The 270,564-nt window shown below is 35.2% G+C and overlaps 3 protein-coding genes and 1 non-coding gene across 4 annotated transcripts; 2 read left to right on the forward strand and 2 right to left on the reverse strand.

Moving 5' to 3' along the window:
• Nucleotides 1–13,600: 13,600 nt before the first annotated feature.
• Nucleotides 13,601–133,974, reverse strand: uex (metal transporter uex). The gene is made up of 13 exons (XM_089644250.1): nt 133,532–133,974; nt 74,816–76,361; nt 74,007–74,693; nt 48,839–49,010; nt 28,995–29,186; nt 27,841–27,987; nt 24,869–25,009; nt 23,730–23,875; nt 21,262–21,388; nt 20,185–20,320; nt 16,445–16,553; nt 15,488–15,562; nt 13,601–15,165 (listed from the first exon to the last, which is right to left on the reverse strand). Exons 1-13 carry the CDS (start codon nt 133,972–133,974, stop codon nt 15,001–15,003), a joined length of 4,086 nt encoding a protein of 1,361 aa, XP_089500376.1. The 3' UTR covers nt 13,601–15,000.
• On the reverse strand, nt 110,319–110,440 carry LOC149414239 (U5 spliceosomal RNA). The gene has a single exon (XR_016304170.1). It is a non-coding gene; the product is annotated as a U5 spliceosomal RNA (small nuclear RNA).
• Nucleotides 133,975–142,241: 8,267 nt separating the features above from the next.
• On the forward strand, nt 142,242–183,828 carry LOC149414240 (dipeptidyl peptidase 9). Its single transcript, XM_089644271.1, has 17 exons — nt 142,242–142,671; nt 147,342–147,543; nt 153,169–153,338; nt 153,734–153,831; nt 154,298–154,400; nt 155,434–155,570; nt 157,899–158,040; nt 159,906–160,065; nt 160,960–161,122; nt 162,100–162,191; nt 164,199–164,351; nt 166,073–166,211; nt 169,240–169,424; nt 170,372–170,515; nt 177,339–177,417; nt 179,845–180,037; nt 180,600–183,828. Exons 1-17 carry the CDS (start codon nt 142,418–142,420, stop codon nt 180,802–180,804), a joined length of 2,619 nt encoding a protein of 872 aa, XP_089500397.1. The 5' UTR covers nt 142,242–142,417; the 3' UTR covers nt 180,805–183,828.
• Nucleotides 183,829–253,764: 69,936 nt separating this feature from the next.
• LOC149414241 (uncharacterized) lies at nt 253,765–261,185 on the forward strand. The gene has a single exon (XM_089644122.1). The coding sequence runs from the start codon at nt 254,391–254,393 to the stop codon at nt 261,183–261,185; it is 6,795 nt and encodes a 2,264-aa protein (XP_089500248.1). The 5' UTR covers nt 253,765–254,390.
• Nucleotides 261,186–270,564: the final 9,379 nt, after the last annotated feature.

A 270,564-nucleotide genomic window follows, 5' to 3' on the forward strand; every position in this document is an offset into this window, starting at 1 on the left:
AACCGCCAATTTACTCGCATTATTCGTAGCACATGCTCGCCGATTGTGTGCATTAGCTCTTGTAAAAAAGGTGACTTGTGATTAATCGAATGTTCTTCCCAAGTGCAGGCCACGCTGGACATCAAACTAAAGAATCATCGACCTAGTAAGTGCAGAAATCTGGTGATTACTTTGTGTGTTGGTTGGGGTAGCGCAATCTCCTTTTTAAATTACAAGTCTCCTGGAACAGAGAAAGGATAACGCCCTTTTCTGCCCCAAATTAAGGTGACGCAATTCCAGCGTCATCGAACAAGCTTTCAATACGTACGACTTTTTAGATAATGTCGTTCGTTATCAAAATAACTGGCTTTTTAATGAATGGAGAGTGCTTTCATTTGGGCTGCAGGAAATAAGTAGCGCAAGGTATATTACTGCCAATACACCATCTCTCTCTCCTCATATGGTATTGTCCCTGTCACGCAGGCGACGAGATGCACAGAACGCTTTCTACGCATCCCCCCCACGCGGCCGACCATCCCTTACGCTGCTGACACAGGATGAAGCCCTTAAAAGCAACAACTCACCCTTATACGACATAGTTCTTCTGTTTGCTCGCCTTGGCTAGTACCCTCTCTTAGCTGGCTACTCGGCCCCCTGAGGACAAGCTATCTACTACCAGCTAAGCAACCGACTTGACTACTAGACTCGCTAAAGGTGCGCTCCTCTTCTTGGCTACCTGTACAGCCCTTGAGAGACAGTAATCGGCCCCAAGCAAACCTAGGCTAGTCCTGAACAGTTGATTCTATTTTGTTGTTTCTGTGGCAGCGTGTGTTGTGTATGAGAGCTATACTTATTTGTAATTTACGGCGGCTGCCCGAACCGTAAATTGTGTTCAGGAGATGGGAGATTGAAACGAGTGACTGCACAGTTAATTTTGTTTATTTGTGAGGACGAATATTACAATTTTACAGAACGCGGTGACGGTGGCAGAAAGAGTTGGATCGAACGTTGAAACAGGAATGGAGATTTCTCTTCTCATGTTCGCTTGCGTATAGCGGCGGATTAATTCGCGTTAGTATTGCCACATGTGGGGGGAAATAAAGTAGTCCCGTAGTAATTATTATCCCGCAAGGATCCTATATAAATCCTTGCCTAGTCGATAAATGTTAATTCATCGTGTAAATTGTATACTGTGAATATTTTGCTATTTGTGATCTGTGTAACCTAAACAATAAACTGTGTTTTAAGCCATCAAAAGTCTTATAGTAGACCTTTTGTATAATCACAGCCAGTGTATTCAGACTTCTTCTCCAGGAGTACTTTACCAGAATGATCTTATATAAAGCCATAGACGATGGTCGCCGCTCGTCATGTCATGGAGGTAAGTACCACTACCACAGGAGGTGAACTAATTAAGCTGTTAGAATTGAAAGAAATCGTATACACAATCTCCTAATTACAAATAATATATATACTAGATATTAGGAAACTATTCATTAAAAATATCATTCAAATAAACTGCATAAAATCCTCACCATGCCACGTAACTCACCCACATAACACAAGGGCAAAATCACAGAATCAACTTCAAGTGCCAAAAATTAATTCAACCTTTGCCAAAAAGCACGAATCCTCCCTAGCACCTTACATCTTCAACACCTTCCTAAAAGAAACCACTTTCTGCAACACTCATAAACACCCAAAGAGTTTACTTAAAACATTTCAACACATGGTTACTACACAAAAAAAGGGCATGCATCAGAAAGTTTCTAGCAAATCCCTTCTTAGTCTAATTCTCATTCCTTATTTACATACTTGTGTTATTTAAATTTATAGTGATTTACTCTTTCTTATTAAAACTGCTTATGTTTTACGCATGCCTAGTTTATCAATACCTGTTGTTTAAACTATTTTTTTTTCGGAATAACTTTATTGAATAAAACCTCAAATTGTAATACCTATTTTAATATTGAAGACAATATTAGTGATTTCTAAACGAAAATCTGAAATAGAAAAATCAGAAAAGGATACGGTCACATCTGGGACTCGAACCCAGGACCCTTGTCTTTCCGGGACAGTGCTCTACCAACTGAGCTAATGGGACCCTATTCCCCTCGGTCACTTTTAACTGTATCATACTTCGAATAAGAACTACTAACATTGTCTTCATTTTTCCTGGGTTCGAGTCCCAGATGTGACCGTTTCCTTTTCTGATTTTTCTGTTTCAGATTTTCGTTTAGAAATCACTAATATATTTTTTGATATGTTATTATTACAAGATTTAGACGCTACCATTTTGTAAATTTAAATTTCCTACGAAATTCCTGTTTTTATGTAACTATATTATGTATGTAACTATATATGGAATGCTCCATGTATATATTATATATTTGTATAAATGTATGTGTATGTGTAAGCAAATATATGTACCCGCCTCAGAATAGAAATCTTCTAGTGAGGCGGTTTACTTTCATATTTGTAATATTGATCATGTTATTACAATAAACGCCCGGGTTGCCAGCAATTAAAAAAAAAAAATCAATAGACTTAATTAATTAATCTAAGACGCGATCAATTGATTCCGTTCTTGGAGAAACAAAAGTTTTTAGTTGTAACTAAAGAACTCACCTCACAAATTAATTCTCCTTTTAGTGTGCTAGGTCTGGGGAGACCTCATTTAATAAAGTTAACAAGATTCATCATTCAAAACTATATTGTATTTTGTTTCCGTACTCTCTCTTTCAAACACCATGACTAAAAATAATAACAATTGAAGGACAGGACAAAGTACAAAATAAAACAATCAAAAGTATATTTAAATAAATGTTTATTGTAACATTGGGACGTTTGGGAACATTACATTATTTCTCCTATATATTTGAATGAGAAACATTAAACAAAACGTTTATTAGTAACATTACTTGCAATGCCCTTTGTAAGGCCTGTATAACAAGTCTGTATAATCAATTATCTAAACATCTCAACTTCAAAATGTATATATACAGAAACCGAAATAAAATATACATACGTATAAGACAATTCTGTAATGGATCAGTACGAAACGTCGCTTGAAATGGCTTTAGTTGTGTTTGGTGACCAGATCTGAACAGCCGGGTACTTCCTGCTCTTCCTCCTTTCATCCTCACAACATATAGCAAATTGGACATGCCATAATCCAACTTAATTGATAATTTAAAATTAAAATAATTTAAAACTTTGTATTAACCTTTCCTTATCTGTGGTGTATATTTAATACACATTGCTTCTAATAACTTTAATAACTCTATAAATATAATAAATTCTGGGTTCAGATTTTAGGTATTCTTCCGTTATACATTTATGCACTGAATTAAAAAATAATATTTTACATAGTTTTCAAATTCAATTAAAAATCAGAGATTTTTGTTAAAAATCGGAAACAAATACACCAATACAATCAACTGTGTGACACTGCTACGCGAAGAGTGTGTGAGGAAATGACACGCTATTGATGTCCCGCTTTAGTTCGCTATGCGGGAACATGAGAAATCCACACGTCCGCAGTTGTATTTTTATTTAGACCATCGATACCTACGACCGCATAGCTGTGTGTGTGCCAGCCGCCAGCCAGTCGGTCGTGGACCGTCGTTAGATGTGGACCCCTTGCACGTTTTTTTAACATCTGCCGATGGTTTTTTCATGTTTTCATCAACTAAATTACAATTATTAACACTTTTGATATAAAATATAATAAACATAAGCGATTAGCTATGAATATTCATATTTTTCCGATATTAAATCGCTTATTTTGAGATGTGTATTGACTAAACAGCACCGGAACGCGTGGATTTTTTTTATCACAGTAAGGGAAAGGTTAAATGGATTAAATCGTGTTTGGTGATCAGATCTGGATACCTGGGTGCTTCCTGATCTTTCTCTTCTCCTCGCCACTCCCTTCAACCACGACATTCCCAGAAAGGGGATGAAATAGCCCCACCGTCTCCAGGCATTAGGGATATATTAAAAGACTAAACTTCTTGCTAAAATCAATGTCGCCACGGACTTAGTTTCTTTTGGTTCTAGCCTATTTAGCACGCACTCTGTCTCTCTTAAACTTGCCTGACATGGTATATATCGCCATCCCAATTGATTTGAATTATTGAAAATATATCGATTATGAAACACAGTTCTGTATTTGAGTTTTCAGCGAATAACGGACAGACTTTTGGATTACCAAAGATGCATTCATAACATTCTTTATTCTATGGTTCTAGGTTATTTGAACTCCTGTGACGTTTGATGTCACCGTTGTCATTCGAAGACTTTAGCGTCTTTTTGAATTATTAACAAATAGTGGATCCCCGCAATGCTTCTTTCTCGGGCGCCTCCGACTTATTCCACCATTCACTACTGTATACTACAATGTTACTGTTAAAAAACCTGACACTGATAACGATAAACTTTGAAATTTTCAGCGATATCGCTCAACTTCCTTTATAGCTTTGCGGGCACAAACAAACGCAGACTGAATTTTTATAGACGGGTTTTCCAATAAGAGGTGTTATTTTGAATAGCCCGCTATTTCGGTAGATGTTACTTTTGAAGCTGTCACTTTTTGACATTTGACAAGTAGAAACTACGCCATTAATAAAAATGGAACGATACACGCTTCAACAACGCATTGAAATTATTAAAATTCACTTGAGTGAATCAAATGCAAATCATCTTGAGTGATGAGGCCCATTTCCACCTCGGTGGCTTCGTCAACAAGCAAAATTGTCGCATCTGGGGCTCAAAAAACACAAGAGTTATTGTTGAAAAGCCTCTCTATCCTCAACGTGTGACTGTTTGGTGCGGTTTATGGTCCGGCGGAGTCATTGGACCTTACTTTTTCGAAAATGAGGCTGGAGCAACAGTTACGGTGAATGGATTGCGCTATCGAGAGATGATTAATGATTTTTTATGGCCGGAATTGGATGGTATTGATCTGGACAACGTTTACTTTCAACAAGACGGCGCTACGTGCCACACAAGCAACGAAACCATTGATCTTTTACGGGAAAAGTTTCTTTGAATATCAAAATAACACCTCTTTTTGGAAAACCCTGTATTACTAGCTGATGTGTACCCGACGTTTCTCGACTTTACTCTACTTCCTATAATTTTAATATGCATGTGTTGTATAAATAAACCTTCCGGAAGAAATTGTCTAAATGATAGTGAAAATCCATTGCGTAGTTTAGAAGAACTAAGCGCACAAACAGACAGACGCGGATAGCGACTTTATTTTATACTATTTAGAGATTTTCAATCCCTCAGCATTTGGTTAAATGTCAAAAAGTTACCATTTTGCTTACAATAAGTCAGCTTAAGCAAGAGAATAGTTTCCCAGTAAATTTTTACAAGGACATCACTATGGGTAACGCTCCCATAAGCACCAATACACACAATCGTAAAATCGTATTTAAAAAAAATTGTAATTTTTATTTTTGTAAAAGCATAATCTCGCTGGCTAAAACCAATGTTTTTATTGCAATCCCATTGTTGTTGGAGAATTTTGAAGCCATCTGACAAACCTGGTTACCAGATCTAGTCATATTAGAGCAACATTTCATATCTGAATTATCGTAACAGCGATTTATTGTGGAATATTCATTACAAAATTGTCCCTTACAGAATCCGGCTTTTGCTGTTAAAATCTCTGATGATAAAGATGTCATGTTTTGTCACGTTGATATATAATATAATGATTATTATCCACTCGATTAATAGCGCAGACCTGTGAAAAATCATGGGATTGTCTCAATTCTTGACAAATCAGTTCCGATTCTGAAAATCATAATTAAAATAATTTTATATTATACGTCGGTAGGTACCTACTTTATCACTTGTCGGAATTCTTCACACAATGAGTTGCGATTTTGAAATTGACACTTAAATTCAAAGCAAATTTGAGTTCATTGAAACAGATTTTACGCAGGACAACCGAAATTAGTATCTTTGATAACCAGTATAATAATTCAAAAATATGATAAGAATTCTCGACAAATCAGTTCCAATTTTGAAAATGCAATTGAAATAATTTTCTATTATAGGTAGGTACATACTTTATCGCTTGTCTGAATTTTTTGCACAATCAATCGCAATTTTTAAATTGACACTCAAATTCAAAACAAATTTGAGTTCATTCACAGACAACTGAAATTATTATTTTTGATATCAATTTTATTATCTAAATATTAATAAAAAAGTAAATGTTTGTTTGTTCAAAATCTTAAATCTCAGAAAAAAAAGGTAAAACATGCTTTTTTTGAAAAACAGTGTCATCTGTTGGACGTAAAAGCAACACGCTCTATTGTTTCTCTATCTGCACAGATAGACTGTGCCACAGCAACTCGTGGCGGGGTACAGCAGTAATTAATAAATAGCATAAACTGCGAATGCAATACTTACATTATCACGGTCCAGTAAAGTGACTATTGTTATTGTTAAACGAACTCTAGGCAGAATTCTTGCCTGAACAGACTATGCAATAATTACAATAGCGTATTATCCAAGGTTGATATTTTCAATTGCGAACTTACCAAATACAAGAGTTCCATAAAAGAATATTTCTCCGATGGGTTTGTGAATAATGTTTATGTCTCTATTGTTTATATCTATATTTTGATTTGATTTATATCTACAATCGCTCTCCATGGCTATAAATGTATTGTTTTGTAAATTTTTCGTTTTATATAATTTTTGTTTTGCATAATTTATTTAAATAACTTATTCCATATTATGCTGTCTCAGTAGAGATAAAGTCACAAGGAGGAAATCCATAATTGGTTTTATTTTACTATATAATACTTATGTACAAACTGAATGTAAACTGTTGATTCCCAAAAATGAATAAATAAATAGCGTATCCTTGTAGCGTATCCATATGGATACGCTCTCGGCGTTTAAGAGGTTATATAGTCTATCAAGTCTGCTTACAGTGTCTCCTGTGAGACACGTTGCTCGTCAAACTGAGTCACTGGAGGACTCGAGTGTGTTAGTACGCTACAAGGAAGTACGCGGAGCGATTACACGATAAAAACCATCAAAAACAACTTTAAAAACTTGTTTGCATTAAAAATTTTAATATTAAAAACTGCATACGTCAATTTGTAATACTAAAATCTGAAAGAATCCAATATTTAATTTCGATTTAAATCTCAAAATACCTTAGGCGTTAATATTCTCAACATTTGTGAAGACAGATATATACAAAATGGTTATTTTTAGAGGTTATTGCTCTCGTCATGTTGCTGTCTTAGAACATCTGTTCCGCTGTGTGGCATCTTGAAAAAGTCGTGATGATTATATCAGAGGTTTTAACAGCATTACAATAAATAAATAAAAAAACGTCAATACTTATACAACAAAAATATACTTACATAAAAAAGGGTAATATAAAAAAAATACTGATAAAAAATTGAGAAATAATAATAATTTCTCTCAACACAAATTGACTGCAGAATAATATATTATATTTCATATTTTATTATACAGAAATGATCATAAATCAAAAGTCTATAGACTACCGTGTCAATAATCTCTAGTAATCGATAACCACTGGATAGATAATGCCTAGAATTGTAAGCCTTTAAGACTCCTAGACCCTAGACAGTTTAATAAAATTGATTTTGTTTGAGAATTTTTTCGATACTTTTCATCAATATTGGCCGAAGTAAGGAAAAATTGAACTTATTTTGGAATAACGCGCACACCCGCAGTACAATTCTATCGGCTTATCGTCTTCAGTGTTTGAGACCATTTAATAATAATATTTAGGAGGGTTTTGGTAAGTGTTTAAGGCGATGCAAGTCTTTTTTTAAGCCCAGAATAAAATTAAGTATTTTGCCTATAAAAATGCTTTAAAGATCAAAATCTCCTACTTTTGAACCCCTTTTCGATTGCGGTATTATTTTATAATGTGGCAAATTAAGTTCTTTAAAAAATGATCGTAAAAAATTTTGATATTTGTGCCTAAACTTTGTAAAATAAAATTAAACAAACTATTTGGCAATGTTTTTTCTTGCATAAATCAAAACCGGCAGGTGGTGTCAAGTGGGAATTTAAACCTTATCGCCATCTACATAAGGAGTGTTATTGTTAGCGACCTGATTTCAAATGTTACACAATGTGGTGCATCGCCTTAAGTACAATATATACCAAAATAGTGACTGTCTTTTTGTAATACAGGCTTGGTTTCGTAGCCAGAGTTGACACGAATATGGTACTCTCACAGATGCGTTGCAGGCGTACAGCATCTTAAAAACTTGTTATTGGACTTCAGAGAAGAGAAAATTCAAATGAAAATAAGTAAGTATAAGCAAAAAAAAGGATGTTTCTCAGTGATGCTTCCCAAGAACATATCTGCGGCTAGTGTATACATATATGACCCATATACACAATTTGAAGTGTGTTCTTTTTATTATTTTTGAAATTTGTCAAAAAAATTATGTTTTTGAATCATGCTGTATGCACACAATGCATCTGTGTCAGTACTGTGTTCGACTCTGGTTGTGACACTTGTAATTTAAGTACCTACATTTTTTTAAGAAAATTTCTATATTTTAAAAGCATTTATTTTTTTAAGTACTCGTTTAAAAAATATTAGTATGTCCTTCTAAATTTTCTATCTACAATGCAATGTTAAATAAATTAATTTTTATAGCTCGACACAGTTAACTTATTAGGTGGCAATAAGTCAAAATAAAGTCGCATTGTTTTTTATTATTCGTCAATTAAAAAAATGTTTTTTTTTGGTTTAAAATGTGTGATTTATACATCAAAATTAACTTTATTTACAAAGTTAATACAACAAATTAACTTTGTTTACATCGTTAGTTACCTTTGTTCACAGTGTTAATACACAAAATTAACTTTGTTTACATCATTAATACATCAAAATTAACTTTGTTTACATCATTAATACATCAAAATTAACTTTGTTCACAATGTTAAATTCAACACAAAATTAACTTTGCTTACATCGTTAATACATCAAAATTAATTTTGGTCACAACGTTAAAACACACAATTAACTTTGTTTACATCGTTAATACATCAAAATTAACTTTGTTTACAGTATTAATACATCAAAATTAACTTTGTTAACAAAGTTAATGTATTTAAGAAATTAACTTCGTTTACAGTGTTAATACGGTGACCGGATAAATCATCAAAATGATAATTCATAACATCTTTAAAAAGTTATATAAAGTCATGGAAAGTGATGAAACAAAAACTATATTAACTGGGTTAAGTAGGTTAGGTTAGGTTTAAATTTTATTTTTTTTCGTTGTTTCTGATGACTTTATATCACTTTTTAAAGGTGTGTTGAATTGTCACTGTGTTGAGTTATCATGGAACCACCAATACATCAAAATTAACATGTTTACAAAGTTAATACATCAAAATTAACTTTGTTTACAGTGTTAATACATCAAAATTAACTTTGTTTACAGTGTAAATACATCAAAATCAACTTTGTTTACAGTATTAATACATCAAAATTAACTTTGTTAACAAAGTTAATGTATTTAAGAAATTAACTTTGTTAACAAAGTTAATGTATTTAAGAAATTAACTTTGTTTACAGTGTTAATACGGTGACTGGATAAATCATCAAAATGATAATTCATCACATCTTTAAAAAGTTATATAAAGTCATGGAAAGTGATGAAACAAAAAAATTATTAACTGGGTTAAGTAGGTTAGGTTAGGTTTAAATTTTATTTTTTTTGATCGTTTCTAATGAGTTTATATCACTTTTTAAAGGTGTGTTGAATTGTCACTGTGTTGAGTTATCATGGAACCGTTATAACATCAAAATTAACATGTTTACAAAGTTAATACATCAAAATTAACTTTGTTTACAGTGTTAAAACATCAAAATTAACTTTGTTTACAGTGTAAATACATCAAAATCAACTTTGTTTACAATGTTAATACATCAAAATCAACTTTGTTTACAATGTTAATACATCAAAATTAATTTTGTATACATAGTTTGTAACATCAATTTGGAGTTTTTATATTGTATAATTATAGGAGAAGCTGAATGCGAAATATTGGAGGATATCGTTTTTATTAATAAAAAATATGTCTGATTCATATGTATTGCTGTGGAAAAGAGTCACGCACAAGAGTCCCAACTTCTCGATGTTGAAGAAAGAGGAGATGGAAAGAAGAGTACTTAGCTATTCAGATCTCGTCACTAAACACGAGTAAAGACATACGTTTAGATTCTGAATGTTTTCACAGCAGGGGGATACTGAGAGTATAAAAATACTATAATATTAGCCATTTCGAGCAATGTTTTAATTCCGAATTGCGATTTTTCTTCTGACGGAGATTTGAAAGATAACGGTCGGGAAGTACCTGGCTGTTTGATTCTAGTCACTAAACACGGCTACAATAAATCGCATTGAATACCACTCACCTATAATATATATTGTTTAATAAATTGTTCATAATACAAAGTTTATAACTTTTGTAATAATAATTTTGGTAACTATGTGTAAGGCGTTTTTAGCCTCAATAATTTGGGTACATATATCATACTAAGTACATACCGTAAATAATAATTAATTTTTATAAAAAATTATATATTTATATTGCGTGTTAATTTAAGCTTTAGAAGGTTAAATTATTATATTTTAATTTAAAAGATAAGTCATTTAATTGCGCTTCCACACCAGTTAAACAAATTCTTGCAAAAATATTACAAATTCTACAATTTTTAATAGACAAGTCCCCTCATACCCAATTTCTACCGATTTTTAACAAGTTTCTCGTCAACTCTTTAAGTTTAAAAAACAAAAAAAAGTAATATCTATACGTTTGTTATGTCGAAACGTTGATTATATGAAATTCGTATTAAACTCGATAGAAAAAAATCGCAAAGTAAGCTACGTAAATTATTAAAACCACGTTTTGTTCTGTTATTTAATATGTTATAGGCATGAAAAAATTCACAGTGTATCTTTAAATGCAACTTAAGCATTTGGCGAAAGATTTTTTCTCTATTTCAAACGAGTTGTGTTTTATTAGATATTTTCACCATTTTAATATTAGCGCGCTCCCTCTAATATTCGATGGTTTGAAAGGGAGATATGTCTTACTGCCGTGGTGAGAAATATGAACTAAACGGTGTTAGAAAGAGAAAACACCACGCTTTATATTCAAATCTAGAAGAATTAAAATGTATACCTTCAAGAAACAAAAGTTTCCGACCGTAATTTGAGAAAAAATTGTGAAATTTTGTGTTTTTTTTAATTAATTATTTTCATACTAAACGACAAAAAAACGTGTGAGTTTTTACTATGTTTGATTTCCTATACCCCGCCACGTATTGCTGTGGCTCAGTTTGTCTCTGCAGGTAGAGAAACGACAGGGCGTGTTGATTTTACTTCCAACACATGGCGATGTTTAAAATAAAAAAAAACTTTTGGAGATTTAAGATTTTGAACAAACGAACATCTACATATTTATTCATTTAGATAGATATTAAAATTTGAAAGGGTATTCCATCACATTTTAAAAACAGTTTTTAGTTTTCGGATACGTTCAGAAATATTCCGTTTTGTTTGGATCTTGTTGCGAAGCGGAAATGTGCAAAAAATTTCTGACAGCGTCTTTAAAAATATAACGGTCAATATGCCAGAGAAATTTTTGACATTAGTCGTTAGTTATGTCATTGCTGCGTCAAACACGGCGGTGCGCACTTGCAATTTTTTTATTGTGCGAAAACATTGACGTTAGAAGGGCGAGTCGTGCCACGATGGTAATGGGTCGAAAGATAGGATTTCCGTGTTACATTGTTATGTTAATTAATGCCGTGTTTCCCGAAATGAGTTTTTTTAAAACTCACTGAGAATAATATATTTTCACTAAATAAATAAAATGAGAACTTGCTAACCTAACCTAAGCTAACATAAATACATTTTTCTAGATTCCCGTGCAATCATCTATAATTTTTATTGGCTTGTGACCTCATAATGAACATTGGAAAATATTAAATTCAGAATTTGCAGAATTCCAACTGCTTTCGATCTTCTGGAGCCAGCTAGACTATGACATCCTCAAGCGGAGTATGTTGTTAAGCTGAAGAGAGCGGAGAGGAAGGAGATGGAGAAAAGGAAGTTAGAGATGTACATGGCTATTCAGAAATGATACAAGACGTACTTGGCTATAATAAATTAGAAATACAATAGAAATCGATAGAAAAACGTACCTATTTACATAATATGTCAGAGTAAGCAGAACTCTATTTTATTTACATATTTGCGATAAATAACAAGTTAGAATTTGCAAAAATCTATACAAGAAATTGGTCACTAGTGCAAAAGCTCTCTTAACAATCTCGTTTGTGATAAAATTAGCCTCTTTTTTGGTATAATTAAAATTTTTCAATAGTTTTTGGATATAATATATTATAAATTTGTGTATTTAATACAATCATTAGTGCAAAAAATACATAAGGATAAATCGTGACGATTTAATTTAAACAGCGCGTATGTACCTAATTACCTAATGCAATAATTAATAATAAAAAAAATTACTCTAAAACTACTTTTTCTAAAAATAAGAAATATTAAGTTACGTAAGACGAATATTGCAGTTATTATTTTTTTTTTTTTTTGTAAAAAATTGACATTTGTAATAAGTCATAATATTACTTTTAAAACTAAAAAATTTGTATAATTTTTTGGAAAAATAATCAAAAGGAACTTAGAATATGGATCTATCTTTTGTTTTATTCGAATTTCGTTTTGCAATTATTGTTCATTACAAAATATGATTCGCGTCATACTTATCATACTTTGATAGCTTGAAAAATGTGAAAGTTTTGATGATAATTAAATCACTTTGATTAAATAAGCAAGTAAGAATTATTGATCTGATTCATTGAATCACTTTGAAATAATAATCCAATAATCAAATCCTGTGAATTTATGATCTAATCAAAAAAATCATTAAAATTAATGATCTGATTGACAAAATATTGAATTTATGATCTGATTAATAAAATCATTAAGAATTTATGATCTAATCAAAAAAATCATTAAGAATTTATGATCTGATTAATAAAATCATTAAGAATTTATGATCTGATTAATAAAATCATTAAGAATTTATGATCTGATTAATAAAATCATTAAGAATTTATGATCTGATTAATAAAATCGTTAAGAATTTATGATCTGATTAATAAAATCATTAAAAAAATATGATCTGATCAATAAAATCAATTAATGTTTTTTTGCTACGAAAAATAGGCCAAAGTTAAAATTAAGATTAAATTTAAAAAAAGCTTTAAATAAAACAAAAATAGTATAAAAATCCTTAAATATTATTTTAATAAATAAACCATCTGATATTACTACTTCAAGCATTCTATATACATATATGTATTCTATATATATATAAAAAAAAAACATCATTCAAATTTAACGAACCATGGTCAAAAATCGACCAACGTAATTTTTTTAATTCGACGTACACAAAGCATTCCTTGTAACAAAAACAATTTATTACAATATTCAGCTATAAAAATTTTAATTTTCGATGCACAAAATTTTTCGACACTTGAAAATTTTTTTACAGTGTATGCCATATTAAATAATATAGGAGAAAATGAATTCGTAACTTGCATTTATATATTCAAATTATTTTTCACAAATATGAACTGGAAGTATACCATTTTAAAGTACGCCATTTTAATAAATTTTTAATAGTATAAAAAAAAAAGTTGTACAAGAAGATGTGATATTATTATAATAAGTGGCAAAAATTAATTTACATTATGTACTCGCTAATCAAATTGGAATCGGAGGTATCCCATTTTAAACGGTTTCTCTCATTTGTTCTGGACTGCAGTACGCAGGGTGAAGATTGTTCTGATGATAACCAAACTCCGATAGAAGAATGGCAAAAATTAATTTACGCTAGGTACTCGTTAAAATGTGAGTAATTTTAAAATCTCCAAATAAAAGGCTACCTACAATAACCAAAGCAAAGGTGATTGAATCAACAAACAGCGCTATGTAAACATATTCAACGCACTTTTCTCTCAAACTCCAAGTGAAATATCAGAGGCAAAAACAAAAAATCAAGAAAATGGCATACCAAAATTATAATAATTATTAATTCGCAATAAAAAAAAATGACATACGTAACACAAATTACCTTAAAAATAATCTATTCTCGTACTATCGGCATGCATCTGTAATAATCATTCTTTTTCAATAGTATAATATATAATATGAACACCGTACCATTTTACCCCAGTCCTAATGTTGTTTGGTCATAATTGGCGTTAATTAAGCAACAATCACTGATTCCACTATAATACATTATAAGGGTTGAACTGTCAACTGGGGATGTTATAACTTACAAATGACGGAGAATGACTGATTGATTGAACTTTTGATTAACAAGGTATTGAATTATTAAACTGTCGGTCAACTGTGTGCGATTGAAACATAAAATTTAATCAACTGGGCATTAATCGATTGAATCGTCCTTATCAGGGTATGACTGATTGATTCAACACAGTTTTGAGTGATTGATCCATTATCTGTCAACAGTTTATTGACAGATTGAACTGTCCTTAACGGGGTATGACTGATTGATTGAACTTTTGAACAGGGTATGATTGAACCATTCTTGATACATTATGAATTTATTAAACTGTCGGTGAATAGGGCATGGCAGGGTATGACGGATTGATTGTTTAAATTCTCTTAACAGACCATGGGACTTGATTGATTTAACTGTCCTAAACAGGGTATGATTGATTGATTGATTCAAATATCTTTGACACAGTTTTGATTGATTGATTAAACAGAATATGACTGGATTGAATTGTTAGTCAACAGGGTATGATCGATTTAACTGTCCTTAACGGGGTATGACTGATTGATTCGATCAATCAATAGGGTATGAGCGATTGATTGAACCGACGGGGTGTGACACGGCCGCCCGCCCCAGACGGAGCTATCTTTAGCTCTTGGAGTGTGGCAGTAGGGTGTTGGTTTCCGTCTCTTGCACCTCCAGCGGCAGGACGGGGTCCATGGGTTCCGGCTCCGCCAGGGTGGCGAGCTGCTTCACCGGCGAGGCCTGGCGAGACGTCGTCTTTATGGAGCCGTTGGGCGGCGTCGGCGACACCTGGTGACAGTAAAATGAGGTTATGAAAAGGATTTAATAACTAACATATCGATTTACATGAAAACAAAAGCTCAAATACCACAAAACTGACTCCGAATATGATTTTAATTCACCAGTTTTACGCTTGTACTACGAGTTTCCGGACACCGTGTATACTAGGTATATTGCCAGGCACTTCCCAACTTTCCTCATCTCAAACTTCTTCCCCTCTCAACTACCTCCAGCCTCACAACATGGGATGCCGTAGTCCCACTGGCTCCAAGCGGCTGGGAGCAGTAGGGACTCTTGCGCGGTATTCGCATTAAAAAAAAAGTTAACTTACGTGATGAGAGTTAAGATGGTGTGAGGGAGATCTCTGTGGCGTGGGGCTTCCCTCTTCCTCCAGGGAGTGCAGGAGCTAAATGACAAACAGACACAAATAATTATATCATATCAACAACTTTAAGTCATGTCACTAAATTCACATTTAAACAAACTTGGGTACAGGGTTATTAAACTCTGTCGTAATTCAAATCGTTCGATATTGACTCACGTTTTCTCAATGCACTAGGGTCTATTACGGTATGAACCGCATTTTGTGTAGCCCTATTTTGAGTCCATTTGGGTTGGGTTAGGATGATTTAGGTTGTGTTTGGTTGTTGACAGGTCGGGTCGAGTCGGGTCAAGTCAGGACGGGACGAGTTGGGTCAGGACGGGTTTGGGATGGATCGGGTCGGGACATAATAAAATTTTATCATCCCCATTGCTCGAAATGTGGGTTTTATTATCGAGAATGAAAATTGCTGTGTCAAGGGTTGATTTTTTACCATATCGACTGTTGATACGACCGCTGCCAAAAGTTTAGCTGTTTCATCTTCTGGAGTGAGAGGTATTTTGAGGAGCCTCTCTCCTTCCATCCAGAATGGTTTTCGGGACTTCAAGCGGCATACAGAGTGAGAGATAACTTCATTGTGCAAAGATATTGCGCTATTTTACAGCGCCTTCTTGTATTCCCTCAGTGTTGCAATCTCTCGCCTATATTTGATGATTTTGTCCCGCTGATGGTTCACATTGTGGCATTAAGTAAAACATTGACCACGGGAGTATGGACGCTTCTAGCACATACTGGAGCACAATATTCAGCTGCTGAGAAAACCAGGGCAATGGATGCCGTTCTTAGGGTAGCAAAATTACTAATTACAGTTTAGATTTGATATCTTCACTGTCCATCAAGAACAAACAAATCGCAAGGGTCAGAAAAATAGGAGGGAATGTGATGAGTGTGGATAAAATGCGTTACCTTCTCTACTTCATCGTCAAACTGCTCGCCGGCGTCCTCGAGCCCCTTGAAACGATTGCTGGCGCATTTCTCCATCAGGGTGGCCCTCTTAGCGGCCAGGTACAGTGATCTGAAACCAACATCAACACCGAGCATAAGTCACTGGTACAATACTAGAAATGCAACGACATTACAGTACCAGCACAAGAAGGGTCCTGTTCACGCAGTTTATCTTGGAGTAGGCAGGTGTGTATTCGCAAAAACTTATTAAAGGACAGCATTAAATCTTGCAATAGTCCTAGAAGAGCGCCCTATGCGACCATCCAAATATCATCGATTACAGGACAGGACGGATTGATGTGTGATATAAATGAGACCGCGGAATATAATTCAATATTCTTTACATTCATCTTATCAGAGAAACAGCTCGAACGTGGCATACTTTGTGGCCCCAACAGCAATGGGTGAGTCCTTTTTCTCCTATATTCCAATCTGGGCAATTCAATATATTAAGGAATGCAATTCATCGAGTTTACCTGATACATAGTAATTAATTGTTTGAAACAGTTTTGGGACTGGTCCTTCGAGTGTGTCGCAGAGTGCTTATCGTTGCAGCATCTTGAAAGACCTACTTATACAGCGGAGTCACAATTTCGCGACACCAGGTCCTATTACAATAATCTATGGATGCGGGAAAACAATTAATTAATTAACTCCTATAGTGCCGATGACTTCATTTGCAGTCCACTGAAATTATGACTACACTGATATGGACTGCAGTGCGCAGTGCGTAAAGCTAAGTCTATTTCTTTACTGTCAATGAAAATTCCAAACTAAAAAAATGGATATTGTGGAAGTGTGTCTATTATTTCGATTATAATTTTCAATATTATATTTGGTTTAATTTTTAGGGGATTACGCCATGTTGCTGTATCTAACTTTAGCCTTTCATCAGGGCGGATGTGATTATATATCGATTTGAAAAATTACTAAATTTCACCTGTCTCAAATCTAAAGCGCTTCGCTACATCAATGAGAGATTTTTTTCCACTATGACAAGTTTTTAATCTCTCTTCAAGAGTGGGTAGATGCAATTTTTTCACTAAACAGTTCATTTTTAAGGTTGAAACGCTCAAAAACTGGTAACTGGTAAAGATAACCTCCAAAGCAACTGCTGTGTTTGAATGTCTAACGTCAACTAGTGACCACTAGGTAAAATAGTACAAAAACTGCGTGTTTTAACGCCTAGGGGACGAACCGCTACATTTGCAGTGCCTAACTTATTCATTCATTTTGCTTTCGGATATCAAGTAGGATGTTTAGTATTGAAACAGTTTGGGATAATACCTACCATTTTTCCCATCATATACTATCCATTTCCTTCCATAACCTCTCAGACAAAGACTTTTATTTACTATGTGTTCCTTTGAGAACTGTCAAAACGTGATAATTTTTGTGTTATTTACGAGTTTTGCTAAAAGCTTCATAACTCACGTTTTGGGAAACGTAGCCTCATTCTAAAAAATGTTTTGGAAAGATTATGAAATCCACTATCGCATTGTGTTGTTATACGTAAATATTTGCGTTTCTAAATATACATTTTGTGAAAACGTCAAAAATATGTAAAAATCGCTTACCATTATTTCAAAGCCTTGAAAAATGTACTTTTTTCTGAGTATCATAAAGAAATAACACTTTATATATTGAAGAAATATAATTAAAAACTATTAGTCACCTCAAAATATTAACCGTCCAAACTAAAATATTTTTAATAAATTATTTAGAAACGCAATAAATTATGAACGAACAAGATGACAGATTCAATCGGCTTAGATAATGCACTTCTACGTTCCATAGATATTCTTGAATACAGACGCGTAGCGTTATTCATTATCGATACTCTGTTTTTTAAATCATGGCAATCCGTATACTAGTGATGGAAATAAATCGATTTTTGTAAAATCTCGCGTGTTTACGTGAAAAGACGTTCTAATGTCTTGACCGCTATTATCATATTTACGTCTTTTGACGTTCTAATGTTCTGAGTGGTTAAAAAACAGCCTTACCCGCATTGGAAAGAAGATGATTTTTGTTGCATTGTAAATTGTCGCAAGTCAGTACATATTCGCGTTCGTGTCGTCGTGGCAAGCAGTTGCAATTGTTGTGTCGTCGTGAATTGGAGTCGTATATTCACATGCTTTGTGCTCTGTTTGCAAAATATCATCTCGTTTTGGAGGAAATTTTCACCCTAGTGTACAGTGCCAGTTCGTCGAGAGCCATACTACAGGGATTCATGGGAATTGAAGGTAGGCTGTTTCCATCATTCCACAATTCCCGTGATTTTCAAACGCAATTGAATGTGCTTTATATTTTCGCATCCTTGTTGATTTGGTTTACTGTCCATTCCGTGTAATAGAACACGGTACATAGGATATTGTCTACATATTGGCTTTAAGGCGATGCACTACGTTGTGTAATATTTTAAATTGAGCCGCTATCAATAACAACCCTTACGTAGATGGCGATGAGGTTTAAATTTCCGCTTAACACCATCCGCCTGTTTTGATTTATGCAAGAAAAAAACATGTCCAAAAAGTGACTTTTATTTTATTTTGTGGATGTTCAGGCACAAATATTAAATTTTTTTCTGATCATTTTATAAATAACTTAATTTGCCACATTATACAATAAAATCATAACCGAAAATGGGTTCGTAAGTAGGAGATTTTGAACTTTAAAGCAGTTTTTATAGGCCTTTACATTATTTTTTTCTGGGCTTATAAAAAGACTTATGTAAAAAATACTCGATTATTTCAAAGGCCAAGATGTATTCTACTCGCAGTATTTAATTAACCTCTCAGAAAGGGACTTTTATTTACTTTGTGTTCCTTTGCGAACTGTCAAAACGCGAAAATTTTTGTGTTATTCACGAGTTTTGTTAAAAGCTTCATAACTTACGTTTTGGGAAACGTAGCCTCATTCTAAAAAATGTTTTGGAAAGATTATGAAATTCACTATCGTATTGTTTTGTTATACGTAAATATTTGCGTTTCTAAATATACATTTTCTGAAAACGTCAAAAATATGTAAAAATCGCTGACCATTATTTCAAAGCTGTGAAAAATGTACTTTTTTCTGAGTATCATAAAGAAATAAAACTTTATATATTGAAGAAATATAATTAAAAACTATTAGTCACCTCAAAATATTAACCGTCCAAACTAAAATATTTTTAATAAATTATTTAGAAACGCAATAAATTATGAACGAACAAGATGACAGATCCAATCGACTTAGATAATGCACCTCTATATTCCATAGATATTCTTGAATGCAGACGCGTAGCGTTATTCATTATCGATACTCTGTTTTTTAAATCATGGCAATCCGTATACTAGTGATGGAAATAAATCGATTTTTGTAAAATCTCGCGCGTTTACGTGAAAAGACGTACTAATGTCTTGACCGCTATTATCATATTTACGTCTTTTGACGTTCTAATGTTCCGAGTGGTTAAAGCATCTGAAACATTTCTAGGTGACCAAATTTTCAAACCAAAAACACATGATTTTGCATTACTACGTATGGCATCGCCTTAACGAAAATATCTTTTTATTTATTGAAGTTTTTCTAGGCTTCTATTGATTGATGTCGTAAAACGATGCGTACAGAAACGATCAAGAATTCAATGTATTTATTAGCGTGTATTACTGGTGTCTTTAACGTTGACGCTACCGATTGCTTGGTGCGCCAATGTTTACCTTTTGATGCTGACATAGAACACCTCCGTGATGGCCCTTACGGAGTAGTCGGGGACGAAAGTGTAACGGAGCAGAGCGTCCATGTTGATGGACTGCAAGGATCCCAGGGCTGTGGGGGGGATCACCGGGGACTCGGCTGAAAGAAGAAGTTCATAGGAATTAAAAATAAATAAGGTGAGGATATTTATATTTGGGGCGATCACGGCAGCAATAGGACTGGTATTCAGTATAATAATTAGCAAAATTAATGTGGTTTTCAGCGTTTAGTTTTGACGTAACCATCAATCACCGGATACCAAAAACTATTAAGCTTAGGTGAGGCCAAAATCTGCCCTGATGATGGACACTGCAACGCTGTCCAAAATGTTGTCTAAACAAGGAAGTAGCGCTACATGGCATAATACCCCAAAAATGAATCAGGGGCTGTTCAAGTATTATGTAAGCACTATAGGGGGGCAGGGGGGTCTTAGCTTTGCTTATTTTTGATGACATGGGGGGGTGGGGGGGTCGAGATAGTGATTACGTCAGCACTGCTCAGCAGTAGTTATTTTTTTTTTACACATTGGCAACCCACACATTGTCTATGTTTGAAAACCGAATACATATTCGGGGATTCCCACAAATAATTAATACGTTTAGGTACTCGCTTAGAAGCGAATGGGGGAATTACCGCGTGCTACTCACTTGTCAAAATTTCTTCCATCAATCTATTGTTTCGTTTCAGTACGATTGACGATTTGACGTGTTGTAAGCAAATCAAAGCAAGTTAATATTTGTGTTACCGTTGATCCTCTTTCGCTTATGAATCAATAAAAAAACAGAATACATTAACAGAAAAATGCATATAGGTACCAATTTTTACGTAAGCATGGGAGGGGGGGGGGGGGGGGGTAAGAGCTTTGCTTACTTTTGCTGACAAGGGGGAAGAGGGGGTAAATAATTGCAATAAATCTGCTTATGTAATACTTGAACGGCCCCTCACGATAATACTTGAAAATATCAAATCATATCAAGGTAATTATTTTTTAATTTTTAATATTCTGTTTTGTTATGGTTCTACAATCATCATGAACTGACCGACGCAGATGTTCTGCATGAGAGCTTGGCAGCCAAAGTAGGTGAAGGGGCCTGACTCAAAGACCAGGCATTCCCGTCCCACAGTCACTTCCACTCGGCCCTCCAGTATCAGCACAAAGTAGTCCACCTGGGAAATTGACAAAAACATTGATTAACGGCCACCTCTAGGCTGTAGATCCAAAATAAAATCTAAAGTTAACAGCGGGAGTAATCAAGGACAGAGAGGTAAATACGAAACGTTGCTTGAAGTGGGTTTAGCTACTTAGATACTTCCCAACCGTTTGCTTCCCCATCTCTTTCCCATCCCCACTACCTTCAGTCTCACAGCATACCCCGATTGGGGATGCCATAGTTTCACCGGCTCCGGAGACTCTTGTGCAGTATTCGTATAAAAAAAGGAAAGAAAATTAAAAGATATCAAACAGTCTCCTTGGCAATTGGTGGTTAAGGTGCTCCCATAGCCGATGTGCCCACATGTTGCACAGATGGGGCCTTAAAGAGTTGGTTATGTGTGAATGTGGTGCGGTACAGACCACCGAACATGTGGTCAACGAATGCCCGCTACATTCATTCCCCGGCGGGATTGATGAGGTTCACATGACGACGCCTGACGTCCTAGAATGGCTCGCAGACCTAGATGTCCCCCTCTGACCCCCCCACCATACGAAAGAAGAAGAAAAAGTTTTCTTGGTGAATACCTCACAAGAGTGCCAAATGCCTGGACCCTGTGGGTCTATGTCATCTCCAATCTAGGTATTTTGTAAGGCTAAAGGAGATGGGGTAGATTTGAAAATACCTGGCTATTAAGATCCGGTCACATAAAACTCTATTAACCTTTTGAACGCGTTAATTTGCTCCGTTTTATCTATACCCGTACGCGGTACATATTTTCAAATACCTATGCACGCAATTAAATGTCAAATTATAGCATTCTGGCATGATTTATTGGACTATATAGACAGAACAGATTATTCTCCACAATATGTTAACAAATCCTCGTATGTCAACACTCTTAGATGTTTATAAAAACAAAAACATAAAATTTCATACAAAGATGTACCGTATCTTTTGAATGTTGTCCCGCCATTCATTCGGCGTGTGTGTACTTAGGTGATAGACACAAGTGGGACACCATGATCACTTATCATTTTTAGTTATCAAAAGTTGTGAATGACATACTAGTACTAACGCCATCCGTTGACAAAAATGTAAACTAAAGGACTAAAAGGCGCACTTGATTATCGATCTTTTTTTATGAAATACAATTTTATTTTTGAGAAATTCTTGTAGATGTCAGCATCGTGATAGTTCTACGAATGTCCAAGTGAGAAAGAAATACATTTATGACGAAAGAGCGCTGGAATATCGGCCGTCAAAGTTTCCGTATCAACTGTTGATACAGCCGCGTGTGAGTATAGACTTTTTGCCGTAACAACAGTTGATACGGCCGCGTGCAAAGAGTTAAAACCATTTCAAGCAATGTTTCATTCACCAGGGCGATACTGAGAATCTACTATTTTAGAAAGTGGTGCAAATATATGTACAATTTAATTTTATATTAATCATGTGTGATTTGGTTGAGTGGTCCAACGCCATAAGTTCCCACTGTGGTGTCACGGCTAAGTTCTCCATCATTACACAAGCAAAAATTTCCTCGATAACGGTAACCCGGGATTGTTTTTCTTTCTTTTTAAGGTTAAACGCGACGCTCGTTATATTCTATGTGTTCGTAGATGACGTTAATTGGTTTATTTTATTAAAATACACGCTTTTTGCAAGGTTTTACAATATTATGACAAATTATTTGTTTGCGCACGTACATACGCAATATGAATATAAACAGTTTTATGCGTAAAAAAACTCCAATTTTTTCAAGGCATACAAATTCAATATTGGATTGAATCATCGGTCATAATTAAATTAACGCCATCTATGAACACGTAGATTATAACATACGTTACGTTTACCCTTGAACATACTAATTTTGGTTGTCTGTGATATGAAATATTCCCGTGTAATGTACTCAAAATATGCTATGAAATTTACAAATTTTCAAAATTGGAACTGATGATCGTGCGAATTCAGACAAGCGATAAAGTAGGTACCTACCTATAATAAGAAAATTATTTTTATTTAATTAATAATTGTATTTCTTTTGTTAAAATTTTTGACAGATGACATTTCGAGTTTACTAAAAATGTTTATTCAAAAGGCAAATTTCTTAAGTCTCTCTTATTTATCAAGAACAAAAAAATCATATTAAGAAAATTGAATTGGAATAATCCTGAAGCAAATATTTTTTTTATAAATAATACTTTCAACTTCACAAATCCTACAATTATAATATCCCGTGATTTTCACTGCGCTAATTTCTCATAAATACGCAATATTTTAAATTAGAACATAAATTAAAAAAGGGATAAAAAGTATTGTTTGCATAAATATACACATAATAATGAAGGTGTTACCGGTTTTCCTTGTTCGTAAATGAGGGTGGTCGGGTCTGATTTCTGCCTTTCCTTGTTCCTGAACTTGATGTGGTGGATGATGTCCTGCTTCAGCATGCGACGGAGGATGGTCTCCGACACGGTGTCCGGCTTGAAGGCGTCCAGGGCTGGAAACCGACAAAAAAATATAATATTTGTCAAGGCACAAGTTGGGCGCCAATTTACGAAACTAACTAGGTACCAGAATTCAATAGAGTTGTCATATTGAGAAGTCTCTAGAAATAAATCTTAGTTAGTCATTAGTTATAAAACCATTCGTACGTAGAGATATAAGCCACTCAATTTTTGCATACGTAGCACACACGCCGCTTGTGCGTATCCGCCACACTATTTTGCTAGTGTTCGTACACAATGCGACGCGTCGATTAAAGATTTGACGTCGGTTGCACGCTACTGACAATGCTCATTTGACATAAATGACGTCCGAACATGATATGAATGTTAAGTTTGTTCTGTATATATCCATGTTTATATAACTATGATTTACCGGAACACGTTAGAAAGGATTTAGCGGAGAAGGCGTGGATTGATGTTGGAATTAACAGGTAATTCGTTGAAAACCTTCTTTCAGATCCTTTTTTATGGTAGTAATTATAAAGAAGAACGATATTGTTGTCTTTGTCGCTAGAGTCACTTGACATCGTATTGATTCAACGGCTGCGAAAATGATCAAGTCGAGTATAATTGCAGTAGCGCCGTGTACGGAAACCAGCGTCAAAGAATAGCATATCCGTAGGCTACTTGTGGTTGCGTCATAGTCTAGTAGCTTTTAAATAACTCTGCGTGCGAAAGGAAAGTGAAAAGTTGTAAGTTAAATAAATTAAGTTGTAAAGCACCCCTGAGGAAATTTTCTCACCAAACGGCGCTGACTAAAGGACTAAGTAATGATATTAATATGTGAGTTGCTTGTATATTTGTCAGATTCATTAACAAATCGGCGCAGTTTGAATGTGTATACTTGATTAAAAGATTGCACATACTATATTTAATTATAGTGGGTCAGTTTTATATACAATACATTATTCTTTTTGAAAATGGTTTACAAAACAGAAGGCGCCAAACATTTTAGTAACTTTCTATGGTACAGTAGAATGGCTTACAAGTGCTGAGGTACTGGAAGGTGGCAAGCGTCAGTTGCGGGGAAATGCGAATTCGTTGATTTTCTCTGCGTTCGGCGAACACTCCAAAGTCTTGCAGCTTGTTCGGCAGGTGATTTCTGCGCCGTTTTGATTTATTATCAGCTGAAACACAAAAAATTTATTATAATAAAGGAAATGATCGCAAATAGATGTCACGCAGTCCGTACCAGTCATTACTCTGATCACGAGACCGGCGTTGCAACCAATAATTGTACAATTCTCGAAAAACTAAAATGTTTTCATAATCTAGGTCACAACCAAAGCTGCAGCTGTAATTTTTATATCCTGTCATTCTTTGTTGACTGTTGTTCCATAGCATCTAATTAAATCACACACATTGTTACAAAATGTCTGACACATGTGACACCACGTTTAAAGTCTTGATGACGAGAGTGGGAACAAGTGTACCTCTAGGAACACACTGCAATGTGTTTCACGTCGAGTTGAAAGTCATCTTAGCTTGTACACAATAGCATGTTCGTACCTGTACAGAAATAAGAACATAAGCATATGTTCTGATAGCCAGGCAGCCCTAATGGCAGTGGAAAGTAAAAAATGTCACTCCAGACTGGTGAAGGAATGCACTTGCTACCATCAACAAAATAATCCTGATATGGATACCAGGACATAAAGGTATTGAGGGCAACGAGCGGGAAGACGGACTAGCAAGCACCACTTGCGGATTGATTCGAGCCGCAGTAGGAGTGGAAGCTTGCCACACCAAATTACATATTGAAAGATGGTCAAATCCCAGCACTGGAAGCTGTGATGGAAATGGTAGGACTACTAACGGGACACTGTCACCTCAGGAGTGGAAAACACCAATAGATGCAGGAAATATGAAGAGACTTCAATTCACCCTTGGTGCCAATGTCCCGCCGATGATGGTAACAAGGCAAGACACTATGGACAGCCAAATATCCAATGACAACTCTGGTGTACTTTATCAAAGGGACCAGGTTATTGCTAATGGAATGAGGTGATATGGGAGATGGCACAATGGGCCTATGGCCCGAGGCCTGAGTGCTCACAGGACCTTTGCAAAGTGGCAGGAGTCACAAAATGAATCGAATCACTACTACTATTTACAGAATAGTCGCAATTGAGGTGACCTGGTAATGTTTTAAGGATGCCAGAAGACCTCTCGTCCTATATTTTTAGGTTATTCATTAAAAACGTACCAAATCAATCGATCTCTTCGTTTTGACTGGGCAAAATATCCTTTGCAATTTCATCGGTAAGTTCTTCCTTGTTTTCTTTATGGTTCTCACTGTCGACCGTGGTGTTCTTTTTGGCCTGAAGGGCGTCGGCTCGGAAAAACAAAAGGGACATTTTATGAGATCGCCGGCCCGCTGTGGTGGAGTCGGAACATTCTCCGTACTTGCTGGCTTCTTCCTGGGCGCGCTTCAGGTCTGGAAGGAATGGATAGGGAAAGGGTTAGGTTAGGTTGGGTGAGGTTGGGTAACTTATAGCATGTACAGTACAGTTTGTCAAGAAAATTAACAAAAAATGGAGATGAAAAAGGTGTTACCAATTCCCAATTGGGGTACATTGTGAGGTTGAAGGAGATGGGTAAGTCACCAAAAGAGGCTAAAGCCACTTCATTCCAACATTTCAATTCCAAAAGGTAATCTCTCACCAAGGCGAAACTGAAAATATCTTCCATTCAATGCTCCAAAAATATAATAATGTAACTTTAAAAAAATACTGTTCCAGTTTCAGAAATTACAGTTTCTACATTAGTGTTACTTTCTACTTTAAAGGACATCTCCTCTCTAGATATGATTTGTGATTTACAAGGCCAGAGATTATACGCCTTCCCTGATGATGGAAACTGTAACGCTGTCCGATATGTAGCTCAACATGGCATAATACCCCAAAACTAAATAACATTAAGAGGAAATAAATATTGAACTCTTTATTTTCAAATAATTATTGTATATTTGGGATGTTTATATCAAAGAAGATTTGTTAGATGTTTCAAAATAAATAAAAATAATGTGGAAAAAACATGATATTTTACAAAACAAAAATTTAGAAAAAGTATTTAAGGCGATGCCATACGTAGTAATGCAAAATCATGTGTTTTTGGTTTGAAAATTTGGTCGCCTAGAAATGTTTCAGATGCTTTAATTAAATACTGCGAGTAGAATACATCTTGGCCTTTGAAATAATCGAGTATTTTTTACATAAGTCTTTTTATAAGCCCAGAAAAAAATAATGTATAAGGCATATGAAAACTGCTTTAAAGTTCAAAATTTTAATTTTCGGTTCTGATTTTATTGTATTGTAGTGTGGAAAATTAAGTTATCTATAAAATGATCGAAAAAAATTAAATATTTATGCCTGAACATCCACAAAATAAAATAAAAGGCGCTTTTTGGCCATGTTTTTTTCCTGCATAAATCAAAACAGGCGGATGGTGTTAAGTGGGAATTTATACCTTATCGCCATCTACGTAAGGGTTGTTATTGATAGCGTCTCAATTTAAAATATTACTCGACGCAGTGCATCGCCTTAAATAAAAACAGATTTTCCTATAAATGTCAAACTGTCACATTCGGGTGTCGAGAATTACCTCACATTTGAATGAGGTCAAATTAGTGTTAGTCGAAAAAACTTAGTTTAAACATTTTGACATATATATGGTATACTTGCGGCATATTCCAGACTGGAAGACACGCTCAGTATCCCCCTGGTGCAGGACCACCATTCAGAATTGAAACTTTGCTTGAAATGGTCGTGTTTGCTGACCAGATCTGAATAGCAAGGTTATCCTCACCTTCCTCTTCCCCATCTCCTTCTCCTCCCCACTTCCCTCAGCCGCACTACATACCCTAATTGGGGATGCTATAATCTCACTGATTCCAGACCGTTCGTAAATTTCTTGAAAGACTGTACATCATAAAAGAGTGAAAGTAGGAAGCACTCACTGAACACGTCCGTCTCGTCCATAATCTCGGCCTGGATGAGCTCCTCGATGACGTCCTCCAGGGTGACCAGGCCGATGGTCTCGTAGAACGGGTCGCCCTCACCCTCGCTGTTCACGCGCTGGACGAAGGCCAGATGTCCCTTGTGCCCTGGAAATAACAAATTATTTATTTATTGTAAAAGTATTATCGTGATTGATTTTTGGGTTATTACGCCATGTTGCGCTTCCTCCTTCTTTAGCCAATGTTTCGGACAGCCTTACAATGTCCATCATCAGGGTAAATCTTGACCCAGTCTTTTTGCACAGCAGTGAAAACTGGTGAATCTACAGCACATAGCGAACCCAAAAGAACCTTTTTTTTTCAATCTGAACATTAAGATATATATTTTTAACTAACTCTAACCATCACCCCGTTTCCCGCAGCGGTAGGCAGAGAAGACGGATTGCCAAACAGCTCGGTCTTAGCACACACTCCTTGCCTCATTCACATTCATACATACTCTTCTATTATTCTGACTCTTGACATGGCCTGACTCAAGTATCTGATTCAATTGATTGTGCCATGTCTTCCTCGGACGTCCCCGACTTCTGCTACCATTCGCATTCGTATCATATATTCTCCTTACACTCCTTTCTTCGCTCATTCGCTCTACATGCCCAAACCATCTAAGCGTCCCTTTAATAATCCTACTCATTACGCTTACATCAGCCTTGCACTATTTGCGGATCTCCACATTTCTCACACGATCATACATGGTTTACCACACATACGCCTCAGGGATCTCATTTCTACATCATTCAGTCTACTTTGATCTTTCCTCTGCCAGTTCCACGCCTCACTTCCATACATCAGAGTAGTTAAGTCTTCCATTAAAACAATTAAATAGCTGATATTAACCCCCTAGCCACTGTGTTTTTGAAAATTCAAAAAAATTCCAACTTCAGACTCGATTTACTCGAAAATGAAAACTTAAATCAAAAACAGCAAAATCGACTTCAAATGTAATGCAGATTCATTAGTTCCCGTACACCGTGTATAATATATAATCATATCAATAGGGTTAAGTTAAACAAGTTTCTTACGCCGAAAGAGATTAGAGTTATAGGAATATAGTATAAGGATAGGAGATGCTCCCTTCTTGTTTCAACACTCACCTTCCTTGAACTGCCTGAAGATGACGTCCAGGGTGACATCCTCAAACACGAAGTTGCACGGGTTCTGGTAGAACTGGCACAGCGTCTTGAGCGGCGTGTTGTCATCGGGGTCCACGAAGGCCAGATCCTTCACGTACAGCATGGCCACGATGGCCGTGCGCTTGCTCTCGAACACCGGGATGCGGGAGAAACCTGGACAGAGGGAAATACACACGGTTAAAACATGTTAATCGGATTAGACTAATTTAAAGGGAACCCGGGATACATCTGTAACGATACATAAAATTCAATGAAATGAATCTGGAGAAGCGGTAGACTTAAAATTAGTTAAGAAACTTAAAACTAAAAATAGTGGACAGGATAGACATCTCTGGTCATTTATTGTATTGATTTAGCTCTGCTCAATGTCAATGAAATTCAGTTAACTGTGCATTCAAGCAGCAGGTTTTATTTGAATTATATTGTTTGACAAGAGAGGGCTCCGCTAGTCCTCTTTGGTCAATTTACGACTGAAAGATTTTGTCACAAGAAAGTATGTGTTAATTCGGTTTTATTCAAAATTCTACCCTCTTGAGAGCTGGTCGTGACAGATTGTTATTTCATGGTGCAAATGAAAGTTTTTAGGGTGCTCATTGTCGACCGCTGCCGAATTGGAGATTAACCTTGAGGATAAGGAATCGCTGCCAATCTCAATGTGAGTGATATATTCGGAGAGTCCTCTGTTTTTATGTATTTGGGTGACCGGATGATAATTTTGTTACGTCGCCTGCAGAGTGAATTTTTGCAATCAACCCTTTTTTTCATAGGGAATTAATTATTCCCTGATGGTCTTGTGTGGTTTACAACACCAGATCATCACCAGAATCTCTCAAATATCGGAATGTGAGAGAAACATTAAAGGAGTAAAATGGACATGGTTTTAAAACATGTTCTAATTATATTAACATATCCTAACGGGAACATGGGCGACATCTGTTGTAACGATACACAAGATTGAATGAATTAACCTCGTAAACATCGGAATGTACGAGAAACTTGAACTGACGAAAATGGACATGGATAAAACATGTTCTCATCATATTAACTTAACCCAACGGGAACATGGGCGACATCTGTTGTAACGATACACAAAATTGAATGAAATGAATCTCTCAAGCATCAAACCGACCACGTGATACTCGCTCTGCCTCGTCTATACGGTTCTACTGGAAAGAGACGGAGTGCTTATCACGTGATACGCTAGCGAGGCAGTGGCGAGATGGCACGCAAAAATTATTTTTTATCAGACAGCAAAATGACGTCTACATTTTTTACTCCAAATATGTGGAATCGCCGGTTAAAGTTTTCACACACGGTATAAATATTACAAAAAATATATACTACATTTGCGGCACGTTCCAGAGTGGTACTCACTCTCAGTATCACCCTGGTGAAGGTCTGTGAAATTTAGGGTGATTTATTCACAATAGTCTAGAAAAAAATCCTAATAAAGTTTTTAAAACAGACAAAAATTTATTATTCTACTTTGCGCAAAAAATGTTGCTTTGTGTTCATAGATTTACGATACTTGCAGACATACCCGCTAATTGGCGTACTTAGGTATGTGCAATGTGCATAGCCAATCAGTTGTTAAGTTAGGTTAGATTAGGATACCCGCACACGTATCCGATAATTGGCGTACGTAGGTATGTGCAATGTGCATAGCCAATCAGTTGTTAGGTTAGGTTAGGATACCCGCACACGTACCCGATAATTGGCGTACGTAGGTATGTGCAATGTGCATAGCCAATCAGTTGTTAGGTTAGGTTAATAAAATCCAAATAAATGGAATATTTCTGAATGTATCTGAACACTAATAACTGTTTTTGAAAGCTGATGAAATACGCTTTCAAATACTATTATTAGAAATTAACATATCATTTTTTAAAATATTCTAAATTTGAGATCTAACATAATTTTTTATTTAAATGGCTAACTTCACGTTTATTGGTCTAAACAATGAACTAAAAATACTGATAACAAAAAAAACATACATTTTATGAGAAAAATATATTATAAACATTACTGCGACGTCACTTTTTTGTCGTTTCATATAAAAATAATTTATAAAAAATTCACAAAGTTTTTGAAAAGGCAATTTTTTCAGCTTCACAAATGCTACAATTATAATATCCCGTGATTTTTGACGGATCTGCGCTCTTATTGTAATATATTGTTATTTGGCCATGGTCCGTGGTCGAAGGGTAAGGCTCTCGACTAGCAATCTAGGGGTCGCGGATTCAAACATTGTCGTGCGAATTATTTTACAATTTACTAATTAAAAATAATATACAGTATATTTGTGGCACGTTCCAGAGTGGAAGGTACTGAAATGGCTTTGTTTGGTGACTAGATCTTAATAGCCAGGTACTTCCCCACCTTCCTCTTCTCCTTCCCCTCACATTACCTTCAGCCTCACAACATAACGGACCCAATTGAGTATGCCATAATCTCACTGCTCAGACGATTGGGCTATTGTGCGGTTACCCGGCTTTGCACGATTTTTCTCTACTTTCTACAAATATAATATGCATGTATTATATATTTAAAAATTCCGGAAGAAATTCTTTAAATGATAGTGAAAACCGTATCTAAATCAGTCGCATAGTTTAGAAGAACTAAGCGCACAAACAGAAAGATGCGGATAGCGACTTTATTTTATACAAGCTAACGTGTACCCGTCGTTGTTAGGAGTTATTCTTAGGAGATGGACATATACCATCGTAGACTTTTTTGTAGGCCTTTTTAAGATATACAATTCCGTAGTACATTATTTTGATGTATCTCATAAGATTTAGCCAGCGTTAGCAATGTAAGCGCTAGTAATTTGTTTTCGACTTGATTAAAAACCTCGACTTTTCTCTACTTTCCCGAAACATAATATGCATGTATTATATGTATATATAAACCTTCCGGAAGAAATTCTCTAAATGATAGTGAAAACCGTATCAAAATCCGTCGCGTAGTTTAGAAGAACTAAGCGCACAAACAGACGTACGTTATTTTATACTATTTACAGAAATACTTTGTTACAAAACAAACAAAGTTTCCTCAAAGGCGGTCACACCAGAGAGCAAATGATGATATTAAAATATTTATATATATATTTACTGTAGTCTGGCGTCTCTGCCAATATTTTTTTCATACAGGGTGTCCAATTTTTCATGCGTACAAAAATAACACATTAAAAAAATATCAAAACTGACCTAACCTAACTAACCTTACATAACTTTAACCTTGTACAACTTTACTTCCGAAGGCTTTCGATTGGGAAGAGCACAGTGGGGAAGAATCTGGCCATTCAGATATGATCACCAAACACGTCCAAAGCCATTTCAAAGCAACGTTTCGATTCTGAATTAAAACAAATAAATAAAGAATTAAACAAATAATTTGTGAAATAACACAAATCAATCAAATAAAATTTACTTGCGCACGCCGGGATTTGACCGGAAGTCACAAAAAATAATTTAATTAAATATTTCAAAATTAATTAATTAAAAATAATCATTCCAGTGTGGAAGATGCGCTCATTTCGTTTTTGGGAAAACATCAACATTTAGAAATGAAATGATTTTAGCCATGTTTGGTGACCAGGTCTGAATAGCCGGGTACTCCTCCACCATCATATTCTCTTACCCACTATTTTCTGCATCACAACATAGATCAATCAGGGATGCAATAGTCCCACTGGCTTCAGACGGTTGGGAGCAATTAGAAATCGCGTGCGGAAATACATTAAAAAAAAAGTTTTTTTTTTTTTATCAAACGGGACACCCTAATTAACAAAAATAATCTTAACATACAAACAGGTAGGGTGGGTCTTATTTTAGCGTCGACAGATGCGTCTATCGTCTGGCGGGCCTATTCTCATTCATGACAACTTGTAAGTATAGGAGACGTCGGCAGAGCGTCGCGACGTCCCGTGACGCAATAGACCGACGCCGACGCTATTCGACGTATTTTTATATCGAACACTATCGAATACTTCTAGATATTTTTTTGGTGATCCTTAAAACTTGTTTGTACGCGTTATTAAGGCGAAGCTTAATGCCAAATCACTATTTTGATTAATCTTCATAACGAATTGGTGTACATTATGAATACCAAAAAATATGCTTTAGATAAATTGAAGGTTTTACTGTCGTTACGCTTGAGTAGAATACAAATAAAAATATAAATTACTCAATAAAAAATATAAATGTAAACTAATAAAATTTTTTTTTAATAGAAATGTATGAACGCGTAAAGGAAACAACTTAAAAAAATACAGTATTATAGCTAAGATTATCTGTGACAGTTTCACATGATTAAATTTTTTGCTTTCTTATAAAATTATTTACAAAATATATAAAAACCAGTTTTGTGCTTGAAATCGAACGTTTCTAGACTCAGTTCGTCAAGCGATTTTAATGCCTATTACATACGATATAAGGTGTACCAAGAATGTACACATTTTTGGCTTGTAGCTTCCTCGTTTTTCGTAACTCAAATTTATAATATTTGAATATTTTATTGTAATTTATTAAGAATCTCTTAAAATTATTCTAAATCCTGTTAAAAACGGGATTGCAGGCCATAACGAATGAATTGATAGGTTTCCTGATAAATTTTTAGTAAATTACGAATAATTATCACGATGTCGGAATACGTGTTCACGAAAATCCTAATATTTTCGCATTTTGTCATTATATATTATCAAGGCAAAAGCACGTGCATGAACATGTGTTCCGATATATGATCCGATATATGATGGTACGTATACTTTTGCGAACCGAGACGCGAGCGTAGCCACGAATCCACTTGCGGTTTGCTTCGCTCCTTTCCCATATTATGTATTTACTGATAGTTTATCAGGAAACGGCCTGCAATCCGGTTTTTAACCGGATTCACTCTTGCGTTATTCTGACTATCAATGTGAGTGACACGACCCGACATAAAGTGCATTTCGTTAGGAAAGGACAACAGTATAAGATGACATACCGCTCGACGGATATTTGACGAATTATTTATGCCAACTCAAACCCGATTCTCCGTTTGTAGTTTACGAAATAGTGTCAAAATACGCTAGATTAAAAATACTCAACGCACGCCGCTCCCTGGAGGCGTGCCAACATCAGCACAGCACTTTAGCACGAGACAGCACGATTGCACGTGTGCTCTCTATGAAACATTGCCCTGTGAATTCAGAAATACAAGATTTGGGACTCGGGTACAGGAACTGCCGGCCCGGGAAACATTTTGATTTTTATTATTTATTTACTAGTGGACCCACAGACATATGAATATATAGACTAGAAATTAAAGATGAGGGGTAAAATCAACTGTTGAAGAACGAAGGGGGTAAAGCTGACTGTGATTCGTCAATAAATCAATCTGACAGTATATACTGTAGACATGGGCAGATTCATTCACAATAATGAATCAATTCAGTCTTATTCACCTGGTCAAGTGAACTAATTCATTAAATTCATTCCTTTAATTCCTTCAATCGACACTTCATTTTGGTTTTGTACCTAGATTGCTCACATTTAGGAAACTTAAAGAAAGCAATAATGAACCATTTTTTCGCATTCACATAAATTGTTCGTTTTGAAAAAAACATTTTAAATAAACACACAAAAAATATCAAATATAGGGATTTATTTTGTACATTGCAGAAGTACATTTATAACTTTACTTAGAAAACCTGTATTTTTAAGCTTTACACTTTATAGCACAGAGTTCTTAAAGCGAGGAGAGCTTTGGAGTAACTTTAGTAAAAAAAGATATGTCGTTCCACAAAATAAACATGCTACAAACTTTTTAATAAATATGTTATTTTACAAACAAAAATAAAAAGTAATTTTACAAGTCACTAATAAAATCGTTGAGATGGGTGCCGCAAAGGACACGGAAGGCGCAGGGCGCTGGACCTGGAGAGGAATAGTCGGATGTTTATTTTTTAACTCCCATTTCTAAATTGTGGAGCAATGCATCCCTCCATCTACTTCAGAAAAGTAACACCAAAGTTCGATCCTTTTTCTGGAAGACATCTTGGCTATTCAATATGTTGCCTTTTCCTATAAAAAACGAAGGTAAAACATCATTAAACGATACCAAAAATAAAAAGTCCCACTCGATTTTTCTTTTTTTGCATAGAAAATTTTTGCTGGCAAACTGAATCCCAGAATAAAAATTATTATTATCTTTCTTCGTAAAACTATCTATATATTTACTACAAAAAGTAGGTACGTAGTATAACCTTTACATAAAAAATATATTATTTTAGGGGCAATGAGAAACGTTCTTAAAGCAATTATAAGAACTATATTATTACTATCCCACTTTTGTTTAACCGATCGGTTCACCTGGAATAAGCTTCAACCACATATATATTATATTTATTTATTTTAATGTTTGCAGGTACTTACCTCAATGGTAATTTTAAATCCATGCGCCAAATAAAAACTGATTGAACGTCTGAAATTGAGTGGCATACAATTCAGTACAAAAATACAGAAATCAAAACAAATTACTTGTTATGATCACCCACAATTCGACAGTCAACCGATCTCGTTTTACGTCTACAAGTAGGCAGGTACATAAAAAACATACTTATAAGAACAATAACGTAAATATCGTTTTGTTTCTAAGCGTATTGCATTATTTTCGCATGTGGAAAGGAGAAGAATACAGGAGATACTTTCGCTTTTTTACTAGAATTCAGATTCCGAAGTAGAAAGTTTTCACCTGACTAGGTACTAAATCGAAGGTTTAGCCACGCGGGAACTAACGACGAACCGATTGACAGCTGACATAGCGCAATGAATTAGGAACTTCTGACTAGTAAGTGTGTTGTGTCTATCTGCGACATTAATGAATTGCGTTCTTGCAGACGGTGCGGACGGACCTGTAACTAGTAAGGAAAGGGACTCGATTACGAATAGGGAATTGGGAACTCTGTCTCGAGTGTCACTGTCTCTGTCCTGTTTCACTTATTCCCTGAGATTGAGATTGAGCGAGCGCTTGTCCGGACAGACTCGGTACATGGGACATAGGATTTGTGTCACGACGCGTGACGTCACAACTGAAAACGGAATAAATTCGTTAATTCCTTGACTGGGGACTCGATGAAAAGAGTCTTTTGGATTACGGCGCGGGACGCGGAATACTAGATACGCGATTTAGTGCGACAGGGCACAGTGCATATAAACTTCGCGGCGCGCCGCCATAGTACCGTAATAATATTTAATTAGATTTCTATGAAACACTATAATATTTAAATCATTTAAAGTGCACATCATTATTAATTATTACCTTATTGTCATGAAATAATTTAATTGTAAAATGTTTAGAAAAAAATGCCAACGATAAGGAATTAAGATTCAATTCCTTTTGAAAATGAGAATAAGATCGATTGTGTTACAAGATTGAATTAATTCATGGAATTAATTCAATCAATTTTGCCCACCTCTAGTATATAGGCATCTCGCATTATAATATCACCATTTAGTTCTTAAAAGTAAAATCTGATTTTGAATGAATAGACATTTTTACATGGGAGCGCAAATTACTCGCCACGTTATGAACAAATTTGCGAAGTCCAAATTCGGCAAAATAAATTTCTTCTATTTTCAGAGTCGAATATTTCGTTTACGTATTTAGTTAAGACACTTTTATAAATGTTCATAATTTACTTCCCAGCAACCAACCAGCTTTGTGTTTCGCGTCCAGACGTATCTCGATGTGATAGTATATGTTTCTACAACTGATCCATATTATACGATGTGAATATGCTTAAAATAAAGTAAAATAATGCTTATATATGGAATGTAATACGACAATTGGGTTTATTCTCTTTTTCACATCTATTTTTACAAGTTTTCATAGTACAAGTCAACATTTTGCCGTGTTATTTCGTAAAATGAACCGATGATGCCTCGACCATAGTTCGCACAAGAATGATGACGTCACGTTTTCAAATTTCACTTGAGGCCATACGCGAGCACAGCCGGCTCCAATGGAACCGGTATGGGGAGTGGGGATAATACGCTTTTAATCACTTAGGGCAGATCTACTAATATTCATATGTCTATGAGTGGACCGCACAATGCTTCGCTATTGCTGATGTATTTATCGGGGGTCTCCGACTTTTTCCACCATTTACTACTGTATACCACATTGTTACTGTTTAAAAAATACATTACATCGACTTTAATTCCACTCCGTATCTCATTCAGCTGCAGAGATATTGCGTTAAGTATTTATCGGGCGTCCCCGACTTCTTTTACCATTAAAACCACTCTCTAAACACTCCTGGCACTAATAAGAACAAACTTTGAAATTTTCAGCGATATCGGTCGGCTACTTTTCGAGTTTTGCGAGCACATATGCATGCTGAATTTTTATTATTAAGATTAGATAAAATAACTTTACAAATTTAAAAATATAATTTGATAATGTGGGCTTCACTGGGTGCTTTACCCTTGCTGATTACTGTAGGCCTCACTGGGTGCTTTACCCGTCCTGATTACTGTGGGCCTCATTGGGTTTATTACCTGTGCTGTGTACTGTGGGCCTTACTGGACTGGGTGCTTTACTCGTGCTGTTTACTGTGGGCCTCATTGGGTTCTTTACCCGTGCTGAGTACTGTGGGCCTCACTGGGTGCTTTACCCGTGCTGATTACTGTGGGCCTCATTACGTGCTTTACCCGTGCTGAGTACTGTGGGCCTCACTGGGTGCTTTACCCGTGCTCTGGCCCACATTTTACAATTTAATAATACTCAACAAAAAGAACATAAAAAAGAATAAAATAAAACTGATATAAAATAAAATAAATTTCAATAATAAAGGCGGCAAATAAAAAAATAACCGGTATTTATTATAAGGTATGATTGTATTCAAACGTACGATTGTATTCAAAATGTTATTTTTATTTTTTACTTTTACCATCATGTAGAATCATCACCCCCCCCCCCCCCCCCAAAGTTAGCGCACTTTACCCCCGGATAACCTGTATAATGTGTGTTTTGTAATGGTATTTCAAGTTATAAAATTTTTGTAACAATGCCTTTCTAGTAATTTAATCTATATTCTAATTTTGTATCTGAAATGTTTTTTGTTTCTATCTTTTTTTGTATCGACTGAAAGATTGGTGAATGCTTTTATTGCATGGTATTCGTGGTGTCTTTGTCCAGAGCTTGTGTTTACTGTCGGAGCTTTTATGTTTTGTACGCTTGTCTAACTGGTCTATAAATGATAGTTTCCAATGATGGTGGGGTTTAACCTTAAAAAGTTACAGACTAACTATCTAGGTTAAAAAACAATTTAATTTCTCTCTAGGTTAAATATCAACTCTTACGTAGTCTCACGTCTCGATTACTGCAACGGCATTTATGCCAGCCTTCCAAAATATCAAATTGACAAACTTCAATCAGTGTTTAATGCAGCAGCACGGCTCATAAGCGCGGTTTCAAAATATTCGCACATTTCAGCACACCTTCTTAACCTTCACTGGCTCAAGTGCCCTGAAAGAATCCAGTACAAACTGTGCTGGATGGTGTTTAAATCCATCAATGAAATGGCCCCACCCTACATCTCTGAACTATGCGTCCCGGAAAACACTGGTCTGAGGCAGTCAACTCTTAGATCAGCAACATCATCAGCTGTAGGCAGACTGATGGAACCTAAGCGCAAGCCAAATACTAAGTTTGGTGATCGCGCTTTCGGAGTATCTGGGCTGAAGGCTTGGAATAAACTCCCTCCGGAACTAAGATCCATAACAAGTCCAACAGAATTCAGGTCTAAACTAAAAACTTATCTTTTTAAGCTGTCATACCCTTAAATTAAATATACCATTCCTGAGAGAAAGTCCAGTTAAATCCAATTATGTCCTAAATCCTGTATCTAAATTTCGCTAATAAACAATTAGTTGATGTGAATTAAGTGTTAATCTCAAGTGACCTACCAGCTAAGTATTGTACTGTATATTATCTCCATATACAGTTAGTTATAACATAGAAATGTATTATGTACTTGTACAGCGCCCTTGAGGTGATTTTGCACAAAAATGACGCTAAAAAAATCATCCAAATATTATTATTATTATTGTCCTGGTAAGACAGTGTTTATTTTCTGTGTCTTGTTCTGTTTCATGTTTCGTTAAGATTTGTTAGTATATTGCTTATCACATAATTAAACTACACCCCACAAGCGAGTTACAAATACTTGACTGATGTGTTTTTACCGTCTAGCTTGTATGAAACGAAGCACTGTGCGCCCACCAAAACTTTAAATATTTTTTATCAAGCCGTGAACGAACTTTAAAATGGTTTTTCAGTAAATTAACGTAAAAATCAACTTTACGACACGCAATAAACTCAGCCTGCCTTGCGGGGAGTTAACTTAGGGGTCAGAAGGTAGTACACACACCGATGTATTGATTTGGCACATATACTAACTCATTATAATATATAATGTAAGCAAGTACAGTCAGCTGCATTTCAATATGAACAGATTAAAAATATTCGTGAAAATCAACACGATAGAAAATCTTCATATTAAAGTATTACCATAATAATAATAAAAACGAATTTTATAAAATATATTATGATAAAACTATACTAACAGAGCGAACGATTAGTCATAATAGACCCGATATAGTTTTACATGACAAAATTAAAAAAAAAAAACTTATATCATTGATGTCGCTATTCCAAATTCCTGTAATATTCAAAAATCTTTTAATGAAAAAATAAGAATAATAAGATTTAGGAAATGAGATAAAAAGAATTTGGCATTCTCAGACTATAAAAATATTACCATTTGTTATTTCGGCTACTGGCATTATACCTAGCTCTCTCATTCAAAATTTAGGCGTATTAGATCTATCAAAAAAATTATATATAAAGATGCAAAAGTCGGTCATTTTGAATACATGTAGGAAAACGAAAGATTTTTTAAATATTTATGTTGAGGGATCAGTAGGATTTATAGGCCCTGTTAGAAGTTCTACCGAGCCGAACCCTCTGATATGAAAATATCTGGTCGGTGAATTGTTTTCCCATTTGATCTCTGCTGATTTGACGTGTTGTTCTTGTATTGTTTTGTATTTATTTTGCTTTTATAATGCACTTGCATAATGTTGATTGACTAGATGATCATTTGTGGAAAAGTGTGTGGAAGGGTTTAGTTTTTCATATGGGGAAGATTTAACCCGGACATAAAATCGGAAAATAATATTTAATTACTAATTTATATAGCGCCGTTTTCGTGAATAATAACCTCAAGGGTGCTGTACAAATATACTAACTAAATAATTAATACTAGAACTACTGACTTAAAACTACTGACTTGCATCTAAGACTTATATCTAGTGACTTACAATGTACTACGTAATTGTATATCTTAAAAAGCCCTCACAACCTCGAAACTTAAATTTCGACAAACCATTTATAAGTCCCCGAGCAACACCGGGTACACGTCAACTAGTTCAATATAAAAGGAAAATTAGTGTCTACATCTGATTTAAAAAAAAACTCCTTATAAAGCTAGGGATTTCAGATACTATTACTGTAGTAATAGTATCTGAAGTGCCTGAAGACCTACGTTCTTCACCAGTGCCTGACCTCCATCGAGTCCCGGTCACCTAGCGCCCGGAGTCGACTCACTGACCCGCGCTTGACCTGCCATCATCAGCCGGCATCCGGTGTATTCTTCTGTCCTACCTCATCTCCTCGTCACGGCAACTGACTCAATAAACACATGTGACCTCTACCCCTTCTTTCATTCCGTGCCTTCACCATTGATCCCCAAAGTGGTGACCCCGACGTGATTTGAACACGCAACCTTCTGAATAATTCTGCAGCCCGACGTGATTTGAACAGCCCGACGTGATCTGCAGCCTGACGTAATTCTGCAGCCTGACGTGATAGTGTTACCCCGACTCACCGGTAACCCCGTCTTAAAATGGGTGATCAGTTAAGGCACCACGGAGCATCACGCTCCAGACCATCTCCGCACAAGCGCGGATAATAGTGCCACCATGGTTATCTGAGTGTATCTTCAGCCTGTGTTGTGAACATGTGTTTTGCAAAAAATTTTTTATGAAGTGTCACAATTTAAAAGACGTTCGTCTCCGAGCTATTTCTTCTATCGCAGCCCTCAGCAAAGCTGCTGGGAAGGGGGTGTCTGTGGCGTCGAGAATAATCCAGATTAAATAATTAATAATAAACCGCTCGACCTACTTAGGTACGTACTCGCTGCCGAAATCAAAACAAAGCAACCTACCTGTTTCAAGTATCTACTCGCGACAATACTATCGCGCTATCAGTCTTACACATTACGAGAACTCGCCAGAAGGAACGAGTCTGCCGCCTATGCATAATTGCCACGCTATCGAAGGTTCCTGAAACATCCAGTCTGTGCGAGTGCCTAGGATTTAGTTGCCATCCACCTACCTACTGCCGCCGTCGGCCGAGTAGTATAAATAAGCCCGACGCAGCGAGTCATTCAGTCAGTTAGTTACCAACCAGCCGTCAGTCTACGAGGCTCAACGAGTGATCGCCCGCGCTCTTCTTACTAGCGCGAAAGACAACGTACCCGGTTTCGCCCGTACCATCACGGACTCCACCGGGACATCATCTTAGCGCCTTGTCCAGATCGCCGTTCCTGGCAAGCGCTGCTCGGATTACAAGCGCCCTGGTTCCAGTGTCTCTGACCAGCGCTTCTTCCACGCTACCATGACCACCACGAGGACACGCTGCATCCTCACTGGTCACGCCGTTCCCGTTCGACCGCCTACAAGGTCTGCCGCACCTTCGGCCGTCTCGTCAGCACTGGAGTGCCTGAAGACCTACGTTCTTCACCAGTGCCTGACCTCCATCGAGTCCCGGTCACCAGCGCCCGGCGTCGACTCACTGACCCGCGCTTGACCTGCCATCATCAGCCAGCATCCGGTGTATTCTTCTGTCCAGCGTCAACTCTCGTCACGGCTACCTGATTCATCAATAAAACACATGTGACCTTCACAACTTTCTTTCATTTCGTGCCTCTCTCCTGATCACTAAAAATTGTTCAAATTTTCCGAAAAAACCGGTCCTAAGTGCTTTACCCGTGCTGATTACTGTGGGCCTCATTACGTGCTTTACCCGTGCTGATCACTGTGGGCCTCATTGGGTGCTTTACCTGTGCTCTGGCCCACATTTTACAATTTAATAATACTCAACAAAAAGAATATAAAAAAGAATAAAATAAAACTGATATAAAATAAAATAAATTTCAATAATAAAGGCGGTAAATAAAAAAATAAACGGTATTTATTATAAGGTATGATTGTATTCAAACGTACGATTGTATTCAAAACGTTATTTTTCTTTTTTACTTTTACCATCATGTAGAATCACCCCCCCCCCCCAAAGTTAGCGCACTTTACCCCCGGATAACCTGTATAATGTGTGTTTTCAAAGGTATTTCAAGTTATAAAATTTTTGTAACAATGCCTTTCTAGTAATTTAATCTATATTCTAATTTTGTATCTGAAATGTTTTTTGTTTCTATCTTTTTTTATATCGACTGAAAGATTGGTGAATGCTTTTATTGCCTGGTATTCGTGGTGTCTTTGTCCAGAGCTTGTGTTTATTGTCGGAGTTTTTATATTTTGTACGCTTGTCTAACTGGTCTATTAATGATAGTTTCCAATGATGGTGGTGTTTAACCTTAAAAAGTTACAGACTAACTATCTAGGTTAAAAAACAATTCTTTAATTTCTCTCTAGGTTAAATATCAACTCTTACGTAGTCTCACGTCTCGATTACAGCAACGGCATTTATGCCAGCCTTCCAAAATATCAAATTGACAAACTTCAATCTGTGTTTAATGCAGCAGCACGGCTCATAACCGGGGTCTCACATTTCAGAACACCTTCGTAACCTTCACTGTCTCAAGTGCCCTGAAAGAATCCAGTACAAACTGTGCTGGATGGTGTTTAAATCCATCAATGAAATGGCCCCACCCTACATCTCTGAACCTCTGGTCTGAGGCAGTCAAATCTTAGATCAGCAACATCATCAGCTGTAGGCAGACTGATAGAACCTAAGCGCAAGCCAAATTCTATGTTTGGTGATCGCGCTTTCGGAGTATCTGGGCCGAAGGCTTGGAATAAACTCCCTCCGGAACTAAGATCCATAACAAGTCCAACAGAATTCAGGTCTAAACTAAAAACTTACCTTTTTAAGCTGTCGTACCCTTAAATTAAATATACCATTCCTGAGAGAAAGTCCAGTTAAATCCAATTATGTCCTAAATCCTGTATCTAAATTTCGCTAATAAACAATTAGTTGATGTGAATTAAGTGTTAATCTCAAGTGACCTACCAGCTAAGTATTGTACTGTATATTATCTCCATATACAGTTAGTTATAACATAGAAATGTATTATGTACTTGTACAGCGCCCTTGAGGTGATTTTGCACAAAAATGACGCTAAAAAAATCATCCAAATATTATTATTATTATTGTCCTGGAAAGACAGTGTTTATTTTCTGTGTCTTGTTCTGTTTCATGTTTCGTTAAGATTTGTTAGTATATTGCTTATCACATAATTAAACTACACCCCACAAGCGAGTTACAAATACTTGACTGATGTGTTTTTACCGTCTAGCTTGTATGAAACGAAGCACTGTGCGCCCACCAAAACTTTAAATATTTTTTATCAAGCCGTGAACGAACTTTAAAATGGTTTTTCAGTAAATTAACGTAAAAATCAACTTTACGACACGCAATAAACTCAGCCTGCCTTGCGGGGAGTTAACTTAGGGGTCAGAAGGCAGTACACACACCGATGTATTGATTTGGCACGTATACTAACTCATTATAATAAATAATGTAAGCAAGTACAGTCAGCTGCTTTTTAATATGAACAGATTAAAAATATTTCTGAAAAGCAACACGATAGAAAAACTTCATATTAAAGTATTACCATAATAATAATAAAAACGAATTTTATAAAATATATTATGATAAAACTATACTAACAGACCGAACGATTAGTCATAATAGACCCGATATAGTTTTACATGACAAAATTAAAAAAATAACTTCTATCATTGATGTCGCTATTCCAAATTCCTGTAATATTCAAAAATCTTTTAATGAAAAAATAAGAATAAGATTTAGGAAATGAGATAAAAAGAATTTGGCATTCTCAAACAATAAAAATATTACCATTTGTTATTTCGGCTATAGGCATTATACCTAGCTCTCTCATTCAAAATTTAGGCGTATTAGATCTATCAAAAAAATTATATATAAAGATGCAAAAGTCGGTCATTTTGAATACATGTAGGATAATGAAAGATTTTTTAAATATTTATGTTGAGGAATCAGTATGATTTATAGGTCCAGTTAGGAGTTCTACCGAGCCGAACCCTCTGATATGAAAATATCTGGAGTCGGTGAATTATTTTTCCATTTGATCTCTGGAGAGTTGACATGTTGTTCTTGTATTGTTTTGTATTTATTATGCTTATATAATGCACTTGCAGAATGTGGATTAACTAGATGATCATTTGTGGAAAAGTGTGTGGAAGGGTTTAGTTTTTCCTATGGGGAAGATTTAACCCGGACATAAAATCGGAAAAGAAATAAACAAGCATTTGGCTAATTTATATAGAGCCGTTTTCGTGAATAATCACCTCAAGGCGCTGTACAAATATATTAATTAAATAATTAATACTAGAACTACTGACTTAAAACTAGTGACTTACATCTAAGACTTATATCTAGTGACTTACAATGTACTACGTAATTGTATATCGTAAAAAGCCCACACAACCTCGAAATTTAAATTTCTACAAACCATTTATAAGTCCCCGAGCAACACCGGGTACACGTCAACTAGTTCAAAATAATAGGAACATTAGTATCTACATCTGATTTTAAAAAAACCTCTGTATAAAGCTAGGGATTTCAGATACTATTACTATAAATGTTGAACAAGAGTGGACCCAAGTGGGAACCTTGTGGAATATAACTATTACAACATATTAACAAATTCCCGAGAAAGACAAGACACAATAATTCCAAGAGTCAGAATAACAGATTTCGCCAATTCACATAAGACCTTTTGATTACTAGATTCCCGACACGCCAATGATATTGATATCGGTTCAAGTAAAGATATCGATATTTTAAAAAATCAACCCATAATTTTTGTTTTACTACAATATACCTATCTAAAAATGTCTTCTAAAACTTTTTTTTGTTTGATTTAGCATTGAATCTCCCTGCCCAGGAACTGAAGTCGACCAACCTCGCCAAATGCCGATCGGATAGGACCGACATTTATTTCGTACATTGACTGTTATAGTGTCCGATTTGAGCGAAATGCGCGTATGTGTGCGTGATTGCTACCAAAATATGAAAGAACGCACTGTCATCGTAACATCAAGCCGTGTTTTTTTTACTATAAAATATTTAATTTTGTTTTGGTTTGAACGAGGATTGAACCTTCCTCCCCAGGGACTGGAGTCAGCCGCGCTAATAACTAGGCCAGATCCCGATACGGTAGGACCGACATTTATTACGTATATTCACTGCTGTAATGTCATCCGATTTCAGAGATATGTGTGTGTACGTGATCGACACCAATTGCAATAGTTGATAGAATGCATTGTCATCGACAACGAGTCTAACTACCGATCGATCGGATGGCGGGAAGTGGGTTGATTTCCGCTTCCAAAATTTGCATTCAAAACCGAAAAAAAATGAAATTCAAATACATGTATTTAAAAAGGTTTGATTAATTTCAGTCTACTTCTAAGTAAGGAAAAATTGAGCTTACTTCACGACACATTTCTATCAGTTGATCTCTTCAGTGATTGATGCCCGGTTTACAGAGGATAACGTTTAGGACAGTAGTAAGTGATAACTGTCTTTAAAAAATGACCACTTACCACTAAACGCACTGTTTACACGCGACAAGTGACTTAAAATTGAGTTAACAGCTTAGTTACCACTTACCACTGTCCCATAGCCTGTCCTCACGCGGACAGTGACATAAAATTAACTAATTAAGTTGCCACTTATCACTGTCCTCGCTACTGGCTACATGTTACTTACCCATAATATGGTATATTTATACCGTTGATATTAAATAAATAAATAAATTAAATAAATAATAGTAAAAAAATTTGTGCAAAGCACTCTTTTTATGATGAATTGCCTTATACAAAAAACAAAAAAAGTTTACTGGGTTTATTTAGGTAACAGTATTATTCTGACACATTGATCGAAATCGTTATTGGCGTTCAGCCATTTCTGCAGGTGACTGCACTCCTAGAAAATTAGGCTACGCATTTTGGTTTTATGGGCCGTGTTAAGGTGGGGTCGGGTGGCTTACATAAGCAACGTAACTAAATACAGACTGGTCAAAAAAATAAGGCTCTATTCACCCCACTGGACAGATAATTCCTGCAAGTTTGAGCTATACAAACTGACAAATTATGGCTGTTTCTCACTGACGTTTCGCCTCAATAATTATATCCATCAATTAACCTAAGAACGTGTGTTATTTAGGTCAACTATGATTGCACGACCCGTTAATTAAAAAAAATCCCTAAAATATGACCTGCACCGATTGACAAATTGCTATTTCTCAGTGACGTTTGGCATCAATATGTCTAAATTTCCGAAGCCTGTGGGACTATAGCACCCCCAATTGGAATATGTTGTGAGGTTGAAGAGGAAGCTACAAGCCAAACATGTGTATATTCTTGGTATACCTTATATTGTAGGTAATAGGCATTAAAATCGCTTGACAAACAGAGTCTAGAAACGTTCGATTTCAAGAAAAAAACTGGTCTTTATTTATTTTGTAAATAATTTAACTAGAAAGCAAAAAAGTTGATCAAGTGAAACTGTCACAGATAATGTTAACTATAATACTGTATTTTTTTAAAGTTGTTTCCTTTACGCGTTCATAAATTTCTATTGAAAAAAATTTTTTTTAGTAGTTTGCATTTAAATTTTTTATTGAGTAATTTATTTGCGATAAGGAATGACACACTGAGTCGAATTAAAATCGATATAGTATAGATTTTCTAAAGTAACAATGTAAGTAACAGTAGTGAATGGTATAAAAAGTCGGGAACGCCCGAGGCATAATAAAGAATAAGTAAATTAAATTTGTAAGAAAGGAATATGAATTCAAAAATTTATACAAAACGAAAGATTGTATAAAACGAAAAATTTTCAAAATAAAACATTTATAGCCATGGAGAGAGGTTGTAGATATAAATCAAATCATAATAATAAATATAAACAATAGAGACATAACATTATTCACAAACCATCAGAGAAGTATTATTTTATGGACCCCTTGTATTTGGAAAGTTCGCAACTGAAAATATCCACCTTGGATAATGCGCTATTGTAATTATTGCATAGTCTGTTCAAGCAAGAATGCCTTTTGCATTGTTCCACCCTGAACAGGACACAAGAGCGTGTTGAACGCGCAGGTACATTGAATTGAATATTATTTAGCAACTCTGGGCATTGAATATTATTGTTAACTACTTTATATGATATAATGATTTAACATAAAGTGAATGGCAAAAGAATCAAATATTTATTTATGGTAGCATGAAGCGTTCGTGATGAGGACGATGTATGACTTGAAAATAAATGGTATTTTTGTCAAAAACCATAATTAACACGAAGACTTCACCCAGTAGACGTTATTATAACGATTATTTATGATGATGACTGAAATATAATTGAATTATTTGCCTTGCTTGACGTGTTACCTACGCGCTGCTATATGACCATATTATGTAGGTACCTACGGTATCGGGAAATAAATGAGGGCGGGTGACCCAGTTTTGGTACCTACCTGTAATGAAGATAACTCAACCCCCCCTCCCCCAAAACATTCACCCAACCCACCCATTTACACCGTTGTTTCAATTTTTAGGCGCGGTTGCACGAAATTTGTATTTAAGGCGATGCCATACGTAGTAATGCAAAATCATGTGTTTTTGGTTTGAAAATTTAGTCGCCTATAAATGTTTCAGATGCTTTAATTAAATACTGCGAGTAGAATACATCTTGGCCTTTGAAATGATCGAGTATTTTTTAGATAAGTCTTTTTATAAGCCCAGAAAAAAATAATGTATAAGGCCTATGAAAACTGCTTTAAAGTTCAAAATCTCCTACTTACGAACCCATTTTCGGTTATGGTTTTATGGTATAATGTGGCAAAAAAAGTTATTTATAAGATGATCGGAAAACATTTAAATATTTATGCCTGAACATCCACAAAATAAAATAAAAGGCACTTTTTGGCCATGTTTTTTTCTTGCCTAAATCAAAACAGCTGGATGGTGTTAAGCGGGAATTTAAACCTTATCGCCATCTACGTAAGGAGTGTTATTGATGGCGGCTCGATTCAAAATAATACACGACGTAGTGCATCGCCTTAAATGTTATTCAACGCTTTAAAAACAATGTGTATAATTTTCGAAATCTCACTAGGTATATTCTGTCCTTATAATCCACATAAAATACCAGCTGGGCGTTACACCAAATAAAATAATATATATTTTTTTAAATACGAACGTCAAAAGAAAGAAGAGAAAGGAGTTGGGATCTTTAAAATTTTATCTGGACAGTCGCCCTGGGGGTCTATCTAGCTCAGGATTGATAGGCGCAATTACCGACAATTTCATACCGATTTTCCGAGCACGGTAGCGCTGTTGCCAGAACGATATTGATAATATAATAAATAATGAATCCTACAGCATTATCAACTATAAGGATGAACTCACCAGATTTCATGATCTCGGAGACGGTCTCGAAGTCGAGAACGGCCTCGTAGTCCAGCATGAAGACATCCTCGATCTTGGTCATGATCTCCAGAACCGTCTTCTTCCGCATCTCCAGCGCGCCAGAGATGATGTTCACCTCGTCTTTGTCTAGGTCGTTTATGTCGTTGGTCACCTGATAAAAAATAAATCAACAATGTAAATAGTTGGACGTTTAAAAACAAACAAACAGGGAAGCATCGTAGACATGTCATTGTCTCACAAAATGTATAGCGTATGGAGTGTGGCGAATCCATCGTTCAGGGAGTACTTCCAGAGAAACACGACCTGCAATAGTTATCAGATTGGTTGACACTGGGGAACGATGTCGGGAACTGTAGTATTTGCTGATTTAAAAGGTTCGGGTAGGTTCGGGTTCTACCGAACATAACCGAACGCTACCAACCGCCTCCGGTTACATTGTCGGGTCGCGAAGAGAGCACTCTTTCGCTAGACGGCCTTTGGCCAACTTGTTACTTGTATTGTCAGTTTATTATATTCCGAATTAAACAGCGTCCGTGTATAAGAATCTACGACTATTCAATATACTACCAGATCCTTTCCTCGTTAGAATACTGGAGATTAGGGGCCCAGTATTCTATCCTATATCCTATACAACTACGATACGTTACAGGAACAGAGTCACGAACGTTAACTCCGATACAGGGTTACATATCCCGGTTTTTAGACCTTATCCCAGTAATCGGGGTTCTACTAGGATGGACCTTTTAGTTATTTACACTAAGGCGATGCACTACGTAGTAATGCAAAATCATGTGTTTTTGATTTGAAAATTTGGTCGCCTAGAAATGTTTCAGATGCTTTAATTAAATACTGCGAGTAGAATACATCTTGGCCTTTGAAATAATCGAGTATTTTTTAGATAAGTCATTTTATAAGCCCAGAAAAAAATAATGTATAAGGCCTATGAAAACTGCTTTAAAGATCAAAATCTCCTACTTACGAACCCATTTTCGGTTATAATTTTATTGTATAGTGTGGAAAATTAATTTATCTATAAAATTATCGAAAAAAATTTAAATATTTATGCCTGAACATCCTCAAAATAAAATAAAAGGCACTTTTTGGCCATGTTTTTTTCTTGCATAAATCAAAACAGGCGGATGGTGTTAAGCGGGAATTTAAACCTTATCGCCATCTACGTAAGGGCTGTTATTGATAGCGGCTCGATTTAAAATATTACACGACGTAGTGCATCGCATTAATCCTAGAGTACACAGGAGGCCCTGAGGAAAAAAATGTTCCGAAGGACCTATGACATCCTTGGAGACGATGTGTGAAGAATTTTTTCAAGGAAAGGAAGCAGAAAAAGTTTTGAAAATGAAAAAGGTATGAGGGGTGGTTAGGAATCTAGGGATTAGGGTGTCCAGGATTGACGGATCAATAATCCGTTCCACCCTATTTTCTTCATTTTCGCTTAAGAGGAAACTACAAGCCAAAAATGTGTATATTCTTGGTATACCTTATATTGTAGGTAATAGGCATTAAAATCGCTTGAAAAACGGAATCTAGAAACGTTCGATTTCAAGCAAAAAACCGTTTTTTATTTATTTTGTAAATAATTTTATAAAAAAACAAAAAAGTTAATCAAGTGAAACTGTCACAGATAATCTTAGCTATAATACTGTATTTTTTTTAAGTTGTTTCCTTTACGCGTTCATAAATTTCTATTGAAAAAATATTTTATTTAGTAGTTTACATTTATATTTTTTATTGAGTAATTAATTTTTTTATTTGTATTCTACTCAAGCGAAACGATAGGAAAACCTTCAATTTATCTAAAGCATATTTCTTGGTATTCATAATGTATACCAATTCTTTATAAAGGTTAATCAAAATAGTGATTTAGCATTAAGCTTCGCCTTAATCATTATCGATTTTTAATATTAGCGCGCTCCCTCTAACATTCGTATTTACATATAAAAATGTTTAATTAAAATTAATGATATTGAAAAAAAACACACATTTAACCAGACAAATGTATAATAAGCCATTTTTCTTGTTTCATAATATAATATAGTATATTTAAAGTTTCATAATTCTCAAATTGCGGTCGGAACCTACATTTTAATGATTCTGTGGTTAAGTTTTAGATTTGAATATAAAGCGTGGTGTTTTCTTTAGATCCTATTTCTTACTACAACCGGTTACAAGACAGTACCTACCATATTATTGTAGCAATTCTATATCAACGTCCCAATATCACACTCCTATGCGACGGATTCAACAGCTAGGAAACAAATACTACGATGTTGTTGATATATTTAGTACATCAATTTCAATATATAAGCATACCTTATTGAAGTTTTTCATCAAGTAGGGGAAAATTTTAATAAAGGTATTTAATTTGATTTGATTAACATATAATAATTTTGTCAACTGAAACAGAAAAAAATATTTTGGAATTTTGATGTTTTGTGTGTGCATGCTGTGTAGATCAAGTTGAGTGATATTTTGACTTTATATTTATTTATCTGCAATTGTTTTAAATAGTCGTTTTATGCACTATTTTCATGGATAATTTCGTCAATATTTTTTATATATATGTATGTAAAAGCCTTAATAGGCGTGACATAAATAAATAAAAAATTAACCCCAGGGATTAATGTTTTTTAGGTTTTTATTTACGGACGTTGGTAAGTAAATAGCATAGATCACACTTCTGTGAATTATCCCTTCATGGGCAAAAATAGACGAGTAGATAATAATGACGTCATTTTGACATGGCCGCCGCACCCATGCGCCAAACCGATACTAATCAAAATGGGTTATACGCTCTGAACAGATATACAACTAGAAATGTAATCTACACCGATTTGATAAAACAAATGGATGTCGCAAAACTGATAATCATGTACGAATATATACCAGCAATTTTATTGAACTATAATACTCTTTTAATCTAAATCAGTGATTCCCAAAGTGGTCTATATCGACCCCAAGGGGTCTATGACAACCTGCAAGGGGTCTACGTCAGAGAAAAAAAAATGGGGGTCCATGAAATGAAAAAGGGGGTCCACGATAGTGGATCTCAACATACACTGATAGTACCTATTTACTTATTATAGATAGATAGTACCTGATTACTTCATTGAAAAAGCAATCCCTTTATCAAATATAATGTCAGTAGCTACAGATGGAGCACCTGCCATGGTTGGACGTTATCGTGGATTTATAAGCTATTTAAAACAAAATGTGCCAGGGGTGTTAGCAATACATTGTGTCATCCATCGACAACATTTAGTTGCTAAAAATTTGAGTGTTAGATTACATGAATCTCTTCAATTAGTCATTGATGCAGTAAACCGAATCCGAAGCAACGCGTTGAATACGCGGTTATTTGCGCAGTTGTGTGAAGAAAATGACGAACACTTTCATCAATTACTCCTTCACACTGAAGTACGCTGGCTGTCGAAAGGCTTATGTTTGACAAGATTTTTTGCACTTTTTGAGACTATTTTAGAGTTTCTGGATACTAAAGATAAAATTTTAAAGGACAATTTAATGAAGTGGAAAACAGACATCGCCTATTTAACAGATTTGTTTACAAAATTTAATATGGTTAATTTGCAGTTACAAGGCGACAGTCTAAATTTGATTAAAACAAAGTCCATCTTATCAGCGTTTCTTGCCAGAGTTAAACTAATGAAGCAAAATATTGGACGGGGCTAATTTTCCCAGTTCCCCAATTTGTCACAGACAAACTGGCAGGAAGACGACGTTTCAACCTACGTTCAACATTTAAATGCCCTCTATTCAGATTTTGAAACTAGGTTTGAGGATGTTTTGACTATGGTAATACCACCGTGGATAATTAACCCATATGGTGACATGAAGAAGAAGAAACGAATGTCATAAAACAAGAGGAACTGACTGAAATAAGTACAAACGAAGAACTTTAAGCACGGATATCAGCACTTCTGGCTGCAAAAAAACATACCCGTTACTTATCCCGTATTATGGAATATTTAATTTCCTTTCCATCGTCATACCTAGTGGAAAGGGGGTTCAGCGCTGTTACCAATCTCCTAACGAAAAGAAGAAACAGACTGGACATCATTAGCCGAGGAGACTTAAGATTAAACATTACAAAATTGACACCAAATGTTGATAATTTATTATTAAAGCATCAGGTTCATCCTTCCCACTAAAAACATTTACTTATTGCTTAGTTTATTTTATGTTACGTTTATTTTATATAACAGATACAAAATTTTATTTTGAGTAGTTTTAATTTAAATTCAATTAATAAATGTATAAAACTGAACATGTGTTTTTACTTTAAGTTTTTAACACTAAACTTCACTACAGTTAGAAATTTACAAAAAATCAATATCAGGTAAGTAGGGGGTCTACCAAAAACAGAAAAACATGGCAAGGGGTCTACGACACAAAAAAGTTTGGGAACCTCTGATCTAAATGAATAGGATTAAATTGTCTGAAAGAAGAATTTTCACTGGCTTAGGACGGGTTGTTTAAAAATACAATTAGTAAGTGCTCAATGTTGAAAAACTGAAAATTATTTATTTTTCTTTGGTGCAATCTTCACTCATATACGGAATAATAGGATGGGGCGGTGCGCTTCATGTACATATAAAACCTTTACAAATAACTCAAAATTATATCATCAAAGTTATGTATAGTCGGAAAAGAACATTTTCAACAGATGAGTTATACAAAGAATCTAAACTATTCTGTCTCCGTAAACTATTTATTTTGCAAACTATGAAATACATCTTTAAAAACAAAAATAAATTCAATATAAATGAAAACAGAATTAACATAAGAAATAATAATGTATTTTATACTCCCCAAACGAACACGAAACAAATGCAAACACACTGCAGTTTCATTGGACCTCGTAATTTCAATCTTTTACCGAAAAATATTCAAGTGATAACTAAACTTCCTCAATATTTAAAAGATTTAAAATTATGGCTTTTCGATACAGCAGTTGAAACTTTTTTTATTTAATTTGTATTAATTTATGTATCTCATAAAATATTCACCATATATTATACTAAACACTTATAACTTCACTATACACTATTGTAAACACTTTTTATGCAAACCGCTTAGACAAAATGTAATCTTGTTTTTGTTTTATATGCCCACAGTTTATTTGTTTATTTCTAGGTACAATAATATAATAACTTAAATATATTACCCACGCACAGGCTGCGCCTTAGTGGGTTCCCATTATTCGTATTGATTTATATAATATTGTATGTAATTAATGTAAAAATTGGGAAAAATAAAGGAATTTAAAAAAAATACATTCCTTGTTCAAAAGAAGAGGAACATTAGTGTCTACAACTGATTTCTCTAAAAACTGTGCGTAAATCCCGGGTAACGCCGGGGATTTCAGCTAGTTACAAAATAAAAGTGGGCCAATACAAGTTTTTTTTTATTTTTAAACAAAGACAAATATTCCCGAGTTACGAATAACCTGACAATATTTTAAAATCTCCTACTACCACCACAGTAAGCTGAAAATGTTGCTTGTGTTGTGATGGAGGACTTAGCAAGCCGAGGAATTGAACACACTACGCCCGAGTGGGACCCAAACTCAACTCGGCCATCGACCGGTCGTCTACTAATACATACACAATTACAATAGAATTATTACAACGTGTTTTTTAAATTGATAAAAATACGTAATACACAAAAAAAGCTTCTCCTTTTTACACTACTTTTAAAGGTTCAAATAAGCCTACAATCAAAATTATAACCGTTTGCAATAGAGTTCGTCTAGGACCAACTAAACTCACAAAATACCCCAAAGAGGGATGTGATAGTCCCACCGGATTTAGGTAGTGAGAAGCGGATGGAATTCTCGTGCGGAATTCACATAAAAAATAAGCAATGCAACCAGGCCATAAAATACATGAAAAAATACCACACAATTTTCAATGACAAATTTATGACAAATTTCCAGGAAATTGAAATGACCGCATCGACTCGTCTAAATTCTCTTGCGAAATTAATTGACGATATACACTGTAGAGGTAAAACCGTAGAAATGTGACATGGGCTTTTCCGTGTTTCCCAAGTAAGTACTAAATTTACTTACTTCTGAATAAAACGATCAAGGAGTCCCAAACGTCACTAAACCACTGGGCATTATGACATCCATTGGGGTATGTTGTGTGGCTGAAGGAATGGGGAAAGGAATGAGATGGGGATGGGAAAGATTTATGGAAGGTTGGAAGATGGGGAATTAAGAATAAGAATGGGGAAGGGGAGGAGATGGGGAAGTAAGGATATGGGGAAGGAAAGAAGAAGGGGATGGAAAGAAGAAGGGGAAGGAAGTAGATGGGGAAAGAAAGAAGAAGGGGAAGGAAGGAGACGGGGAAGTAAGGATATGGGGAAGGAAAGAAGAAGGGGATGGAAAGAAGAAGGGGATGGAAGGAGATGGGGAATTAAGGATATGGGGAAGGAAAGAAGAAGGGGAAGGAAAGAAGAAGGGGATGGAAAGAAGAAGGGGAAGGAAGGAGATGGGGAAGTAAGGATATGGGGAAGGAAAGAAGATGGGGATGGAAAGACGAAGGGGAAGGAAGGAGATGGGGAAGTAAGGATATGGGGAGGGGAAGTAAGGATATGGGGAAGGAAAGAAGAAGGGGATGGAAAGAAGAAGGGGAAGGAAGGAGATGGGGAATTAAGAATATGGGGAAGGAAAGAAGAATGGGAAGGAAGGAGATGGGGAAGTAAGGATATGGGGAAAGAAAGAAGAAGGGGAAGGAAATAAGGGGATGGAAAGAAGAAAGGGAAGGAATGAGATGGGGAAGTAATGATATGGGGAAGGAAAGAAGAAGGGGATGGAAAGAAGAAGGGGAAGTAAGGATATGGGAAAGCAAGGAGATGGGGAAGTAAGGAGAAGGGGATGGAAGGAGATGGGGAAGGGAAGAAAATGGGGATAGAAAGGAAATGGGGAAGGGAAGGAGAATGGACAAACGAAGGTTGGGAAGTACCTTGTTATTCAGATCCGGTCACCAAACATGCTGGCTGATGCCATTTTAAGTAACGTTTCGATTGTGAATGGGGGTCTTTTACCAGGGCGATACTTATCTACCACTACATCTACCAGAGTACGTATCTACCACTCCGGAACGTGCCGCAAACGCGTATTATTAATTCAATTAAATAGATTTGTGCAGAATTGAGGATCCCAGGATGATCGTCTTGGATAGATCATCAATTTCATTAACCTCCTAATACCTAGAAGTCGCCTATGAGCTAGCAAACTGAAATTGCTCTAAGCACCAGATTTTAATTTTCTAGACGTTGAATTAGTAACTTCCCGAGGGATTCCTCTAGAAATATCTGAGATTTTAGTAATACTTTTATCAGAATTAATCTATTCGACCGTGGGTCCGTCCAATACGGCGGGCCGCGTGCCGTATATTTTTGTAGATGCCTTGTTCACTTACATGGGGATAAAATTAGTATTCTCGGGACTGTCCCGGGAAAACATTAGATTTTCTCGGGACTGTCCCGGGTTAGAACCGGTATACTTGGGGATGCAACGGTATAGATCGCATGTTGTCGAGTCTGTCTCGGGATAAATCCGGTATTTTCGGGTGTGTCCAGGGATAGAACTGTTATAGTCAGGAGTGTCCCGGGATAGAGCCGAAATACCTACTCGGGAATGTCCGGAATTAAATTGATACTTTCGGGAATGTCCGGGATAGAACTGTTATACTCAGGAGTGTCCCAGGATACAAACGGTATTCTCGGGTCTGCCCGGGATAAAACTAGTTTTCCTCGGGACTGTCCCGGATTAGAACCGGTATACTCAGGGATGCCACGGTATAGAACGGGTATGCCTCGGGATAAATCTGGTATTCTCGGGTACGTCCCGGGATAGAACTGTTATACTCAGTGTTCCGGGATAGAGCCGGAATACTCTTTCCGGGATTAAATCGGTACTTTCGGGAATGTCTTGGGATATAACTGTTATATTCAGAAGTCTCACGGGATAGAACCGGAATTCTCGGGTCTGCGCCGGGATAAAAAAAACGGTATTCTAGGGACTATTCCGATAAAGAATCAGTATTTTAAAGGTTGTCGCAGTATGCTCCGAATCATATGAAACGTCGCAAAGATTACAACTTTACTTTAGGGTACTATGTCGTCGCAAGAAACGCACTTCTATGTATTAACTTTTCAGCGCCGATGATTTTTTTTTTTTGCTAATCGTAATGACCTTTATAATATTTTTAAACATACATTTTAAATAACAGGAAATTCCAGCCGCAGTGCATCAGATAAGGAAATGATTCATTGGTGTAGCTGCAATAATGTAATAATATGAGATGGGTTTAGCTGGAAGAGGTGCTTTTAGTCAGTTAGTTAGTCGTGTAACGATGTGATAATGCAGATGGCCATAAGATTTTGACACCAGTCGTGTAATGATGTGATAATGTAGATGGCCATAAGGTTTTAACACCAGCCGCCTGTTTTAAAAGACATCAAGGAGATGCACCAAGTCGTGTAACGATGTGATAATGCAGATGGCCATAAGGTTTTAACACCAGCCGCCTGTTTTAAAAGACATCAAGGAGATGCACCACGTCGTGTAACGATGTGATAATGCAGATGGCCATAAGGTTTTAACACCAGCCGCCTGTTTTAAAAGACATCAAGGAGATGCACCAAGTCGTGTAACGATGTGATAATGCAGATGGCCATAAGGTTTTAACACCAGCCGCCTGTTTTAAAAGACATCAAGGAGATGCACCAAGTCGTGTAACGATGTGATAATGCAGATGGCCATAAGGTTTTAACACCAGCCGCCTGTTTTAAAAGACATCAAGGATATGCACCACGTCGTGTAACGATGTGATAATGCAGATGGCCATAAGGTTTTAACACCAGCCGCCTGTTTTAAAAGACATCAAGGAGATGCACCAAGTCGTGTAACGATGTGATAATGCAGATGGCCATAAGGTTTTAACACCAGCCGCCTGTTTTAAAAGACATCAAGGAGATGCACCACGTCGTGTAACGATGTGATAATGCAGATGGCCATAAGGTTTTAACACCAGCCGCCTGTTTTAAAAGACATCAAGGCGATGCACCACTTCGTGTAACGATGTGATAATGCAGATGGCCATAAGGTTTTAACACCCGCCGCGTGTTTTACAAGACATCAAGGAGATGCACCAAGTCGTGTAACGATGTGATAATGTAGATGGCCATAAGGTTTTAACACCAGCCGCCTGCTTTAAAAGACATCAAGGCGATGCACCACGTCATGTAACGATGTGATAATGCAGATGGCCATAAGGTTTGATTGGCGCAAAGTCGCCCCACTTCAAAAGGTGACTTTGATCACCATGTTTTTTTGTTGTTTTTATATTCCCCAAACACATAACATTTAAAATATATATTTCGACATTTTAAGCATACGCAATAAATATAATGTAAAACGTTCCAACACAAAAGTTTTAATAAAAAAAGTTTAAAAGTTGAAAAATGACGAAGTCACACCATTTTACGTTACATTAGACACGCGCCCAAAGCACACTGCAATCTGTTAATTTCTTGGTTCACATTGCCAAGTGTAAAAATTCACATAATCGAAATTTAAAAAAAATATTCAAATACATTACAATAATTAATATATCAAAGATTTGTGAAAGTACTTTGTGCTACAAGTAATCCGTCAATCGCCTTTAGTTTCGTCCAAATCCAATTAGGCTAAGTTTTCGCGGTTTTAGGCTGGGTTTCAAGGAACTAGGTCATTGTCACCGCGTAGTCGGTTAGGATTCAGTTTATCCCGGGATCGAAATCGACATTCTAGGAACTGATCCGGAATAGAATTGGTATTCTCGGATCTTTCCCAGGACAGAATTAGCGTTATCGGGACTGTCCCGGGATAAGATTAATTTTCCTCGGGATTATCACGGGATAAAATCAGTTTTCCTCGGAATTATCCCAGGATAGAAAAGGCATATACGGAAATATCGCAAGATAGAACCGGTATTTTTGGGTCTGTCCCGAGATAACCGGTATTCTCGGAAATGTCCCAGGATAAAACCGGTACTCTCAGGAATGTCCCGGGATAAAATCGGTATTCTCGGGAAGGCATCAGAATTGAACCGATATTCTCGGGTATGTCCCGGGATAAAACTAGTATTGCCGGGTCTGTCCCGGGATAAAAACAGTAGTCGCGGGGCTATCCAGGGATAAAATCGGTGATCTTGGAAATCCCCAGGATAGAACCGGAATTCTCTATATATATATCGGTATATTACAGGTTGGTACTTTATAGCTCGTCTGAATTCTTGAAACAATCAGTTCCAATTTCGAAAATTGCACTTTAATTCTCATAAAAAACGGGTTCATTGAACCAGAGTTACAATCACTTACAGACAGACCCCAACAAAAATGATTTCGTTTGATTGAGTGATTAATAATTAATTTTATTGGAATAACTTTTGTATTATACCCATCAATGTGTATCAATCATTGAAGAAGATAATACCAAAAATGAAACAGATAAAGAAAAAAAAATTAACGGTCTCAACTGGGAATCGCACCCAGGATCTCTTTCTTACCGGGACAATGCCTCTAACCACTCGTCCATTGAGAATTAATTATTTTACGTAATTATTTTCGATCTCATATTTCAAATTCTTATAATCTTCAAAAGTTATTAAAGAAAGTTATTCCGATAAAATTGAATATTCATTTAGAATTTGTGAAAATCGGATACGTTTATCCGAGACGTTTAATCGGATACGTTTATCCATTATTACTCCACATTTTAATTACTGCTCAACTATCCTTTTTCTGTGTAACGATCGAGAGCAAAATAAATTTCAAATTCTCCAAAATAGGGCAATGAGAATAATACTCAGACGAAATAGATATTCAAAAGTAAATAAAATGTTAAACGAACTAAATTGGCTAACGGTGAAACAGATGTTGACCTTGAACACGATGATATTTGTACACAAAATAGTAAACAACCTGCTACCGAAATATTTTTCAAATAAAATTGTATACAACAAAGACATACACAAACATAAAACTAGGACGTGCAATGAAATCAGGCTACCAAAAAAGGACAAGGCGAATACACAGAACAGTATATTCTATAAAGGGATGAAATACTATAACGCGCTGCCGGAAAACCTAAAGACTGCCCCAATTGAAAAATTCAAGATGTTGTGTAAAAGCCACGTAAAACAAGAAAAAACAAAGAATATTAAAATGTAAAAATTAATTAGCCATTTGTAAACTTTAATGTACAAATTACTAAAATAAAAATTAATAAAAAAATAAAAAAAATAAAAAAAAAAGACACTATCTATGTTCCAAATAATCTTTCAAAAATATTTTTAAAAAATATAGCAAACAAACAAATAGCAAAAAAAAATAGTTGAAGAAAATGTCGTTAATTCTGAATTTTAAATATGAGATGGACAATAATTAGGTCCCGATGGCCGAGTGGTTAGAAGCATTGTCCCGATAAGACAGATATCGTGGTTTTGATTCCCAGTTGAAACCGTCATTTTTTATTATTTTTCTGTGTCTTGTTCTATTTCATGTTTCGTAAACATTTTTTACATATATAATAATCATCTTCTGCAATGATGGATTAATAATTAACGTATTAATTTTTTCACTAGCGAAAGGTTCCTAATTCAAAACTAACGCATTGCGACTGTCATTCGTTCCACCGAAAGTTTGGCAAAAATCCAACGGCTCTGCTATAAAACCACTGAACCGATTAAGCCGATAGAAATGTTTTGTGGGCGTTTCCTTGCGCCCGACATAAGCTCATATCTTGAAATACTTACCTATATTCTCCCTTGAATAAATAGATTTCAACGGACCTAGAGGTCTTAAGCACCGCATTCCAAATTTCTACCGATGTATAACATAGTCTCCTAGAAAAGTATATAGTTCCTAAAAAAATGTTGTTTTGAAGATAATATTAAACGCTACTTATATGAAATTCCCTCAATAGAAAAAAATGGCTAAGAATGCTACGAAAATGATCAAAAACATGGGCAAAGCTTAATGCTAAATCACTATTTTGATTAATCTTTATAACGAATTGGTGTACATTATGAATACCAAAAAATATATGCTTTGGATAAATTGAAGGTTTTCCTATCGTTTCACTTGAGTAGAATATAAATGAAAAAATAAATGACTCAATACAAAATTTAAATGCAAACTACTAAAAAGAATATTTTTTCAATAGAAATGTATGAACGCGTAAAGGAAACAACTCAAAAATACAGTATTATAGCAAAGATTATTTGTGACAGTTTCACTTGATTAACTATTTTGCTTTCTTATAAAATTATTTACAAAATAAATAAAAACCAGTTTTGTGCTTGAAATCGAACGTTTCTAGACTCCGTTTGTCAAGCGATTTTAATACCTATTACCTACGATATAAGGTATACCAAGAATATACACATTTTTGGCTTGTAGCTTCCTCTTAAGGCGATGCCATACGTAGTAATGCAAAATCACGTGTTTTTGGTTTGAAAATTTGGTCTTCTAGAAATGTTTCAGATGCTTTAATTAAATACTACGAGTATAATTCATCTTGACCTTTGAAATTATCGAGTATTTTTTTATTTAAGTCTTTTTATAAGCCCAGAAAAAATAATGTATAGGCCTATGAAAACTGCTTTAGATTTCAAAATCTCCTACTTACGAACCCATTTTCGGATATGATTTTATTGTATAATGTGGCAAATTAAGTTATTTATAAAATGATAGGAAAAAAATTTAATATTTATGCCTGAACATCCACAAAATAAAATATAAGGCACTTTTTGGCCATGTTTTTTTCTTGCATAAATCAAAACAGGCGGATGGTGTTAAGCGGGAATTTAAACCTTATCGCCATCTACGTAAGGGTTGTTATTGATAGCGGCTCAATTTAAAATATTACACGACGTAGTTCATCGCCTTAACATATTAACCGCTTGAGCGATTTTTGGGATATTATGCCAAATTTGCAAAAACATTTTGAACGATCGCTTGTCATTTGTGCCATTTTTATAGAACCTAAAAATATGAATTGAACGGCAATATATAGGTGAATTAATTGTTTTTAAACCGCAGTAAGCAGTCTCATATGTTTCCATATTAATATTTTGAGTAATGGTATTAATTAAATAATATGATAAATGTACCAATTACTCTATGAAAAAAATCACAGTGCATCTTTAAATTCAGCTTACGCATTTGTAGAGATATTTTTGCTACATTTTAAACGTTTTAATAAATATTCACTCAATTACTTTCGTTATTTTTAATATTCGTATTTAAATATCTCCCTATCAAACCATCTTTGAACGCTTACTACGGGGCCTTAAGGATTTGTGATAAACTTGCGATATCTATGTTACCTGTTTGTACCTATACCTATAGAGTTGGTGTTTTTTTAGTCTTATCACTAAAAAAAAAAACCAAAAAAATGAATTTTTAAATGTAAGTCTCTAACTTTAAACCACAGTAGTAAATATGTATGTCATTAAGTCACTAGTTTGAAGCCAGTAGTTATAAGTCTTAGTCGTAAGTCACTAGACATAAAATCCTTAGATGTAAGTTACTAATTTGAAGTCAATGTCATATAGTCCAGTCAGTGGGGGATAAAAAAGGGCTCCACCTTGCAAAAGGTTAGGTAGTAGCGATTTTCACATATGTTGTTAAGATTGGGACTCTAAAGAAAAAAAAAAGTTTTCGACCTTGGGAGGGTCGAGCTCGATCCGCCATCTTGGATTGAAGGTGCCAAAATTTGTTTTTTTCAAAATAATTGTGAAGTGGTCGTTTTTACAACCAAATTGTTGAACGCAAACTTAAAGACAACTAAATTACCTACATTTTTTGTAGAAAGTTTTTTTTTGTAAGTCTAATAGGTAACGAGTTACAGCGGTTGAAAGAAGAAAATTTTGACAATAAATTGTAAAACTCCAGTTTTCTTGATAAATTTTGTACGAACATATTACACAATATCATTTTAACGTATTTCTACGTTACAATATACTTATATAGCATCATCCGTGTGCTCGATGACGTTGATTTGTTATAGTGGGATCCTAGTCTACAGCTGACTTGGCAACACTGATTGAGTCGGGGTGGTTACAGGACGTTGCCTGGATGCTCGGTCACTCAGTGTGCTCGTGCGCAAAGGTACGAAATCATCATTTTATGGTGTTTTCGAACAACTTCCAGAAGGCGTGCAACTTGAAGGTAGCAAAATTAATGTTGTAGATGGAGGATATCTTTTACATAAAGTTGTATGGAATCGGAATGATTATTTTGGGTCAATTTGCGAGAAGTACGTTCACTATGTAAGAAATCACTATGGATCATATGCAGTCATTGTTTTCGATGGATATCCGCTTGATGATGGTGAAAAAAATACGAAAACCGCAGAAAGACTTCGCCGATCGAAGAAGCACATGTCTGCAGATGTTCTTTTCGATGAAACAATGCCAGTTCAAGTTTCACAAGAACGATTTTTAGCCAATGAAAATAACAAAGTCCGTCTGATTTCGATGCTTACAAAGCAATTTATACAGGATGATTTTACAGTTAAGCAGGCTGAAGAAGATGCTGATGAGTTGATTGTCAATACTGCGATTTCCTTGTGTTCATCATATGACGCTGTTTTCATTATTGGCGAAGACGTTGATCTCCTAGTTCTGCTGACAGCATGACAGCATTAGCACCACAAAAAATAGTATATATCTTCGCAAACCCGGTAGAGGCAAAACTTTTGAAAGATTGTATTCCGCGAATAGTGTGAAATACAAAGAGGCGGCTGAGAATATTCTGTTTCTTCATGCCTTTAGCGGCTGCGATACAACATCGTCCTTCTTCAACCAAGGAAAAAATAAATTTTGTTCGCTTGTGCAAAACGACACAAGACTCAATGCCATGATAAGAATCTTCAAACAACATGATGCAACACCAGAAGACATAGCAGTTGCAGGAACACGCTTTCTTGTTGCTTTATACGGGGGTGACATGGATAAGGAAACCTTGGAAGAAGTCCTCTACAAACGTTTCGCAAAGTCGACAACAAAAAGCAAATTCAATCTTGCCTCTTTGCCACTAACGAACGACGCTACACGGTACCATGCATTTAGAACGTACCATCAAGTCCAAAAATGGTATGGAATCCAAAAAAATCCAGAAAACTGGGCCTGGAAACGTGACATCAACGGGCTTGTTCCAGTAAGAATGACAAAGAAACCAGCACCCGAGACTTTATTAAAATTTATTTCATGCAATTGTAAAAAAGGATGCGGCGTTGCATGTGGCTGCAGGAAAGCTGGATTGAAGTGTTCTATTGTATGTGGGTGCTGTAATGGTCAAACATGCCGAAATTCACCAGAGGTTCACATCGATGTCGAGGACGAAGAAGAAGAGCTTTTGTCAATGGAAGCCCAAATATCACAGGCAATGAGTTAGATGATGACATTGATGACGAAGACTGTTATTAAGTAACATAATTTATAGTAACATAATTCACAGTAATGTAACATAATTCACAGTAATGTAACATAATTTACTGTAGCATAACGCAGGTATATCTGTGGAGTTGACCTACTGGGGATACCACAATAAAAAAAATGCGCAATGTTCTCTACCTCATGGTGGTGTGGAAATGAGTTAACAAAATTATTATAATTATGTAATGAATAACCCGCAAAAATTACAAAGTTGGGAATTTCATCACTTTTTTGAAAAATATTCACATTTCCGCCACTGTAACTCGTTACCTATTAGACTTACAAAAAAAAACTTTCTACAAAAAATGTAGGTAATTTAGTTGTCTTTAAGTTTGCGTTTAACAATTTGGTTGTAAAAACGACCACTTCACAATTATTTTGAAAAAAACAAATTTTGGCACCTTCAATCCAAGATGGCGGATCGAGCTCGACCCTCCCAAGGTCGAAAACTTTTTTTTTTCTTTAGAGTCCCAATCTTAACAACATATATCAAAATCGCTACTACCTAACCTTTTGCAAGGTAAAACTCCCCACTGACTGGACTAATAAGCCTCTATCCTAGATACAAGTCTTAGATGTACCTAAGTCACTAGTTTGAAGTCAGTAGTTATAAGCCTCTCTCTCAAGTCACTAGATACAAGTCTTGGCTGTAAGTCACTAGTTTGAAGTCAGTAGTTATAAGCCTCTGTATTAAGTCACTGGTTATCATTATTAATCTTAGTTGTAAGTCATTAATATTTATTACGCAATATACTGGGTGTAAAGTGCACAAACTTCGAGGGGTTAAAATATAACAAATTTTAACGAAATTCCAACATTTTAAGGTAAAAAAGTTGAATTGTATGGTTTAATTCTCGGAACACATAACTCCAAAAGGCAAATTTCTACTGGCCCAGACAAAAAAATTTGCTAGAGATCATCACTTCAAATACAGATGGGTAAAATCTGGCCGTATCTTACTTAGGCAGACCGACGCACAGTGGCCAATTTTTATGATTTGGCGCGACATCGCTCTCGGCGTTCGACCATTTGGCATCATTTATGTTTTTTTTAAAGAATTAATAAGAAATATCACTTAGTTTTTGTTAATTCTTATTAGTTGAAATGTTGATAATGATTTTAATGCTTTTATAAAAAGTAGCGTGTAACTTGGGCGCTAAGTTTGTAGTTTATAGATTATAATTCTTTAAGAAAACAGATAATAAAAATACAGTGAACAATTTTGTACATTATAATTCTTAAAAAAAACAGATAATAACATTTTTAAATAGATTATAATTCTTTATAAAAGAGAAAATAAAAATACAGTGAAAACTAAATAATTTTATGAATTATAATTCTTTAAAAAAAACAGATAAATTATATATTGAAAACTAAATATTTATTACATAAGCAATAATATCCTATTAAAATTAGCGTGATTATCCATTAAAGGCAACAAATTGAAAAAAAGGTAAACTTTGAACCAAGGCAACAGTTATAATTAAAAAAAAATTTCAGTTATTTAAATAATATCTTAAGTAATTTTTAAAAATACTTTTTTTGTACAAAAAGTTCACAAACAACCTGATTTCGCATGCTTTCAAACTCGCCTAGATACAGCAGCATAGTTGCGCGCCCGAATATCAGTGTACCCCTGTTCTGCGACTAATTACATAATAATTGAGTTTCAGATGTTAATTTAAATTGACAGTGAATAATTGTGAATAACTTAAATTTTATTCTAACGGTACGCAAAACTACATATTACATACAGTTGATCTTTCTTTGACATATCGGAGTCAAATATTGGATTCTGAAAAAAAAATTGACGAAAATTAAGTACAATCATTTCTTAAAAATGCAATTACTGGAGTGGCTGGCTAAAGTTGGTGGTGATTTTCTTTTTCCGTGTACAAAAAGACACAGCAATAATATCCTATTAAAATTTGCGTGAAGACTCGTGAAGATTTTTATTCCTACTCCATTAAAGGAAAAAAATTGGAAAAAAGGTAAACTTTGAACCAACGCAACAGTTATAATTTATGAAAAAAAAAATTCAGTTATTTTAATAAACTACGTATCTTAAAGAATATTTCAAGTGATATTTAAAAATATTTTTTTTGTAAAATAAGTACACAAACAACCTGATTTCGCACGCCTTCAAACTCGCCTAGATACAGCAGTATAGTTGCGCGCCCGAACATCTCAGTTCTGTGCGTAATTACCGAGTAAGTAAGCTTCGGCTGTTATTTTCAATGATTTTTTTAATGTCAGTGATTAATTTAGAACACACTGGTAAAAAAAAATCATTTCGGGAACATGCCGATCTGGGGTCAATGTCGCGCCAGCGCTCAAATTTAAGCCACTGTGCGACGACTCTAACATAATATCAATACACATTGATGGAGATATTGAACGAGTGAAACGCCAACTTATATGGCTAACGATACACGGTATGCCTATATTTAATGTCATCATGCACACATTTCCCAGTACCGCCACTCTATTCCTTTTTAACCACTAAAAACATATTTTAATTAACAATAGCATTATTATCAGTACACGTAACTGTGACTTAGTAAATCCAAATTATCCAGGCTTATTTTTTCCTAGTCTTGCCAACATCGTAATCCTCTTCAATCACACCACTCTCATTATCTGTAAATATACAAAAACAGCATACTATAGCCACAATTCTTACTCTCTCTCTAAATATTACTCGATGATTATATCTTTCTATTACAACAGTCTTTATGTAAACATTGCTTATTACTTTGCAATACCAAAATTATATTTATATACAATTGAATTTGACCCTAAGTACCAGAATGTCACCACCTACACCAATACAAATGTCATTGAACTCTGTTATGACAGAACTATGTATGGATACTGTAAAAATTCCTACCATTATCATCTTTAAACACCTATGGCACCACTTACTCAAATAATTCATATCATTTTACCAGGTTCATTCATAAATACAAAAACATTATAGCTATAACCTCAAGTGAAACTAACCCCTCACACATCAGTGCTCATAACCACAACAAGTCATAATATGACTTGTACATATTATGCATATTATTCTACATATTATGTACACCACTTACCTCAACACCAACGCTTACGTTCCTTACTTGCGTAACTCTGATTATACATGTAATCCATTTCACCATTATAATTATCTACATAGTTATAATCAAACAAATAAATCTCATACTTTCATTGCATTTAATAACTATTACGATTGTAGATCTCCTTTGTATACTTACTTGTTTAATTAATGTTATTCTCTCAAGAACTGTAAAATTCACCCTCCATAACACAGGGTCATCCCTAGCATGGAGGGTGAAATATCACAAAAACCATATGTACCCTCTAAGTCTTGTATTAATAAAATAAAATAAATAAATAAAATAAAAAATGAATATTTTTCTGTGAAAAAAAAACAATGGAATTTCGAAAAAAAGTTATCCAATTTTTTTTACTTCTACCATCATGTCGTAACACCTCCCGAAGTTTGTGCACTTTACGATGTGATTTTTCAGGAAAACGGCGCTATTATTATCAGTTCTTTGAATCTGCGTAGAGCCCAATTCTAGGGTTTATAATGTTCAGTGTTCTCGACTTACCCAGTGACGTGGAAATACCCATTCGTCCATTTCGGGAACAAAAGGTTTACGAATGAAATTTTCAAAAGCTTTATTTTATCAAAGAAAACATTATTTGAATGTGGTCCAACTGTCCCCAGAGCTAATGGGGCTATGGCAACCTCTTTTGAGGACATATTGTGACGTTGAAAGGTGCGGGGAGGGGAAGGAGATAGGAAAAAGGAAGGTTATGGTTAATTCCTACCGAAATATAACATACTTTCCTCGAACAAGTTTTTAAGCTTTTTAAAAGCATGTTATTCTTGAAGATAATCTCTATTCAGATGTCGGGTTGAAGAAGTAATTATACAGGGTGTATCGGCACGTACCCGACAAACTTTAACCAGCTATCCCTTGGCACATTTGGAGTAAAAAATGTTATGGACACTGTGCTGTCCGGTAAATTTTTCAATAAAAAATTTCTTATTCATATTTTGGAGGAATGTGATTATCGCCAATTTAAACAGGTTGTTGGCTGAATGATTCTGTGGTTCTCCAATTCGCAGAATCCAAGGTTGCGTGATTACTGTGATTACTCTCGGTGTGTAATAATGAGAATTCCGATATTTTCAATTTAGTTTTTATTTTAACAAAACTCACGTTACAATAATTTGATGAACAAAACAGATCGCGATTAGAGGAGATTTAGGGCTAAACCGGCGGAAAGACCACTGGAGAGAGAATGAAATATTTGCCGCGCGAGGTATCGCGCGCAGTATTACAGTGATACCAGTCTCAAATAAATGTGGGTAAAAGTAATGTTGTTATTATTTTCGGGAGATGTAAACTCCCTATAATTTACCCTACATTATTTTCACCACATATCACCACTGTTTTATCCTTTTGTCAAAGTTTGAAAACCCACCTGGCAATATTTTATTCGAGTTTCGTTGAATAATTTACTTACGTACATTGGGGCGCTTTTACAATCAAAACGAAATGGCGTGGCACCATTCGTCTCAATTTTAACCATTATTATTTAGTGTGTATGAAAGAGAGGGAACGCTTTTTGACAAACTCGCTAATAACAGCTGTTGAACACGAGAAACAATGCCAATGACAGCAAAGTGCTCTTAACATTTTTTAATCCAAATGTGCTAAGGAATAGCTGATTAAAGTTGTCGGTTTCGTGCCGATACACCCTGTATGTGAATTCATCGAAAATCGCAAAGTATGCCTTGAAAATAATAAAAAAAAACGCGTCTGTTTCTGTTTGTATGAAAAAATATCAGTGTTTCTTTAAATGCTACTTAACCCCTCAGGCCTCTGGCATATTGACCGTTAAATTTCTCAAAGAAGCTGCCAGAAGTTTGGAGAATAAGTGTGCGTTTCCACTTTCGAGAAAAATCAAAAATTTTATATTTTGTATCATTTCTTTTTTGATATTTCAAAATAAGGATTGTTTTGCATTGAACTACCCCTGCATACATTTCGGAATAAACTCTCATTATTATTTATTTGCTAGTTGGACGTAGCACACGTGCGTTGTGCAGCCCATCTTTACGAAATGGTACGAAGCTATTGGTGTTCGGATTAAGAAATATCCATACAAAATGACCATAAAATTTATATCGTTTTTTACACAATTCATTAGCATAAGTAAGTTTTTAACCTCTAGTATGCCAAAAAATCCACCGTGAATTAGCGAGTAGCTCTGCGGTCTTCCCACGATTTTATTTTGAATCTTAAAAAAACTCCTAGCATACTAAAATATGTTTTATTCGCTTGGCAAAGAAATAAAATTCAAGTTTGTCATTACGCCACTTGAAAACTTTGTTTTTTTTTTAAATGGATAAAACCGACGAATTGGTGTCCGGGTATGTCATCAAAATGACAGTTCAACACACCTTCAAAAAGTGATTTAAAGTCATGAAAAGTGATTAAACAAAAATTAGGTTCAATAGGTTACATATTATGTAACTATTAAAAATCACTTTTAATGACTCAATATCAGAGCATATCAGAGAATAATCGAGCCGCCATCAATAACAACCCTTACGTAGATGGCGATAAGGTTTAAATTCCCGCTTAACACCATCCGCCTGTTTTGATTTATGCAAGAAAAAAACATGGCCAAAAAGTGACTTTTATTTTATTTTGAGGATGTTCAGGCATAAATATTTGAATGTTTTTCTATCATTTTATAAATAACTTAATTTGCCACATTATACAATAAAACCATAACCAAAAATGGGTTCGTAAGTAGGAAATTTTGAACTTTAAAGCAGTTTTCATAGGCCTTATAAATTATTTTTTTCTGGGCTTATAAAAATACTCGATTATTTCAAAGGCCAAGATGTATGTATTCTACTCGCAGTATTTAATTAAAGCATCTGAAACATTTCTAGGCGAACAAATTTTCAAACAAAAACACATGATTTTGCATTACTAAGTAGTGCATCGCCTTAAAGGTGTGTTGAATTTTCATTTTGAGCAAATATCATGGAACCATTTGAATTTGACTCTCGGAAGCAGAAATTAACCCACTTCCTGAAACACAATCCAGCAGACACTCGTTGTCGATGACAATGAATTCTATCAATTTTGTGGCACGTACACGGACGTGCATGTCTCTGAAATCGGATGACCAGCAGTTAAAAGCGTAATAAACGTTGGTCCTACACGATCGGGATTAGGCCCAGTTGTTAGCGTGGTTTATTCCAGTCCCTGGAGAGGAAGGTGCAATCCTCAGGCAAATAAAATTGACAGAATATTTTTAAATGAATTATTAAAAACAATTACCTGTGAAAAAGTGTTTCGACAACTCCGTGTCAAATGTAATAATTCCGATTTAAGGCGAAGCTTAATGCCAAATCACTATTTTGATTAATCTTTATAACTAGACATCGGATTATATGCATTTGCATATGCAAATGCATATAAGTCTCTAATTACGACGTTAATGCATATTTCAGCCTTTTTTCCCAAATCGTGCATATTTCGTTTAATAGCGGGAGGTATCATCTACGTATAGGGAGCTAGGTGACGATGACGCGTAGGGCACGAGCGCGGAGGCCATACATGGTGATAGCTGGCCAAGCCTTGCAAACTTTTTACCCAAATTAACTACACATTACCTGCTTAGCTCACGGGTTTCATCGCCTTGCAGAAGAGATACGGCAAGGGTATGGGAATGTTAATAAATTGATTTCCTCTACAAAAAAAGTGTTTTTAAAAGCACCGTCGCGTGTGCAGTCTTATAAAGAGCAATTGCCAAATCTAGCATTGCCGCCAGAACCCATAATTACACGATGGGGTACTTGGCTAAAGGCAGTATTATTCTATGCTGAAAATTTTGAGGCCGTAAAACAAGTAGGTAGTTGGGCAATTTGACAGTTCTGAGGCCATTGCAATTCATTCAAGCAAGCTAGCATTTGAAGACGCATCCATTAAACAGAATATCGCCCTCATCTCAACACATTTCCACAAGTTACCAGATACCATAAAGAAAATTGGAAACAAAAAACCTTCCTCTAATTAAAGCAATAGAAATACTGGAAACAATGATCGAACTCGCCAACGCCCTTCCTAATTCAATATCAGAAAAGATTCATAAAAAGTTAGACTCTATTTTGCTTAAAAACCCGAGTCTTGAAGATATGAAGAACATTAATGCCTACATCAACGGCACAGGTCATACCCTGCCTAAACAGATATCTCCAGAAATGGCGCCAAATTTTAAATTTTGTCCAATGACGTCAGTTGACGTAGAGAGGTCGTTTTCGGCGTACAAATTAATACTGGGTGACAAACGTCACAAATTTGAGCTCGAAAATTTGGAAAACATACTTAGTTGTATATTGTCACAAAAACTATGCATAATTTTAAGAATATTTCGCTGTTTTTGTACGGTCTTTAATTAAAATATAAATGGTTTTTTGATTTTGCATTGTGCATATTTTGGGCAAATCAAGAGTTTTTAGTGCATATTTCGGCCTTTTTTAGTGCATATTTGCATGCATATTTTGGCACTTTGTTAGTGCATTTAATCCGATGTCTATTTATAACGAATTGGTGTACATTATGAATACCAAAAAATATGCTTTAGATAAATTGAATGTTTTTCTATCGTTTCGCTTGAGTAGAATACAAATACAAAATTAAATTATTCAATAAAAAATATAAATGTTTTATTATAAATGTTATATTTTTTCAATAGAAACGTATGAACGCATAAAGGAAACAACTTTTAAAAAATACAGGATTATAGCTAAGATTATCTGTGACAGTTTCAATTGATTAACTTTTTTGCTTTCTTATAAAATTATTTACAAAATAAATAAAAACCGGTTTGCGCTTGAAATGGAACGTTTCTAGACTCCGTTTATCAAGTGATTTTAATGCCTATTACCTACAATATAAGGTATACTAAGAATATACACATTTTTGGCTTGTAGCTTCCTCTTAAGAAGACATAGCACTGTATTTATTTACAGGAAAACCTCCGTTGACTTTTTTTATTGCGAATATCACTTATTTGGCTAGAAAATATGATCAAACTAAACAACATTTTCTAATATACTAAATTTAATTAGTAACTATTCTGGCGAAACTACATAGGATAGTTATATATAAATAATATAAATTTAAAAAAACATAATTTTGTATGGAAAAAGTAAGTTATTACGAAAATAGTGTCAGCCAGCGTAATGCGGGCGATTCCTACATTACCCCTGGCAATTCAAGCTTTAACCCGCCATAACTAGCGCGGGGTGCTGTCAGCACCCCACGCATTTTTTAATGTAAAAATAAATAATGATTTGTCTAGTTACGAGTCCGCGCGTCTCAGTACCTTCAAGTGACCTTTAAACCCGTCGACATGGGAAGGGAGGGGCAGTGTAGCGCGAGCGCTCGCAACGGGAGGACGTGTCAAAGTTTGCATGGGGTGGCCACGACACCCCGCGAGTGCTCGTGTTATACTTTTACGGAGGTTACTTTATTAGGTTTGTTACGATAAATAAGAAAATTAACCCTTATATTTATGATTTTCAATGAGAAAATTTATGTTATAAATTAATTACATATTGAATTATTTAGCGGCTTGGAAATAAGTCGACATGGGGAGGACGTGTCAAAGTTTGCATGGGGTGGCCACGACACCCCGCGAGTGCTCGTGTTATACTTTTACGGAGGTTACTTTATTAGGTTTGTTACGATAAATAAGAAAATTAACCCTTATATTTATGATTTTCAATGAGAAAATTTATGTTATAAATTAAGAAGTTGTTTTTTTTTGGTTCTTTGCGGAAAGATTTCAATATTATGGCTAAAAAGGCTGATTATTATAATGGTAGAACAGTAATAAAGTTGATTTATAAAATTTACGTTTTTTATTTACATCCGTCATACAACACTAAATGATAAAATGCGGTTAAAATTCCATTAACTGATACTATGTATAAAAATGAACTTTGAGTATGTGGGGTGGCCACAACACCCCGCGAGTGCTCACGAGGCTAAAAACCGCGCGAGTGATCGAGGGTTAATGTAGCGAGTACTTAATAATTATTTAATTTACTAGCCACATTATCGTCTCTATCAGAGATTCCCAAACTTTTTTGCCCCGTAGACCACTTGCCAATTTTTGTTTTCCGTAGACCCCCTGCCTGCCGAATATTGAATTTTAATAAAACTATTAACGTCCCATGTGATAATCATTTATTTTTTTTGTAAAAAGATTCCCTTCCCTTGCCTGTCCAACAACCGAGTGGCGGTATAGTTCCCGTGTTTACATTGTGCAGACAGGGGCACCCTTGTGAAGTATTACACCAAATGAAAATGAAGCTGCATAAGCAACGGGAATTTATTTCTGTAGCTGGCCCTACAGAACTGCTCCTTAAGTTCTTTCACAGTCAGTTTCAAGTTTTCAATTCACAGAAAATTCTAGTTGTAGAGTTAATTGAAACGGAGTTACAGACAGAGATACAACAGAAATTAGTATTTTTTTGATAAAACATAGCCAAATAAAAATTTACTAACCTTGACCAATTCCTTCAATCTCTCTCGGTTGTAAACATTTCCGATTTCTTCTCCGAGCAAGAAGTCGAGCAGCTTGCTGACAGGGTAGCTCAGAGGGAATGTGACTCCCATCACACCCTTGGTGATGGCTATCGTCTTGGCTCCAACGGCCAAACCGTGTCTAGAGCAAATGGCCTGAGGTGTGATCTCCCCAAGAAGCACGATGGTCACAGTAGAAAATATCACAGCGAACAAACCAGAAGTCAGGTCATCCAGCAGAATGGTAAACGTCGAATTTACAGCCACGTTACCAAGCAAAATACTGCAGAGGAGGTAGTTCCCATGATCGCGCACAGGTTGTATGATCCTTGCGTATTCTTTCTCCTTTTCTGTGCCTGTGTTGCAAAGAATCTTCAATTCTGTCCTGTCCAACGACAATAGTCCGAGATTCAAGCCAGAAAATAACGCAGAAAACATCAAACAAGTTGATATGATCAATATTGACGCCCATAGCGGTAAGAATTTTGAGTATGAATGTAGTTGAAGCCAGATCTCGCTGCCCTGGTGAACAAATGGTAAGGCACCATCGTCGATACCTTCAGAGTTGGACTCTGGACGTTTTGCGCACATGAAAAATGTTTCTCCTGTGCTTTTTGGCAAGACAACCTTTACCTTTGCGCTTTTTGGGGACACGGAACCTGACTCGACCTGTCGAAGAAAACAATTCATTAGCATCACGAAATTTTGATGTTACAAAAGCAGTATAAAAACCAACACATTGCAAAAGAAATGTTGGCGTAATAAAGAATTTTATAAAAACGGGTACCAACCTTAAAGCTTTGAGTGACTGGAAACTGGCATGGTCCTCCGTGGGCACTAGACTGATGAGTGAAGGTGATCAGCGTGTCTTCTGTTAATCCAGTACCAAAGATCCTCAAGACGGCCTCAGTATCGGCCAACAGTTCCGGGATACCATCGTCGCTGAATGAAGGATCTCTATCCGCGTGTTCCACCCTCAAAGCCTCGATCTCAAGGCGTTCATTCCTCGCGTCTCTGACCACGGTGCTGCCAGCCATATTCGCCAAGTTCTTCGCGATGATGTTTGGATCGGTTCTGACAGGCAGCGCGTCTGGGGAGGTAGTTTCAGATACTTTTGGATTGTTGCTGGTGGATTTTAGGAGAGGCGCATCAGTGTTTGGTGACGTTTCTGAAATTTCTCTCTTTTCTCTGCGTTGGTAGCTGTCATCTTCTTGAAGCTTTTGCAGATCCAATTCAGATTGCAGTTCGTTTCTTTTTTCTAAAGTTTCTAGTCTTTCGTCCGATTCGCTTCCTTGGCTTTCCTTCCTGTATCCTGAAAACTCTTCGGCATACCCTTCGAATTCTCCTTGATTCGTCGCGGGTTCTACCTCGATATCTTCAAAGTCTTTGCTTTGGTCGAAAATGTTTTTGTCAACATTGACACCTTCAACATCCAGAACTACGCCGCTGTCAAGTTTGGGGTAGTTGACATCGATGTCGTGTGAGAGATCAATCCAATGTTTTGGTATAGTCCTATCAGAAGAGACATCTTTGAAATAATTCCAAGTGTTTTCATCTTGGTTCTGACTTTGCATCTTTTCACTCTTCTTGTCACTCTTAATACTGACAATATCCACGTCATTCTTTGGTTCGCTTTGACTATCCTCCGTTAAATACTTAAATCTATCATCAGGAACAACAGTTTCAACATCTTCATTTCCGTTGGGTCTAAACACCCCATTTTCATCGTAATTAACGTCTATGTCGTGTGTGAGATCGATCCATTTTTTTGGATCAAGTCTTCCATCATCAATATCATCCAAATTACCATTGAATTCATCAAAATCTTCGCTTAAGTACTCTCGACTATACTTATCTATATCTAAATCATTATTGACGTTAATAACGACGGGTTCCCTGGCCAAGTTTTCAGGTTTAAGTACACCTTGGGCAATACTATCACTACTATTTACAGGTACAGTTTCATCACGGTTAAGTACAACTTGCTCTATATTGTGTTTGTTTGATTCTAGTTGAGGTATCTCATCTTGTACATTCGGTGACTGCTCTAGGGCATTGTTTAAAATTTGTTCCTTATCTTTAACATCTTTAAAACTATTTAATACTTCTGGGAATGTCTCCCCTTCTTGGTTAAGTACACCATTTCCTTCTTCTTCCGTATCACCTAATGCCATTTGTTCTTCTTCTCCAATTGTCTTTTGGTCTGCTCCATATGTTGAAGCCTCTTCTTTAATTTCTGTCAGGAGCTTTTGACTGTCTTCAACTACAGCTTCTGGCATTTGGTCGTCCCCCTCCTGCGCAATGGCCTCCAAGGTCTGCGAGAGCTGGCCGGCATATCTTTAATCAGAACAGTATATTAGAAAATGTTAACCATGTTGAGAAAAGCGCTAAAACTATCAAAGGGAAACAATTTTTGTTTTAAACTCGAAAAGTAATCGTCTGATATCACTGAAAATCTCAGAGGTTATTCTTATTAGTGCCAGGAGTGTCCAGACAGTGGTTTGAATGGTAGAATAAGTCGGGGACGCCCGAGAAATACATAACGTAATATCTCTGCCCCTGAATGAGATATGGAGTTGAATTGAAGTCGATGTAATGTAGTTTTTTAACAGTAATATTGTGGTATACAGTAGTGAATGGTGGAAGAAGTCAGAGACGAATGAGAGAGACATTAGCAATAGCGAAGTATTGCGGGGTTCACTAGCACAAGAAAAAGGCAGACATAATTTTTTTCTGTAAGATGACAAACGTTTTCTGTAAGATGACAAATGTTTTCTGTAAGATGACAAATGTTTTTTGTAAGATGACAAACGTTTTCTGTAAGATGACAAACGTTTTCTGTAAGATGACAAATGTTTTCAGTAAGATGACAAAATTTTCTGTAAGATGACAAATGTTTTTTGTAAGATGACAAACGTTTTCTGTAAGATGGCAAACGTTTTCTGTAAGATGACAAACGTTTTCTGTAAGATGACAAATGTTTTCTGTAAGATGACAAACGTTTTCTGTAAGATGACAAACGTTTTCTGTAAGATGACAAATGTTTTCAGTAAGATGACAAAATTTTCTGTAAGATGACAAATGTTTTTTTGTAAGATGACAAACGTTTTCTGTAAGATGGCAAACGTTTTCTGTAAGATGACAAACGTTTTCTGTAAGATGACAAATGTTTTCTGTAAGATGACAAACGTTTTCTGTAAGATGACAAATGTTTTCTGTAAGATGACAAAAGTTTTCTGTAAGATGACAAACGTTTTCTGTAAGATGACAAAAGTTTTCTGTAAAATGACAAACGTTTTCCGTAAGATGACAAAAGTTTTCTGTATAATGACAAACGTTTTATGTAAGATGACAAACGTTTTCTGTAAGATGACAAACGTTTTCAGTAAGATGAAATAAATTTTCTGCAAAAAAATATCTTTCAGCAACCGGATATAACAGAACATGATAAAATAATAGTTTAGGTTTGTTCTTCTTTACGTTCTTTAATGTTCTGTTTAATCTTGGAGCCATTTCTTTCGCAAATAGACAATGACTAGAATTTAGCCTGAACAGTCGCTGTTACGAAACATTGTACTGTAAAGCAATCCAGCTCAATATGGAAACTATATCGGGAACCATATGGAAAACCTTAAGGCGAAGCTTAATGCCAAATCGCTATTTTGATTAATCTTTATAACGAATTGGTGTACATTATGAATACCAAAAAATATGCTTTAGATAAATTGAAGGTTTTTCTATCGCTTCGCTTGAGTAGAATAGAAATGAAAAAAACAATTACTAAATAAAAAAATATAAATGTAAACTACTAAAAAAAAATATTTTTTTCAATAGAAATGTATCAACGCGTAAAGGAAACAACTTTAAAAAATGCAGTATTATAGCTAAGATTATCTGTGACAGTTTCACTTGATTAACTTTTTTGCTTTCTTATAAAATTATTTACAAAATAAATAAAAACCAGTTTTTTGCTTGAAATCGAACGTTTCTAGACTCCGTTTGCCAAGCGATTTTAATGCCTATTACCTACAATATAAGGTATACTAAGAATTTACACATTTTTGGCTTGTAGCTTCCTCTTAACTACAACTACAGATTTACAGATATAGTTGCCATCATGTAAAGAAATAATGTTTTAGGACTGTACTTAGGCTGGCCGCATACATACGTTTTCCGTATTCGATTTCCGAATTCGTTTTCCGTATTCGGAATTCCGTGAGACTAGCGCAAACGTTCGTTTTTCTTCATTCGGAATGTATAAACGTCAGAACCAGTGTTGCCAACAAGGGCGATATATCGCCATTTAGGCTCCTCAGAGCGAGAATCGGCGCCGAAAAAATCTAAAAGGCGACTGGTCGCCAATTAAGCTACTTCAAAAACATCAATTTTAAACATGTCCCGAAATTCTCTAGCCACCCCCCCCCCCCCATGAAATTTATTTTTCTGGGGACAAATTTTATATTTTCTTGAAATTCTCTAGCCACCCCCCATGATTTTTTTTTTATTTTCTGGGGACAAATTTTATTTTTTTGAAATTCTCTAGCCACCCCCCCACGAAATTTTTATTTTCACGTAAAAAAATCAATTTTAAACATGTCCCACCTAACAGCAAATTCGGCTACTTTACGCTACCTTATGTGTGAGAAACGGCGATATTAGGTCAAGACCCGTTGGCAACACTGAATTACTGACAGGAAATTTCCGAACGTTTGCGTCGACACAAACAAAATGTATGCAAGAGCTGCGTTCCACATGACGTCATTAGGTTTTTTCCATTCGGTTTCTCCGAACGCGCCGGTTTGCATTCGGAACGTGCGTAAGGAATTTGTTCCGTTCGAAACTAAAACGAACGTGTGCGGCAGTTAATGTATTTTCTACTGATTCCGTGCATTCGGATGTCCGAATACGGAAAACGTATGTATGCGGCCAGCCTCAATCGTTAAAAAATGGCAACATCTTTTACACCTATAGATCATAAATACACGGAAAAAAATAGTGTGGCTGATTTATTAAAATCCTACTAAAAAAGTTACAGCAATCCATTTGTAATAATAATATCAGAAAACGTGTTCACGCAGCTGCGCTTTTCCTGATGAATATAATAACGAAATTTGATAATATTAGAATTTTTATCAACACGTGTTCCGCCATCCTCATTCGTGTTTTACTGATGGTTTGTTGGGAAATCTGTTAATTCATTCGTTTAATTAACAGTAAAACGAATAATTTAAAATTATTTTTAATAAATTAGCAATATTTTTTATCAGTAAGTTTTCTACGTGCGAAAGTACCGTCACAAAATTAAAAAAAAATACACGTGAAATTTACAATACAGAAAAATAGTTACCAATTTTATATATTTGGGGGAATGATAAGGTAAATTTGTAAAATTGAATAGTAATTCTAAGGTTCTTTGACCGTATTTATTTAAATATCTTGGATTACCAAGTCCATCGTTTGCAGACACCCTTGTAATATGAGTTTGCACCACTATCTGATAGTATTTTTATCTTAATGACTGTACAGTTAAGAACTTTTGCAAACGGAAGTGGCGCCATCTGATATTTTAAAAAAAATAACCGTTGATGTTTTCAAACCGGGGCAGCAGGTTTTTATCTGCTAGTTTTGTCATATCATTCATATTGAGATGTGTGCTGACTCACAAAAATAATTTGAAGCCACGAACAGATAATAAATTTACATAATTGTAGAACAATGCTTTAGACCAGAGGTTCCCAAAGTGGTCTATATGGACCCCCAGGGGTCGATATCCGCTTGCTGGGGGTCTATGTAGGGTAGAGAAAAGATATTTGGCTGTCCACGAGATTTAAATGGGGGTACATACGAGCGGACCCCCATTTACCTCAAGTCAACATTTAGGAGTTCCTTAAATGACACAATAGACCTAACACAAATATAATAGACTGAGAAATTACTTATTTGATATTTGTATTTTTATATTTCGTAAAGTTGTTAATTGAGGTATATAAATAGAGTCTGCGTTCCTTTTCTCGTCAGAATTAATATATTGAACCAAAACATTGCACATTGGAAGCCGCGAATTTTCCTAGTTCCCCAACTTGTTTTTGAAAAACGTCCAGGGTAATAATGACGTTCAAAATTTGAATGTACTTTACACAGACTTCAAAACTAAGTTTGAGGACATTTTGACTATCGAAATGGAACGTTGAAGAATCGGAAAACATGTGACAAGAAGAACTGACCGGAATAAGCACTGACAAAGAACAGTTCTGTAGGGCCAGATACAGAAAGAAATTCCCGTTGCTTATCCTGCTTCATTTTCATTTGGTGTAATACCTCACAAGGGTGTGACAAGAAGAACTGACCGGAATAAGCACTGACAAAGAACAGTTCTGTAGGGCCAGCTACAGAAAGAAATTCCCGTTGCTTATCCTGCTTCATTTTCATTTGGTGTAATACCTCACAAGGGTACCCCTGTCTGCACAATGTAAAGCCAGAGCAACTATACCGCCACCCGGTTGTTGGACAGGCAAGGGAAGGGAAACTTTTTACGAAAAAAATAAATGATTATCACATGGGACGTTAATAGGTTTAGGAAAATTGAATATGCGGCAGGCAGGGGGTCCACGGAAAAAAAATTGGCAAGTGGTCTACGGGGCAAAAAAGTTTGGGAACCTCTGGTTTAGGCACATCGTGTCTTTGTTTATATTCGGCATGAGTTAACTGTGGACGTTCGTAGCAAGACCTATTAAGATGGTCTCACGCTATTTAAAATTGTTCTAACACAAAACAATTATGAATGATTTAACAGCTGTTGTAATAATTGATGAACTGTGCTGCAAACCAGTTGCGACCTGTTCGTATCGTCATCAGCAGGCTAGTATTCACGGGCGAGCCGATCGACGAGCATTTCTGTATGTACATACATTACATCATTTATGTAGTTTTTCGGTACTCATTCCTGTTCTCCCCGCGGAGGGCTTCGGGGTGCCAAAATGTCTCGTTTTCAGAAATGAGATATTCATTAAGGTTAATTGTATCGCTTTTTGGAAACTTATCTCTGCAGCAGTTATGTTGGGCAAATTTTACGAAATCCACGTGGGAAGAAGAAGTAAAAAATGGATGTAAAATATTTTAAAAGGATTTATTAAGGCGATGCCATACGTAGTAATGCAAAATCATATGTTTTTGGTTTGAAAATTTGGTCGCCTAGAAATGTTTCAGATGCTTTAATTAAATACTGCGAGTAGAATACATCTTGGCCTTTGAAATAATCGAGTATTTTTTACATAAGTCTTTTTATAAGCCCAGAAAAAAATAATATATAAGGCCTATGAAAACTGCTTTAAAGTTCAAAATCTCCTACTTACGAACCCATGTTCGGTTATGATTTTATTGTATAATGTGGCAAATTAAGTTATTTATAAAATGATAGAAAAAAAATTAAATATTTATGCCTGAACATCCACAAAATAAAATAAAAGGCACTTTTTGGACATGTTTTTTTCTTGCATAAATCTAAACAGGCGGATGGTGTTAAGCGGGAATTTAAACCTTATCGCCATCTACATAAGGGTTATTATTGATAGCAGCTCAATTTAAAATATTACACGATGTAGCGCATCGCCTTAATCCAAGTCATTATTAAATCCGGGGGATCAACTGTTTAAGAATCAACTATCGGGTGATAAACTGTCGGGGGATGAACTATCGGGGAAGCAACTGACTGAGAATCAACTGTCGGGGGATCAAATGAAGGAGATCAACTGTCAAGGCATCAACTATCCGGGATATCAACTGTCTGGGGATCAACTATCGGGGATCGACTGTCGAGGCATCGATTTTAGAGGAATCACCTGTGGGGGATCAACTGTCCCGGGAGTCAACTTTCCGGGGGTTTAACTGTCCGGGGGATCAACTATCGGTGGATCAACTGTCTATCGGGGGAAAACTAATCGGGGGTCAACTGTCGGGGGATCAACTGTCGAGGGATCAAGCAAAATTACTATGTCCATAATGGTTATTAACCAACTGGTAATCAAAATGTTCCCATTTCGTACAGTTTATTTTTATCACAACTTTGATAATAACAATACGTAATAATAATGTTGTATGACTAACCAAGATTAATAACAATGAGTAATTCAAGTCACTGAATAGATAAATAGAAGTCTACCGTGGGCGTGTCCGTTTTCCGAAGTACGCTAAATTCTACCTTACTTTGGCTGACATAGATCAAACATTTACGAAAATATCGACATTAATCTTGAAGAGAATCAATAGCATTGACCTGTCTGAGGCCTAGGAGCCGATAGGTTTGTAAATACAGATCGCACTTCTATAGATTGTCTGTTCGGTGGCATCAGTACCTAATTAGGATGTATAAGAAAAACAAACACAGTTAACGAAACAATAACAAAAAAATTCAAATTATTTTCCTGTCGCTTTCAGGATATATTTTATGTTATCCTGAGGCGCATGTGGTGTAAATTAATTGTTGAAGTTCACTCTGTTTTGGCACACACTCCTTGCTTAATTCACATTCATACATAGTGATTCACTCACTACTTTGGCGTTTACGATTTCTTCTATCATTACGCTTCAAATGTTCTCCTTTTATTCTTTTTATAGTCCCAAACCATCTAAGCGTCCCTTTCCTAATCCTATTCATTAAGGCGAAGCTTAATGCCAATTCACTATTTTGATTAATCTTTATAACAAATTGGTGTACATTATGAATAACAAAAAATATGCTTTAGATAAATTGAAGGTTTTCCTATCGCTTCGCTTGAGTAGAATACAAATAAATAAATAAATTACTCATTAAAAAATATAAATGCAAACTACTACAAAAAATATTTTTTGAATAGAAATGTATGAACGCTTAAGGAAACAACTTTTTAAAAATACAATTGACGGCCGGCATAGTCCAGTGGTAACGCATTGGACTGCCATTCCGAAGGTCGCGGGTTCGAACCCGGCGTGCGCAAATAAATTTTATTTTGATTAATTTGTGTTATTTCACAATTAATTAATTAAAATAATATATAGTATATTTGCGGCACGTTCCAGAGTGGAAGATACTACCAGTATCGCCCTGGTGTAAGACCACCATTCAGAATTGAAACGTTGCTCCAAATGGCTTTTAGCCGTGTTTAGTGACTAGATCTGAATAGCCAGGTACTTCCTCACCTTCCTCTTTCCTTTCCCCACTTACCTTCAGCCTCACAACATCCCCCAATTGGGGATGCCATAGTCTCACTGGCTCCAGACGGGAGCAGTTGGGACTCTAGTGAGGTATTCACTATAAAAAAAAAAAAAAAGTTTTATAGCTAAGATTATCTGTGACATTTTCACTTGATTAACTTTTTTGTTTTTTTATAAAATTATTTACAAAATAAGTAAAAACCAGTTTTTTGCTTGAAATCGAACGTTTCTAGACTCCGTTTGTCAAGCTATTTTAATGCCAATTACCTACAATATAAGGTATACCAAGAATATACACATTTTTGGCTTGTAGCTTCCTCTTTACCTTGAATTCTTCCTGGATTTCCACATTATTTAAAATACGGTCACATGGCTTACAGTATAGTACACATTCATGCTATATCTGCCAGTTCCATACATCAGAGTTGGTACCAGCATTCCAGTGTGGATCGCTATTTTCTCTTCTTGGTTTTTACAATTCACAAGGATATTGTTTAGTTGGCAATAACCGCATTCAGTCCTAAGTTTACACGTTTTTCAATATCTCTATCAGCCTTACCATCTCTCGTAAACATATTCCCCAAATAAACAAACTCATCCACCTGCTCCAAGCATTCCTCATTCATAAATATACTGCACAATGTGTTCGTACTCTCTCTTTCAAACACCACGGACAGAGCATGCGAGTACCTACACGGAACACTCGACTGATTAATGTTCCAAAATCTGCTAAAAATTATTTAGTAAACTCGCCTATTCAAAGATTACACAGACTTGGTAATAAGTATAATTCTATCGATGTTTACCGCTGCCAATCAGTGTCAAAATTTAAACTCAGTTTAATGGAATGTTTACATTATATATAAATGTTTTTCTATCAAACCTTTTGTCGATTCTTATCATAATCTTGCGTAATAGAGATTGTTAATTAAAGTTACATAGTTTATAGGCTAATGTGAACAACAATTTCATACTTTTTCATTCAATTGATTTGGAGGATATTGGCAATTGCCTTGCAGCCATCTTGATTAACCCTTTCGTCCCGGAAAGAAAAAAATCACATTGGATCCGAAGCGGGGTCACTCAGTCCCCCAATTTGTTTTGCTTATTAAAAGGTGTTAATGACATAATTCGATGAAATTTGTTTTGGTTATAATTAGAGGGAAGTATATATTACATATTGCAGTAGTCATTATCAAAATCGTTTCATAAATAAAGTCATAATTAATGTTCTAATGAATTTAGACCATAACGCATATGTTTTCAAAGAAAACGGAGAAGGCGGGTACGTAGCAAGCATCGCGCCTCGTTTCCGAATCTCGACTGCCGATTGGCGATTAAGCGTCGACGTGGGTGGCTAGTTTCTTGCATAGGGTGGTCTGTAAATGATGGATATGTATTTTTTACTTTTATAGTTTATGAAAACTACTACGTACTACTAAACTAGGTACGGATGTTAAATATTTTGAAACAAATGTTGTATGTTGATATTTAATGTAGGTATTAAATTATTTTATTTCTACAATTATTCTTATTATTATTATGTATCTTTTCTCGGGAGATTTTTCAATGTGGATGAGTGTTTCAAGCTAATAATTATTGCTTATAAATAAATGTTACCCTTTGTGCTATGAAAAAAAATTCTTGTCTTAAACATTAGTTTACAAAAAAAAAAATAATTAATATCTTATTTCTGATTGTTTTTATTATAATTTCATTTAGAGTATCATCTAGCATCGTGCCGCAGTTAACCTGTAATCATAAATGATGCGTTTGCTTGAATAGGTATATATTGAGTTTATAGTTTTTCACTGATCCATTTATGTAGGTATGTTTTACATTTTTAACGGTGAATGGTTTTGTTTTGTAATGTTTTATCAAATAAAATTGTAAAAAATAAGGTATTTTTAATAACTTCAAATTGTTAAAAATAAGGTATTTTTAAAGTATTGAAATCCAATCTTGAAATAAATATTTTTTTATTGTAGCCTGAGAATTCCCCGTTTTTGATAAACAATATTTATGAGAGATCTGGAAACGGTATTTATAAACTCGTAATAGGATACATATGAGAAACCGGAGAATTTCTCTCTTTTTCTTAGTAATGACGGCCCCCATGGTCAAATGGTTGAGATTCTGGGTCGCGGGTTCAAAATCCCAGCAAGCGCAAATTAATTCAATAATTATGTGATATTTCATAAATAATTCATAAAATATAATGCATTTAATATAATATATTTTCCGCACGGCCAAGGATGGGAAATGCGTTCAGTATTGCCCTGAACAAAAACCACCATTTAGAATAGAAACGTCATCATACTAGGAGGCTATCTCTTTTATGGTGACCATTTATAGGGATTGATTAAATAAACTGAAAATTGCAAAATTATAATAGAAAATAGAAAAAGACATTCGTAATATAAAACATAATTTTAATATAATTTTAAAATATCTTACACACATAATATCGTAGTAAAATGAAGAAATTTACAAAAAGACAAAAAACACACCTCAAAATATTATATTTTTACAAAAATACACCTCAACATTTTGGAAACACATAAGGTAGGTACCTACTTTATAATAAATGAGTTTTATGAAACAAACATTAGATATTAGCAAAAATTATTACACATATAGTATAATGAACATACCTATTACTGGTAAACAAGACATGTCGATCATCCAGTTGATTAGTCAGACATCTCTAAATACAAAGTTTTGAGATAATGAGGAAAGCAATGTTCGAATGCTCGCCATAAACCAAATATTATTTACATGTGTCTGTATTTTATAAATTAAATATGCTATAAAAAAATAACACCGGGAAGTATAACGGTTCGGTACATTAGTACGACATTTTTAAATTTTCTACAAATAACCCAGAAAACATATATTTTGTTTGTTTTTTCATTTTACATATAACTGTATACTCAACTCAAATTCCGATTCTTCGGAGATGTCTGACTAATCAACTGGACGATCGTTATATTTACATATTATACACAAATCGCGTGATGAAAATCACAACTTGAAATGTAAGATATTTACTCTTTATCGTATTATTACAAAGAATTTTTTTTCTTGAGCAAGTGGAATGTAACATATACACACGGCACGAGTTCCCAAAATTGAAGATGAAATAAACGAAAATTATAACCTAGCTAGAAGACAATAACTTTTTAAATAAAAATTCACAATTTAGAAAAACACACACAACACGATGAAAGTTAAACCCAAACAACATGGAATAAAATCAGCATTATTAAATAGCGAATAATTCTGTCAGCTATTAATTTTGGTACATACATATCCCAAACTTTAATTTATTGGTAAATCGAATAAATATACTCCAGAATAAATTGTATGAAAAAATGAAATGCAAAGTGATTACCAAGAAATAATCTAATCTAAAATTGGGATCATATTTATAAAAGAAGACAAAACAAAAACAAGCTGACGTTAACAACACAATTTTTGCGTAATTTGATGGAAAAACATAAAATATAATGTTATAAGAAGGTACAGTAACTATTGGATATTATGTCCGGTTTTTGACAACATTTCACTTGTAAGATATTATAGCGTAATGACTCCTGGATATATACTTATTGCACAAGACTGCAAAAGTGAACTAGATGTTCTGGAAAACATTGTAAAATTGATATCAAGTTATCAATAAACAATCGCATAAATTAACAATTTCCAAATGACCACTATGCTTTGAGCAATTGAAACCTTTATACATAAATTTAAATGGAAAATGAGAAAAGTGCACCACGTCTAAAACAGTAGAGGGACTTCTTATAAAAAAGTGATAAACAGAGAAATGATTAAAAGCACAAAAGATATGGTCGAAAAATGTTTGTTTTCTTATAGAAAAATATGTTGTTCATTTACCAAATGTTAGTAAGTGACTACATGCACTATCATGAATGCTTTAATTATTTAAAATACACGTAATTTATTATTAAAAACTATAATATTAATATGAAATAAACAAAACGGATTTTTATGCAAAATATTTTCCAACGTGATCATTTTAAAAATGAAACAATTCGACTGAGAATACACCAAGATAACACAAACAACCAGTACACTAATTGAGTTTGTGTAATCAAATGAACGTGAACAAATTCTAAAATACTAGACAAACCTAAAATTGCAGATCATGGCACCATTAGTATAGTGATGACTTGAAAAGAAACAGCAAAAATACTAGAAAAAGTGAATAATAGAAGAAATTTCTAAAGGTCGGATATGCTTATTACAAAAATGACAGATTGTTTGTTAATTTTAAAGTTCTATGAAATTTCTATTCAAGTTCTGTTATGATATCAGTATAGGCCAGGTACTTCACAGAACTGAAATAATATCGGAACTTGAATAGAACTTTCGCAGAACCTGAAAATTAACATCAAAATTTGATGAATTGTTTAAAATCTGTCAAAAGATCCGTCCTAAGCAACTTTTATTATTTTAACAACATTCATTATTGGCATTGTCCTTGATAGTTTTACAGTTAGTACAAAAATTTTCTTGGACCCTGTGCAGAACACAAATAGATTTCCTGCAAGTATAACAACACAGCTTAGTTTTTCTATCAATGTTGCGCGGGCAAAGATAACACCGTCTTCGTATTGCCTTGGTAGGTAAAACTTGTACTTCATTTAATACAATATCGTCGCTTGTGCTCGGCATAACTTTTTCAAATAATTCGAAGCCGTATTGCTGCGCTTTGTGAAATTTTACACCGCTTTCTTTTCTACTTTTAATGTTGTTTTTCACTAAGTCCATGGCCAACTCCCTGATAAAGATTTTTCGTCTGCTTCGGTCATTTGAATGCCATTCTGGATATTTAGTGATCCAAATAACATAAGCATTCAAGGCAGCCATATCTAAAATCTCCATGAAAATACGAAATGGCCACCTTCTTGTCGACCTAACGCAGGAATATTCCCTTGTCATTTTGTCCCCGGTGTCTACAGCCCCCTTTGTTGAGTTGTAATGTAATATTATATCTGGCTTTTTTGACTCTGACGCTGATGAAATTTTGTCGTCGTGGAATTCGGTTGAAAGAAGAGCCACTGCACTCTTCTTTTTCGGCACATAAGAAACAATTGTAAGTGCATCGGTAAAACCAAAAAGGCTTGTATGTAATTCCCTTTGCGGAGAAGGTAAAAATTCTTTTGGAATTTCTCTTTTATTCGACCTCAATGTACCAGTCAGCGTCAAATTATTATCCAATAATTTATTGGCAAGAGGTATTGACGTGAAAAAGTTGTCTGTCGTAACACCTCTTCCAGAACCGTAATATGGTGCTACTAAGTCAGTTACGACTCGTAACCCCTGATTTACTTCTCGGGCATTGCCAATTTTGCCCGTGTATACTTGAGTATTTAAAATATAGGCTGTTTTGGCATCAGCTGCCACCCATATTTTAATTCCGTATCGTCCAGGTTTGCTTTTCATGTATACACGGAAAGGACATGATCCCCGGTACGTCGCCAAACGTTCGTCTACGGTGATGTGGGAATCCGGGGAGTAATTTCTAGTGCAAGCTGCGTTAAAATTTTCATAAATTGATTTTATCGCCTCCAGTTTTGTCCCACTTTGTGCGATTCTTTCGTGCCTAGTCACTCTATCATCAAATCGTAGAGTACTAAATAAGAATGCAAATCTATCTCTAGACATAGCTGCTGTATAAAAAAATTGCCTAAATAGATCATTCGTTGTCCACAACTCTTTCAACTGCATCTTTCTGCAACGGTTTCTCCCAGCAGCAAGCAATATGCCGATAAAGGATTTAATTTCATCCGTAGAAATTGATGCATCATCGGCTGTGCCCTTGTTTTCCCTCACACAAAAACGTTGGGTTTCAGTAACTATTTCTTTGAGAATATCGTCAGTAATAAACAATGAAAATGCGTCTCCAATAGATGAAATATTTTTGCTTTCATTTGTCAGGCCAGGACGAGAGTAAACAATATTGTGTTGCCTACTACGGGATTGTGTCGGAGGAACGGAACTCCACTTAAATCCAGATTTGGAAGTAAAAGATTTTTCTTCCGTTTCATCAGTAATCTTTTCGGCATCTTCGTCAGAGGTGTCGGATTCACTTTCAGAAGAACTTTCAAAAGAAACATGATCTTCAATGTCCGATGTGTTTTGAATGTTTTCAAATTCAAAATCACTGTTTGACTCATCACTACCAGAGTCTTTCTCTAATAACGCTCGCACCTGCTCAGCGTTTAAAAATTTTTTGGGCATTTTTTTAGAATTGTGTAAATTTAAAAAGTAAGTAGGTAAACTTGATATCGTAACTGAATCTGCAATCAGAGCCTGCAATCTGTAATCAGAAAAAAGTAATTATGTAGCATCAACCCACTTACTTTTCAATAATAACTAACTAAATATCTAATCATCACGTCGTTTCCCGCAGGGGTACCTAGGCAGAGAGGACAGACCGCCAAAAACTCGGTCTTGGTACACACTCTTTGCCTCATTCACATTCATATATCGTCTCATATATATATATATATATGAGACGATATATGAATATATATATACAGTCAAACTTGGTTATAGCGAGCACAAAAAACTAAATTTTCTCCTTAGAGCGATTACTCGTTTTATCCAAAATAGGTTTTCTAAAAGTCGTAAGTACCTACCTACCTGCCCCTACTATTAATATATGTGTAGTGTATTAGAAAACAACACTTTTATTCATAAAATTTATAATCAATGATTGTTTTTAATTTTTCGTTTTCCCGCTCCACAATTCCTTTCTCAAAACAATCAACACATTATAACTACCTTCACCTGGTTCGAGGCTTCCAAGAAAAATAACATTAAATTGCCAGTCGTAATATAATCAATAGCATGGGCATATTGTAATTTTACTCATTGCACTTACATCAGCCTTGCATTCTTTGCAGATTTCCACATTTCTCATACGATCAAATATGGTTTTACCACACATACTCCTCAGGGATCTCATATCAACAGCATTCAGTCTACTTTCATCATCATCATCTGCCAGTTCCATGCCTCACTGCCATACATCAGGGTAGGTACAAGCATTCCACTGTGGACTACTAGCTTCGCTTCTTTAGACAGCTTTTTGTTGGCGCCAACGGAATTCAGTCCTCCATTAATGGAGTTACCTGCATTTACCCATCTTTCAATATCTCTATCAGCCTTCCCATCTGAGATTGATATTCTCAAAATATCTCAAATCGAAAATTTATGCATCCAAAAAATAACCATGGGTGCCTTCCGTTGATTATGTGTTTACATTTTTATGTTTTTAATGATCTATCAAATAACGAAGATAAAATAAAATAAATAACAAAAACATCTTGAAATTATTATTTCACATAAAGAAAAGAATTAAATGATACCTTTTTGTTAATTATAATTAATGTAAGACTAAATTTAACGCTTCTTGAGGTGAATTTTCACAAAAACGGCGCTATTTAAATCATATGGTCATATTCTAATGCGTGAAAAACTAGTAGGTACTATTAGTACTACTAGTAGTACGATTATTCTATAAATTGTATGGTTTGAGCAATGGAATACATAATGTTTACATGAAAATAAATTTAGAATTAATATAATAATTTTTATCATAAAATAAAAGAATATGGGAACCAAATGAACATTTTGAGTAAAAGCGCAAAAACAAGCTGCAATAATATGCAGTTATAATAATAATACACCGAGAAATTTTGACACTGATACCATCAATAAAAGCAAACTATTAAAATGCAATATTTTAATATTGTGGAGAATAAATAATGTTTATGAATGTAAGTAAGTCCAAAGTCATGGTATTTGAAAGAGAGAGTATGAAAACAGTGTGCAATATAGTTGTGAATGATGAATACTTGGAGCAAGTGGATGAGTTTGTGTATTTGGGAAGTATGTTTACGAGAGATGGGAAGGCTGATAGGGATATTGAAAGAAGGGTGAATGCAGGTAACTCCATAAATGGTGGGTTAAATGCCGTAGGCGCCAACAAAAAGCTGTCCAAAGAAGCAAAGCTGGCAGTCCACAATGGAGTGCTGGTACCTACCCTGATGTATGGCAGTGAAGCATGGAACTGGCAGAGGAAGGATGAAAGTAGGCTGAATGCTGTAGAGATGAGATCCCTGAGGCGTACGTGTGGTAAAACCATGTATGATCGTGTGAGTAATGTGGATATCCGCAAAGAATGCAAGGCTGATGTGAGCGTAATGAGTAAAATTAAGAAAGGGACCCTCAGATGGTTTGGGCATGTAGAGCGAATGAATGAAGAAAGGAGCGTAAGGAGAATATATGACGCAAGTGTGAATGGTGTAAGAAGTAGGGGACGCCCGAGGAAGACATGGCACGATCAAGTGAATCAGATACTTGAGTCGGGTCATGTCAAGAGTCAGAAAAATAGAAGAGTATGTATGAGACGATGTATGAATGTGAATGAGGCAAAGAGTGTGTGCCAAGACCGAGTTGTTTGGCGGTCCGTCCTCTCTGCCTACCCCTGCGGGGAAACGGCGTGATGGTTAGTTAGTTAGTTAACACCCCTGAAACATATACTTTTATACGCCATTGCATAAGATAAATGTACTTACCAATCTGAAGACGCCCGTAGCACTGTGAAACTGGTCCGTTCCCAAAGAGAATTATTTAACACCAAAACACAAGTTAGCAATAACCGAAAACACTATTTATTCGCTGCAGTCTTCAATCATACTGTACTTTAAACTTTTGAGCAAGTTCTATCTTCCAAATTCCAACAAATTTAAAAAAATAATTGTCTCTTTCTGGTCTATTTGTATTTCATACGACAAACAGAGACGGATGCAATTTTAATTGTGTTCCTAAAATGTGTTGCTCATAGAATGTATAAGGACACCTGCGCCGGATGTTACCCAGACGAAATGGTCTGGGACCGCCAAGTGAATATCTTAGTATTTCAAAAGGACATATGAGAAGCGCTGTGTCACCGATTCGGATTAAGTCCTTTTCATTAATAACTAAGAAATTACTTACTATCCCTTAAAAATTGTCCAGTTACCGCCTCTCCCATTTCAATTCCGGTCAATCATTAGGTAAAGCAAAATGGTAAAGTGATAATAAGAATACTAGCGTGACTCAATTATAACGGTGTAGCCCTTTTTATTACAATGCAAAATTTATCTTTCGGCTACCGGCTTCGGCAGGATCTTCGTCCAGTTCGTGGAAACGTTTATAAAGTCCCGCCCCGTAAAAAATATTCTATCAGATTTAGATGTAATTTATTTAATATCTTAAAAAGTAGTAATGCGATATAAATTTTTTAAATGCAGATCGATAGCTGAATAGTTTTTCTAAGATTACCTAAATTATTTGTTATATGGTGTAAAAAACCATCTAGATACAGCTTAAAACTCTAGTTAGTGTAGAATTATAACCCCGGTCCGGGGTGGAAGTGTTAAGAGGAAGCTACAAGCCAAAAATGTGTAAATTCTTAGTATACCTTATATTGTAGGTAATAGGCATTAAAATCGCTTGACAAACTAAATTGGTTTTATTTATTTTTTGGGATTTTTTTACTTCCAGAGCTTCTAGATCAAGGCTGCCCAACCTTTTTAACAGTTGGGCCAAATTGACGATTTAAAAATCACTGGCGGGCCACTGAATACTTACAGTTCCTATTTCCATGGGGGGGGGGTTGTTAGAGAAATTTTATAAAACATAATTCTCCACGAAAATAATTCAAAATGAGTGCTCCCCACAAAATATTTGAAATCCATGGGAGGGGGGGTTGTTACGGAACTTCGCTGAGAAAAATTCCGCACACCCAAAAACATCATATGTGATTCCCCACAACAATTTTTCGAATTCCATGGGGGGGGGGGTGGCTACAAGATTCCATTTCGGACGCAAAAAATATTATATCAAAAACCGGTGTATTTTTGTTTAAAAAGTAAAGAGGTTAGATTTTTTCGTCGCTGATTCTCGTTCTGAGTAGCCTAAATAGCGATAAATCACCTTCGTTGGCAACACTGGTGACCGCGCGCAAGCTGCATTGTTTGTTTTACCGCGGGCCCGCGACACTTTTTCAAATTGGCGGGTTTTTTGAAAATGGTTCACGCGGGCCACTTATAATTCGTTCGCGGGCCACAATGTGGCCCGCGGGCCTGGGGTTGGGCAGCCTTGTTCTAGATTGTTCAAACGCAAACCTATCCCATTTCTATGCAGCAAATTTATACCCGAGGATTTATTAAAAGACCGATCTTTATCTATTAAAAAAAATATTAATATATCTTTTGTTGTTTTTTTAACGCAGATGTGTGGTTTCGGTTCTAGTCTGTATTATTTGGTGACAGTATATTTTCTATTTCTGATCTCCCTATGCTTTTAACCAGCTTTTTATTTATATTTAACACATTCTTTGCGGGAAACGAGAAAACTCGCCATACGCCTTTTTACAGTAAGACGCGGGAGACGAGTTTACTCGTTTTGTTGCGCAAAGCGGTAAGGAGCGGGAAACTTGTAAACAAGGGGTCCTAAATGGGTGCGGGGTCATGTGTTTTCTATTGTCGGCGGTACCCGATCTATCTACCTGTAAAAATAATAAAATCGTTGTCGCGTATGTTCCGCTCATAAACTACGCAGTGAAACGCGGTACATGTGCAAGTTTTGCAATGTGCCCCTGCATAAAGGAAAATGTTTCGAACGCTATCACACATTGAATCACACACTATTAGGTTATAGTTTTTTTTATATGTATTGAAAATTTCTAAATAATCTTGTAATTTTGTATGAATAAATTTCGATATGTTATTTCGATTGTGAAATACTGTTTTTTCTATGATTCCCAAGAAAGTAGAAAGTTTTCGTTAAAAAAAAAAGGAATTGCACATACATTGCTAAGTAAATAAATAGAGACATATTTTTAAAGTAAAACACTGAAAGTTTCATCAAAAAATATCAAATAGATCATAAGATATGAATATTTTGCGGAAAGTCTAATTTTGGCGCTAAAATTAAAAAAAAACACCCGCGCTTCGCTCCCATTTTGGCGGTAAAATGCCCGACCATATAGTGTTAAATATAATAATATTGTTGTGAGTTTTGAATGATAGTGGGATTTTATTGAAGAGTTTAGTACCATAGTAAAATAACTTTTTTGTCCTAATGTTATGTTTGTAGTTGCTCGTTGGATGTGGTTTTGACTTTGAGTTCTATTGTTTCTAATATACGTGGTAGTTGTTATTTCTTGTGTTTTGTATATATGAATGTAAATGAGTATTGTTTTAGAATAGAGCTGTTCAATTGACTTGATGTTAACACTATGTGGTCGGGCATTTTACCGCCAAATTGGGGGCGAAGCGCGGGTTTTTTTTTAAATTAGACTTTCCGCAAAATATTCATATCTTATGATCTATTTGATATTTTTCGATGAAACTTTCAGTGTTTTACTTTAAAAAGATGTCTCTATTCATTTAATTAGCAATGTATGTGTAATTCCATTTATGAACAAAAACTTTCTACTTCCTTGGGAATCATAGAAAAAACAGTATTTTACAATCGAAATTTATTCATAAAAAGATTATTTAGAAATTTTCAATACATATAAAAAAAACTATAACCTAATAGTGCTTCAATGTGTGATAGCATTCGAAACACTTTCCTTTATGCAGGGGCACATTGCAAAACTTGCACATGTACCGCGTTTCACTGCGTAGTTTGTGAGCGGAACATACGCGACAACGATTTTATTATTTTTACAGGTAGATAGATCGGGTACCGCCGACAATAGAAAACACATGACCCTGCACCCATTTAGAACCTTTTCCGCTTTGCGCAACAAAACGAGTAAACTCGTCTCCCGCGTCTTACTGTAAAAAGGTGTATGACGAGTTTTCTCGTTTCCCGCAAAGAATGTGTTAAGATTGTTAAAGACTTCATCAATACTAGTTAAGTTTTAATTAGTTAATTTAGAATATTGTCATTTATAGGTACTGCCCCGTCCGATATTATCAAATTCTAACAGTGATTGGCAAAGAGCCACGTAGATCACGATAAAATCTTTTTTATTTTTATTAGGGACATTCCTGATGGTTTTGAAAAAGTATTTTTATTTAATTTATTTTTTAATAAATTAGTATTACAAAGGTAAAGTACATTGTCCTCTACGCTAGGAGTTCACCTGTGTTGTGGAAGAATTTTTCAATTGTAAAGTTTTATAATAGTAAAACAATACAGTGGAGATTAGTTACATAGAAACAATAAAAATATAATATCGATTTTTACATAGTTTTAACAAAAACAAATGCGAAATATAACAAAATTAAATATTAAAAATGATTGTAGCCAGTTCCATGTGTGTTTTATTGTATTCTGTAAGATTAGATGTTTTATATAGTGTTTGAAGTGAATTGTATAGTTTTATAGCCTGGAATCTGTAGTGTTTTTGTCCAAAGGATGTGTTGGTTTTTGGTATTAGTAGTTGGTGTGCATGTCTTGTTCTAGTATTGTGAGAAATTTGTGAAGTTTTAAAAGTGTATATGTTCTTCTAAAGGAAAGTAAGGACGGGTTGTTTCGGAGAATTTGAACAATTCATCAAATTTCAACGTTCATTTTCCAGTTCTGTGAAAGATTTTTTCAAGTTCTGTTTTAATTTCAGTTTTGTCAAGCCTAGCCTATAATGATATAATAACAGAACTTGCACAGGACTTTCACAGAACCCGGAAATGAACGTTGAAATTTGATGAATTGTTCAAATTCTCCGAAACAACCCGTCCTTAGTATTTGTTTTGAATATAATTTTTGAATCTTCAAACGGGAATTTTTGGAATATGGTTGAAGTGGGTGTTAGTATTGGTACTTTAAGTATTACTTTTATTAAGGTTTTCTGAGCTTTATATAGTGTGTATATGTATTTTTTACTGGCATAGCCCCAGGCAATAATGCCGTATTCCATTATGGATATAGTTTAGTTTTAGTTCTGTAATTTTATTATTTAAGTAACTAATGTGTTCAGCACAATTTTTACATTTAGATACGTTATATGGTCAAGGTGTGTGGCCCTGCACTAGCAATCCAAAGGTCGCGGGTTCAAATATCGGCGTAAGCAAGATTTTTTTTTATTGATTTGTGTTATTTCAAAATGTAATGGTTTAAAATATAAGGTATATTTACGGCATGTTCCAGAGAGGAAGATACTCTCAGTATCGCCCTGGTGTAAGATCACGTGTCATAATTAAAACATAGCTTGAAATGGCTTCAGGCGAAGCTTAAAGCCAAATCACTATTTTGATTAATCATTATAACGAATTGGTGTACATTATGAATACCAAAAATATGCTTTAGATAAATTGAAGGTTTTTATATCGTTTCGCTTGAGTAGAATACAAGTAAAAAAATAGATTACCGAATAAAAAATATCAATATAAACTACTAAAAAAATATTTTTTCAATAGAAATGTATGAACGCGTAAAAGAAATAACTTTTAAAAAATACAGTATTATAACTAAGATTATCAGCGACAGTTTCACTTGATTAACTTTTTTGCTTTCTTATATAATTATTTAAAAAATAAATAAAAAACAGTTTTGTGCTTCAAATCGAACGTTTCTAGACTCCGTTTGTCAAGCGATTTTAATGCCTATTACCTACAATATAAAGTATGTCAAGAATATACACATTTTGTCTTGTAGCTTCCTCTTAAATGGCTCTCCCATCTACCCTTTCCCCATCTCCTTCCCCTCCCCACGACCTTCAGCCTTACAACATACCCCTATTGGAGATGCCAAATTAAAAATAAATGACAGAATTAAAATCATCTATAAAAACTTTTCCAAAACATCACCTCTCCACATAACTCACTTTCGAGTACCCAAATCAAATCAACTTTCGCATATAAACATCAATCTTACCTGGCCTCACACTTATTCAATATATCTCTAACACAAACACACAACTTACATCACCCCAAATAATCTGAATTGACTGTTAAAAAGATTTGTAATGCGGTTGACTGAAAAAAAACGAACGAACATTCGAAGCATCCTAAATAACTAACACTACATGTCATGGACACACTTCACTTAAATTTCCAATAAATTTAACATAATAAAATATACAGTGTACCGCTTGTTATCTACTTGAATTTCTCAGTCTGCCTGTGTCTGAGAAGCAATAGCGCATGTTCCCTGTAAGTCCAATAGATTGCTGTTTTGTTTGTTTGTTTTAAAGCATGTTTTTACCTGTTACAGGTGACATCTATACAGGGTGTATCGGCACTAACCCGACAAACTTTAACCAGCTATTCCTTAGCACATTTGGAGTAAAAAATGTTATGTGCACTTTGCTGTCCGGTAACGTTTTTTTTTAATAAAAAATTAATTAAACATATTTTCACCACATGTCACCACTGTTTTATCCTTTGTCAAAATTTGAAAGCAACATCGCAACTCTCGCGTGTTGCTGCGAACGAAGCCCGTATTACATAATCCAGTACCAGAAAAGAAATATTTTATTTAACAATAATGATTATTCACATTTTTCGTATGCGAATCACTGATTGTCTTCTTGTATTGTACACATCAGTTTTATTTTTGTATCTAAATTGTTTCACCTCTGGAATGCTTTGGTTTCACCTCTTACGCGTTTCACGTATTAAATAGTCTAATTTTGAAACTAAGAAACTAATTAGTAGATTTCCTGAATTTATAATCGAAGTCCAATAATTCTGAGCACTTTTAAAAACAATTTTCCTCACTTAGGTACTTATCAATAATAATAATTGGATTATTTGAACAGCGCCGTTGTTTTTTAAATCACCGTAAGTGCTCTGTCAAAATGTTACTTGCTAGGCTATCCTACAACGTATATTTTTTAATAAATTTAGTTATTTACAACTTCGCGGAATGTGATTTATGAATATTATTGCTTATGTTAAAAGCCTTCCAGAATTACCGGAATATAACGAGCAGCTTGACACACTTAAGTTTATTTCCACTAATTTGAAGGTACAAAGAATGTATAGTTTTAAAAACAATCCCGATGAATCAAAAAACGGTTCATATAAAACTGCTGCGCAACACACTGAGACAAAGGAAAGCACTCACACAAACGTCATGACTGCATTGGATTGACCACCTGCAAATGAATGCTGCCAGATTGCTAATTTATTTAAACAATAATTATTAAATTTTATTTAAAATATCGCAATTTTTTTAAAAAATCGACAATAAATTACAACTATAATTTAAAAAAAATATTCTTAACCCCACGCTTTTTCGTAATTGATTAATTAATTCAGAATTTAAACGTTGCTTGAAATGACTAGCCGTATTTGGTGACCAGATCTGAATATCCAGGTTCAGAATTTAAACGTTGCTTGAAATGACTAGCCGTATTTGGTGACCAGATCTGAATATCCAGGTTTAGAATTTAAACGTTGCTTGAAATGACTAGCCGTATTTGGTGACCAGATCTGAATATCCAGGTTCAGAATTTAAACGTTGCTTGAAATGACTAGCCGTATTTGGTGACCAGATCTGAATATCCAGGTTTAGAATTTAAACGTTGCTTGAAATGACTAGCCGTATTTGGTGACCAGATCTGAATATCCAGGTTCAGAATTTAAACGTTGCTTGAAATGACTAGCCGTATTTGGTGACCAGATCTGAATATCCAGGTTTAGAATTTAAACGTTACTTGAAATGACTAGCCGTATTTGGTGACCAGATCTGAATATCCAGGTTCAGAATTTAAACGTTGCTTGAAATGACTAGCCGTATTTGGTGACCAGATCTGAATATCCAGGTTTAGAATTTAAACGTTGCTTGAAATGACTAGCCGTATTTGGTGACCAGATCTGAATATCCAGGTACTTCCTCACCTTCCACTCCTTCCCTTAGCCATAAAACTTACCCCAATTCAACATAAAAATTGTTTAAATTATCGGATGTAATGAAATGCATAATAATTAGACCCCAAAATACTTAATTATTCAGGGAAATAAACCCCTGAGTCATCAGTTGGAAATACCAACGACATTAAGTGAAATTAACAATGCAATAATCCTATTATTGCATTGTTTAAAATTTCACTTAATTATTAGCATTAGCAAATAATATTGGGATTAGCAAATAATAATTTACGACAATTTACTCGGAAATCAATAAAGCCAGAATAATAAAAAAAGAAAGTTATCACTTACGTCGTCTGTAAGTGGCTTTACCAAAGTTTGATAATGCCGTCAGAAGGTGAAACAGCTGTCACGCGTAATAATAATTACAACTAGCAGAACTTGTTTATAAACACACTGTTTTTATAAATTTTTTAATAAGACTGTTAAAATAAAAAAATCTCTAAATTGAAATGGAGTTCTACAAACTAAACTTAAAATCAAATAAATTTATTGCGAAGGTTCAAAGTACTGTACTGTAATATTATATTAAATAATTTTTACGTGTTTAATTATTGTTTAAAGTCAGATTAAAGCGATTAAAAAACCCACCTGGCAATTCTTATTCGAGTTTCGTTGTTTTTACGTATTGGCGCGCTTACAAGCATCAGTCGTCTCATTTTTAACCATTAATATTTAGTGTGTAGGAAAGAGAGAAGACGCTTTTCGACACACTTGTCGAAAAACTTGTTGAATGCCGACGGGCATACTCTTCTACAGATTTTATTAAATATTGATATGTAGGTAATATTGATGTGTAAATGAATGACATTGTGAGAATTTTACCAATAAATAATAAATGAAAATGCGGACATGTAGTTTATGTTAATTTTTTTATTGGAGCATTTGTTCGAAGTGACTACCATTATTTTCGATGCAAGCGTGTAGTCTTGTTATATTTTGATTATTTAAGTTTGCAGGATTTGCTTTAATTTCTGCAGCGGCTTCCATCACTCGTTCGAGCAGTTGCTCTCTTGAGGCTATTGGCTTAGCATACACTTTTTCCTTGAGAGCCCCCCACAGGTAGTAATCCAGGGGGGTCAGGTCGGGTGATCTTGGTGGCCAAGCAATGGCCGGACTTCCACGGCCTATCCAACGACCAGGAAACTCGACATCCAAGTAGTTCCGCACGGCAATCGAATAGTGTGGTGGGGCTCCATCGTGCTGGAACCACATTCTCCGTAGTAATTCGAGGTTCACATCTTCCAGAATCTCGCCCAGTTGCACTTGTAAGAACTCCAAATACATCGGTCCATTTAGTCTGGGAGGCAACTCGATTGGACCGAGTATTTGATTTCCCAGGATTCCTGCCCACATGTTGATGGAAAATCTGTCCTGGCTCGACGACTCCCGAACAAGCTTGGGGTTTTGTTCAGCCCAATGGTGCAAGTTGTGCACATTTAGCACTCCTGTTTTAGTGAACTGTGCTTCGTCGGTAAACAATATGTTTTTCATGAAGTCTGCATCTCTTATGACATTATGCAGCATTCTTCTGCAGTACACGACTCTGGAAAAGTGGTCATTCTCCATGAGGCCTTGGCAGCGCCTATAGTGAAAAGGTTTGAGCCCGTGCTTCTTCAGAACTCTCCATACCGCCATGTGTTCCCTGTGTCCTATCATCAGAGCGACCCGACGCACGGACAGCGTGGGGTCTTCGGTAATTAAGTTCAGGATTCTCTCCTCAACTGCCACAGGAACGATGTTGTGTCCTCCGCCGGCGCCTTCAATCCGTCCGATGCCACAGTCACGCAATTGTTGATACATCTGAAACAAAACAACAAATAACAACTGCTTTTATTATTCAGCTCAGTAATAATGTCAAATAAACAATCGCGGGCTTTTTCACTCATTTTATTTTTAAAGAACACTTATTTTAGGCACATATCAGAAAACTTACGTTTTCTCTTCATTTATTTCATTTTTTTATAGTAAAATGTATAACAAAGTGTTTTAAATTATAATTTTCTTAACTAGGTACGGTTGATATCTTGGATTCACAGGGGTGAAATTGAATTCAAGTAATTTAAATAATCCCATGGTGAGAAAGGGAGTGAATTCAATTGCAGTGAATGATGCATTTATTAGAGATTAAAATTAATTAACTTTTTAAAACGCCGTTTAGTGACCACTGAACACAAATCACCTAAAGTACAATTTACATTTTTAAAGTTGGTGGCCCCTTGTTATGTTTTTAATGTTCCCAGTTTAAATTTCAAAAGCGCTTTTTGGCATTATCAATGAATGTAAATAGTTTCAATAAACAATTGATAGGGTACAAACCTGGACAAAGGTAGCATGGTGTGGGACGCGTCTTCCAGGAAACCTCATGCGATACTCCCTTACGGCTGCTCGTGAATTTCCATTGCAAAATCCATAAACAAAAACAATATCTGCTTGCTCGGCAGGTGGATAATTGAGGGGCATATTTCAACAGTAAAAACTTAGATAACAAAACAAAAACGAAACTAGAAACTTGATGACATGCGAACTCCCAAAACAGCACTGACCACTGATACGAGACGGGGTGGCGGGAACCACACGGGACTTGAGACAGAATATGTGTGAAAGAGATGACAGTAGCGCGGCGTTGCCAATTATTTTACCCCTATACTGTGGGCAGTAGCGGAGTGTGGAAATTTTATTTATTTTTTGTTTTTAAAAGAAAAAAAATGTTACCGGACAGCAAAGTGTACATAACATTTTTTACTCCAAATGTGCTAAGGAATAGCTGGTTAAAGTTTGTCGGGTTAGTGCCGATACACCCTGTATATAATATAGGTATATAAAAACGCACGCGTGTTGGAGTCGAACAGAAAAATACGTTTATATAAATATAAGGGTACGTATTTAGCACTAACTAGATATGCAATTCGGATTTTCAAATGAATTTAAAATTTAGGCAAGCTATAATAATTCACATTTAAACATTTGATTAACACGGATGCATTTTTTTATTCGTTTTTGAGAAATCGGTTCCAAAATCAACTGGATAAAGAACAGGTTCCACATCGGTCTCCCGCAAATGGAACCGCGGTAACAAGCCACTTCAAGTATTCACTACTAGAGACAGACGATATTCCTGTCCCGGCTACTTGGAACCGGTTCCCTTGCTATCACTGGAACTGATTGTTTTTTTTCTGAGGAACCGGTTTCTTTTAGATTTCAAAAATAATAAAATATTGAAAATTATCAAAATATATTTTTGTGAAAACTAGAGGAGAGGCGATTCGATCGTACCCAGTAAAAATACCGGATATTTTCATGCGGTACTTTGTACTTGTGACCAATTTCCAAAATACCTGGTTTCTAAATACTCACAAGTATTTTATACTGGGACTAAATATTTATTACTTTCAGGTATTTTTAATAGGTGCCTACTTTTGATAGGTATTTAGATTAAGTATTTTTAATAGGTAATTTTAATTGGAAAAATGTGGAGAATTCTTCGCAGCTACACCCCCCATCATGGATTTGAAAAATTGCGTAAAAAAATAGGCGTTATTATGTACCGGGTATTTTCGTGCGATACTTTGTACTTGTGACAAATCTCCGAAATACTTGGTTACAAAATACTAACAAGTATTTTATACCGGGACTAAATATCCGGGGGGTAGCTACGGAATTCCATTTCGAAGAATTCCTCACCCATGGAATATACCCGTCAAAAATCCCTACTAAACATACCAATCAAAAATACCCGTCGTAAATACCGATCAAAAATACCTACTAAAAATACCTATCAAAAATACCCATCAAAAATACCTACTAAAAATACTCATCAAAAATACCTACTAAAAATGCCCACCAAAAATACCTATCAAAAATACCTGGTAAAAGTACCTATTAAAAATATTTAGTCCCGGTATAAAATATTCATGAGTATTTTGGAACCAGGTATTTTGAAGATCTGTCACAAGTACAAAGTATCGCATGGAAATACCCGGTACTTTTACTGGGTACGATAAATATAACAACCTCTAATATGTAACAGTTACATTTATCATTTTGATCGGAAAATGTGTGGAATTTTTCAACAGGGAATTTCGTAGCCACCCCCTCCCCATGGATTTTAAAAATCACTGTTTGGAATCAAATATGATTTTTTTTTGTGGGGAATTTTTTTTTTTTTTTTTTATAGTGAATACCTCACAAGAGTCCCAACTGCTCCCGTCTGGAGCCAGTGAGACTAAGGCATCCCCAATTGGGGGATGTTGTGAGGCTGAAGGTAAGTGGGGAAGTACCTGGCTATTCAGATCTAGTCACTAAACACGGCTAAAGCCATTTGGAGCAACGTTTCAATTCTGAATGGTGGTCTTACACCAGGGCGATACTGGTAGTATCTTCCACTCTGGAACGTGCCGCAAATATACTATATATTATTTTAATTAATTAATTGTGAAATAACACAAATTAATCAAATAAAATTTATTTGCGCACGCCGGGTTCGAACCCGCGACCTTCGGAATGGCAGTCCAATGCGTTACCACTGGACTATGCCGGCCGTCAGAGGAATAATTTTACACAGAAGTTCCTCAACAACAACCTCCCCCTCACGGATTTCGAATAATTATTCAAGTTTACGTAGAAAATTTGTGGGGAATATGTGGGTATAATTTATGTGAGTATAGTTTAGATTAGAGGTGAAGCGTATTTACTAGAACAGATGTTTGGAACAGATATTTCAAAGAGACTTTCGTACTTAGTATTTGTTCTTAAGTATTGCGCGTCTTGCGAGTCTTGCGCGTCTTGCGAGTATTGCACGTCTTGCGAGTCTTGCGAGTATTGTACGTCTTGGGAGTATTGCACGTCTTGCGAGTATTGGACGTCTTGCGAGTCTTGCGAGTATTGCACGTCTTGCGAGTATTGGACGTCTGACGCGTCTTGCTAGTCTTGCGCGTCTCGCGTATTCATACCGAGGGCGGGGCATATGTATAGGCATCTCGTTACTCGCTTACATAAGAAGAGTGTTTCCCTAATCTTTGAATATTAGGGAAACACTCTTCTTATGTAGGTGAGTAAGCGAGAAAGGATATGATACTGAATTTAGTAGATCGCGATCAGCGCGATCTCGACTGGTACTGTCAATAAATTCCGACAGTATGCGTCCACCAGTTAAAAAAGGTTTTAGCAAGAGTACAAAAGCATCGCCGGAGACGAGGTCCGGCCGGGCGCTTCCTACCTAGTGCACATAATTAGTGCACGGCTAATGTATTATTTCTCGCTTTCGAAATTTGGAAGCTATCTTGTGCGAACTGTGAACGAAAGTGGCGCCATCTAGAAATAAAATATTAGGGCTTTATAAAAAAATGTGGCTTGGCTTGTGTATGTGGGGGTGTAATATTATGTTCGTTATTTTTACTATGAGTATTCTGTTTATATTTTCAGTGTATTTTTAAGGTGGTATTTAAAATGTTTATCGTTATTTCTAATACTTTCTGATAATGTATTAAAAAAAAATCACTCCAAGATATTTATAGTTGAATTGCACTGTTTTTTTAATTACTTTTTCGAGTTGTGAGAGTTGATGTTTATCTGGGTTTTCTATTATTTTAAAAGGTGCAGTTTTATTTAGACTATTTTCTTTGTAAATTTGTAAAATTACGCGATATAAAAATAATGCATTTAGTTTTCTGACTTTAAATTCTTTAAACAGAAGTTCTGATGAATATGTACCTATATGATTTAAGTGGAATTATTTTTTAATTATTATTTTTTTGAATCTATGATGTATCTTAGTTTCTTCACTCTGTCTTTGAGTACGTTAATGTGTGTGGACGATTTTATCCATTAATTTGTCTACTGTAATGTATAGGTATTTTATTTCTGTTTGGCTTTCTATCACTAAACACAAGATATTGCAGATATTATTATGTTGTTGTGTATTTGCTTAGAGTAGATTATAATTTATTTTTATTTAGTGTTCCTTGTTTTTTATGCAGAATTGTATATAATAATAATTTTTTAAACATAGTGTTAAGTAGTAAATTTATGACAAACCACTTCTTTTAGTTCATTGATGTATCTGTGTTGGCCATGTTGTTTATTTCCGTCCATGTTTATTAGTAGCACTGTGTCGTCCTTTTGTTTCACCTTCATTACTATAAAAGGCAATCTGCATCTGGGAAATTTAAATTTTAACATTCTAATTTTCATTATAAAATGAAAATTCGCTTTCGTTGTATGGGATGACAGTCATTTAATAATTTAACTTCTTGGGGCCTCTTATTTAGGTAGCAAGTTTTCCGGGCTAAGACTCATTTATCAAATTAATTAGGTTAGGTAAGATGAGAATCTCCGAAACCGGTTCGTTCGGAGAGAAATAAATAAAGTTTTAAAAATTTATTTTATTTTGCTCCATTGAAATTGAAATCCTCTAACCCCCCCCCCCCCCCACCATAATGGATTTGAAAAGTCGTTGTGGGAATCACATTTTTTTGTGGGAATTACTTTTTTAGAAATTCTCTAACAATCCCCGCCCCCCATGTAATGAGCATGTGAAATACTAGGGAACAGGTATTTGGACTAGGTATTTATTCATACTTGTACCAATTGTTCAGAGTACCAAGAAGAGCTAGTACGACTCACCTCTAGTTCCGAGTAGTGGTGAGTCCAAAAACGACAAACACGTTTGCACAACATGTTTGGAGTTAAAAAATGCCCAAACTGTTATTTATAATCCGCACAAACAGTTTGTCCGTTTTGTCGACTCTTCTAACTTATATCAAGAAAGCACGAGTGTGAATGAAAAAGAACTATTCCAAATGAAAAACATTATCTTACTCTCTCGCACTAACGTCGTAATAATATGTAAGAGTGAGATAGGTCTGTTGCAGGCGAAAAACATTACCTGTTATTCCGGGAAAAAACACTATCTTAACGTTTCACACTTAAGGCCCATTACGGGTAAAGAGCGAGAAGGCAATCCATAACAGGTATAGTGGTGGGCGTTTTTGTTCTTTTTAAAAAACGAAAACGAACTGTTATTTGTAAAACGTCAACTGTTTGCCCAAACTGTTGAAAAAAAACGAGCCGTTTTTGAGGTAATTTGTATGAATTAGTAATGGGTTAGTAGCGTAACCGTAAGTTACAGTCCATAACAATAAAAGTAATAAAACCCTGCTATCTATAGGGGCGATATAGCTAGGTATCATTAAAATTAAGTTATATTCACAAAACCAAGAATTCGTGGTTCAGAAAATAAACAACTTTACACTATCAGTATACGAGCCGTTTGGTGAGGTCTGTTCGTTTTTCTCGTTACTCTCGTTCTCGTTTTGTAATAATAAACAACTGAATGGAAAACAGCCCCTTATTTATGTGATTTCAATTTCAGCCCGTTTTAAAAATAACAGGATTGCCTTCTCACTCTTTGCCCGTAATGGGTGTTAAGTGTGAAACGTTAAGATAGTGTTTTTTCCTGGAAAAAACAGCTAAACAGGGTGCCTTACAGAAAACAGCCCTTACCTGTTAAGGATTGCCTTCTCGCTCTTTACCCGTAATGGGCCTTAAGTGTGAGACGTTAAGATAGTGTTTTTTCCCGGAAAAAACAGCTAAACAGGGTGCCTTACAGAAAACAACCATTACCTGTTATGGATTGCCTTCTCGCTCTTTACCCGTAATGGGCCTTAAGTGTGAAACGTTAAGATAGTGTTTTTTCCCGGAATAACAGGTACTGTTTTTCGCCTGCAACAGACCTATCTCACTCCTACATATTATTATGAGGTTAGTGCGAGAGAGTAAGAAAATGTTATTCGTTTGGAATAGTTCTTTTTCATTCATACTCGTGCTTTCTTGATATAAGTTAGAAGAGTCGACAAAACGGACAAACTGTTTGTGCGAATTATAAATAACAGTTTGGGCATTTTTTTAACTCCAAACATGTTGTGCAAACGTGTTTGTCGTTTTTGGACTCACCACTAAACAGGTAAGGGCTGTTTCTGTAAGGCACCCTGTTTAGCTGTTTTTTCCTGGAAAAAACACTATCTTAACGTTTCACACTTAACACCCATTACGGCAAAGAGTGAGAAGGCAATCCTATTATTTTTTAAACGGGTTGAAATTGAAATCACATAAATAAGGGGCTGTTTGCCGTTTTCCATTCATTACAAAACGAGAACGAGAGTAACGAGAAAAACGAACAGACCTTACCAAACGGCTCGTATACTGAGTGTTGACTGTTGATAGTATAAATTTTTTTATTTTCTGAACGACAAATTCTTGGTTTTGTGTTGTGCTGTGCGTTGACTACGTTATAATAAATAAAGTTGAAGTGTTTTTTAAAGTAAAATTAAATATGGCGAATAGACAAAAAAGTGGAGTATGGAACTATTTTAATAAGTCTGATAACAATATGGCCATTTGCATAATTTGTAATCAGGCCGTGTCATATAAATCGACAATATCAAATTTAAAGGGGCATTTACAAAGAAAACACATATCTATTCATCTGGAGATGACGTCAAATAATATTCGAGAACCAATACAGGAAGAAACACGACGTCAGCCTGTTCTTCAGCAACCAAGTTGCTCTTCCCAAGAACCAGGCTGTTCCAGAAGACAAGAAACAGGCAGTGCAGCTGTTTCTCTGGAAACGGTTCATCTCAATGACTTGTTGGATCTCTTTATTGAGGACTTTCAGCCATTCAGTATCGTCGAGGACAGAGGATTTCGAAAATATTCCAAATGGATTCCAGGATATGATCTTCCCAGTAGGAAAACAATATCTTCAGTCATGATACCTGCGTTATATCATAAATCCATATCGACCGTTAAAGACATTGTTGCTGCTAATGCTGTTAGCATTTGCGTCACGACAGACATGTGGACTTCCAGGACTACGGAGAGCTACCTTGCTATAACAGGACATTATATTGACAACGACTTTAATTTCAGGAGTGTTTTATTACAGTGTACAAGTTTTCCTGGAAGCCACACCGCAGTTCGATTGGCCGAAGAACTCAGAAAAGGTTTAACGGAGTGGAAATTGATCGGCTTAGTAAATTTCTCCGTATCAGATAATGCAAGTAACATCACCAACGCACTCGAAGAAATTTTACAGTGGAAGCATTTCGGCTGTTTTGCGCATAAATTAAATTTAATAGTGCAGAATGCTTTAAAAAGTTTTGAAAATACCATCGAAAAAATTAAAATAATCGTTGCCCATTTCAAAAGGAGCACCCTGTCGTGCGAGAAACTTTTAAAATATCAGTCATCACAGGGTGTCCAGGATCCTAAGCGTCTGATCCAGCAAGTTCCAACGAGGTGGAACTCTGTATTTTATATGCTGCGCAGATTCACAGAATTGGAAGAAGCCCTTAAAGCAACCATGGCATTAATTAACAAAGATTTGCCTTTAATCACAGGTCATGAATGGAAAGCCTGCAAAGAGCTGTGCGAGGTTTTGGAACCATTCGAAGAGATGACAGCTTCAATGAGCGGTGAAAAATACATGACGGGAAGCTCTGTAATCGTAGTTACTAGATGTTTACTGGGTGTATGTAGTAAATTTGAAAGTTCGGATAAGTTCTGCGACCCCGTTAAAAACATAATTCTGCAACTGCAAAACGGATTAAAAGAAAGGTTCAGAAATATAGAATTTAGCACTACATTTGCTTTGTGTACTTTTCTGGATCCGAGGTACAAGTTGCACGTTTTTTCAGATGTCACCGCTGCCAACAAAATCAAAACCCATGTTCGAGACTTGGTAGCGGCGATGATAAGTAAAAAAACTGAAGTGAGACCCATTACAGCTGAATCGGTTACCACGGGCACCACGGCATCATCCACGACGTCTAAAAAAATTTCGGCCTGGAGTATTTTTGATGAGATTTCGGCAGAGAAATGCGTGCAGGGGAAAAGCACTCCATTATCCCAGGCAATAAAAGAATCGGATATGTATATTTTTGATGATATGCTGCCCCTGAGAAACGAAGCTGGTTTAATGAACTGCCCTCTGGATTGGTGGAAAAGACACCAACATGTGTATCCGAATCTTGCTGAAATATTTAAAAGTAAATGCAATATTGTTGGTACTTCGGTTCCATGCGAGAGGATGTTTTCAAAAACAGGAATTTTAATCAGTGAAAGGAGAGCTAGATTAACATCAAAAAAGGTCGAAATGCTCATGTTTTTGAATGTTAACAAAATAGAATAAAAAATACGTTTTTCTTGTATATATTTATAATATAAATGGGTACATCGTCTGAAAACAATTGTATGATGATATCATTGTATGGATTATCTGAAAGTTTATTTAATAAATTTTGTTTCTGATTCTGCCTAGAAATTATATTTGTTTTACTTTGTATATTCTGTGTATTATTATTTCTTTGTATATTTGTAAACGGTGCTATATAAATAATGTTAAGTTAAATAGGTTAAACCCTCACTGAAAACAATATAAGATTGTAAATTTTCGTAATGTTTAGAGATACGCACCTACCTACTCGTATAATAATAAGAATGGCATTAAAATTATGTTTCCAAGAACATACTCGTAATTACTTGTCCAGGTAAATCGGGTAAACTGCCTACCAAATTAATAATAAATGACTGCAGTTTCCCCGGAATCCGGCTGATTTGGAAAATATTTTAAAACCAGTTTTTGTACTTCATGTAATTATAACAACACTAACCATATTATTACCTGTTAATAATGATATTTAAATAGTAAAGTTTCCACGTTTCCAAGAACTCTTAATTACATGTCCAGGTAAATCTGGTAAACTGCTTATTAATCCTATTATAATAAATGAGTCCGCAAAGTTTCCCCGAAATTCGGCCACTATTGATTAATATTTTGAAAACCCATTTATGTACTTAATCACAAAACTTAATTTTAATGATACCTAGCTATCTCGCCCCTATAGATAGCAGGGTTTTATTACTTTTATTGTTATGGACGGTAACTTACAGTTACGCTACTAACCCATTACTAATTCACACAAATTACCTCTAAAACGACTCGTTTTTTTTCAACAGTTTGGGCAAACAGTTGACGTTTTACAAATAACAGTTCGTTTTCGTTTTTTAAAAAGAACAGAAACGCCCACCACTAGTTCCGAGTACCAAGAAGAGCTAGCACGACTCACCTCTAGTACCCAGTATCGAAAAGTACTCATAGGACCCAGTCCCATCTCTCTCTAACAAAATAAAGGCCCTGCTTCAAGAAGCAGGGTACGAAAAATTGGTTTATAGACTCATTTGAGTGCTCCCCTCCACGGAAATCTTTAGTAAAAGGCGAAAGATTTATTCGTTATTGAAGGGAAACCAGAGTAACGAAAGATGGGAAAAATAAGGTATATATTAGTAGACTGGAATTATCCGTATGCGAACTACAGAAATATGTGGCGCCATCTCTACTCGGCGTTTAGAACTTTAAGCACACCTGTGGAACAATCAAATCTCAGGTATCAAAACCATCCGTCCACTCTGAGATTTAATCAACATTCGATATCTGATACAAGTATTGTATTAATTACTGTACACTTTAGGGATGTTGTAAACGATAGTGGTGACCTCTGTTATTTCCAAAATAAACGTTGAACTTTTCCAACAGCGTTCCCGATATTAATGTTTCAAAAAAAAACTCAGTATTTCTTTGTTACAAAAACTTTTAAACAATTTTCCCGATCAATTTTAAATTTAATTAAATTAAATTTAAATTTCTTCTGTGATAATTTTATCACAGAAGAATTTTTGTAATTGAAATAATAATAATTCCATGATCAAAATTTTTTCATCATTCAAAACTAAACTAACAGAGAATTGGGTAAAGACAATAATTGAATAGCCGCCTGCAGGTCCCATCTCTAAATAGTAGTCTGTTTGTGCGCTTAGTTCTTCTAAACCACGCAACGGATTTTGATAGGATTTTCACTATGATTTAGAGAATTTCTTCCGGAATATTTATGTATATAATACGAGCATATTATATTTATTGAAAGTAGAGATAGTCGTATATAAAAACATACGCGTATTCAAATGTTGTGTCAAAATTTCAAAGCAATCGATGAAGAACTTTGGGAGAATTAAGATTTTGAACAAACGAACATCAACATTTTTATTTATATAGAAGATTTCAAAGTTGACGCAGGCTAGGCTAATAATTATTATGTGAACAATTGGAATCAGTTAACAAAAAAACTAACTAACCATCACGCCGTTTCACCGCAGGGGTAGGCAGAGAGGACGGACCGCCAAACAACTCGGTCTTGGCACACACTTCTTGCCTCATTCACATTCATACATCGTCTCATACATACTCTTCTATTATTCTGACTCTTGACATGGCCTGACTCGAGTATCTGTTTCACTTGGTCGTGCCATATTTTCCTCGGGGGGCCCCGACTTCTGCTCCCATTCACATTCGCATCATATATTCTCTTACACTCCTTTCTTTGCTCATTCGCTCTACATGCCCAAACCATCTAAGCGTCCCTTTCTTAATCTTACATCAGCCTTGCACTCTTTACGGATCTCCACATTTCTCACACGATCATACATGGTTTTACCACACATACGCCTCAGGGATCTCATTTCAACGGCATTCAATCTACTTTCATCCTTTCTTTGCCTCACTTCCATACATCAGGCTAGGTACCAGCACTCTATTGTGGACTGCTAACTTCTTTGCACATTTTTTTGTTAGCGCCAACTGCGTTCAGTCCTACATTAATGGAGTTACTGAAGTTAAGGGGAAGCCACAAGCCTAAGCTGTTATACCCTTAAATTAAATATACCATTCCTGAGAGAAAGTCCAGTTATATCCAATTATCCAATTATGTCCTTAATCCTGTATCTAAATTTCGCTAATAAAAATTAGTTAATGTTAATTAATTTGTTAATCTCAAGTGACCTACCAGGTAAGTATGGTACCTACTGTATATTATCTCCATAAATAGTTAGTTATAACATAGATCATTGTAGAAATGTATTATATATTTTTACAGCGCCCTTTAGATGATTTTGCACAAAAACGGCGCTATACAAATCATCCAAATATATTTCCGATTTTATGTCCGGGTTAAATCTTCCCATAGGAAAAACTAAACCCTTCCACACACTTTCCACAAATGATCAGCTAGTCAATCAACATTATGCAAGTGCATTACATAAGCAAAATAAATACAAAACAATCCAAGAACAACACGTCAACTCACCAGAGATCAAATGGGAAAATAATTCACCGACTCCAAATATTTTCATATCAGAGGGTTCGGCTCGGTAGAACTTCTAACAGGGCCTATAAATCCTACTGATCCCTCAACATAAATATTTAAAAAATCTTTCGTTATCCTACATGTATTCAAAATGACCGACTTTTGCATCTGTATATATAAATTTTTTGATAGATCTAATACGCCTAAATTTTGAATGAGAGAGCTAGGTATAATGCCAGTAGCCGAAATAACGAATGGTAATATTTTTATAGTCTGAGAATGCCAAATTCTTTTTTATTATTATTATAATTATTGGTCATCAAGAGACAGGCAGTTGCCTAGTATGATGATTATATTTATGAATGGCTTGTAAATGACTATTAAATACAATGTATTTTATAAATCAAAACCTTACCTATTTAACCGAGTTTTTATATAATATCTTTTCATAAGTTTATATCAATTTTGAAAATGTGCGTTCAATTGTCATTTTGTTATCCGCTTATCAACAATAATAAATTAATTTTACTAAGAATTAATTTATGTAATATACACGCACGCGGAGATATGAATCAGTGTTGAGATATCTTTGATTTAGACAAGTCGTTAAGTGATTGATTACCGGTTGTTAAATTCATATCGTTAAATCTTCTTTTATAATCATAACAAGATACATTAGATTGTACATCCCACCTTGATCTATTTTGAACTAATCGATGTTTTTACAAATGTATTATTTTTTACAACGGATTCACGCACGAAGATTAGACTGACGTGTTATTAAAAACGTGGAAAAAAGGTTGACGTGCAAGAATTAAACCCTCGGGCCTCTGGCATATTCTGTCGGATGATAATATTACTTTCGCTTTGCAATAAAATACAAAAATTTTGAATATTTCTGAAATCATCCAAAATTAAATAACTGTTTTTAAAAGGTGTGAAGTACGCCTTCAAATTTTAAAATCACTTCTCTAAATAGTATAAAACGTCGCTATTCGCGTCTGTCTATTTGTGCGCTCAGTTCTTCTAAACTACGCAACGGATTTTGATAGGGTTTTCACTATCATTTAGAGAATTTCTCCCTGAAGGTTTACACATATAATAAATGTATATTATATTTATAAACGATAGAGAAAAGTCGATGTTTTGTAATCAAGCGTACTGACTAAACCTTATGAGATATATCAAAATAATGTACTAAGGAATTGTATATCTTAAAAAGGCCCATAAGAACGCCTTTGATTGAAATTTTCAATAGTTTTGATGTACCAAATGTAAAACAAATAAATACTGAATCCTCTACAATACCGCGTATTCATCAAACAAGGTCAAATCACAATGACATATTCCAGGTTATAAAACCACATTCGGACAAAGAAATTATATTTATTTTGCGACAAAACTTCACAACATCCTTTCCCCTGATATAAAGCGAATAGAAAATTTTAATGATTACAAATCAAGAATAAAAATCTGGCTGAAAGAGATTAATGAAAAAATTCTGAAAAAAACATTAAAAACGACATAGAAAACTAATAAACAGAAATGAATAACTTTAGTTCCCTTCAGCACAGGTCACCCTAGTTTTTTTTTTTTTTTTTTTTTTTTATTTTTTTTTATAGTGAATACCTCACAAGAGTCCCTACTGCTCCCGTCTGGAGCCAGTGAGACTATGGCATCCCCAATTGGGGGATGTTGTGAGGCTGAAGGTAAGTGGGGAAGGGAAAGAGGAAGGTGGGGAAGTACCTGGCTATTCAGATCTAGTCACTAAACACGGCTAAAGCCATTTGGAGCAACGTTTCAATTCTGAATGGTGGTCTTACACCAGGGCGATACTGGTAGTATCTTCCACTCTGATAGTGAGTACTCTAAGAAATACAATTTACTCTACATATATTTAACATCATATTTTGTATGTAAAATAGCCCTCAGCAACGCTAGTTAAAAACATACATAATTTTCTTTATATTTTTTTAATGAAAACATAAAAAGTATAAAATCACGCACACGAATAGATAAATGAATAAATAAATTAGATAAATGTATTATAAACGTTACATCAACTCTCTTTTTTGTCGTTTCATGTGAAAATATAAAGCGTGGTGCTTTCTCTTTCTAACACCGTTTACTCTTTATTACAGAAAGGAAGATACAACAATTTCTATAAGAGCTGTTCCTACATGAGGGTTATTTGTATAAGAGCTGTTCCTTTACGAGGGTTATTTGTATGAGAGCTGTTCCTATATAAGGGTTATTTGTATAAGAGCAGTTCCTAAATGAGGGTTATTCACAGACATAGGAATTAATAGACGAGAAGATAATGGCGAGGGGTAAAATCAACTGTTGAAGAACGAAGGGAGTAAGGCTGACTGTGATTCGTCAATAAATCAATCTGACAGTAAATAGGCATCTCGCATTATAATATCACCATTTACTTCTTAAAAGTAAAAACTGCTTTTGAATGAATAGACATTTTTACATGGGAGCGCAAATTACTCGCCACGTTATGAACAAATTTGCGAAGTCCAAATTCGGCAAAAAAATTCGGTTCTATTTTCAGAGTCGAATATTTCGTTTAAGTATTTAGTTAAGACACTTTTATAAATGTTCATAATTTACTTCCCAGCAACCAACCAGCTTTGTGTTTCGCGTCCAGACGTTTCTCGATGTGATAGTATATTATGTTTCTACAACTGATCCATATTATACGATGTGAATATGCTTAAAATAAAGTAAAATAATGCTTATATATGGAATGTAATACGACAATTGGGTTTATTCTCTTTTTCACATCTATTTTTACAAGTTTTCATAGTACAAGTCAACATTTTGCCGTGTTATTTCGTAAAATGAACCGATGATGCCTCGACCATAGTTCGCACAAGAATGATGACGTCACGTTTTCAAATTTCACTTGAGGCCATACGCGAGCACAGCCGGCTCCAATGGAACCGGTATGGGGAGTGGGGATAATACGCTTTTAATCACTTAGGGCAGGTCTACTAATATTCATATGTCTATGGGGTTATTTGCTTGTTTATTTATTTATTTTATTTTATATTTATAAATTACAAACAATACATAACAAAATGAACCTTTGTCTGTTCAACTGGGAAGGTTTCCCGTTTCAGAACAGCCAAATTGTGTATTTAGTACATAATATTCTTACAATGGAATGGCGATGCTGTCAAAACAAATATTGAGAACATTGTTGATTGCATTCGAAGTGACAGGATGGTTTCTTTATCCTTGAAAGAATCGCAAAGATGTAATTTATTACCAGGCTCAATTTGGATAACATTAGTAATTGCATTCAGAATAGATGATTTGTATAAGAGCTGTTCCTATATAAGGGTTATTTGTATAAGAACTGTTCCTATATAAGGGTTATTTGTATAAGAGCTGTTATTATATGTGAGTTATTTGTATAAGAGCTGTTCCTATATGAGGGTTATTTGTATAAGAGCTGTTCCTATATGAGGGTTATTTGTATAAGAGCTGTTCCTATATGAGGGTTATTTGTCAGGTATTTTACTACAAACCGTTTGGCGCCAAACTTTAAAGTGGGGCTCACTCGGCAAGATAAAAAACCACACAATGTACAAATTCATTAAAACACAGATTTCTATCTATGAACAATAAATGATTAGAATTGATATGAATCACAGATGCTTATTATGTTTATGAATTAAGTGAAAGGTTAAAAAAACATGTAAAATAAAATATCTATATTTCGATCTAAATTACAAATACGATAGACAGAGAAGGCAGAACACTACAGACAATTTAACGTCGTTTCATCCACATGTAATGAATGAACGCTAATCTTGGGGTGAAGCTTAATGCTAAATCACTATTTCGATTAATCTTTATAACGAATTGGTGTACATTATGAATAACAAAAAATATGCTTTAGATAAATTGAAGGTTTTACTATCGTTTCGCTTGAGTAGAATACAAATAAAAAAATAAATTACTCAATAAAAAAATATAAATGTAAACTACTAAAAAAAATATTTTTTCAATAGAAATGTATGAACGCGTAAAGGAAAAAACTTTTAAAAAATACAGTATTATAGCTAACATTATTTGTGACAGTTTCACTTGATTAACTTTTTTGCTTTCTTATAAAATTATTTAAAAAATAAAAACAATTTTGTGCTTGAAATCAAACGTTTCTAGACTCTGTTTTTCAAGCGATTTTAATGCATATTACCTACAATATAAGTTATAGCAAGAATATACACATTTTTGGCTTGTAGCTTCCTATTAAACCACTTCCCGACATCCGATTGACTATGTCAACGGTGCATCCTATCAAATTTTGGAGACAATCAATCACACACGGTTCCATGATATTTGATGTTATGAGATGTGTTCAAATTCACGGAATATAGTTATAAGAAGGATATAATAACATACCTCAAACACAATAATCAATGTCAGGAATGATAATATTCTTCTGCATGGCTCCTATATCATATTTTACTACATCTAAACTATTTACTTCAGATATCTTATAGCGTTAGATAATACATGTATTATTTTATTACAAAATATTATTTCTTATCCATAAGTATCATTGAATCGCTGACAGCCCTGAATTGTTAATACCAAGTTGCGATGCCTACTCAGCTATTCCAAGTACAATTAATTTTGTGGGTAACAATAACCTCACTACTGACTATTATCATAGACACTTCATACTTCGACTTGTGACGGGTCTTATACAGGGTTTTCCAATAAGAGGTGTTATTTTGATATTCAATCATAAAAGATCGATGGTTTCGAGGCTTGTGTGGCACGTAGCGCCGTCTTGTTGAAAGTAAACGTTGTCCAGATCAATATCATCAAATTCCGGCCATAAAAAATTATTAATTATCTCTCGATAGCGATCCATTCACCGTAACTGTTGCTCCAGCCTCATTTTCGAAAAAGTAAGGTCCAATGACTCCGCCGGACCATAAACCGCACCAAACAGTCACACGTTGAGGATAGAGAGGCTTTTCAACAATAACTCTTGGGTTTTCCGAGCCCCAGATGCGACAATTTTGCTTGTTGACGAAGCCACCGAGGTGGAAATGGGCCTCATCACTCAAGATGATTTGCATTTGATTCACTCAAGTGAATTTTAATAATTTCAATGCGTTGTTGAAGCGTGTATCGTTCCATTTTTATTAATGGCATAGTTTCTACTTGTCAAATGTCAAAAAATGACAGCTTCAAAAGTAACATCTACCGAAATAGCGGGCTATTCAAAATAACACTTCTTATTGGAAAACCCTGTACAAGCCTAGTATAAATTAGTTCAACTATTGTTACACTGGTATATATTTCTTTTGAATTATGCATTGTCTTACAGCACATTGTTCTGTAATTTATTGCTATTATTATCCTGCGTACATAAATAAACATTTCATCAAAATTTAACATACTATAAAGTGATATAGTCATTAAAAGTTATGAAACAAAATCTAGATTAAATAGTTACCTATGTAACATATTTAACCTAATTTTTGTTTCATCACTTTTCATGGCCTTATATCACTTTTTAGAGGTGTATTGAATTGTTATTTTGATGAAATACCTGGTCACCATCATACACAAATACAGTATTATAGCTAAGATTATCTGTGACAGTTTCACTTGATTAACTTTTTTGCTTTCTTATAAAATTATTTACAAAATAAAAAAAACAATTTTGTGCTTGAAATCGAACGTTTCTAGACTCCGTTTGTCAAGCGATTTGAATGCCTATTACCTACAATATAAGGTATACCGAGAATATACACATTTTTGGCTTGTAGCTTTCTCTTAAAGATACACTGTAAATTTTTTCATGCCTATAACATATTAAATAACAGAACAAAACGTTTGTTTAATAATTTTCGGAGCTTATTTTGTGATTTTTTTCTACCGAGGGAATTTCATACAATTAACGTTTCGGCATAACAAAACTAACATTTTTTTTAATCTAAAGAGAAAAACTTGTTATACCTATATCGTAGAAATTGGGTATGAGGGGGTTTAAGCAATTAATTTTGTTGTTAGGTCGAAGGTTGTGGGGAGAGGAAAGAGATGGGAAAGTACCTAGCTATTCAGATGTGGTCACCAAGGGCGGCTAAAGCCATTTCAAGCAAAGTTTCGATTCTGCCTGAAGTCAGCGGTACTATAGCATCCTCAAATAAGTGGACAAGGAAATGGTTGGATGCACCTGACTATTCAGAGCTGGTCACCGAACACTGCTAAAGCCGATGACAATTGACACAAAGATCAAATCGTTGATAATTATACAAACAGAAAAACAGCCAGATTAATCTATGCCTTATCTTATCTACAGACGGAGCAAACAAACTTATCTGACTCGACGGACAACAAACTGTCGAACGCCATTTACAATAATCTCAAACCAACGTGTCCGATGTTTGCGGGAATGAAAGAAATAAATAATTCATAAAATATTTAAAAATATATATTTTAACTAGAGTAATTCCGATGGCATGTAATAGAATCAAATACTAACTCGAAAATAAAACTGTTGACAAGTTTTTGTCCGACTATTTGGACATGATATCTCACTTAGCATTGTGCAATACGCATGCCTCTACTAACCTAATATAGCTTAACTTAACCTACCCAAACCTAACCTAACATAACATAACCTAACCAAATAACATAGCACCTAGCCTAGCCTAGCCTAACCAAACCAAACCTAACCTAATATAGCTTAACCTAACCTACCCAAACCTAACCTAACATAACCTAACCAAACATAACATAGCACCTAGCCTAGCCTAACCAAACCTAACATAACCTAATCTAGCCTAACATAACATAGCACCTAAGCCTAGCCTAACCAAACCAAACCTAACCTAAACTAACATAGCACCTAGCCTAACATAACCTAACCTAATATAACTTAACCTAACCTAACAGTTGCTGGTAATGAGTAAGATTAAGATAAGGACGCTTAGAAGATATGACTATTATGTAGACTGTAGAACGAATAAAAGAAGTGTAATGAGAATGCATCAATGAGAATGGTAAGTCCAGGCCGAACGAGGAAGAATGAATATGAATATATATACTCAATGCTTTCACACATGCGCCTCAGGGATCTCATTTCGACAGCATTCAGTCACTCACTGCGATACCAGGGTAGGTACCAGCACCCAATTGTGGACTGCCAGCTTCGCTTCTTTGGACAATTTTTTGTTCAACAAAAATTTAATAGTAAAATCTATGTGTCTAAGTGTCGGTGACCTTTGGATTTGATTTGAATACAAAGCTACAGTTTTATTTTGAGTTTGATGAAATTTTGCACACTTGATCTTAAAAACGAAAGCAAGGTTAACTCTTAGATCAGCAACATCATCAGCTGTAGGCAGACTGATAGAACCTAAGCGCAAGCCAAATACTAAGTTTGGTGATCGCGCTTTCGGAGTATCTGGGCCGAAGGCTTGGAATAAACTCCCTCCGGAACTAAGATCCATAACAAGTCCAACAGAATTCAGGTCTAAACTAAAAACTTACCTTTTTAAGCTGTCATACCTTTAAATTAAATATACCATTCCTAAGAGAAAGTCCAGTTATTTTCAATTTTCCAATTATGTCCTAAATCCTGTATCTAAATTTCGCTAATAAACAATTAGTTAATGTTAATTAAGTGTTAATCTCAAGTGACCTACCAGGTAAGTATTGTACTGTATATTATCTTCATAAATAGTTAGTAATAACATAGATCACTGTAGAAATGAATTATAAGTTTGTACAGCGCCCTTGAGGTGATTTTGCACAAAAACGGAGCTATACAAGTCATCCAATATTATTATTTATTATTATTATTAAGGTCAATGTTTACATACGATTTTAGAAAAAACTTTGCACAAAGCCTCGGCAGCGCCGGAGAATTCGACTAGTTTTAATGTATGTATAAGTGAATGAAATCCTCAGCACGGAATATCCCAGTGATATAATTATCTCTACTTGTTATGCGTCTAGCACACGCTGGCCCGATGTTGGGTTGGCCGCCAATATTGGCCGGCCAACCTAATTATTGTCGGTTTTCGTGCATACATCAAATAATATTGGCTCCGTCTTCAGAGGAAGCTACAAGCCAAAAATGTGTATATTCTTGGTATGCCCCGAATGTGAGGTAAAAGGCATTAAAATCGCCCGACAAACGGAGTCTAGAAACGTTCGATTTCAAGCACAAAAGCGGTTTTTATTCATTTTGTAAATAATTTTATAAGAAAGCAAAAAAGTTAATGAAGTGAAACTGTCACAGATAATCTTAGCTATAATACTGTATTTTTTAAGTTGTTTCCTTTACGCGTTCATACATTTGCATTCAAAATATATTAGTTTTAGTAGTTTACATTTATATTTTTTATTGAGTAATTTATTTATTTATTTGTATTCTACTCAAACGAAACGATAGGAAAACCTTCAATTTATGTAAAGCATATTTTTTGGTGTTCATAATGTACACCAATTCATTATAAAGATTAATCAAAATTGTGATTTAGCATTAAGCTTCGCCTTCAGTTCGTGTACTTTCAGTACGCGTTCAGCACAGACAGTAGTTACAGATAGTAGTAGACGATTACTGCGGGAGTGATTATTTACGTTTACGAGTTACAATGATTAATAATTAAACGTGCGGTACAAATAAATTTATTCTTGGAAAAAAAATTTACTTATGAAGGTTTTATTATTTTCTTATTTTGAAGAAAAAGATTTGTATAACGATTTAAAATATGTAATTTTCATGTGCCGCCCAAACGACATAATCTATAATAATTTTTAATCGTGAATTTTGCCGCCTTACCAGGCAGTGGCGGTATATCATTATGAAATTGTAGCCAGTTGGAACCGTTTCGGAATGTGAGGTTTAAGATCGTTTTTTAAATCAATAATCAATAATACGATAATCAGAAAAATAATCTTCAAATCTTCCACACATTTTTACTGTATTCATAGTTTGTGAAAAAAACTAGTACACGTTGGCCAAACGCATTGGGCCAACGTGTATCAGGGGCATTACAAAATATAAAGATAATAAAACATTTAGTTATATGTATAAGGCGAAGCTTAATGCTAAATCACTATTTTGATCAATCTTTATAACGAATTGGTGTACATTATGAATACGAAAAAAAAGCTTTAGATAAATTAAAGGTTTTCCTATTGTTAGTAGAATGCAAATAAAAAAATAAATTACTCTAAGCTACTAAAAAATATATTTTTCAATAGAAATGTATGAACGCGTAAAGGAAACAACTTTTAAAAAATACAGCATTATAGCTAAGATTATCTGTGACAGTTTCACTTGATTAACTTTTTTGCTTTGTTATAAAATTATTTACAAAATAACTAAAAACTGCTTTTGTGCTTGAAATCGAACGTTTCTAGACTCCGTTTGTCAAGCGATTTTAATGCCTATTACCTACAATATAAGGTATACCAAGAATACACACATTTTGCATTGTAGCTTCCGCTTAATAGACAACTGTAGTTAACTACGAGAATAAGAGTGGCATTTTTAATTTAATAATAATGTTTAGACAGTTGTTGTTCATCGTTTATTTAATATAACATACAAGTGTGTACAAGGTGTTATCATGACGTTAGCATTGGAACTGTTATAGTATGTTCAAGACTGAACAGTCATCTAACAAATATTTTTTGAGTCATCTCCACACAGGAGGCCCTGAGGAAAACCACATTCCATAAGGCGATGCATTACGTAGTAATGCAAAATCATGTGTGTTTGCTTTGAAAATTTGGTCGCCTAGAAATGTTTCAGATGCTTTAATTAAATACTTCAAGTAGAATACATCTTGGCCTTTAAAATAATCGAGTATTTTTTAGATAAGTCTTTTTATAAGCCCAGAAAAAAATAATGTATAAGGCCTATGAAAACTGCTTTAAAGTTAAAAATCTCCTACTTACGAAACCATTTTCGGTTATGATTTTATTTTATAATGTTGCAAATTAAGTTATTTATAAAATGATCGGAAAAAAATTAAATATTTATGCATGAACATCCACAAAATAAAATAAAAGGCACTTTTTGGCCATGTTTTTTTCTTGCATAAATCAAAACAGGCGGATGGTGTTAAGCGAGAATTAAAACCTTATCGCCATCTATGTAAGGTGTGTTATTGATAGCGGCTCGATTTAAAAATATTACACGACGTAGTGCATCGCCTTAAGGCCTTTATCATCTTTGTGATCATCTGTGTAATCAAGTGAAACTGTCACAGATAAACTTAGCTATAATACTGTATTTTTTAAAAGTTATTTCCTTTACGCGTTCATACATTTTTATTGAAAAAATATTTTTTTTAGTAGTTTACATTTATATTTTTTATTGAGTAATTTATATATTTATTTGTATTCTACTCAAGCGAAACGATAGGAAAACCTTCAATTTATCTAAAGCATATTTTTTAGTATTCATAATGTACACCAATTCGCTATAAAGATTCTCATATTTATACAGCATTCAGTTTAATTTCATTCGCTACATTTTCACTGAACAGAAAATTCCTAGAAACATTTAAAAGAAAACTGAGCCGACAAATTTACCTAAGACCTTTCGGCCTCTAGATGCTCCCCAGAGAGACAAGAAAGAAGATCGATAAATTTCAGCAAAAGTAAGTAAAACTTGACCTTTTTTTGAACACGCCTAAAACACACTTCTATTAGTTTTTCTCTTCGGTGGTCACAGATATAATATAAGAATGGCGCCCAATGTGGGGTAAATGCCATAATACTTGTGTCTACATACTTCAAAGTACGGCAAGACGGTAAAGGGGAAGGTCAGCCTTGTGATAAATATTCGCATGCAAAGCAAATGTCAGCAGTTCGGTATTGATCGGGTGTATATCTTCAACTATAATACATAGTTTAGGGGGTATCACTAGGAAAGACATAACGCTAAATTGGAGCGACATTAACATGAATTGAAAATATCTCCAGAGTAAAAATAAATTACAGGAATTGAACCCGCGCTTTCTGATGTCCGGTCAGACGCTCTGGACCTCTGAGCCACGTCGGCTTATTTCCAACACGCCGAATAATTCAATATGTACTAGTACTTCAATCAACAATTACTGCTTATCATATTTTTTCACCTGTAAACAACCAACTTTATTTTTGTAGAAAAGGCTTTGTTAGTTCTAAATTTCCCACTAGATGGCGTCGAGACATATTATATCTACATTTGTTGGTGAAATATTTTGACTTGTCAAATACAGGGTTTTCCAATAAGAGGTGTTATTTTGAATAGCCCGCTATTTCGGTAGATGTTACTTTTGAAGCTGTCATTTTTTGACATTTGACAAGTAGAAACTACGCCATTAATAAAAATGGAACAATACACGCTTCAACAACGCATTGAAATTATTAAAATTCACTTGAGTGAATCAAATGCAAATCATCTTGAGTGATGAGGCCCATTTCCACCTCGGTGGCTTCGTCAACAAGCGAAATTGTCGCATCTGGGGCTCGGAAAACCCAATAATTATAGTTGAAAAGCCTCTCTATCCTCAACGTGTGACTGTTTGGTGCAGTTTATGGTCCGGCGGAGTCATTGGACCTTACTTTTTCGAAAATGAGGCTGGAGCAACAGTTACGGTGAATGGATTGCGCTATCGAGAGATGATTAATGATTTTTTATGGCCGGAATTGAATGGTATTAATCTGGACAACGTTTACTTTCAACAAGACGGCGCTACGTGCCACACAAGCAACGAAACCTTTGATCTTTTACGATTGAATATCAAAATAACACCTCTCATTGGAAAACCATGTATATGTCTATGTGAAACAGGCAGTTGCCTAGTAAGGTGATATATCAGTATATCGGTGCCTTTTAAATGTCAATTAAATACCATGTATTTTATAAATAAATAATCAATTCACATATTAGTATTTAATTGTTCTTACTGATATAAAGAGAACTATGTTATAATAATAATAATAATAATAATTGGATGACTTGTATAGCGCCGTTTTTGTGCAAAATCACCTCAAGGGCGCTGTACAAACTTATAATCTATGTTCTTACTTGACCAGTTATCTGTTAAGTGTTTTTTTTATCTGTAACTTCTGATTAAAAAAAATTATTAGCAATATTCAGTTGAGACAAAAACAAATATTGGCGACCTAATTTCAAAATAGAGTTACAAAAATTGTAAACATATATATATATACAGGGTGTATCGGCACGTACCCGACAAACTTTAACCAGCTATTCCTTAGCACATTTGGAGTAAAAAATCTTATGGGCACTTTGCTGTCCGGTAACATTTTTTTTAATAAAACTCTTTTACTGAGCCAGAGGTTATCCATTATCCAGCCTTTTGGTTCATCTAGCTCAAAGGTTCCCAAAGTGGTCTATATGGACCCCCAGGGGTCGATAACGGCTTGCTGGGGGTCTATGTCAGCGAGAAAAAAATTGGGGGGTCCACGAGATTCAAATGGGGGTACATACGAGCGGACCCCCATTTACCTCAAGTCAACATTTAGGAGTTCCGTAAATGACACAATAGATCTAACACAAATATAATATACTGAGAAATTACTTATTTGATATTTATATTTCGTAAATTTGTTAATCGAGGTATATAAATAGAGTCTACGTTCCTTTTCTCGTCAGAATTAATATATTCAAGCAAAACATTGCACATTGGAAGCCGCCAATTTTCCTAGTTCCCCAGCTTGTTTTTGTAAAACGTCCAGGGTAATAATGACGTTCAACATTTAAATGCACTTCACACAGACTTCAAAACTAAGTTTGAGGACATTTTGACTATGGAAATGGAATGTTGAATAATCGGATATCATGTGACAAGAAGAACTGACCGGAATAAGCACTAACAAAGAACTTAAGGGGCAGTTCTGTAGGGCTAGCTACAGAAAGAAATTCCCGTTGCTTATCCTGCTTCATTTTCATTTGGTGTAATACCTCACAAGGGCGCCCCTGTCTGCACAGTGTAAAGACAGAGCAACTATACCGCCACCCGGTTGTTGGGCAGGCAAGGGAAGGGAATCTTTTTAAGAAAAAAATAAGCTAATAGGAGAGTTAGCAAAGTTAGAAAAATAGCTTGATAGGAGAGTTGCATTGGGAAGAGGTTAATTGCGCATTTGATCAATAGTTGATCAGTAGGTTTGGGAACAGCGGCCGAGAGTGTTATGTTTTATTTTAAAGTGGGTATCAACCGTGTACCACTTTTCTATATATTGTAATTCTCTAAATTGATATTAGAAATCCTCAAATTAGGGTTAGGATTTTATTTCCAATTTCAACGCTTTTTGCTTTCCGTAAACAATTCGTAATGAACTTCAGCCACGCATTTCAACTGAAAATAACTTACGTGTCCTCAATTAGGTGACTCTATGAATCACAAAAAACACACACAACAACGCGAGACACTTGCTAACATCGTTACAATGGTTAATTGATGTGTATCATATATGGTACGCCGTATTGTGTTTGCCCCAATTGAGTATCAAAACCAATCAATTATTTACGTACCAAACAATTCATTGAGTCTTCTTTGGTCAAGTAAAACGTACAAGTTATACGTTTTACTATACTACAAATAATATACGAATAAAATATACGACACAGAGAAAAATGAGTATTGCTGATTTATTCAAATCCTGTTAAAAACTTGATGGCAGGCTTCTTCCTGACAAACTATCAGTGCATTCAGAACGTATCGGAACACGTGTTCATGCAGCTGCGTTAATTCTAATAAATATAAAGACGAAATGCGAAAATATTACAATTTTTATTATCACTTCTTCCGATAACCGCGTAACACGTTCGTGTTTTACTGATAGTTTGTTACGAAACCTGTTAATTCATTCGTCAAAGGCTTGCCAATTTTGACAGCCTCCGTGGTGGAGTAGTTACGATCCTCGGCTACGAACCCGGAGATCGCAAATTCAAATCGCGGCGTGCGCAAGTAAATTTTATTAGATACTTTCAGTATATCCCTGGTGAAAGATAACCATTCAGATAGTCGAAACGTTTATTGAAATGGCTTTAGCCAGCGTGTTTGGTGATCAGGTCTGAATAGCCAGGTACTTCCTCCACCATCTCCGTCCCCTCAAAAATATTATTAAAATATCGAAGAGGATAAAAAAAAAATTACAAATTTGACATGTTTGTCTGAATATTTATATACATTGTTTGACGTGTTGGTCTCAAATTGGTAATGTAACATACTCGTATGTCGACAAACATGCAAAATTTGTCAAAATAATTGATCGTTCACAGGGCGGATAACAGTTTTTTTTTCATTATTTTACTAAACCCAAACTAAGAACCTATTTAGTTTTTTTTGTAAAGTGTTTGGATCTAGCACTTTCGATAGACAAAAAAAATGACTTAGAACTTGAACGTTCTTTCACGGTGTTCTAGATACATTGAAGGCATTATTACAAAACCCAGAGAACTATAAATATAAAATAGACACAAATAAATAGGCGATAAAATATCAATTTTTTAACACGAAATTATGAGTGTAATGATAAAATTACAGTTATGGATGCATCTTAAATCCACACGGAATGGGAAATAAGTTCCTTAAAGCTTACGTTGTCATCTTGGGGGATGCTGTGAAAATGCTACACATTGAGGACACAGGAATCGGAAAATAATATATAAAATTTTCCATTGGGCGCCAACGTCGGAGTACCCCCGGCTTGGTTCCAAAGTGATACACGTTGAGGGTTTCACATTTCTGTGCAAGTATAAAATGTTGCAATCATAGAGGACTACATGGGTTTGAAGTAGCGACGCACATAGATAGATTTTAATGATTTAGGCGGCCAAAATTATTTTTGGGGTTATTTTAGTTCTAAGTTCAATTAAAATAAAGAAAAGGTATATATTTATAAAAACATACATATATTTGTCAGGTTACAAAGAACAGTAATATATAACAGAGCTAAATTCACTAAAAAATACAAATGAATGGAAACAGAATTTAACAAGTTTTCTTTAAATATAAAATTACATTAAAAATCGGTATCTTCGGGTCCAGATGTCTCTACTGACTCTGTGTTTGGGTCACCAGGTAATAAAAGTTTAACTGTTTCAGGTAGAAATGCGTTACGTGAAGGTTTTCTTATTTGTCTCAAGCAACTAATGAAGGGATCTGAACTTAACAAAAGCCTATAATATACATCTAAGTTACATTCTTCCCTAGAAAACTTTCTGGCAAAGTTTAGCCGGTACGATTGGAAATGCTTGTTCCGGGCTTCTGCAGCTTCTTCCGATAGCTGTCCAATTGGAAGGAGCCCCGAACTTTTTATGATTTGGCTTCCATGTACCAATATCTTGTGCATAGTTGGCGTCATTGGGTGCCAACCATACTGTTCTACGTACAATTTTGCTGTGTCGTACGCATACTTATCATATTTTTCAGTATCAATTTTATGGCCACTAGAAATAGTTTCTAAAATAACCTTGAATCTGTAAATCAGTTCAAAGTTAATACCTGTGATGGCTGAAGCCAATTCGGGGTTTTCAAAAAACCTCCAGCTTGTGTTGCCATCATTGGTGTTGCCAAAGTTGGCCTTTGGCATGTCAATAAGCAAACCGGTTTCATTTCGAAACCTCTCCTGAATTTCCAACTTCTTTTGGGCTTCTAATGCCTTGTCTTCTTCGGTTTTTCTTTCCCTGTATTTTTTTACTGGCAGTTTATACGAAAGGTGTATAATGCTTTCGAAAATGCGGATCCGGGCGTGTAATACTGACAAGCCGAATTCCAAAGCTTGAGGGTTTACACTATTTTTCTTCGATAGATCATTAAAGGTTTTCGAAGTAGCTCCACAGATGTAGCACTGGGATGTTGACTTTGTGTCTGTGGCTGCGTTACACACCTTTCCGTCAATCTTAGTCATTTTGAGTTGGTGCCCGAACGAAAACTCCTCTTCATTCAACGTAATAACTGTTTTGTTTAGTTGCTTAATGGACTCCTGCACATATTTTATCTCTTTAGTTATGTCCGTTGTTTCTTTTACAAATCGGAATCGAATCGGACGGCAAAACCTTGACGAAGAAGGAGTTGGATTCTGCCAAACAATTTTACTGCCTTCTTTTCCACAAACAATGCGCAAAGGCACAAAGGAACTCATAAAAATGTTGGCATCGGAATCAGTCTCATTATCGTAAATTTGTTTAAATTTGGATTGCTGAGAACCGTCACAACCCCATTTGCAGATTATCATTAACGACTTCCTTTCTTGCTCGTTAAGCCGGATTATCACATCTTCTAGGTATTTTGATAATCGTGTTACGGTTAGATCCATTAGGCACTGTAGATTACTTTCCGCGCAAGTAGCCGTAATTCTTAGGGATTCTTTCGGCGGATAGCACTCTTGTTTTGCTTTCAAAACAAGATCATAGCAAGGAAAATGTTGTGGATTTGTTGCCCTTACTATCTCATACTGTCGTCTCGTAAAATCAGCTTCAACGAACATCTTAAGTGCTTGCAGGGGCGTCAATTGAGGTACCTCATCGTTGTTGGTAACTCTACTGTAGGCTTTTCTATATTTACTAGCCCGTGTTGGGGAGTTCGTAATATCTTTAAGCACTTTCGAGGCGGTCCTATGTCCCGTTGTCTGCAACACAGATGTAGCAGCGTGAACAATAACTTCATCACCTGCGGAGGCCCTTATTTCTTCCGTTTTTCTTCTTTTACTACGCTCACTTAGTTCTCCAAAAGACTTGGGTGGTCGACCTTGCGAGGAGGCTGATTCAATGGGAATCTCGAATGTTCCCTCCAACCATGATTGGTTTATTTCCAGGAAAACATCTTGGTGTTTATTTGCCTTTACCCATCGTTGCTTAATTTGTGATTTTACATAAGAAAATCTTTTTTTAAAGTCTTCTTTAGCCTCTTTGTTGTGCCCATAGCGCATAAGGAGAAAATTCTCATAATAGGCAAGTTTTTCATTTAAAGTTGGTAAATTTTGACTCTGTAGTTGGTCAAATATGTATTGACGAGTCACTACTTTAGTACCCGAGGTAGTAGGTAGACCTGAAATAAATAAAAAAACAATTTTAATACAAAATATCGCACACTCAATATTTCCTATATTTGACAAAGAGCCTTTCAAAAGGGCTTAGCTCAAAAAAGCGCGATTTTGCGCGGCTATTTCTTATGGAATTAGTTAGTTACAATATGCACTATATGATATAATGAAAATTAATACAAGGACGGACTCATAAGTACACTAAAAAGGCACTCGAATTTAAATATATAAAAAAAAAAAAAAATTGACAGAGTGATGTTTGTCGTTTTAAAAATGAATGACAGAGAATGTTAATTAAATTTTTCTGTAACGAAAACAAATTGTTCTTACCTGTATTATTGCAATCCATCACAGTTAAAACGGTAATATTAGCTTGAAATGAATAATGGACTTTGGAAAGTTATAAGTTTAGGAGAGCGCCGAAACCCGACACGTACACACTCGTTCACTATCGAATTCCGACTGATCAAAGTCGACTCCCGCGCTTCCAAGGAGGGGGGAGGGGATGTTATATTGTACATAGAACTGTTGACTCGCCAATTAAATAGATACCTTACTATTATATTGATTTAAAAAAAAATACTTTTGGCCGTCTAAATCATTAAAATCTACGTATGTGCGACGCTTGGATGGGAATCCGACGCATTTGTCCACTCGGCTACTAGCCGGTTAAGCTGATATGTTTTAAATAAAATATTTCCATTTAAGATTTTACTAAAGAATTTTCATCTAAATATTTTTATATTATTTATTTGCGTTATAAACAGTCTTATATCGTTGACAAATGAAAAACTCTTAAAGTATTAACTGGTTTTTTAAAAATATTTTCTAGGTTTGCTTTTAAACATGGAGTGGGTATCAATAATAACAATGAGAGAAAGTGATGTTATTCAATTTAAACTGCTGTTTTTCAATTAAAACTGCTGTTATTCAATTAAAACTGCTCTTATTAAATTAAAACTGCTCTTATTAAATTAAAACTGCTGTTATTCAATTAAAACTGCTGCTATTCACATAAAACTGCTGTTATTCAAATAAAATTGCTGTTATTCAAATAAAACTGCTGTTATTCGATTAAATCTGTTGTTATTCTGCTATTAATTTTTTTTTAAATTCAAACTAAAAGCAGAACAGGAACAATAGAAGAAATTGTGATGAAAAAAATAATGTGCAGGTTCTATTCAAGTTTTGTTATTATATTATTACTGGCAAGTGTTTCACAAAACTGAAATAATAACAGAACTTGAATTGAACCGTCAAAGACCTTAAAAATCAACTTTGAAATTTGATAAATTGTTCAAACCCGTCCTAAGTTTTTTTATATATTCGAAAGAATGCTATTTTTTTAAGAAAGTAATAAATTGTATGATGTTCGCGTTAAGGCGATGCACTACGTCGTGTAATATTTTACACCTTACGTAGATGGCGATAAGGCTTAAATTCCCGCTTAACACCATCCACCTGTTTTGATTTATGCAAGAAAAAAGTATGGCCAAAAAGTGCCTTTTATTTTATTTTGTGGATGTTCAGGCACAAATATTTAAATGTTTTTCGATCATTTTATAAATAACTTAATTTGCCACATTATACAATAAAACCATAACCGAAAATGGGTTCGTAAGTAGGAGATTATGAACTTTAAAGCAGTTTTCATAGGCATAGGCATTATTTTTTTCTGGGCTTATAAAACGACTTATGTAAAAAATACTCGATTATTTCAAAGGCCAAGATGTATTCTACTCGCAGTATTTAATTAAAGCATCTGAAACATTTCTAGGCGACCAAATTTTCACTAGCTTAACTAATTTTCTATTCCCTTCTCTCTCTCGTCACTTACTCCAGTCGAGGATTTCATAGTTAAAGTTTTAAGTATTTTTTAATATTTAGTAATTTGGATAATCTACATAAATAATACATTTAATTTTTATTTGAAAATGCAAAATAATATGTTGGGTTCCTTTCCATAGCACCGAGCAACGCCGAGTAAGCTTGCACGTAAATATTTTTAGTTTATTCTGACTACTCCCTTGTTCCTTCCCTATAAGCTCTATAAAAAAATTAAGCTGCCCCCCCTAGCTTGGAAGTTGGTGAGGCCCCTAAAACAATGCTCGTGTTTGAAGTGCAGTTATAAAATTCTAGTTGCAGTCTATGATTCTGACTACTCCCTTGTTCCTTCCCTGTAAGCTCTATAAAAAAATTAAGATGCCCCCTAGCTTGGATGCTGGTGACGCTTTTAAAACAATTTTCGTGTGTGAAGTGCAGTTATTAAGTTCTAGTTGAGGTCTAGGTGCTGCAAAAATCGGAAGAACCCATTTTGGTGTTCTAGGTGTAGTTTTAATTAAAATTGGGAACTCTCACTCTCACTTTAGTTAAAACCAGTTTTGTGTTCAGAACATAACGATAAAATTTCATTTGTGGATTCACCTGCAGACGCATTTTCAAGGAAAACATATCAAACACTATTTAAGATGCAGAATATAACGGTTTCATAGGAAAAATAATGGTTTACACGGCTACCATGTTGCCATAACTGAAATATACTAGTTTCCTACTTTGAAAAACGCGGCAAATCATCAGTGAAAACTGGCCTGAAGCAATCCGAAGGTCGCGGGTTCAAATCCCGGCGTGCGCAAGAAAACGAATTTATATTGCATTCTCACAATTGATTAATTTAAATATGTTATAGTATTATTGTGCACGTTCCAGAGTGGAAAATACTCTCAGTATCGCCCTGGTGTAAGACCACCATTCAGGATTGAAACGTTTCTTGAAATGGCTTTAGCCGTATTTGGTGATAAAAATCTGAATAGACAATTACTCATTTATCTTCCTCTTCCCCATCTCCTTCAGCCTCAAAACATACCCTGTTGGGGATGCCATAGTCTCGATGGGAATATTGTGCAGTATTCATATTTAAAAAAAATCTAATGATCACTAAACATAGCTAAAGCCATTCCATAAATACACTCATGTGAAGGATTGAAAACGGTTATTTGGTGGACATTGCCAGAACTTACAGCGTGGGTCTCATCACGTAGTAATGCAAAATCATGTGTTTTTGGTTTGAAAATTTGGTCGTCTAGAAATGTTTCAGATGCTTTAATTAAATACTGCGGGTAGAATACATCTTGGCCTTTGAAATAATCGAGTATTTTTTACACAAGTCTTTTTATAAACCCAGAAAAAATAATGTATAAGGCCTATGAAAACTGCTTAAAAGTTCAAAATCTCCTTCTTACGAACCCATTTTCGGTTATGGTTTTATTGTATAATGTGGCAAATTAAGTTATTTATAAAATGATGGAAAAAAAAATTAAATATATATGCCTGAACATCCACAAAATAAAATAAAAGGCACTTTTTGGCCATGTTTTTTTCTTGCATAAATCAAAACAGGCGGATGGTGTTAAGCGGTAATTTAAACCTTATCGCCATCTACGTAAGGGTTGTTATTGATAGCGGCTCAATTTAAAATATTACACGACGTAGTGCATCGCCTTAATTCTTTCCTTTCTTAAAAAACCATTACAGCATACCCAAAGATGACTTTTTGTTTACATTTAACTACTTTGTGGAGAAATGAAAACCTCCTTATAGCGTTTATTTCATTGTGGGTACCTATCTAAGTAAGTACGGAGAATAATAGAGAGAAGTATATAAATATGTAGCACGTATTTGAAAGGAATGCAAACGAGCGCGAATTTCTCAGTGACAGTTGACAGTTGGTGAATACTGAAGGAATTTGCAGCAAATGGGTGGATATTCTTGACGGGAACTGTTCGCTATTCTCTGACAGTAATAATGACATTGTTTTTATCAAAGAAACTGTCAGATATCCTAGTTACTTCCAAACGGAGAGTTGACGGAAACTACAGGATATTGAACTGACATTATCTGAATGGTTTCATAGGAATGGATAGTGTGAAAGGTTCTAGTGGCGTGATTAGACTGACAGAAGTCGCAGTTATTCTGAAAGATGATCGAAATTCTGAGTGACAGTTGATGGACATTGATGAAAACTGCTGGTGTGATGGCCACAATGACATAAAACTGACGGAAATAGCAGATATTCTGAAAGTGGCGCGAAATCCTCACTGACACTTGAAATAAATTGATGGATTCTTGACAGTCAATAAAAGCAACTCACTCGCTCTGCCGTCCATAGTCCTGGGAAGTGTCGAGGTTCAGGGAGCTTCCCTGGTGGATCCACCTGCCTCCGAAGCGCAGACAGAAGTAGAACTTGTCCCCGGTCACCGGGACAGTAACCTCCATGACGTACTTATCGTCCGCCGTCTCCAGCTCGCGCACGTAACTTCCCGGAACCACGTCTCCGAAGCACTGGGCACCATAAACGTCCGGAACGTTGGTGATGAACCACTCTGCTCTGGCGTGGAGACCGACCCCGCGCAGCGTGAAAGAGAACCGCGCCAAGTTAGACGTAGGGAAGCCATCTGTATAGCTGGGGCTTGACTCCGGGGTAATTGAATAATAACTGATCACTGGCGGAGTGCGGCGACTTGCGCTCGGCTGTAAACACACGAAGATCACTAATAAAACGCTAGTCCGTAACGCAACACTCACTGTGGCCATTTTTGAGGCTACTGACAGTGTTGCACTGTTGCGGGGTCGTCGCTGACATTTTGACATTTCCCGATAAAAAGCGTTTTCCCCACATTTTTCCCCGACTTCGATTTTTACTTACTTTTTGCGTTTCTATGACAAAACCCAATGTATATATTTTGAATTATCGAAGAAAGCAAACACTTTGTGGCTTGACATTATACAAAATGAAACAAACACATAGTTTTAAACCACTTTCTTTGAGTTATATTCGTCGACCGGTTTCGATTGGACTCAATCTTCTTCTTTTATTGTCCTGAAGAAGATTGAGTCCAATCGAAACCGGTCGACGAATATAACTCAAAATAAAGTGGTTTAAAACTAAGTGTTTGTTTCATTGTGTATATATTTTGATTTTATTGATACATGATTTAGAGCAGGGGTTCCCAACCCCGTGCCCGCGGGCACTATGGCGCCCGCGGAACTATTTGTATGTGCCCGCCACTATTCGACAGTGAAATATTTTTTTCATAAACATTAATTAAAAATGTGAATTATTTTTATTTATTTGTTATAGTTTTAATTTTTTGAGTGCCTAGGTTCATTAAATACGTTCGTATGTTTGCGATATTGTTTGTATGAGTGGTTCCTTTGCTGACAGTACTTGTCGCAACTTCTCTAGCGGCGAGCCAGACTGGACTATTCACGCTAGCCTGGAACGGAGAGTTCTACTTGCACATCACTCCTTGTATACGCAGAAAACCCGAAGAGAACGAACGCCACGAAACTGAGCCGATGAACACATGGCACATGGCTCTGCCAGTGAAAGCAATAAGCATGGCCCCGACAGCCAAACTGACAGTAGTCACGTGCTCGTACCATCCCGATCGGTTCAGCTATCTTTGGCTCACTTCGGGTTTTCAGCGTGTACAAGGAGTGATGTGCAAATAGCATTCCCCGACTGGAACCGCGTTGTTGTCATTTTGATTGCGATTGCTGCCGCGAGTTTGTCGATTAAAAATAGGTGGTGCCCGCCACCCTACCGATATTTTAGAATGTGCTCTAGAGTAAAAAAAGGTTGGGAACCCCTGATTTACAGAGTACATGATGTTTTTTGTGATATTTCACCCTTCATGCTAGGGATAACCCTGTGTTATGGCGGGAGAATTTTACAGTTTGCGGACATAGAATCTATACATAACTATAATATAAAAAAGAAAAATGATGTACAGTTAGTTTGGGTTGCAAGAAGAGGATGGAGAAGTTAGAGAATTATAGGATGAAAAATTTGAAATTTTTTTATTTTTTTTATTTACAAGAATTTTAGTTAGATCGAAATAGTGTTCTAATAAATGTGCTAATATACGTTAAACAGACAAAGTGAAGAAAAACAACAAACCTAAAGCAACTTCCTAACCTAAACATTATTTACATATGATACACATGTGATACGATAGGAATTATGGACATAGTAAATGGTATGATTTGAGAATTTCACGACCAAAAGTATTACAGTGGTTAGAGCTGGCGACACGGTAACGCATATACATACATAAGCACATACATCGGCCCTGATGATCGATGATGATTTATACACACAGACTACCCAAACACATCCTGGTAGACCATTCCCATATCTGGTCTGACCCAGATTCAGACACGGACGAATGAGCAACAAGCAATAGGTATTTCCTAATCTCCTGACTTCCTTTTCAAATATATAACGTTTAGATATATATGTAGATACATTTTGTTTTGTATATGTATGTTTATTCTTCATCTCCTCATAAGTATAAATTAACATAAAAACAGATGTACACACCTAACAATGCAGGACATCTTTTATACTTATAGATGTTACTGAAGTCTCTGTTTCAAGTTGACGACGGCCGCCTCTTCCTGAATAAGGTTTTCCGAAATTTTCCTTAATCCACGGGCAAATATGGAGTAATTCCCAAAAATAAGGGGCAGCTAAACTTCCTCCCGAAATCGGCTGCTGGTGAGCTGATGATGAAGAATATGATGCTTCAAAACATGTAATTTTAGTAGGGATTTTAGGTAACAACATGAGCCCTACCTAGAAAATACAAGTCCTCTAAGTCTATAATGGCCAGGTAAAATTTTAAGCACCCATTTGAGGTAAAAATTGTGAGGCGTAATTACGCAGTTCTATTTGTATCAAGAACAGTAACTGTAAATTAAGTCAATTTAAAAGATTCCCGACTTAGTAGCAATAAGAATCAAGAAAATCAAAAAAATATGATGAACACTGTAATGCTGTCAGAAATAATAATAATAATGATTGGATTATTTATATACCTCCGTTTTCGTGAGAAAATCACCTCAAAACTAACCTAACCTTACCAATTATTTTATCAAGTTCTCTTTTTTTATACTTTTCTCTTCACGTCATACATTCTCCTTAATTGCGTACAATTGGAGAAGTCCGCAGTTTTTTAAATCTATTGAGAACACACAAAAGAACATTGCCTTTAATTTATATAGATAGATGGTCACCAGAAATCCGTCATACTAAATATTTTTCTCTCCAAAATTATTATATGGTATATTTTATGCCGTTGATATTAAAAATAAATAAATTATAAAATCCCTAGAATTGGGGAAATCAATTTCACATTACAACACAATTTGCCTGGGTCAAAATGGGCGAATTTTCAAAATACCTCGTATATAAAATCCCAACATCTGAAATATTTATTCAAACTGGCAACACAATAACAAAAAATTCACGCGCTACCAAAATATAGTTCCATATTGTTCATCAAAGACAGGGGCATTTAACTAAGCTTTGGCCTTGAAACTCATTTGAAACCGCCACGCCCACCTCAAAATTCTTATAGAAAACGAATAATATGGCTAAAAGCTCAGATCTCATTGGTGAGAACAGAAGGATTGGTTTGATCTCTCGCTCTCTACCATAATGATTCGTGTAACAGAAAGAGATGACGGAATTATGCCGTTTGACAGTTTTCAAATCATTCAAACAAAATGACAGTGGTTTATTTATACACGCGGGTTGTCACTTGCTGCCGAAATACTATCATTTCCGTCGAAAATATTGCGTGTTAAAGTTGTTCGTGATAAAAATACAATATAAGCCAGTATAGTGTTAGCGAGTTACAAACATATTATATTCAACCTACCTACGTAAGTTCAAGTTTAAAGTGAATTAACAGTTTTAGGTTATTCGTTCGGTTTTTTGAACAATGCTTGATACTTGACATGTGTCTTCCTCCACAACGTATAAATGTTATTTATTATATCGATAAACTTATTCATGTTATTGATTAGTGTTATCCTGTATTATCTTATTGTTTTGGTGAAATTAAAGATTTTTAAACATATGTAACCATGAGTTCATGAGGCTGAAAAATGTCGGAATTTTTCGTCGTACTGTCGGACAATCATGTTTTGGAAATTTTCTTCAGTGTTTTTGCAAATTTCTTGTCATTTTGGGTGTCTTCTTCTCAGATTAACAAGTTTCATCTTAAGGAAATGCACTGTAAAAGTTTATTTTCTTAGTCAGATGAACCTTGCCCTTGGAAAACATTTCGACATTTTTCTGCTTCAAGGACATTTTTATTTTTATAATAGTTTGTTTGGGCTAGTGAGTGAATAGAGTAGGCTGAGAGCAATTATGTTGTCTATGGTCGCATCTTTTTTTAAATGGCCTTGAGTTTCCTCTACCTTGTCTACTGCTCTGCTCCGCACGGTAGGTACTGCTTGTATATCTGTGGTTATGTACTGTATAATTCTGTTGGATACAAAAAGCCGGAAGATATCGATCTAGAGAGTGGTATATTTATGATCAAAGATTCGAAGAACACTAGAAATTTACTGATAAATATTATGTAAATTAACGAATTTTATTAACCCAATTTGCAAATGACTTTCGCAACTTTTCATTGAACAATAAATAAAGATTGTTTTACAAATTAATATTTCCTGTAATGGTTTATTACGTAAGTTTTCTCTTTTTTTAACTTTGCATCAAAAAGGACGCATTGCATATTTCAACATTGTTATAAAATTTGTTTTGAAATGTCAAATATTTATGAGAAATCATTTTTTGCAACTTTGTGCAATGATCGAAGTAAAGCTAGCCGCGTAATCTGAAGAGCGAATAGTGTTGGAAATAATCGAAATAATTTAATGGAAATTTAATATAACTATTAAATATAACAAAGTGGAAAATACTCTCAGTATCACCATGGTGTAAGACCACCATTCAGAATTGGAACGTTGCTTGAAATGGGTTTTGCTGTGTTCGGTGACCATATCTGAATGGCCAAGTACTTCCCCTCCCCAATATCTTCATCTTCACAACATACCTCAATTAGGGATGCCTAGATGCGGTTTCAACTAACTAACTAACTAACCATCACGCCGTTTCCTCGCAGGGGTAGGCAGAGAGGACGGACCGCCAAACAACTTGGTCACAACCACACACTCCTTGCCTCATTCACATTCATACGATCTGGAGACGGCTATAAAAATTGAATTCGGGTCAAACAGAAGAATTCTCAGCTAAATAACAAACGTTTGACTGAAAAGGTGGAGAGAAATTTAAGTGTCTAAGGGCACAATAGTCCCTTTGTCCCTTGAGAGATAATGTGTTAAAGTCACCGGGGACCCTAGGGTTTTTTTCTTCGGTCCTTCCGTCCCTTCGGTGAAGTATGTGGGAGAAATATTCGGGCGCAGAGGCGACGCGTCAAACGAAGAATACTAATTAACTGATTTTATCATGCGGATCTAGATAATAGAAATGTATTTAAAAAAAAACTTACAATCAAACGTTTCCGGAGGGGTAGGCAGAGATAATGGACCATCACACAACTCTGTCATTGCATGCGATCCTTCCTTGATATCGGAACTATGTGTCTGACAAAACAGCATACACTAAGGTCAGCAGATCTAGATGTTAGTAATCGTCTAATCTAATCGAACTTTCTAAGTCAAATCGAGCCGTTTAATATGATCGCTCTTTTAGTGTAACAGGCCCTCTCATCTGGAATAGACTTCCCTCAGCTCTTACTAATCTCCAAAATTGAAACGAAACTGGCTGAATTTAAACGGGCTTTAAAAATAAAATTATTTTAAAAAATCTTACCGTTCATAGATCTTAACTTCTTTTCAATATTTTATAATAGGCCATATTCTAAAACTTCCGACAATTGTTTGTTTTCGGTTGCCTCCTTATTGTACCTTTTTAAAATATCTGCTCAGAAGATTCTCATTTCTGAGCAGAAACTGCCTCCTGTTTTAGTTTTAATGTTCTTGTATTGCCCTGTCCTGATGTTATTGTTATTCTAAGTTTTGTCATCACTTTGTATAAACAGTATATTTAGTGTTATAATATTAGATCTGTATTGGGTAAGGGACACTAGGAACAATTTTAAGAACATCACCACTAATACTAAATAACCGTTTTAAAGTTTGTTATAGTAAAGCGCTCTTGAAGTGAAATGACACTAAAATACGTTATATAAATGCTATGTTATTATTATTATTATAGCTTCATGCGCATTCATTACTTCAAACAATGTTTATAAATATATCACAGACAAAAGTATTTGATTTATTTAGTCAAGCCATGTCTTTCTTAGGCATCTCCGACATTCTACAAATCATTTTATATACCATAATAAAAAAAATAAAATTATAATGAAGTTTTTTCTTTCATTTTATACGCAGAACACGTGTATTGTAATTTTTTTAAGTGTTTGTTTTATTTGGCCGCGTTAACATTTGATTGCAACCTATTATTTGAGTTTGAATTCACTGAAAAAAAACACTTTACGAAAAAGTCTTTAACACTTTCGAAACAATCCAAACTTTAAATTAACAATTAATAAATAAAATTTAATTCGGTATTTCAGTTACTTTGATCGGCTTAATATAACTAGCTAAATATAACTAACTAACTATAGAATATAACTAGCAATTCTGGGAAAAGTACTTAGTAAATATTATTATATTATATTATATTTGGCTAAATTATATAGCGCCGTTTTCGTGAAAAAAATACCTCAAAGGCAATACTTATGGTAGATTAGAATTATAGTAGAATTCGAAAACTGGATATATTTTTGAGGTAGAAATAATATTAGCATTTAGGAAGCATGTTTACGAGAGATGGGAAGGCTGATAGAGATATTGAAAGAAGAGTAAATGCAGGTAACTCCATTAATGGAGGACTGAACGCAGTTGGCGCTAACAAAAAAATATCCAAAGAAGCGAAGTTAGCAGTCCACAATGGAGTGCTGGTACCTACCCTGATGTAAGGAAGTGAGGCATGGAACTGGCAAAGAAAGGATGAAAGTAGATTGAATGCTGTTGAAATGAGATCCCTGAGGCGTATGTCTGGTTAAACCATGTATGATCGTGTTAGGAATGTGGAGATCCGCAAAGAGCGCAAGGCTGATGTAAGCGTAATGAGTAAGATCAAGAAAGGGACGCTTAGATGGTTTGGGCATGTAGAGCGAATGAGCGAAGAAAGGAGTGTAAGGAGAATATACGATGCAAATGTGAATGGTAGCAGAAGTTGGGGACGTCCGAGGAAGACATGGCATGACCAAGTGAATCAGATACTTGAGTCGGGCCATTTCAAGAGTCAGAATAATAGAAGAGTATGTATGAGACGATGTATGAATGTGAATGAGGCAAGGAGTGTGTGCCAAGACCGAGTTGTTTGGCGGTCCGTTTTCTCTGCCTACTCCTGCGGGGAAACAGCGTGATGGTTAGTTAGTTAGTTAATATTATTCCAAAGAATTGAAAAAGTCTACTTTTTACAAGATTTTGTTTCATTTGATCGTGCCATGTCTTCCTCGGGCGTCCTCGACTTGCACCATTCAAATGCAATATTAGATTAAATCACAAATACACTAATGTATTTGTATGCCTTTGAATTGAGTTGTTTACGGACAAAACTATTAATTCGTATTCATATTTCGTATGTACGGGTGCAAATAAATAATTCGACTTAATATTTTAAAGCATGACTTACAAACAGTGCATTTTAATTAAATAAATAAACGTTATTTATGAATGTCGTGTAATATTTTAAACCGAGCCGCTATCAATAACACCCCTTGCGTAAATGGCGATAAGGTTTAAATTCCCGCTTAACACCATCCGCCTGTTTTGATTTATGCAAGAAAAATAAAATGGCCAAAAAGTGCCTCTTATTTTATTTTATGGATGTTCAGGCATAAATATTAAATTTTTTTTCGTTCATTTTATAATTAACTTAATTTTCCACATTATACAATAAAATCATAGCCGAAAATGGTTTCGTAAGTAGGAGATTTTGAACTTTAAAGCAATTTTCATAGACCTTATACATTATTTTTTTCTTGGCTTATAAAAAGACTTGTCTAAAAATACTCGATTATTTCAAAGGCCAAGATGTATTCTACTCGCAGTATTTAATTAAAGCATCTGAAACATTTCTAGGCGACCAAATTTTCAAAAACGCATGATTTTGCATTACTACGTAGTGCATCGCCTGAGATATTCATGTTCGAACAGTTGATATTTATTTATTTATTTTTTTATTATATAAGTACATTTTGTTTATTTGTTACAATATATGATCAAATATTTCAAGACCCCTCTTCCATAGAAGCATTAGCTTGTGGCTGGAAATGGAGTGTACATTGTTTTATTACAGTATGTAGGTAATTAAAAATAAAATGATTTTAAACTTATTTGAAGAATGGAATGTTAAACTAATTGAGATGAGTTATTCTTAAGATTAATTCAATTGGAAACATTTTTATTTTTTGTAAGTTTGTCTCTAAAATATTTTTTCACAGTGTTTATTATTTGGATGTTATCATTAATGTTTCTAATTTCTTCAGGTAGTCGATTGAAAAAAATTCTTGCCTGGTAAGTGTAATAATTTTGTGCAAAGGAAGTGTTTAATTTTGGGCATGGAAAAATATATTTAAGTCGAGTACGGTTTTCAGTTAGAAATTGATACTTGTCTTTTTCGTTTATGATTTGAATTAATGCATTTTTAGTATAAAGATCTTTAAATGAAGGCACTTGAAATTCTTCGAATAATCGATCAATATACATATCAAGTAGGAATCCTTAAAACACAATCGAATTTATATAATTATTCCTGAGTGTTCTAAGAAATTGATCGTTATTTTTTAGAGAGTTCGATTATTCATTTCGATTATGATAACTTTAACCCCATCTCTATTTCGAACCGCGAGCGTGTCCGAGCGCTCTGAAGTTGTTCCTAACCACTCTCTTCTAGCTGTCAAATAAAATAGTATGAAAAGGAGAAAAAACACGGCTCTTCAGTGAAAATCCATCCGATACAGTATGAAACCTCCTCTGCTTTGTCCATCGCCAAACTGACACCGAAAATCACGCCAAAGATACGCGCAAAAATTCGGCAGTAACGTCAGAAAAAAAATAATTCATATTCATTTAAACAATGGATGTGTCAAATAAAATCACGGACGCAGAAATGCCGAAAAAATGCTCTTGGAATGAGCTCAAGTGTCTGGCCAATGACTTGCGAAGAGAATTGGGGACTATATCCAGTTTGGTGCCAATGCAGATATCATTTAGAAGTCTAAATGCCGAAAATACGAGGATATACTTCTTGGTCAATACTCCTGACTCCTGGGGAGTACCTTTGCTCTATGTGGACGTGACCCTCAGCGCTGGGAGTCCGCCAGAAGGGAGGTTAGTACATCTCTCATCTTTTTCTTCTTGTCCTATTTGGGTCAGGGACTCCTTGTCCCTTCGACAAGGAGCCTCTGGGCGTTCCTCCATCCCAAGCAGGCTCTTCCTCTCCTCGCATAACCTCTGGAGTAGCTTTTTGCAACTTTACTCCAGTCCTACTTGAATGACTGCGAATGACCGATAATTCTTTGTGAATATTGAATTCCAATCTTTTTATGCGGGTACCAACTGTAAATATGTCTCCTGTCTCTTGTCTCTTATCTCCTGTCTCCTGTCTCTTGTCGCTGGAGATGTGGAAATCCTTCTTTTTACGTAATGATTTGTGCAAGTAGGCTTTAATTTCAAACAGTCCTGTTATAGTTGTGATGTGGTAACCACTGTGTAAAAAAATTCATTAATATAATAACACTCGAGTGATCTTCAGTTATATATATTGGCTATATGTATGACTGTTTTTAAATGAGGGCGAGACATTTCCAACTCGAATCAATCACTCAACTCATACTCCTGTTATTGACGCGAGCATTCGAGTTGATAAGTATTGTATTAAAAGATATAGTGGTTTAAAGCAAAATCCATTTTCTCGAACGGGACTTTATTTTCGCCCGCTTGGAGTGTGTTAATATATTACATTATTAACTGACTTACTTACTGACTGACTGGTGGATACTCTCGGTGTTGCTACGGTGAAAGAAACCAACGTTCGTAATCGAAACGTAACTCGAAATGGTTTTAGCCAGTTTTTAGTTGCTAGAACTGTCGAATATAGTTCCTATAACCTCACTAAAATTTCTGTTCTATGTTTACTTAGAAAGCGCACAAGGGGAGGGTCAGAGGGGGACATTTAGGTCTGCGAGTCAGTTTATGGTCTCAGGAGTCGCCCTGGTGACCTCATTAATCCCTGTGGGGAATTGATGCAGCGGGCATTCGTTGAGCAAACTTTCGATGATCTGCACCGCTCCGCATTCACGCTAAGCCTACTCTTTAACCTTTCAGGCTACTTTGTTCGCTTTTGGGAACCGCTGTGTCTACCTTACTGTTGTGGTGAGAAATATGAACTAAACGCTGTTAGAAAGAGAAAACACCACGCTTTATATTCAAATCTTGAACTTAACCACAGAAGAATTAAAACGTGTACCTTTATGAAACCAAAGGTTCCGACTGCAATTTGAAAGAAAGACTTATGATACTTTTTTATTAATTACTAGCTGATGTGTACCTGGCATTACTCGAATTTTCTCTACTTTCTATAAATATAATATACATGTATTGTATATATAAACCTTCCGGAAGAAATTCTCTAAATGATAGCGAAAATCCTGTCAATATCCGTTGCGTAGTTTAGAAGAACTAAGCGCACAAACAGATAATTGATATCCCATACTTTCCTTGATAGTAGACAATTAGATATCCCATACTTTCCTTGATAGTAGATAATTAGATATCCCATACTTTCCTTGATAGTAGACAATTATATATCTCATACTTTCCTTGATAGTAGACAATTAGATATCCCATACTTTCCTTGATAGTAGACAATTATATATCTCATACTTTCCTTGATAGTAGACAATTAGAAATCCTATTCTTTCCTTGATAGTAGACAATTAGAGATCCCATATTTTCCTTGATAGTAGACAATTAGAGATCCCATACTTTCCTTGATAATAGACAATTAGATATCCCATACTTTCCTTGATAGTAGACAATTAGATATCCCATACTTTCCTTGATAGTAGACAATTAGATATCCCATACTTTCCTTGATAGTAGACAATTAGATATCCCATACTTTCCTTGATAGTAGACAATTAGATATCCCATACTTTCCTTGATAGTAGACAATTAGAAATCCCATACTTTCCTTGATAGTAGACAATTAGAAATCCCATACTTTCCTTGATAGTAGACAATTAGATATCCCATACTTTCCTTGATAGTAGACAATTAGATATCCCATACTTTCCTTGATATTTTACAATTAGATATCCCATACTTTCCTTGATAGTTGACAATTAGATATCCCATACTTTCCTTGATACTAGACAATTAGAGATCCCATACTTTCCTTGATAGTAGACAATTAGATGTCCCATACTTTCCTTGATAGTAGACAATTAGATATTTATTTATTTTTTTATTTTTATTTATTTAATACATGTTACATTATTTTGAAATTTACATAAAGTAGATATAATGAATCACCATACTAGGCGGCTGCCTGTTTCATGGTGACCAATTGAGTGTAATTACTTTGTATGAAATATGAAATCTAGTGTAAACATATCAAATTAGTAACTATAGATGAAGCTTAAATTTTGGAAAAATTGTAATAAATAGTAGAAGATAGAAATTAGAAATGAGAAAGAAGTAAATTAGCATTAGATTGTAAAAATGTACATAATTATATATATATATATAATTTTTAATATGTGTGCATGCAAGCACACATGTGTAGGTATATAGCAGCAGACATATCTATATACATATAACAACACATGTATACATACACCCATATGACGCATCCTCACGCATATAAACAATATATACACCTCTATCTGAGTACTTGGAATAGGCTACTAACACTATAACAATCACACATCAAAAAATCCCCGAGCGCTTTCCTGAAACTGTCGTATTTGGCTATTGATTTTATTTCTAACGTTAAATTATTGAATATTTTTGGAGCAAGAAAGTTAAATTGTCTTTGTGCCATTGAGGTTTTTATTGGGGGAATAGTATAATTGGATTTGTTGGAATATCTTGTATATCCCATACTTTCCTTGATAGTAGACAATTAGATATCCCATACTTTCCTTGATAGTAGACAATTAGAGATCCTATACTTACCTTGATAGTAGATAATTAGATATCCCATACTTTCCTTGTTAACGAATGGTATTCAATACTAGATTAAAGAAAAACTTTATAATGGGTGATCTCTCGACTCCAAAAAATATCATGTAAATTCAATTTATACTTGACTAGCTGACGTGTACTCGGCGTTGCTGGGAGTTATCCTTAGGAGATAGACATATACCATGGCAGAGTTTTCTGTAGGCCTTTTTAAGATATACAATTCCTTAGTACATTATTTTGATGTATCTTATAAGGTTTAGCCAGCGTTAGCAATGTAAGCGCCCGAAAATATTTTTTTTATGACTTGATTACAAAACATCGACTTTTCTCTACTTTCTGTAAATATAATATACATGTAAAATATATATAAATCTTCCAGAAGAAATTCTCTAAATGATAGTGAAAACCTTATCGAAATCCGTTGCGTAGTTTAGAAGAACTAAGCACGCAAACAGACAGACGCGCATAGTGACTTTGTTTTATACTATTTAGAGATATCAATGTATTGTCACTATTACGAATTTACTTAAAGTTTATCAGGAGACGGCCTGTAATGCCGTTTGTGGCTCATTATGATGAGATGTTCTGGGATGTTCCCGAACGTTCCAGACTATTCCCAAACATTTTGGAATGTTCCGGGATGTTGTGAAATGTTGTGGAATGCTCTCGAATACTCTCGAATGTTCTAGACTGTTCTAGAAACTTCCAGCCGTTATATCTTCAAAAGGACGCCCTTCAGGTTAAAACGGGAACCTTCGTGAATGGGGGATAGAGGGCTACCACACAATAAAACTCTCTTGATCGTACCGGGACTCGTTTCTGACTTTTAGCGGCACGCCCATTGTACACTTACTTTTATAATGTATATTAGAACTCTTTACTGCTCCTTGGTTCGCCCCCATCTTAAATATGCTTGTGTTATTTGGTCTCCTTTTTATACTGTCCACATTCGACGCATTGAATCTGTTCAACATCGGTTCTTAAGAGGGATTGCTAGGAGGCTAGGATTACAAAAAGGCAAATACTCATATGATGAAATTGAACTAACTCTAAACCTCTCTCCTTTGGAAGTCCGTCGGGAAAGAAATGACCTCATTTGATTCTTTAAAATTATAAATGGTATTATTGATTCACCTACTCTACTTCAACTCATTCCCTTCAATATCCCCTCGCAAAGACTCAGAAATAATGAACTGCTCTTCCTCAACCATCATTCGACAAATTATGGAAATTATTCACCATTGTCCAGAATGTGTAGACTGGTCAACTCAAGTCAAAACCTTCACTTTTTTGGGATAAGTCTGAATGATTTTTGCCGGTCGTTAAACAAGTGACGGAATATTATAAGTGTCCTGTGGTCCTGACCCACGGCGTATTTTTGACTTGATTCGACTTGTCACTTTATTTTCTTATATTATATCTGCCTTATGTCTTTGCTTTCATGTACCTTTGTCTACTCCTGTATTTTTCATTTTACTTTATTCGTGTTATTATTTTGTAATTTGGACGATGTCCGTTAATAAATAAATAAATAAATATTGATTATTCCTGTATTGTTTTAACTTGTATTTTCATCATACTTAAAATGAAGTGATGAACTACTTGCTTCCACATGGCGAAAGCGCGGCATAACTATTAGAGAAATTTAATAAAATTTAAATACCTCAGAACAGGTTACGCCTAGTCAGGAAAATAATATTATGTAGCGAATTATTGTAGATATGTTATACTGTATAAAACTGTTAAAAATATTTAAATTAAACCCCGAAAACTGAATTCCCTTTGACTTAACCTCACTCTTGTGTTTCCAGCAGTCTGCCGATGCTGTCGGGGTGTCCCGCGATGGGGCGCCTGCCCAAGCCGGGGGCGCGGCGCTCCCGAGAGCAGCACCTGCTGTCTGAGAGGCAAAGGGCCCCCTCGTGGGGCTCTATCACCTCGTATCACCTGCACCCCACGCAGCCCAACATAGTCTTCCCCATGGCGGGCTCGTTATACATGCTGAGACAGATGGAGGTAATTTATTATGCATACAATGCCATACGTAGTAATGCAAAATCATGTGTTTTTGGTTTGAAAATTTGGTCGCCTAGAAATGTTTCAGATGCTTTAATTAAATACTGCGAGTAGAATACATCCTGGCCTTTGAAAGAATCGAGTATTTTTTAGATAAGTCTTTTTATAAGCCCAGAAAAAAATAATGTATAAGGCCTATGAAAACTGCTTTAAAGTTCAAAATCTTCTACTTACGAACCCATTATCGGTTATGATTTTATTGTATAATGTGGCAAATTAAGTTATTTATAAAAAATATCGAAAAAAAATTAAATATTTATGCCTGAACATCCACAAAATAAAATAAAAGGCACTTTTTGGCCATGTTTTTTTCTTGCATAAATCAAAAAAGGCGGATGGTGTTAAGTGGGAATTTAAACCTTATCGCCATTTACGTAAGGGTTGTTATTGATAGCGGCTCAATTTAAAATATTACACGACGTAGTGCATCGCCTTAAGGCTAATTTGTTAGAAAGAGAAAACGACACTTTATATTCAAATCTTTAAGTTAACTACAGAAGAATTCAAATGTACACCCTTATGAGACTAAAGGTTCCGAATGCAATTTAACAAAAAACATATTAGATTTTGTGAATTTTTTATTCATTATTTTCATATTTTGAGGTGATTTTAACTTTTGTAATACATTTGTATGATAAAATAATACAGGGTTTTCCAATAAGAGGTGTTATTTTGATATTCAATCGTAAAAGATCAATGGTTTCGTTGCTTGTGTGGCACGTAGCGCCGTCTTGTTGAAATCAAACGTTGTCCAGATCAATACCATCCAATTCCGGCAATAAAAAATCATTAATCATCTCTCGATAGCGCAATCCATTCACCGTAACTGTAGCTCCAGTCTCATTTTCGAAAAAGTAAGGTCCAATGACTCCGCCGGACCATAAACCGCACCGAACAGTCACACGTTGAGGATAGAGAGGCTTTTCAACAATAACTCTTGGGTTTTCCGAGCCCCAGATGCAACAATTTTGCTTGTTGACGAAGCCACCGAGGTGGAAATGGGCCTCATCACTCAAGATGATTTGCATTTGATTCACTCAAGTGAATTTTAATAATTTCAATGCGTTGTTGAAGCGTGTATCGTACCATTTTTATTAATGGCGTAGTTTTTACTTGTCAAATGTCAAAAAATGACAGCTTCAAAAGTAACATCTACCGAAATAGCGGGCTGTTCAAAATAACACCTCTTATTGGACAACCCTGTATATATTTTTTCGTTATTAGTAATTTTATTTACAATAAATGGGAAAATTTTAATATTTAAAAATAATAATAATGTTTATAATATGTTGTTTATTTCAGCTGGCGGTGAGTTCAATACTTTGTATGCTTTATAAAAGCGTACATCTAAATAAATATTTATTCTAATAATATAATTTGAGAGTGTATTACATTACATTTCAAAATCAGTTTTCAGTTTTTGGATACGTTTAGAAATATTCAATTTATTTCAATTTTATTGCACAGGATAAATACTTCTGACAGAAAACTTTAACTGCGGATGGCGCGTGTGTGATCCGTCAGCGGATTTCCTCGTACGCGGTGGTAAAAATATGTGGTGGTTCACCAAACTAAAACATTAAGTCATACAATCAATTTCATATTATGTACATCAAACATGCACACCTAGACGCTAGCCCACGAACAAGATACAATCAGGTACCGTCTAAAATTATCTCCATAAATCCATTAAGCTCCATAACTCAATATTTCCAGTCTCTAGAATAAGTAATTCCATTAATGGAGAAGTGAACGCAGTTGGCGCTAACAAAAAATTGTCCAAAGAAGTGAAATTAGACTACCCTGATGTATGGAAGCGAGGCATGGAACTGGCAAAAAAAGGATGAAAGTAGATTGAATGCGGTTGAAATGAGATCCCTGAGGCGTATGTGTGGTAAAACCATGTTTGACCGTGTGAGGAATGTGGAGATCCGCAAAGAGTGCAAGGCTGATGTAAGCGTAATGAGTTAGATTAAGAAAGGGACGCTTAGATGGTTTGGGCATGTAGAGCGAATGAGCGAAGATAGGAGTGTAAGGCGGATATATGATGCAAATGTGATGTAGCAGAAGTCGGGGACGCCCAAGGAAGACATGGTACGATCGAGTGAATCAGATACTCGAGTCAGGCCATGTCAAGAGTCAGAATAAAAGAAAGAGTATGTATGAGACGATGTATGAATGTGAATGAGGCAAGAAGTGTGTGCCAAGACCTAGTTGTTTGGCGGTCCGTTCTCTCTGCCTATTTCTATCTCTGCCATGGTTAGTTAGTTAGAATAAGTTTTTTTGTCAGCTAATGGCCGAGACACAAAACTTTGATTTCATTTCATTTTGATGATTCAACTATACAACCACACAATTCACTATTATCATTTACAACAAATCGGCCAAGCATCTTATTTTGGGTATTCATTTTATTTATTTAAATTATGATTAAAAAGTAAATCGCAGGATGATAATATTCAATAAGAATTGGACTTCAGTATTCAAGCTCAAAGCAAACTGTCAAAGCAGCGCGTGCATACAATCCAATGGATTTGTAATAGAGTTTACGATTCTGTGCATTATACAGGGTTTTCCAATAAGAGGTGTTATTTTGATATTCAAAGAAAAATGCCATTTTTTTAATATAAATGATCGAATGTGTATTTCATTATAAAGAGGAAAGTATGCCGTTAATAGTGAAAAATAACATCAGTCAAATGACCACCACGACCACGCCTACAGGACCATATCCTTTTCATGAAATTTTCCATAACCAAATCGCAAAGTGGCTGCCTTATGTCCTTGAAAGCCTCATGAATTCCATCTTTGAGGTCTTCAATCAACGCTGGGCTGTTGGCGTAGACCTTCTCTTTCACGTGGCCCCAAAGGAAGAAGTCGCAAGGTGTTAAATCACAAGATCTCGGTGGCCAATTGTGATCACCTCTTCGAGAGATAACACGGTTCGGAAACTTTTCCCGTAAAATATGAATGGTTTCGTTGCTTGTGTGGCACGTAGCGCCGTCTTGTTGAAAGTAAATGTTGTCCAGATCAATACCATCCAATTCCGGCCATGAAAAATCATTAATCATCTCTCGATAGCTCTTTGAATATAAAAATAACACCTCTTATTGGAAAACCCTGTACATATGAGCATTAATATCGTATAAAGTTGACGAAGATATTGGCCTGCGGGTCTCAGTGCGCATTCGCGGAAATAACGTACATTCTAGCATTCTTGGATACGGTTTACAGATAGCTTCCACACCACACACAGTGTGTTTTATGCGTTTCACAGTATTTGAGAATGTGTGTGTATTTAGACTCGCCCGCGCTCTTTGTATCGTGTCGTTCGTTGTGCGTACGCAGAAATGGGACGATAATATGCACGATGTCTTATAATAATAATATTTGTTTGATTTTTTACTGCGCCATTTTTGTAAAAAAATCCACATTACGATCGCTGTAGAAATATTAAAATATTTAAATTGCAGTTTTGCTGTTTAGAATTGCAGTATTGCGGCTAGAAAGTCCAAATCTTTTTACTCTAAAATGCAAGAGATGCGGAGCATCCACAGCATGAATGGACGGACCGCACCTGAGGTACATAACTATTCATAAAGATGTTCTATTCTCTGCTCCTTTTGTTTAGCGAAAACCTCTATGACAAAATGTATGATTATACTCCATTGCTCAAAATTCGCAAGATTTCGTACTTGTTTCCAAAAAACTCCCTTTCTTCTTATAACCTGTAGGGGCCGCCAATAAACTACCACAAATAAAAATACATTTAGTTACAGCCAACATGTAGACAATAACTATTGAAACTTTCAGAAAGAAGAATAAGCACAGATTTAATACTGTTACAAAGAATACTACATTTTAAAATTGACTGTCCGAATTACTTCAATGTATCAATATCCATGTTTCCCAAAAAATCATGCCGACATTTCTTACTTTTTTACTTCAATAACACCAGGACACTAGCTTACCAAAATTCTCCGATTCCGAGACTTCACAGTCTTTCTGATCTGGGTGATATATTTAATTTGAAAACTAATCAGTATAAATGTTGTATATTCTATCACTTTTATTCTTCTAGACACAAATAGACCTATGTACCCATATAACTTCTCCGCTTCTACTATTTTGCTTTGTTGAATCTTTTAAATTCAATTATATGCGTGAGGATTCATTTTTGCCATTATGTTTACATTCTTCTTTATTGTAAATTTTTAAGTGTTTACTCTGATACAAAATGCTTGTAGTTTTTTTTTAAAGAAAAGCCCACTAGGGCGTGTAATAAATAAATACCATGTGTATCATTTTGATCGCAGTGTATTGAATTGATTGGTTGAATTATAGGTCATATTAATTATGAAAGCTTCTCGCCTCTGCTAGTTACTTGCTGTTAAATCACGTTGGTAAAAACAGTCTCATGTACTACCACCAGTTGAATTTGACAGTGTCCATGTATTTGTAAACATTCTTTCATATAAAAAGCTATGTTTCCCTAAAAACTCTCTCTTGCTCCAAAACAATCAAAGGTTTAATCTTTCCTAAAGAAGAACAGGAACCGGCCTGTATCTAGTGTATTAAAACCCTGTAAAATGTTTCTATTCATTGTGTATTGTAAATAAAGTGATTCAGAGTGTCTCTCAAAATAATAGTGTTCAATTTTTAAAAAAAACCCTCCATTTATTAACATGGTCCTTCGAGCCGGATATTTTTATTATTGTCTTTAACTAACCCAATAGAAGTAATATCTGAAGTCAAAATGATGGTATTAAGTCAATACTGCAAATACAGCGTTCTGGCCGTACGACTTCTACACTTTGTACAGTGATTCCACTTTTTGTGATTTCCTAATTTCAAAACTGGGTAAATGGTCGAGTAGTGTATATTATCTGTTACACCATCACTGACTAACGCTTCCCGTCAAGTAAATTTCTATTTTTATTTCTATGTTGATTCAATGATTAACGTTGTAGGGTAAATTATAGGGAGTTTACATCTCCCGAAAATAATGACAACATTACTTTTACCTAAATTCATGCGAAGCTGGTATCACTGTAAATCTGTGCGCGATACCTCGCGCGGCAAATAATTTATTCTGTCTCCAGCAGTCTAGCCGTCGGTTTGGCCCTAAATCTCTTCTAGCTTACGCGATCTGTTTTGTACATAAAATTATAGTAACGGGAGTTTTGTTAAAATAAAAACTAAATTGGAAATATCCGAATTCTCATTATTGCACACCGAGAGTAATCACGCAACCTTGGATTCTGCGGATTGGAGAACCACGGAATCATTCAGCCAACAACCCATTTAAATTGGCGATAATTCCCATCCTCCAAAACGTTATCTACATTGCATGCGACCCATCCGTAGCTAAAACAGTGGATGTCGCCTTATGCGATCGATGAAGTTTACAATATGTTGCGTCAAAAATATATGAAAATAAATAAAATGTATTGTGCTGCGAGATTGAATAGATCGCATTAGCAAAAGGTTCAAGTTGGATACATGATGAGTAATTACACAACATGTTTATATATCTTTGTCACGCTGTCCCCCGTCTGCTTGCAGGGCTGGCTTGTACCGCGGGCGCTGTGTACTGGGGGCGGTGCGGCCCTGTCGCCCGCCATGTGTCCCGCGCGGGGCTCGCTGGTCGCGCACGCAGCGCGGGGCGACTTGTGGCTGGCTGGCGGTGGACGCAGTCCGCAGCGCCTGACCTACGCCTCCAAAGGGGGACCCAGGTAATATTGCCACGTCTCTTTATGTTATTTAATTTGAGCATGGATAAGAATTAGGGAGTGGGATTGGGTGCAAAAATGAGCAATCTGAAAGTATGTTGCCTGTTGTGTTATGATGATGCTGTGCTGATTTACTATTAACAGTACGGAAGATATACAGTACCTCGTGTCTAGGGTGAAACGAGATGTGTGCAGAATGAGTTAATGATGAACTTTACGAAGTCCAAAGTCAAATGATAATTGCATGCAAGAATTGAAATGTTTGGGCTTGGATGCAAAAATGAGCTATCTGAAAGTTTTTTTGCCTGTTGTATACTGATGATGCGGTGCTGATTTTTATCAGTATGGAAGATCTACTACAGTCTCTGGTGTATTATAATTGATTTTGTGTAATCCAGACTGGCCGAGGACCCTCGCCAGGCCGGAGTCCCATGCTACGTGATGCAGGAGGAGTTCTCTCGCTACACCGGCTTCTGGTGGCAGCCCATCACCAACGGTGAGAACTGTCTTTTCACTTAAGCGGCCACAATCTGGCTACCGCACCCCCCCCCGGGATCCATTCATTTGATAACCAACGCCTCTGCAATAGGTGGCCCCAAGTGGAAAACTACGACTGGTGACTTAGCACGTTTGTCCAGGTCTTGATGTGATGCGATGCAGGATGCGTCTACCCACCAACTGTGTGGCGGGCCAGGAGATCCATTGACCTCTCCAGCCGGACTCTCGATCCATCGCCTTGGAATTTGGATGGATTTATACGTCCGTCACTCATGGATACACTGCCCCCCCGATTCCTACCCACCCTTCATACCCTTCCCCTTCCCAGAATGATATAGGTCCTGAGAGAAATGATTTCCCCCAGGGACAGGATGTGTGGAGCTAATGTAAAAAAAATATAAATTATAATTTTTTTTTCTGAAATAATATTATGTATTACCAATTTTATCCATTATTTTTTACAGACAACGTGTATCGTATTGTATTCGAAGAAGTAGACGAGAGTGATGTGAAGATTTACAGCTTCCCTTCATACGGCAGCCCCAATGGCGACAACGAAGAATTCAGGTCACTTTTATGTATAAATATATTGTTTATTGGCACAATTATCTGACAAATACCATAACCTGCTGTTATTTTGACTAGTTGAAAGTGTACGGTCCCTGCGCTTGTCTCCAGGACTTCTGCCGTCGGTTGTAAGGCGAGCTGCTTTTCTTGAAGTCCTTCGTTTCGTTGCGCAGGGATACGCACACAGAGAGATGGATGATGCGATACGGTTGTTATTAACACTATATGGTTGGGCATTTTACCGCCAAATTGGTGGCGAAGCGCGGGTGTTTTTTTAAATTTTAGCGCTAAAATTAGACTTTACGCAAAATATTCATATCTTATGATCTATTTGATATTTTTCGATGAAACTTTCAGTGTTTTCCTTTAAAAATATGTCTCTATTTATTTACTTAGCAATGTATGTGTAATTCCTTTTTTTATGAACAAAAACTTTCTATTTTCTTGGGAATCATAGAAAAAACAGTATTTCACAATCGAAATAACATTATCAGATTATCTAGAAATTTTCAATACATATAAAAAAAAACTATAACCTAATAGTGCTTCAATGTGTGATAGCGTTCGAAACACTTTCCTTTATGCAGGGGCACATTGCAAAACTTGCACATGTACCGCCTTTCACTGCGTAGTTTGTGAGCGGAACATACGCGACAACGATTTTATTTTTTTGTTGTGTTTCAAACTCATTATATTGACAGGTAGATAGATCGGGTACCGCCGACAATAGAAAACACATGACCCCGCACCCATTTACAACCCCTTGTTTACAAGTTTCCCGCTCCTTAAGAGCTTGAAGAGTATGTATGAGACGGTATATGACCGCGAATGAAGCTAGGAGTGTGTGCTGAGACGTTTGTGTGACAGTCTATTCATCTGCAGTAAAACGGCGTGACGTTAGTTAGTTAATTAGAGTTTAAAACGTCCTGACCTTAGTTGCCCAACTAATGGAAGTTTGGATGTAGCTGTCGATGTAGAATGTTTCGCTAGATTACAATAATTTGAATTGTAATTTGACTGTAAATGATTGCAGGTTTCCGCGCACGGGGTCCGTGAATGCTCGCTCCACGCTCCGGCTGCTGGAGTTCACAGTGGCCGAGTCGGACTCTGGAGCCGACTCCGAGGGCTCGTCTCCCGGATCCGACCAACACTTCGACCACTGGGACACCGGTAATTACTTTACTATATCGCTGTTTAACCCCACATACGCTGCTGTATCATGTATGTAATCACTGATCCGACCAACACTTCAACCACTGGGACACCAGTATTTATTGATTGAGCGTAGCAGACTGGACCTTTTGCATTTTGTCTGTCTGTTAATTTTTTTATTATCAATAGAAAGTTTTTTTTTACAGGTGTTTTTCCGATGCCTGTCTCACTAGGATAAACCTGTGTCGAGACAGACGTATTGGATACATAAATTAGTGTTAACATCTTATTTGATACATATAAGATTTCATTACATTAAATGACAATGTGAAAATGATAAAAGATAATAAAAAATAATAATAAATGATAAATTGGTTAATCAGCATCTAGTTGATCTTGGATCTGTCTTGGCTGATGATCCAACACTTTGGTGTCTGTTTTAAATTTAAAAAAAAATTTGTTCAGTCTAATGGCTAGTGGGAGAGCATTATATAGGGTGTATCGGCACGTACCCGACAAACTTTAACCAGCTATTCCTTAGCACATTTGGAGTAAAAAATCTTATGTGCACTTTGCTGTCCGGTAACGTTTTCTTTTAATAAAATATTTATTATTCATATTTTCACCACATGTCACCACTGTTTTATCCTTTGTCAAAGTTTGAAAACCCATTTGGCAATATTTTATTCGAATTCCGTTGAATAATGCACGTGTCTACCTATATTGGCGCACTTTTACAATCACAACGAAATGACACGGCACCATTCGTCTCATTTTTAAGTATTATTATTTAGTGTGTGCGAAAGAGCGAAGACGCTTTTCGACATACTTGCTTATAACAGCTGTTGAACACGAAAAGCAATGCCAATGACAGTGATGTAGTGTGGAAATTTTTAATTGAAAAAATGCTACCGGACAGCAAAGTGCACATCACATTTTTTACTCCAAATGTGCTAAGGAATAGCTGGTTAAAGTTTGTCGGGTTAGCGCCGAAACACCCTGTATAGCCTTGTTGCAAAATATCTAAAATTTCTCTAAAATTTGATTATACGTTCCGTTTCCGCTTAAAGATGGTGGCCGCTTTAATGGTTCAGTAAAGATTTTGTTTTCAAATGTGAAATCATTGTGTTTTTTTAACTTTCTTATTCTCATTTTTTCAATATTATGGTAAGTTTAAAAAAGAATTGTCATTGAGATAAATAAAAAAAAATTACCTAAAATATATGAATTATAATTAACCTCTTGAATGCCAGCGTATCCTCAATGATACACTTAAAAATTAATTTTTCTGAAATATGTAGCTATTCTCGGGAAACTTATAGTAAATTATTTGCTATTTTATAAATATAGAAACACATTATCTGGTAAGATGTTACAATTTACAAAAACATCATGCTGTGAAACACGGCGAACGTTTTGCGCAGAGTTTAGTAGGTAGGTATTTAAGTCCATACTTTTTTCGACGCAAGTTCCACTGTACACAGAACTCCTAGTATTTTTATATTATTGTATTTTATATTAACCCTGCACACGCTGCTGTATCATATATGAGATCTCTGATCATATGCTCGCAGGATTTGTGATATATACAGATTTGAAAGACAAATGATGTCATCAGTTTTTCAATTTCACGGCCCAAGACCGGCCAGTGAATTTGTTTATCTATTCAAGAAAGAATTTAATATTTAAATGTATCATTTTTAACACAGTTATAAATATTTTAAAAAATGGCGTACTGCGGACTTAATCATTTACAATTTAAATGCATTTTTAGGGCTTTTACATAGAAATACAAAATACTATACAGTTTTATACACTGAACTGCCTCAGTAACATTTTTTTTGTTGTTGGTTTAGTGATAAATTTGAAGATGACAACTGACTCGGCATAATTAGTATTCTGGACAGTGAGGAATACATATGGTAGTTATTCCCAGAATTTCTGCAATGAAATAAATCCTGACTTATAGTATTACATATTGGAATCCGAAAGCTTAACAATGCAAGCAATTCTGGACTATTTAATGCATCATTTAGAATTTTAATACAAAAATACCAAGTCAGTGAAAATTCTTTTGTCCGAAAATTTAAACTTACTCATTAATTTAAAAAAGTGTTGTAATTCAACATAATTCTGGAATAACCATTTTAAAACTTATAAAATGTAAAAATTTGTTTTTGTATTCTTATTATTAACTTGTATGTACATAAATTCGACAGGAAATTGTACTCAAGTTGACTTAACAGTTTAATACACTTAATATTGTCGATGGATCATATATGTAACAACTGTGTCGATAAGGTTAAGATATTAAAATCCATTGAAAAAATAATTTCTTATTTCTAGATAATGACATGGCGAAAGAGAGCGAAGAGCCCGCATTCTCCGTGCGCGATAGACGGTGGTTTGACTTGATCAGGCCGCTTGAAGACGCCTTTCCCTGGATGGAGTACATCGCGCGTGTGGGCTGGACGCCCTGCGGACAATAGTGAGATAAATATTTCTTTTCTAACATTTAACAAGAATGTGTAAATAGATTTTTATATTAATTACTATTAACATATACAGGGTGTCCGGAAACTCGTAGTACAAGCGGGAAACTGGTGAATCTACATCACATTTGGAGTCGATTTTGTAGTATATTTTTTTTTTATTTGAGCTTTCGTTATCGAGTAAATCGAGTTTGAAGTTGATTTTTTTTTTTAAATTTTTTTTTTTTTTTAATCAAATTCTTATAAATTATTACTGAAGATCAAAGTACCCAACTAATTAAAACTATTTGAAAGTAAAACAAATGAAGAAACTCGGATTTGAAGCATTATTTTGAAATCACCCTTCATTTAACCCGGTGTAATCATAAAATATTTCTGCTCTGCAGGGTTAAAACATCTGTTATTCAACCCTAAACACCAGAAAAACTTTAACCCTAAAATAGCCGAAAAATATTTTTTTTTGGTTTTTTTTTTTTTTTTTGAAAATGCTCAAATCAAAAAACTTTATGTTTTTTTGGGTTCCCCATGTGGTGTAGATTCTCCAGTTTCCCGCTTGTACTACGAGTTTCCGGACACCGTGTATAAGTACAATGTATCTATTTTTCATACAAAAATAATTTTCGATACAAAAAAAGCCCTACATGTTTTTTCCACAGACGAGCTCACAGCTCCATTGTTTTTTATCCGTACACTTATATTGTTACGTTGTTTATATTTTTCATACAAAATATTTTTCATACAAATATGACTTTTCATACAAATATGACTTTTCATACAAATATGACTTTTCATACAAATATGACTTTTCATACAAATATGACTTTTCATACAAATTTTATAGTATAATTCTTTCAAAATACTTTTTCATTCAAAAATAATTTTACATACAAAAATATTCATACATGTTCTTTCCACAGCTCGATTATTTTTTATCTTTACACAAATATTTTTTCCATACAAAAATTATTTTTTATACAAAATATTTTTCATACAAAAATATTTTTCATACAAAATATTTTTCTTACAAATATAAATTTTCGTACAAATTTCATTATAGTTCACTCATAATACCTTTTGCGTACAAATTTCATTATAGTTCACTCAAAATACTTTTTTCATACAAAAATATTTTTCATACAAAAATTATTTTTCATACAAAAAAAACATATGTTTTTTCCACAAACGAAAGCTCACAGCTCCATTTTTTTTATCCTTACAATAATTTTTCATACAAATGGTTTTTCGAAAAAAATATTTTGCATACAAAAAATATTTTTCATAACAACATAATTTTTCATACAAAAATAATTATTCATACAAAGATAATTTTACAAACACTATTTTGGTAGGACACCTTTTCAGAATGAGTTTGTATGCAGTACTCAAATACTGAAATGAGGTGAAAAATTAAGGTATTCACGTAATAAAAACCTTTCACCTCCCCCCGCACCTCTACCCCCCGTTCCCCGTCCGACCGTCTCCCCCCTCACCTCTTCTACCTCACCCCCTCGGCACACCACTCATTCCAACTCTCCCTCAATGCCTCCGGGGTTGGGAGCAGTTGGGACACTTGCGCAGTGTTCACATAATAATAATGAACCACATCATTTGCAGTAATACAAAGAAAAAGAGGTGTAACAAATTCATTTTGTGAGATGGCTGGACATTTTTGTATGGGACATTTGTAGTGCAAATTTTATGATCAATATATTGAATGAATTGAATGAACCCGCAAACTTCTGGATTTGTAGTCAAGGATCCTAACCATTCGATTAAAAATTAATTTCACGAGCTGTGCAGTGTAGCATATACGATACAGCGGCATTTATAAGGTTAAAAAAGTATAATTTTGTTATTCCAGTGTTTGGTGCCAAGTACTGGACAGAAGACAGCAGCGCCTGGAGCTGGTTTTAATACCCCTAGCCGACTTTGCGGACCCCTTCCAGTATGAGGCGGGACCGGTGACCAAGGGTTTGTCGCCCCTGGGCCCCGAGGCACAGAAAATTTGGATTCCTGCACAGGTACACAATACCATTGTAATTTTTATTTTTTATTTATTTATGCAAAGTTACAGTCCGCTAAAAGAGTCTAGAAATTTAATAAAATTGAAGTAAATAATTTTGTGGAATAGATTGAATAAATAAGAAAATACACAGATATAGGAAATGAAATTAAAAGAATTTGGCATATTCAGACTATAAAAATATTACCATTTGTTATTTCGGCTACTGGCATTATACCTAGCTCTCTCATTCAACATTTAGGCGTATTAGATCTGTCAAAGAATTTATACATAAAAATGCAAAAATCAGTCATTTTAAATACATGTAGGATTACGAAAGATTTTTTAAATATTTATGTTGAGGGATCAGTAGGATTTATAGGCCCTGTTAGAAGTTCTACCGAGCCGAACCCTCTGATATGAAAATATCTGGAGTCAGTGAATTATTTTCCCATTTGATCTCTGGTGAGTTGACGTGTTGTTCTTGTATTGTTTTGTATTTATTATGCTTATATAATGCACTTGCATAATGTTGATTGACTAGATGATCATTTGTGGAAAAGTGTGTGGAAGGGTTTAGTTTTTTCCTGTGTGGAAGATTTAACCCGGACATAAAGTCGGAAAATAAAAAAATGTGTATTTACAAATTAAATCTTATTTTTTTGGCTTTTACTAGTGTTTGTCATTTTGCACTTTTTAATGCAATTTACTTAGAGTTATCACACGACCTTACCTAATTAAAACTTCAAATTGTAATATTCAATCATTGAAGATAAATTTAAAAGTCTGAAATTATTGGGTTACCTCGGTGGTCGTAGCAAATCCCCGGCATGGCTGCGATCCTGAGTTATATCTGAGTTGATTTTTCTGTTTCACACTTTGAGAGTTTGTTAAAATTATACTTCCCCATCAGGTGCTCGTATCTGAGCGCGCACCCGAGGCGTGGGTCAACGTGCACGACATCCTGCACTTCTTGCCGCAGACGGATCCCTCCAGGGTGTCCTTCCTCTGGGCCTCCGAGGAGTCGGGGCATCTTCATCTCTACCTGGTCACTGCCGCCATCACCGGAAGAGAAGGTACCATCTTACAATACTACCCAACCTAACCATTTTGTCATATACCTCAAAAAAAATTTCAATTTAATAACATTAAATTTATTACATCAGTTGAGACGTGTTAAAATAATATTTTTGCAATTTTACTGAAGTTTAAATGAAAAATGTTTACCACAGAAGACAGGTGCTTTAACCTTTCCTTATCTGTGGTGTGTATTTACTACACATTGCTTCTAATAACTTTAATAACTCTATAAATATAACAAATTCCGGGTTCAGATTTTAGGTATTCCTCCGTTATACATTTATGCACTGAATTAAAAAATAAAATTTTACATAGTTTTCAAATTCAATTAAAAATCAGAGATTTTTGTTAAAAATCGGAAACAAATACACCAATACAATCAACCGTGCGACAATGCTACGCGAAGAGTGTGCGAGGAAATGACACGCTATGCGGGAACTTGAGAAATCCATACGTCCACAGTTGTATTTTTATTTAGACCATCGATACCTAAGACTGCATAGCTGAGTGTGTGCAACATGCTAGCCGCCATCCAGTCGGTCGCGGACCGTCGTTAGATGTGGACCCCTCGCATGTTTTTTTAGCATCTGCTGATCGTTTTTTCATGTTTTAAGCAATTAAATTACAATTATTATCGCTTTTGATATAAAATATAATAAACATAAGCGATTAGCTATGAATATTCATATTTTTCCCATATTAAATCGCTTATTTTGAGATGTGTATTGACTACACAGCACCGGAACGCGTGGATTTTTTTAGCACAGTAAGGGAAAGGTTAAGAGTGTAGTCATTCTCCCCAAAGGCATGATCGTTGATGAAGTTATCGGGGACATGAAGATAATGTTCCCATTGAGGAACTCTTGTGTTACTGACACCATTGCAGGTTTTCTCTCAAAGTCTAGACGATTATTTGTTGTATTGCTTGAGATAGCAAACTACAAAGTAACGTTTGAGTTTTTATTGTTTTCAGATGTGATAAGTCCTTCGTGCGTAGGCCCAAACATTATTTCAAGAGTTCCCTTGACGCAAGGCAAGTGGGAGATCATCGGGAGAAAGATTTGGGTAAGTGTCTTTCCTTATAAGTTGCATTTTTAAAAAATATTAATCCACACAGGATGCCATGAGGAAAATAATTTGCCTCAAGGCGTGTGTCATCTTTTTGGATGCTGTGTGGGGGTCTTTTTAATAAAGAAAGCGGTATAAGTTCTAGGAAGAAAAAAAGGTATGAGGAATCTAGAATGACATATAAATCAACCCATTCCAATGTGGTGCAAGTTGATGGGTCGAGAGAGTCTGGCTGGAGTAGTCAAAGGATCTTCCTCTACTGGCCTCTACCGATCAGCTATGATCGCCATGCAGCGGTTCCAGACTTCTTTTTATAGGGTTTTTTGAAGTCGCGGGTTTACGTCAACAAGCCTCAGACTCTTGAAGCCTTTAAGAAGAGTGTTCGCCAGGAATGCGAGAACCTGTCGCCCGAAGTTCTGGCAAGAGTGATGGAAAATGCCATAAACAAATTTAGCGACGGCCACTTGGCCGATATAATTTCTTGACTTGATGGAATAAATTCTAATGGATTAAATAAACAAATTTCACAAGCAGTACCAAAGTTTATCATTAAAAAAAATTACAGCAAAAAAAAATACCATCGGGTGATTACTTTTGCCCCACCCTGTATATGTAGAGTAATTTTCTCGGTTTACTTGCGTAACGTAGTCCTTAAAAGGACTTTTTAACTCCTGACGTTTCGGATAGATCTCACTGTCCATCTTCAGAGGCCTTATGTCTTGAGTTTTGTCTCAAACTGATCATTTTCGCGTGTCTGTTCTATCCAGAAATCAAAACCTAAGTGAGTGCTTATCAATTCTTATTACGTCTAGGACGGAGTACACTGAGAAAATTATTCTACATTTTACACCCGTGAAAACCTTAACCATAACATATATATATATACAGGGTGTCCGGAAACTCGTAGTACAAGCGGGAAACTGGTGAATCTACATCACATTTGGAGTCGATTTTGTAGTATATTTTTTTTTTATTTGAGCTTTCGTTATCGAGTAAATCGAGTTTGAAGTTGATTTTTTTTTTTTAATTATTTTTTTTTTTTAATCAAATTCTTATAAATTATTACTGAAGATCGAAGTACTTAACTAATTAAAACTATTTGAAAGTAAAACAAATGAAGAAACTCGGATTTGAAGCATTATTTTGAAATCAACCTTCATTTAACCCGGTGTAATCATAAAATATTTCTGCTCTGCAGGGTTAAAACATCTGTTATTCAACCCTAAACACCAGAAAAAACTTTAACCCTAAAATAGCCGAAAAATATATTTTTTTGGTTTTTTTTTTTTTTTTTTTGAAAATGCTCAAATCAAAAAACTTTATGTTTTTTTGGGTTCCCCATGTGGTGTAGATTCTCCAGTTTCCCGCTTGTACTACGAGTTTCCGGACACCGTGTATATACAGGGTGTATCGGCACTAACCCGACAAACTTTAACCAGCTATTCCTTAGCACATTTGGATTAAAAAATGTTATGAGCACTTTGCTGTCCGGTAACATTTTTTTTTCAAAAAAACAAAAAAATTAAAAATTTCCACACTACATCACTGTCATTGGCATTGCTTTTCGTGTTCAACAGCTGTTATAAGCAAGTATGTCGAAAAGCGTCTTCGCTCTTTCGCACACACTAAATAATAATAGTTAAAAATGAGACGAATGGTGCCGTGCCATTTCGTTGTGACTCTAAAAGTGCGCCAATATAGGTACACACGTGCATTATTCAACGGAATTCGAATAAAATATTGCCAGATGGGTTTTCAAACTTTGACAAAGGATAAAACAGTGGTGACATGTGGTGAAAATATGACTAGTAAATTTTTTTATTAAAAACAACATTACCGAACAGCAAAGTGGCTTTAACATTTTTTACTCCATATATGCTCAGGAATCTCTGGTTAAAATTTGTCGGGTACGTGCCGATACACCCTGTATATCAAAATTTATATCAGTGGTATATATCCTTCGAACCCTGATTCTAAGTCACTTACGAATTAATATTATTTTAGGTGGACGAATCGCGAGGCCTGGTGTACTTCATAGGGCTGAAGGAGACACCTCTGGAGCGCCACCTCTACTGCGCCTCATATCACAAGCCCAACGCCGAGAGCCCCCAGCTGCTAACCGAACCTGGATACTCCTTCACCATCGATATGGATGAAGTAATTCCTTTTATTATGAAACAAACATTTAAAAAGTGTTGGGTTAGACGCTAACTTGTTTTATATAGTGTAGAGTGAGACAATAGTAGATGAGCCTTCATATAGAGAAGCAACAAGAATAATAAAAATGGAAAAAAAGCGTGACCAGATGTCATATTCCCAATTAAGTCTATCTACAAATTTATAATTGCACTCAGAACGCAAGAATGGTTTCCGTTGAATTGAATTTTTCTTTCAAATGATGCTGCGATTGTTTAAATGGATACTTAGAGCGGAACGATGAATTAAATGTGAGGTAATATAATATGACACAGAGATTAATCCCTCAGGCCTCTGGCATATTCTATCAGAATTTGTGTGTACTTCCGCTTGAAAAACTGTTTTTGAAAGGTGAAGAATAAGATTTAAAATTTTATTATTTAAAAAAAATAGTATAAAATAAAGTCGCTATCCGCATCTGTCTGTTTGTGCGCTTAGTTCTTCTAAACTATGCAACGGATTTTGATAAGGTTTTCACTATCGTTTAGAGAATTTCTTTCGGAAGGTTTATATATATAAAACATGCATATTGTATTTATAGAAAGTAGAGAAAAGTCGATGTTTTGTTAATCAAGTCTGACTAAACCTTATGAGATACATCACAATAATGTACTACGGAATTGTATATCTTAAAAAGGCCTACAGAAAAGACCACAATGGTATATGTCTATCTCTTAAAGATGACTCCCAGCAACGCTGGGTACACGTCAGCTAGTTAGAAATAAACATGTAATTTTTGAAATATTAAAATTAAAGCAATCATAAAATGTTTTAAAAATGGGTAAACTTAAATTTTTTCGTCCAACGACTGAACTAAAATTACTGATAAAGAAAAAAAAAATACACACATTTTATTTGACAAATATATTGAAAACATTTGGCCACCTCACTTTTATGTCATTTCGTATAAAAATAATTCAAATTGCGGTCGGAACCCTTTAGTTTCATAGAGGTGTACAATCTTCTGTGGTTAACTTCTAGATTTGAATATAAAGCGTGGTGTTTTCTCTTTCAAACACTTAAATCATTTTTTTTCACCATGAGAGCACTTAGGCCATAGGCCCATTGTGCCATCTCCCATTTTACCTCAATCCTTTAACAACAACCCAGTCCCTTTAATAAAGTTCACCAGGGTTGTCATTGGGTATGTGGCTATGTCTTCTGGTTCTACTGTATGTCTCCCCAGGTATCTGCGCCTAGTTCCCACCAGGACAGGACATTGGCACCATAGGTGAATTGGAGTCTCTTCATCCTCTTCACCTTTCCTGCATCTATTGGTGTTTTCCACTCCCAATATCTGCATGTGTCTCCTGAGATGGCAGTGTCCCGTTAGTAGTCCTACCAGTTCCCTCAGTGAGTTTCTGTCCATATCGAGTAGTTTCTTGGTTCGTCTAGGTTCTGGTCCTTTTATGATTACTTTGGATTGTCTCCAGGTGCCCTCTCCCATGCTTTGCAGTGCTGGGATTTGACCCACCTATCAATATGTAATTACTTCTACGGCCGGTTCGGATCCTACAAGTGGTGCTTTCGCCCCTTTCCTTGTTAGTTCGTCAGCCCGCTCGTTGTCGGGCTAGATTAAGATTCAAAGTATGTATGAAGGAAGCAGTATACGCCAAGGTGGAGTTGTATTGCCGTGTCTCCTGCTCGTTGATTACTAAAGCGTTGTTTGTGTGTTGTTCCAGCGGTGCGAAGTGGTAGTGGCCACGTACTCCAACATCCGCACGCAGCCCACCTGCCGCGTGTACCGGGTGCTGCACCGGCCGGGGGGGCCCTACCTCGCCGCCCGCGGCTCCCTACTCGAACCGGCGCCCCCCCCACCAGGTGAAAACACTATTACACCCTTGTTAACCTCAAATTCTCTTATGAGAATTTATTACATTTTCGCTTTACACTCAATTCCAGATAAATTCGTTGTTTTTAAACATATTTCCAAATAAATAACTATTTAATCACAGTATTACAAATCGACATATGAAATTAAAATATTTATTATGAAATGTGCGTAACCATATTATTATTAAATAATAAATAATAATACTACTGACTTAAAACTAGTGACTAACATCTAAAATAAGGTTAGTAGATTCATTAATAGTGATCATGTCTGCTGCTTACACTATACAAATCCAAGTAAGTGCAAAAATTGAATTTGGTAGCCACCTCTGGGCTGGAGCTCCAATACTTATAAACCAAAAAATGAAGGAGGTCCGTCTGATTGGCAGTCCGTTCTTAACAGACCGATTGCCATATCTAATGCACAGACGCATTGTAGGCATACTAAGTCTGTTCTAGAGGTATTTCAATTCAACCTGCTCTAAAAAGCTAGCAGTATTTATTCTCTGTGCACCGGTGCACTAACGCAAAACTTGACGCACACGAGCGGAACACCCATTCTCATTTTATGTTGGCTTAGTGAGAACAGATTGTTTCTTCGACTCGTTTTTGTATAAGTTGGCTCGTATTTGAAACGAGCTACTGGCATCTGTTTTACCTCCTTCATACAATCCGGATTTCTTCATACCTTAAGGCGATGCACTACGTAGTAATTTAAAATCATGTGTTTTTGGTTTGAAAATTTGGTCGCCTAGAAATGTTTCAGATGCTTTAATTAAATACTGCGAGTAGAATACATCTTGACCTTTGAAATAATCGAGTAGTTTTTAGATAAGTCTTTTTATAAGCCCAGAAAAAAATAATATATGAGGCCTATGAAAACTGCTTTAAAGTTCAAAATCTCCTACTTACGAACCCATTTTCGGTTATGGTTTTATTGTATAATGTGGCAAATTAAGTTATTTATAAATTGATCGAAAAACATTTAAATATTTGTGCCTGAACATCCACAAAATAAAATAAAAGTCACTTTTTTGCCATGTTTTTTTCTTGCATAAATCAAAACAGGTGGATGGTGTTAAGCGGGAATTTAAGCCTTATCGCCATCTACGTAAGGTGTGTTAATGATAGCGGCTCGATCAAAATATTACAAGACGTAGTGCATCGCCTCAACCAAAACCTCCTAGATCACAAGGCCGGGATACTGACTCAAATTGGCCTCCTAACTTGTATGAGAACCTCCATGTATTTTGATTTCTTTTTTTTTTTCAAATTAACCAAAATATTTTTAAATGATTTAATAATAGAATCATTTCGAAGTTTACAGGAACATCTATGGTAAACATTTGTATGCAAACTTAAAGCGTGGTGTTTTCTCTCTCTAACACTGTTCAAATCATATATCTCACCATGATACAAAATGAGATAGCTTGAATTTTATGAGTCAGTATCAGGCTGTGAGAAATATCTCACAAAAACACTCTACGTCTGGGAGAAATGTCTCCCAAAATTGCTCTAGGAGTTAAGATAACCCCCGAGGAGATATTCCACTATTAGTTGGTACCAGCACTTGCTTCTCTTCTGTGGTAAATTATTTCTATGTTCAGTCCGTCATTAATATGGTTTCTTGCATTTACCCTTTTTTTCAATATTCCTATCAACCTTTTAAACCCCGTGACTTACGTACTTACACACATCATCATTATTAATTATTTGTTTAAAGCGGAGACAGTTTACAGATAGTTCCCGTGAGTAGTCACCTAATTGGCCCATTTCAAGTCATTCCTTTAACAGAGTCACCTCATTGGCCCATTTCACGTCATTCCTTTAACAGAGTCACCTCATTGGCCCATTTCACGTCATTCCTTTAACAGAGACACCTCATTGGCCCATTTCACGTCATTCCTTTAACAGAGTCACCTCATTGGCCCATTTCAAGTCATTCCTTTAACAGAGTCACCTCATTGGCCCATTTCACGTCATTCCTTTAACAGAGTCACCTCATTGGCCCATTTCACGTCATTCCTTTAACAGAGACACCTCATTGGCCCATTTCACGTCATTCCTTTAACAGAGTCACCTCATTGGCCCATTTCAAGTCATTCCTTTAACAGAGTCACCTCATTGGCCCATTTCACGTGATTCCTTTAACAGAGTCACCTCATTGGCCCATTTCTGGTCATTCCTTTAACAGAGTCACCTCATTGGCCCATTTCACGTAATTCCTTTAACAGAGTCACCTCATTGGCCCATTTCACGTAATTCCTTTAACAGAGTCACCTCATTGGCCCATTTCACGTCATTCCTTTAACAGTGTCACCTCATTGGCCCATTTCACGTAATTCCTTTAGCAGAGTCACCTCATTGGCCCATTTCACGTAATTCCTTTAACAGAGTCACCTCATTGGCCCATTTCACGTCATTCCTTTAACAGAGTCACCTCATTGGCCCATTTCACGTAATTCCTTTAGCAAAGTCACCTCATTGGCCCATTTCACGTGATTCCTTTAACAGAGTCACCTCTTTGGCCCATTTCACGTCATTCCTTTAACAGAGTCACCTCATTGGCCCATTTCACGTAATTCCTTTAGCAAAGTCACCTCATTGGCCCATTTCACGTGATTCCTTTAACAGAGTCACCTCATTGGCCCATTTCACGTAATTCCTTTCACCCGGTCTCTTTGATGTAATTCACCAAGCTTGTCGTTTGATATTTGGGTCTCTTGACTACAGTGTGTCTTCCCAGGTCTCTGAGCCAACTGCAAGTGTCTCCTGAGACGGCAGTGTCCCGTTAGTAGTTCTACCAGTTCCCTCAGCGAGTGCACTGTCCATGTTGAGTTGTTCTTTCACCATTACTTATCTGCGTACTTGGTTCATCCTAGACACAAGAGGCTGTAATCTTCCTGTAATAATAGAAATCAGATTTATTTTCACTCTTTTCAATTCTTGCATACTATAATACATGTGCGGAATGAAGTATTTGTGATGTGACTATTAAATTGTGTGTTGTGTTCAGGGGATGGGTGCAAGAACCGGGCGCGCTACACTCCGGAGCTGTACAGCACGCGCCTGGACTCGGGCTGCGGAGAGGAGCTGCACGCCATGGTGTTCAGGCCTAATACAGAGCCGCGCCGACCCCGTCCCACCCTGCTCTACGTATATGGGGGGCCCGTCGTGCAGACCGTCACCAACACCTTCAAGGTACTAACTTAACCTAACCTAATTGACAGTTAATAGTGCCAAGTTCCGCCCTGATGGGAACAAGGCAAGACGCACTGTGGACAGCCAAATATCCAATGACAACCCTGGTGTACTTTATCAAAGGGACCAGGGACCTGTTAAAGAAAATGAAATGGGAAATAGCAAAATGTTTTTAATTAATTATTATTTTTCTGTAATTAACACTATATGGTCAGGCATTTTACCGCCAAATTGGGGGCGAAGCGCGGGTGTTTTTTTAAAATTTTAGCGCTAAAATTAGACTTTCCACAAAATATTCATATCCTATGATCTATTTGATATTTTTCGATGAAACTTTCAGTGTTTTACTTTAAAAAGATGTCTCTATTTATTTACTTAGCCAATGTATGTGTAATTCCTTTTTTTATGAACAAAAATTTTCTACTTTCTTGGGAATCATAGAAAAAACAGTATTACACAATCGAAATAACATATCGAAATTTATTCATACAAAATTACAAGATTATTTAGAAATATGGAAATTTATTCATAAAAAGATTATTTAGAAATTTTCAATACATTTAAAAAAAAAACTATAACCTAATATTGCTTCAATGTGTGATAGCGTTCAAAACACTTTCCTTAATGCAGGGGCACATTGCAAAACTTGCACATGTACCGCGTTTCACTGCGTAGTTTGTGAGCGGAACATACGCGACAACGATTTTATTTTTTTGTTGTGTTTCAAACTCATTGTATTGACAGGTAGATAGATCGGGTACCACCGACAATAGAAAACACATGACCCCGCACCCATTTAGAACCCCTTGTTTACAAGTTTCCCTTTGTTTACAAGTTGGATTCGAATACGCGTGTGTTTTTATATGCCTATATCGACGGGGTGCGTTTCTAATAAAATAACGACATTCAAAATGTATGAGTTTCAGTGCCATTGGTGTTTGTTACAGGGCATGAGACAGCTGAGGATGCACATGGCGGCGGCGCGCGGCTACTGCGTGGTTTGCATAGACTCACGCGGCTCCAAACACCGCGGCCTCGACTTCGAGTCCAGGATACGATGCCGCATGGGCACGGTCGAGCTGCAGGATCAGGTGAGACACCATTAATGCATTCTATCAAGTTTTACTTCCAATCACGTACACACACGCATTCCTCTGACATTATAAAAATTTACAACAGTTAACCTCTCAGACAAAGACATTTATATACTATGTGTTCCTTTGAGAACTGTCAAAACGTGATAATTTTTGTGTTATTTACGAGTTTTGCTAAAAGCATCATAACTCACGTCTTGGGAAACGTAGCCTCATTCTAAAAAATGTTTTGGAAAGATTATGAAATCCACTATCGAATAGTGTTGTTATAAGTAAATATTTGCGTTTCTAAATATATATTTTATGAAAACGTCAAAAATATGTAAGAATCGATAACCATTATTTCAAAGCCGTGAAAAATGTACTTTTTTCTGAGTATCATAAAGAAATAACACTTTATATATTGAAGAAATATAATTAAAAACTATTAGTCACCTCAAAATATTAACCGTCCAAACTAAAATATTTTTAATAAATTATTTAGAAACGCAATAAATTATGAACAAACAAGATGACAGATTCAATCGGCTTAGATAATGCAGTTCTACGTTCCATAGATATTGTTGAATACAGACGCGTAGCGTTATTCATTATCGATACTCTGTTTTTTAAATCATGGCAATCCGTATACTAGTGATGGAAATAAATCGATTTTTGTAAAATCTCGCGCGTTTACGTGAAAAAACGTTCTAATGTCTTGACCGCTATTATCATATTTACGTCTTTTGACGTTCTAATGTTCTGAGTGGTTAATATACTAAACAAATCTGGGTACCATCCAATTAGGATTTGAATTAAGTGATAGCGTAGTTTACTCATTTCCCTGGGGGAAGAAGGTTCAATCCTCAGACAAACCAAAAAAAATAAAAATATTTTTAAATACATCTAAGGATGAAATTGTTTTTAGTAAAAATATACGCAGTTAGGAAACCAGAAATGTAAATAGAATTAGATTGCCGCGTGTGAGGAAAATGGTGGCCAGATAACTCATCAAAATGACAATTCAACACCCCCATAAAAAGTGCTATAAAGTTATAAAAAGTGATGAAACAAAAACTAGGTTAAATAGGTTCCATATGTAACTATTACAGTCTTATTATATGTAACCTCAAAATGACAATTCAACACACCTATAAAAAGTGCTATAAAGTTATGAAAAGTGATGAAACAAAAACTAGGTTAAATAGGTTCCATTTGTAACTATTACAGTCTTATTATATATAACCTCAAAATGACAATTCAACACACCTATAAAAAGTGCTATAAAGTTATGAAAAGTGATGAAACAAAAACTAGGTTAAATAGGTTCCATTTGTAACTATTACAGTCTTATTATATATAACCTCAAAATGACAATTCAACACACCTATAAAAAGTGATATAAAGTTATGAAAAGTGATGAAACAAAAACTAGGTTAAATAGGTTCCATATGTAACTATTACAGTCTTATTATATGTAACCTCAAAATGACAATTCAACACACCTATAAAAAGTGATATAAAGTTATGAAAAGTGATGAAACAAAAACTAGGTTAAATAGGTTCCATATGTAACTATTACAGTCTTATTATATGTAACCTCAAAATGACAATTCAACACACCTATTAAAAGTGCTATAAAGTTATGAAAAGTGATGAAACAAAAACTAGGTTAAATTGGTTCCATTTGTAACTATTACAGTCTTATCATATATAACCTCAAAATGACAATTCAACACAACTATTAAAAGTGCTATAAAGTTATGAAAAGTGATGAAAGAAAAAATAGGTTAAATAGGTTCCATATATAACTATTACAGTCTGATTATACGTAACCTCAAAATGACAATTCAACACACCTATAAAAAGTGCTATAAAGTTATGAAAAGTGATGAAACAAAAACTAGGTTAAATAGGTTCCATATACACAACAATTATGATCACATATATGCCGTACATTAAATTTGATTCATCTTTCTTCTTCTGGTGGCTTTCTCCTATCGGAGGTTGGATTTCATGTTTATATCATAAGACATTTCAGCAGAATACCTAACCTAACCTAACTTTATCAAAAAAAATAAAAACTCATTTCCGACACAACTGTCAAAACTATATACATATATATTTTTTTTCTACAAACATATAAACATGTAAACAACAAATAAATAATGAACTTTGTACTACGCTATTTTACGTAAACGAATTTTTTACATTCATAGACAAATTATTTGGTAAGTTGTCATAGAGTCTTCGTTCATGAAATAAACAGCAGAATGTACAGTGATATTAGCGCAAGCGATTCTTTTTTTCGTTTGTCCATTTTTCGATAATGGGCGGTACTTGAGCTCACAAAAGTGTGTATTATATCGGGGATTATTAAAAATAAAAGACTGTTGACTCCGAGCTATGACGTTTATTGACTGCCCGCACACTCGTTATAATCTCCCACGTGACGCATCAGGACTGCCAACATGGCCATACATAACATCCTTTCCTCCTTTATTTTTTTTTTTTACAATACCAAATAAAACTTAAACATAATCACTATGACTAAATCTGACAGGAGGTTTCACCAATCTGCCAGCCCTAGTTACTACATCAGTTTTCCCACTAGTGCTGGGTAAAGGCTCACTATCATTTTTATTTTCTTGACTTCCCAAGTCATACCATTTATCGGGATTTTCATAATTTGATTTTAACTTAATGCAACTTTTTTTTATTTGGTTAACATGGACCTTTTTTACCTCTCCTCCGATTAAAAGAATTAAATACACCCATGAACTTAATTTTAACTTAATAGTTCCCTGAACCCATTTTATAGGACCTTTCAAATGTCTTAAGTATACCAATACATTATCATTTTCCTCATACTCTGTCAATGCATTTTTACTTGATTGCTTACTTTTATTTACATTATTTTCTTCTGTCAAAACATGAAGAGGTGTACGTGGCTCATACGAAAATATTTTAGCCATAGGAGACAAACCCGTGACAGAAGTAGGGGTGGAACGATAAGTATACAAACAATCTATTAGACGTTGAGCTGGTGACAAAAATTTTGAATTTTTTGAAAACATAAATTTAATTAAAATCTTTTTGAATGTTTGAACAGATCGTTCTGCTAATCCATTTGACTCGGGATTATATGGTGGAGAAAATAATAATTTAATAGATTTTTCTTTACAAAAAATAGAAAATTCTTTACATGAAAATGGAGGACCGTTATCACAAACAATAGTTTTCGGAAACGCAAATCTGGAAAAAACTTCACTTAATTTTGATAACAAATCCGAATATTTAGTATTTTTCATATAAAAACATTCTATCCACTTTGAATATGAATCACAAACTAACAAGTATTTGGAACCTTTTAAGTCAAAAAAATCCAAATGGACTCTTTCCCATGGACTTTCAGCAATAGGCCAATTATGACGCACATTTTTGTTAGCTTTTTGTACCGACTGACACATTTCACATCTAGAAATAATATCTTGATTCATACCTAACCACCAAACATAAGAACGAGCAAGAATTTTTGATCTGACTATACCAGGATGACCATAATGTATTAAATTTAAGACTTTAGACTTAAGAGATTCTGGTATTACAATTCTGTCACCAAATAAAAGACATTTTCCCTTGACCGACAGTAAATTTCTGAACTTGAAATATTTTTTAATTTCTGGACTTGACAAGTTTTCAATCCAACCGATTGAAACATACTTAATGACTTTAGATAACATTTCATCTTTTTCAGAATGACTTTCAACTTCTGAAAATGGAATTAAGGGTGTTGACATGTATACAAAATTACATTCCTCTACATTAAATTGTTGTTCACTTGGCAAACGTGACATCACATCAGCTTGAGGAATTTTCAGTCCATTTTTAAAAACTAATTTATAATTGTACGCGGACAATATTATAGACCATCTTATGAGACGTGATGCAGCTAAAACGGGGACTTTTTTATCTTCGGCAAATAAAGACAACAATGGAGCATGATCAGTATATATAGTAAAATGACGACCAATTAAATATTTATGAAATTTCTTGATTCCAAAAATAACAGCAAGGGCTTCCTTGTGCAATTGGCTATAATTTCTTTGAGCTGAATTTAACGTTGCAGACTCAAAAGCTATAGGAAATTCTTGATTCTTTACGACATGACTTAAGACACATCCGACACCGTATGCACTGGAGTCGACTGTAAGACACAATGGTTTTGACGGATCAAATAAAACTAACATAGTTTTATCTGACAAGAGAGACTTACTATTTATAAATGCTTTTTCGCATTCATCAGACCAACACCATTCTACATTCTTTCTTAATAAATTATGGAGTGGTTCTAGTACAGTAGGACACATAGGAATAAAATTCCTATAAAAATTCAACATTGACAAATACGATTTTAGTTGAGTAACATTTTCTGGACACCCAGTAGACTTAATTTTCTCAACTTTCGACAAAGACGGACTTTTGCCTTGACCTGACAAAGTAAAACCTAAAAATTCAAAAGAAGATACAAAAAATTCACTTTTTGACACATTAATTTTTATATTAAACTCATTTAACTTTGACAAAACTTTTTCTAAAGTATTACAACACTCCGTTTCATCTTTACCACCTACACAAATATCATCAATGTATGCAGCACAGTTTTTTATGCCTCCCAAGACTGTATCAATGACCATTTGAAATGTGGCAGGAGCCGATGACAACCCAAAAGGTAAACGATTGTAAACATATAAACCATTACATGTATTAATTGTAAGTAATTCTTTACTAGAATCTGACACAGACAACTGTAAATATGCATTTGTTAAGTCTAATTTACAAAATACTTGACAACCTGAAAATTTATTAAAAATATCCTCTGGACGTGGAATAGGATATTGATCAATTCTCAATTGTGGATTAACTGTAGATTTTAAATCTGCACATAAACGTATTTTTCCATTTTGTTTTGGTACACAAACTATTGGAGAAGACCAAGTACTATATTTAACTTTAGAAATTATGCCTTCGCTTTCAAGACGATCTAGCTCTTGGCATACTTCTGCACGCAGTGCATAAGGGACCTCATATGCTTTGTGGAAAACAGGAGTTGAATTATTTTTTAAACTTAAATTTACCGAAAACTCTTTAATTGGTATGTCGTTATTCGTTTTAGAAAAAGAATTTAAATATTTTTGTGACAATTTTTCGACAATGTTTGATTTATTTTTTCCACTGACAGACACTGAATTTACAGTATTATCATTACCAATATTTGACATAAAAGAATTTATAAATGTATTTTCCCAAGACGGATTCAAAACATTTATCCAATTCCTACCAAGAATAGCTTCAGACGATAGATTTTTAATAACTAATACTGGTAAATCCACGACCAATTTAGAATCATCTTTTACACTTACTTTTGCAATAAAAAATCCAAAACAATATAAATTTTGACTATTTGCTGTAAACAAATTACCATAGAACTGACTTAATTTACAAGTTTTGAAAAATTTTATGTACATTTTGTGACTTATCAAGGTCGATGAACTCCCTGTGTCAATCATGAAGGACATTTTCCTACCGTTTACAAACAAATCAATATTAGCTGTTTCAGACACGGACATATTTAAAACATTTATATTACCCACACATTTTACATGATTAATAACAATTGATTTTACACTAGAACAAAATTTTGACGTATGACCGTATGTATTACACTTGTAACATTTCCAATTCCTTGACGGACATGACTCTGGTTGATGACTGATAAAACACCTCTCGCATCTTTTTCTGGGATTTCCACGTGATGGAGATGAAATACGACTTGATGACATTGAACTCCTTTGACCTTGTTGCGGACTAGTACTCCTTTGACGTGACGTTTTCGGCTTTACTTCGAAAACTCCCGATGAAAGATCTTCTTTGTGTAATATTTCTGCAGAACAACTTACTGTCTCCATATTCTTCACAATTTTTTTTGCTTTTTCGAAACTCAGCGATTCATCTTCAGACAGTAATCTTATAGTCATGGCTTCATTTTTCACACCGCACACCAATTTATCCCTCAAGGCTTCATCCAGAAATGCTCCAAAATTACATGATATTGACAGACTTTTTATTTCTGAAATGTAATCATCAATTCCCTCGTTCGACTGTTGCTGACGATTATAAAATTTATATCTTTGGGCGATCGTACATTTTTTTTCTTCATATTTATTTTGAAGTGTTGTTACAATCTCGTTATAAGTTAACTCTTCAATATTTTTTGGATGAACTGTTTCTTTTAAAATTTTATATTTTTCCGCACCAATAATTATACAAAGATAACCAATTTTCTCTTTGTCCGTAATATTAATTATTTTTAAATAAATTTGAACACGTTCTAAAAACATTCCGAAGGTTTCACAACTCGACTCGTATTGCGGCACTGGCAAAGTACTCGTAGACATGTTAAAATGATTGAAAAAAACACAGACGCAATCACTGTTTTAGACTGGACTATTAAATGAATATTACTCGTTTTTACATTAAACTTTTTAGATTATCCTCGTCGCCAATTATTATATCGGGGATTATTAAAAATAAAAGACTGTTGACTCCGAGCTATGACGTTTATTGACTGCCCGCACACTCGTTATAATCTCCCACGTGACGCATCAGGACTGCCAACATGGCCATACATAACAGTGTGCAAGCGCCAAACGTTGAGCGCATTTGTGCACGAAAAACAGTCCACTGGTTAAAATTGAACTTGTGTAATTTTACGCTTTATGCAGGATTATCATTACCCATGCACCGACAACCGAAATGATTATGTTTAATATGTTTACAGATTGAAGTACTCAAATGGCTGGCGGAAGAAATTGGTTGTATCGATCTGGATAGGGTTGCCGTTCATGGATGGAGTTATGGTACGTGCACGTTTTTCTAAATCCTCATGAGTCTAATGATAGTCGACCTCCGATAGGATAGGTAGATACTCTCTTTAACGCCCTGGTGAAAGACCGCCATTCAGAATCGAAACGTTGCTTGGAATGGCACTGTCGGTTTGGTAATTGAATCTGAATGGTCAGGTACTACCCCCACCATCCTCTTCCCCATCTCCTTTACATCCCCAATTCCTTCAGCCTCACATACTTCCTTGATAAAAAAAAATTATTCAGATTGGGAAATATTTTGGCTTCAAATCCAAATTTAAGTATTGTAGCCTTTCCTCTCAACCCCTTGAAATGCCAGGGATAAAATACCGACCGCCTGCCGTACGCTGGCTGACACTATTTTCGTAATAACTGAATTGTTTTTTTGCAAAATTAGTTTCTTATCTTACCAGAAAATCTATCTGTATATAAATAAAAATGTAATGTTCGTTTGTTCAAAATCTTAAATCTCCCAAAGTTCTTCACAGATTGCTTTGAAATTTTGACACAACTTTGCATTCGAATACGCGTGTGTTTTTATATATAACTATATTATATATATGTCACCTGTGACAGGTAAAAACACGGTTTTTTTAAAAAACAGCACTATCAGGCTATAGGAAAACCTTCCTTGACCTAACACGGGACATGATGTTAAAAATATATAAAACATATGTGCGACCTCTCCTGGAATATGCTTTCCAAATATGGAGTCCTTACTTCGCAAAGGATATAAATCTGTTAGAGAGAGTACAGAGACAAAATACCAAGAGCTCTGAAAGATCTACGATACGAAGATAGACTAGACTCAAGGAACTAAGATTACCAACCTTACAAGAAAGAAGAGAAAGGGGTGACTTGATGGAGACTTTTATCTGGACATTACAGTTGCCCTAGCATCCAACAAATCTTCACTACTAATAAAAATATAAATCTCCGTGGACACTATTACCAAAACGCCTTTTGCATCTAATCCTAGAAAACACTTCCTTGCAAATAGAGTAGTGGATGCTTGGAACAAACTCCCACAACATGTCATCGATGCAACAAATATAAATCAATTCAAAGTTCTATTGGATTCACATTTGGAGAGAAGAAAGGACTTAGTTCAAACTTAAAAGAACTCAATTACTGGCAAACTTGTTGTGAAATCAGATATGAGCGCATCAGCAGAATGCTGCCTGCTCTGCACATAATAATAATAATAATCTGTTCGACGTAAAAGCAGCTTGCGCGATTGTTTCTCTGTCTGCACAGAGAGACTGAGCCACAGCAACGCGTGGCGGGGTTACAGCTAGCGTGCTTATGAAATTTTCATATATCTATCCAGTGTAGTTTGCCCGGGACAGCTACTTATATTCGGAGTAATTTTTTGGTATTGATAATGATAATGTAATGTTCTTCAGTATTATTATATTTTACAGCAAAATAAGCGTTCTTAACAATAAAATGAAACCTTTTTTAAAAATAAATACTTGACTGTTCCTTTTGAAATTATTGATAATTTACGACAAGCTTTTTCACAGATAAAATAAACATATTTGCAATTGACGAAATGACAAGCTAGAATTATATTAACACTATATGGTCGGGCATTTTACCGCCAAATTGGGGGCGAAGCGCGGGTGTTTTTTTAAAATTTTAACGCCAAAATTAGACTTTCCGCAAAATATTCATATCTTATGATCTATTTGATATTTTTCGATAAAACTTTCAGTGTTTTACTTTAAAAAGATGTCTCTATTTATTTACTTAGCAATGTATGTGTAATTCCTTTTTTTATGAAAAAAAACTTTCTACTTTCTTGGGAATCATAGAAAAAACAGTATTTCACAATCGAAATAACATAATATATCGAAATTTATTCATACAAAATTACAAGATTCTTTAGAAATTTTCAATACATATAAAAAAAAACTATAACCTAATAGTGCTTCAATGTGTGATAGCGTTCGAAACACTTTCCTTTATGCAGCGGCACATTGCAAAACTTGCACATGTACCGCGTTTCACTGCGTACTTTGTGAGCGGAACATACGCGACAACGATTTTATTTTTTGTTGTGTTTCAAACTCATTGTATTGACAGGTAGATAGATCGGGTACCGCCGACAATAGAAAACACATGACCCCACACCCATTTAGAATCCTTTGTTTACAAGTTTCCCGCTCGTTACCGCTTTGCGCAACAAAATGAGTAAACTCGTCTCCCGCGTCTTACTGTAAAAAGGCGTATGACGAGTTTTCTCGTTTCCCGCAAAGAATGTGTTAACATACATTATTTCCTTGCCAAGCGAATGAAATATATTTTAGTATGCTAGGAGCATTTTTTAAGGTTGAAAATACCTTAAAATCTAGGCAAGAGCGGTGGGCAACTATCATATCACACACAATTTGTTAATTCAGATGATCTATTTGTTAGGCGGCTATCTCTCGCTCATGGCGCTAGCGCAGCATCCGGAGGTGTTCAAGCTGTGCATCGCATGCGCGCCCGTCACGTCGTGGGAGATGTACGACACGGCTTACACGGAGCGCTACATGGACTTGCCCAACCTGAACCCGGGGGCATACGCCAGGGGCAGCGTCATCAAGAAGGCTGACAAGTTCCCCGACCAGTGAGTGTCCTAACCTAACCTATAAATGCACGCCCGTCAATTCAAAGATAAGTGCCATTTTAAATTTCCATTGAATGTTCACTATAAACAGCTGATTCTAGGCCCATTTCAATTTTGAAGTTAATCTCTGGTACAATTATACTGGAGGGAGATCCCATGCACTCTTATATGCTCCGAAAGCGAGGACTTCTGCCTATCAGAACGCGCCAATAAACAGAGCGACTCAACTGCTTAACGATTCTGCATTAGCCATCGACATTTTCAATGTCACCTACAGACAATTCAGTAACTATCGCATAACACATGTCACAAAATAGTAAAACTGCCTCTGTAAACTTTTTTATTTGTAATCTTCTCCATAATATATTGGTGTATAATCGTTTTATGGAGAACATGAAAAAATAAATAAATAATTCGATCAAAATTAGATCTAATTTGGTTCGAGAATCGAGAATCAACACGCTTTGAGTTTGTTTTTGTATGGGTCTGATTGTATAATTATGTAGTTTTATACAAAATAATATTACCATATTTTAAAATGTTTTTTCTTTTTACTTTGTAGAGAAAATCGCCTGTTGATAGTTCACGGTCTGCAAGACGAAAACGTCCATTTTCTACATACGCAACAGTTGATAGACGCCCTCGTCAAAGCGGGAAAACCCTACTTACTTCAGGTCTATCCGAACGAGCGTCATTCTCTGCGTCACATCGAAGCCATCATGCATTACGAAGCAACCCTCCTGTCATTCTTGCAGAGCAATCTCTAGTTGTGCGACGATGGACGAATCACCCTGTATAGAAAAAAATTGTAGAACTGTTTTATAAAATTTTCATTAATTATAATTATGGCTTAGTTGTTTGAACTCCCGTCACATTTGACGCTGTTAATGACTGTCAATGTCACATCTGACACTTCTGTCTTTTATGCTGTCACAATTGACATTGGCAACTTGACAATATTACATTTTACCAAATGTCATGTAGTTTTTTGATAAATTTTTTAATTTGTTTTATCAAATTATAAGTCAGGTCGTTTGATCTGACGTTGATTAAGACGTCGTGCGTCAAAATTTAAGCAAACGCGGACAAGCCGAAAAGCGCCAATTCACCGAATTACTGATGACATCAAAAGTGACGAGAGTTCAAACTACCAAGCTTATACGTCTAGTTTTTTAAATATATATGTTTGTTTTCTCTGCCTAACCGCACGGAAAACGAAGTGATCGTTGCTACACGATTGAAAACCAGCAATACATACAATTATATATTAATTATTAACTATTTCTTTTGAACGCAAACCAATTTTTAATGCATAATTATTAGATTGTATTCAATAATGTAATGTTTTTTTTAGAAAATTTGATATTTTTTTAAAAATCAAAAAAAAAATTATTATTCATATTATTTTATAATCTGTGCCTCGGTGATGAAAGATAATTCTTGTTCTACCGGGATTTTAATGGAAGATGCTCTGAGGAACTAGCAATATTGATCCTATCGGTGCATAGTCGGAAATGCGCGCCCAAAATTTTTATACGGTTGACATTAATTGCCTTTTGAGAATAGCTTAACAGTTCCTCACTCCTACAGCAGTGTTCAATTTTTCTTCTCTTCGAAATGACCCACCTCACAGCATCCCCAAGGATGACGTAGGCTCTCGGGGAAATTATTTCATCTCCGCCCCATTTCCATCGGCCATCCACGTAACACAAAGTGTCTTTGTTTGGAGTTTTATGTTCTTGTTTTGTGTAAACATCTTCAGAGGATGAAGCTACGCCGCCTTTTTCATACAAAATTTATATTTGGATTTGAAGCCAAAATACTGTTGGGATTCTTTTGCAGTATTCACATTAAAATAAAAAGATATTTGCCGTACCTTTTCATTAAAAAAATAATAATTTAGTTAGGTTAAGTATTTTTACCTCAAATACAAATTTAAGTTTTATACTATGAAAAAGATTGTGAAGCCGTTCCTCTTAACTATGGATTTGGTTGTATATTATACATTATGACCTTTTCTTTCTTGGCACAATAAATCATGCATATTTTTTGTATTATGCCGATAAATTATTTATTTACATATTTAACCACTCGGAACATTAGAACGTCAAAAGACGTAAATATGATAATAGCGGTCAAGACATTAGTACGTCTTTTCACGTAAACGCGCGAGATTTTACAAAAATCGATTTATTTCCATCACTAGTATACGGATTGCCATGATTTAAAAAACAGAGTATCGATAATGAATAACGCTACGCGTCTGCATTCAAGAATATCTATGGAATGGAGAGGTGCATTATCTGAGTCGATTGAATCTGTCATCTTGATCGTTCATAATTTTTTGCGTTTCTAAATAATTTATTAAAAATATTTTAGTTTGGACGGTTAATATTTTGAGGTGACTAATAGTTTTTAATTATATTTCTTCAATATATAAAGTGTTATTTCTTTATGATACTCAGAAAAAAGTACATTTTTCACAGCTTTGAAAAAATGGTCAGCGATTTTTACATATTTTTGACGTTTTCAGAAAATGTATATTTAGAAACGCAAATATTTACGTATGACAAAACAATACGATAGTGAATTTCATAATCTTTCCAAAACATTTTTTAGAATGAGGCTACGTTTCCCAAAACGTGAGTTATGAAGCTTTTAACAAAACTCGTGAATAACACAAAATTTTTCGCGTTTTGACAGTTCGCAAAGGAACACAAAGTAAATAAAAGTCCTTTTCTGAGAGGTTAAAAATCTGTGCCGCGGATATGTTGAAAAATCTGAGCTAGTTAACGCAGCCAAAATTTAAAAAAACATATTTTTTTTAACCTCATCTACGCAACTGTTGCATATGTTATCCATCAGCGGTTATTCCTGTACGCAGGTGTCACATATGTGTTCGATTAAGTTTCACTAAAAAACATACATTATTTTAAAATGAGCAGAGTTGAAAATGTCAGCAAAGATTATACCATGATATCTACGCTGCTGAGGTACAGAAAATATATGGCCTGTTTACATGAGGCCAGTGTTTAGTAGTGATTTAGTTGCAACTAAACTGTTTAGTTAATTTGAAGGCACTGTCCGCTTGCAGGCGTAATTGGAGCAGTTCCCTTGTGGCGGCGACTTGTCAAGCAGCCAAAGCTCTGATTATACCTTGATAATACGCCTTGAGGTGCATTACGCACCCTTGAGGCCCTGACCGCATGTGAACAATGCATTTTAGCGGTAAGCACATAGTAAGTTACCGTTTTAGTTGACTGGAATGGAATATCGTCGGCTTAATTTTTAGACTGCGTAAAAAATAAGATTTTAATACCATTTTGTGATAAAATTAGTCCCGCTTTGTATAGTAAAACTTGTAGATTCGTAAAAAAATTCGCTTGTTTTAAACACAAATTAGTAAATTGTCCACGGCGTCATTTTACGGAATTATGTAAACTTAAAATTTTAGCGTCAAAATTAGACTTTCCGCAAAATATTCATATCTTATGATCTATTTGATATTTTTCGATGAAACTTTCAGTGTTTTACTTTAAAAAGATGTCTCTATTTATTTACTTAGCAATGTATGTGTAATGCCTTTTTTTATGAACAAAAACTTTCTACTTTCTTGGGAATCATAGAAAAAACAGTATTTCAGAATCGAAATAACATATCGAAATTTATTCATACAAAGTTTATTTAGAAATTTTCAATACATATAATAAAAAACTATAACCTAATAGTGCTTCAATGTGTGATAGCGTTCGAAACACTTTCCTTTATGCAGGGGCACATTACAAAACTTGCACATGTTTTTTTTATTTTTTTTATTTATTTTTTTTTTATATAGTTAATACCTCACAAGAGTCCCAACTGCTCCCGTCTGGAGCCAGTGAGACTATGGCATCCCCAATTGGGGGATGTTGTGAGGCTGAAGGCAAGTGGGGAAGGGAAAGAGGAAGGTGGGGATGTACCGCGTTTCACTGCGTAGTTTGTGAGCGGAACATACGCGACAACGATTTTATTTTTTAAATTTTTTTGTTGTGTTTCAAACTCATTGTATTGACAGGTAGATAGATCGGGTGCCGCCGACAATAGAAAACACATGACCCCGCACCCATTTAGAACCCTTTGTTTACAAGTTTCCCGCTCCTTACCGCTTTACGCAACAAAACGAGTAAACTCGTCTCCCGCGTCTTACTGTAAAAAGGCGTATGACGAGTTTTCTCGTTTCCCGCAAAGAATGTGTTAACATAATAACTTAGTTTTAATTATTTTTCACTACGAGGTTTTTTTCGCCTCCAAGTAAATACATATTCTATGAATTAAGCCGACGATATTTCCACGCACTAAACTACATAATCATTAGAGTATACAAGTGGTATCGTACTTAGCAAGTCCTGTTCTGAGCACAATACCACGGCACTCTAAGGGCAGTGATTTTGGTACCATAATCACTTTTTAACTATGGCATCGTGTAAACAAGCCATTAGAGATACAAACAACATTAGAATAGTGTACATTATTTGGTATTAATTACTGTGTTATTTTTAATTATTTGTATGATACGGTATTTAAACGTACATTTAACCATTTGTATTGTTTCTTTTTAAATGTTTTTTTCTCATTAAATCATATTAAAATGCGAAACTATATAACATATAAATATAATTTTTTTTTCTTGCATTTCATCATTTTTCTTTACAGTGTTACTTTAAAGTTCTAGGTTATTACCGCAATTGTATTTAAATCGCCGCACGGCTGTAACGAAGTTACTCCCTGTATTGTCTATTATCACAGGAAATAAACTTTTTGTATTATTAATTTATAACATTCTCTAACAGACAGTAAAAATTTTTCTTGATGGTGTGTAATGCCGCGTATAGATAAGAGAATAGAGAGTGGGCCAAGCCACGAATTACGGTTAAGGTATGAAGTAATCGCAAACGGTGCTTCGTTCCTTTCGTAATTAGTGACTGGGCGCGCGTTCTTTTTTCTACAGTGTTTACGCAGCATGGTGTTACTTACATGTCATTGATTGCAAACGAGCTTCTAACATACTTGCATTATAACAGTGTTTAACCACTCAGAACATTAGAACGTCAAAAGACGTAAATATGAAAATAGCGGTCAAGACATTAGAACGTCTTTTCACGTAAACGCGCAGATTTTACAAAAATCGATTTATTTCCATCACTAGTATACGGATTGCCATGATTTAAAAAACAGAGTATCGATAATGAATAACGCTACGCGTCTGTATTCAAGAATATCTATGGAATGTAGAGGTGCATTATCTAAGTCGATTGGATCTGTCATCTTGTTCGTTCATAATTTATTGCGTTTCTAAATAATTTATTAAAAATATTTTAGTTTGGAAGGTTAATATTTTGAGGTGACTAATAGTTTTTAATTATATTTCTTCAATATATAAAGTGTTATTTCTTTATGATACTCAGAAAAAAGTACATTTTTCACAGCTTTGAAATAATGGTCAGCGATTTTTACATATTTTTGACGTTTTCAGAAAATGTATATTTAGAAACGCAAATATTTACGTATGACAATACAATACGATAGTGAATTTCATAATCTTTCCAAAACATTTTTTAGAATGAGGCTACGTTTCCCAAAACGTGAGTTATGAAGCTTTTAACAAAACTCGTAAATATCACAAAAATTTTCACGTTTTGACAGTTCGCAAAGGAACACAAAGTAAATAAAAGTCTTTGTCTGAGAGGTTAAGGAAAGAAAGGATAGGAAGTTGGGAGTCTGTGTGTCCAGAAGTGATGTATGAACCCATCCCTTCCACTGCGGCGCAAGACGTGTGGTCGAGAGAGTCTGGCTAGAGAGGTCAGAAGGTCTCCCCATCTTGTTAGATCATTTGCATGTTTGTATTGATGGTATGTTATCATTTCATTGCTGATTTGAATGATACAATGTCATCATGTATTTATTAGCTACATCTCTTCATCACCTTTTAAAAGATGTGATGAAAGTGCACCACTGTCTGTACACTTTTATTTTTTAATGAACCTCTCTGACTAAAATGCAACACGCAAGGGTTCAATTTGTAATGTTGGAAATCTTCATATTTTTTCGCTGATGTAAGACCACCATTCAGAATTGATTCTTTGCTTTACATGGCTTTAGCCATATTTGGTGGCCAGATCTGAATATCCAGGTACTTCTACACCTTCCTCTTGCTCATCTCCTTCTCCTCCCCACTGCCTTAAGCCTCAAAACATATCCCAAGTAGGTAGGCAGAGAAGATGAACACCCACACAAATTTGTCTTGGCACACTCTTCTTGCTTCATTCACATTCATGCATATTCTTCTGTTATACTATCGACATGTCCCCAACTTCTACCATTCACTTTCGGGTCATATATTCGTCTTCTAACCATCCGTTTCTTAATCTTGTCGATTATTCTTGGTCATACATGGTTTTACCGCACATTTACCTCAGGGATCTCATTTCTACAGCATTCAGTCTACTTACATCCTTCTTTATGAATATGTTATAAAAATATACGCCCTTACTAATAAACGTGTTTTAAGTTTTATATAACTGATTCAAAATTTTTATTAGCAAGGCGTTTATAAGTATATAATTATCAGTAAATAAAAAATTGTTTTCACATTTTTATGGAGATTACCGACTGCAAGTATGTACAGTCTGTCAACAAATTAAATATAATGGAACAAAATTTTCAAATTTCTGTGAAAACGCCGAATAACATTGATTTTAGAGCGAAATATGGTAGATACGTTGCAGAGATCTCAAAGTGACAAGCAAAAGATACGGTAATTGCCGTACTTTTGATTTTTGTACTAAGCTGTCACGCATCAGCTTGTGTGCTACAAAAATGCCCTCGTGCGTGATTTGTTTTCTATAAACGTAAAACACTAGTAAAAACCATGAAATAACATTTCATGCATGCACGTTATTTATTATTATCTACCTGTATATAAGCAAAAATGTATTGTTTTTCTATCTGCACAGACAGACTGAGCCATAGCAACGAGTGGCAGGGTACAGCTAGTAAATAATACAATCATTTCGATTGTTTTTTTGAAGATTTTAAGCGCCATTAGAGAAAGTCAGATAGTGATCGTAGCAAACATAAGTATAAGGCTTTTCGTACGCAGAAATACTTACAAGCTATATGACTGTGACGGAACCGCAAGTAGCGTACCGATACGCTACTCCTTAAAGCTGGTCTCCGTACTCGGCGCTACCACGATACTAAACTTGATCATTTTATCAAGAATACAATTATTTATTTATTTAAAGAGCGGAGACGGTTTACATGTAGTTCCCGTGAGCACATAGGCCATAGGCCCATTGTGGTATCTCCCATTTTACCTCAATCCTTCAACAACAACCCAGTCCATTTAATAAAGTTCCCCAGGGTTGTCATTGGGTATGTGGCTATGTCTTCTGGTTCTACTGTATGTCTCCCCAAGTATCTGCGCCTAGTTCCCACCAGGGCAGGACATTGGCACCATCGGTGAATTGGAGTCTCTTCATCCTCTTCACATTTCCTGTATCTGTTGGTGTTTTCCACTCCCAATATCTGCATGTGTCTCCTGAGATGGCAGTGTCCCGTTAGTAGTCCTACCAGTTCCCTCAGCGAGTGCACTGTCCATATCGAGTAGTTTCTTGGTTCGTCTAGGGTCTGGTCCTTTTATGAGTACTTTGGATTGTCTCATTCCAGGTGCCCTCTCCCATTCTTTCAATATGTATTTTAGTGTGCTTGGATCCCGCAAGTGGTGCTTTCGCCCCTTTCCTTGCTAGTCCATCAGCCCGCTCATTGCCCTCATTTCCTTAATGTCCTGGTACCCAGATCAGGGTTATTTTATTGATGGCAGCAAGGTCTTCAAGAATGGTTTTGCATTCCATCACCAGTCTGGAGTGGCATTGATTACTTTCCAGCGCCATTAGGGCTGCCCTGGCTATCGGAACAAATGCCTATGTTCTTATTCCTGTACCCGGTACGTATGTTCTCCTGTGCGCAAGCTAAGATGCTCCATCTCAGCTTGAAATACAGTACAATGTGTTCCTAGAGGTATACTAAATTCCTTCTTGGAACCCTGTTCCCTCCTCCATCTTGGACCCATCTGTGAACCAGATTAGTTCCTATATGTGGGTAGGGCCTGGAACCGTGTCTCATTCCTCCCTTGCAGGATACGTCACTCTAAACTGCTGTCTGAAGAAGTATTCAGCTTGTTTGCTGTCCAGCCTCATTCCATCTCTTGGACTAATCGCTTTCAGTCTTGTAAGAACCATAAAATAATTATGTCAAATTGACTTTTCTTTCCAACATCAATCCACGCCTTCTTCGCTAAACTTGGCAATGTACGAATGGCCTAAGAAAGACAACCTACTGGCGGTCTTATACAGCGTTACTTATCTCAGTGTAACAAGTAAGTGTAGTGTATCTCAATCACATCCGTGATGTAATATTCAACACAACTTTTAAGTACATAAACGTTGCCTTCTCCTGTATCTATTTCGTTCATACACACATTCTTTAAATATCTATCTTTGTCATACATGAGTAGCGTTTGAATTACTGGAAACTTAAATGTATTTTTATTTTTTTTAATGATAGACTAATGTTTATAAGACAAGGTTTTTATGCATAGCACAAAGGATAATACTCACCTGAAGTAATTAATGCTTATAATAATTTGTTATCCATTGAGCTATGCATAAAAACCTTGTCTTATAAACATTAATTTATCATTAAAAAAAAATAATAATATTTGACAAGTCAAAATATCTTGATTCAAAATAATTTGATTGTTTACAGGTGAAAAAATATAATACGCAGTAATTGTCGATTGAAGCACTTGTACATATTGAATTATTTGGCGGGCTAGGAATAAGCCAACGTAGCTCAGTGGTTAAGAGCACCTGACCGGACATCAGAAGGTGCGGGTTCAATTCCCGTCGATGGCATTTATTTTTACTCGGGAGTTATTTTCGATTTGTATGGATATTTCAGACGAGTAATTAATGCTTATAATAATTTGTTGTCAGACAATGACATTTCTATATATTTGTAATTTTTAAAAGACTTAATATTATGTATATTTCAAAAATACATAAACCACTTGTCCATGCAATTTAGCTAAGCGCTAAAAAAAATCAATAAAGTTGACAGACTGTAGAACCATCGTATAATGATTCGGCAGCTATTATGAATATTGTAATATGATTATTTAGGAATGGTTCGAATTTAAAATATTGTATTAAATAACATATTTTGCAGTTTGCAAAGAATTTAAGGCGATGCACTACGTATTAATGCAAAATCATTTGTTTTTGTTTTGAAAATTTGGTCGCCTAGAAATGTTTCAGATGCTTTAATTAAATACTGCAAGTAGAATACATCTTGGCCTTTGAAATAATCGAGTATTTTTTACATAAGTCTTTTTATAAGCCCAGAAAAAAATAATGTATAAGGCCTATGAAAACTGCTTTAAAGGTCAAAATCTCCTACTTACGAACCCATTTTCGGTTATGTTTTTATTGTATAATGTGGCAAATTAAGTTATTTATAAAATGATCGGAAAAAAAATTTATATTTATGCCTGAACATCCACAAAATAAAATAAAAGGCATTTTTTGGCCATGTTTTTTTCTTGCATAAATCAAAACAGGCGGATGGTGTTGAGCGGGAATTTAAATCTTATCGCCATCTACGTAAGGGTTGTTATTGATAGCGGCTCAATTTAAAATATTGTACGACGTAGTGCATCGCCTTAAGCAAGATTTTAATTGTTTGTGAAGTTCTTTGTTCGTTTATAAACAGTGTCCCGGTAACTAGCGACGAATCTACATCACATTTTGAGTTTGTTTTATAGTAACTTAACTTAGTTTACTTTTTTTTATAGTGATTTGTTTTTATGCCAACGTTTCGGACAACATTACAGTGCCCGTCATCAAGACAGATGTAACGATGGACACCGTAATGCTGTTGGCTAAAGTAGGAAGTAGCGCAACACTGCATAATAACCCAAAAATAAATCACTCAAATCATATCTAATTTTTTGTTTGTTTGAGTTTCCGTTTTCGATTAAATTGAGTGTGATGTATATTAACGAGTTTCACGCTTGTACCACTAGTTACCGGACAATGTGTATTATGGTCTAATTTGAATGTTATGTTTACAGTTGGTCACAGACGTAGAATAAAATGTGTTGCCGAATTCCGCTGCGTACGTGCAATTTATTTTTAAATAATACTTTGATTTAAACTTAATTACTACAGGAAACAACTGCTTGCGTCGGGGGAGATGGAAAAAACATGCACGACCATAGACATATGAATATTAGTAGACCTGCCCTAAGTGATTAAAAGCGTATTATCCCCACTCCCCATACCGGTTCCATTGGAGCCGGCTGTGCTCGCGTATGGCCTCAAGTGATATTTGAAAACGTGACGTCATCATTCTTGTGCGAACTATGGTCGAGGCATCATCGGTTCATTTTACGAAATAACACGGCAAAATGTTGACTTGTACTATGAAAACTTGTAAAAATAGATGTGAAAAAGAGAATAAACCCAATTGTCGTATTACATTCCATATATAAGCATTATTTTACTTTATTTTAAGCATATTCACATCGTATAATCTAGATCAGTTTTAGAAACATATACTATCACATCGAGAAACGTCTGGACGCGAAACACAAAGCTGGTTGGTTGCTGGGAAGTAAATTATGAACATTTATAAAAGTGTCTTAACTAAATACTTAAACGAAATATTCGACTCTGAAAATAGAACCGAATTTTTTTGCTGAATTTGGACTTCGCAAATTAGTTCATAACGTGGTGAGTAATTTGCGCTCCCATGTAAAAATGTCTATTCATTCAAAAGCAGATTTTACTTTTAAGAAGTAAATGGTGATATTATAATGCGAGCTGCCTATTTACTGTCAGATTGATTTATTGACGAATCACAGTCAGCCTTACTCCCTTCGTTCTTCAACAGTTGATTTTACCCCTCGCCATTATCTTCTCGTCTATTAATTCCTATGTCTGTGTGCACGACATAGGTTATTAACCTTCAAACTTAACTTTGAGAAAAAAATAGAATCTCAGTTCATCTTGTTGTTTCTTGTAGTTATTAAGTTTAAACGAAGTGTTATTTTTTTTTGCATACTAAGCGTACAGGGGAATTCAGAAACTTTACCGAATAAAGACGAACACAAAAAGTGCGATGTGAATGCGTTTGGTGATCCAAAAGTCTGACAGTTCTTCGCTTAAATTTCAATTACAAAACCGTATTTCTTCATCGTTATGAAATTTTTATTTTAAACAAATGTAATGTTGATATACAATGTCAGGCAAGTGTAAGAGAGACAGAGTGCCTGTTAAATGGGCTAGAACCAAAAGTGGGGACATTGGTTTGCATTCAAATCTACATGCAAGAGATTTATGATGTGTATTATTATCTTTTTTGTGTTCACAGAGCTGAATTTATAATAAATTGTGTGATTTTTTTTGTATAGAATTTTTATTATTATGTAAAAATAATTAAAGATTTTAGATAAATTATTAAGTTTTTTATTTATTTCAATTATTTAATGCATTTGACGAATCTTCTTTACTTTCCAACCCCTTCGGCCTCACTATATACCTCGATCGGGATGCCTTAGTCCCACTGGCTCAGAATAGTTGGGCTCTTGTGCGGTGTACATATTAAAAAAACTTTTAAATTCTCATGGGAAGGCTGACAGAGATATTGAAAGAAGGGTAAATGCAGGTAACTCCATTAATGGAGAAGTGAACGCATTTGGGGCTAGCAAAAAACTGTCCAAAGAAGCGAAGGTAGCAGTCTACAATGTAGTGCTGGTACCTACCCTGATGTGTAACAGTGAGGTATGGAACTGGCAGAGAAAAGATGAAAGTAGACTGAATGCTGCTGAAATGAGATCCCTGAGGTGTATGTGTGGTGAAACCATGTATACTGAGATGGTTTGGGCATGTAGAGCAAATGAGCGAAGAAAGGAGTGTAAGGAGAATATATGACGCAAATGTGAATGGTAGCAGAAGTCGGGGACGCCCGAGGAAGACACGGCACGATCAAGTGAATCAGATACTTGAATCGGGCCATGTCAAGAGTCAGAAGAATAGAAGAGTATGTATGAGACGATGTATGAATGTGAATGAGGCAAGGAGTGTGTGGTGTGACCGAGTTGTTTGGCGGTCCGTCCTCTCTGCCTACCCCTGCGATGAAAAGACGTGATGGTTCGTTAGTTACTTTAAATTCTCACTTTAAAATAATTGATCGCTGATGTGACATCAGCAAAATTTTTGCTGACCCGGGAAATGTTCTATATTTAAATAATCACGTATTCAAATAATGATAAAATATGAAATAATTAACATTAGTTTATCTAGCAAAGTAAACTACTTAAATGAACTCACGCATTTTTTATTCGCAAGAAAATGGGACACATGCATTGTTTTTTCGGCTACGGATTTATGAAAGTACACTTTTGCAAGATATGCTTTAAAATATGAAAACGAATTTAAAAAAAACAATCTTTTATGAAAAGCATACATAGAATTAGATCATCAATACAATATTATATTTATATGCCTTGGAAGAATTACAACGTACGTCACATTTACTCTCAAGGTAACTCCTTATAACTGTATCTTCGGGGCATATTCTTTAGTCATTGGTATTTTCTACGGTTCGAACTGGCTACAACTAGAGATTGCTATTCGGATTGCGAAAAATGTTGATTTTCAGACTTTACGCAATCAAAATCCATGGAAAAAAACATTTATTTCATTTCACTTTTGTTTTCATGAATGACTGGAAGAGGAAATTAAGCTACTTCTCGACATCCGATAGAGCTGAAACTCAGCAGATATACTTGTTGTTGATGACAATGCATTCTATTAATTTTTGGCGGCAATCGCGCACATACATACGATGACATCGATGACATTACAGCAGTTAATAATCGAAATAAATTTCGGTCCTAACCAATTGGGATTTGGCGCGTTTTCAGCTCATTTTAGACAGTCCCTGGGGAGGATGGTTCTATCCTCAGTCAAACCAATTTTTTATTAAATTTTAAAAGACATTTTAAAAGTTCACAGCAATTAATGCCAGTCAAGGTTCAAACCACAGTGAACCTTATTTTTTTATGAGTATAATATAATATAACCTCCTCTCGTTGATTTACTTTAAAGGTCCACCACATAGCATCCCCAAAGATGACATAGGACCTGAGGGCCTCCTGTATGGAGTTACTGTGAGCTTTCGTCTGAAACTAATATATATACAGGGTGTCTGGGTGCACAAACTTCAGGGGTTGATTCTACGTGATTATACAAGTAAAAAAGATAAACTGTGGAAAAAAAAATTTAGAGGATTTTTTTTGTATGGAATATTTTTGATTCAATGCAAATTGTTTTAATTATTTTACTTTTCTATGTTAAAATATTTATGTTAGGATTAAAACAACGGAGCTGTGAGCTTTTTTCTAAAACTAAAATATATATGTGTGTATGCATGCATATATGTGTATTTATGTATGTATACATGGGTGTATATTGTATATATGTGCATATAAATAAATATTTTTTTCCTTTTTCTTTTAATAACAATGTACAATAACCATTTAAAAAAAAAATTTAAAATCCCAACTTACACTTATATAAGAAAATTTAACCAATACACATAAATACATGTACCATTTAATCATAACCACGTAAACACCTCAGCACAGGTTCTCCTAGTGAGGTGTTCACGAAACATATAACACTACCCACCACAGTGTCACCTACTCAAACCTACCTCACACCCAGCATAAAACAAACACCATATTAACAACAGTTCTAAATTTATGTATTATACAAATGTAAATATTTGGTAGACACTGTAATGTATGTATAGAAAGAAATAAAATATACAGGGCGTCCGCGTGCACAAACTTCAGGGGCTGATTCTACGTTATAATGCAACTAAAAAAGATAAACTGTGGATAAAAACAAGTATGGAAGTGTAAAATTATTTTTGTATGAAAAATTATGTTTGTATGAAAAATTATGTTTGTATGAAAAATATTTTTTATGAAAAAATATTTGTATGCAAAATATTTTTTTCGAAAAACAATTTGTATGAAAAATTATTTATAAGGATAAAAAAATGGAGCTGTGAGCTTTCGTCTGAGGAATAAAATATGTTTTTTTTTGTATGGAAAATTATTTTTGTATGAAAAATATTTTTGTATGAAAAAAGTATTTTGAGTGAAATATAATGAAATTTGTACGAAAAAAGTATTTTGAGTGAACTATTATGAAATTTGTACGAAAATTTATATTTGTATGAAAAAAAAAATTGTATGAAAAATATTTTTGTATTTAAAAATTTTGTTTAAAAAATATTTTTTGTTTGGAAAATTTTTTTTGTAAGGAAAAAAAATAATCGAGCTGTGGAAAGAACATGTATGAATATTTTTGTATGTAAAATTAAATTTTGAATGAAAAAGTATTTTGAGTGAATTATATTATAAAATTTGTATGAAAAGTCATATTTGTATGAAAAGTCATATTTGTGTGAGAAATATTTTGTATGAAAAATAAAAACAACGTAAGAATATAAGTGTACGGATAAAAAACAATGGAGCTGTGAGCTCGTCTGTGGAAAAAAACATGTAGGGCTTTTTTTGTATGGAAAATTATTTTGTATGAAAAAAGTATTTTGAGTGAACTATAATGAAATTTGTACGAAAAAAGTAATTTGAGTGAACTATAATGAAATTTGTACAAAAATTTATATTTGTATGAAAAATATTTTGTATGAAAAATATTTTGTATAAACAATAATTTTCGTATGAAAAATACAATTGTGTAAGGATGTAAAAATATAATCGAGCTGTGTAAAGTATGGATTTTTTTTGTATGTAAAATTTATTTTCTATGAAAAGTATTTTGATTGAATTATATGATAAAATTTGTATGAAAAGTTATATTTGTTTGAAAAATATTTTGTATGAAAAAAAAATGTGTATGAGAAATATTTTGTATGAAAAATTATTTTTGATTCGAAAAAATATTTGTGTACGGATAAAAAACAATACAGCTGTGAGCTTTCGTCTGCGGAAAAAACATGTATGAATTTTTTTCTTTGTAAAATTATTTTTGCATGAAAAAAGTATTGAGAGAATTACATTATGAAATTTGTATGAACAGTTATATTAGTATGAAAAATATTTTGTATTAAAAATTATATTTGTATGGAAATATATTTTTCTAAGTCTTAAAAACAATGGAGCTGTGAGCTTTCGTCTGTGGAAAAATATTTTTGTATGAAAAATATTTTGTATGAAAAAAGTAATTTGAGTGAATCATTATTTTTGTACGAAAACTATTTTTGTATGAAAAATATTTTGTATGAAAATATAATTTTGTAATTTTTTTATTATTTTGTATGGAAAATTATTTTTGTATGGAAAAATATTTTTGTTAGGATAAAAACAATGGATCATTCACCTTAATTATTGGAATGCATACATTCCCGGGTTATGAATAACCTGACAATACTGAAAACTCTTCCATCACCGTAAGCGGAAAACGTTGCTTGTGTCACGATGGAGGACTTAGCCAGCCGAGGAAGCCAATTCAATACGCATGGGTGGAGTATGTTATAGTTAAGCGCACTTGAAGTAAAATGACACTAAACTGCGCTATATAACCTGTTTTAATATATCAGACGACAATTTTTTTCAACTTTTTTTTTTATTGGTTGCATTTAAATCTGATTAAATTTAGTGGAACTTAAACATTTTAAATTAATTTTCCCATCTTACTCTTCATATCCTTCCCCTCATTACCTTCAGCCTCACTACATACCTCAATTGGGGATGCCATAGTCTCACTAGCTCCAGGCGATTGGTAGCAGTTGGGACTCTTAGGGTAGGAACTCACATAAAAGTGAAAAAATCATGGGAATATTATTTGTCTTGAAAAAATAAAACCAGTATGCAAGTAGCTCATTATTTGAATTAAAATGCGTGCTTTTTTAAAAAAATATTATCTATAGGAAAAACTACGCATATTTATGCGTGCGAATTGCGAAAAATTGCGTATATAATACGAAAGTTAAAAAGATTAAGAATCAGTTGAACTCCATCGTTCTTGCAGAACACCCTATGCAAGATGGATGTGTTTTATAAGGCTTTAGTGCTATGTGGTATACTGACCTTAGTGACCCAGGTAAGCAATTAATTGTTTTATATTATTTATTACCGGTGGACAACGCAATGGTTAGATATTGCTAATGTATTTCTCGGGCGTCCCCGAATTCTTCTACCATTAAAACCACTCTTTAAACACTCCTGGCACTAATTAGAACAAACGTTAAAATTTTCAGCGATATCGGTCGACTACTTTTCGTGTTTTGCTAGCATAGCATAGCATTCATATATTACTAACTGATGTGTACCCGGCTTTGCTAGGGGTTATCCTTAGGAGATAGACATAGAAAAAGTTTAGAAGAACTAAGCGCACAAACAGACAAACACGGATAGCGAATTGATTTTATACTATTGAGATATTAACATTAAGAAGAAGATAATGTTGCGTAGGTATTGCGGTGGATTCTCTCAGCGTCGCCCTAGAGGTAGCCCTGCCTAGAGGTAGCCCTGGAAGTAGTCCTAGCACGGTGAAATCGATAACTTAACGATATCGGATCGATAACGGTTGCGATTATTGATATCCGGACCGATGTTGGTAACTAATAAGTAACAAATCAGTGGCGCATCTCTCTATGAATGGACATTCCTAAACGTCAGACGATCACTTTAATTTGACCCATCGCCTTGCACCGCAGTGGTGAGGTTGGGTTTATACGTCCATCACTCCTGGACATATGAACCCCCATATTCATACCCACCCCTCACCTTTTTACTTCCCAGCACTTCCTGTCCTTCCTTTCTATAAAAAGACCCTCGACACAGCATCCCTTACCATCCTTTACCTTTTGGTAAGGGTCTATAACTTTAAAATATAAAACGTCTTTCAAGCCATTCATTATTATTTAAAATAAAAGTTTATTGGTCTGAAAGACTTAAACCATTTTTTTTCAATTGAGAACATTACAAGAATTCTTAATAACACTATAAGAATATTATAACATTATTTGAGAAGAATATTTCATGAAAAAGTTATTTTTTATTCAACGGTTGACAATATTATTTTTTTATTTATTTATAGTTTTTCAGGAACTTGACCTTTTATATCAAATTTCAAAATGCTAGAGTTCTTTTTAATCAAGTATAATTAGAATCTAGTACCAACTACACCAGAAAATTTGTTTAAACTAAAACACAATGATTATAAGACAAGCATCACAAAGTATCTGACGTCAGTAAATAGAATTGTCTTTTATGAAAACTGACAGTCCTAACTTTCAGACACAACATTTAAGTAAATGATGCATAAGAGTAGCATCACAGAGTATCTGACATCAGTAAATAGAATTGTCTTTTATGAAAACTGACAGTCCTAACTTTCAGACAAAACATTTATGTAAATGATGCATAAGAGTAGCACCACAGAGTATCTGACATCAGTAATTAGAATTGTCTTTTTTAAAACTGACAGTCCTAACTTTCAGACAAAACATTTATGTAAATTATGCATAAGAGTAGCACCACAGAGTATCTGACATCAGTAATTAGAATTGTCTTTTTTAAAACTGACAGTCCTAACTTTCAGACACAACATTTAAGTAAATGATGTATAAGAGTAGCACCACAGAGTATCTGACATCAGTAATTAGAATTGTCTTTTTTAAAACTGACAGTCCTAACTTTCAGACACAACATTTAAGTAAATGATGCATAAGACCAGCACCACAGAATATCTGACATCAGTAAATAGAATTGTCTTTTATGAAAACTGACAGTCCTAACTTTCAGACGCAAAATTTAAGTAATGATGCAAAGGATGCTTTCCTTCAGAATTGTGTCAGAAGCGACAAGATTTTTCGTATACTTTTTTAGTGCACTTTTTCATTACGGCGAACACTTGATTTTCTGAATTTCGCGGCCCCATTGTGTTTTGCTTGAAACGGCTTTCGCTGTGTTTGGTTACTAGCCAGATAATTCTACATGTTCGGGCATATAACCGATTGTTATCTCCAATCATTTACTACCTTCCTTCCCATCCTAAAACCTAGTCATCAGGAGACGGGAAGGACCTCCAGTACCATTTCTGCAGCGCCACTGTCAACAAGTTGTTAGGTTGCGATTCCGGGCTAAGTGCAATACGTTTTTTCGTGGCCGCGGCCGAAAATATTTCCGGTATATTATAAGAGCTATCGAAATACTACACGTTCCTCTCCTCCATCTCCGTCCCCTTCTCAATAATTTCAGTCTCACAATACAAGGGAGACCGGGGGACAAATGTAACACTGGTCAGTAGTACCAAGGCGAATAACTCGCTAACTATACTAAGTACGTATAAGATGGATCTTCAGGCGATGACCCTGACACATTTGGCCAAGCGCCCCACAGCAAAACCCGGACGTTTGCAATTGGAAGAAGATATTATTGAAACTTTTTTCGTTTCCAATACTTTGCGTTAAGGCGATGCACTACGTAGTAATACAAAATCATATATTTTTGATTTGAAAATTTGGTCACCTAGAAATGTTTCAGATGCTTTAATTAAATACTGCGAGTAGAATACATCTTGGCCTTTGAAATAATAGAGTATTTTTTAGATAAGTCTTTTTATAAGCCCAGAAAAAAATAATGTTTAAAGCCTATGAAAACTGCTTTAAAGTTCAAAATCTCCTACTTACGAACCTATTTTCGGTTATGGTTTTATTGTATAATGTGGCGAATTAAGTTATTTATAAGATGATCGAAAAACATTTAAATATTTATACCTGAAAATCCACAAAATAAAATAAAGGCACTTTTTGGCCATGTTTTTTTCTTGCATAAATCAAAACAGGCGGATGGTGTTAAGCGGGAATTTAAGTCTTATCGCCATATGCGTAAGGTGTGTTATTGATAGCGCCTCGATTCAAAATATTACACGACGTAGTGCATCGCCTTAATTTGAAATGTTTTGGAATAATTGAACCGATTTATCAGAGAATGACTGTACCGGTTCGATTGACCCCGTGTTACAACTAACCCAGATTTAAAAAAAATGTTCCCCCATAATTAATGTCCAAACCCATTTCGCTTTATTTGGAAGCTTTATCGAGATTTTAATAAATTCTTACTTGTTTTGTAAAGCATTTAACAGTAAATATATGTTTCGTCGGAAATTTACAAGACTTATTTCATAAAGAAAGGATGAAATTATTCGGATATTCACACTAATTTTATTGTTTTACATCATATAATCAAGCTGGATCATTCTTATAAATTGCACTTAACACATTTGTGCACTAGGCCATCGATATATTGTTTGAGGGACAGTTGTTCCATAGAAACAATAATTATTTTACCACTTATTACTTGTTGTACGAAAACACCCTTTTTTCCTCTTTTTTAAGATGTAATTTTATAACATTTCAATTGATGAATTCTATAAGTGCTTTCCTGAGGTCAGATAAATTGTGTATTATGTTATGTTAAATATATTCGTAATTTTAGAAATTAATATAAAAACTATTTTAACTGTACGCATAAATTCTGTGTTTTAATAAAAAAAATCGCAATTGGTACAATTGTCCCGGGGGTCGGGGTCAGATTATACTTTCAGATTTAGAAAAATAATAATAATCAGAAAAAATTATTAGATTTTGGTAGATTATCTGCCATCACGAATGAGTTTTTTTTTCATAAATCTGATACCAAAGTCGCAGCGAAAGGTAAAAGTCCAAATGGTACAACTGTCCCCGGTCTCCCCAATTGCGTATGTCAAAGTCTTACTGGCTTCGGAGACAGTTGGGACTCTTGTGCGGTACTCACTGGACAACAACAAGACCCAATGTAACTCTGATCTTTCCCCCCGCACAGCATACCAAAAGGTGACAGAGGTGAATCTGCCGCTACTCTTATTTGAATTAAATTAATACTAATATTAATAAAATAATTAATATAAGTATTATACAACATACAGTATAAATAACACGGGACAGCCAAAAAACAATACAAACACCATAAAAATACACGAATGTTTAAACACCAACATCTGCGATTGCCCTCCTCTAGAAAAAACAGAACAAATTAAGTATCTAGGAATCGTAATTGACCATAACCTTAGATGGATACCTCACATCAATCAAATCACAAATAAACTTCTCAAAACAATACACATTTTCCTTAACATAAGAAACATATATAAAATAAAACAATTGAAAACAATATATTTTGCACTCTGCCAATCAATAATAGAATATGGAATTATTGCTTGGGGAGGAGCAACAAACTCGGCTATCAATTACATAGAAACCGCACAGAAAACGATCTTAAAGGTAATACTAAAAAAACATAGACTGACTGATACAGACCAAATATTCAACAGCTGTGACGTACTAGATATACGCCAATTATACGTTAAAACACTACTAAAGTACATTTTTAACAAAAAAAATTAATTTCAACATACACAAAATAACACTAACAGACCAGTTAGACAAGCGTACAAAGAAAACATAAAAACTCCAACAGTAAATTCAAGCTTTGGACAAAGACACTACCAATACCATGCTATAAAAGCTTTCAACAGTCTAAAAATTGAAATTAAAATTGAGGAAAATAAAAATAAATTCACACACAAAATTACAAAATGGATTAAACAACAAAAAAGATAATATTACCAAAATGTCATAGCATAAAATAAAAATAAAACCTACACGTAACACACAAAACCAATATAAACACACATCACTCACAAACACACAAGATTATATATTACATGTATTATTTTATCTTATATTGTAGATTGTATTTAGATAATATTTTCATATTATAAAATGAAGGCCTCAGCACAGACAAGCCACCCAGTGAGGCCTACATTACTGGAAAACTTTGAAATGTAAAAAAAATATTGTACCAAATAAAAAAAAATAATTGAAAAAGTAATAAATTAATTCAAATCATAATAAATTAATTCAAATAATAACAAATTAATTCAAATAATCGTAAATTAATTCAAATAATAATGAATTAATTCAAATAATAATTATTTAATTAAAAAAATAATAAATTAATTCGAATAACATATTATTTGAAATAATGATAAATTAATTCAAATAATAATGCTTACAAAAATTAATGAAAAAAGTTTTTTTTTTTTGGTTTTAGGCATTTCACCTTGAAAAGAGTGCTTTGTGATGAAAAAAGTTGAAACAGTAAATGATTTTGAGCAAATATATGATTTAGTTAACGCGTTTTTAAAACAAGAGATTTAGGTGTCAATTTGGTCTAAGTCATTTGAATGGAATTTAATATTATGTGGGTACATATATTACTTAATCCACTTAAAGTGAAAAAGGTTAACTTATTTATATACCCGTTGGGGATCCTATGCATTTTTTATACTTTATACTTTTAAGGACTTTCTGCCTATCAGAAGTCGCTAATCAACAGACAGACTCGACTGCTTAACGATTCTGCAGTGACCATAGACATTTTCAAGGTCACTTTCACAGACAGTTCAGCAAGTCTGAAAATAGTAAAATTGCCTCAATGACCTTTTATACTTACATTTACCTCAATTTTTTTTATATTCACCGTAATATATATTTTATAGAGAAGATGGAGGGTTTATCAAGCAGAAGAATTGAGCCCACGAACTGGATGGGAACCTTTATTACTGTACCATTGTTGTTGTACTTATTACTTACATCAAAAATGTATTTGTATTATTTTAGGGGGTCCAATCCAATGCTGATAGGTCGGTGATCATTCAGCTCGGAGAAAAGAATGTTCCCATACCTTTGGGCTGTCTCAAGAAGTTCTCGGACCTCTGGCACCATATCCAGCCAGTAGCTCCGACAGAACACTTACCAGAGCAGCGAAAGCCATCTCAACGTCCTCTGAACCCACCTAAAAACCATCGGAATCAAGGGCCGCATTTTATAAATCCATCAGATGACCCTACAAAACAAAGGCCACATTCTCTGAACCCGCCAGTAAACCAAAATAAACAAGAGCCGCATCCACCAGGAAACCATCAAAATCACCTGCCACATCCCCTGAACCCGCCAGACAACCATCAAAAGCATGTGCCGCATTCCCCGAACCCGCCAGATAACCATCAAAAACACGTGCCGCATTCCCCGAACCTGCCAGATAACCATCAAAAACACGTGCCGCATTCCCTGAACGTGCCAGAAAACCCTCAGAAACAAGTGGCGCATTATCCGAACCCACCCCATCGCCAAACCATGGAATCTCAACATCATGGAAGTCATTCAAATAATCACAGACATTCGGAACATCAAAGCAGTCCTTCAAAACATCAATCTAATCTAAATAGTCCTTCATCGCTACATTGGCAACCGCGTAAGAACATACTACCACCACGACAAGTTAATCCTGTACCACATAAGAATGTCCCACCACCACAGGATGATAATTTAGCAGTACATAAGGACGTTTCAATACATCATGACAAATTACCAGCTCTGAAGGACGTTCCATTGCCAAGCCAAGAATTTTTATTACCACGTTATAATGAAGAAGAAATCAGAGATCGCTGTTCAGCAGGCATACCGAACGCGTCACCCCACAGCGGAGCTGACATAAACTCCTGGAAGCATTTCTTGAATTCAAATGCTTCTGATGCAGATTTGTTTGAAGACCTGCTCTTCCCTGGAAAACCCCCCAGGAAAAGCCACGGTCGCCACAGGCTGCCGGGACAGCCACCTTACCCGCTTCCTCATCCTGATGATTGTCCCTCATACTTAATACATACCAAGCCAACAAAACCACCCACTAAGCCAACAGTATCACCCACCAAGCCAACAGCACCACCAGTTAAGCCAACAGTATCACCCACCAAGCCAACAGTACCACCCACCAAGCCAACAGCACCACCAACTAAGCCAACAGTATCACCCACCAATCCAACAGTACCACCCACCAAGCCAACAGTACCACCCACCAAGCCTACGGTACGACCCACTGATCCAACATTACCACCCAATAAGCCAACGGTACCACCCACTGATCCAACATTACCACCCAATAAGCCAACGGTACTACCCACTGATCCAACATTACCACCCAACAAGCCGACAGTACCACACAATAGTACAACATTACCACCTACCAAGCTAACAGTACAGCCTAACATTCCAACATCACCATTCAACAACCCAACATTTCCACCCACCAAGCTAACAGTACCACCCGATAGTACAACATTACCACCCACCAAGCTAACAGTACCACCTAATAATCCAACATCACCATTCAACAACCCAACATTTCCACCCACCAAGCCAACAGTACCAGCCACCAAGCCAACATTACCACCCACCAAACCAACATTACCACCCTTCAATGCAACATTACCACCCACCAAGCCAACATTACCACCCAATAATCCTACATTACCACCCACCAATCCAACATTACCACCCACCAAGCCAACCCTATGTCCGACAGCTCAGCCATGTCCCCCTATCCCGCCATACCCTTGCCCACTACCGCCGTCCCCGCTTTGCTACCCCCTCTCTCCCCAACCGTTGTATTCCCCCCACTATGCACCCCATCCCAAAATATGTTTTTGCTATCCCTACCCCCATTTGTCCTACAATCCCTATCAATGCGCCCCCCCACAACATCCAGCACCACCTCAAGGATCTCCCATTATCTCTCAGCAGAACAAATAAGTTACAGAGATCTTAATATTGAAATTTGTGCAACCCCTGATGCAAATACAAAATCTCGTGAAAAATCCGTCGTGCGTTATACGTGTTTCTCACAAGACGCATGAGACGGAATACACATTTGTGATAAACCATATTTTTCGTGCTGGGTTCGATTATAAAACTTTTATCCATTGTTTCACAACATTAATATTTTTTAATAATGTACTGACGTAATGTTTTAGCTATATATGCTATTTTTAGTCATACTTTTGTCAATAATATTAATTTGAAAATAAATAGTTCAATAGAAAAACGTTTTTCATTGATGACTTTGAACGATTTTGTTTAAAATTCCATTTTAAAGTTTCAGGAAATGTGAATCAATCTAATTAATTAATTAATTAATTAATTCATCTTTAAGAGTTGCTGACAATAGAACTTATAATACTTTCGGCAATGCTTTGAAACATGTGAAAGCATTATACATTTGTAGAGGTAAGATCTTTAGCTCTGAACGCAGAAAATTATTTGCGTATTAATTACAGAAAATAATACATCTCGGTGAAAATATGAAACAGGAGACGACAGAGAATAAAAAGATTCGTTTGCGATGGAAACTGAGAGGTTCGTGATATGTATTATTATAAATAATTAATATTATAATGAGGTGTGAAAATTTTAATACTTTTGATGTGGATATTTTGCAGAATTCGGTAAGGAACCCCGATATGGATCGCGCAGTGGATTCAACTCAAGTCTGGAGCCAAAAGCAGCGAGCTTGTAATTTTGAGCTTGAGTCTGGAGCAGAAAGTAGCGGGCTAGTAGGCTTCAGCTTGAGTCTGGAGCAGAAAGCAGCGGGCTAGTGGGTTTCAGTTTGAGTCTAAAGCAGAAAGCAGCTTGCTAGTGAATTTCAGCTTGAATTTGGAGCAGACGACAGTGGACTAACGAATTTTAGCTCAGATCTGGAACAGACGGCAGAAGGCAAATGGATTTTATCTAGAATCTGGAGCAATAAAGATAAATAAGCATTGGAATTTAATGGAATCTGGAGAAGGAAGAAGTGGGCTAGTGCATTTTAGCCTGAATCTACAGCAGAAAACACTAAGCTAATGAATTTTAGCCTGAATCTCGAATAGAAAGCAGTGGGTTATTGGATTTTAACACGAATCAGGAGCAGGAAAAAATGGACTAGAAGATAATACTAGTGTGAATTTGGAACAGAAAAGAGTAGGCTAGTGAATTTTACCGCGGTTCAGGAGCAGGAAAAGAAACAATTGATATTAGTGTGAATTTGGAGCAGAAAGGAGTAAGCTAATGTATTTTAACACGGATCTGGAGCAGAAAGTAGTGGTATTTGATTTTTGCGTTAAGCTGGAGGAGGAAGCACTAAACTAATGGATTTTTGCCTGAAATAGAGAAAGAAGCACTGAACTAATAGATTTTACCCTGAAACTGGAGAAGGAAGCGTTGAACTAATATATTTTAGCTTGAAACTGGAGAAGGAAGCACTGAACTAATACATTTTAGCTTGAAACTGGAGAAGAAAGCACTGAACTAATATATTTTAGCTTGAAAGTGGAGAAAGGAGCACTGATCTAATGGATTTTAGCCTAAAGCTAACGTAAGAAGCACAGGTACATAGATTTCAGCCTGAAAGAAGAGCCAAGCGAATAAAACAAGTTGGCAGGCCTTTTTTATTATTTATTATTGTCTTCTTTTTTCGAATTATAACAAATGATTATTTTTCTTCTTAGTTCTTCCATTCTTGACAGCCTCAATGGTTGAGTTACCAAGTTATTGGAATTTGGAGGTCCTGGTTCACATCCTGGTGTACGCAAGTAAATCGATTTGTGTTTTTTTCTCAATTTATTAATTGAAAATAATATATTTTCGTCACGTTCCAGAGTGGCAGAAACCAGATTTGAGTAGCCAGTTACTTTACCACCTTCCCCTCCTCGCTACCGTAAGCCTCCCCATAAACATCAATCAGGGATGCCATAGTCTCGCTGGCCCCAGACGGTTGAGAGCAGTTGACCCACACGGTAGAATTTGGTAGCATAGAATTATTTTTTTCGCAAAATCAAAGAAAAGTCAGGATTTGTTCTACAATTATTTATTTATTCTCAAAAAGCGCTACAAGCGGGAAAGTAATACATTTTCAAAAAAGAATCTTTAATAATATTCAATATTTAACGTTGAAATTAGTACCAGGGGTATTGGGCCGGTGGGTGGGGAATGCAGTAACAGAATACAGGCGGTGGGTGGTGTGGGTGGACTACGCCACAAGGTATAGGTGGTGGGATAGGTGCGTAAGGATATGGGGGCAGGAGGGGACTCGGTGGAGGGGATGGACACGGGGTTGGGTCTGTGGGAGATACTGTCGGCTTTGTGGGTGGTAGTGTTGGATCAGTGGGTGGTACTGTTGGATCGGTGGGTTGTAATGTTGGCTTGGTGGGTGGTAATGTTGGCTTGGTGGGTGGTAGTGTTGGTTTGGTGGGTGGTAATGTTGGCTTGGTAGGTGCTAATGTTGGCTTGGTGGGGAGTAATGTTGGACCAGAGGGTGGTACCGTTTGGTTTGAGGGTAATACTGTTGGATCATTGGGTAGTACAGTTGGCTTGGTGGGTGGTAATTTTGGATCAGTGGGTGGTACCGTTGGGTTGGTGGGTGGTACTGTTGGATCAGTGGGTAGTACTGTTTGCTTGGTGGGTTGTAATGTTGGCTTGGTGGGTGGTAATGTTGGCTTGGTGGGTGGTAGTGTTGGCTTGGTGGGTGTTAATGTTGGCTTTGTGGGTGGTAATGTTGAATCAGAGGGTGGTACCGTTTGCTTGGAGGGTAATACTGTTGGATCAGTAAGTAGTACAGTTGGCTTGGTGGGTGGTAATTTTGGATCAGTGGGTGGTACCGTTGGGTTGGTGGGTGGTACTGTTGGATCAGTGGGTAGTACTGTTTGCTTGGTGGGCTGTAATATTGGCTTGGTGGGTGGTAATGTTGGCTTGGTGGGTGGTAGTGTTGGCTTGGTGGGTGGTACCGTTGGCTTGGCGGGGAGTAATGTTGGACCAGAGGGTGGTACCGTTTGCTTGGAGGCTAATACTGTTGGATCAGTGGGTAGTATAGTTGGCTTGGTGGGTGGTAATTTTGGATCAGTGGGTGGTACCGTTGGCTTGATGGGTGGTAATGTTAGATCTGCGGGTGGTGTTGTATTGGTGTACACTGGTTTGTTGGTAAGTGGTGTTTTCTCAGTAGGTAGAGGCGATGTATTGGTTTGTGGTGGCGTTACTTTAGTGGACGTTGGCTCAGTATGCGGTGGTGATGGCTTGGTTGGTAGATGTGTTGGCTTGGTACGCGGTGGTGTTGGCTTGGTTGGTGGCGTTGTTGACTTTCTCAGTGGTCGTATCGGACAAGTTCGCAGATCATAAGGGGAAGGTGTTGGTTTAGCGGGTGGCGGAGGTGGGGGAGGAGGTGGTGGCGGCGGGGGAGTAGCAGGAAGACGGGTCGGACTACTTGGATCAGGTGAAACTGGTTTTGTGGGTAATGTAGGATCTGTCGTCGCTGTAATATTCAGAGTCGAAGTCGGTGGCTGATTACCAGGAGACTTTGAATTCCTGCAATGCTTGCACCGGCGGCGCACCTCGAAGACTGATCCATCGTTGAAGTCGATCTGCTCGAGAAGCTTGTCGATTTCCGCTTTGGTAAATTTGCGGTCAACCACTCTAGAATCATTTATCTGGAACGCGAAATTGAAGAGATGAACATAATTGAATTTTATATAAAAAACACCACATGGAAGAAAACTGGGAAGAACTATATATATTTTTGGAGCTTTCTTGTATTTTGGGTTAAAACCAGAGATGTGCAAAATGGGCACCCAAAACCATTTGAAATGCAAAATTGAAATGGGTCAAAACTTTTCCATTTGAAAATGCAAAATGCAAAATGGTTTTTAGAAAAGCATTTCAAATTCAAAATGCAAAATACCTATTTTCAAAATGCATTGAAAATGCAAAATGGTTTCTCATGTCAAACAATTAAAGTTATTATAGAATTTTTAAACAATTTTGTCATTTAATAATGGACATCAATGTAGAACAAACATATTACATGATGGTAAATCCAAAAACACCACGACTACAGACAAACCACAAAATATTTGCGCGGGGCTAATGTTGCCAACGTAAAAACATAGAAACTGCTATCTAACATTTAATATTACAGCGTCATGGCCCCATGTTCAGTATTTGAATCAGTATTTTTTGTAATGGTATCACTCAATTGCCAGGGCTCCTACCAGGGAGCAACTTGACAAATGGAAATTATCTCTCATAGCGAGGTTGAGGACCGACTGATATTTGGGGCTTATGAAAAAAAGATGAGTGGAGATAGTAGGAAGAATGTTGCCAAAAAGCATGTAAAATGGAAAATGCATTGAGAAAAGCATTTAAAATGCAAAATGCAAAATGGTTTTTAGAAAAGCATTTAAAATGCAAAATGCAAAATGCCCATTTTGCATTTTGCATTTCCATTTGAAATGAATTTATTTGAAATAAAGCACACCTCTGGTTAAAACAATAGGTAAAATCTACTACTCATTACGCTCCAACTACGTACTGATATTGAACACACTTACTTTCTTTATAGGTTCTTTTACTCATAATATAAAAACCAGGTTCTCCATTATTACACCCCTTTGTACAACTTACGAAGATATTTCAATAGGATAGGCAATATAATAATTTGATAGGCAATTCTATATTGGTTCTATGTTAGGTTTATATCAGGTCTATGTTAGGTCTACGTCAGATCTAAGTCAGATATATGTTAGGTTTTTAATATGCATGTATAAGTTCTATGTTAGGTATGTTTGGTGTATGTTATAAATATTAGATTTTAATAATTAATTTTTTTAATTCACGTTCTCCATACAAACAATTATTATGCTCCAATATATATTAATAAAGTTTACAAATTTGAGGTAAATGTAAGTATAAAAGGTGATAGGGGCAGTTTTACTAGTTTGTGACATACTGTCTGTAAGTGACGTTGAAGATGTCAATGCAGAATCGTTAAGGCCCCGTAGTAAGCGTTCAAATATTGTTTGAAAGGAAGATATGAAAATACGAATGTTAGAGAGAGGGCGCTAATATTAAAAAAAAAACGATAATAATTAAACTAGATCTGAATTTCTAAGGTTATGTCTCGACAATTGCTTTAGTTGCATTTAAAGATACACTGTGAATTTTTTCATGCCTATAACATATTAAATAACAGAAAAAACGTGTTTTAAATCATTTTCGAAGCTTAGTTTGAGATTTTTTTCTATCGAGGGAATTTCATATAATCGACGTTTCGGCATGACAAATGTATAGATATAATATTAAAACAAAAATTGTAACTTAATAGTTAAGGCGATGCCATACGTAAAACGAACTAACCGAGAGGCTCGTGCTCGAGGGACACCCTTGATTTATTAAAAAAGGGATTGAAATATTATATTTCTGTTTCAGATTTTCGTTTAGGAATCGAAATTTTTTTTCATAGTTTTTAATGACTGCAAAATCATGTTTTTTTGGTTTGAAAATTTGGTAGCCTTTTTTTTTTTTTTATAGTGAATACCTCACAAGAGTCCCAACTGCTCCCGTCTGGAGCCAGTGAGACTATGGCATCCCCAATTGGGGGATGTTGTGAGGCTGAAGGTAAGTGGGGAAGGGAAAGAGGAAGGTGGGGAAGTACCTGGCTATTAAGATCTAGTCACTAAACACGGCTAAAGCCATTTGGAGCAACGTTTCAATTCTGAATGGTGGTCTTACACCAGGGCGATACTGGTAGTATCTTCCACTCTGGAAATGCCTAGAAATGTTTCAGATGCTTTAATTAAATACTGCAAGTAGAATACATCTTGGCCTTTGAAAGAATCGAGTATTTTTTAGAAAAGTCTTTTTATAAGCCCAGAAAAAAATGTATAAGGCCTATGAAAACTGCTTTAAAGTTCAAAATTTCCTACTTACAAACCCATTTTCGGTTATGAATTTATTGTATAATGTGGCAAATTAAGTTATTTATAAAATGATCGGAAAAAAAATTAATATTTTTGCCTTAAAATCCACAAAATAAATTAAAAGGCACTTTTTGGCCATGTTTTTTTCTTGCATAAATCAAAACAGGCGGATGGTGTTAAGCGGGAATTTGAACCTTGTCGCCATCTACGTAAGGGGAATTATTGATAGCGGCTCGATTTAAAATATTACACGATATAGTGCATCGCCTTAAAGAGAAACTTGTTATAAATCGGTAAAAATTGGGCTTTCGGAGTATGAAAAAGTGACTGGAATCTTCCACTAGTATACTCGTTACGAAGACACAAGTTAACCTCTTTTAATATAGGTGGTTAGGTTATGTTAGGTTAGGTAAGGTTATATTAGGCCTATCTTTGGTATGTTAGGTATACGACAGATCTAAGTCAGATTTGTTAGATTTTCATTACGTCCATTGTTTTTACGTGAGCTCCACACAGAAGGAAATAATTTCCCTCATGACCTGCGTCATCTTTGGGAATGCTGTGTGAAGGGCATTTTTAATGAAATAAAGGAGGGGAAGTTCTGTGAAGGAAACAGGTATAAGGGATGGGCAGGAATCTGGAGATCAGTGTTTCTAGGGGTGACGAACGCGTATATCTACCCGATGAGTATGTTAATTATATTTTATATTTATTGTAATTTCTACGATTTTAAACATAATATGCCCACATTAAAAATTCTGTACACGTCTCTCGTTAGAATAATTCTAAAATATAATTGCACAATTTAGTCACGTCTCTCGTTAGAAACATTCTAGAATATAACTCCACAGTTTGGACACGTCTCTTGTTAGAAAAATTCTAGAATATAACTCCACAATTTGGTCACGTCTCTCGTTAGAAAAATTCTTGAATAGAACTCCACAATTTGGTCACGTCTCTCGTTAGAAACATTTTAGAATACAACTCCACAATTTGGTCACGTCTCTCGTTAGAAAAAATCTAGAATATAACCGTACAATTTGGTCACATATCTCGTTAGAAACCTTCTAGAATATAATTCCACAACTTGGTCACCTGACTTTGACTTTGACGTTTTAATATCATTGAAAGAGTCGAACGCACATTTTTCAGGTGTATTAATTTTAGACTGAAAATTATGGGTTTTATTATATTGATTGAAATTGAAAGTGACAGAAGGACATTTTCATATAAAACTGTAAATAATCAGTTGGATAGCCCAGATATATAAATGTAGATTCACTTTCATATTCCTACCATTAGATCAAGGTTCCATAGCATGTATTAATGTAACAAATCATACTACGGTTTCAGGCTACAATTCTATTATAAATTGAATACACACCACTGGGTACTCGTATGTTTCTCGTAGGTTTGTTTCTCGCTGATGTTTTTAATATGCCTCATGCTTTTTATATGATCTTATAATAGGTCATATCTCTTCATATTGTACTATGACTGTCAATGATTTTCATATATGTATTAGGGCACCTTAATTTTAAATATAAAATATTAGGTCGGCGTTAGGTCGACATTTGGTCTTTATTAGGTCTGTGATCGGTCCATGTTTGGCCTATTTACCCGTTTGTCTTGCTGGCCTATCCTATCGCCGACGTTCGGGTTTTCTGCTGAACATTTGCCGAAATGGTGAGGAATATCCATCCACAGCTTCGTGAACTGGCGCAGCCATTTCCTTGGCAGTTCGGCGCATTCCTCGTCTTGTTGGCTTACTTCGATTAGACCCGACGAATTAGTGACGGCCCCCTGACCCTGCAAGGAAAGAAGATTCATCTAATTAATTCCAGATTGTCAGATAGTTGAGTTGTGGCGAATTTGAAGGTAAAGAGTTTATCGAAAGTAAAAATACTGAAGGAGTAAAATAAATTAAATACTTGGGAATTATAATCGATAACCAATTAAAACTTAACACTAAAATTGGAATTTTAACGAAAATAAAAGTTATCTTCTTCAGCAGGATAAAGGAAAAATGAAACCTTAAAACAATGAAATTGGTCTACAACACCACTGTAGCATCCCACCTGAATTGGTCTACAATACCACTGTAGCATCCCACCTGAATTGGTCTACAATACCACTGTAGCATCCCACCTGAATTGGTCTACAACACCACTGTAGCATCCCACCTGAATTGGTCTACAATACCACTGTAGCATCCCACCTGAATTGGTCTACAATACCACTGTAGCATCCCACCTGAATTGGTCTACAATACCACTGTAGCATCCCACCTGAATTGGTCTACAACACCACTGTAGCATCCCACCTGAATTGGTCTACAATACCACTGTAGCATCCCACCTGAATTGGTCTACAATACCACTGTAGCATCCCACCTGAATTGGTCTACAATACCACTGTAGCATCCCACCTGAATTGGTCTACAATACCACTGTAACATCCCACCTGAATTGGTCTACAATACCACTGTAGCATCCCACCTGAATTGGTCTACAATACCACTGTAGCATCCCACCTGAATTGGTCTACAATACCACTGTAGCATCCCACCTGAATTGGTCTACAATACCACTGTAGCATCCCACCTGAATTGGTCTACAACACCACTGTAGCATCCCACCTGAATTGGTATACAATACCACTGTAGCATCCCACCTGAATTGGTCTACAATACCACTGTAGCATCCCACCTGAATTGGTCTACAACACCGCTGTAGCATCCCACCTGAATTGGTCTACAATACCACTGTAGCATCCCACCTGAATTGGTCTACAACACCGCTGTAGCATCCCACCTGAATTGGTCTACAATACCACTGTAGCATCCCACCTGAATTGGTCTACAACACCGCTGTAGCATCCCACCTGAATTGGTCTACAATACCACTGTAGCATCCCACCTGAATTGGTCTACAATACCACTGTAGCATCCCACCTGAATTGGTCTACAATACCACTGTAGCATCCCACCTGAATTGGTCTACAATACCACTGTAGCATCCCACCTGAATTGGTCTACAACACCGCTGTAGCATCCCACCTGAATTGGTCTACAATACCACTGTAGCATCCCACCTGAATTGGTCTACAACACCGCTGTAGCATCCCACCTGAATTGGTCTACAATACCACTGTAGCATCCCATCTGGATTGGTCATGATGCAAAGCCAACACAATCTTCTGTGTTGCAACGTTTAAACTGTTACACCCTTGTATTTATACACAAGTTAAAAGATAAAATGTTATCGAACTATATGTTAAAACAAATGTTAGTCTTAATAGTACAGTTCATGGCTATCCTACGAGAAGCCGCAACGATTTTAGGCTTTCTAAGACAAATTTATCGGCAGCACAAATCAATATTTATTACAAATATTTTAAAATGTTCAATGAACTTCCCGTTAATGTTAAGGAAGCTAATTTGCAGTTTTTCGTGAGTTGTCTCAATGTTGTGAATCCAAATATTAGTACGTAAGTAAAACAATAATATTATAGTAGTTTTAGAATAGAAATACTCTAGATATAAAATTTAAAATTGTATAGCTAAATAAAATAAACTTTAATAAAAACAAATCCGTGGCAGATCTAAACAAGCAAGTTGTTGTGGACACAATTTCTAAATTGCCAGGATTCTATCTCGGCAGACTTGGGTCTTACAAGCGTAGCTTATAAATAAGGCCTAACCAAGAAGATATGGGTGGCGGAACAAACCATGTTGCGAGGAGCGGGGAGGTGACGTGGTGACACTTTCAATGACTGATCAATTAAGAGGAAGCTACAAGCTAAAAATGTGTATATTCTTGGTATACCTTATATTGTAGGTAATAGGCATTAAAATTACTTGAAAAAAGGAGTTTAGAAACGTTCGATTTCAGGCAAAAAACTGGCTTTTATTTATTTTGTAAATAATTTTATAAGAAAGCAAAAAAGTTAATCAAGTGAAACTGTCATAGATAATCTTAGCTATAATACTGTATTTTTTTAAAGTTGTTTACTTTACGCGTTTATACATTTCTAACTACTAAAATATTTTTTTAGTAGTTTGCATTTATATTTTTTATTGAGTAATTTATTTTTTTATTTGTATTCTACTCAAGCGAAACGATAGGAAAACCTTCAATTTATCTAAAGCATTTTTGGTATTCATAATGTACACCAATTTGTTATAAAGATTAATCAAAAAAGTGATTTGGCATTAAGTTTCGCCTTAAAGAATCCGACAATTTTGAGACAATTCGCATTCTATCATAGTAGGGTGAAAAATGAGCATTGTTCTCGTTATGTAGAAATGTATTACATATTATGTCGATTATTTTTTCCATTTTCTTATTAATAATTGTGTTTCATTTATTTGAAATGATAGTATTGTTAAACCACTTAGAAAATATGCTGTGCGATGAAATGTAAGGTGTAAAAGCAGATTTGCACTTATTGAATATATTGTAAATTTACACCAAAACGTGCTGAAACATGCTAAAAAAATGTATTATATACATATAAACCTTCCGGAAGAAATTCTCTAAATGATAGTGTAGTCTCTATCAAAATTCTTTGCATAGTTAAGAAGAACTAAGTGCACAAACAGACAGACGTGGATAGAGACTTTATTTTATACTACAGGGTTTTCGAATAAAAGGTGTTATTTTGAATAGCCCGCTATTTCGGTAGATGTTACTTTTGAAGCTGTTATTTTTTAACATTTTACAAGTAAAAACTACGCCATTAATAAAAATGGAACGATACACGCTTCAACAACGCATTGAAATTATTAAAATTCACTTGAGTGAATCAAATGCAGATGATCTTGAGTGATGAGGCCCATTTCCACCTAGGTGGCTTCGTCAACAAGCAAAATTGTCGCATCTGGGGCTCGGAAAACCCAAAAATTATTGTTGAAAATCCTCTCTATCCTCAACGTGTGACTGTTTGGTTCGGTTTATGGTCCGGCGGAGTCATTGGACCTTACTTTTTCTAAAATGAGGCTGGAGCAACAGTTACGGTGAATGGATTGCGCAATCGAGAGATGATTAATGATTTTTTATGGCCGGAATTGGATGGTATTGATCAGGAAAACGTTTACTTTCAACAAGACGGCGCTACGTGCCACACACGCAACGAAACCAGTGGAAACCAAGAAAACAGGAATAAATGTATGATTTACCTGGACTATGAGTACCGCCAAGCAAAGTTCCACCAACAACTTCGGACCAAACATATTCTGTTAGAGGTTTTGGCACTTTTTAAGAATAATGTTCTAGTTCTGTGGATAGAAGAACTGAACTATCTTCAACCGTCAAGTGTTCAGGCTATTTCTGTGGATCGAAGAACTGAACTATCTTCAACCGTCCTGTGTTCAGGCTTATAAAGCATTCTTGTATCCATTATCATCAGCAATATCAGAAATTGTCCGTATCAGAAAAAATAGAGTCAGCGCTTTTTGCACAATTTGCCGTGGAAAACGCTAAAGCATTCAAGGAATTAATGACATGAACTGGTGTCCGTTGATTAGGGCTTACACTTTTAAAAAGTGAACTAACTAACTAACCGTCACGCCGTTTCCCCGCAGGAGTTGGCAGAGAGGACGGACCGCCAAACAACTTGGTCTTGGCACACACTTCTTGCCTCATTCACTTTTTATTCATTAATTATCATTATTCTGACTGTTGACATGACCCGACTCGAGTATCTAATTCACTTGGTCGTGCCATGTCTTCCTCGGGCGTCGCCGACTTCTGCTACCATTCACATTTGCATCGTATATTCTCCTTAAACTCCTTTCTTCGCTCATTCGCTCTACATGCCCAAACCATCTAAGCGTCCCTTTCTTAATCTTACTCATTACGCTTACATCAGCTTTGCACTATTTGCGGATCTCCACATTCCTCACATGATCAAACATGGTTTTATCACACATACGCCTCAGGGATCTCATTTCAACAGCATTCAATCTAATTTCATCCTTTCTTTGCCAGTTCCATGCCTCACTTCCATACATCAGGGTAGGTACCAGCACTCCATTGTGGACTGCTAACTTCGCTTCTTTGGACAATTTTTTGTTAGCGCCAACTGCGTTCAGTCCTCCATTAATGGAATTACCTGCATTTACCCTTCTTTCAATATCTCTGTCAGCCTTCCCATCTCTCGTAAGCATACTTCATAGTATAAGTGATATAAAGTCTTGAAAAGTGATGAAACAAACACTAGGTTAAATATCTTTCTTATCTTAAAGCTACCTTTTTTTTATATTTTTTATAGTACATTCTTTACCTGTGAATGAAATGCTTTTTGTAATACTGTAATAATTTTAATAATGTAATACTTGTTTTTGTAATACTTGATTTTTGTAATTATATTTTTATGCATGTAACATAAGAAAATTATTAATAAAAAATAAAATAGGTTAGTTTTTTATTTTATTTTAGTTTTAGTTTATTTAGGAAACATACAGTTTTACAAAAAAATAATTGAACATAAAATATAGAACATGATTTAAACCAGTTAAGTTCCATTTATAATATTTATAAAAGCTAGACATTAAGTAATAAAGTACATAGTGTGTGTGAAAAATGATTAAAAAAGAATACTAAACAATACAGAAGTAATATTACTGTTAATATTATTAATAATAATATTACATTACTGGAAAACTTTGAAATGTAAAAAAATATTGTACCAAATAAAAATATATATTTTTAACTTAGGTACATAGTAAGGTTAATTTGATTTTAAACGATTTAGAGCAAGGAGTTTTGTGCGTATTTCGATTTGAAATGTTGTATATAAAATAAGGTATTTGATCTGGTATTGCGTTCAGGACAATGAAATGCAATCCTTTCTAACAGGGCTGGGGAGTCAATAAGGCAGTTCACAATTTTGTACAGAAACAGTACGTCAAATTTTTTTCTTCGTTTGTAAAGAGTAATAGGATTACATTGATGATTTTCAAAACGATACGACAGGTGTTTCAGGAATTTTGTTTGAATATTTTCAATTCGGTTAATATAAATTTGGTATTGTGGATTCCAAATGACAGATGCAAATTCGAGATGAGATCTTACGTATGCCATATAAAGTAGTTCAAGTGTCAAAGGTTTATTGAATGGTTTTGTGATTCGTAGAATGAAGCCCATTATGCAATAATATCCTTTCTTCGCTTTTATTGGTTTTGTCACTTTTTAAAGATGTGTTGAGTTATCCTGGAGTTAGTAACTTTACTGTATTGTAATGTCTTTCTAGACCGTTCTTGATATCTTCTACGGTTAATTTCCACGCCATTCATACTCTTTAATTGTAGCTCTATGTAATTTACCTTCATATGCAATATATATATATATATATATATATATATATATATATATATATATATATATATATATATATATATATATATATATATATATATATATATATATATATTTATATACAATATATTTATATATTAGTCCATAAGGAGATCTTCAGGAACTCGTGTTTACGGGTGGAGTAAGTATATACTAAATGAAAATAATGTTTAATAGGATGTCTTATTAAAAAACTACAAACATAATTCGATATAGGTACATAATTCAATTTTCAAATTAACTGCAAATATAACTTTAACAATAATAATAATAATAAAATAATCAGATTGAAGGATTAGTCATAATAGACCCGATATAGTTTTAAATGACAAAATTTAAAAAATAACTTATATAATTGATGTCGCTATTCCAAATTCCTGTAATATTTAAAAATCTGTTTCTGAAAAAATAAGAAAATACACATATTTAGGAAATGAGATTAAAAGAATTTGGCATTCTCAGACTATAAAAATATTACCATTTGTTATATCGGCTACTGGCATTATACCTAGCTCTCTCATTAAAAATTTAGGCGTATTAGATCTATCAAAGAATTTATATATAAAAATGCAAAAATCAGTCATTTTAAATACATGTAGGATAACGAAAGATTTTTTAAATATTTATGTTGAGGGATCAGTAGGATTTATAGGCCCTGTTAGGAGTTCTACCGAGCCGAACCCTCTGATATGAAAATATCTAGAGTCGGTGAATTATTTTCCCATTTGATCTCTGGTGAGTTGACGTGTTGTTCTCTTGTATTGTTTTGTATTTATTATGCTTATATAATGCACTTGCATAATGTGGATTGACTAGATGATCATTTGTGGAAAAGTGTGTGGAAGTTTTTCCTGTGGGGAAGATTTAACCTGGACATAAAGTCGGAAAATAGAAGTTTTTTAAAAATTAAATTAGCCAATATTTTTTTGTTCTAGATATTATAGATTGTATGCGTATATTAGGGGAACAATATATCATTATCCAATTTTCAGGGAGTTAATTTTATTTTTGAATTGTTCAAATTTCAACGTTTCTGTTAACTTAATTTGGTTTTTGGACAATAATATATTGCACCATTTCACATCTAAAAATTTGTTTAATTCCATTTGTTTAAAATCTATTGCTTATGCTATCTAAGGGTGAATTTTATTGACGAAATATTCTTTATATATTAATATAAGGAGTTTCTTTTATACAATTCTGTATAGTTGGAACATTAAATTTTCCGAAATATTTCTAAAGTTTCTAAATAATATACAATTTTGATAGTTTTCTTGTTTAATATGTTACAGAAGACTTCTATAATAAGATAAGATAAGTTTTCTTAGTCTTTCCACTGTGAGGTTGATATGGTAATTCCATTTAACATTTGTATTTACTAAGATTCGGAAATATTTAACTTTAGATTTCTAATTAAATAATAATTATTATTTTTATTTATAAAGAGAGAGTACGAAAACAGTGTGCAATATAGCTGTGAATGAGGAATACTTGGAGCAGGTGGATGAGTTTGTGTATTTAGGAAGTATGTTCTAGAGAACTGGGAAGGCTGACAGAGATATTGAAAGAAGGGTAAATGCAGGTAACTCCATTAATGGAGGACTGAACGCAGTTGGCGCTAACAAAAAAATGTCCAAAGAAGCGAAGTTAGCAGTCCACAATGGAGTGCTGGTACCTACCCTGATGTATGGAAGTGAGGCATAGAACTGGCAAAGAAAGGATGAAAATAGATTGAATTCTGTTGAAATGAGATCCCTGAGGCGTATGTGTCGTAAAACCATGTATGATCGAGTGAGGAATGTGGAGATCCGTAAAGAGTGCAAGGCTGATGTAACCGTAATGAGTAAGATCAAGAAAGGGACGCTTAGATGGTTTGGGCATGTAGAGCGAATGAGCGAAGAAAGGAGTGTAAGGAATATACGATGCAAATTTGAATGGTAGCAGAAGTCGGGGACGCCCGAGGAAGCCATGGCACGACCAAGTGAATCAGATACTTGAATCGGGACATGTCAAGAGTCAGAATAATAGAAGAGTATGTGTGAGACGATGTATGAATGTGAATGAGGTAAGGAGTGTGTGCCAAGAGCGAGTTGTTTGGCGGTCCGTCCTCTCTGCCTATCCCTGCGGGGAAACGGCGTGATGGTTAGTTAGTTAGTTAGTTTAGATGTATAATTTAGTTTAGCACAGTCCGTATTACATGTTATGTCATTAATATAATTTTTTTATTGAATGGTTATGTCAATTAAGTTTTTTGGCACATCGTCTTGTAAGTAGAATATTATAAGTTTTTTTTCTGTATTGAGTGATAATAGATTGTTATCAAACCATTTGTTGATAACCTTCACGTCTTGATTGGCTGTATTGGTAATTTCGTTACATGTTTTATCAGTGTCGTCAGCAAAATATATGAGCTAACCTTGAAGCGATAGCTTAAACATTTGAGTAACGTAAATTATAAACAAAATTGGTCCAATGACAGTCCCTTGCGGAATTCTAATTTCTAAAATTTCTTCTTCATTTGTGTGTTATTTAATTTTACCTTTTGACTTCTCTAAGTTAAATAGCTTTGTAACAAATACCTAACCTTGCTAATAATACCGATATCATTTGATTTATTCATTAATTTTGTATGTGAGATACTATCAAATGCCTTACGTAAATCTAAGAAAATACCAAGACATTTTTTCATAATCATCTTCTGATAACAAAATACTTACATCGATTCAAAATTAGTCACCAACTCAAATTTTGTACGTATTTGTATTGAGACACACCTGCTTTAAATATCAGTGAAAAAGACATGAGCCACTTGCATGCAATCTTCACTGGCTTAAAAAATTCTCTTGTATAGATTTTTTTTACCGAGAATACAAAATGCTACAAAATTATATAATAATAAAAAATCGTTTATTTATAAATTTGTGATTTTAGTTTGTGACAACTTCCTATGAAATTTACCTGATAAGTTATGCTTTTTATTAAATTGTTACACTTAATAATTCTACACATTTTGATTATTGATGTAACACTTCCTTTACAAGACAGGACGACGCTATTGCACGGAACATGACTCATCGGCTCTATTCGCCGGGCGCCAAAACTCTGTGCGGGGAAGGCCGATACTGGTGTGGCTTAACGGAACAACGCTTCATTCGCTCTTCTCTCTCCGTTTTCGATGTTTCAAACCTGCCAAGCTTAGCCGTGACGGTTATTATATTTTTTTTAATACTATTTGAATAAATTTTGTTTTCTCGATTGAATTAATAAATTAATGAATGAATAAAAATCTCGATTCTAGTGAGTGGAAATATACCCACATCCCGACATACGATCGAGCTGAAACTCGGCACATGGACTCGTTGTCAATTACAATGCATTCTACCAAATTTTGGTGGCTCATGTCCTAAATTCTTATCTATTCACTGAAGAAGATAAGCAACGGCAGAAGATGTTTTTATATTAATAAATGGATTATCACGAAATTATTATATTTTCATTTCAGTAGGTAATATTTGTATTTGGTGATAAGATAAACATTAAGTAGCGAACATTGATAAGGACGCTGAAGACAGGTTATATTATCAGATTGTGCTATAGACCAAATCACATTATTTTTGTTTTGCATTAAAATAATATATTATTTAATGATTTAGTGATTTTCGATTAATCGTCATAACGAATTGGTTTACATTACGAATACCAAAAAATATGCTTTAGATAAATTGAAGCTTTTCCTGTCATTTCCCATTGAGTAGAATAAAAATACATATTTTATTGACTCAATAAAAAATATAAATGTAAACCACTAAAAAATGTATTTATTCAATAGAAATGTATGAACGCATAAATAAAACAACTTAAAAAAAATACAGTATTATAGCTAAGATTATCTGTGACAGTTTCACTTGACTAACTTTTTTGCGTTCTTATAAAAATGTTTTTAAAACAAATATTTTGCGCTTGAAATCGATAGTTTTTGACTCCGTTTGCCAAGTGATTTTAATGCCTATTACCTACAATATAAGGTATACCAAGAATATCCACATTTTTGGCTTGCAGCTTCCTCTTAAACCACTTCCCGACATCCGATTGAGCTGAAATGATGTCTATATCAACGTTTGGTGACAATCAATCACACACGGTTCCATGATATTTGATGTGATGAGATGTGTTCAACTGCACGGAATATAGTTATAAGAAGGATATAATAACATACCTCAATCACAATAATCAATGCCTATTACCCATACTCGTGACGATTTAAGGCACACCAAGAATATACATAATTTTGGCTTGTAGCTTCTTCTTAAGAGGCGGGTATGGCTACCGCCGCCCCGGGAACTATTCATTTGATGACCACATGTCACTCCAAGTTTGTGACTTAGCAGGGTAGCCCTTGTTAATGGGCTGAGTTTTGTCCAGGTCTTGGCCGCGGGAGAGGCTGGTTGAGGAAGACCATTTCACCTCTCCAGCCGGACTCGAGCCATCGCCTCGCACCCAGGGCCGTGTTGAGCCAAAAACCTACAGGAAAACAGCAAACCAAAATACAATGTTTCTATAATTTGAATGATTCGTGCAAGACCTGGACACCTGCCACATATAATGTTAAGATAGAAATCCTTAAGGCGATGCACTACGTCGTGTAATATTTCGAAATGAGCCGCTATCAATAACAACCCTTACGTAGATGGCGATAAGGTTTAAATTCCCGCTTAAAATATTTAATTTTTTTCGATTATTTTATAAATAACTTAATTTGCCACATTATACATTAAAATCATAAACGAAAATGGGTTCGTAAGTAGGAGATTTTGAACTTTAAAGCAGTTTTCATAGGCCTTATACATTATTTTTTTCTGGGCTTATAAAAAGACTTATCTAAAAATTACTCAATTATTTCAAAGGCCAAAGATGTATTCTACTCGCAGTATTTAATTAAAGCATCTGAAACATTTCTAGGCGACCAAATTTTCAAACCAAAAACACATGATTTTGCATTACTACGTATGGCATTGCCTTAAGTACTTTCTTAAATGGTCTTAAGTCTTTTAATAATGTTAAGATACATCAACTTTTCAGGCTAGTAACCGAATGGACAAGTGCGTAGGATTCCCACAAAAGCATCAAGAGTTCAATCCTCTGCCAGCCATTCTCAATGCTTACCAGTTTCACAGAATGCCATATGTTATTTAATGATAAATAAAATCGGTTCCCGTTTAGGTCAATTATAAAGTAGAATATTTAGGTCAAATAAAAAGAAGTTCAGGTCAAATAAAAAGAAGAATTTTTAGGTCAAATAAAAAAAGAATGTTAAGGTCAAATAAAAAGAAGAATGTTTAGGTCAACTAAAAAGAAGAGTGTTTAGGTCAAATAAAAATAAGAATTTTAAGGTCAAATTAAAAGAAGAATGTTTAGGTCAAATAAAAATAGACGAGAATAAAAAAGTAACAAATTTTCTTGTCCAATGCACAACAGTATATTGCCAATCAATTATTATTAGTGATGAGGAATGATTAACTAAAAGAAAGGTTTAGAAATGTGAGGAGATCCATAAATTGAGTACAATATCAAGAAAGCTAGGTGCATCGTGGTAACATCGTGCGACGGGATGGGTTGACAGAATACCGGGTTCCTTCTGCCATTGAAGCCACAATCCCGAGGTATCGGGTGGGCCAACAGATGACCAGGCCACACCAGCTCTCTGCAGCACGGACACTTCATAGTCGGTTTGGACACGAGCAAAACAGGCAATCTTCGATCAAATGTAAACGGTTAGTTGTGTCGTTACATCGCATGGAGTTGATAGGTACGGCCAGCTTTATGCCAAGTCATCATAACAATAAAGACTTAATATACTTACTGGGGCACTTCAGTCATGTATAAATAATAAAACACCGTAATAATATATGTATAAAGAAAGTCTGTCTGTTTGTGCTATTTGATATATGTAATGCAAGTAGAGAAAAGTCTCCGAGCAAGGCCGGTTACAGCCAAAGTAATAAATCAAGATTATATATACTATTCAGCCATTCTTTATACTGTCTACCCAATTTAGACAAAGTGATAATTGACACAGAATTAATCACATTAACCAGCAATTTTATATAATATCTTCGAAGACTGGGATGAAGTAATAAAAAAGTAAGTATAGGTAAAGATTATAAAATTATATTTCAATTTGCCAATACAATTACAATAAAGTAAATTTAAATAAGATTGGGTTATCATAGGTTAGGTTAGGTTGGGTTATGATAGGTAAGGTTAGGTTAGGTTAGGTTAGGATAGGTTAGGTTAGGTTGGGTTAGGTTAGGTTATTTTTGGTTAGTTTAGGATAGGGGGGTAACAAGTCAGTTGGACCGTATTTATTACTTTGAATAACTTTGACCCGATATTACGAATAATATCCGGATAAAGTGATCAATTTATCACATTGTCTAGACAAATTTGTTATTTATAATGACAAGTCATTATATAGGGTTTTCCAATTAGAGGTGTTATTTTGAATAGCCCGCTATTTCGGTAGATGTTACTTTTGAAGCTGACATTTGACAATTAGAAACTACGCCATTAATAAAAATGGAACGATACACGATTCAACAACGCATTGAAATTCACTTGAGTGAATCAAATGCCAATCATCTTGAGTGATGAGGCCCATTTCCACCTCGGTGGCTTCGTCAACAAGCAAAATTGTCGCATCTGGGGCTCGGAAACCCAAGAGTTATTGTTGAAAAGCCTCTCTATCTTCAACGTGTGACTGTTTGGTGCGGTTTATGGTCCGGCGGAGTCATTGGACCTTACTTTTTCGAAAATGAGGCTGGAGCAACAGTTACGGTGAATGGATTGCGCTATCGAGAGATTATTAATGATTTTTTATGGCCGAAATTGGATGGTATTAATCAGGAAAACGTTTACTTTCAACAAGACGGCGCTACGTGCCACACAAGCAACGAAACCATTGATCTTTTACGGGAAAAGTTTCTTTGAACATCAAAATAACACTTCTTATTGGAAAACCCTGTATATATTAGCTATTTAATCACTATGACTGTAACATATATAATAAGGTGGAGCGGTCTAGTATGGAGAATTTTTTTTTTCGTAATATAGAATTCGGCATACGCGGGATTGGTGCTCCGTTATGTACTTATCTTAAATAAAAAATATTTATTTATAATTACGACATCGCCACCACTTTGAATTCTTGATAAAAACACTGAAAACACTAATAATGTTCTCCCGATTCTTAGAAAGGCTTATAATTATGTAAAAAAATTGAGTGTTTATTTATTACCTATGATATAATTACATTATTATTTTATAATATAATTATAAAGTAGGACTGTAGGAACGGTTAAACTATTCCCACACAGCAACGAATCCTTCTACCCCAAACGCGTATCAAACAGAGTGAAGTGTATCGCGTATCATCTTGGCGAAGTTTCCGATCCGATAGACATTAACTAGTAGATCGGGGTACTGACGCTATTCCTTCTTGTAGTTTAAACTTTAGACTCTCAAAAAAATGTGCTTCGTCTTCAATTCCTCAAGAAATAATGCAAAGTGAAGCACAACCAAATAATTCTCACCATGAGGTGAAAGACTTCCCTGTTGTGGCCAGAACACTAGACAGATATTGTATTTCAGATCGAGCAGGAGCTGCAATTGTTTTCGCTGTATTACAAGATGTTGGCTTAATTTCACAGAACGATACATCGCGCGTTGTGGATAGGAGCAAAATTCGTCGAGCTCGAATGAAGAAATTGAAGGCCCTTACTAGTAAGCCGTTAGTAATTGATTCCAATCAATTTGGTTTATACTTCGACGGACGGAAGGACAAAACTTCAAGCATGGAGGACAACCGGCGAAAAATAATAACTGATGAACACGTTAGTTTAGTAAAAAAAACAGGTAGCGAGAACATGGGACAAATTTCATTAAAAACCGGAAAATCTGAAGCAATAAGTAATGGAATTATTTCATTACTGTCTTCAAAAGATATTGCTTTGGAAAAAATTGTTGCAATTGGATGCGACGGAACTGCAGTTAATACGGGGTACAAAAGAGGTGTTATTCGGCGCCTTGAATCACATCTCAAACGGCCTTTACAGTGGATTGTCTGTCAATTACAAGCAAACGAACTCATTTTGCGACATCTCTTTGAGAACATCGACGGAACCACGACTGGACCGCAAAGTTTCACTGGAATTATTGGTAAATCTTTAAATAAGTGTGAACAACTTCCTGTCGTGAAATTTAAAATCATTCAATGTTCATCACCAAGTATGACAAATACACAGGATTTAAGTACAGATCAGCTGTATCTACTGAAAATGTGTAAAACTATTGACTCCGGATTCTGCAATGAAAATTTATCAAAAACAAATCCCGGTAAAATTGTACAATCCAGGTGGCTCACTACAGAGAATCGGATTCTTCGGCTTTACATTTCTACCCTAAAACCATAAAAAATATGGTAACTTTAACGACATTTGTATTAACAGTTTACGCACCTATGTGGTCCAAACCATAGTCTTTCCGGTGCAAGGCATTTACACGAAACAATAGTGCTTTCACGGTATTTGCCCAGTGATTTAAAAGATATTATTGATCCAGTAATCCAGCGTAATGGCTTTTTTGAGCATCACGAAAATATATTGTTGGCCATGTTAAACGACAACCGAAAATACGTAAGAGAGTTGGTGTTGAGAAGAATATTGAAAGCTCGGCAAATGAAAATGCAATCAGACTTTATTCGTACATTCAAAGTGCCTGTTTTTGATTTTTCAGCAGATGATTATATTGATGTTATAAAGTGGGAAAATATAACCGAGCCACCACTAATCAAATTTGTAAGTGACGAGACAATTTTACAAGCCATTACCGATCACACGATAATTGAGGATGTCATACTACCAATGATAAAGAATTTTCCTTGCCACACTCAAGCTACAGAGAGATTATTGTAACAGAAGCCTCAGCCGTTGTTTGTGGACCCTTGAGGCGAGATGGATTAATAAAAACAAGGTTAGAGTCACGACACCTTACGCCTATTTTTAACACCAAAATGCAGTACCGTTCATAGTAACTTTTGTAATTTTCAAGTTTTTCAATGCGGTAAATAATATATGTACATTTTTTATTTCCACTATTTGTTCCATTCTAACAATCGACGAATGTATTATCTGTAAAATAAATGGTAAAATACAAATTTTATGTGTGTTTTATTTCGCGTACATGAGCTATAAATGCTTAGAAAAAATCGTGAAAATGATAAAATATAAAGCTTTGGCGATGTCCAGGTATTGTGAATATATTTTTTTATTATTTTTGTTGTGATTGTTAATATATGGAGCATCTTTCCTAACTATGTCGATTTCGAAATTCTCAAAAAAAAAAAATTTCACTCCACCTTAATATATATTCGTTTGTTCAAAATCTTAAATCTCTGAAAGTTCTTCTCCGATTGCTTTGAAATTTTGACACAACGCCAAAGTTGCATTCAAATACGCGTGTGTTTTGATATAATACTATTAGGTCCGGGCAGATGTTGTCCTGTCTAAATTTGTGGTTGTATGTATTTTTGGATTAGAATTCAGAAAAAAATCGTTGAAAACAGTGCCACTTATCGGGTCTAAAACTATCATATATTTCATGTATGGAACCAACCATACATATTCACAAAATTTAATTGAAATCGGTTGGAAATTTTCGGAGATTAGCGTGTACGAACACAATGACACGAGATTTTTGCACATTGAAGTATTATAATATATTATTTTACAAGCAATAATTATTCGCCTGAAACACTCATCCACATTGAAAAATCTCCTGATAAAAGATACATGACGCCAACGGGACTCGAACCCGTGTCCCTTCGATTTCCGGTCGACAGCTCTGACCACTGAGCTATGGCGGCTTATCTCTTATCCGCGAAATAATTCAATATATACTAGTGTTTCATTCAACAATTACTGCTTGTTACATTTTTTCACTGAAAACAACCAACTTTATTTTATATGTGAAATGCATTGTAAGTGCTAACTCTCTCACTAGATGGCGTCGAGACAAATTGTCTACATTTTTAGGTGAAATACTAGAACTTGTCAAATATTAATTATTATTTTTGTGGTAAATTAATGTTTTAAACGGTTTCATGCGAATAATTATTGCTTGTAAAATAATTGTTACCCTTTGTGCTATGCATAAAAAATCTTGTCTTAAACATATGTTTACCAAAAAAAAAAAAATTATTATAATATAGATGTCACCTGTGACAGGTGCAAGCACAACGCGCTAATGTTTCTGTATCTGCCCAAACAGGCTTAGCCTCAGCAACGCGTGGCGGGGTACAGCTAGTATATATAAAATATATAAAAATGAATTTTTCTTTGTTTGCCATAAATACTCAAAACATTTTTAAAATTTTCAATTTATTGAGTGCATTTTTTTGAAATCAGTCATTTAGAATATTTAGAGAGAATATAAGAAGTTTATAATTTAGAAAAATATATATAAACTCAATTTACAAAATCAATGTAAGTACTAATAAGAAAACTAGACTGATGTAATTTTATATGTGCGAGTTAGTGTTTATGTAAAGTACATTAAAATAATTTGAAAGAATATATCAAAAATTGAAATATAGAGGTATTTAAAAACTTTAGAATATATAAATAATATGTAACATACAAAACCAACATAAACACACATCACTCACAAACACACAAGATTATTTTCATTGTATTATTTTTTTAATTTTAAATGTATTATTATGTATTTTTATTTTTAATTTTAAATTTATTATTTTCTTTTCAAATTTACTATCTTCTCTTTAAATGTAATATGTAGATAAGATTTTCATATTATAAAATGAAGGCCTCAGCACGGGCTAGCCACCCAGTGAGGCCTACATTACTGGAAAACATAAATTGTAACAAAATAATGTACCAAATAAAATAAATAAATAAAATATAACATAATAAGAAGTAAAGAATTTTTTTTAAATATAAGAGGTTATTAATATTATATATATATATAGCATCAAAGTTAGTATGTATATATTTTTAAAAATGTAAGTTAGTTTAGCATAGGTTAGGTTAGGTTTTTTTTTAAATATGCTTTTATTTCACAGCCTTTTGTTTAAATGTTCAATTTTTATTTATATTTATTACGCGTGACAACTGTTTTGCCTTCTGAAGGCATTGTCAAAGCGTTATATAAACACAGCAGAATTTGCTTGCAAATAAACTTGTTTTTATAAATAGAATAATAATATTAAGAAAAACTAAAATGCAGTTCTACAAATTGAACTCGAAAACATTAAATAAAAATCAATTATATTCTGGTTTCTCATTTTGTTTCGTTTTCATGAATAACTTCTTTTCTATATCTATTATACTATTTGTGCGCTTAGTTCTTCTTAGCTACGCAACGGATTTTGATAGCGTTTTCACAATCATATAGAGAATTTCTTCCGCAAGGTTTATGTATATAATACGTGCATATTATATTTATAGAAAGTACAGAAAAGACAAGCGACGCCAGGTACACATCAGCTAGTGTTAGATATCAGACGTCGAAGATGAGGAATGACCATTATGTCAAAAGGTTCATTCCAAAGCAGACAGATTAACAGACCAGTTAGACAAGCGTACAAAGAAAACATTAAAACTCCAACAGTAAATTCAACATTTGGACAAAGACACTACCAATACCATGCTATAAAAGCTTTCAACAGTCTAAAAATTGAAATTAAAATTGAGGAAAATAAAAATAAATTCACACACAAAATTACAAAATGGATTAAACAACAAAAAAGACAATATTACCAAAATGTCATAGCATAAAATAAAAATAAAACCTACACGTAACACACAAAACCAACATAAACACACATCACTCACAAACACACAAGATTATTTTCATTGTATTATTTTTTAAATTTTAAATGTATTATTATGTATTTTTATTTTTAATTTTAAATTTATTATTTTCTTTTCAAATTTACTATCTTCTCTTTAAATGTAATATGTAGATAAGATTTTCATATTATAAAATGAAGGCCTCAGCACGGGCAAGCCACCCAGTGAGGCCTACATTACTGGAAAACATAAATTGTAACAAAATAATGTACCAAATAAAAAAAAAAAAAAAAAAAAAAAAAAAGCGGTGGAACAGGGTGGTATTCATTCAACAATGTTGTTATGATAATTATGTTCACCTGAAGTCTAGATAGAGATCGAACGCTTTGGTATTAAAAAGGTATTTTGATTACAATAAAAATCTTCTCGGTCATCTCATATTGTACACAACTAGAATAATATGCGTCTGTAATTAATCTTTTTTTTCAGATCGGTGATATGATTAATTTATAGATCGCGTCGTGTGCGATATTAATATCAACAAATGAGATAAAATCCTAATCATAACAAAGTGAAGATTGCACATTATCGTAAGGCAGAGTGAAAAAAAATTTAACACACGCGCTGACTTATATTGGTATATAATAGAAAACAACGTAATAATAATAATTGTATTTCTGATAAGGTGTAATAATTAACCTGAACACACTTAACAAGTTTGTATTGAAATAAAATATACGATGTGCTCATGTTTTCAATTTTGGCTAACTTGATTTTTTATTAAATCTGAGAATTGTTCCATCAAAATCACATTCCATATGGGAATTTTGTCTGATATTTATAACTCCAAATATGCATCGAGAATTACAGCATCAAATAGCAAAGAGCACTTCGTACAAACGGCACACAGTGGGCTGAAAATCGCCTTTCATAGACATAGAGACTTGAATTTTCAAGGGTCTTTTTTTGGCTAGAAATGGATTCTGCTGATCATTAATATGCTCTAAAATTTCCTGTGAAGCAATTGCGTGTACAAATGAAGGAGTTATCATTTTTTTAAGAAAAATTTGCATGGCACTGACATTAAAAATGAGGCCATCTCTGGAATCATAAGGTTGGCCATTACATCCTTACACACAGAATATTTTGGTTTATAGTGTCAATAAAATATTGTAAGCTAGACAAAGCATACTCATGTGTAAAGCATTTAAGCATTAAAATGAATAATCAAAATAAAATAAAGTTTTTTTTTCAACTTTGAGGATTTAAAAAAAAAATCATAAGTTGCGCCACAATACGAAGTATGTCAAAAAAATACAAATAAATAGTAGTATATCTGTGTGTAAGGATATAATGGCCAACCTTATGATTCCAGAGATAGCCTCATTTTTAATGTCAGTGCCATACAATTTAAAAAAAATGATAACTCCTTCATTTCTTCACGCAATTGCTTCGTACGAAATTTTATAGCATAGTAATGATCAGCAGAATCCATTTCTAGTCAAAAAAATACCCAGGAAAATTAAAGTCTCTATGTCTATGAAAGGCGATTTTCAGCCCACTGTGCGTCAGTATGTAGTCCCGCATCACAAACCTTCAGCATTTGGATCTTTAATCGCCTTTCTGAACGCTGCGTTTACAGGTCCTTGGTAGTGTCGTGAGAAAAATACGCCAACTGCTTTTTTTTATTCCCAGTCTGAACAAAGCGTCATTATACCTTCAACATATTTCATCTCACCAGGTATCCCGTGTGCATACAAACAGTCTGAACAAAGCGTCACTGTGCCTTCAACATATTTCATCTCACCAGGTATCCCGTGTGCATACAAACAGTCTGAACAAAGCGTCACTGTGCCTTCAACATATTTCATCTCACCAGGTATCCCGTGTGCATACAAACAGTCTGAACAAAGCGTCACTGTGCCTTCAACATATTTCATCTCACCAGGTATCCCGTGTGCATACAAACAGTCTGAACAAAGCGTCACTGTGCCTTCAACATATTTCATCTCACCAGGTATCCCGTGTGCATACAAACAGTCTGAACAAAGCGTCACTGTGCCTTCAACATATTTCATCTCACCAGGTATCCCGTGTGCATACAAACAATCGGAATAATATAAATAATATTATTCAGAATGCTGCAGATGTCGAAATTGACACGGTCATCCAACGTGGTCCATTGACGTGGTACCAAATGACCGATTCGTGGCTGAGCTGGTATCGCGTTTGGGTCCACCCAGGCGTAGTGTGTTCAATTCCTCGGCTGGCCAAGTCCTTCATAACAACACAAGCAACATTTTTCGCTTGCTGAAGTGGTAGTAGATTTTCAAATATTGTCAGGTTATTCCTAACCCAGGAATGTCTTTCTTTTAAAAAAAAATCACAAATTCAAATAATTGTCTCCAGAATCGTTTACGAAGCGGGAGAGGTAATAATTTGAAGTATTCAATTTAATAAAGGCGTTGGTTAAATCGCAGTAGTGCGTAATGTGCATTATCAACCCATAAATCGGAAGCCGGGATCGATGCAAGATTGATATTTCATCGGGAGTTTTGTTGCACATATATTTAGAAAGCTTGTACAAAAAACCACTGGTACACGGGCACAACACAAGATTTACAGAAGGAAACGGGCTAAAAACTCCCCGAATTTTAAATAAGTATTCTTGAATACTTGGTACCTGTGATCTTCAACAAACTAAATAAAAACTTACAAATTGTGAATAATGAGAGACCCTGCCCTAAAATCATAAAGCTGTGGTTAATAAATGATCAATCCATGTACCTTTGAACACCTTCATGTAAATTCCAAAACTCTTTTTTTTTTAGCGAGGTGCATTTGAAATATTACGTGTTTACAATTACTCGTTAGAAATATATTTTGCGAATGTCTGCAATAAAATAAAACCTGTGAAATGTACCTACTTAGAAATAAGACTTACTCATGTACACATAATCATAGAATGTTATAGACATAGACTTAAGATATTTTGATTCAGTGGATCCTGCAGACAAGCTGGCATGTGACAGCTTTGTTGGTCTACCTATTTTGTTAAATAAAAAAAGTGTTATACATATTGTTTAAAAAAATATATATATAAATATGGAATGAGCCAAAGGCGGCCTTGACTGATATTATTCAGGTGCATATTATGGCTTAGGGGCGCTCGGGTGATTTTCGTGGCTCGTTGGTCACCCATATTTACTAGTGACTCGAAAGCCGTCTTGTTGAAAGTAAACGTCAAATCAATACCATCCAATTGCACCAAGCAGTCACACGTTGAGGATAGAGAGGCTTTTCAACAATAACTCTTGGGTTTTCCGAACCCCAGGTGCGACGATTTCGCTTGTTGACGAAGCCACCGAGGTGGAAATGGGCCTCATCACTCAAGATGATTTGCATTTGATTCACTCAAGTGAATTTTAATAATTCCAATGCGTTGTTGAAGCGTGTATCGTTCCATTTTTATTAATAACGTAGTTTCTACTTGTCAAATGTCAAAAAATGACAGCTTCAAAAGTAACATCTGCCGAAATAGCGGGCTATTCAAAATAACACCTCTTATTGGAAAACCCTGTATATATCTAAATAAAGTCTGTCTGTTTGTGCTATTTGGTATATGTAATGCAAGTAGAGAAAAGTCTCCGAGCAAGGCCGGTTACACTTATATATGTTACAGCCAAAGTAATAAATCCGGATTTTATATATACTATCCAGCCATTTTTATACTGTCTACCCAATTTAGACAAAGTGATAATTGACACAGAATTAATCACATTAACTAGCCATTTTATATAAAATCTTCGAAGACTTGGAAAAATTAATAAAAAAGTAGGCATAAATAAATTATAGATTATAAAATTAATAGATTATAAAATTATATTTCAATTTGCCTTTAATTCCTAAAGTAAATTTAAATAATATTGGGTTATCATAGCTTAGGTTAGGTTAGGTTAGGTTGGGTTATGATAGGTTAGGTTAGGTTAGGTTAAGTTAGGATAGGTTAGGTAAGGTTGGGTTATGATAGGTTATGATAGGTTAGGTTAGGATAGGGGTGTAACAAGTCAGTTGGACCGTATTTATTACTTTGGATAACTTTGACCCGATATTATTAATAATATTCGGATAAAGTGATCAATTTATCACATTGTCTAAACAATTTTGTTATTATATATAATGACCAGTCATTATGCATAATAGCTATTTAATCACTATAATATAAAACAAATTATTTAATCTGACATTGAATAGGAACTATTTCATCTGACATTTTATAGAATTATTTAATTTGACATTGTATAGGAACTGTTTCATCTGACATTGTATAGGAACTGTTTCATCTGACATTGTATAGGAACTGTTTCATCTGACATTGTATAGGAACTATTTAATCTGACATTGAATAGGAACTACATCTGTATTTCATCTGAAATTGTATAGCAACTATTTAATCTTACGTTGTATAAAAACTATTTAATCTGATATATTATAGGAACTACTTAATCTGACATTTTATAGGAATTATTTAATTAGACATTGTAAAGGAACTATTTAATCTGACATTGTATAGAAACTATTGAATCTGACACTGCAAGGAACTATTTAATATGGATTAGTCATCGAACTACGGTAGTGGATAGTCGTGCTGTGTGTTTGACGAATTACCTACCTGCTGGTGCGGACTTCGTACAGAAATTATTGTTACATTTTTTCACCTGAAACAACCAACTTTAATTTGTTTTAGGTGAAAAAATGTAAAAAGCAGTAATTATTGAATGAAACACTAGTATATATTGAATTTTTTCGCGGATAAGAGATAAGCCGCCATAGCTCAGTGGTCAGAGCTGTCGACCGGAAATCGAAAGGACACGGGTTCATGTCCCGTTGGCGTCATGCATCTTTTATCAGGAGATTTTTCAATGTGGATGAGTGTTTCAGGCTAATAATTATTGCTTATAAAATAATTGTTACCCTTTGTGCTATGCATAAAAAATCTTGTCTTAAACATTAGTTTACCAAAAAAAAAAAAAAAAATATTTGACAAGTTCTAGTATCTTCACCAAAAAATGTAGACGTCTCGACGCCATCTAATGAGAGAGTTAGCACTTACAATGCCTTTCTCATATAAAATAAAGTTGGTTGTTTCAGGTGAAAAAATGTAACAAGCAGTAATAGTTGAATGAAACACTAGTATATTATATTGAATTATTTCGCGGATAAGAGATAAGCCGCCATAGCTCAATGGTCAGAGCTGTCGACCGGAAATCGAAAGGACACGGGTTCAAGTCCCGTTGGCGTCATGTATCTTTTATCAGGAGATTTTTCAATGTGGATGAGTGTTTCTGGCTAATAATTATTGCTTATAAAATAATTCTTACTAGAATGGGCCGAGTGAGAGGTATACCAACCGATCTCTCAGAATCTGAAATTGTTGATGCACTTAATAATTCTCAAGTGACCCCTAAAGTTTTAAAAGCACGTAGATTAAATTACAAAGATACATCTAATGGAACATGAGGCAGTCAACGCTTAGATCAGCAACATCATCAGCTGTAGGCAGACTGATAGAACCTAAGTGCAAGCCAAATGCTGGGTTTGGTGATCGCGCTTTCGGAGTATCTGGGCCGAAGGCTTGGAATAAACTCCCTCCGGAACTAAGATCCATAACAAGTCCAACAGAATTCAGGTCTAAACTGAAAACTTACCTTTTTAAGCTGTCGTACCCTTAAATTAAATATACCAATCCTAAGAGAAAGTCCAGTTATATTCAATTTTTCAATAAAGTCCTAAATCCTGTATCTACATTTCGCCAATAAACAATTAGATAATGTTAATTAAGTGTTAATCTCAAGTGACCTACCAGCTAAGTATTGTACTGTATATTATCTCCATAAATAGTTAAGTAATAACATAGATCACTGTAGAAATGTATTATAAGTTTGTACAGCGCCCTTGAGGTGATTTTGCACAAAAACGGCGCTATACAAGTCATCCAATTATTATTATTATTAACAACTACATGGAAACCCTCACAATCGGTTGTTATTACTTTTGAAGGCCAAACTTTGCCATCTCGGGTATTTATTTATTACAACGCACTCCCTGTGGAAGTATATAAATTCCCGACGATCCAGTGTTTTAACTGCTGCCGTTTTGGACACTCAAAACCCATATGTCGTTCCCCTCCACGTTGTTTTCATTGCGAAGAGGACCACCCCTATGATCTTTGCCAAAAATCATCGAATGATCCACGTTGCATTAACTGAAAGGGAAATCATACAGCGGTTAGTGTGGCCTGTCCAGAATTGACCAGACAAAGAAATGTTAAACAATCAATGGTTTCAGACAACATTTCTTATTTCGAGGCATCAAAATTATTCCTACCTGCAATAAAATCGTTTGCAGAGGTAACATCTACCTCAATTCCTTTCAATCTATCTTACTCTAAATCTCCTCCATCATCTTCTCACAGGGAAACAATTTTTATACCACTAAAATCAAAACCAAAATTTGTTGCTTCTATTGATAAAAATCAACATAATGATATTTTGTTTAACCCAAATGGGAATTGTAAATCTCAGACACTCAATGGGAGTGATTTAAATAGTTCCAAATCTTCCCCTAATTTAGGGAAAGTGGTGAACAAAAATTCTACTTTTATTCAGACTTTAATTACCCTCTTAATTTGTATTCTTTCAAACAACAATAATATACCGTCCAACGCTGCCGATTGTATTAAATCTTTACTATCCTGTCTTCCTAATGTCTCCGAAACTGAACAGAATTCTTCAGTGGAATATCAGAAGTCTAATCTGTAATAAATTTGAACTTGCAAAATTACTCGATGAACATGAAATTTCAGTTGCCGCCATTTCCGAAACGTGGTTTAAACCCTCGTATCAATTTAAGATTTCTGGATATCATTGTCTTAGACATGATAGAATGGATGGTAAAGGTGGCGCTGCCCTAATCATCCATGACTCTATCCCTTTCAAACCAATCATTTTTCATTCTCTCTCTAACACTTTTCAGATAGTAGCAGCTGTTGTATCTGATATTACAATACTATCAATATATGTCCCTCCCTCCACTATTTTTGTTGAAAACGAATGGTCATCATTTATATCTCAGATCCGTCCCCGTATATGTTACTGGGCGACTTTAACGCTCATTCTACCTCTTGGGGTAGTGAATAAACGAACCGTTCTGGCCGTAATCTTTTAGATTTTATTGATTCCCATTATTTATGTATTTTAAACGACAGATCTCCAACCCGATTCACCCCCCCTCAACAAAGGAAAAGTGCTATTGATTTATCTCTCTGTTCATCTTTGGGATATGTAAATGTTCTTGGAACATACTTAAAGACCCCCTTTCCAGTGATCATTTCCCTGTTATAATTCTCTTTCACTATCTAACCACCTCGCATTCCTTTACAATTAACAATAATTTTAAATTTAAAACGAAAGATGCGAACTGGAGAACTTTTTCTTCTGAATTAGACTCTCTTGTAAAATCTTCTCTTGGGAACATCAGAACACAATGTGAATGATTTCCTAGTATAGTTATAAAAGCAGCAGAAAAATCTATTCCAAAGCGTAAAGTTAACATTAAATCTAAACATTCGACCCCGTGGTGGGACGAAGAATGCACTCGTGCTGTTAACTCTAGAAAAGAAGCAGTTTCCATTTTCCGCAAATGCATGTCTTTTGAAAATTTCTTATCAGTGAAACGCGCCCAATAAGAAACTAAACGTATTTTGAAAAATATAAAGCGGTCTGGATGGCGAAAAATTTGTGAAAACTTGTCTCCTGAAACTCCCCTGTCATCTGTTTGGACTAATTAAAAAAAATTCGGTTCGTCATATGCTCCGGAGCGTACCAAACATATTCCGGAAGAAATTATTATGGGTTTTGCTGATAAGATTGCCCCGCCTTCAGTTGCCAGATGTGAACAAATGCCCTCTTTTAATTCATATCCATCTCTCTCTAACTGGATAGACTCTCCTTTCTTAGTTAGTGAACTAAAACGAGTAATTAAATCTCTTTCTGGCTCTTTTCCGGGTTCTGATGGAATATTATATAGCTTCTTTGTAGCATTCTCTGACATGTCGGTTGAATATTTCTTATCCTTAAAATAACATGTTTGAAACAGGATTTATTCCGGATGTCTGGAAAGTTCAAAAAATCCTCCCGGTTTTAAAACCAGGGTAGATAGTTGCCAATAAAAATGTGCGGTAAAAATGAAGACAATGTTGGTAGTTCTTATTCGAAGTATGATACAATTAAAAGTGACCCGAGGGGGATAGGGTCCCATTAGCTCAGTGGTGGAGCAGTGTCCCGGAAAGACAAGGGTCCTGGGTTCGAGTCCTAGATGTGACCGTATCCTTTTCTGATTTTTCTGTTTCAGATTTTCCTTTAGAAATCGCTAATATTGTCTTCAATAATTAAATATTACAATTTGAGGTTTTACTCAATAAAGTTATTCCGAAAAATAAATATTATAATCTATAATAACTACTATAAAAGTCCATATCTTACTCTTATTATTATTTCCTTCAAATCTTGAAACTGTATTATTGATAAATCTTGCCTATTTCTTACTTATCCCTTTGGTTTTGCAAATATATTATTTACTTACTTACATGATTCCATATAATTGAGCTAGGATTCACTCACCAAACACAAGAGCCTCGTCTCTTTATGGTGAGGAAAAGCTATTATTATTTACCTTTATAACACTGTATAATATGTATAAATTGTATATTTATTGTAAAAAACATACAAATATTAAAAAACATACAAATATTATATCTCATTTGAAGTCGAATATTGCGGGTCTAAAATTATAAATATTCAAGTAAAAGAGTTGGTCGCTCGTTGATATTTTTATCTATTGAGTGAAGTGAAAGATAAGATTAACAGGTGCAATTGATAGGAATTATTAATTTGAGGTTTTACTCAATAATCAATTCCGAAAAAATTAATATTTTTTTATTAATTAAATCTTTGAACATAATATTACAATTCACGTTTTACAAAGCTTCTTATTTATATTTATACTAGCATTTGCTTGTGGATGAAAGAGGAGTATACATTTGCGAAAAAACAAAAGTATGTTAATATTATGTAACAACATCTGCTGCTATATTTTCATTCAAGGATTACTTACAAATTAACAATACTTGATACAATTATCTCAAAATATAAAATTTACTACAAATGCTCATTTTTTTAATGTTACACGTGTTATTATAATTTTATTTTTACATGTTTAATGCATCCATCTTTCTCCAGCACTAATATTAATCTCATTTTTTTGTTTATGTAATATCCTTGAAAAAAATAGTGGATAATTTTGTATTTATTTTTATCGTGGCCTGTTTTTATATATGTATATCACTATTAACAATATAAATAACATCCATTTATACTTGTAATTTTATTATTATACAAACAAATCAAAGCTACATTGTATACTATTATGCTAAATGTGTGGAAAAACAACTTCTATCATTATATCATCTTTTAAACGGCGTATATTTTAATACAATTACTTTGACAATATGTAATCTCTTCTTAAAATCATACATCAGAATATCAGAAGCACTTCTATTAGAAATACTATCGCAAGCAAATTGTCTGCAAATCGTACTGAATAATAACTCATGTATTATTGTAATCTATACATCCCTATATTTTAACATAATTACTGTAACAATATGTAATCTCTTCTTAAAATCATACATCAGAATATCAGAAGCACTTCTATTAGAAATACTATCGCAAGCAAATTGTCTGCAAGTCATACTGAATAATAACTCGCGTATTATTGTAATCTATACATCCCATAGACCAGTGTTCCGCAAACTTTTTATGTTCACGGTACACCTAACTAATCAAGAAATTTTAACGGTACACCAAAGAAAAAAAAACAAGGTAAATTTTGGATAGGATTGGCTAGGCTTATTACGAATAACGGCGAACTTTGAGGTTAAACTACGAAAGCTGCATGTCATCATAATTTAAAAAAACATCCCAGGTTTTGAATGGTTTGTTTGGCAAAGCAGGGTTTGTCTAGCCGGGTTTGTGTAATTATGATTGATATTTATCACATAACAGTGACAGAATGACCGCGAACTGTCACCGAATCGGTTCGAGAAGTGAATTTTAATTTTACGCAATTGATAATTAAAATGCATCTTTTTCCGCCACCACCAAGTCAAAAAGTTTCATTTTATAGTAATTACGGCATATCTAAAGTTTTTTTCTAAAAATTATTCGTAATAAGCGTTGCCACTCCGAACCAAAATTTACCAAAAACAATGTTTTATTAATATTTATTATTAAAATCAATATAACATGAAAAGATGTTTAATGCGAAATGTGAGCCTGTTTAACTGAACACAGACGATCAAAATTTGAAACAATCGTTGATAACGCTGCTCGCATCTCTTCGTCGATCGTCCTCAGGCGTTCTCTTTTTTTTGATTTTATCGTTGTGAGAGTTGAAAACCCCAATTCGCATAATAGGTCGTGGCAAATGGTAATAGAATTGCAATAGCTCGCTTTGACAGCAGTGGATACTCATTTTTTACGTGGAGCCAAAAATGTGCTAACTCTGTTTCAGAAAATTTTAATTTTAGTGTCCAATCAGTTTTAAGCTCCATGAATTCTTCCTGCTCGTTTATTGGTAAATGTCCAAGGGAAATGCTTTCCGAAAATGGATTTCTTACCCAGTCCATAGGTTGCAGGTCACACTTAGGAAAATATGAGTTCATTTTTTCTGCTAACAGCTCCAAGTGTTTCACTATCAAAGCCTGCACTTTTTTTCTGAATCGGCAGCCATGACATTTGGAAACATTTCGTTACTACCATTGGTAGCGTGGCTGATCCATAGCACCAACTTAGCGCGAAAGCTTTCAATCTTGTCCGAAGACGTTAAAATGTTACAATTTCTTCCTTGCATTTTTTTGTTCAGCTCATTTAATTAGCGAATATGTCCGCCAGATATGCAAGTTTTGCTACCCATTCTTCTTTTTTAAATTTTATGTTGAAATCTTTTAAAATCTTTTTAATGTTATGTTGTCACGCGCATGCACCCCGATAGCTCGTGCGCAATCACGTGATAATGTAGCAATAGCACCCCACTTATGTAGTGTAGCACACGTGATAATGTAGCGTAGCGGCGTAGCACACGGCCACTTCCCAGCGATCGAGTCCCACCCACGCCACCTCCGGCCGCCGCGCCGCACAGAAAAGTAAAGACCGATTTAAGGCCTATCCGCACACAACAGTGCCGGCACGTGACCGACAGTTCCGTACCGTACAGTACCGTGACGTGCTATTCGTACATGTCAGTACCGACACGGCACGACACGGCGACGCGCAGTGAATAGTAGGTACTCTACGCAGCGTCAAGATCACAATTAGCAGCGATTGCTTTAATATTAGATGAAAACGAAGAAATTAATGTGAGAAGAAGGCATTGGGTTCATAATGCGTGGAGGAAAAGAGAAGAAGAAGGAGAATTCGCCACCCTATATAAACATCTGATAGATGATGAATCAAAGTTTTTCGAGTATTTCAATATTGTTCCACATGTTTGATTTAAAATTAAGGTCCGTGTATTTTCTATGTGAAAGGTCATAAATTGCAGAATGTACACGGACCAATTCAATCAACTGTTCGTCGTCCATCTTGAAATACTGCGACCGTGTCAGTGAAAATATTGTCCGCTAGAAATTCACGTCCCGTCACGGCGAGCGTCGGCGCAGCACTGACATCACTGAACGTCACTGTCACTGACGAGTACGGATAGTGCCGTACAAAATGTATGCCACAATATCATTTTTCACTGACACTGATGGATACGTCACGTGTCGGCACGTGTCGGCACTGTGCCGGCACTGTTGTGTGCGGATAGGCCTTTACAGAGCACTTTGTGAGAAGTGACGCGTGACTCGCGGCACACTTACAAATGGCCACGGCACACCAGTGTGCCGCAGAGCACACTTTGCGGAACACTGCCATAGACAATATATCAATGATACATCCCTATATTTTAACATAATTACTGTGACAATATGTAATCTCTTCTTAAAATCATACATCAGTATTTCAGAAACACTTCTATTAGAAATATTATCGCAAGCAAATCGTACTGAATAATAACTCATGTATTATTATAATATACCTATATTTTAACACAATTACTGTGAAAATATGTAATCTCTTCTTAAAATCATCATTAAAAAAATGTTACCGGACAGCAAAGTGCCCATAACATTTTTTACTACAAATGTTCTAAGGAATAGCTGGTTAAAGTTTGTCGGGTACATGCCGATACACCCTGTATATTAACGAACTGTGTAAACAACATACAGGTGGGAAAATTATTACGTTCGCAGGTGATATTGACATTGTTTGAAGGAGACAATTGGAAGGAAACACACCACCTTGCTAACACCGGTAAAACAGAGTGAAACAATGGCTGGACAGCAATTTGCTTACATTAAACGTATCAAAAACCAGATACCTAACATTCAGTTCTACTATTTCAGGGCAACCCCAAACACCTCACCACCTTACAATACATAAAATTAACTGTAGCTTTGGAAATAATAACTCTCCATGTAAGTGTGAAGCCGTCGAGTGTGTTAAATTTATTAAATATTTAGACGTTATAGTTGATAATAACCTCAAACGGAAGAACCATATTGAAAATGTAGCTAAAAGAGTGGCACACTGATTCACATATTCATTTAATTGCGGGAAATTTCCTCGGCGGTATAGTTGCTCTGTCTTTACATTGTGCAGACAGGGGCGCCCTTGTGAGGTATTACACCAAATGAAAATGGAGCAGGATAAGCAAAGGGAATTTCTTTCTGTAACTGGCCCTACAAAACTGTCCCTTAAGTTCTTTGTCAGTGCTTATTCCGGTCAGTTCTTCTTGTCACATGATATCCGATTCTTCAACGTTCCATTTCGATAGTCAAAATGTCCTCAAACTTAGTTTTGAAGTTTGTGTGAAGTGCATTTAAATGTTGAACGTCATTATTACCCTGGACGTTTTTCAAAAACAAGTTGGGGAACTAGGAAAATTCGCGGCTTCCAATGTGCAATGTTTTGCTTGAATATATTAATTCTGACGAGAAAAGGAACGTAGACTCTATTTATATACCTCAATTAACAACTTTACGAAATATCAAATAAATAATTTCTCGGTCTATTATATTTGTGTTAGGTCTATTGTGTCATTTACGGAACTCCTAAATGTTGACTTGAGGTAAATGGGGGTCCGCTCGTATGTACCCCCATTTGAATCTCGTGGACCCCCAAATTTTTTTCTCGTTGACATAGACCCCCAGCATGCCGATATCGACCCTGGGGGTCCATTTGGACCACTTTGAGAACCTCTGGTGTACATGTATGATGTATGATAATTTGAAACCTGATAATTTGACTGTCCTAAAACGGAAAACCTTCCTAGGTGGACAATCAGAAACTTTCTTCCATATAGGTAATGTGATGTATCTATAAAAAAAAAACATTATTTGGCTAAATAATTAACATATTTTAAATTAAAGATTTATGTTACATGAAGGTTATGGTTACAAAGTAGAAAATAATAACGTAATTAAAATCCATACAAATTGTTGTATTTGGAAAGAAGAAAAATATTATGCAGGATAAATAGAGTATTGTATGATAATTTGTGAGATTTTCAAGTGAAACTAATCAGTTTTTTTGCTAATGAATTCCCTAAAATATTTTTTATATAGTTCAATATTTGTTTTTTTATCATTAATGCTTCTAATTTATTAAAGAAATGTTTTCCTTGGTGGGTATAATGGTGCTGGGCAAAAGAAGTGTGTAGTTTATGGCATACAAATATATATTTAATTATTTTTTTAATGATAAACTAATGTTTATAAGACAAGGTTCAAAACAATTGATCCGTCAAGCCGAATGGCAAAATACAATCGGAGTGCGCGATTTTTAAAGAAAAATCATTCGACGAAATCGCGTCGAAGCCATATCAAGAACCAGCATCCAAGAACAAGAGGACCAGAGGTTCATCAAGAAAACCACGGGCAAGTTGACCATCCCTTTACACCTTATTATCCTTTTAGAAAGAACGAATTCAATCAAATCATATTGTGGTATTTTATTGTTCTGAAAAAAAAAACGGGCTAATTGTTACAAATGATATTCGGAGTTAAGTCAAAACATTAATTATTAAAAAGGTTTTGTTGTGACGAACTATATGATTATAGTACCGCAATAAACATTTATGTTGATTATATTCAAAAAATTGTTACATTGTTTTGAATAGAAGTCGATAAAATATACAGTAGGTACAAAGTATTACTGTATAGATAAATCCAAAACCCACGTAAATACCAACACCGTCGGTAAAGTAGGAAACATACCATAGATTGTAAAAACAACAAACTAAATGACAGTTGGCATTAGGCATTACTAGAACATTGTATTATTAATTATTTTTTGTTTAAATATTTGATTCTATTAGTGAATTCTATTAGTTACTGTGTTTAAAAGGTGTCCTTAAAAGGCAATACAAGTGTAGTGATTATAACTAATTCCTGTAAGTACTCGTCAAATTATTGTTAAGTCAATTTTATAAAAATGGAATTAAAAACTTTGATAACTCAGCGCGGAGTTTGCAAAGCAAAATTAACTAGATTTAAAGACTACCTGGATAGTGATAAGCTATTAATTACTGAGGTCGAATTGCGTATAAAAAGGATAGAACCAATATTAGATACATTTGAAGCATTACAGAAAAAAATAGAGTCACTATCTCCCGATGAACTTGAAAAAGACATGGAAAGAGAAACATTTGAAAATACCTACTACAACCTGTTAGCTATAGCAAAAGATAAATTTAAAGAAAATAAAACCGTCAATTCTAAGGGCGTTAAACTTCCAATCATAGAATTACCTAAATTCGACGGTAATTATGCAGAATGGTTAACTTTCAGAGATGCTTTTGTTTCGTTAATCGACAGCAATGAAGAATTAGATGTCATTCAGAAGTTTTATTATTTAAAATCATGTTTACTCGATAATGCATCAAAATTAATATCGTCTTTGCCTACAAATCGGGATAATTACTGTATAGCGTGGGAAATGTTGACAGATCGTTTCCAAAATGAGAGAATAATAATAAATAATCATATTAATTCATTATTTCAATTGCAGGGAATAAAAACTGAAAATCATGTAGCATTGAGAAAATTATTAGATGAAGCACAGTTACATTTAAAGGCTTTGAATAATATAAATCTACCCACTGAAAGTTGGGACATATTGTTAATCTATATCTTATCAAACAAATTGGATAGTGAAACCAGAATGCACTGGGAACAATATCCGATAAAAAATAAAATTCCTACCTACGAAGAGTTTCTGAATCGTATGTAATAATTTTCAACGCCAAGTGATAAGCGACATACACAAGTCAAAGGATTTTCTTATAATTTTAAAAAGGAAGCCATGGTTTCTATATCCTCGCAAATATTAAAATGTATAAATTGTAATCAAAATCATAAAATTTATAATTGCCAAAAATTTTTAAATTTAGAAACAACAGACAGAATCACAACAATACGCCGGTTAAAAGCTTGCCTAAAATTCTTATCGGTAGGTCATAGATTTACTGATTGTAAAAGCAAATATAATTGTCGCAAGTGTGGTATGAATTCACACAATACTTTGTTACATTTGCAGAATGAGGATAAAATGCCAAATCATCCAGAAAGCAGCACTTCATTTAAGGAGCCTTTAGTTAGTAATCATGCATCGAAAGCATCCAACAATTTTATTTTATTATCCACGGTGGTAATTAATGTACGAAATAAAAAGGGAAATTTAATTAAGGCTAGAATTCTGTTGGATTCAGGTGCGCAATCTAATTGTGTTAGCAAAGAGTTTGCCACTAAATTACAATTAAAAATTAGGAAGGCGGATATACCTATAACAGGTATACATAAGAAAGTTCTACATATCAAAAAGATTACAGATTTAGAAATATCTTCCAATTATTCATCTTACACAAAGAGGATTGAATGCCTAGTATTGGAGGAAGTGACCAGTAACCTACCACAAATCTCATTTCAGAAAAAGGACGCCAGCATTCCCCAAGGATTGCAGATGGCAGATCCTACATTTGATGAAACCGGCCCGATAGACATGCTGATCGGGGCTGACACCTTCTGGGAGATTTTACATTCTGACCGGATGAAGATTCAGGATTCCGGACCAATATTGCAACGAACTGAATTCGGATGGCTAGTATCCGGACCAATCTTCACTCCAGAAAAAAAGCCAGTAAAAACATGTAATCTTTCACTCAGCTTAATACACTAGAAAATTGAAATTTTTTGGAAATTAGAGGAACTAAGTCCTACTAAGCATAGAAGTCACGAGGTTCGCGCATGTGTAGAAAATTTCAAGGACACGCATAAAAGAAATGACGAGGGTAGTTTCACGGTAAGATTACCGCAGCGCCCCTGTATTAAACAGTTGGGCGAAACACTGCCTATGGCACAAAAAAGACTCTGTAATCTGCAGAGGAAGTTTTCTATAAACCCTAATATGATGGAAAAGTACAAAGAATTTATGCAAGAATATCATGATTTAGGTCACATGACACGGTGTGAAGCGCCGTCTCTGGATAAAATTTATTGTTATTTACCGCATCATGCGGTGTTGAAGGAGTCCAGTACAACCACCAATACTCGGGTAGTATTTGATGGATCATCAAAATCATCTACTGGAGTATCTTTAAATGATGCCCTCATGGTAGGACCAATCTTACAAAAGGATTTATGCGCGCAATTACTATTTTTCAGAAAGCACCAGTACGCATTAACAGCTGATATCGAGAAAATGTACAGGCAGATATTGGTGCAACCTGAAGATAGGGATCTTCAACGCATAGTATGAAGAAACTCTCCCGATGAAGAAATTCAACATTATCAACTCAATATCGTCACCTATGGTTTGGGGCCTTCATCATTTTTGGCAACCAAATGCCTGGAGCAGTTGGAAAATGAAAATCCCGAAACAAATCATAAGGTAAGTCAAATTATAAAACATAACTTTTATATGGATGATTTGATAACTGGCGATGAAAGTGAACAAAATTGCCTATTAATTAAAGAACAATTAATATCCATCTTGGCATCTGCTGGATTGAATTTGCGGAAATGGCGATCAAATATACCCTCATTATGTTCAAAACAAGAGGATATGTCAAGTATGATTATTAGTGACGAATCGAATGACGGATAAATATTAGGTCTGTCATGGAATAATCAACAGGACAATTTTTTATACACAGTGAATCCAATAAATAAGCAAACGTGAAATGCTGTCAGCCATAGCATCTGTATTTGATCCTTTAGGATTAATAGGACCAGTTATGTTAAATTATTAATGCAGAGACTGTGGCAGACAAATATTCAATGGGACGAAAATATTCCAATAATTGACACGATGAATGCATGGGAATCTTATACAAACGAATTACCGCTATTAAATAACTTGCAAACTTCTAGAAAAATAATTTGTCAGAATCAAGTAAACTTGCAATTGCATGGATTTTGTGATTCTTCAGAAAAGGCATACTCGGCTTGCATTTATATGATATCTACTGATGATTTGGGTAAAAAATATTCCAATTTAATAATATCAAAGTGGCGAGTAGCGCCTCTGAAAACCATATCTCTTCCCAAATTGAAGCTGTTTTACTATCAAGATTAATGAATTATGTTAAGGTATTAGACATTTGTCGGCATTTATTTTTACTCGGGAGATATTTTCAATTTGTATTGATATTTCAGGCGACTAATTATTATTGCTTATAATAATTTGTTATCCTAGCTATTTTTTTTTTGCAAAGGGAGTTGATTGAATTAGTTGCTTGCAATGGGCAAAAAGCTAATTAAATTTGTTTCATTCACATGCAAACACACATATTTAATATTAATTTGTAGGCACACAATCCTTGCTTCATCCACATCATAGTTTTAACAAATATTTTTTTCGTAATTTGCCAAACAGCAATGCGTTGGCACACTCTCCTCGCCTCATCTACATTCAAACATACATACTTTAATTTATACCTAGGCACACTCTCTTTGTCTCATCTACATTCAACACAAAACAATACTTTAATTTATACCTAGGCACACTCTCTTTGTCTCATCTACATTCAACACAAAACAATACTTTAATTTATACCTAGGCACACTTTCTTTGCGTCATCTGCATTCAATACAAAACAATACTTTAATTTATACCTAGGCACACTCTCTTTGCCTCATCTACATTCAACACAAAACAATACTTTAATTTATACCTAGGCACACTTTCTTTGCGTCATCTGCATTCAATACAAAACAATACTTTAATTTATACCTAGGCACACTCTCTTTGCCTCATCTACATTCAACACGAAATATTACATTAATTTATACCTAGGCACACTCTCTTTGTCTCATCTACATTCAACACAAAACATTACCTTAATTTATACCTAGGCACACTCTCTTTGTCTCATCTACATTCAACACAAAACATTACCTTACTTTATACCTAGGCACACTCTCTTTGTCTCATCTACATTCAACACAAAACATTACCTTACTTTATACCTAAGCACACTCTCTTAGCCTCATCTACATTCAAAACAAAACATCACCTTAATTTATACCTAGGCACACTCTCTTTGTCTCATATACATTCAACACAAAACATTACCTTACTTTATACCTAAGCACACTCTCTTAGCCTCATCTACATTCAAAACAAAACATCACCTTAATTTATACCTAGGCACACTCTCTTTGTCTCATATACATTCAACACAAAACATTACCTTACTTTATACCTAAGCACACTCTCTTAGCCTCATCTACATTCAAAACAAAACATCACCTTAATTTATACCTAGGCACACTCTCTTTGCCTCATCTACATTCAACACCAAACCATACTTTTTTTACACAATAGTTTAATCACCGAATCATTTTTACCTTTTGCAATTTTTAACTGCAACGGTCAAAGATCTTAGTGTTAGCACATACTTCTGCCCCATCTACATTAAACACCAAAGCATAAATTTTTTTTGTACATCAGTTTACAAAAGATAGTAATAATTATTAGAGGTAAAATGAAGCGTACAAGATGAACGAAGAAAGAGGTGAAAGGAGAATGTACGACTAGGAAGATCGAAGATGTTGAAGACGCCCGAAAAAGACACGGCACGATCAAGTAAAACAAATACTTATTACAATACAATAATATTAAAAATGCGCCCTGTTGTCAGGTACTAGAATTCACCAAACCATTTATACCACACGTCAGCTGGTATAAAATACATACGCCGGATTAGTATCATAAGATCAAAAGGGAAATTAAAAAAAAAGAAGAAAATATTATTCCAATGGAGATTACGCACCTTACGTGACAAAGCATTAATTTTCCGTCAGTTATGTCAAATAAAAAAAAACTAGAAGACGCATTTATTAATCCAAAAAATGATTGAATACTCATTTTAGTAATATTTGTATTTTGTGATAAGATAAAAATTAAATACTGAACTCTGATAAGGGGAATGAAGATTGAAGGTTGGTTATATCAAATACCATCGAATATGAATAATACATCCAACTTAAAAAGCCAAAATTAGAGGCACTACTGCGTACTGCGTACTTTTAGTTAGGTCGTACGGCGTTAGGCTCATCTAATCACCTCATTTGCTTCTTCAAAATTATAAATGGTATTATTGATTCACCTACTCTACTGCAACTCATTCCCTTCAATATCCCCTCGCACAGACTCAGAAATAATGAACTGCTCTTCCTCAACCATCATTCGACAAATTATGGATATTATTCACCATTGTCCAGAATGTGTAGACTGGTCAACTCAAGTCAAAACCTTAACTTTTTTGGGATAAGTCTGAATGATTTTTGCCGGTCGCTAAACAAGTGACGGAATATTATAAGTGTCCTGTGGTCCTGACCCACGGCGTATTCTTGACTTGATTCGACTTGTCATTTTATTTTCTTATATTATATCTACCTTATGTCTTTGCTTTCATGTACCTTTGTCTACTCCTGTATTTTTCATTTTACTTTATTCGTGTTATTATTTTGTAATTTGGACGATGTCCGTTAATTAATAAATAAATAAATCTAAATATAATACATCAATTGTCCAACTCCTGTAAAATATTGGCATCATCAACAACTCTGGTTGTAAGTGTAGCATAATAATGTTGACATTCTTTTCAATGGCGGCAAATTGAATTTAACTATTACTTAATTATTGAAGACAATATTAGCGATTTCTAAACGAAAATCTGAAACAGAATAATCAGAAAAGGATACGGTTACATCTAGAACTCGAACCGAACTCGAGCGGTGTCCCGGCAAGACAAGGGTCCCGGGTTCGAGTTTATGTGACCGTATCCTTTTCTGATTTTTCTGTTTCAGATTTTCGTTTAGAAATCGCTATTATTGTCTTCAATAATTAAATATTACAATTTGAGGTATTACTCAATAAAGTTATTTCAAAAAATAAAAATTAATTAGTACTTGTGGCATTGTTTTGCGCTCTGTAATTTATGTTTTGATCAATATTGGAAGATGAGAAAAGAGAAAAAGGCCTACCCGTCACGTCTGAGGTCACGAAATGTGCTTCAGACGAGTTGAGGACCTCAGATTTGTTGAAGGGGCTAACGTGGAGTTCTACTGATTTCAGATTACCGATGGAAGATCGAGAGCAGCCTAGTACTCAACCAAGACCATGGGATGGAAGACTTCGCTCAAGGCGTCCCTCCCAGAGATACAGAAATACTTTAGATAAAATATTTAAAATCTTATTTATTTGTTTGTATAGCATCACTTGTGATAATGATGTATTGTAATTTTTGTAGCCTAGGGTTTTAGAGTAGGTCGGGGAGGGTGTGATATATGGTAATAAATTAGGTATTCAAGCGATAGATGGCACCAGTCACAAAGCTTACTCCAGAGTCCAACAGATATCGCTAGAGTGTAGCAATTGCCTGTGGGGTATCCTCGTCAGACTTCAAGCTCCTAGAAACAGAGAATTACCAACCCTCGGCTAATGAACAATGTAGCTATATCCAGACTTATTTATTGTAACGTAAATAAACCCAATTATAGTAAAGAACCTTTTTACTTTTCACAAGAGTTCCCAACACTAAATCTGCAAGTAGAGCAGGGATATAAAACAATATTGATCAAAAATAAATATGAATGTCCCAAAAAGTATTTTCTGTTTGTGCTGATTATAGATGTAAAGTAACAACAAAAAAACATGCTGCCAAAAACTTTAACAGGTTAGTTATAATTATAGAAATTGAATTGAATTAATAATGAATAACATATTATATTTATTAGTCCCCATTAAAGTTTACATCAATAAAATGAACGACCCATTTTTTTTGATTTCACATGAAATCCATCGAAATGTACGAAAGAAAATCTAGGCGCACAACTCATGCCGCTAGGAGACGCTGATGTCGCATGTTGCCATCAGCATTTATGGTAAATGTCAGAAGTTGGAGGTTTTATTATTATTATTATGGGGTATTTGGTTTTATTAACAGATTATGACCAAATCACCTTATTATAGTTTTTTATGTAAAATTCTATATTTTATTATTTGAAATCATGAAGTCAAATAATATAAGCACTATTGCGTAAGCGAAATGCGCAAGATTAAGAAAGGGACGCTTAGTTAGATTGCTTGGACATTGATTAGGACACCCTAGGAAGATATAACAAAGTTAATTTGTGTTAATTTGTTTAACCTTTTTTAAATTCAAAAAAAATGCAGCGTATTAAAAAAGAACAACAAAAAATAAAATTCCCAACAAACAACTTTTTTAGTAGATAGCTGGTCAATGGGTGCTTTTTAAATTAAAAAACTTATAATGTTATTTATTTCTCAAATCTGCGTTACGAAATATCCCAGTAATCGAACTGCTCGCTCCTTGGCGTTTATCTATTGAGACTTGTGACAGATTAGATTAGCATTATAGGAATGATGATAAGATACTGCTGACACCTTTAACATAACTTATTAGCAAGTTCGCCCTTGCTTAAACACCTCACACCTTGTGTCTTTACAATCTTTTTCTACTGTTTCGATAAATGTAATATATTCTTCAGTATTTAGTGGACAAATCCTGTGTCAAGCTGTGTTATCTTGTTGAGTGCAAAACTAACTAAAACCTCGCAATTAGTTAACTACCTTTCTGTGTTCCCAGTGTTAAGTCGTGATTATATTAAACTATTCAAAATAGCAATAAATTAAAGTGAATTGACTGTGCTCCGTATCAAGCAAGAATCATCAACTTCATCCGGTAAGTCATTTTGAAACTAACTGATGGAATATAATGTATTTATATGCTAATAAGGAACTCAAACAAATCAATCATTAATGTTTTAGAAAGAAAGAAAAACATGATGCTACATATTTAAATATAAAAGTTAACCACAGAATAATTAAAATATACACCTATATGAAACTAAAGGTTTTGACCGCAATTTGAGATAAATTTATTAAACTTTGTAAATTTTTTACTAATATTTTTGTATGAAAGGATAAAAAGTGAGACAATAATATTTATAATACATTTGACTATCAACATAATATGTATTTATATTCGTTGTCAGTTGTTCAGTTTTCGTAGGACAAAACGAAAGTTGAGACATTTAAAAAATTTTAAGGTTTCAAAAATAATGAATTTCACCACCTTTCAGTTTTTGTATACGTTTAAAAATGTTCAATTTATTTTATTTTATCAATTTATTTATTTCATTTATTTTTAACTAAGCCACCTTAAGAATATTTCTTAATCTATTCGTACCACCGGTCGGTGGCTGAGTTGACATCGCGTTTGGGTCCCACCCAGCCGTAGTGGGTTCAATTCCTCGGCTGGCTAAGTCCTCCATCACAACAGTCAACACAAAAAACAATTTCCGCTTAATGTGGTGGTAGTAGTCGATTTTCAAACATTCTCAGGTTGTTCGTAACCCAGGAAATTTCGTATTTCTTTAAATTAAAAAACAAGTTCACATGTGTTTAATCCATTTCATATGTTGGTCTATAATTACACCTGGATGCTTTATTTCGGTTGTTTGGTTTAAAATTGTACAAGAGCGGATAGTTTTGTTACATTTTATTTTGTATAAAATTATTTCAATGTTTGAGTTTATTTATTGAGAAGGGAATATAAAGACTTTGTTTTGCATTCATTGAAAACCACCAATTTTGGATATAAACGTCATTATTAACATAAAATATGAAAAGTAATGGACCCAATACAGTGCCTTGCGGTATTCCAAAATCACCTGTAAGGTGTAGACAAAGTACTATTTATTTTTACAACTCGTGTTTTATTGTGGAAAAATCTTTTTAGCCAATAGTTGTTTCACAGATTTATCTCCACCAACGGCCGATTGAGAGCCCGTACCAGTTGTTTCACAGAATTATCTCCGCCAACGGCCGACTGAGAGTCCGTACCAGTTGTTTCACAGAATTAGCTCCTCCAACGGCCGATTGAGAGTCCGTACCAGTTGTTTCACAGAATTAGCTCCGCCAACGACCGATTGAGAGTCCGTACCAGTTGTTTCACAGAATTAGCTCCTCCAACGGCCGATTGAGAGTCAGGGACAGTTGTTTCACAGAATTAGCTCCTCCAACGGCCGATTGAGAGTCCGTACCAGTTGTTTCACAGAATAAGCTCCTCCAACCGCCGATTGAGAGTCCGTACCAGTTGTTTTACAGAATTAGCTCCTCCAACGGCCGACTGAGAGTCCGTACCAGTTGTTTGACAGAATTATCTCCTCCAACGGCCGATTGAGAGTCCGTACCAGTTGTTTCACAGAATTAGCTCCTCTAACGGCCGATCGAGAGTCCGTACCAGTTGTTTCACAGAATTAGCTCCGCCAACGGCCGATTGAGAGTCCTTACCAGTTGTTTCACAGATTTAGCTCCGCCAACAGACGATTGAGAGTCCGTACCAGTTGTTTCACAGATTTAGCTCCGCCAACAGACGATTGAGAGTCCGTACCAGTTGTTTCACAGATTTAGCTCCGCCAACGGCCGATTGAGAGTCCGCATTAGTTGTTTCACAGATTTAGCTCCGCCAACGGCCGATTGAGAGTCAGGGACAGTTGTTTCAAGTGCGTTCTAAGTAATTCACAATAAACTTGACCGCACTCATTGTCGAAGTAATTCACAACAAGTTTGAAACCACTCGTTGTCCAAGTAATATTTACATTAAAGTTCCTAATTAAACATTTCATCTTTTCTCTTTTTATTATTTATGTTTGAAACCGCAAGAGTCCCAACTGCTCCCATTCGTCTGAAGCCAGTGAAACTATGGCATCCCCAGTCAGGGTATGTTATGAGGCTTAAGAAAGTGTAGAGGGGAAGGGGACGAGGAAAAGGAAGGTGAGGGAGTACCGAGAGTACAGATCTGGTCACCAAACACGGCGAAAGCCATTTCAAGCAACGTTTTGATCCTGAATGGCGATACTGAGAGTATCTTCCACTCTGGAACGTGCCGCAAATATACTCCGGGAGTTGAACCCGTGACCTATAGCTTGCTAGTCAAGACTCATGAGCCTTACCTGTCGATCGCGGAGGCCGTCATTGGGTCTTTTATTGCCTATGTCAATCCAATGTCTCGAATGTGTACATTATGTAATGTCGTAGAATGTGACGATATAGACACTGTATATATTAAAAACTATATAAAACCATGTCATAAGTAAATAGAAGTATTTAGCTTTACTGTTATCTCTTTCTCTGTAGTATATAGTTTAATAGTATTTCTGTTATTTTACTAGTTGAAACTCCACCTAGTAACAACTAAATTATGATTTACGCCATGCTGTGAACGTTTTTTAATTGGAGTGTTAATATCTATTTAAAATTCATTAATGTAATAAAATTGTTAACAATCTTTAAATGTTTCAAAGAACAAACAAATAAATAAATATAATGTTCCAATCCAGATTTCAACGTTGTTGTTTTCTAAATTCTAGAATTACACAAAAAAACAACTGTTCTAGGAGAGATTTCCGGGCTTTTTTAAGCGACCAACTAGTAACTTTCACTCGCATCATTGTGTGTATTCGTAAACAATATATTGATGACCTGGAATAGTGTATTAACCTGAGATGTAACTAACTCAACGCTATTCTTGTGTATGTTGCAGAATCAGCCTCCAGAGTCGACATCTCCCCAATATGCAGGTGGATACGGGCTTGAAGTACGGCTCAGATAACTGGAGGGAAAACCTTAAAGAATTCCATCGCATACATGACAACAATACAAAGCTGGCGATGGAACCATTTCCCGATGTCAGAGTGTTGGCAGGTTTGGCAAATTTAGCTTACACGGATCGTCCGGGGAATCACGACCTGCCCGAAGGGTGGTTTCTGCTCACCACGGCTCAAAACAACTCCCGGAGTAACGGATACTTCGGCTGTGCGTTTTGGAGCCCTTCGCAACATCAAGTAGTCATAGCCCACAGGGGGACTGACCCGAACTGTTGGGGAGCAATCTTAACAGATGTAATAGGTGTTGTTTGCAACATGAACACCGGTCACATGAATTCGGCTGTCTCGTTTGCAGACGACGTCAAGCAAGCAATTCTGGCTGTAAATGAAAAATCAGGCAGTCGGTTTGTTATGTCTTTTACAGGACACTCCCTGGGCGGGTGGCTTTCTGGAGTCACAACCATGACGGTTAAATACCTTAAAAGAACAGGCGCGGTCTTCTGCAGGATTGCCAGCCCTGATGAAGGCCTCCACGCCCATACCTTGGCTCTGGACAGCCCGGGGGTCGAAGATATGCTCATAAAAATAAGCAGAACTTATAGTGTTCGATATGATCAACCCATGTGCCCCAAGCATTTGGACATTACAACCTACTTATCCGCTCCAAACTTGGTCAACAGCACTGGGTATCACGTGGGACATCTACATCAGTTCCACATCGAACGTGAAACTCTCCCCAGTGACTGTGAGCAGCTCAACTTACCTACTTACATTAATATTGACACACACGGCATTGGCGTTTTTATCAAAGCTTTGAAAGATGCCAAGGATATATATGACGTACTGAACTGGCCCCACGGATGGGATGAGCGCAAATATTACCATGAGCATGAGATATTTAGCAATTCGTACATCTTACAACCTATTACTGAGATTTCTAGTGACAGCCACGAGAGCACAGAGTTACTTATTGAACAAGATGCTGAGAGTATGCAATCAGGAGAAAAAAGAATTTTAAAGTACAGCACTGTTCAATCGTTGGGGAAAATTTGCCACCTGGGAGCGTTTTCCACAAAAGAGCTTATTTTGATTGAAAATTGGAGTTTGTTTCAAAGTAATCCACTAATTGAACTAACCGAAATTACAGCATTCACATCTGAACAGATGCTGGAAACACTAGAATTCCCAAAATTTAAGATAAACACTAGAAAAAATACCATCATTTCTGGTTCGAGGGATGATTTGAAGAAGGTGATTGGACAAACGAAGCAATTAATACGCTGGTTTCCAGGAATCATGGATGCTATAAAAAGACAGAATGAGAGAATAATGTCAACCCCCTTGTTCTTGGCTGGCCAGGCCTATCTTCAAACTTTGCCTGCTATCCTGAGCTGTGAGGACACCTTGGGGCTGGAATCATTCTTGGAATCTACTAAACGTGTTTTACAAATTATTGTGACTAGTGATTTTGAATTTGAATCCGCCAGATTGTACAAGATCTTAACCTCTTTGGATATAAATTACTTCACACATAAAAACTGTCATACGTTACTAAATTGGAATGATATGCATAATTTAGCTATAGATTTCAAAGGTTTAAACAAGTGTGACGTTACCAATAATAACCTGTTCATTCTTAATTTTCCACCTTTGACCGATACTAACAAACCACAGATACCTCCAGACTGCGATCACATGAGAACCATATTGCTAAATTTAACATTGTTTAACAAAAAGAAGCTTGTAATTATTCGATCTCAATCAATTGGTGAACAATTATTTGAAGAATACAAACTAACCGTTGAAACAAAGACTTTGGAAACATTTAAACTAGAAGACCTAACTCCTTCGTCTAGAAAAACAATATTCTCCAGAAATGTAATTACCATAGGTGAAGAAACGCTCAGCCTCGATCTTTTACTGGGAAATGACTGTGAAACTTCCAACGAGAAAATAAATCAACTGATTTCACCCATTTTGATGAACCTTGCGATGGACAACCTGACTATTGAAACAATCCCAAACAACCTTCCGAGACTTTACCAATTACATACTCTCTATTCGAAGGGGAACAAACTAGTAGACAGGGAGAGGCTGACGGCACTACTCCTCTCCAGTAGTGGGGCCGGTGGACCACTGCTGGTTATCAGTGATCCAGAGCAGCTCAGCCAGGACTACTGGGAGGGGGTGGAGGCTGCGCGGGGGAGGATATTCACCACCGAGGAAGATGGACAGGACCTCTTTCTGGAAAAGTGTCGAGAGGAGTCAAAAATACTAATCTATTGGTTCCGTTTATCCGCTGAAGGCTTCACCCTGAACGAAGTTTACAATGGAAATGTATACCTCCCCAGAAAGTTAAATAGTCGATTTATCATTAAATCCATGAATAAATTCATTCAATTCAGCGGAGATAAGGATTTATTTATATTCAAAGATGTGGTGGATAAATTATCACTTATTGGACCCTTCAAATTATCCAAAGGGCATGAGAATTTATTCGTCTCAAAAAATTGCTTTCAAATTGAAAAGCGTTCTAACGAATTGAATATCGGAAATATAAATACAGATGGATTATTCAACAAACATTATTTTACAATGCTTGAGATTGAAGGTAACCCTTGTCTGGTTTGGCAATACTCCCACGGCTCTCTGGAAGCCATTCGCCCCTTCATCACCATGGACTACAGGGACCCCATCGAGGAAAGAGACTTCAGCATTATGAAGAAGAAGATGACCATCATTGCCGCCGATCCCGGTATGGGAAAATCCACCAGCCTGACGCGCATGTCGGAACTCATTCGAGATTCCTGGGTATTGAGAATTGACCACAGTTTCAAAAAATTACCCATCAGACTTACCATGCAATCGGTAACAGATTATTTGATGCACGCCTCGGGTTTACCTACCGACAAAAAGTTGTTAATCAGTCTATTGCAGCATTGCCTCGAATCTGATAATTCGAGGCAGGTTTGTGTTTTGATCGATGCATTTGACGAAATTTCTAAGGAATACCAAGGTAAAATGGTAGAGCTCCTGAAATATTTAAAAACGGCTACGACGTGCCGCATAGTAGTCACCACTCGTGTCCACGAAAGAAAACGTCTTGAAACAGATTTGGGAGAATTTGCGGTAAAACTGGAAGAAATTACAAGAGAAAAGCAGGAAGTTTATTTGGTGAACTTATGGCTACCTCACCTAGCCTTAGAACTCCCAGGACATGGAGAGCTGGAGAAGAAGAGGCTGTACAAGTTTGCCAGAGAGCTGCGGTATGAGGTGAAGGGAGTGCTGGGGGTGTACGTGGCAAAATTCATGGGCGTCCCGCTGCAGATACGTATGCTGGCGGAAGTGTTCCTCCAGCAGGCCATACAGACTGTATTGTATCCAAAACAAGTTAATAACAAACGCAAAATCACCAATATGTTTGACTTGTATAAACAGTTTATTAAAGTCAAGAAAACAATATATTTTGAGCAGAAGACTAATTTGAACCAGATACCTAAAGCCTTACTTAATTCCTTGGTTAAAGGAACAATGGAAAAGCATTGTGTCTTGGCTTTCCAGACCATCGACCCAACATTCGCTACGCAATATTTCACAAACATAAAACGATCCGACCTGACGATCGATGATGTGAAAGACATAAGTAGTCTCGGTCTGATAAAATATAAAGCTGACAGAACTTTTGATTTCATTCACCGCACGTTCCCAGAATACTTTTGTGCTGATTTCATCGTCCGATGGCTCAGAAGAGAGTTCAGAAACAGTGATGAAGAAAACGTACTGATTAAAAATGAATTTTGTAAATTTTTGCTCAAGCCAGACTATAAAATAGTCAGAATGTTCATCGAGAGTCAGCTTGAAACAACGCCAATACTTCGCGAAGAACTGGAAAATCACCCGAAGATGTACCAACATTGGTTTGAACATGGTCAGCTATTCCACCATAACAATAACAAAACTCCATTGCATATAGCAGCCGAAGAAAAGAGTACATGCATTGTTGGAGTCCTTCTCAGTGGCCCAAGCAGTAGGACATCTGATAAAGCCTATATGTCCTTTATATCAGCAAGAGACAAGTCCGGGAGAACCGTGCTGAACATAGCTTTGGAGGAGGGAAATACCAATATTGTAAACCAAATAACTGAAAATGTGAGGAGTTGCTCGGACAAGTCAATGGTAGGACTAATGCTTGCTACTTTCTTAGACATAACAAGCGACAGCTTCAGAATCATGTTGAGCCTCATCGAGACTTACAAATGTGACAAGTATTTTGAAGAATATATTTCAAAACCAAATCAGTTACCTAACATAAACCAGGCATTGGAAAGAACACGTCGCATAAGAGAAAATATGTTTGAGCCATTTATTACAGCAGTGAGAGATGATGACTACGAGACTGTGCTGAATATCTTCAGTGGCCTGGAAAGTGACACAGAGCGAGCCTACTTATTGATTGCCACTGATGGTGAGGGCGATACTGCCATCAATCTAGCGGCGAGTAAACAAAATCATACATTGTTTAAATTATTTGCAAAACAAGGAGTTTGTGTATCGTATGATATAAAAGGACGGAACCCCTTGCATTGGGCAGCAGCGCAGGGGTATGTTAGTATTGTCAATTTTTTATTAAATCAATCTGAAGAAACCTATGAACACATAACCGATAAATACTTGGGAAATGAGAAAATATTCGAAAAGAATGATATCACATTAAAGTACGAAAATAGATCTTCCATAAATTGGCAAGGTATGTGGGTTAGTATCATTAACTCGACAGACGGCAAAGGCCATACTGCCCTGATGAACGCTGCAGGGGGTGGACACAACGAGGTGACACGAATGCTGGTAGATTCCGGAGCAGATATAAACTCCGCAGATAGCTATGGTAAAACTGCCCTGATGTACGCTGCAGGGGGTGGACACCACGAGGTGACACGAATGCTGCTAGATTCCGGAGCAGATTCTAACTCCCCAGCTAGCGATGGTAAAACTGCCCTGATGTACGCTGCAGGGGGTGGACACCACGAGGTGACACGAATGCTGCTAGATTCCGGAGCAGATTCTAACTCCCCAGCTAGCGATGGTAAAACTGCCCTGATGTACGCTGCAGGGGGTGGACACCACGAGGTGACACGAATGCTGCTAGATTCCGGAGCAGATTCTAACTCCCCAGCTAGCGATGGTAAAACTGCCCTGATGTACGCTGCAGGGGGTGGACACCACGAGGTGACACGAATGCTGCTAGATTCCGGAGCAGATACTAACTCTGCAAATAGCTATGGTAATACTGCCCTGATATACGCTGCACAGGGGGGGCACCACGAGGTGACACGCATGCTGCTAGATTCCGGAGCAGATATTAACTCCGCAAATAGAGATGGAAAAACTGCCCTGATATACGCTGCAGAGGGGGGACACCACGAGGTGACACGCATGCTGCTAGATTCCAGAGCAGATATTAACTCCGCAGCTAGCGATGGTAAAACTGCCCTGATATACGCTGCACAGGGGGGACACCACGAGGTGACACGCATGCTGCTAGATTCCAGAGCAGATATTAACTCCGCAGCTAGCGATGGTAAAACTGCCCTGATATACGCTGCACAGGGGGGACACCACGAGGTGACACGCATGCTGCTAGATTCCAGAGCAGATATTAACTCCGCAGCTAGCGATGGTAAAACTGCCCTGATATACGCTGCACAGGGGGGACACCACGAGGTGACACGCATGCTGCTAGATTCCGGAGCAGATATTAACTCCGCAGCTAGCGATGGTAAAACTGCCCTGATATACGCTGCAGAGGGGGAACACCACGAGGTGACACGCATGCTGCTAGATTCCAGAGCAGATATTAACTCCGCAGCTAGCGATGGTAAAACTGCCCTGATATACGCTGCACAGAGGGGACACCACGAGGTGACACGCATGCTGCTAGATTCCGGAGCAGATATTAACTCCGCAGCTAGCGATGGTAAAACTGCCCTGATATATGCTGCACAGAGGGGACACCACGAGGTGACACGCATGCTGCTAGATTCCGGAGCAGATACTAACTCTGCATATAGCTATGGTGATACTGCCCTGATATACGCTGCACAGAGGGGACACCACGAGGTGACACGCATGCTGCTAGATTCCGGAGCAGATACTAACTCTGCAAATAGCTATGGTAATACTGCCCTGATATACGCTGCACAGGGGGGGCACCACGAGATGACACGCATGCTGCTAGATTCCGGAGCAGATACTAACTCTGCAAATAGCTATGGTAATACTGCCCTAATATATGCTGCACAGGGGGGGCACCACGAGATTACACGCATGCTGCTAGATTCCGGAGCAAATACTAACTCTGCAAATAAGTATGGTGATACTGCCCTGATAAACGCTGCAAAGAAGGGACACCTCGAGATTACACGCATGCTGCTAGATTCCAGAGCAGATATTAACTCCGCAGCTAGCGATGGTAAAACTGCCCTGATATACGCTGCACAGAGGGGACACCACGAGGTGACACGCATGCTGCTAGATTCCAGAGCAGATATTAACTCCGCAGCTAGCGATGGTAAAACTGCCCTGATATACGCTGCACAGAGGGGACACCACGAGGTGGCACGCATGCTGCTAGATTCCAGAGCAGATATTAACTCCGCAGCTAGCGATGGTAAAACTGCCCTGATATACGCTGCACAGGGGGGGCACCACGAGATTACACGCATGCTGCTAGATTCCGGAGCAAATACTAACTCTGCAAATTAGTATGGTGATACTGCCCTGATAAACGCTGCAAAGAAGGGACACCTCGAGATTACACGCATGCTGCTAGATTCCGGAGCAGATACTAACTCCGCAGATAGCGATGGTAAAACTGCCCTGATATACGCTGCACAGCGGGGACACCACGAGGTGACACGCATGCTGCTAGAGCGCGGGGCAGAAATAAACACTCAGACTAAAATGGGTCGCTCAGCGTTGTCTGAGGCAGCATTCGCTGGACATGTGAATATTGTAAAGTTACTTCTGGCGTTCAATGCCACTACATCGGACGCGTATGGGTGCACAGCTCTCTCCAAGGCTGAAGAGAAGGGACACAAAGAGATAGTTGATCTTCTCCGTGGTCACCAGAAAGCCTCACCCGCTGAACACCTATAGGACTATACCACCATCAGCTGGACTTCAATTGTAACAACTGTTATATTAGTTATATCACTTAAGTACAATATCCATTATAATCAGTGAATAAATAATATTTTAAAACATGTTTACTAAATCCAAATAAGATATACAAATTAACTGTATATAATAATATTAAAAGTGTAAGTGCAAAAGAAAACTTATGTAAATTCTACACCAAAAGTGCCTATTTAAGAGTTATTCCCAAATGGTCAACTGAACAACAAATACCTTTAAGTTGTGATTATAATATTAACAAGTTTCATAAAAAACTATAAATAGCTTAACAGATTTTAAACTTAGTACAATTAACTTAAAAAATATTTTAAACTTTCAACATAATAATAGCACATAATAATAATAAAAAAAATTTGAAGTTTTTTAAAATTAAAGTTAATAATAATTGTGTTAAGATGTATGAAAATATTAGTTATTTATTATCAATTTGACAATATTACATGTTCTATGCCTGCATCATGTTTTAAATAAATAAATTGATAAACCTAACCCCAAAAATCAACCACAGTGTCACATGTAGCCATAATCTTCGTCTGCCCCTGGAACACTCTAAATGCAGCCAGAATCCACCTCTTCCCCTGGACATCTCTTGAGAGAAATACTCTAAATGCAGCCAGAATCCACTTAACTATAAGGTAAGCATTCAGACAATGTTTGTAGGTAATGAAGCGAGTATTTGAAACAAATTATTTCAGACTGCAAACAATAAGCAAAAACAAACAGAATCATTTGCCACAACCTATGAATCACCTCAAAAAATTGTTTCAATATTTTGTTATGAGAATGTGGCAAATATTTTTTAATACGTATTTATTTTACAATATCTATTGTGTAAATTTAAAATGCGAATTGAAATGACAGCCCACCGAGTCTTTTCAAATCCACGTAGATACACACCTCATGCAACCCTTCAAGAGAGTTGTCCACCTATAGGAAATGTCCTGCTGTCTCCCTCCAGTTCCTCACGGCCAGGACTGCGGTGTTTGCCTCCACACATGCAGCCACCAAGTGTAGGCCTCCCATATTCCTGCTGAAGGGAATTCTCTCTCACTGGACACCTCTCTTCCATTGTTGGTAGAAACGCGTCCTGTCCAGCGAAGTCGTCACAGTTTAATAGGCGTCGAAGCATAGACCTGCTTTCAAAAGGATTATTAACCCTTTAGCTACCGAAAAAAACTAAAGAACTTATTTTTTAAATCAACTGAAAGTTGAAACAAAGCCACGGAAAGTTGATAGAATGCATTGTCATCGACAACGAGTCTATCAGCCGAGTTACAGCTCGATCACATGTCGGGAAGTGTGCTCAAGTGTGGAAAACCTAAATACTTAGATTGAAAGGGTTCATGGTTCTGGGTCCTACTAGTTTCCGGACACTGTGTTGCTAATTGTTTTTACTGTCTCCGCACCACGTTCCAAACACCACGCACCACGCACCACGCACCACCCACCACGCACCACGCACTTCAATCCCTCAAGTAAATAAATCATTTTAAACTACTACTTTTAACATTTACTTGATTACCGCACAAGAGTGCCAACTGCCCAGAGCCAGTGAGACTATGGCATTCCCATTTCAGACTGAAGGAAGTGAACAGGAAAAAGAGATGGGGAAAGTGAAACCTGCCTATTCAGACCTGGTCACTTAGCACGGATAGACCCAGTTAAAGCAGTGATTCTATTCACACAAGGGCGATACTGACACTGTTTACAACTCGGTAATGTTGCTAATTATATTATATCGTATTTACACCATTATATATTGTTTTATTTATTCATTCAAATATTAGATACAGAGGAACAAATGCAGATATTGTTAAATTACTTCCCTACTTATACACAGTGTCCGGAAACTCGTAGTACAAGCGGTAAACCGGTGAATCTGCATCACACGGAGAAATGAAAAAAAAATCGATTTGTGCACTAACGGGTTAAATCTGAACACTGAGGGGTTTTCGGCAACTTAAGGGTTAAAAAAGTTCTGGAGCAGCTAAACAGTAACAGTAAGAACAGTAAACAGTAACAGTAAGAACAGTAAACAGTAACAGTAAGAACAGTAAACCCGGAGTGACTGATTTTTTTAAATAAATTTTACCATATTATATTACACTACTTTTATAGTTAGTTGCGATAGAGATGTCATTAATCGCCAACCTTCCTCTTTCTTATCTCCTTCCCGTCCCCACTCACTTGAGCCTCACAACGTATCCAAATTAGGGATTCCATAAACTCACTGACTCCAGACAGTCGGGAGCAATTGGGACTCTTGTGCGGTATTCACTTAACAAAGAGATAACAATTCTAAAGATGTCCTCAATAACTGTACTTGTGTATTTGGGGGTGGGGGTGGGGGGTGATAATGAATTTATATTTAAAATAAAACATAATGTACTTATAAAACATAAAACGCTAGTCTATACAGTTTGACAAACTTAACTTTATTTGCAGTCGGTGAGGTCGCTAGTGTGGATATTTTGAAGGGGTTAAAACATAAGTTATTTCCTCATTTAACCGCCTGCGAAATTAACCCGTCGAGCTGTTAGTGAAATTAACCTATGTATTATTACAAAATGGATTTTATTTTAAATTGCATCAGAAATAATCAGGTTTCATAAATTTGCTCTGTAATATGACACGACTAACGGACGACATTTTTAATTACAGCATCATCAGGAGGCGACAAAGAAGAAACGGAGATGGCTCACAGATGAGATGGGCTGCAGACCTAAAGAGAATTGGCGGCTTCCGATGGGTGAATGGCGCGAGAATTGTCAAAGCTCGAGGCATTTGAAGGAGACCATATCCAAGACTGGAAGCCAGAAGGTTCACACATAAGACCAAGTGTTAATCTTCAATAGAAATGTGCAAATATGCGAATGATGATTTTATTGTGGTTCAGGAAATACTTGTAATGCATTTAAGGTTTTTTTTTTACATTTTTAATAGGTAGCATCTTCAATCTTTTCAAAATACAATCATGCATCATTTTTGTTATTGATTCCTTCAAAGTTGAAGCAGTTTTCATGATTATTTTTTAAATATGTAAACTGATTAATTTCATCTATAAAAGTGTTCTTTACTGACATGTGAAACAGTGAACAGTTAGTAACTGTAATCAGTTGTTTAAATAGTACAAATGTCAACTGTCAGTTAACAAGACTCAAATTGTAATAATATAATGATAGGTGTATTGGACATGGACCGAACAAGTCCTGGACAGAGATGTTGTATGAATGGCATTGAAGCCAAATCAAGGGTGAGGGGAAATTGCCTGGCAGCCATCAGCCATGTAAAGTGGTGCATAATGAACTATTATAATTCTGTTTGTGTGTTGTTAATGCAGTTATAACAGCTTATGATCTTTTGGGGTATTTGATGAGACAAGAGATGACGTTTCACACATCTTCCCCATCACCCCGCGGCTTCAAAGTGTTCTCGAATAGCTCCGTCCATGGGTTTTTTGGTTCATGGTGTTGGAGGGCAAGCAGTTTTAAAAACATACATTGTTCCATCTTGGGGGTAGCTAGAAATTCTGATAAAAAAGAACCGGTTCCTGAGAATATTTTTGCTTCCTACCTTTTACGTGAATGAGTTCTGTATAAATGTTTAAATGTGAAACCGCGCAAGAGTCTCAACTGCTCCCAACCGTCTAGAACCAGTCAACTATGGCATTCCCATGCGGGGTATGTTGTGAGACTGAAGGTAGGGGGAGGGGAAGGAGATGAGGAAAAGAAAGCTGGGGAAGTACCTGGCTCTCCAGATCTGGTCAACTATTGAATTCTGAATGGTGGTCTTACACCAGGGCGATACTGAGAGTATCTTCCACTCTGGAACGTGACACAAATACACTGTATATTATTTAAAATAAATTTACTTGTGCACGTCGGGATTTGAACCCGCGACCTCCAGCTTGCTAGTCGAGATTCTAACCCCTTGACCACTGAGGCTCTCATATGAATGAGGTGAGAAATATTCTCTAAACTGTGTTAGAAACAATCTGTTTTTCCTCTCTCATATGAACCTTCAAGAACTGCATCAAAAAACCCTTCTTATAGCCCCTACCTTAACCCGGCTCGCAATGTTGCCCAACCGGGTGGCGACATAGTTCCCTTGCACTACACTGTACAGACAGGAGAGCTCTCGTGACGTTTCACATTAAAAAAAACACTAGGCTTTATATTCAAATCTAGAAGTTAAGCATATGATACTGAAAATGTACACCTTTTGGAATGAAACGAACCGAAATTAGAATAATTTTTTAAAAATTATGAATCTTTGTGAATATATGAAATGACATAAAGTGAGGTGAAAATTATGTTTGTAAATATATTTGTCTAAAAAACTATGTTTTTAATTTTTTTTTCGCCATCTGTAATTTTTAATACAATAAGGAAAATGTGCCATTTTTAAATTTAATTAAAAAAAATAAAGTTTTTTTCTTTTTTTTAAATATTTTATAAAATACAATATGATTATTTAAATTTACATAATAAGAACATATTTCAAATAATAATTAAACATGTTTACCTTTACGAGAGTCTAACACTCGTGTGTAAAGGGATTAAAATGTAGAATTAAATTAAATTTAAGTATTTATTTTATTAAAGCGGAAACACTCCGACCTTCTGATAGAATATGCCAGAGGCCTGAGGGGATAGTAAATTATTATTGTTTTAACTTAATATAATGTTTTCTACCAATAGCATAAAGCAAATAATAGAGCGTAAATAGTTTTAAAATATTATTTTCATGTAAAATCTCAAAAAGACGTTAATAATTATTTGTAATAACTAACTTTGGTTTATTTGCAGTCATATCTACATGTAAAGTTGTATGTTTCTAGTTACTGTTAAATTGATTATTCTTATTGCCCATCTAAGTGCAGATGTATTTAATTTCCATATTCGTACCTATCTAAACAATTACATTTAATTATATTATCTGCAATTTATATTGTACACAAAACTTACTTATTTTAATGACTTTCTTCATACCAATTTGCTAATAACTGTTTTTATGACCTATTTAATAACATTTTGACAATATTTAAATAATGAGTTAAAATAATGTCTATTTACTAAGTTATTTTTTAAACTCCAAAATAAAAACAATATTTAGAATATATTATTGTAATTTGGGTGGTTTCTTATGGATTTCTTCATGATTATATTATATACCCGTTGTCAATAAGAGTTATTTTTATATTTAACAAGAATTATAGATTAGTGATCATTGATGTAAATAATAATTATTTTTTTTAAATATTTACTGTGTTATATAATAAATTAAATTGTTATTAAAAAATGTATTTTAATTATCTTTGATTGTGGCAACATTTAGTTGGCTTTTTTTGTTTATAATGCAAGGAACGAACGGTGACGAATGCTCCCCTCTCCACCCAATACCTCCTAGATCCCCAGGCCAGGACACTGAATCAAGATGGCCGCCGCTAAAGGCTGATGAGTGTGTATTATACAATGTAATTTCTAGCCAATTATAGCAAAATATGTGATAATATTATACTAAATACTGACTGAAGTAAAAAAAAGGTAAATGAATTGATGAGTTATTAAATGAGAGAAATTTTCTTAGTTAAAAATCATTCCATTCCTTTGTTAAAAATGCAACATTGATAAGTACAGCACATTGGTACATATAAATATATAAGGGATACATAAGACTAAGAAATAAACTAAATAGTAATTAGTACAGAGCTCATTTATAAAAGTATAGTTGCTTCACATCTGATAGTAAGAGTATCAGAATGTTTGTTCAGTTTTGATTGTTGAAAGAACCGTTGAAATGCTTTTCCCCGATGAGAAATTGTCAAAAACAAATTTACCAACTTTTCAGTTTCAAATACAAAAATAAAATTTCCTCATCCATTTTCCAATCATAATCTTTCAGGAAAATAAAAATTTCCAAACTTCACATAATAAAAAAAAAAAACGTTTTTATAAAAATTCCTTGACCCATTTTCCGATATTCCAAATTTCCCAGGAGAATTTTTTTCAGAAAACTAAAAATTTCCCAAAATGGAAATTTCCTAAATTTAAAAGTTTCTGGAAATTTTTTTTCAGAAATAGATAAAATTTCCCAACTTCATGTAGTAACAAAAAGACAATTTTTTTTCGAGCTTAAATTTTCCAATTTACTGAGAATTTTTTTTTTGGAAAATAAAATATTCCCACAGTGGAAAATTATCAAATTTCACATTATATATCAAAAAGGTATGTTTCTGTAAATATTTCCTATTTTCCTAGCACCAATTTTCCAGAAAAAAAAATTTCTCATCACTGAAATTTCTAAACTTCATGCAATTCAACTTATAACAAAAATATACATTTTTTTCCGAGCTTAAATTTTCTGATTTTTCTGGGAGGCGGCTATTTTTGGAATCGGTTCCTTTTAGCTTTCATAAAAAGCAAAAATATGAATCTTAAATGATATATACTCGTACAGGTGTTAATGGACGTACTTGACTTACTTTAACTGATAATTCCTGACATTATTTGGAGCAGAAAATGTACAAGAAATTTTGGTCTCCAGTGACCTTTTTGATGTTTTTTTTTTCCAAAACAAATTAAAAAAATTCCTTCCACATCATCAATGGTCACTTAGCCTAATAGGTACCTATCAGGTGATAAGTAAATTTTTGCACAGATTCTATTAGACATTTTGTACATACAAAGAGGAAAAATCTACTATCAGAGAACTTTACTATATTGATTTTAATGCCGCCTGCAGGGCCTAGGAGCAAAAATCCCTTGGCAGCGTGTTTTATCTGCTATAGTTAGATTACTGCTACTAGCTATTATATTTGGTCAATGAAGGAAACTTGAACAAACTAATGAGATGTACACTAAGGAAAGGCAAGTATACAAAATAAATCAAATGAGAGAAGAGCTAAGTGTTCATTTTTATACATAAAATTATGAAAAACCAAATGCCAAAATAATGAATGAAATTGTTTTTAAAAAAAACACAAATTTTGAAACCAGAAATGTAAAAAGAATTAGATTGCCTCATTTGAGAAAAACAGAATAATTATATTATAATGTATTGAGTCATGTAGAATACAATTCCACGGTTTGGTCCCCAAATTATGAGGTTCATTCACATGCGATTGAAAGAATCCAAAACAAATTTTTAAGATATGTAAATTTTAAAATGGGCATTCCTAGAGAAAACCTTAATTACGATAACGTACTTTGTTCATTAAATTTAATAAAATTATCTGATCGTAGAATCATTTCCGATTTAACCTGTTTGTATAAAATCATTAATTCAATGTTTGATACCCGTGATTTATTATATGTAATCTCTTTTCATACACCAACCATGTTATTGTAGCAATTCTATATCAACGTCCCAATATCACACTCCTATGCGACGGATTCAACAGCTAGGAAACTAATACTCCGATGTTGTTGACATATTTAGTACATCAACTTCAATATATAAACATATCTTATTGAAGTTTTTTTCATCAAGTAGGGGAATATTTTGATAAAGCTATTTAAATTGACAGTATTACAGTATTTTGCAAGTTAACAGTATTTTGTCGGCTGAAAGAAAAAAAATATTTTGGATTTTTTATATTTATATTTTGTACCTACATACTGTGTGGATCAAATTCAACAATATTTTTTTTATATATATGTGTTTTAAATAGTCATTTCCTGCAGTATTTACGAGTATAATTTCTTAAATATTGTAATATATGTATGTAAAAGTCTTAATAGGCGTAAAATAAATAAATATGTAATATATGTTGTGTAGTTATTGGATCTGAAAATAATGTGTAGCAGTCTTCTGCAGTCTGTTGTTCTTCTGCAGAGGTTTGCTGGGCAGCTAGTGTGGGTGGATCTGAAAATACAAATAACTATAACTAGTACACATATAAATACTTTAGGTATATAGTTTTGATATCGTATTTATTTGTTTGGAATATTCCGTTGAGTCAAATGAGGGAATGGTGTACCTGTAATGGTGTACCTGTAATGGTGTACCAGTAATGGTGTACCAGTAGGTAATGGTGTACATCAATCAGTCAAGAATGTTTTTTTTTACTGTGTAATTTTAGCGATTTTTCACAACTTTTTTAGTTTTCATTTCTTTTTTTGACATAATTATTTAACAATGAATTTGTAGAGGATCTGATTAAATATTGAAAAATAATATTTGAAGAATGTCCAGCAGAACAATTAAAATCTCTATCTGTATGACTAATTCTCGCTGGTTATCGTAATCTAAATATATTCTCCAATTAAGTTGATAAAAGCTTTTGAACGGTAAAATAGTCATGAATTCTTGCATTGACGATGTCAGGGTGAGGACATAATAAACCACCTCCATCCATATTCCTTATTAACGAGTAACTACAATCTCTCTCTAACATTTTATCGATAGTGATGGAATTGGAACAGGATTCGGGCACAATAACCTGCGAGGTATGTAAGAATAAGGAGACTGGCTTCTGTTTGCTAAAAATCCTTCTCAGTAAATGTTTTATACAATCCAGAACAAGAGAAATTTGGACAACTTCTTTATAACGAGAGAGTAAACTTTGAATCATGAAGACACGGGCAGTAGTAGCTGCGTTTTCACTATTGTAAGCTATTCCTGCTATTGTAAGCTATTCCTGCTATTGTAAGCTATACCTGCTATTGTAAGCTATTCCTGCTATTGTAAGCTATTCCTGCTATTGTAAGCTGCCTCCGCGGTAATCTAAATATGGCTCTATATGTATTTAATCTGTCATCAATGTTACATTCAAATCAAAATTACTATCGCCCTGTTCGTTTAGTGATTTTGTTTGAAAACTGGAGCAAACTCTTCTTAGTTCTAGGATGAGGAAAAGTTGAATGATCTGAACCTCGTAGGAATTTATATGAATGAGGTGAAATAGAATACAAAATGCTACTGAAGATTACAAAACGTGCTGAAT

This window comes from Hesperophylax consimilis, chromosome 20, assembly GCF_061612785.1.
Source record: "Hesperophylax consimilis isolate HC1 chromosome 20, BYU_Hcon_1.0, whole genome shotgun sequence".
NCBI lineage: Eukaryota > Metazoa > Arthropoda > Insecta > Trichoptera > Limnephilidae > Hesperophylax > Hesperophylax consimilis.

Bases quoted from the DNA above. Each gene is read 5' to 3' on its own strand.
- LOC149414241 (XM_089644122.1), top strand. From the start codon at position 254,391: ATGCAGGTGGATACGGGCTTGAAGTACGGCTCAGATAACTGGAGGGAA.
- LOC149414240 (XM_089644271.1), top strand. From the start codon at position 142,418: ATGGATGTGTCAAATAAAATCACGGACGCAGAAATGCCGAAAAAATGC. The intron at 158,041-159,905 runs GTGAGATAAATA...TTGTTATTCCAG, and splicing joins TGGACGCCCTGCGGACAATA to TGTTTGGTGCCAAGTACTGG. The intron at 177,418-179,844 runs GTACGTGCACGT...TCTATTTGTTAG, and splicing joins CGTTCATGGATGGAGTTATG to GCGGCTATCTCTCGCTCATG.
- uex (XM_089644250.1), bottom strand. From the start codon at position 133,974: ATGGCCACAGTGAGTGTTGCGTTACGGACTAGCGTTTTATTAGTGATC. The intron at 20,321-21,261 runs GTCAGTTCATGA...TTCTTCTTTCAG, and splicing joins CATGCAGAACATCTGCGTCG to CCGAGTCCCCGGTGATCCCC. The intron at 16,554-20,184 runs GTAAACATTGGC...TGTTGGTTTCAG, and splicing joins TTCTATGTCAGCATCAAAAG to ATCACTGTACCTGGCCGCTA.